The 207,702-nt window shown below is 41.3% G+C and overlaps 7 protein-coding genes and 1 pseudogene across 16 annotated transcripts in view; 3 read left to right on the top strand and 5 right to left on the bottom strand.

Moving 5' to 3' along the window:
* Positions 1 to 8,359: 8,359 nt before the first annotated feature.
* On the top strand, positions 8,360 to 14,520 carry LOC144532455 (geranylgeranyl pyrophosphate synthase pseudogene; annotated as a pseudogene). The gene is made up of 2 exons (XR_013503352.1): positions 8,360 to 8,422; positions 13,549 to 14,520. The product of XR_013503352.1 is annotated as a geranylgeranyl pyrophosphate synthase pseudogene (transcript).
* A 10,047-nt stretch (positions 14,521 to 24,567) lies between these two features.
* b3galnt2 (beta-1,3-N-acetylgalactosaminyltransferase 2) lies at positions 24,568 to 32,904 on the bottom strand. Of its 2 annotated transcripts, none has more exons than XM_078273511.1 (12): positions 32,629 to 32,904; positions 31,812 to 31,938; positions 31,340 to 31,440; positions 29,275 to 29,474; positions 28,933 to 29,028; positions 28,146 to 28,256; positions 27,968 to 28,046; positions 27,264 to 27,447; positions 26,822 to 26,947; positions 26,472 to 26,631; positions 26,331 to 26,387; positions 24,568 to 25,581 (listed from the first exon to the last, which is right to left on the bottom strand). In XM_078273511.1, exons 1-12 carry the CDS (start codon positions 32,735 to 32,737, stop codon positions 25,444 to 25,446), a joined length of 1,488 nt encoding a protein of 495 aa, XP_078129637.1. In that variant the 5' UTR covers positions 32,738 to 32,904; the 3' UTR covers positions 24,568 to 25,443. The 2 variants fall into 2 exon arrangements, with proteins under 2 accessions (XP_078129637.1, XP_078129638.1); XM_078273512.1 differs by having other exon boundaries at positions 28,981 to 29,028.
* A 3,556-nt stretch (positions 32,905 to 36,460) lies between these two features.
* On the bottom strand, positions 36,461 to 50,811 carry gng4 (G protein subunit gamma 4). The gene is made up of 3 exons (XM_078273620.1): positions 50,491 to 50,811; positions 49,138 to 49,243; positions 36,461 to 38,634 (listed from the first exon to the last, which is right to left on the bottom strand). Exons 2-3 carry the CDS (start codon positions 49,234 to 49,236, stop codon positions 38,506 to 38,508), a joined length of 228 nt encoding a protein of 75 aa, XP_078129746.1. The 5' UTR covers positions 49,237 to 49,243; positions 50,491 to 50,811; the 3' UTR covers positions 36,461 to 38,505.
* Positions 50,812 to 51,255: 444 nt separating this feature from the next.
* lyst (lysosomal trafficking regulator) lies at positions 51,256 to 118,586 on the bottom strand. 6 transcript variants are annotated; one of them, XM_078273574.1, is made up of 54 exons: positions 118,511 to 118,586; positions 116,855 to 117,139; positions 105,622 to 105,710; positions 98,637 to 98,835; positions 95,941 to 96,031; positions 92,586 to 94,686; positions 87,420 to 88,368; positions 87,153 to 87,338; positions 84,856 to 85,012; positions 82,338 to 82,549; positions 82,147 to 82,213; positions 81,627 to 81,736; positions 78,129 to 78,498; positions 77,881 to 78,037; positions 77,597 to 77,770; positions 77,333 to 77,493; positions 74,619 to 74,809; positions 73,723 to 73,968; positions 72,447 to 72,620; positions 71,605 to 71,754; positions 70,496 to 70,633; positions 70,220 to 70,418; positions 69,998 to 70,126; positions 68,530 to 69,154; positions 67,322 to 67,502; positions 66,648 to 66,817; positions 66,263 to 66,493; positions 65,906 to 66,072; positions 64,940 to 65,092; positions 64,065 to 64,256; positions 63,730 to 63,941; positions 63,437 to 63,646; positions 62,832 to 63,008; positions 62,492 to 62,568; positions 62,186 to 62,374; positions 60,624 to 60,769; positions 60,423 to 60,519; positions 60,172 to 60,233; positions 59,923 to 59,978; positions 59,672 to 59,824; positions 58,650 to 58,894; positions 57,933 to 57,999; positions 57,660 to 57,816; positions 56,389 to 56,529; positions 56,055 to 56,272; positions 55,743 to 55,973; positions 55,433 to 55,622; positions 55,196 to 55,332; positions 54,950 to 55,048; positions 54,363 to 54,502; positions 54,135 to 54,232; positions 53,885 to 54,041; positions 53,703 to 53,774; positions 51,256 to 53,576 (listed from the first exon to the last, which is right to left on the bottom strand). In XM_078273574.1, exons 2-54 carry the CDS (start codon positions 116,933 to 116,935, stop codon positions 53,438 to 53,440), a joined length of 11,520 nt encoding a protein of 3,839 aa, XP_078129700.1. In that variant the 5' UTR covers positions 116,936 to 117,139; positions 118,511 to 118,586; the 3' UTR covers positions 51,256 to 53,437. The 6 variants fall into 6 exon arrangements, with proteins under 6 accessions (XP_078129700.1, XP_078129702.1, XP_078129701.1 ...); XM_078273576.1 differs by having other exon boundaries at positions 70,220 to 70,415; XM_078273575.1 differs by having other exon boundaries at positions 84,856 to 85,009.
* A 1,414-nt stretch (positions 118,587 to 120,000) lies between these two features.
* nid1a (nidogen 1a) lies at positions 120,001 to 134,251 on the bottom strand. Its single transcript, XM_078273110.1, has 20 exons — positions 133,959 to 134,251; positions 131,871 to 132,176; positions 131,567 to 131,793; positions 131,179 to 131,483; positions 130,888 to 131,028; positions 130,188 to 130,439; positions 129,685 to 129,885; positions 129,266 to 129,499; positions 128,937 to 129,074; positions 127,857 to 127,985; positions 126,765 to 126,908; positions 125,354 to 125,473; positions 124,643 to 124,870; positions 124,235 to 124,407; positions 123,312 to 123,438; positions 123,028 to 123,199; positions 122,267 to 122,424; positions 122,065 to 122,188; positions 121,170 to 121,282; positions 120,001 to 120,563 (listed from the first exon to the last, which is right to left on the bottom strand). Exons 1-20 carry the CDS (start codon positions 134,160 to 134,162, stop codon positions 120,433 to 120,435), a joined length of 3,627 nt encoding a protein of 1,208 aa, XP_078129236.1. The 5' UTR covers positions 134,163 to 134,251; the 3' UTR covers positions 120,001 to 120,432.
* Positions 134,252 to 139,475: 5,224 nt separating this feature from the next.
* On the top strand, positions 139,476 to 144,621 carry gpr137ba (G protein-coupled receptor 137Ba). Its single transcript, XM_078273540.1, has 7 exons — positions 139,476 to 140,203; positions 141,845 to 141,894; positions 142,005 to 142,227; positions 142,525 to 142,671; positions 142,966 to 143,094; positions 143,906 to 144,027; positions 144,116 to 144,621. The coding sequence occupies exons 1-7, from the start codon at positions 139,823 to 139,825 to the stop codon at positions 144,231 to 144,233; spliced, it is 1,170 nt and encodes a 389-aa protein (XP_078129666.1). The 5' UTR covers positions 139,476 to 139,822; the 3' UTR covers positions 144,234 to 144,621.
* Positions 144,622 to 148,116: 3,495 nt separating this feature from the next.
* On the bottom strand, positions 148,117 to 198,227 carry egln1a (egl-9 family hypoxia-inducible factor 1a). 3 transcript variants are annotated; one of them, XR_013503307.1, is made up of 6 exons: positions 197,193 to 198,227; positions 163,931 to 164,050; positions 155,621 to 155,810; positions 154,701 to 155,440; positions 153,472 to 153,636; positions 150,399 to 150,488 (listed from the first exon to the last, which is right to left on the bottom strand). XR_013503307.1 is itself a non-coding variant. In XM_078272596.1 (5 exons), exons 1-5 carry the CDS (start codon positions 197,895 to 197,897, stop codon positions 150,029 to 150,031), a joined length of 1,086 nt encoding a protein of 361 aa, XP_078128722.1. In that variant the 5' UTR covers positions 197,898 to 198,222; the 3' UTR covers positions 148,117 to 150,028. The 3 variants fall into 3 exon arrangements, 1 of the variants encoding a protein (XP_078128722.1); XM_078272596.1 differs by lacking the exons at positions 153,472 to 153,636; positions 154,701 to 155,440; positions 155,621 to 155,810 and adding exons at positions 148,117 to 150,084; positions 150,197 to 150,264 and having other exon boundaries at positions 150,352 to 150,488; positions 197,193 to 198,222; XR_013503308.1 differs by lacking the exon at positions 153,472 to 153,636 and having other exon boundaries at positions 150,398 to 150,488.
* Positions 198,228 to 200,575: 2,348 nt separating this feature from the next.
* The window catches only part of tsnax (translin-associated factor X), an 8,745-nt gene continuing 1,618 nt past the window's right edge, over positions 200,576 to 207,702 (top strand). Inside the window, exons 1-4 of the mRNA XM_078273429.1 lie at positions 200,576 to 200,915; positions 202,013 to 202,102; positions 202,214 to 202,328; positions 202,599 to 202,729. Coding sequence (XP_078129555.1) covers positions 200,900 to 200,915; positions 202,013 to 202,102; positions 202,214 to 202,328; positions 202,599 to 202,729 — 352 coding nt within the window. The 5' untranslated portion in view covers positions 200,576 to 200,899. The remainder of the gene's footprint in view (positions 200,916 to 202,012; positions 202,103 to 202,213; positions 202,329 to 202,598; positions 202,730 to 207,702) is intronic.

The raw sequence follows: 207,702 nt of genomic DNA, 5'->3' as shown, positions 1-207,702 counted from the left end.
TTATTGCCACACCTGTTCACAATCAAGGCATCACTTAAATAGGAGCTGCTTGACACAGTAAGGTCCACCAGAAGATCCTTAAAAGCTACACATCATGCCGAGACCCAAAGAAATTCAGGAACAATTGAGAAAGAAAGTAATTGAGATCTATCAGTCTGGAAAGGGTTATAAAGCCATTTCCAAAGCTTTGGGAATCCAGCGAATCACAGTGAGAGCCATTATCCACAAATGGCGAAGACATGGAACAGTGGTGAACCTTCCCAGGAGTGGCCGGGCCGCCCAAAATTACTCCCAAGAGCGCAGCGACGACTCATCCAAGAGGTCACAAAAGACCCCACAACAACGTCCAAAGAACTGCAGGCCTCACTTGCCTCAGTTAAGGTCAGCGTTCATGCCTCCACCATCAGGAAAAGACTGGGCAAAAATGGCCTGCATGGCAGAGTTCCAAGGAGAAAACCACTGCTGAGCAAAAAGAACATCAAAGCTTGTCTCAATTTCTCCAGAACACATCTTGATGATCCCCAAGACTTTTGGGACAACATTCTGTGGACCGATGAGACAAAAGTGGAAGGTGTGTCCAAGTATATCTGGCGTAGAAGGAACACTGCATTTCATAAAAAGAACATTATACCAACTGTAAAATATGGTGGTGGTAGTGTGATGGTCTGGGGCTGCTTTTGCTGCTTCAGGACCTGGAAGACTTGCCGTGATAAAAGGAACTATGAATTCTGCTGTCTACCAAGAGATCCTGAAGGAGAATGTCCGACCATCTGTTCGTGTACTCAAGCTGAAACGAACTTGGGTTCTGCAGCAGGACAATGATCCTAAACACACCAGCAAGTCCACCACCGAATGGCTGAAGAAAAACTAAATGAAGACTTTGGAGTGGCCTAGCCAAAGTCCTGACCTGAATCCTATTGAGATGTTGTGGTATGACCTTAAAAAAGGCCGCTCATGCTCGAAAACCCTCTAATGTAACTGAATTAGGACAATTCTGCAAAGATGAGTGGGCCAAAATTCCTCCAGGACGCTGTAAAAGCCTCATTGCACGTTATCGCAAACGCTTGGTTGCAGTTGTTGCTGCTAAGGGTGGCCCAACCAGTTATTAGGTTTAGGGGGCAATCACTTTTTCACACAGGGCCATGATGGTTTGGATTTTTTTTCACCTTTAATAATTAACACCTTCATTTACAAATTGCATTTTGTGTTTACTTGTGTTGTCCTTGACTATTGTTTAAATTGGTTTGATGTTCGAAACACTTAAGTGTGACAAACATGCAAAGGAACAGGAAATGAGGAAGGGGGCAAACACTTTTTCACACCACTGTATCCTCGAATGCAAACTGCAGTCCCTTTTGTCTTGCTCTCTCAGATATTTTTTTTTTTTATGTTTGCCAAAAATGACTAATTATCTCCTTGGCAATGTCTGACACGAAAGCTTGTTAGGCGTAGCAACAGTAACTAAGGAGGGTGGGGCTTAGCGAAGGGTCAATTGTAGCTGTGCAGTCAGTGGAATGAAAAAAAAATAATTATCATCTTACATTGGTTTTATGTTATAAACAACAATATGGCAATACTCAAAAGCCTTCCTTTTGATGTGCACTACAGTGCATATACATGTATTCTTTATTTTAAATGAAAATGGTTTATCTAGAGCAGAGTGAATGCTGGGTGTGTGTTTTTTTTTTCTAAAGTCCCTGTTTAAATAAGATGTCTTGAGTGTATGATGCGTGATTTGAGAACCTTAATCATTAAGCCGCCAGAGTGCCAATCCTGTAGTAAAGACCTCTTGCAACTAAATTGTCTACTTGTTATATAACATGCTAGGATTGTATGCAAAGTAGTGCTCATGCTGTTTATGCTCAGCTTTATATAAAAACTTTGTTGATGTTTTGGTTTATTGCAGACCATCTAGTTCAGATTTACATTTCTAATTTTATTAGTGATTCAGTTATGATACTTGTAAGTAGACACTATGCTGCAGTTAAGAACATCTTTGCATCTATTGAATAAAAAAAAGAACCTGTGGGCTTGTCTGACTTCTTAAAACTAAATTTCCCATCTCCCTGCGGAATGTAGTTTTGTTCTCATTGTTTTGAACTGCTTTAAACTGGAACTTGTGATCTTGTGGTTATGACATGGGACGTTGTATACATCATATACTTTGTGTTCTGTGGCAGCAGCGGGTGGATAGTGCCACAATTACCTACCTACTGAGACTGAGAATCCTCGGTACGACATCATTGATGCATTTGCCAACGTAGCCAATGACTGCGTCTGCACAGTATATGTGCTTAACTCCACCCTAGATTCTGTCCCAGCACCGGCAGTCTCTTATCTCCCAGTCCACACACAATGACTGCTAAATGCTTTTTTCCACTAAAATAAATACAGAATGGCTGCAGCTGGATAGTAGTGGGTGTGTTGTTGAAGCATGTGTTGTTTAGTAATAGTAACTGGTGTTTGATTGTGTGAGGGACAGATTAAACCTGACTTAACCCAAATATTGTGTAACATACAAAAGCACCCAGTTTAAAAGGCACTACAAATACATGTTTCATACCCCAAACCCAAGCCCCAAACAAAAAGACACATATTGAACATTAGTAGGCCTACCTGAGAGTTTGCACTTACACCACATTTTTAAATTAAAGCCCATTTGGGTAAGTGTGTGGGTTTTAGCCATGCTTTGGTCTGGTTAGTCTCTCCCTGTTATTGGTTTTGTCCTGGTCCTTTAATTGGTTTTAGTTTTTGAACTTAAAAAAACATTAAGACAAACTAAATGATCTATCTATATCTGTCAAATGTAACACATTAAGATTCATTAAAAAAAATAAAAACGCAAATTAATGCATACATTTAATGATCTGTTATTGCTACTTCTGGCCACCTTTTAGGCTAAGTGATGGGCTTATGCTTCAATTTGGAAATAAGATAACTTATTGATTTATAATGCCACCTTTTTGTATTTCTATTTAATGCTTTACTCATATGCCACAATAATGTAATGTTTTTAAGTAAAAATATATTAATTTTGGTGCTATATCAAGCAAATATTCATATATGTTATTGTTTGCAAATAAATCAACATATATATTTCTCCCATCCCTAAAAGTCTCCATGCCACCCTATGAATATTTCTCTAGATCCACCCCTGCGTGGGGGTTACCAAATACACCATATATAAATGTTAATTTATCTTGTATAATTCTTTTAAATATGGAGTGACAGACTTCTTGACCATAGGTTGCAGTGAGGCAAGCTTTTGTCACAATTCAGTGGATATGCTGAAAAACTTTGGCTCTGTTTGACGTAGCCCACGGGTGATTTATTGAAGTCTGGAATGCCAAATGTGTAAAAATTCAGATTTGTTGTAACAAGCCAAGGTTATTTTAATCAATTATTGCCAAATTTTATGCAGTGAAAGTCATGACCCTAAATTGTGCGAACTCAATTTCGTACGAAAAAAAGCTGATAAGATATCAAATTTTGGCCTTTGTGGCTCCACCTAGTGGCAGAGAATCCCATGAGCAACAATTTGGTTACGATCGCTTAAAGCATAACTCTCGCCAAAATGCAACCTAGGGTCTATTTGTGAATGTACCCGAGTCAAACTTTCATTTAAAAGCATATTTAGGAAGGAATTGCCACTTTTCAGATTTACTGTATTTTCTTTTTCGGTCAAATGGCCTTTTGAATGGGAGTGCTTGGGGCACTTTTATGCTAGCCTCAAAATAGCTATTTTTAAAACACTAAGAAGGCTCGACACAACATGAAACTTTGCTCGAAGTATGACCAGGGGCTCTACACTTTAACGAAAGCACACCGATGACAACCTACAGAGAGGAGGTCACAGCCCCGACATCTTGGTGCCAAGACAACCGCCTCCATCTCAACATCAGTAAAACACAGGAGTTGATTGTGGACTACAGGAAGTGACTTCTCACTTCTCTACATATATCCAGTACAGTCTCATTCATTTGTCTATGCAAATGTATTTATTATATAATTATATTACTTCATTCAAATTATATTTGCTTATATTTTAGCCCTATATCTTAACTTGCACTCTTTTTTTTCTTTTGTCTTAGATTCATTTTTTGCTTTTACTTGTGGGTTTTGTGTTTGTTATTTAAAAATTACTATATGTAACTTTTTACTGTTTATGAAACTGTGTAATTTTTCATCTGATGATCATAAATGACCTGTAACAGCAAACCACACTTAAAGTGAAAAGAACAAATAGTTTTTATTAATGCCTTTGCCCGGGTTCGATTTTTCCTGCAAAGTCAAAAATGATTTACGGAGGGCAGACTGGCTCTACAGTTACACATTCTGATCGGTCACAGATTTTGCTGTAACACTGTTAAAAAGGCTGTGTTAGCATATCCAGCCAGGTAAAAGGTAGCGGGAGATTTTTTTTTAAATAGGCCTAATTGTATTTTTTCTTTCTATTGTAGTTACGGCTGATACTGGGGGAGGGCCATCACAGAAAAAAGGAAATTAAACGAACAACATCTAAAAGCTAAAAGGGAAAGTGACAGATGACGGTCAGACTTTCAACAGATGAAGACAATTACCAGGTACCAAATTCTTATTCTTACATCTACCCCGAATTGGCTTTCAGGTATGTAACATGTCTATTTCATTCATAAAATAACTTTACAATGCGCAATGTGGTTGTGGTCAGTAGCCTACATTAAATTACATCCCTCTTCCATTTAGCGCCCTTTTTTTTTTTTTTACCTTTTCAGTCCGTGTTTGTGTTGGCCTACTATTTTCTTTATTTTGTTGGTTGCTACAACAATCTCTTAATGCTCTGGCTCGTGACACAGTGACAGTGATAACGTTACCCGCTTTATCTCACGAGACATCCAAACTAGGCTAGGTTACCGTATGCAACACTTGAAATGCAACGATGCATCTGCAACTTATACTTTTATTGTAAATGAATGATTTTCTGTCTGAGCAAAACATTCATCGCAACTATATGACCTACCGGTAACGCTAACTCGGTAATACAGCACCGTAAAGAAAAGACCTTTACGACAGCAGGTGTGGTAAAAACACTACTACTTTTGTTCAAAGCGGCCGCTAGAATCAACACAAACTGAAAGTTACATATAGCCACTTTAATGAGCATAGTTGGAAGTGCCTAAGGCCTACGATTTTCATTGCCAACGACTACTTCTGTATTGTTGTGCACATGACAAATAAAAGGACCTTAAACCTATATCAGGCTATCTGTATCATAATTTAGCACTCGGTCCTGCAAATGATCCATGTAACTGTGCGGTTTGAGACGATCGTAGACGGTGGTGAAAGCTTGCTATGAATATATTAGTCGCTTTTCTAGGGAGCTGTGATATAAAACAATAAGTATAAATCTATGCTTTAATACGAATGTTTTTTTTAATCTCTGCATGAAACTGTTATCCTAATAATTGTGTAAAGACTGGAGTCAGGGCTTACCGCCGCCTTGGACGGTTGTGATTGGTTTAAAGTAGGGCTGTCAAAATAACGCGTTAATTTCGATTAATTAATCTGAGAAAAAAATAACGCATTAAAAAAAAATAACGCAGATTAATCCATTCCATATTGAGGTTTGACCCGGAGCCGTTCTAGCCACCATTGGACTGTAAAATGAAGGAGGGAGACGAGAATGTTCTGCCTGGATTATTAATTGGAACATTTACTTGTAAAAATCTTCTTCCTGCCAACCCTGGCTACCGAAATCTGGTGCCACTGATATGTCTGCGCTTCTCTCTGATGCTCTGAAACACACACACCGCTGTACATGACGCTAGTTAACACTATACTCGACAGCAGCTAATGTTAGCCTACCGCTAGCTAGTAGCTGGATTAAACACGGTTACAATGCTGACAGCTAAACGGTGTAAAGTTTTACTGTAGAGGATTCAACACCGGTATGTAACAATCTGCAGCTGCTGTCGGAAAAACAACACAGACGGTGCGTTCAATGAAACTGGTAAACTACAGCCTCGTGGTGCATTTGAAGTTATTGTAAATGTCCTTTACCATCTGGTGGTTGTTTTTTGTCGTTCAACAGCAATTTACTAGTGAAATAAGTTATTGTTATACATTATTATTAAACATTTCATTTTGACCATATGGCCTAGCAATAAACAAGACGTTCTTTAATGTCACCAACTGTTGTTTAGTACCCTTTTTCTTTTCTTTTTTTACTTTCTTAAAAAGTATCGGTTCAGGCACCGTTATGTATGCGATTAATTTTGATTAATTAATCACAGAGTATGTAATTAATTAGATTACATTTTTTAATCGACTGACAGCCCTAGTTTAAAGAAATACAAACGAGCCAAAGTGTTTTTTCCCCTATCCTAGAATAGAAAGGTGGTGTAATCAGACCATACTGCCATGTTCCAATGTCAGGCTGACTGGGACATACCAGACATTATTTGGCATACTTTGGAGATATTATATCATCTCCCAGAACTGTATTCATGTGCTTGAGAGATATTCTTCTAAGAACTGTTTTTGGTGTGGGTTATCTTCTGGAGGGAGGAGGATAAAGGTGTGTTCTAGTATTTGTCACAGTTCATATCGATTGCACTGCGCACTGAGTTTAGTTTTTTTTCTGCAGAGATAACTCAGATATTTTTAAGATTCAAGATCTTGTATTCCACCATCTCAGTCTCCTGATAATTCATTGATTCTGAGTTTTCAGAGTGGCATGTACGAATACAATCGGAAAAGAGCCGATTGAGCAACTGGACAGCTGCACGACTGGGAGAGGGACTTCAGAAACCCTTTCCACACAGAAAGAATAAGGTAAGGATCTTTTTGCTTTCAATAATTTAAATACTGTGTGGAAAAATAGTCCTGTCTTGCAGTTGGTAAATTCAGCTTTAAAGTTTAAAAACTTTTGTTTTTGCTTGGACTGACAATGAGGTGGAACTGTTACTGAAAGGAATGTAAGCCTACCTAACCGATTCGACTTTCTGATGTGGGTGTTTGCGTTTCCAAAGGTCTTTCTGTCCGTAAACGTAGCAAAAGATATGCATTCTTAAACAAAAACATAATAGTATGGATGTAGCCTGACTCTCTTTGAAATCTTTGTTAATCAATTGGTGTCAGATCAGAAAATTGTATCTAGAATGCATTATGTATGTATAAAGAGAAGTAACATCAAAACAATTAACAGTTTCATCAGAAGCGGCTGTGTACGTCAGGCGAACAGTGCACGTCCTGCCTCTGTAGATCATCACAGGCGACAGAGCTTGAAGAACTGTGCATTGTTTTAGAAAACCATACGCAGGGAGCAGAAGAGAGCTGCTGTCACCTGCTGCTCCTCTGTGCAATGTCTCACTCGTTACAGTCTATGGTCTCACCGATAGGCAACAGTAGTAGACCAGAACCGAGCGCCATCCTGTAGCCAATTGTGCTTTAGACTGATGTTAGGACCTCCTACCTCATTAACATATGGACACATAAATACAGAAATAAATAAATGTAGATGGACAAAAATGGAGAAATATATTTAAAGCATTCATTTATTCTTTTATGTATACATTTATTTCTGCATTTATTTATTCATGTATTTATTCATACATTTATTCAAGCATTTATTTATTCATTTATTTATTGAGACTTAAGTCATGTTCCGTCCTCCATAGCTTGTGCATAGAGCAGACAACGACCTAGGATCGGAATCGTTAAATATTGCCGTTTTTAGGCCATTGTTGACAGTGCATATTGCTGCATTTATAAACTGTGCACACCTCTCACTCTGGGCTGGTTGCTATTTTATCACGTCATCAAAAATGTATTTGTTAGGTAAAATGTATTCAGCCTTTTAACTTATTCGAACGGACACCAAAAGTGTTTTATTTGCTATTTTCTGCCCACTAATTTCAGCATTCGGTGCACCCGTACTAATTAAAATGACAAATATATTTACTACTTCTCTTTACTCTTCTGTGTGATTGTGAACTTGTACCAAGCTTTTTAACCTTCCAAGTTGAGTGATATTTATTTTACTTTTTTATGTTCTTTCAAACAAGATTTTTGCAAACTTGAAGCAATGGATGGCGACTCGGAAGCTGCCACTGAGCAAATTTTGCTGAAACCATACAAGTACTTGTTGCAATTACAAGGTAAGTCTTTCTCCATGTCAATGACTGCATAGTGATAGAAGATACATGCAGATATGCAGCTAAAAGGTCATCAAAAGACCAGTATACTGCTGATTAGTCCTAAAGCTACACTCAGCCCTGAGCTACTCACTTCCTGTTAATCACACTGGATCATAGTATTAGCAAAATGCCTAAAATGATGAATGTGAATTTTGTTTTCTGCTCTCTTCTCAGGAAAGAACGTGAGGACAAAACTATCCCAAGCAGTTAACCACTGGCTCAATGTTCCAGAGGACAAACTGCAGGTGAGAAATCAGCCATTTCCAGCCTCTTAACATTTAGAGTCAGCTGATGCTTATTGCTGTAGACAGGTGGGAAGGGGAAACTATGCTGTGCTTATTCTAAATAGACAACTCATTTTGTAATGCAACCAGAAGGTTCTGTCAGCTGAGCTGTTCCTATCTGAATGTAAAGATTGGATGTGGAGCTTAGATCATCCATGATTTATTACAGGAGGTTGTTAATGCATATTATATTTCTTTGATCTGCAGCTTTCCATTATTGCTGATTTCATGAATTGTTGAAGTTGGATGCATTTTGTTTGTTGTGACAACCCTGCTGTTAGTCAGCAGTGTCTGTTGGTTAATTGTAGGATGGGCTAGTAACCAGTCCCTTCTGGTGGCACCTGGGCCTGGTAAATTTGGGCTCTGCTACTCATTCTCATTCTCTCTCTCTCTCTCTGTCTCTTGCTGAAGTTCCATTGGTGTTGTCTCCCTGACATCTTGGACTGCGGCAGTGACCAATGACCATTACACCTTAAAATGTACTATAGAGCCTTTCAGCTACGGGCCCTCAGAGTGTGGATGGACCCCTCATCTACAGTCCCATGGAGAGAAATAGAGCAAAACCTCACTGGAAGTCTAAGACTTCAAGACCTTGCCTTTGCAGGTGTGTGTCCAAAAAAGTGTATGCTAGCCTATGGCCCTCTTATCACCAAAACATTGACTAACTTTAAACAGGAGGAGCAACTATGCTACATCAACAAGTGGCATTTGAACACCCTAATTTGGCACAATACATACTTAATGTCTGGTAACAAACCCTTTGCTTGTAAGCAGTGGAGTGACAGAGGCATTTATACTGTAAACCAATTATTCGATGAGAAAGATATGTTGTGTTTTGAAGACCAAAGAGCTAGTTTTGAGGTCCCCAGGACATCCTTCTTCTTGTATCTGCGCTTAAGATCAGCCCTAAAATGTTATGGAGTACCATGGGGAAACAGTCTTGAGGCTCACCCAGTCATTAAATGGTTTGTTGATTTTCCTGTGAGAGGATTAGCGTCCAACATCTATACTAAACTGTTGCAAGTATCTATCGGAGAACTCCCAATAGCAAGGAAATGGGAGCGAGAGCTGAGCCCTGAGGGGAATGCAATAAATTGGGAGACAGTTTGGGACATTTTCCATTGCTCCAAGAACCCAAATCACCAGCAGATCCACTTCAACATATGCCATAGGACGTATTGGACTCCTCCGAAGAGATACGTCTTTAAAGTCATTTATCCCCATTGCACGTTCTGTCAACCTGAACAAACTGGATTTTTCCTGCATATGGTCTGGGAGTGTGAACCGGTGCATGAGTTCTGGAATAAAACAACATCAATAATATCTGATGTGATGTCGAATTCCTACTGACCCGATTGTTTTGTTACTTAATGACGACTCTAAATTACACCTGCTTGGGAGACAGAGGAAAGTTTGGCTAGCTGGCTCAACCGCAACCAAGAAAATGATAGCTCAGCGCTGGCTCCCCCCCCACTCATTTTGTATAAAACAGTGGTTGGTGTATTTTCTAGACATAGTTATGCTTGAGCTCTCTACAGCAAGGATTAACAAAGCCAAATCATCAACTATAGACCTATGGAAAGGTGCAGCAGCATGGGTATCAGTCCTAATGACCTCAGCATCACTAGAATTAGAGGACAGTGACTAGGCAAGGTGTGATTTCTGTTTTTGTTTATTTGTTTGTTTTTGTTTTCCTCGAGACCGCAGAGGGTGGGAGAGGGTTTTTGTACTTGTTCAATTGTATTTGTATGTTCTAAATATAAAAAAATACAATAAAAAAGAAAAGAATTAAAAGAAAGAATTAAGATCTAGCAGCTAGTCTACACTGTTTCTTTAGCTGCATACTGTTGCACATCCCAGTGTTGGAATCCTTTTCAAGGGAAATACAGCTAGACTTAAGACAGTTTATATTAAAGCATTTTAACAGTGTTTACTTCAGCTACTAGCAGTCCCTCCAGGATTTCACAACCCTTTTTTTGAGATTGTTGCGGCCCAAAACAGCTGGTTTTGCGGGAGCTTTTGTAAATAATTGCGATAAAAGTTGCAATGTCTTTTGTATTTTTGTTGCAATTAAGTTGTGAGAGAAGTTTCAAAAAAAGTTGCGATTTTTTATTTTTTTTTAATAGTTCTTTAAAAATAAAAAGGAAACTTGTTTTGGGGAGAATAAAATTACTCTGGTCTGAGTTTTCCTAGTAACCTTACCAAAAAAGCTCAGGATGCTGCAAATGTTGGTATAATATGAAAATGGCTGGTGGATTTAAGACAAAAAATAATAATTTATTGAATGAATCAAATTTGAACATATGTGTCAGTGGCTTGTTGAGCTTTACATTGTTTGTTAATTTCTTATCCTGGCCTGCGACACACATTCATACGGTTTGATAAAGTACTTATTGGACTTTATCATACTTATATTCCACTTTATTAGTCGCGGGGGGGAATTGAGCAGCAGCCCCGCCCTCTGCAAAGAGCCAACAGGAAACAGCAGCAGCTTTCAGCGACTTTAGAGTGAAAAAACATTATAGCGTACATTGATGTTAAATTGTATACAGGTTGGCAGAACGGTCTGAAATGTTTTGCACGGTCTTTCGCTGTACGTTTTGTTGGTAAATGTGAGATGTTCGAGTCACATACATCTCGTCTTCATATCGGAAACAAGGAAATGAATTTGCCGACGTACGTATGTTACGTCAACCGGTAGCAGACAGCCAAAGAGTGAAAGGCATTTAAGTGGCACCAAAATTAGCCACCATGCAGATGACCTATTACTTTATGAATCAGACACAAAAAGAACCATCCCACATATCTGAGATACTCTCAAAACCTTTTGATTACATTCTCTGGGTATAAGCTATATATAAGAGAATAAAATAAAATTAAAATGAACCTACCAATTTATGTACCTATATAAGGGACTGTTTGTTATTTATATAAAGTGCCACCGGAGGAGTTTTGGGATCTTTGGTCAAATTAGACTTGACCCTCCCTTTGCCAGTAAAAAAATATCTATGACCCTCCATAACGACTATGAAAAGAGGCATCAATTTATGGATGCCTTCTGTACTGGTTATTTTTTACAGCCATGACTTATATGATTTAACCTCTGCATTCTCATTTTACGCATCACACTCCTCTGTTATGGTGTGGTGGCAATTTCAGTGGATTTACTCACTAACATTGTTGTGGAAACACAATAAGCATGGAAACTAAATGCACACTTCCTGCATTACTTCAAATACTAAGTTACTCCTCTAATTAACTAGTATTCATCTGAAATAAAACAATACAACATTGAGACCATTCAGCAAAGCACACTGGGTAATTAATTCAACACACAAACTGCTGCTATGGACTCGTCGCTAGGCTTCCTCAGTCATTATATAGCTATATATATAGTATATAGTATATTTAGCTATATAGGTAAAGCTGCCGAAGTTGAACATTATCCAAAACATATGTTTATTTTTAAAGCAGATTTTAAATTACATTGTAACAATTTCACAATTCGTCCGACCGCCAATCGCGGCACGGCTGTCTTAGAACACAATAGACAGACGGTGGCGGAATGCCCCGACACTTAAATTCAACCAAAATGTAACGGTGAACACTCAGTGTTCGACCTACATTCTGTTGAGATGCCTATCCAAATGCAGAAACGAAGCGCAGTCGCAACATAAAACGTTAAGACATGTTAAGAAAAAAAATCCGTATTTTGCCGTAATCCAATGACACGAAAAAAACGTAATCCACAGAGATCAGTAGATCCACAAAAAGGTAAATGATACGGTGTATCCAGCAAGGCCTACGCGCGTCACATTCACCAGCCACCTCCAAACAGGTGAATGCGGTGAACTTCGAAAGTCAAAATCTACACAAAATCCGCAATCAATTAGTAAACTGACATCAAATGTATATACATGGCATTTAGGAAACCTTTATTGCAACGTTGGCACGTCAAGATGTCCAGACAGTGCGACACTAATTTTCGTTTTTTGCGTCCTGCTGCTCCCATCGTCAGCCAGGTAATATTTTTTTTACTAAAGCAGTATATGAAATCAGATGTATTACCAACCACCATTTAGTTGTTTTGTGTTATTAGTTGTGTTTGTATGTATAAATTATTCCACTCATTTTTTAAACAATACAATTACCTGTTTCAGCCACCAGGGGGGCAGTCCCTCTGCCCCCCAGCAAACTCATGGGTCAGACCCATCTGGTAGCGAAGGAGGGCCGAGACTGAGAGCTACATAGAAAAATATGCACCAAACAATACACTTTGAAATGTTGCTGTTTCATGAACACAAAAGTTGTGTGACCCCCCCCTCTCCTAGACTAAAAAATGTTGGGTGGCCCTCCCCTCAACAAAGAATAAAAAGACATGACCCTCCCCTATTTTCCTCCGGTGGGCCATTCCATAAATACCGAACGGTCCCTAAATGCTTTTTTCTCCCCAGGTCCTCCTTTCGTAGCATTAACATCATGTTTTCCTTTAATATGGGCCAATACATTTCCAAGGCTTAAAAAAATCCATATTCTAGAGGAGCAGATCGGAGGGAGGTTTGGAGTTACCACATTTGCAAAGTCACTACTGGGCAGCCAGCAAAAAATTGAAACGAGAAGCCTCACTGATGTGAAGAACAGGACAGAGATACATATATAAATGCTCTCTGCCTGCCATATGCCAAAGCTCCGGTAAGTCCACTCACCCAGTCTCTGCCCGGGCATGCCCCAGCTGCCCCCACAATTATTGACAAACTCCCACAAACAATGACGCACGCGACGGTGAAATGGCGATTTATCCCTTTAAATGTGAATAAACTACAGTTACACTCACTGCCAGCAAATGCTCTTTCCGTTGTGATTGGTAGTATCTTGACAACTCGCCGTTACCTTGTTTCCTACAGACTGTGTTGATGCGACTTGTACATTACAACCACTCAAACAGGACAGAGTAACACAGCGGAGATCATATATATATATATATATATATATATATTTTTTTTTACAACTTAGTTAAGGCAGAAGACTATGCTTTGTTGATTTCTGTATAGTATAGTTTAATGATCAGATCTTTTTGTCATGTTCAGGTGATCATCCAGGTGACTGAGATGCTGCACAATGCCAGCTTGCTCATAGACGACATTGAGGACAGCTCCAAGCTGCGGCGAGGCTTCCCTGTGGCCCACAGCATCTATGGCATTCCCTCCATTATCAACTCGGCCAACTACGTCTACTTCCTGGGGTTGGAGAAGGTGCTGACCCTGGAGCACCCTGAGGCAGTCCGAGTGTTTACCCGGCAGCTGCTGGAGCTGCACCGTGGTCAGGGCCTGGACATCCACTGGAGGGACACTTACACCTGTCCCACTGAGCAGGAGTACTGCAACATGGTGCTACAGAAAACTGGAAGGGCTCTTTGGTTTGGCTGTGGGCCTGATGCAGCTCTTCTCAGATTGGAAACAGGACCTGAAACCCCTCCTGGACACACTGGGCCTCTTCTTCCAGATACGCGACGACTATGCCAACCTGACCTCTCGTGAGTACAGCGAGAACAAGAGCTTCTGTGAGGACCTGACTGAGGGAAAGTTCTCTTTCCCCACCATTCACGCCATATGGTCGCATCCAGAGAGCACTCAGGTGCAGAACATCCTGAGGCAGCGCACAGACAACATGGAAATCAAACGATACTGTGTGGACTACCTGGAGAAGGTAGGCTCGTTTGCCTACACCCGTCAGACACTGCGAGACCTGGAGGCGGAGGTCTACCGTCTCATCGGGGAGTTTGGGGGAAACCCTCAACTGGAGAGCCTTGTCAAACACCTCAGCCAAATGCATCATGAGGCTGAAGCCACAGCAGAGTCCAGTACTGAGCCACACTCCAACCAAAACCACTGACCTCATCCAGCATGACTCACATACTAGCCCTGAACACTCCACTAAATAAAGTAAGATATCTTGAGTGTATGATGTGTGATTTGGGGATCCTTAATCATTAAGCTGCCAGAGTGCCAATCCTTTAGAAAAGCCCTTTGCAACTCAATTGCCTACTTGTATTATAACATGCTGGCAAAGTAGTGCTCATGCTGTTTATGCTCAGCTGTATATAAAAAAAACGTTTGTTTTGGTTTATTGCAGACTGCATTTCCATCTGGTTGAGATTCACATCTCTAATGTTTTATTAGGGTGATTTAGTTATGATATTTGTAAGTAGTAGACACTGTGCTGAAGTTATGAACTTCTTTGTATTCGTGAATAAAAAAATAAAATAATTTCACAGCTGTCATTAAGGCTAGTTTCCTTGTTTTGAAATGAAAATTGTTTGATGGGAGGGAGAATAGAGGGAGTCTTTACTAAAGATAAGCAGCACCATCTACTGAGCATACCGGTGTAATTGAACCATTACAAAACCAATCATTGAGCCAATCATTATCCGCATTCACCTGCTGCACCAGATCCATGTGTTTATTTTTTCAAGACAACATACTTTTGCAACTCAATGCTAAATAGTACAGGCTGAAAAGCGCACCGGATGCTGCAAGTTATTACACAATTGCCTGCCACATGTTTCCTTTTGAGGAACCTTGACTGAGCACTCACACAGGCTGGTTGCTACGTACGTGATTGGTGTTTTCCTGTGAGTTTGTCCTGAAATACAGAGCACCAGTCATCTAAATCCCGTATTATCTGCTTCTTCTGTTAATACTGTTGAGTTTCTCCTCAGCTGCTGAAAAAAAATGCAGCCCGGCGGACAGAGGCTATCTGTCCCCGACAGCTCTGTTGACTCACTGAAGCTCTTGCTCTTGACAGCTGCAATTCAATTAATTATGTGTCTTTCAGATTGAATGGTGGCTTCTCTGAAAATACATCCGTTTATCAAAATGCCAAATTCTTAATAATCTGAGGGACCGGTGCCTCGACTAATTTTCCTTCCAAGCAGCCACAAGTGCTGGAAAATGTGATGCAAATGCATTTCTGATTTGATAAACAGCGGAGACGTATGAAGTGAATTTCTCAGAGCTGACTTAAGTCCATCACAATAATCAAAGCCTCTCATAGTTCTCATTTCTTCTCTCTCTAGGTTGAATAGATTGATTTCTCCACCCACAGTGTCTGAGTTCTTATTGAGAGCAAAACAAAATAGCTTTTGTGTGAAGAGCGACATGGCTCACTCACTGTCTCCCTCATCCTCTGCAAGCTTTGGGTTATTTAACACTGGGCTGCACTTTAAACATTTGTGTTGCTTGGGAGCACTCCAATAGATATTTCATAAATATTCTTGTGGCAACAACATTTTGAAAACCTCATCACTGAGAATGGAATTTGATTCTGCGTTTGTACACCTTCACTGATTTCAGTCTATTTGGTGATTCTGCTGATTATTTTTAGTTATTTACTTGGGTAAAGGTTTTCAGAGATTGCTGCACCTTGCTTGACAGTCGTACACATTTTACACTTTTGAGTCCCTTCACTGTAGGGCTGCTGAGCTGCTCCGCTGGAGCAATTGGCAGGACATTTTATTCTTCTAGAAGAGCCTCAAAAACAGGAACACAACTGCTGAATGCTTTCAAAGTGACTTAAACTGAACCAATGATGTTCTGGGATGGTACCCATGACAGATGTTTTAAAGCACAGAATCATTCATTTGTTCCTAGCTACATGTTTTAAAAACAGCAGGACAGCTAGGTGAGAAAGGGGAGAGAGAGGGGGAAGACGTGCAGGAAATCGTCACAGGTCGGATTCAAACCCTGGACCTCTGCGTCGAGGCATAAACCTCTCAGTATATGTGCGCCTGCTCTACCCACTGAGTCAACCCGGCCACAGTTCCCAGCTACATTTAAGGATGAGGCCAGAGATATTTTATAATTTCATGAAAAGACGAGTCACAAATATACAGTCACTTTCATTTTTAGAAAAGGCTGAGCAAACAGCTGCAGAACTACACTAGTGAGTACCAATGACAGCAGAACCATGTATTAAGGGATTGATATCAAACATAACACAATGCTTGTGTTCATGGTAATGAAGAAACATGTTACCCAGTGCAACAGTGTGGCACAGTGTCACAATGTCTTCTCTTTGGGACAAGAAAAGCAAAATCAAGCTTCAATGCATTGTTGGTTTGGTCTTTACATGGCATTTGTTAACAAGGAAAATATAGAATATTGACAGACTTATCCTTTAATATCACTTGATATGCAGGCTTAATAAATAGCTCATATCTTATAGCTCCATAATTATGAATCCATAAATCATATTACGTAATGCTCGATATCTCTGTATCGCTTCAAGCTAGCGTTGTTCTGACTGTTTAGCGTGAAAGATAACATCTGGGGCTTTCCAAAAAGGGACTCTGTTTAATCCTAGGGCTCCCAGAAGCTTTGTACTGTAATTCATCCTGGAAGTGCAGTGGCACTAATTCGAGAACGATAAATCCACAACTGAAAGATTATTTATTTATCTTTTCATATGAAAATGTATTGTTCTTACTGTTAGCCCGGCCATCTTGACATGTGTGTCAACTAATCATAGACTGTATATAGAATGGACCAACAGATCCCGTTGCTCTGGACGGAGACCAGTGAAGGATATTAGAAGCACTTTTCCAGTGAGCGCCGAGCGTTACTGCGCAGCCTCCAACTGAGAGAGACGACGTAAATGTGACATGAGCAACCTGCCTGAAAGTTGTAAGTCTTCTGGTAGCTGTGCCAAGAGAAATCTCAATCATTCCCAATCTTGCAGAGACGGAGAGCGTAGGTATATGTAAGGAGATAACATAGACACAGGCTAATTATTGCTAACTAAAATGCTAGTTAACATTAGTAATTAAACTTAAACAGCTAATGTAAGTCGAAACTGCCTGAGCGCTTCTCCTGTACTGTACGGTAATTCCTCTACTATGCGACAGTAAGTCCCATGGTTATGACACAATTGTCAGCCTATTTTTACAAAAACGTCTGCTATGGAGCCATAACGTGAGATACAAGGTAATGGAGCCTTTTATACATTGTCGTGTTTCTTTAGAAATAAACAATGGACAAATAAAGTCTTTAAACGCTTCAGATGTAAAGTTATTTGCTGTCAAAGTGACATCAAAATGAATAGCAGTCAATGGGATGCTAACGGGGGGGGGGAGGAGTGCTTGTTAGCATCAAAATGGCGCCATAGGAGGTACGCGTTGTGAGGAGAAGCTTACCCCCTTGCAACTAATCAGAGGCTGTCCTTCTGACAATCTTCTTCTTTTGTGTTTTACTAAAGCCGACATCCGCAATGCTGCAGATGCTGCCACTTTCCTGACTTTGTTACTTCGCTGCTACATATACTAAAAAGGTGGAATAAACGACCCAAATAATGATATAACAGCATAACTGTAATAGGTAATACATTCTCATTTGCGCATTTGGATAGTATTTTAAAGCGTGTGCCCATGGCGCATTGAGCATTTTTTATTTATTTTTTTTAAAATGGTAGTTACAGTGTTTATGTTTGTTTTCACTGATTGCCAAGACTAGGGAGAACAATTTATCAAAAGCCAAAAGTCTTGTTCATTATTGTTCTCTGTGTGATTTCAATACATTTCTGTGAGATTCAATTTTCGTTTAGATTTCTCTTTTGTTTTATACTCATATTACAATTTATACATTCATGTGAAATGCCTGCAGCATACATAGCCCAGGGTTGTCCTGAAAAAAAAATGTTTATAAAGTGATTATGCATAACAGGGTTGAGGTTATACAAGCATTATTAAACAAGGAAACTAGATTGAAAAAATGGCTTAGACCCCAGAGGGGAACTCCTCTGCAGCGATCTCCAGCTATTTTTCCCATTAAGTGCAGTTTAGCCTTTAGTTTTGTATGACATCGTCTGTGACTCTGAAGGGAGCTTTCTAAATTCTGAGAGCCCCTGATGATGTCATCAGGGTTATCTCGTCTTGGATTGAAGATTACAAATTAATAGCGATACAAACTGGGAGTTTGAAAGATGTGGGCGTTTACCAGGTAGGAGAAGATACTTTTGAATTGGATTATGGGAGACGTAGGATCCAGTGTTTTTGGAACTAGGGAATAAAAGTCAGGAGATCTCGGCCTGCTGCCTCATTTGTAATCATTCTTTTTCAAATCTGTCTCCCAACCTTGTGCAAGTGCATTACTAAATGGCTGAAGTTAATTGCTGAACTGAGGGCAACTGGATTCACTTAACTGACATCATTTTTTCCACATATGGCATTGCATCAGGTTACATCGAATGATTGAGAGGTTTCCAAGAATCTCATCATGAGACAGATGAGCTAATTCATGATCCTCTTAAGACAGAATGACTCAGTAATGGTTCAGTAATAACTGAATGACTAATTATCTCTCACAAACACTATCACAGTAAATCTGCCATGTTTCTGCAGCAGGGCTCAAGAGGGTTTATGACACGCCATGATTCACTCGGCAACATCACTTTGTGTGTTATTATGTGTACTGTCCAAATTAATAATCTACCTGATCCACAATGTCACACAGCTGTGTTCTGCAAAAAGTGACAGCCAGAACCTTACCAGGCTGAGACACTGTAGCTCCTATGGAAATGAGAGAGAGGGCTGTGGGTGAAATCTCAAATTGAGGAAAGAAAATGTTGCCCCATTAGAGCATAGTTGTGTGTCTAATAATATCCCTTCAGTCCTGTGAATCAGAATCAGTCAGAAATACTGTTTCCAGATGCCGGGTGTCATGAATAAAGGATTTTTTTCTTTGTTTTAGTGCACACAGAGGAGTAGAAGGAGGGAGTGATGGAGAAGAGGAGGCTGATTGACAGCAATGTGTAATGCTCTGCGAGGAGAGTCTAAGAATCTGGAGTTGTTTGAATGAGTATGCAGATGCACGCCACTTAGCAGACTGTAAGCTCCTTTTTCAAAGATCTGGGACAGCTGTTCCTGATCTGAATGTCTTTACTTTGACATCGCATAATAATGTACTGTATGTTTCCACAGTGCTGTAAAATAAAGACACATACTGTAGGTACCACACATGCCTTCAGTGGTGGCAAAATCCATAAAGTGGACATTTGCTTAGAGAGGAAAATAAATAGCCAAATAGGATAACAAATTAGTGTGATGCTGTTCTTTAGTAAGTTTATAAGCAGATATCCATCCTGAGACACTTGTCACCACAAGTGCAAACAAGTTAGCAGGCAGCCAAGTTGAAGTAGTAGCTATAAGTAATGGTTGAAATAATTAGCTAAAAGTGATAGATAAACAGTAACGTTAAATAGTAAGTAAGTAAGTAAATGGAAACCGGTTCCAAGATTTTAAGGAATCATTAAGAAATAAAATTCCGCTTCTGCTTGTCGGTTTCTAAACAACTAGGCTACACAGCACAACCATCGTCTCTCTTAAGCTCAGCGGCTCAACCACACACACTCAACCATAGCACACAACACACACGTCATCATTTTCAAACCAGTCGTATGTTTTTCTCCAAGACGCAATGAATGTTCTTAATTTATATGTTCAGGGCCAGATTAAGAATGCAGAGGCCCCTGGGCACATGGTCTTGCTGTGTGGACTAACCAGACCTGCGAAAACCTGTACCTTATACAGGATTTACAGTGACAGACTACAGTCTATGATCACATCGGGAAGGACATTATTAACACGTGTATATCCTTCATTATACTGGATTTACACCACATTATTGCTACAATGCTTTCCTGAGCCATCAGCAGCAATGTCAAGACATTAGCCTTCATAGTGTTACACACTGGTGTATGCAAATACATACCTCACCTCCACCAATGCAGTTCTATGATTCAGATTCTTCTATAATTTACACACCTGTTAATGTTTCTTTCCTGTCTGTCTCTGTCCTTCCCTCCTGTCTCCAGGTGCTCTTTTGGTCCTTTTGCCCTCGGCTCTCCAGGGGGGCTAACTCTCTGTGTCTGTCTCTCCTTCTTTCCCCCTATTTTCGTGTCTCTTCTTGTGAGGATGGAACAGCACAGGTCAACCTGACTAAAACCTTAAAGTATCTGATATTAAATTGAAAATGAAGCAACGCAGCCAGTTTTTTTTTTTTAAATAATGTTAATACTTTTTCATGTAGGTTGTATACACACACACACACACACACACACACACACACACACCCCTTAGCTGTCTCCTGCTCTGTCTCAGGGCTTCTGTCTCTGTCCTCCCAAGGTTATGTAGCGCTGCTAACTGTAGCCTCCTCCGGTCCCAGGCATAATATTTACAGTCTATGGTCCCAGGTTAGCTTGCACGTCATTTTCAACAGCTTCTTCATCCTGGTTTTCCTGGCTCCGTTTGAAAAAGAACGTGTGAATACATGGCACACATCTTAATAAAGATGCATCCTTCTCCTCCTTTTCGCTTCCATTTAAAACAACCACCGTTGCTAATTTTGAACTAGCCTCCAAGTTATTCACACAGCCCGGTGAGTTCAGCGCTGGGTCATTTGAAGACGGGCGGGGCGGGTACCAACCTGACTGACCTGCTATATTTTTCTGTTTAGGTTAAAAACATATCAGCGTGTTTCTTATTAGTTATACATGGCATATCTGAAACCAACATTTTTTTTTTATTAAACTGCTCACGTGGGCCTCAAGTGGGCGTGGGCCCCTGAGGTGCAAGTCCCTCCCTTCAGCGAGACGTCACTTATTATGCGACTTTGGGGTGAGTGTCTTTCTAATTAGTATTTTCCATTGACATATATAAAATGGACCAACAGAGCCCGTTGCTTTGGACGGAGACCAGTGAAGGATATTAGAAGCACTTTTCCGGTGATGGCTGAGCGTTACTGCGCAGCCTCCAACTGAGAGAGACGACGTAAATGTGCCGTGAGCAACGTGTCTGAAAGTTGTAAGTCTTCTGGTAGCTGTGCCAAGAGAAATCTCAATCATTCCCAATCTTGCAGAGACGGAGAGCGTAGGTATATGTGTAAGGAGATAACATAGGCACGGGCTAATTATTGCTAACTAAAATGCTAGTTAACATTAGTAATTACACTTAAACAGCTAATGTGAGACGAAACTGCCTGCGCACTTCTCCTGTACTATACGGTAATTTATCTACTGTGCAACAGTAAGTCGCGTGGTTATGACACAATCGTTAGCCTATTTTTACAAAAACGTCTGCTACGGAGCCATAACGTGAAATACAAGGTAATGGAGCCTTTTATACGTTGTTTATTTCTAAAGAAACACGACAAAGTCTTTAAACGCTACAGATGTAAAGTTATTCGCTGTCAAAGTGGCGCCAAAATGAATGGCAGTCAATGGAATGCTAACGGGAGGTGATGGCTTGGTATAGCCTCCATAGGAGGTTCGTGTTGTGAGGAGAAGCTAACCCCCTTGGTATTTTCACAGAGTTTTATGTTAAACTGCGATTTTCTTGACTTGCAAAATTATCTTTTAAATTGATCATCATTGATCATTGAACATCATATTTGTAATCCCTGGCTTGGCTCTGCAAAAAATCGAAATCAAGAATCGTTAATCGATAAGCAGAATCTGAATTTTTTTAATCCAATTGATACCAAACCCTAAAAATTGTTAAAGTAATGAAGATCAAAAGTTGAAATAGCTAAAAGTACTAATAAATGAAAAGTTTAAATAGTTGCCTTAATGTAATGAACAGTATAGTTACCTTAAGGTAATTAATTAATTGGATTATTTTGCCAAACAACCTAAACATTCACAATAAAATTGCATGAACAAAGATTCTAGCAATATACACCTTTGTTTAATGTGTAGAGTGTTAAATAACATCCAGTTTATAATCCATTCATGAGAACATCCTTTTTGGAACATGGCGATTGGTGTTAATGAAGCGCTACTTAAACTCACCTGATTGGCTGTGGGGGAACATCAGGCAAAAAAAGACTTTAAAACACTCAAGCATAATGACGTGTCTGCCAAACCCAGACAAGAAGAAAATAATACTCAAATGTCAACATATTCCTGTATTCAATCTGCAGCACAGGAAGATGAGTTTTGAGAAGAGGTGAGAGTCGAGATGAAAAGGATTTTGTTAATACAATTAAAGTTAGCTGTTTTCTCAGAGCAGTGCTTGCACAGGCTAAACGGATGATTGCACTTCAATGGCAAAATATTAATAGACTGAAAATAAGTCAGTGGTTCAGGGAATTGTACTCTAGTCGCTTAAAAAAAGATTTCACACTTCCTTAAGGGCATAGATGATTCAAAACTTCTGGGGCTTATATCTAACATATCTTTATATTACACCCTGTTTTGTTGTCATAATACTTTTTTCTAGTTCTGCTTCACTCTTTTAAAATCCAGCTTTGGGAGCAACTTCATGTTCACAAATATTGATCTCTCAGAGAACAAATGTATTCTTGAGTAGTGTTCCCCTTTGACACATTATTTCACTCCATCTAACTCTTGCTTATGCCAATACATGAGCATTTTTACTCCTGAAAATATGAGGCGGTTTTCAGCAGAATAGTGCTCTCCACATTATGTAAATACCCCACATCTTTATATATATATATATGAAAATAAGGTGAGATACAATATTTAAAAAGTCAAAAACTAAATTACAAGCCTAGGAAGAGTCATGATAGAATACACGACTGCAATTTCGAGGCAAACATTGTACAATTTGTCTCAAGTTATTATGATGTGGTTGATTTAATGGCCTGGTTGGATGGGTATGAATGAGATAACAACTACACACCCAGAGAACAAAGGAAGCAGAAGATTTGGAGCATATCGCTGAAATAAAAATGCAATTAATTTAAACATTTTAGAACATTGAGTGACAATATCGCCACAGCGCTCATCAAAGCTAGAGCAGAGATGAGTTTTATATAATCTGCGTGTTATTTCCACGCATCTGTAGCTTCACAATGAAGGGCTTCAAGCCAAATCAGCAAGAGGCTGATGTGGTGAAAACTGCCGTCCTTATCTATGTAGGAGAGTGGAACAGATGCAGATGTGACTTTGTTATCATGCAGCCCACTGAATGAGAGGAGGCGAAAGGATAAGATGGAGAGAGAAGGGCGGGGTTCAGAGGAAGAGGAATGTGTGCTCCAATGTCAGGTTAATTGCAGAATTAGATTTCTTGGCAGGTAGGACAGGCCTAAATAAAACAAACGACTTGTATTATCCCCCATTAGAAAAATATTCAGCATCATCTTTCATTATTTACAAAATATACAGCGAGGCAATCTTATTCTACTGACTCAGCATCAATCACATGGCTATACTTCAACAAACAAATCACTGCAGCAACTAAAAGCATAAGCTCAGAGAAGGCTCATCAAAAATACTACATTTACTTTATGCAAGTCTCGCATTGCCAGACCTTCCTCCACAGCGCTGCGGAGGAGGGTCTGGCTAGTCCATGTAGCATTCTCTGGTTTATTGGCATTTCTTTAAACCAATCACATCATCATCATCATCATCATCATCTTGCAAAATAGCCTCGGGAAGGAACTTGTTTTGGTGGAACATGTGTACATTCAAAAGTAGTTTTAGTCGTGCAACAGAAAACTCAGATTGGACAGACAGTCTAGCTAGCTGTCTGGATTTACCTTGCAGAGATCTGAGGAGCAGTTAACCATGGTCCTCATAAATCCACCGGAGTTTAAAATTCCAACACAAAGAAAGCGGAAAGTAACAGATATCGGCCAAAAAGAGGTGCATCAGATGGAATTTCCGGCGGCACCAGAGTAATCCCGGAAGTTGAACGTCGTGGATATAGACTAACTGCATGTCAACATTTTAAAAGGTTCACTGTGTAGGAGCTGATGGCTTGATGTTTTCAGTCCTATTGATTAACATTAAGCCGCTCATCAATTTGGGGGCAAAACACTCCACAGGTTTCCCGGTTCATCATTCCAGCGGTGTCTCAGGAAAACAATCACCAACAGAGATCAAAGTGATTACCTATTCCTTTTTAAGTTGAAGAAACCAACTTCGTAAAAGCACGAGCAAAGTCCGTTTGCCGTCTGTGTCTGTCGTGGTGACTGAGCAGCACTAACGGCTAAAATAACGCTTCAGACTCAACATGGATCCAACTGAATCAGTAGCACCAGTGAGTTAACAGTGTGCATCATCCCCAAAACAAACAACAAGGAAGTCATTCATCTCTCTCAAGTGTTCTTTATTATCTGTGAGGAGGGTTTCATAAAACCAGTGTTTACTAGTCTATTTCACAGTCACTCTGACTGCTTGTTCAAGTTCCAAAAAATTGTGTTGCAAACACACTAATTCAAATCTGTGTTGATATCATAAGTGTTAACATACATACAGTATGACGCCTAACAAATACAGTAAGGCCACATCACTATTTGCACAATGACAGTTACAGTACAAACTGTGTGCGTTTGTGAGAAAGCTTGTCGTAAATCTACACATATTGGAGAGGATGAAAAGCTTTAGACAATAATTTACAAAATATGTAAAGCCATCATCTTTAAAATTCCATCAAATATCCCTTTTAAACCAAAAAATGTAAGTCTGTCAAGTATCAGAGCACCAATAATTATACTACTACAAAGTACTCAAGGCTTACAGCAGTGATTCTGTACACGATGGCCATCACATGCTGATATTGCACATGGTTCTCGTTCATCCCTGTCAGTTATCACATTACAAAAACATCTTTTAAACCAGTCTTTTTTCACATTTTCAATCTCAAATTGAATAACTGAATTCATGATACAAATGCTGACAGTATGCTACAGCTACATGTGAGTTTTTAACGTATTCTAAAGCTGCAGATGGTTTATGTTGGTTTTAATATTAAAACCTGCAATGAAATCTCAAAGTTTTAAAGATTATTTTCCAACAGGAGGTCCCCACATTTCAAAACTCACTTTAAGTGCTTTTATCATAAAAAAAATAACTGATAAAACGACTCAGTTTGGGGTTTTAAGGAAACCACAGAAACTGAACTGGCAACCAGTGCCGAGTGCATTTTACCCACAGCGCCTCGTGGTGAGTGTGGTGGTGAGCCAGATTTAGTGGCCCCATGGACAACCGCAGGGGTCTCCACAGGCCCTCTTCCTGTCCCAGAGGATGTGCAGCTCCTCGGCTGTGTGTTGGGGAGACGACAGCATGTCCAGGTAGCACTCTTTCTCACACAACCAGCCGGGGTCCTGGCAATAGCAAAGGGGCAGGACAGTGGCTGTGTCAACGTGACAGCTTACTAGCCATACACTGGTCAAGGTCTTACTCAGGTTCAATTGTTAACATGCACTTTTGATACGCTGTAACTGAACTGTTGCCGAGATTAAACCAGTTAACAAAACGATCATGTTGAGCTGCGATGGTGTCCCATCCTGTTAGTCAGTCCCTTGTAGAGCACTTTGAACTGCACTAACTTGTGTAAATGAAGCAATACAAATAGTTTGGCTGATAAATCACAGTAAACTGAGCTAGACAGCTCATCTTCATCGCTCACAATATGAGTTTCAGTTTATTCAAGCTCAGATGGAACAAACCTAAACCAGGCTGCTTGAATAATTGAGTTTAGAGGATGATATTTTAATTCTTAGTAACGTGTTATTTTCATAGTTGTTTTATTTGATATTAGCATCTTGAACTATGTCATAAAAACGTTTGTCTAAGACACCTTTTACCTTGTCTGCTTCCTGGAGAAAAAGTGATTACATTTTCTATTTCTACTTTTTTTCCCCCTAATATTTCCTAATGTCAGACATTGAATGCCTGTATAGATAGTGGACTGTGAAAACACCAGGGACAACAATGGAAGGACTTCATCGTTCTATCCCTGACCAAGTCTGATTAATTGTATTTTCTAAATACATATAAATATATACCAAATCATGTGTGCTCATGGTGCTTCGCTGGAGTTGGAAGATCTGGATATTACTTTTTTTTTTACCTGATATTTCTGTGGTCCAACAGCTGCCATCCATATCCCCATGCTCACATCTTCTCCCTGTAACAAGAAATCCAGGACAGATTCCGTACATTATATTCAGGACTATTTGTCACCACAGTCACTTGCTCTTGGGTACTCTACCTGGTAGGCCTTCAGTTTATCTGCATTACTGGCAAGCCACTGGACCAGGTCATGAGAGACTACGTAGCCTGAGCCACAGGCAAACGCCGGGTAGGCTGGACTAGCGTACTCCAGCTCCTGCCACTTCCCAATACGGTCCACTGCCCAGCTCTGCCTGAAACTGGGTCAGGACGGTATATACATTACCATCATATCCTGTGTCCCTTTCATCTGACCAATTATCGTTTTGACACAGCATTCCTGTTTCTTTCATCTAAAGTGCAGCTAAAGTTTTGTTGCAAACACAAGTGGACTAAAATCACCTGCAAAATATACCTTGTCAACAGTATCGGACACCAAATTGCACTTACTTCCCCCACCAGAAATTGCTGCGCTTGAGACCCTTATGGTCAATCTTCATAAATACTGAGTCCACGTCGATGTAACAATCGTCATCCGTCTTCAGCAGCAGATTAAAGTCAGCATTTCCCACAGACCTGCCAGAGAGGGAATATGCAAGCTTAGTTAAAGCCCACCTTCAGATTTTTTGGCAATATCCCAGAATGGATTTACTTTCAAATACCACCCAGAGTGAAGGGCGGGAGGTCTTGCAAATAAATAATATACTTGCCAAAACTTAAGACCACTCTGTATATTTTGCTACCTGATGACTCACAACTCTACTTTTGCAACCGTGATTCTAACAGCGAGACATTTTGAGGTGACGGCACACTTTCATTTCAGGTTGCTGATTTCCTCAGAGAGCCCAGGCAATTTGGAGACAGAGAATCAAGTCATTAGCACTTGCCATACCATTTATAGAACTGAAGCAGTTTGGAAGGCACGTTCCTGTAGGTGTCTACCACATCTAGGAACACAATGTCGCCGTGCCTGAGGCTCTCCTGATGCAAGGCGGCGTCCTCCTGCCTCAGCTTGGAGGCATGGTGCTCCATCCTGGCTGGGCGGCCCCGCAGGAGCCCAGATAGACTGTCTTCATCTGATACAGGTGGTGGTTGGGGGCATAGGGAGGCAAAACAGGATCAATTGGGTGAGGGGTTTCGTCTAAAATTAGATTTTAAAAAGTCACATTAACTTTTGTTTGAATACATTAAGGCACTTTTGAGGAATAAAAACTTAAGTCACTGGCTGGCAAAACAATATAATAAAACTATAACATTTTACAGAATGGATCATTAGCTCCGTTTGAAGAGATATCGGATGGTAAATTTAATTTTGTTTACCCCACAATGGCTACAAATCCATTCCCAGATAAACCCAAACGCAAACACATGCAGGTACAATCAATAATGACACGACAGGGTGGAAGAGGGAAAAAAAATGTTGCATGAATGCAAGAGCCCTGAGGCAAAAAGGAGCTAATATCATACCCTGCCAGAGTGAACAATGATTTTTATTATTTTTACACACAGGGACTTCTTTTACAACAATCGGCTGATTTGATTTTGATAAAACTGTTTTCATATAAAGCTCTGAATTAATTCTGTTGCTGGACCAACCATAGATAGTAAATGTGAACCCTCCAGCCAAACCGGGGAATCCAAGCGCACTTCTATGAGGCAATATGCCCTCTGCAATCTGTGATTCAAGACAACAGCAAAAAAAGGTTTTTAATTACCTTAAAAACTTGACAATATTCTTAACACATTTATTTTGTATACCCATGTCGGTACGTACGGAGGAGATCTTGAGGACACCTCCTCCATTATTGAGCTGCACAGAGGAGGAGTTGACTGTGGTCAATCCAGCAGAGTCCATATTCTCCCAAACCAGTGTCCCCTCAAAACCCTAGACAAAAAAAAAAAACACTGGCATTTCATTCTTTGCACAAACTGAATGATATATACTGTATGCATGGCCTTAGCTACCATTGAGTACACTGACATCATGTCCTATGTATTGTTTATCAGAATTTGTTGGTTTTAGCAACCAGCAGTGATACATACAGTACATATGTACTCCAGGACCTTATGACATCACTGCTGGGTGTGGTTGCAGGGGCGTCTAAGTACATTTGTGCTGCTGGGTGTGGTCAGAGAGGGTATAAGCTTGAAACTTTCAACTAGAGAGGGCAGCAAAACACAGCTTTTTAACCTGGTGTTAATTTACTCTTTAAAGGCATCGTGGAGAAGGCTTTCAAATTGCATTTAGCATTTTGTTTTCTGTTGGGAAATATTTAAGTAATGTGCTGGGACACCTACTGGAAAGTAACCTGGTACAAATTATAGGAAAAAAAAAAAAAAAAGAGATAAATTCGGAGACAGTTATTTTAGTTACAGTTTAGTTGTGTTCAGCTTAAGATTTTTAGAGGAATGTCTACAGCTTAATGAAGAAAAATCCAAATGATTAAATACGTTGAGCCTCTCTTTTCTTTGGTGGGGTGGTTGGAGGACTGCAACTCATGACCTCAGGGTCGTATCCAGGATATTAGAAATACTGAAAAAAAAATATGTGAAAAACTGACCTTAGGCAAGATGAACTGCTCCACTGGTTTGTACCACACCCCACTCACCATGGTCCCTGTGCTGATGGCACTGAAGCGAGCAGTGACCACAGCCTCCTGCACAAATCACAAAGTTTTTATCCATCAAGAATTCATAACCAATAGTTTTTTGTGCAAATGTACCTTTGCACAGAGTACTACACTACGGACTTATCCTAAAGAAAGTAACCCAAAAGAAGTTTCAGTTTGTGTCTTCATGTGAGGCAGTAAACAGTACCAGCACGGAGTTCTCCAGCCTCCACAAAAAAACGTATTATATATATATATATGATACATTATGCTCAGAGGTCGAGGTTCTGGTACCTCTTGGTCCAGCTGGAGAAGCTTCACCGTCACATTGCTCTGAAGGACGGGGCGGTTCCCGCTGGAAAACACCCCCAGCCTTGTGATCACCACTGGGTGGAGAACCTTGAAATCCAGGGCGATGGCCGACACGTCAGAGGGGGCGAGCACCGAGGGGTCAGACACCGTCACAATCTCTATCTCCGCATCCTGGCCTGCCACTGGCACAGAAGGATGGCAGAGATTACTGCACAAGCACACGTGGAATTTATTACAATCCCAACATGCTGATACACGCCTTCTTTCAGTGATGAAGACCGAGTGATTCAGGGAGAGGCGAAGTCATTCAGAGGAGAAAGCATCCTCTGGTAAAGCTACACCATCAGCACTTTGAGGAGCCGGTTCTTGGGACTGCTGTCTTCAAAGCGAGCTTCTGCTCGAGAGAGTGGTTTCTTAATTACAAAAGAGCAGTTTATTACCCAGGAGATCAATGAAAAGATCAAGGCTGTTAAAGGGAAGCAGGCTTTTGACTTTATATGCATTCTGCACAAGTTCTGTTGTTGCCTCCAATCTAAAGACAATTACATGTAGGCGAGAAATCACAGACAAAGAGAAAGCAACACTTCATCAAACCAAATGTTTCTCACATTGACGGAGTGGAATTGAGCTGCAGGACTTTACCAGTGTGCGAGGATATATTTAATAGTCCTATGCTCACTAAATATGTGCTTACTTCTCAAAACAAACAGCAGCAGTGCTTCTCTTGGCACTGGCCAGCATAAGATCGCAAGTTTATTCTGGGGAAAAATGAATAAAACTTAAATCATAAATAATGAACAGTAAAATTATAGTTCTTTACCATTTATTTATTTTTGTCAATATTAGGCAACAACTAAAAGGTCTATAATAGTCTACATTGTTTACAGTTCAACAGTAATGTATATGCAATTTACAAATCAAGTCACAACAATTATTAATGAATTATTATTATTCATTATTTTCTTGATCAATTGATAAACATTTGGTCCATAAAATGTTGGGAAACGGTTGTCTCTGTAGCTCATCTGGTAGAGCGTGCCCCCATATACAGAGGCTCAGTCCTCGCCGCAGCAAGATATTCATGCAGTAAAGCTCATATTCACATTTAAGAAGCTGGAACCAGTGAATTTTCAACAAAACAATCAATCAAATACTGTAAAACATTTTTTCATCAGCCCTTGAGCCTCTAAATCTTTCAATATCATTAAGATTTAGACTTTTTCTCACCAATACGAAGCACAAACAGCTTGTGTTGGCAACAGAATTATTAAAACAGTCTGAGAAGCTAACTGGCGTTCACATTATTTTAGTCCCAAAGAAAAATCCCTGTGATGAATGTAGCACAAGAATATTTTAGTAACAATTAATTGTCCATTTAAACGTGTGCTTTGACCTGAATCCTGAATCAGGTACCCAACTGTGTTTAAAAGCAGCTGTTGTCTCTTTCTCTGCCAATCACACAAGCATCCCCCCCCCAAAGCAGCCTGCCTGCCTCCGATTCATGAAGCAAATCACGTCAACACTTAAACCATTAACACAGTGGAGAGCAGAGAACGGGCTGGACAAGTAATTATGTTTTCATGAAGGTAGCAAAACACTGAAACAAGCAGGAAAAGTAGTGAAACGGCTGAATATGGACCGGCTCTGTGAAGGTAAGAGACATAACAATTACTGCGGATGTTCCATCTGACAGCGAGCCCGTTCAATTATTTCCTATATGGTGCCAATGCTTCATATAGCTTTACTTTTCAAGTGTTAGTACGCAGTTCTAGTAATGGCAGTAACTGGAAGACATTTCTGCTTTGGCCTTGAATATGGAAAAGAAACAAATGATGTCGTGAGCTGTGGGTGAACACGAATAAAGGCGTTTTACTTCTTTTCTGAACATGCATTCTTTCATTCTTTTCAGCTCATCTCCTATTATTCTGCCTCAGCTCCACTATTGACAATTGCACATGAAAGCAACACATTGTACACCTTTCCATATTACAGCTGCAGATGCCCACTCATTAGTTGGTGAGGCTGATTATTATGGTTATTATTTTACCTGGCTCTGTGAAGTTCAGGAGGGAGCAGGAGTACGGATCCTCCCTATCCTCTTCTGGAATGGGACACCCATGCTCGCCCACGATAAACTTCACCCCCACCCTGAAAATAAGCACAAACACCATTGCATTCTCCTTTTTTTTGGTGCAATATTAGGCTGTAAGATTTTGAATGCTTGTCCATCTATCCACCCTCCATTGCCATGGTTACTGAGGGTTGCTTAAAGGCCATCATACCTTATCTGCGCTCAGATCACTGAATGAGAAGGCAATGGACAAAAAGGAAGAATGAAAGAGAGAACAATATTGGCCGCTGGTTAGGTAAAGATAAAAGGGTTGGTGTGGCAGTCTGTTATTTGCTGACTGCTGCAGGCTTTATTTCCACTGTATGAATCTGTCCTTGGAACAAGAAAAAGAAAGAAAGAAAGAAAGGAAGAAAAACAAGTGGTGAAGTTGGAGCTCCACCACACAGACCTGTGCTGGAAGTGAGGGTGATCTTGGATATAGCCCAGCCAGGTCTTCCTTATCGCTTGTCGCAGTTCATAATGGTGTCTCGCTGACAGCACTCCCACCAAAACTTCATAGAAAGGTAATGATTCATCTGTATCAGAAACGAAAGAAACAGGATCTCCTTTCTTATCCAGTGATTAGGTGTTTCATGTGAAGATAGGGATCAAATAGGATTTTTTTTTTTTTTTTAAATCACACATTAAAGTATGCTTGATTTATGCTTGCCATTCCTGATTCTGAAAGCAGTTGCGTCTACTATTTACTTTGCACTGACTTACTGTGATGCATTCTATAATTGATATCAAAACAATTGTCTTCATGAATCAAAAAATGGTTAAACTATATTCCTCCGATTAAAAAAACGGGTTTAACCTCCAGTGTGCCCTGATCAATAGTCCATTTGAAAGCAGCACTGAGATCAGTAGTTGTAACAAGACAGAGATGCTCAGCTCGCTTCAGTCTGTTTCCAGACGTTAGACTATCCCAGCAACGCCCAACACTAATGAACTGTTACATTCACACACACACACACATTTCCCACTACACACACACACACACACACACACACACACACACACACACACACACACACACACACACACACACACACACACACGTCTCACGAGCGAAGTATAAACTAGCTGTTTCCACACAAACTATAACAACCACAACAGACACACCACCGCCGCCGGGGCGGTAAAAGCAAAGTTAGGCAGCTGCTCGGATGTAAAAAGTTGCCAGGCTTTGAGGAGGTGAAGCCCGGGTTGAGGCTAATAAGTACCCGAATGTGTGTTGTTGTCCAGCGGGGTGGAGAAGGGTCGTTGTGCCAACCACAAGTGCACCAGGACGGCGACAGCACAGGGCAGCAAAATGAGCGATAGCCTACGCATGGACGGAGCCCTTCATTCAGCCGGAGCAGCCTTCAGCTTTAGCGGCGCAGAGCCTCTTCCTGAGCCGCACGGAACTGCACGATGGGAGCCGCTCCGTGTGTGCGCTTCATTTCAACTCCGCAGTTCTCCGACGGGCTCTCACCACTGCCTCATATCAAGTCTGCCTTCGCTGCTCGGAGAGATGGACCAATGGGAGACGAGGAGCACGCCGCGGTGCACTCCGGGAGTTGGAGTTCAACGTCCTCTAGCCAATAAGAACAGCATTGTAATATAGAAGGTACAATAAAATATGAATATAAAAATAGGTAAAGATATATTTGAACTCTAGATGCAATTTGTTGTTATTATTAATATTGGATAACATTACATTACAAGATAACAAAAAATTAAAACGTTCAATCTGATCTTGAATTTAAATAAAGTAGACTACATATGGCCAATTAAAAAAGATAAGGATTAATCTCCTAATTAATGTTATATAATGACAAGGTAGCGATACAAATTGTATAAGCTGAGCTGTTATGAATAATAATAATATTGGGGTTACATATTATTATCAGCAGTATCTGTCACTTCCTTCCTATAATTCTGTATAACTGAAAATAAAAAATTAAAAGTGTTTAGACTATACATGTTAGAATTTGATACATCTCAATAAAAATAGAGCAGCACCATGCGGTTTAATTTCCACTAAAACAGCTTATAAGTAATGAGAATGGTTAAGTCAGCACAATAAATAGTTTCTCACATGTCCTTAGAAGTAAACTGAAACATTAAAATATTGATTAGAGCTCCAAACAGTATCTCTGAGGAAGGCCTTCCCATGTTTATCACATAAAGAAGTGTAAGGTTTTTTTGGTTTGGTTTGCTTTAGTCTACTTTGTGAAATTCTAATTTTCTAAATTTCTAATGTGAACCTTCTAGGCAGAGTGGAAAATGAACATAGGAATCATTGTATCCCTCTAAAAGCCAGGTGACACATTGTAGCTTTAAGATTAGAACATCATTTTATTATTTTATTATGCTGCACATAAAATATTTAAATGGAATCTATTGTGCATGGAGAGGGGTGTTTGAAGAGTATTTCTTCTGACTCCGAGAGCACCAGTGTTTCTCCTGAAAGGAAGAGAGGGCCACGACACTAAAAGCACCTGCTGCCATGCTTGTAAACATTTCATTTGTACTGATTCTAATGTAGTTCCAATGTTATTTTAGAAACTTTACCACACATTCTTTTAAGATTATTTTTAGGCCTTTATTGACAGGACAGCGGAAGACATGAAAGGAGAGAGAGAGAGAGGGAATGACATGCAGCAAAGGGCTGCAGGTTGGAATCGAACCTGGGCCTGCTGCATTGAGGAGTAAACCTCTATATATGGGTGCCTGCTCTACCAACTGAGCTATCCAGGCGCCCACTTTTACCACACATTCTAGGGAAAAGTAATAATGTAATGGAAAACACTGGCATGCAACATACTGTATACCAATGTTATGAGTAGAAATCAAACCGCTTCAAAACAGCATGCTGTGAGTGTAGATAAATAATCTCTTCAGAAATGATTACTATTCTCATGTATTTTGGTACACTTGGGCTCACTGCTCAATCTGGAAAATTGCTTCAGCGCAGATTCTTAGTATTAGATAACCTACTGCCCTAGGGATAATTACTTTCCTGCGCATTATATAATTCTTTTTGGACCCATATTCATAGATATACTCATTACAATGATCTAGTTCTCTCTCTGCAACACATTATTCATTTAAAAGGAAAGGGCTATTCACAGCATGTTTGGGGTTTCTTAAAAAACATCCTAACATCCTGCTCTGCTGCAGATATCCAACCCTTGTCTAAGTGTGTCGTTTATGTTCTTAACTCTGATTTAACGTTTTATTTATTTGTTGAAACCTATTTATGCTCTATTTGTATTATTGTAGGTGTATGCATTTTTTTTGCTCTTTCTCTTTTGTTTTGCAGCGTTCAAAACACTGAGCACTCGCTGCACTTTTCTCTGGATCTATATAGATTTATTTTTATTTAGTCAGTTCCCAAGGTTCTCCCATGTGCATACCATCTAAATATTGAGGCCTACTTCTTGAATTTCTAATTTTAGTTTTTGGTACATAAAACTCATATTTTTCTCTATACTACCGAAAGTTTTGTCCCATAAAAGTTTTTTTACTTATTCAAAATGATGGTCTAACTGAAGAGGGTGCTGCACGTACAGACTGCAAAGCCTTCTGGCGCATGATTTAGGGCTATATAAATAAAATTGACCTACAGCCCCTGAAAACTTGGTTTTCAATCCTAAGTATTTTATTTATTTTCTTTAACCTCAATTAGTCATGGCCAAATGACCAACAATTAACTTTAAAGTTAGGAAAATAGACATGTATTAAAAAAATCACCTATTCCGTTTCATTCTTACTGTGTGGGTGTGGTTGGATCAGATTTTATTGACAGTGACCAAACAATCCACTAACTTTGAACATATTCTGATTCAAATGTTGCTAAAATCTGATTGGTGAATGGCAGTTTGTGACATCACATTTTCCCAATGGAGCTCCGCCTACTTCAAACCAGTGAGTAAAAAACACAGGAATAAATAAATAAATAAAGGTTTTCAGGGCCCTTTAATTTGAAATAAATGTAGATAATAATCCACAATACAGCTGTGCCAAGGCTAAAAAAAACTCCCTCTAACTCTGCTTCTCTTTAATTACATCCTGGTCCTTTGGGATTGGTTCAGAGAAATAAATGGGATATCTGACTTGCGGTATCAGTGTCATTCATCATAAGTGTCTATACTGTTTTCTACAATCCATTCAGTTATTGCCAGTTTTTATAACTTGACCTATGATGGGTTGATTTCCTTGTTTGTCTATGACTTAATTACCCTGGACATCCAGAGTTCTCGTGAATTCTTGCTCAGCGAGTCACTCTGGCATTGAGTAATGATGCTCATTAACTATGCCCTCAATCAATCACATCGGTGTATCTGATATAGGCGGGCCAGAGGCGAGCTAAACAGATGACGACAGTTTAATCTACCAGTTAGCTTCGCTGGTAGCTAAGTGTATGGGGCTCTGGATACGTCACCCTGTGTCTTGTTGTGATAGGTCGTAGTGTTATCCAATTGCATGCGGTGAGATTTTCAAATGCATGCTTGAAATATTTATTACTCAATGTCAGACCCTTAATCTTTCGGATTTGGGTCTGGATTTCCAGTCTATGACTTAATAGGCCAAACAAGCAATTCTGACTCTAATATGATCACCAGACCTTAAAGTGCAGTGAAGTAGTGTCTGAAAAGTGCCTAAAAATAAATAACCAATATCAAACTTGGTAGAAAGTGGGGATTTCAGTCTATTCCCAGAAGAGGCTATAAATGCATGCATTGATGGACACGTGAAAAAGCTACAACGGAAAATGTGAATGTTGATGTCAGCGGCTGATACTCATTCTTCATACAACCTGTGGTGTCGGCAGATGTTTTTTTCAGCTAAGGCTGAATTGAATCACAATCCTTTAAACAAAATGCCACAGTGCATCCAGATGGCCTATATGGTTCAGCTCGGCCACAGGAGGTCTCCACTACACACCAGAACATCAAGTTCATCTGTCAAACCCAGGATGGTTTGCTGTGGCCTTTCAGTGTGATCAGACAGACATAGCTCAAAATGTCAGTGAGAGACACGAGGCAGAAATATTGAAGACACAGCACATTGGGGTTGCCGTTTTCCTTTAATTAATTTGATCCATCAAAGGATTTACAAAGCCTGCTATTTAAATGCTATTTTATACCAAAACGATAATACCATTCATGAATACAGCTGCACATGGTTGACATATCCGGACTCCAGTGAGATTATTATGTGCAGAGTAGCACCCAGAAAGTCAATGAAGAGGCAATATTTCATATCATAATAGTTCTCTCTGTTATAGATAGAAATAAATCCATGCAATATTCATCTCTAGCCGTTATATTTATTGTTTCAGATTTGGCACTATCCTTAAGATGAGGTCAGTGGGAGCGCCCTGAGGTCAGTCTCAGGTTTTTTAGTTTTAAGAAGTTAAGACAATAATTATCCTGAAAACAATTTGAGTCCAATAGTTTGTGACAGTCCAGTATCAGTTTGATTCCTAATGCAATGGCTTTTCAAGTACCAAGAGTAAATTTCTTTTAATTTTACAGAAACAATAATTCAAAAAGCCTGAACCACCGAAGGGATCATATTATGTAAACCGACCCTTACCATTATTCTTAAAAAATATTCAGATAGTATCAATAATTGCATGATTTATAAATGTGTTTTTTTTCTTCTCCTAAGTATCATACAAGCTTAGTAGCACTACACGTCATGTAGCTGTCAGTGCTGTGCAACAAATATTCAATAATACTACTGATAATAACAATATTAATAACGATCATAACAATTCATCGTAAAAATTAGCAAATGCTATTCAACTACCATGTAAAGGAAATGTTTCGACAGTGTGCTTTTTCTTCCAAAAACAAACAAAACGGGAAAAAAGGCTGTGGGAGCACAGTGTGAAGATCACACTGCTCTCACAGAAATTGGCACTGTAACATACTGTACACTCTAAAAGACTGACGGTCCCTCGGAAACAGAGGAGGCTGTCAAAAAAGAGGCAAAAACATGCAGGCCTCTGGTTTGGCATTAATGTCAAAGGCCTTGCCATTCACTCTAGGACAGGCAAAAAGAATCAGGCTCAGGAAACATGCCCAGAGAACAAATGAGGCCGTTAAGGAAATAAGAGGAAAAGATGTCCTGCAACTTGTAAAAATATTCCAGTCGGAGGCTGCGGGATTAACCGATAGTGTCACTGATTTGAAGTGGATGAAGTATATGAAAAGTAAATCAAACATAGCAGCAAAGGTAGAATGCATTAGTGCGGGCCCTGGAAGGAGGTGGCAGAGTCATAAATAATTTTTTCCCAAAGGGTTGTTTGCACAGTGATAGCCCTGAAGAACTCATCTCGCTGTTGAAACATTAGCTCTGCACCTTTCAATAAATAGAGAGTCTATTTATTTATTTGCAGCAGAACTGATGTGCAGCTATCTCCTTCTTACAGTAATACCAGAGCAGTTGGCACAAACTGAAATAATTTACTATGCGAGATAAGGTCTCTGTTTCTGGGCTCTAATCTAAATCTTCTGTGCTGCAGCACTAAAACGAGCGGGTTAATTGTTTGTGACTCTGGAGGCAAACTGAAAGAGAAACCACTAGTGAGGGAAGTGTCGAATTTCAGTAGTACTTTCAAGTGTTGGTACAAATAGTCAAACCTGTGCACTGAAAGCAATAAAAAACTAACCCAAATTATGTCCAAGAGAATACAAAGATTAATGTTTTTTTTTTTAATTCAGATAACGGGAAGGGAAATAAATGTTTAAAAAAGTCGTAGACACTGGGCAAATTTCTGTTTCCTGAGGCAAGTTAAGATCTAGCACAAGAAAAGAAAAAGAAAAAAAACATATCTCATCTCATTAAGCACTGAGCAAGGCTGTTCTCTAATAACAAAGCAATAACAAACCTATTTAACAAGACATGATACGCTCACTGGGTTGCCAGTTTGATAGCAGACTCCCCCAAAACCTTCAGCCACCAGGACAGAGCTGACCAACAACAGAGTGTCCACCTGGCAAAAAAATCAACTCAACGCCTATGGCCAGTAGCTTTAGGTGTGGTGAAGACAGAGAAGACAGGCAACGCCATGCCCGCATCCGTACAGCTCTACTGGCAGGTCATCAGAGGATGGTGCAGAAGAACTTCTTCTCCCGGAAAGGGTTCTCAGAGGCGGGGACGGGCATGATGAGGGGGTCCTCGCGTATGTGGGCGTCGCAGTACGCCATCAGGTCTGCAGCCGCTTTGGAGACCTGAAATGTTTAGACAAAGGAAAAGGACGTGATCAGACGATTCTCTGACTAATATACAATAATGATCGTTCATGCTTTACATTTCTGTGTTTTGCTGAATGACAATAAAAGGAATCTTGAATAACTATCACACAAATTTAAGATGTATGTCTACCGGAGGATCACAAAGATGTCTTCTTCACATGACTCCATCTCTTTACCTGAATCTTTAATGATGTTTGGGAACAATTACAATTAAAACTTAGTCACACTTTTCTCCAGCACACTATGCTTTATTTAAACATTTTCAGCTAGCTTGCCTTCATCAGGGTGGTGTCTGAGGTTGTTTCCGGGTTTTCTGATATATTATTCATCAGTCATACGACATAAAAGTTCAAATCCGGCTGTGGACCTTTGCTGCATCTCTCTCTCTCTCTCTCTCCATCTTTTACTCTCATATATCCCTGTTACTATCTAATAAAGGCAGAAAATACCCCAACAATTATGAAATACTGCACAATGAATGCTGCAAGTGGATTTTCTTTAGATTAATATAATGGGTAACACTTTACTTGAAGGTATCGACATAATCGTGACATGACACTGTCATAAACGTTAAATACAAGTCATAAACGTTTATGACTTTTGTCATTAAGTGTCATTTGGTTTTTGTCATGACAAGTTGACATTGTTTGGGTTGTCTTGATTATGACAACTTGACATTAATCAAAGTAACATTACCAGAAGTTGTCTTGGTCATGACAAGTTGACATTAAATTAGTTTGGGATGTCTTTGTAATAACAACTTGACATAATGTCATCCTGTTTAATGTCAAGTTGTCTTAATAAGGACATTCCAAAGAAATTTAATATCAAGTTGTCATGACAAAGACATCCTCTGGTAATGTCATCCTGGTTAATGTCAAGTTGTCATTCATGATTTGTTTATAACGTTTATGACACGTTCATGACATTTTCATGTCATAGTTATGACAGTGTCATGTCATGATTATGTCAATACCTTCAAGTAAAGTGTTACTATATAAGGTATATGGGTAAAGTGTTAAAGTCAAAGTGTAAATTGACTTAGCTAAGCCAAAGTGGCAGACCTGCCATCCATTTAGCCACACCACTACCATTAATGGATTTAGATGATCTTGTATTTTGTGAAGAGCATTTCATTGTATTATTGTTTTGTATTTCTCTATTCTTTGAAAGTAACTATTGTATAGGTGGATAAAGCATAGAGTACTGGGGAAGAGTTGTGCGACTCTTCTTGTGTTTTAATTTTAATAGACTTGCACTGAAGCTCACGCTGGTCTGCAACCTGCTGTGTGTTCCTTCTCAGAGAAAATGTTTTCATAGCTAAACATGCACCAGATGAGACGTTCAAAATCTGGATGAATGTTGCATGGCTCTTTTTTTTCTCGTCTGTGTTTCTGTTTCGTCAGTGCCTCCAGCAATTGCACTGATGCCTGTTACCTCAGCCTCGGGCAATAAGAAGAGACAGCTCAACGGGATGATTGACAGGTGTTAGGCGGGACATTGACCAGCTGAGGGAAAAGGAGGATGTCACTAACAACACACTTTCTGCCTCAAGGCAAAAAGTTGTGTTGCATTTTTCAAAGTCAAACAGTGACTATAAATTTTACAGTACGGCCAGACTGCATATGAATGTAGGTTTCTACTCAGGAGCCGAGTGGGAGGTTACGGGAGGGGAAGCCACAAATGGAGAACCGAGGCGCAGCTGTATCAGAGGGACGGCGAGGGCTCAGGGATCTACGTGGAGGACAGAGCCATCTGATCTCCTGTGTGCCATTTCACCTCACCCAAGAGAATACAATGCACAAAATCCATCATGCTGCCTATCAGCTTTAGCCTTAAACATGGATTATTACAGTATCATTTTTACAGTCTCACATAATAAAATACAAAGTCTAAAGGGTTGTTCAGATGCTGAGATTTCTGTATTTTAAAAGGAACAATAAGGCTGTTGTTATTCAAAATTTTTCTTACTGTCAACAAATCCCATGAAAACACCAAACAATGCGTTTGTCAGTCTCTCAGTTCTTTCAGACTTCCCTATGTGGCACTCCACTGCAAGCCCATTTGTGTCCACTGAAAATGTATATCTATTAAAACGGCTCTCAAATATATACTTTTACTCAAAAAAAAGAAAAAGAAAAAAAAGGCTCAGACATTTCTTAAAACAGCTGGGCACTGTAGTTTCTAACACATAGTAAACAGTGCATTTGTTGGGGACTATTTTCAGCTGTGTATTAATACACATTTGGTCCGGTGCGACAATGTGACTCATGTTTTTAATAGAGAGAAATGAGGTATATCAGGCTTTGGGTACACATGAAATACTTGGTTTTGGTCTTTTCATGGTATTTGATGACAATAAATATCACATGTAGCCTTATCCTTTCAACTTGTTAGACACCTTTCCATGTCACAATAAACAGCTATTTTCGAATACCACAAATTCATTCTTATCTTCAAAGCAAAATCCCTTCAGGTTTACTTACTATATCTTTGCCTCAGTGGTTCCCCACCGAGTGTTCGGGACACTAGATACATCTAGGAATCATTCAAATGAATCATTGTGAGAAGGAGGTCACTGCTTCATTTTAAGGGTTCACATAAAGCAAAAAGTTTGGGAACCACTAAGGTACTTCATGCCGTACCAGTTAGTTTAAAACAAGATTAAGAGTCCACACCCATGCAAGCAGCTCTGTGAGGTTGCACCTATAGTTTTATATACAGTCTATGACCTGCACTAAATGCTAACGTCAGCAAGCTAACATGCCAACAATGACAACATGTAGATGTTTAACAGGTTTACCATGAACTGATCTGATCTAAGTCATAATCAGAGCTATTATAGTAGTCACATTAGAAGAGAGTCATATTAAAAATGATTTGCTCACTTAAAAGACACAATATATATCAAAAGATTAATTATTTTAGCTGCATATTTATTTAAAATGTCTGTCTCTATTTGACCTAATTCAGGCAGTAATCTGAGTCTGCACAAAGTGGGAACACTAACAAAGCCTTCTCTTGCAATGCAACTAAACAGCTTAATTATTCTCCTAATCAAAGTAAATGCAATAATTATATAATTATGTAACTGCAGCCAGGCTTTCTTCAGAGAACAGGAGCCCCACAGGACAAGAAGTAGTATTGCACCGCGTGTGTCATTAGGCCCAGACTGACTGTAATTACACTGCAGCCCCATGATGGAAGGAGAGTCCTTCTAATTAGCACAGATCACATTCCTTTGGCTGATTGAGCAATTCATGAGAATGTGGTGATCCCTCAATCAGCAGCACAGAGAGTCCTCTCGTCACTGATACACACTCTCCCGCATCAGATCCCTTAATTAAAAAAGGGATTGCCAGACGTGGCTCGCTTAGGTTAACTCTCTGTACTTTTCTCTGCTTTCATTTGCGTCCACATTCTACTTGAGTGGTTGTTTTTTGAGACCGTTAATAAAGAATGAATGTGATGAACCTGATGTGCCAAGTCATTATTAAAGCACAAACAGCTGCGTGCCTTTCAATCATGCAACTGCTGCTGCTGAGAAAATAAAACAGATGTGAAATCATGCTGCTACTAATATCAGTTTTTAGAGGGACACACCAACTATCCCATCCGATGACTTCAGTTATTTTTTTGAATTAGTAATTGAAATGTAATTTAAATTAAATATATTAAAATAAAATGTATAACTGCTTAAGGTCTAATGTGACATTATTTTTATATTTCACATAAAAGGTCCTAACAGTTGGTTGAAAACCATGTCACATTATAACAAATGCCATGTTTTTATTTTAAGAGATCAGAAGTTTAGGGCTGATTAAACACTCACACAACTCATTGAATGAACTCAAATGTGTTTGACAAGCAAAGAAACTTGGCTGTTTAGCTTCCTATAAAAATAAATAATAGCTTTGTCTCTGACAAGTTGAAGTTAAACTTGCTACATCAGATCAGATTTTCACACTGCAGATTCTTATTTTGAGTGCAAACTAATGGCAATATTGATGTGATTTGGCCCAAATTTACTGCTTTGTGCTGAAAAGGGGATTTATCCTTTTTACCATTACTATTGATTGGGCTTGAATTATATCGATATCATGATATGAGACTAGATATCGTCTTCGATTTTGGATATCGTAATATCGTAATATGGCATAAGTGTTGTCTTTTCCTTGTTTTAAAGGCTGCATTACAGTAAAGTTATGCCATTTTCTGAACTTAAGGCAGCTACACATCGGGCCGATAATCGTCCGTTGGACAGTCTGGCGAGGTCAGTGACTCGAGTCTGTTCGGTGTGTTCCATGCCGTCGTCCGTTGGAAGAGCTGTCGGCCTTCATTTTCGGCGACGTGACATGCTCAGTCGGGACTCACACGGAAATGGCAAGCGGGATGAGCGTGACTAAGCCTCTCAAAATCTGACGAAAATCTTTTAAACTGACCTTTGTCGATCTGAAATGAAGACAGATTCAGCAACTGCATGGCCTATTTCTTGCTTAAAATGTTTTCAGAAACACATTTCGGTGAACTATTTTAGTACAATATGAGATCGTATTCTGAATGAGTCGCCATTAATGGCCGGTTGAAAAATCCAAAATCCAGAAGCAGCAGCCAGACCCACGTGGCGCGTTTGTCCAATCAGCTGCCGGTTTTCATTTTTTGGCAACAATACAGATTTGCCTTTACCCACTTAGTCATTATGTCCACATTACTGATGATTATTTATGAAAAATGTAAATATGTTGTGAAAGCACCAATACTCAACCCTACAATATCGTTGCGGTATTGATATCGAGGTATTTGGTCAAAAATATCGTGAGATTTGATTTTCTCCATATCGCCCAGCCCTAACTTGAATGGAATACTGTATTTTCTAAAGAATATTATGAAAAGTTGGTTGCAATATTGCATGTTTTCTGTTTAAGGTAATACTTCTGTTGCACATATTTGAATCCACTAAAAGTAACATTTTCAAAAATATGGTAATGTTGCTTTTACAGTCAATGAAAAAATGACTTCTTGATTGATATGATTATAGATGATTAAAAGTATATTAAATCCAACTCTTCTCATTAGAAAATGTCAATATCTGAAAAAAATTTGTAGGTTAAATTGTAGGTCTTCCTGATACATCCCCCAAACCCTGATTACACGTTGGGGATAATCACTTTGTTTTTTTGAGGAGTTTTTTTGTGAGTAGCCTTTGTTGTGCTGAGTAGGGATGATGGTGTATGGCAGGCTTCCAGGCCTCGGCTATAATGCTGAGCGAAAAGCTTCGGGCTGTGGGGCAATCATTCCCTGAGCACATGAGGAGCATACCAAATGAGATGATGACACGGCCTTTTAAGTTGCACAAGAAGTCATTCGTGAACAGTGTAAGAGCTGCCACTTCACGCGCCAATATATTCGTGAAAAATAGCCATTTATTGGGGTGAAAACATCCTGCAGTAAAAATATTGACTTCTAGGAAGGGTTCGATCTAATGAATGGACTGTAGAAATGTCTATTTACAGTAAAAATATTATGACAATATTTTAAAGCATGGGGACTGACCTCAACCATAAAGAGCATAATGGGCTTAAAAGTAAATATTTAACCAGGTTTGTTTGATGAGCACACATACTCTTCTTTATGAGGCCTGAACTGCTTCACAATAAGAGTCTAGTGGAGCTGTAAGAGGTTATGGATATCAGGAATATGATTATTATGAGTGAACACTTTACATGTCCACATTTTCTTTGCTGCGACCGGGAATTTGAACCAGAGACTTTAAAGGTCCTATGACATGCTGCTTTTTGGATGCTTTTATATAGGCCTCAGTGGTCCCCTAATACTGAATCTGAAGTCTCTTTCCCAAAATTCAGCCTTGGTGCAGAATTACAGCTACTAGAGCCAGTCCCACAATGAGCTTTCCTTAGGACGTGCCATTTCGGTGTCTGTAGCTTTAAATGCTATTGAGGAGGAGAGTGGGGGGGGGGTCAAGGTGGAGGGTGGTGGTGTGGCCTTGACCAACTGCCATTCTCCTCCTCAATAGCATTTAAAGCTACAGACACAGAAATGGCATGATGTCTCTCTCTTTCTCATGGGCGAGTCACATTCTTTGGGTGGGCAAAGCAGAGAAAGAGGAGGTAACCTTGCTCCTTATGACACCATAAGGATGAGATTCCAGATCGGCCCATCTGAGCTTTCATTTTCTTAAAGGCAGAGCAGGATACCCAGGGCTCGGTTTACACCTATCGCCATTTCTAGCCACTGGGGGACCATAGGCAGGCTAGGGGAACTCATATTAATGTTAAAAAACCTCATAAAGTGAAATTTTCATGCCATGGGACCTTTAAGCTTGCAAGCCTGCTGCACACTTGCCGAGATCAAACACTGGCAATGTAAGATGAGAAGAAGCCTGCATGAGAAAGTGCTCACAATATCTATGATCACACTCAGAAAAGATGGCCCAAATTGGTTTCAGAAGAGGTCAACAATCACAGAAGCCCAGCATGCCTCTGGGTTCATCCCTCACAGTTACCACATTGGTGCCACTTGGGTCTCCCAGCTGTGCAGAGTGGATACACTCTGGCAGAGAGGTGGCGACACCGGTGCTTTCGAGGTGGCTTCATGTGACGTCTGTCAGAAGCAGTTGCACTAAACTAAGCTGAGAAACATTTTGTGGTCAACTCGCAGTCGGCTGTTAAAAATAAATTACGGAAACTCTACTTGTGGTCGATAATGAATGTATATATACACGTGAAAAAAACTTGTATAACGCCCTTTATGGCGCCAGAGAGAGCTGAATAAAGTCAGATAAATTGCCTCAAGTGATGTCACTTGAGTCAGCGTTGATTGAGGCTGAAGACTACAAGTTTCTGTAGCTGCTAGATGCTCAAGGCTACATTCGCCGCTACTAGCATAACACACCTGAATCTTTGTCAGAACTGTCGGCGACTAAGTTGCATTGTGGGTGATGTAGGCTCAAGGTTTTGATAAGGAGGAATAATGTGTGGGATATAAAAGATGATATCTCTGGTTCTGTTGCATTGATTTTGATCCTCTTTTTTTTTTAAACTGTTGGACATTGTTAGGTATGCAGTGCTGAATCGATGGACTACTCTTTTAAAGAACAGAGACTCCATGAAGGAAACAGACATGACGTTGGTGATGGTTTACGGAAACTGCATCAGCAGCAATTCAATATATTGGTTAATGGATTCATAATGCACTGGGATGGCAACTAATGTACAATAGTGCACAAAGGAATCAACATAACATGAGGACCTCATCTAGAATTGTTTTGGTGTAAAGTTGAAACACTGTCTGTTTCTGCATTTAAATTTTAGAAGTAGTACGGCATTTTGTAAACGTCTCACTCTTTAGTATATATAAAGCTGGAGAGAGCAGCTGGTTAGCTTAGCTTAGCATAAAGACTGTAAACAAGAGGAAACAGCGAGTCTGGTGGTAACAAAATCCACCTTCCAACACCTCAAAAGCTCACTAATCAATATTGTTGTTATATCTTGTTTGTTTAATTGGTACAAAAACTAAGGTGTAATAACAACACAGTTTTTTTTTAATGAAATATAATGTGATAATTAATGATCTTTGGAGTTGATGGTAGGAAGATTTTTTTGGTTACACTTGAAGGTATCTACATAAGAGTGACATGACACTGTCATGAATGTGTCATAAACATAAAGAAGACAAGTCATAAATGATATAAATTTATGACATAATGCTTCTTTTATTAAGTGTTTAGTATAGAAGTTATAGTTAGGGTTAGGGTTAGGGTGACTGTGTCATGACAGTGTCATGTGTTCAAGACAGTGTCATGTCACTCTTGTGTAGATACCTTCAAGTAAAGTGTTACAGATTTTTTTTTACCTTTGGACAGCTGTTTCTCCCCGTTTCCAGTATTTATGCTAACTATGCTAACCGGTGGCTGGCTGTAGCTTCACATTTACTGTAGACATGAGATTGGCATCAATCTTTTCATCGGACTCTCAGCAAAAATGTGAATAAGCTTATTGACCAAAATGTCAAACTGTTTCTTTTAAAGGGGTGATAGAATGCAAAACCGATTTTACCTTGTCATAGTTGAATAACGACAGTTCGGTGGGTAAATAGGACATACATAGAAGCTCAAAATCCCATTGATACCCCTATCCTTTGCAAATCTCACATTTTGAAACTGCCGCTGAAAACGGGCGAATCTCAACAAAGCTGGAAGCTGACGTCAGCATCCCAACTCCTAGTCTTTGTCACGCCCCAACATTTGCATAGGCTACACCACTGACCTGAGGTCAGCTTAGTCTTCTGAATCTAGCTAGGTCATGCAGATCTCCAGAGGTCTGCTATTTAATTACTAAATTCACTTCTGAGACTTTTTTATGCGAGAAATCAACTATCTAGAGGTCAAATATGGGCCGTTTTACGAAAATTGATGGCTGATTGCAAATTTTGTCCGACTGTGGGTCGCAGTTCAGCAGGACCTCAGCAGGCTACGTGACAGCGGCCGGTGCTGCCTCGCCGCACGGCGTGTCCTACTTCATAGACTCCGGCTCGCTGTGAGCTAGCTGGATCTCCTTCGGGAAGCCCGCAGCGCTCCATACCCGCGCAAAGTCACCGGTTCTGGGTTACTGGATTACAAAATGCCAAGGCCCTGATGGAGCTCCAGGGCCTGCAGCCAGCCGTGATTCATAGGATTGAAGGGACAGTAGCAGCTAACGAAATCCCTAATGTTCACAAAAATTCATTAAATTCAAATCGGACACCATAGTTAGCTTTATAAGACCTTGGGGTAGATGTTATATGAGTGGCGTGACGAAATTCAAACTGTAAATATACGAAAGTTATGCCGAAAGTGTAGCAACAATCTTTTCCCATAGGATTAAATGGGACACATAGCCTAGCTTGCAGCTCCGGAGCACCGCGGAGCCCTGAGCCCCGGTCGTTCCAATAACCGAGAAACGGTGACTTTAACTGGGTATGGAGGTTGCCGCTTTCTCGTTAGACTGTGTGGAGCTCCTAAAGTCCGACACGTCTTACTAAATTTGCAATTAGCCATCAATTTTCGTAAAACGGCCCATATTTGAGCTTTATATAGTTGATTTCTCGCTTAAAAAAGTCTCAGAAGTGAATTTAATAACGAAATAGCAGACAAACAATGTATACCTTTGCAGTGTCTGAAATATGAGACCTGCTGTCTCGTCTCCAACGTGTTTCTATGTGGTTCGCTCAACCAATCAGCGCGCAGCTCATCTAAATATTCATGAGCATACCATATTTGGAAGAAAAGCTCTTGTTCCAAATAGAGGCATATTCACAGGGTAGTTAAGGGCCAAATAAAATAGCATTCGGGCAATTTTCAGCCCAACCAATGTTACATCCCCTATTAGGAGACCTTAAGGAACAGTGTAAAATACCCTATATAATCATTCTATCACCCCCTTTAATTTTGTGTTTGGAGGTTTAAAGCATGTGTAGTTTGTGATGGCTAAAGCTCAAGCGAAAAACCCGACTTGGTCCTCTCGACATTTTCCCTGATGAAGGTTTAAAGGATAAGGCTGTCAATATTCTATAATATTGTTATTGTCCACAAATCCCATTAAAAGGACCAAAACAAAAAATGTCTCAGTCTGTATTCAAAACCTTCCAAGCCTCTCAGACCCCATTTGTTCCAACTGAAAAAGTAAATCTTAAAAAAAAACTCGTGGATATATACTTTTCAGTAACAGCTAAACAGTAGTAGTAGCAGCAGTTAGTAATTTCCCTAAACAGCTGGGCAATGTAGTTTTTATCAAACTTTTCTCATGCAGAACTAAATAGTTTAATAATAAGGGACCAATTTAAGCCGCGGAATAATACACGTTTGGTGCGCTGGTGAGTAATTACAGCAGCAGGTCAGTGTACAGTATGTGGGATTGAGTCACAATAAACTACAGTGTTCATCGTGATGAAGGAACATGTCAGCCAGGGCAATGGTGACAACAATAACATCAGTGTTTCAGTCTGGCTGTTGGGTTAAATAAATGATTATTTTCATTGTATTTTGTGTGCAAATTTGAAGCCACATACCGGCAAGTATGATAATGTTCCCAGTTCTAAGCGCGCCATTTTTTTTTTTTTTGTTGCTTTGTTCCAACATTAAATGAATAAACATTAAATGTTTGCTAGGAGCTGAAAACGGTTACTCATCAAGAAGAGGATATTGTACTGCTCTGACCACTCAATGTGTCTAAAGGGTGGATACACGGATTCTTAGCCATGATTTTAGCACATGAATTATCTTATTATACACACCTAACAAAGCTTGTAGTTGCATGAAATGACAATACGCAAAGCTTCCAACAATTTTGTTTGTTTGATAGAGTTTTTAGAATAATACACTTCAGCCAGGCGAGTTTTAAATCCACGTATTGAATATTTGGTAAAATAGAAACATGCAAATAGATTTGCTCAAAGATGCAGGTAAAAATAAAAACCCTGTACCTTTATCCTATCCATGCAAGCCTCCATCTTCAGCTGCTCCACAGCTTTCCTGGCATGGGAGATGCTGGCCGTGCTGTTGTTGGCGATACCGTCCTTCATGGTGCTCCTGTGACGCCAAACACAGGCACAAAGAGGGACACATAGAGTCAATGAACATCACATTAAATCCACAAAGCAGCATCCCCCCTGGCAATGTCCCTAACCCCCCTTGGAGCAGCCATTCTCTGCCATAACCTTTTTATTTAAAAAGGGCCCATTTTGTCTGGGAGAATCTGTTTTACAGCAGCAAAGCTCCATTTTATCTAAAGAAAGAGCTTAAAAGGCATCAGCTGGACAGCGGTTTGTCATTTCACAGTCTTTGCTCATGCATGATTTTTTCCCCTTTTTCTTTGGTCAAGCTATTCTTATTTGCTCAAGGGCTTTGCTCAAGAGCACTTCAGCAAACCTCAGTTGCCTCGTTTCCTTTGAATTATCGGTTCTCGGACCTTTGCAAGGGAATCAAACCTGCAACTTTTCTTCCTCTGGAGATCTGTCCACTCTTCGCCCTCATCCTCACAACTTTCTCCACAATGTGCATCAATGCAACTGCAGTGTATCTGCTCCATTGCAATCAGCCTTTCTGTGCATCTATCAATGTAATTGACTAAATCTTGCTCTCATTTTAGGCCCCTTGACCCCCTTGCTCCTGAAATGTCCCATTTTGGCAGCCACAGCAGAGAGAGATGACACCAAACCACAGCTGTGTTTTATAATAATGTGCATGAAAATATAAAGTAATTCACTGAGGTGGGGTGCTGTGGAATCTATTCACACTCAATGTGGATTTTTTTGTTGTTGCATCGATTTGCTTATTTTTTTTCATTTTCGTTGCATGAATTTAATTCAGATATTATGAAGGAGATCTTTTGAATAGGGGGATGCAGACGGTGAATTTATTTCCCAATCCCACCCTTCATAGCTCTATAAAGCCAATTTATAGTTTTTAATCACACCCTCGTAGGAAGCTATCAGGCCTTTTCCATTTAGGTTTCCCTTCGATTCGTCCATCCTGTAGCTCACACGGCTGCATTTAAGGGCTTTAACGGGGTCGATACCGTTTTATCCGAATGTAACGATGCTAATTGTTGATGCAGATCTGTCAAACATGGGCGACTCTTATTTCTAAAGGGATTAAATGTGGACACACGCCGTGCGAGCTGCGGGCCTGGTTAGAGCAGAAAACAGCAAACCACACATCATGAAAAAAAAAACAAATGATTTCCCATGAAGGAATTACATGAAAAGAATCTATTGATGCTTCGCTGTATTGCTCGGCTATGAGCAGATTAATGTAGGCTACAGCCGCCGACCTACCTGAAATGTGCAAATGGTTTTCCAATTTGGAGAATTCCGGGTTGACTCCACCCAACACACACACACAAAAAAAGAGGATCTGTCAAATATCAAATGATAAGAGGAAATCCCAGCCTCGTTTCGGTCTGGACTGAACCCGAGGAGGTAAATCCTGGCGTTTTAATTTCGCCTCAGCGGTTGGCTCAGTGTGAGTCGTGCGTATTCCGTGTAGAAAGATGAGATCCAAGCGGTGAGGTCTTGGTGAGCGCCACGGCTGGACTTGGAGAGATGTAAACGCATGCAGCAGGGGGGGAAACCTCTGTATGACGATCAGATACAGGCTGTGGGGCAGGGAGCACTCGATCACTGGACCAGGAGCTGCAGCAGCAACAAGGCAGGATGCGTTTCTACTGTACAAACTGGCCCTAAACGCACCGAGACGGTCCATTAGTCGAATTAGGATCTGCTGATTTTCTAATTTGCTTTATTGCTGCAGAAGGCACCTGAGATCTGCAGGCTTCTCCATTTCATTTTTACATCAGCTTTGACATCACTGGATACCCCCCCATAGTAACTGCAGGGCCTCTTCCATAACAACACCCCTCATTGTGGGAATTTACATCCAAAAATCTTGAGTCCATCTATTTGAATCATAATCACCCCCCCCCCCAGTTATGCTTCTGATCTAATAGTCTTTTGTACAGTTTCACCTAGGTTTCTTCTCGCTTTAGATGCCCCTGAACGCACCACACAAAGTAAGCAATGGACACAAAAGATGGAGTCACATTTCTTCAAATATTTATATATATTTATAATATACTCATCACTTGGTTTGTCCATACATACACAAATGCACATATATACAAACAAAAACATGTAAAACATGTCCTTTCAGAACCTCAGTCCATGATGCCAGCCCAGAGGTTAAATGACATAATTTCCGCGACTCAAGACAATGAGCTTAAATTATGCATAGCTTAAGTTTTCAACAGAAAAATTATATTTCCTTCTGTGTCAGAAAGCACAAAAAAACACTGCCAATTATCACGTTTTCCTGTCGTCTTTTTCCACTTTTCCAACTAAAAAAAAAAAAAAAAAAAAAGGTAGGGGGGACGGCGCATTCATACAATCGTTCATGTGGTTGTTCTAGAGGAAAAAGAAAAGGTTGTGGTTCTTCTAGACATACTTTTATAAATTTGCAGGCATGAAACACAGTAAACATACACAGTAACATAATGTATTGTACAGGCCTGATGCTGCACACAAGGGTGGGCAGAAAAGAAAAAAAATATCAAGATAACACAAAAGGAATGACGTCTTTATATAAGAAGAATATTCCCTTTCTCGTAAACAACTCAAACACCAAGTGTGAAATTTAAGACATCATGTTTCATCACAGAAGACTCACTGTAGTCAACACAAAGACAAAACTCATTTTCTTTCACAGCTGTTTTAAAACAAACTCCTGGTTCTTCCCATATTAAACATGACACAAATGACCTATTGCATGTCTGATATTGCTTTCTGGATTAGATTTATTAGTGGAATTTATTCAAAGCTCAGTTCATGTTAAGACCACAGATCATTGGCTCTCCTTGAATTAATTAAATGGTAGCTGATTAAAAAAAAAAGTGCTTTCACTACCGTTTCACACATACTAACGGACAAACTCAAAGTGCAGTACAGTAGATTACGTGGGAATGTAAAGAATAGCTGCATGGATCAATGGGTGGGTTAAGGAGAGAAACGTTTGGTCATTGTTTCCCGGACTGATCAGTGTAGTGTGTAAGATTCTGAAAACGGCTGTAAACCTTATCAGTGCAGGAAACGCTAACTGCTCTAACCTCAGTCTGCTGGACATGATGCTCTTCACCACGCCCTCCCACCTACTACACTCTTTTTGTAATGCTGCACAGGTACTAAGCATGCCTCATAGATCAGTGAGGGGGCATTCACGAGATTCCTCTCTGCTTCCTCTCAAGCTTCATGCATCTAATGCTGTTTGTTAACTGCTTATCTCAGAATTTGAGCAAACTATATTAAAGTAGTGAAAAGGTTTTAGTGCATTTGACCGGCAAACTGTGGTGCTTCTAATAAATAAATGAAGGTCAACATTTCTCAATGCAAAAAGGACAGGTTCCAAGGCAGGCCTTAAATAAAGGAGTATTATGGCATTATATGTCACATACACATACATACAGTCAAGGTCAGAATCATTCTAGCATGCAAAAGCAGGACAGAACAACAGGCAACACAAGGAACAATTCATCCTAACATCCCCATCCCTCCACTGAGCACAGATACAAAGTGATGCAGGGCCGTGACACTAGTGTTCAGACTTGAGTGGAGCAGACAGCCCAGCAGAGCGGCGTCTCACTCCCACAGAGCGGGACGTCTCCCGGTGACAGACGCGATGAGGGGCTCCCTCCCTGCTAGCTACTGCAGTGTCAGCAGGACACGCTTGCCGAGCTCTGGCAGCAAGCTGTCAGACGGCGCGCTGCGGGAGAGACGGGGGTCTTCACACCTTTGGGTCCGGCTTTGGCCAGACGATAGCAGCTTACCAGGAAACAGCAAAATCAACATCAGGCATGGATCTCTGCACAACAAAAACTCAGGAGCAAGAAACAAAATAATAAAAGACTTATCAAACCAAACACACTCTCAGAAATGCATTTAGTATAAAGTGTCTGTTGCAGCCTCGGCCAAATATTAATATTACACCCGCCCCCCCAAACATTCCACTTCAGTGTGTTTATAAATATATAGAATACTATTTTCATAATCATTTATTGATGCTGGGAGCGGCTGTGGTAGAGTTTGCTCAGCTGGGGATGGCTTTAGTTAAAAGTCAGGGAGGTTTCAGGGAGGTGGGGGCCATGCTGACACGTCCTCCTCCCCGTCAGTGCAGAGAGGAGGAAGAGGAGGAGAAGGCTGTAGAGGAGGAGACGGTAGTAAACGTGACACACAGTCAGCCAGCGGCGTAGCTGCTCAGGAAGGAGTAGAACATGGGCAGCTTCATGCGCTGCTGGTCGCGCCGACACCACGCCATCACTGTGCCCTCGCTGTTGGCTGTGTAGAGGTGGTGGCCGTCACACGAGTACGTCAGGCTGAGGCATGCAAGAGAGGACATTGTCATCAGTATTCCCCGCAGAACTACACAGATATTTACAATGGTGGGCAAGTGGCATCGCATAAAAGCAAAGAATAACATGGTTGTAGCGCTGATAAGATACCTGATGATGGGTTTGCTCGACTTGGAAAAGGTGATCTCTCTCACTGGTTTTAAATCCCAGGTGCTCCACAACCTGAAAATATTTCAAACATAAAAAAAAACAAAACAGTGTGAATAATCTAGTGTCTTGAGAGGAAAACAAAGCCTGTAAACGTGAAAAAAAAGAAAAGAATTCCTGCTCACCTGACGACGCCGTTCTCCAGCCCGCCGGCGATGACGTTGACAGACACGCCCTCTGGCTGGTTGGAGAACGCCACCGAGCAAATGATCTCTCTGCAGTGGACGTGACCGATTAGGTCCCCGTTCACCGTCCACAGACGCAGGTCGCTGCCGCCGCCCACTGGATACACAGGATCAAGTGTCATACAGTACATCACATCAACATTGTGTCAGTCTGGAAAAGTGATATGATTAAAGTCTGAGCGGTCTTCACCTGAGTCACAAACTGTTGCGATGTCCCCTGTGGTCTCACTGGCAGACACTGCAGTCACTGGGCTTTTGTGGCCTGTGAGGCTTTGAACATAACAGAGCCTGAAGAAACACAGAGCATCACACTACTTTAGATTTCTCATCATGCACAAAAAGACACGCAGACACACACGCAGACACACACACACGCAGACACACACACACGCAGACACACACACGCAGACACACACACCTGTTGAGGTCCCAGAGGATACAGGTGCCATCTCTGCTGACACTGATCAGGATGCTGTAGGGTTTGCAGACAAACAGGCTGGTGACTTCCCCTGTGTGTCCGTACAGGTGAACCTGAGATTCCACCTCCATCTCTGACGGCTATGGAAAGACACATATTAGAGGCTATATACAGGGGACACACAGATCTGAATAACTAGCATTCAATGTTAGCATGGATGAGATATCTCCTAAACGTTTTCCCAAAAAAAACCTCCATTAATGAATCTCAAACAGGCTTTTCGGAACAGCCCAAATCAATTGCTACTGAAACACCCTTGAGAGACAGAGAAAACCTAGATGCCTATTGGTGGGGACTGATGAAAGTCTGAAAGCCTCTCTGATGACTGAACTCCCAGACCTCTAATCCCACTTGTAGGCTCGGTGGAAATGTGTTTCAAGGGCAACTGTGATGTGACTAACGAAGCTGAGCGTTTGAACACGGTGAGATGGTCTAAAGAGGGGTGGGGGAAATGGGAGGTGGGTGGGTGGATTGGGTGCTGATGTGGAGGCGGAAGGTTAGAGGGGGACGTCGCTATGGAAACCCACCGTGGTGCTGGTGAAGCGGTTGCTGTAGGCGGTGATGACTCCACACTGGCTGCCTGTAAATAGCTGGCAGCCATCGGGCACCCAGGCGCAGCTGGTCACCTGGAGGAGAGAGAGACAGACGGTTGGACAGAGGAAACGAGGAACCTGACCCAGTTGTAAAGTTGTGTAACACTAACGGGAGTCCAGTAATTCCTTGTTTGTTCCAATTTTTTTTATTCTGAGCTTGCGAGTTTAACTCGTATTTACCTGGTGAAGTTGTGAACACTGAATGAAGTTGATGGGTGGTTCGCTTTGCTTGCTCTTCAGCCTCAATATGTTGTCTCCGTAGCCCCAGCTCAAGATGGCCGACCACTGGATGTCTGTGCTGTGCATGCTCCGAACACCTACAGGGTCGAGAACATAAAGTAAATGGAGTCAGCAGGACATTGTGCAAACCATTCTGTACATCTAGGCTGACTTGTGAGTGACTGGCGGGGTTCCTACCCTGCTCCTTGCTGTAAATCATCATAAGGCAGAACTTGCTGGACAGCCCGCAGATGGCTCGCGTTGGCAGAGCCAGCAGGGATCCGAACCTCTCCCCGTGCGGCTGGCTGAAACACACCACTGGGTCTGGAGCAGAGGGTGAGCCCACATACTCGCCCCACTTCAGACCTTTGATCCATGGCAGTGGGCTCTGTGGGGGGAGGAAGAGAAATTGCCAGGTGAGCAGCAGATCATTTCATGGACGATGAATTAAGTCATTCCTCAGTGCACAGCGGGCTGTCAGAGTCACTATCACCACAGAGTAGATTACCGGGCAGACTATTTCCTTGGCCTGTTCTCTGGTTTCTCTGAAGGCCAGCTGCACCAGGAGACCCATGGCTGCTGGCAGCTCTCCCTCCATCATGAGTTTGGGGCCGGCCCTGCTGACATGAGAGGCGTTGAAGAGCTGCCTGGGTGTCTGTCCGTATGTCTTGATCATGGTCTCCAGGGCCCGTCGCTGCACTGGGTCTTCTACAGCCGAAACATCCATGCCAAAATAGGTCTGTGAAAAATGATATGAAAGCTTATAGAAGAAACAACGTTCCCAATAATTTCTATCAAATGTGAAATGGTAGCTACTCACAGCTGGGTGGAAGACGTTGATGGCGTGGACAGCTGCTTTGCCTTTCTGCTTGAGCCCAAACACCAGGTCGATCCACTGGCACAGTGTCTGGGAGACTTGGTCCGACTCCAGCGCTTGCCGGTGGATCAGGATGAACAGACGTGGGTCGTTGCGGGCCCAGGGTGGCAAATTCACATGATTCACCCTCTCACCATTTTGACGAACACCAAAATCAAAACCTGTGAAGGCAAGACATTTTACTTTTTTAATACATAAGAGGATATGAAAAATGTATGCTGGTATAAATGATAGGTATACAGATTAAAAGGTATGAAATGCAGTGGAAAAGAATTACCCTCTCTGTTGACCAGGAATTCTGGGAGGTAGAAAAACTCTGGGATGAGCTCTTTCACATCAGTCATAGACTCGTAGGAGGACAGGCGCCACGTGGTGTTCATGGAGTGAAACGTCCGGTCGGGGATATCAAAGCTCTGGTCTGATTAAGGCCAAAGACAATCTAATTACAGATTCGACTCACTGATTGAAAAGATCCCCTTTCATGACCTTAGACACCACGCTTGCTGAATACATTTACGATCACACAAAAAGATGCCTCGGAGGATCAGAGGACAGAGAGAGAGACGGATGAATGAAAAAAATCATTAACAAGAAAAAAATAAATAGAAAAGAGAAGAGGAAGGGCGAGGAGTTGATCAGAGAACCGTATAAAGAACATGCTGCTCAGTCAGATCTGAGATCAGGACATTTCAACATTTCAGTACTAAAGGCCTTGGCATCAACCAAGATGGAGCTGTCAATGTAATGCAGACAGGTGGCACTCGATGCTGCTAAATGCTTTTTGGAGATGTATGACCTGCTGTTAAAGAGCCCTGGCCTGTCAGTCAGTTAACATTTACAATACTTGTTGAAACTAAAGATACTGTAAAAGACAATGCAGCTGGAGACCGATTCTCTTCTTTAAAGGGGTGATAGAATGCAAAACCGATTTTTACCTTGTCATAGCTGAATAACGACAGTTTGGTGGGTAAATAGGACATGCATAGAACCTCTGAGCCCCAAGCACTGGTAGTCCAGTAACCCAGAAACGGTGACTTTGCCCTGGGTATGGAGCCCAGCAGGCTGCCGCTTTCTCGTCAGACTGTGTGGAGCTCCTGAAGTCTGACACTTCTTACCAAATTTGCAATTAGCCATCAATTTTCGTAAAACGGCCCATATTTGAGCTTTACATAGTTGATTTCTTGCATAAAAAAGTCTCAGAAGTGAATTTAATAACGAAATAGCAGACAAACAATGTATAACATGCAGTGTCTTAAATATGAGACCTGCTGTCTCATCTCCAATGTATGTGTATGTGGTTCGCTCAACCAATCAGCGCGCAGCTCATCTAAATATTCATGAGCATACCATATTTGGAAGAAAAGCTCTTGTTCCAAATAGGGCCATATTCACAGGGTAGTTAAGGGCCCATAGAATAGCACTTGGGCCATTTTCAGCCGAACCAACGTTACATACCCAATTAGGAGACCTTAAGGAACAGTGTGAAATACCCTGTATAATCATTCTATCACCCCTTTAACTTTTAGTTAAACTTAATGTGTGACTCACCCTGGTATGCGAGAAACATCTTGGTGAAAGGAGGCATTCGAACCAAGAAGTGCAGCACGGTGCCGCTGTTGGAGTAGTGTGAGCCGTAGTGATAAGGCTGGACAGGAGGCATGGGGTCATCCTCATGAATGCCCTTCTTGTACTCCTCCTCAAGGTACTGCACAGCACAACACAGACACACACACACACACACACACACACACACACACGTTTTCTTACTGGAACATCCAATACACTCAAGAAACACCTGCTAAAATGTACAACAGTCCTTACCCTGTAATTATCCACGTAGCGATCTTCTTTCTCTTTTGACTGGACTGCAATGGGTTTGATTAAATTCCTGCATGACAACGAAATGTAAGCATAGCAGTAATGAACTCTGATGTTTAACTGTGACGAATGAAAATTGTCCTATCGGGGCTCGACAGTAACAGTAGATTTGTTATGCTATTCACTTCCGTATGCAAGTACATGGTGTTATTACGCACATGACGGAGAACGTGACGTAGTTCAGCTTGCTAAGTAAAGTTAAATTAAAACACCAGCCTCCTGGGTGAAAGCCCTGTGTTTGTCTAAAAGTGGCGACCATATTTTCAGTTTTGGTAATCAAAAGCTGATGCCTGGTTGCCAGCCTGACAACCACTTTAAAAAGTTAAGAGTTGAGCCCTTCCCTATTATAAATGATTCCCGTGTCATGACTCTTGACTTCACAGAGGCATTATTTGTCACCCAAATTATCAAATAAATAAATACCCTAATATGTCAATTAACTGAAATTATAGAAGAATGGCTCTGACATAAACAAGAGGAGCACTTATTAAGAATATTTGAGAGCTGTATATTATTTTAAGACCTACGATCTGATGCATCATTGACAAGAGGAGGTACATGTACAAATCCTTTATACTAATCTTCATAACATTATATAATCTGATTTTCTAATCAAATGCCTTTCCAAATATATTAACAGAGCTTCCATCTAGCACTGACCTGTAGATGTTTGGGTCCTGCAGGTCGATCGTCTCACTGGTGTAATCTCGCAGGATAAAGGGGAACACCGGGTACTGCATGAGGTCGTTGAAGGAGCGGCCCGCGTGCTTGTTGAGATGCGTGAGGTACTCAAAGTTAGAGATCTGACCCGAGCCCCACAGCTGAGTGAGCGCCGTGATGTTTCCGTGCTCCAGCAGGTTGGGCAGATCAGAGGTCAGGATGTTGTGGTAGACGTCGTCACGGAACTAAGGCAAGAACAAAGAGAACCGTAGGATGTTTACTATCTCTGGTCTCAAGTGAAAAATGGAAAAACTTACTAACTCACAAACGTAATGTAAAGTGACACCTTTGCTTGCTGTCATGTCTCTACTGTCGACTATCTAATAAAAAAACCACATAAAAATACTTTAAAACACAACAGAGTCTGCAGCCATGCTAGCGGCTTTGTGAGGTTGTACTTAGGAACAGCAGGGTTGGAGTTAAATGCTAATGTCAGCATGTCAAGCACAGGAAACAATCGTTTTGCCTGTGTATCTAGGAAAGGTTTTTGCGAGTCCACACAGGCAATCTGAGGACAACACATTATTGATTTGGCCACCACGTGCTGAGCAGTTCTGTAATAGGGGCAGAATACCAAAAAGGCATTTCAACTATTAACTCTCACTGCAAATGTCTTCAAGCTGCATGATTTTGTCTGTCCATACATCTTTTTCTTTGAGTGTCAGGAAAATCTTTAATCTTGTCATTTTCATCACAGTCCATCCTGTGTAGCTTCATTTTTACATTCAAATGAAACAGGGATTGAACTTTTCTCCTGTGATTTGCTTGGTAGTCTAGTTACCCAACTCAGTTCTTTGCAATAATGAAATAAAACAGCTGAAAGTAAACACACTTGAACACCTACTGTCATTCATAAGCATTGTCAACATTCATTTTAGCATCTGTTTCTTGAATAGCCAACCTTCCAGTCACAACATGACTTCCTTCATTTTTATTCCTAGCGAGTTGTGTTTTTGCCTCACCTTGGTGTTGTCGAAGGCTAACAGCAGGGTCCTGCCGTTGGTGAGGAATATCTCCACAGCATTGTCTCTTAGCTGCCACCAGCGCTTGTGCACCTCCTTGATCTCCTCGTAGGTCCAGGAGAAAGAGGGTGCCTCGGTCTCCCCATGAAGGCTCTGTCCAAACACATAAACGCATCCGGTGTTGAGTCGCCAGGTGGACTCACAACTAACCCTCTGGCAGAGAATAATCGTGAGCAGTCCTCTGGCTTTACCTGGTTGTCATGAGCATCAGCAGCGTTGTCCTCCACAAAGTACATACCAGACTTTCCTGTTAGACAACACAGGGTGAATCAAGAACAAGACAAATAAAAGCTTCCCCCGTTGAATAACTAACAAACACTTGTGTGAGGGAAGAGCAATATTCTCTAGTACCCCAGAGAGAGCACATTACTCTCTGTGCCTCTGTGACCGGCTGAGTTTATTATGCACGGAGCAGCTGTGAGAGATGGTCAGTGTCTTACCCAGAAGTAGCTCCCCTGCTGTCTCTCTGGAGGGGGCGACACTGATGCACCGTCTGGTGAACCTAAGGACAAAGAGACATTTGTCAAATAAGAAATACACCATCTGAATAAAGCATAGACACCTCTCAATGTAGCACAAGTTGATGAGACATGTATGTGCCTTTTTCACATACTTCCTGAGAGGGATATGAGGTTTTCTAAAGACTTACAGGCAGGCAGAAGGACAGGAGAGGGGGGGGGGGAAGTTATACCTGATGGGCTCGCTGGTGGCTTTGTCTTTGACAGTAGAGGAGAAGGAGGAGTGAGTCTTATCCTCAAACAGGAAGGACAATGGTGGCTTCACTGTGTCTAAACAAGAGAATGAGGTCAGAATAAGAACACTAAATGAGACAAACACACTAGTACTAGACAGAATTTTGCCATACTGCTATAAAATAACAGGGTTTCTTCACCTTCAGACTTGCGTCTGTCTTTAAGCAGGTATTTGTTAGGAATGGTAAGGTAGCATCTCTGTAGCCGCCGTCGCTCCCGGTTCGGCCCCTCGGTGGGGTCCAGCTGCCAGGACGTTGGGTAGGATGTCTGGTCGTACCAAACCGCACTGAAACGGATCATTACAGCCCTCTCAAACACTTTGTCTGCTCATATCTACAAAAGTAACCTCTCTGCAGAGCCGTAGCTAACAATAAGGACACGGAGGTCATGTCCTTCATTTGTTTTTTCAGTAATTAGGGCGTTTAACATCCCGGGAAGGAGTTTACATTCTACAATTTCACAAAGGGAATTTTTTAAAGCCCGGTTAAGGGTTTAGTCAAAATCCTAAAAGGCAGAATGAGTAGGATTTGTCTGTGGTGGTTTGTAAACATTCACAGTTGGCCCCTCCTCCGGGCTCAGCAACACTAGCCAGCAAGTTTAGCAATCTTCAGTCTAGTTAGCCAATAGGCATAGTATTTGTGTCCAGACAGGAGAATTAAGTGAATCTTTCCGAACCTCCGACACAGACAACACCGATTACAGGAGAAGATGCTGAGGTGTGACAGCTGGAAGCAGAGTGAGGGGCAGAGAAACGCCCAGAAATGTCCCAAACAAAGTAAAATGAAAAGAAAATACAGACATAGGGCAGGGTCTCTGCAGATACAAACACTGCCACATACTTCTGGTAGGTCATAAGTGATGACAGAGGATTTATTTAGAGTCTAAACATTTTTTTTCCAGGAAAATCCTACTCATTGTGCCTGAGGCCAGAGACGTACGTTAATTTGAATTTGGTATTTTCTCACCATAATAATATTTCTGCCATTGTGAGAAAAGGATGTTGATACAGAATTTAGGCTTCAAGGACGCCAATGTCAGCCAGTCGGCCAACAACTTTGGTCCAGACTGAAATGTCTCAACATCTATTGTATGGATGGTCATTCATGTCGTCCTTTAGAATAAATAATAATGACTCCAGTAATCCCTGAATTTTTCATCTAGTGCCACCAGCAGGTCAAATAATTTGTTCTAATTAGCAAAATGTAGAATGCTAACATGCTAAACTAAGATAGTGAACATGCTAAACATTGTACCGGATAAACATCAGCATGTTAGTATTGTCACTTGTGAATATGTTAGCATGCTGACGTTAGCGTTTATCTATAAGCTGTGCATTAGTACAGCTTGACGGAGCTGCTAGCATGGCTATAGATTTTAAGCCTCGTCTTTAGTCCTGGCTACGGCGCTGCCTCACAGGATATGGATGTACAAATGTATAGTTCAAAAAGTTTGCTTGATTTAATTACTACAAACTGTTTCTTCTAAGATATTCTGGTGCTCTGTATGTCTGAGATCATCTTCTATCATATTAAAATGTCTTTATTCAAACAAACCAAATTGTTTCCCTACAGTTTATTTTGAAGAAAATGACCAGAAAAGAATCATCATTAGAATACCAATCATCATTACAGTAATGATTTTATGATTGTGCTTTGTTCCGATATTGCGTAAGCCCCTGTGAGTGATAAGTGTTGATGCCTACCGGTCATGTGTGAGTTGTTGCACCAGCTCCTGCCAGTGTCGGCTGGCGCTGAGGTCAGTCTTATAGAGTCCCCTGATATGCTGGATGACTTTCTTTCTCTCCATGCCTTGGCGCAGAGACACATTCTGAGTGATATCAGCTGCAATCTTTGAAATGTCCTTGGACTTTCCATCTAGCCTCTGGATAAGACTGCAGAGGAACAAGAAAGAATGGAGTGAATAAAGGAGTGAAACAAGACACGATTCTTACCAATATTTTCTTGTACTGAACATCAATCTCACGCCAGGAAATAAGCCCCGTACTCACTTCCTCTGAGTGATGGCCATTTTCTTTTCCCATGCCACTTTGCTTGTTTTCTCTTCTGCTTCATACTTGAATTTTTCCTGTAAGAATACAATTACAAGTAAACAAGTTCTTAACACACACACACACACACACACACACACACACATTGGCTTTATTTACTGGCTATAAAGAAACCTGAGAGGTTGCACTTAGCATTTATGAACGACCAAGATTTTCCACCTACATAAAAGTTGATCATTCATACTGCTTAACTGCCAAACGGACAAACTGATTTTGACTAAACAGGCTTAGAAACTGTTCCTTTCACTTGATGACGACTGTTTGTCTTTGTAGGACTTACCTCTGTTATGGCCTTGAGCAAGTCTTGTTTGTGTGGAGAGTTAGGTGGGATGCAGCGATGGCCACAAAGCTTGAGCGAGGTCATGAATACACCCACGGCGTTCTGATCGTCTTTTGTGAGGCTGTCCTTGTGATCGTGCAGCATCTCATACAGGTAGAGTGACAACTTCGGTCCATGCTGAGTGAAAAAGAGAGAGAGAGAGAGAGAGAGAGAGAGAGTAAAACAAAGCACAGATTCAATTTTCGTTTGTGTCTGAAGCAAGTCGCACACAGTGATGGACAGGAAACAAGCTTTATCCAGCTGGTGGACCTTCAGTAAAGCCTGAGAGGAGGAAGAGTGAAAGGCTCTCATGGTGATGCAAGGGGGCTGCTGAACAGCATGAAAACATCTATCACAGTTATTTTAGAGCCAGTGCCTGACAGCTACTGGAAAATGACAAGCAAAGCTAATATACTGAACACTCACTCACACTTTCCCTTGAAACCAACACAATTTCTGCACTGGGTGGGTAAAAATGACCAGAAATATATCTTACTTACTCAGTAAGCAAAAAAGCTAAGTTGACTTGTAAGATGACTTATATGATGCATTTCTTTCACACTCACCTCTAGACCCGGGCTGAGGCTCTCCTTGAGGATATCCAGATGTCTGGGATCAAACACAAACTCCAGCGACTCCTTCCTGTCAGACAGGGGAAGTGCAGGGCTGAGTGTGTGCACAAGCAGGCGGCCAATTTGGACCCGAAAAGTGTCCCGACACGACCATAGGATCCTTCGCCACTGCTGATGTGGGACACCTCCTCGACCCGTGCTGCCCTGTGAGATCACAACCATCAACGCAAGGTCTCATAATACAGCAATTAGCTCTTTACAGCTAAGGGCTCTCAGGGTCGTCATACCAGGCTGACTTTGATCCCATCCATCATGAGTTTGAGGATGTCTTTCTGAAAGCTCTTCTTGCTGGCAGGCGGCAGGGTAAAGGGAGTGGGAGAGTGTGGGACCGAGGCGGAGCCACTCTCCTCTTGTGGTTGATCACCTGGATCTGGTGTGAAAAGCTGCTGGTCAGGAGAGTCGGGAATATTCAGCAGGTCAAATAAGTCCTGACTCACATCTGTAATGAGAGACACATTCAAACAGAACCAGGATTAGACAGCCAGTTTGGTTCACGCTCACGTAAGGTGAAGGGGGAAATAGAGAAGATTCAAATAGATAAGTGGGAGAGGTTTCTTTTTACCGTGGTAAATGAGTCTGTTGACAGCGAGAACCACAAGCCTCTGCAGCCGTTGGATGAACTCGGTCTCACTGGCACGAATGGGGTTTTCCTGGCTCATCCTCCTCTGCATCATCTGATTGAGTTCATCACTGGCTACCGAGCGCATCCGCATCAAGAGAGAGTCGGTGTGGGCCAGAGAGAATCGGCGCCGGCCTACAAGCACAATATTGGTATGTGCTCAGTTGCGACAACACGGATTGGGAGCACATGACGGTAGCAAGTATAAGCATTCTTTTTTCTTTTTTTTTTTTTCTTTCAAGTTCATTGTAATGTTATGCAAATACCTCATAAATCAGTGAACACAGAGAAGATTATAAAGATTTATGAATCAAAGTGTCATCTGTGCTAAAATGCTTGACACTGATATAGTTAATCATTCAAACATGCACACACAAAAAGCACCAGTATCGCACGAGGGTACTGCGCAAATTCACCCGAGGTGAATGCAGGCACACGGGTGAGTTGACACGAAAAAAGGGAAACATGCTCCATGACAGGGAGGATGTTCTCCGCTGTGGACCGCAGTCCGAGCTACCTGCGTCACAGTGGAGCATGTAGGATGGAGCTCCAGAGAGGGAGGGGAGGGGGGAGTCCTGGGACAGGAAGCTGAAGGGAAGGGAGAGGGGTATCTGGCCATAGGAGCAGTAGTGCTGTCTGGGAATGCGGGGAATAATGGAATCCTTAATGGCAATGGAACCTTCAGATGGGGACGAGGAGAGGATCAATAAACAGACAGGTGAGGGTGGAGAAGTGAAATGCCTGAAAAACACATGGTAGTCAATTCTACCTTGACTGCACACCAGATTTCTACTGTTGCATTAGTTATAAATACTCACCCGCGATGCTCTTGCGCTTCTGATAGATGGCGTGATGTGGAGAGCTCGCCGTATTAACAGAGCTGCTCAGCTTCCGAGGTTCCTGATTGGCTGTCGTCTTTATGAACTCAATCGCTGACTGGAGGACACGGAACTGCAAAGCCACAGCCATCTCTGGGGAAAAAAATAGCAATCAGAGACAATGAACTTTGTCATGTTAGAAGTTAACCTGACGCTCCTAAAGAGTGACTGACAATGAGCTTCCTGCAATAATCACGTGCACAACTTGATTTGTGACACGACCAATGTAATATTTTTTCATTTTTCAGGTTCACTAATGTGACTACAGACACTGCTAAATATGTGATGTTTTAATCAGCTGATTTTAAATTCTTCTTTTCAGTCTTGGGTAACCTTTTTCCTCAATGAAACTTACCCACAAACAGGGAAGAAAATGTATCCTTACATAGCACTTTGGGGTAGTTGATCATGCTATTGATCAAATCTCACAAACACGCACCTCATCACAAACTGGTGGCATTTATCAATTTGGCCCAATGAGGGCAGTAATACAGTCGAGAATAATTACTAAAATGACAAACAACCAAAGGCTGCCATGTACAGAGCCATAATGCCTTTGTAATATTTCTGTGATCACAGAATGATTATATCACTTCAAAAAATAGAAAAGAAATAAGCACTAATGGGTAAGAGATGGGAGAGATACTTTCCAGAGAGCAAATTTAAGAAAAAAATGAGAGAAAAATATTTAGTGGGAAGATGGAGATGTGAGATATATAGCTCAAATTATATTTTTTTTTTCTGAAATGAGTTTCCACTCTGCAGTTGTAGATAATGAAGTGACAGCCCAGTTTCTTTTTGCAGTAGAGCCTGACAGCTTGATATCATCCAGAACTGCAGAGCATAGTAGATGGCAACACTGATGTATTTTGCATGTGTATTGAATTTCAGAAATCCAGCCCTCACCCTGTGTGCGACGCATCTTGCTAGTCTGCATGAAACCCAGCAAGGTAATGAGGTCTTCAATGATGCGAAAGTACTGGGACCCTGAAGAGCTGCACGAGTGGATTGTCACAGCTACTAACAGCTGCTGGATGTCACACACCAGGAGCTTGTAGTCATTCAGGGGAATACTAGAGAGGGAAGAAAAGAAAAGCAAGACAATATGAAGCACAGGTCTGCTGTGAGTCTACCACTAGTATATGCCAGATCAATGAACCGTGAGAGGATTAGTGATTCAATTCATGGCTCAAAGGTTCAAGACAAAACCCATGAACCAATGGAGGTGTTTGAATGAATCGTCCTCTGTTCTGGCAACCGTACCCATTCTCCATGCCATTGAGGGTGGAGAGGGTGTTAAAGAGCACGTAGAGCAGCCCGTGGTCTAGCAGGATGTCTGCCAGCTTGGGGCAGGCGTTGAGGAGCTGCAGCAGCATACAAAGGATGTTGTGCACCAAGGAGTTCTCATAAAGGGAGTTCTCAATAAGACCCAACACTGGGATGATACAGCGCCTTCTAAAGGGTGAGATATTTTCCATTTCCTCCAGGTCCAGACTGGAAAGAAATACACAAAAGAAAAATAGTATAGCGTGCATAAATATGTGTGCATCAAACACATTTATTCATACACTAGACAATCCTATGCATAATGTTCTAAGATAAAGCATTGGACGATGTGGCTTGACAAGTGTATTGTTCCTGGACTCACTCTTCCTCTAGGCCCACCAGCCGTCCAAACAGCATCTCCAGGAAGCATTCGAGGAGCCCCTGACTGCCCTGGTGGATGTAGAGCTGGTTGGCCAGCAGTGAGAAGCCGTGGTTCTTCAGAAACCTCTCCTTCTGCTCCTTAAGGGCTCTGCTAAAATATGCATCTAGCAGCTAGGAGAGAGGGGCAAAATAATATGCGGTAACAAAAAGGTTACACTTAACAATGGCAATATACTGTGATACTTTGCTAACACGCTGGCACAGGGGATAAAATGTATAACACAGAGACGATTAACGGAATAGTTTGACATTTTTGGGTGCTTATTTTCTGTCATGCCTGAGAGTGAGATGAGAAGACTGATACCACTCTCATGTCTCTATGATAAATACTGCCAGCATCCGGTTAGCTTAGCTTAGCATAAAGACTGGAAACGGAAGGAAACAGCTAGCCTGGCTCCGTTAAAAAAAAAAAAGGCAACAAAATCTGCCTATAGCTCCTCTAAGATGTAAAACAAATATGTCAATGTGACTTTTAAGAATGGTAATGAGCTAAAACATTTCTCATTGGGAGATACTATTGTACATTATCTACCGGCATCATGACTGCAGTAAAGTTTGACTCCTGGTTCTAAATCAGATCAACCGGCTTCTCATCAAAGAGGATAGTGAACCAACCTTCATGACGCCTTGCTGGATGAGAGGTGACGAGTGGTTGACCAGGACAATGAGGGCCTCTGGCTGGATGAGCTTGTCCATCACCTCCTCAAGCATGAGGTCAGGCAACAGCAGCAAGATGCCCCGCAGAAGATCATAGAGTCCACAGCAGATCAGCACCAGGCAGTCCTCAGTGCTGGACCTGAGAAACACAGCTTAGACTTTAGTGCTGAATTACTGTGCATGAACAGCTGGCCGAATTTCCTCTATCAGTGCTCAAAATGACATTTTCAGAAAATATATACTGTATATTCTAATATCATTTTAGGTTATAAAGGATGTTAATTTATTTACAATATTTATTGAGGTTAGTGTCTTGCAGTGCCAGTTGTTGTGTATTGTGTATGAAACTATGTAAAGAGCCTGACTGTTCAAATGAGGTATTTTCAAAACCAGCACAGCTAGAATTGAGAAAGCTATTAGGTTGTCAATGTCTTTCAGCGGATACATTTCTGTTAAAATAATGCTGCACACAGCACAGTGCTATATAAATTCACTGGGAGTGAATATTTTGCACCCCGGTGTTAAACTTAAAACAGTCAGAAGAGAAGCTATTTGTCAATGAACACACAACAACTAGTTGTATATCAGTAAAGATACATTGTTGAACTCATCCATTTTCATTCATACTTTATTTTTTAAAGGTTTTCTGGACAGCTTGAACTTATTCAACAAATCAAATCAGATGTCTTAATGTCAGACATCTTTGGTTAAAAAACAGGATTAGCTAGAATATTTTTTTTATTATTATTTCCTATTGGCTTAAGACAGCAGTTGGCTGGCAGGTAGAAATAAACTTAAACTGTTATTGCAGTACAAATCATTTTTAATTCCAAAGTTGGCTAAGGATTATTACCATAATCAAATGCTGTATTTACATTATGCAAATCCCTACACAGCTCTTCTTTATCAAGCAGAGTGCTAACGTTTTATACCAGAACAAAACCCACATGGACATGTAGATAAAATGTTGAAAGAGACCATCAGTATTCACTGTAAGTCATTTATAAATTGGCCAAGGTTTAATGTGGGCTGACTTAAATAGTATTATAATTAGTAGCGATATTGAGCATTCAGTCACAGTAGAACATCCTGAGAGCATTTTCTTGAGATCCAATAATACTGTATGTGACAAGCATGCCTTGTGAAAGGGTACAATTACAGCATACCTTTCATTGGAATCAGCCTTGCTGTGCGCCCTCTCATAGCCAGGAGAGTAGGTGTAGCTCTCCCAGTCTTCAGGCATGGAGCCTCGGTCCGCCGAACTGGGCCAGCGGCCAATGGCCAACGAGCCGTTTGGAGCTGGGAAGGCCAGGCCCAGACTGGCCAGGTTGCTGTGGCTCCTCTGGAAGGACTGGATTCCTTTCAGGCTGTCAGGGCGGCGCAGCACCTCATCACTGGCCCAGTCAAACCTGTCCTCAGACTCTGCCATCCCAACGCTGCCGTCTACTAGGCTGTCCACCTCTGCCATCTCGTCCCGCTCCTCCTCCACGCTGATGGAAGGAGCGCGCAGGGCTCCTCCCTCACCTATGTCCTTAAACTCACAGATGGTCTTGGCTGATTCACAGCTGCTCAGGAGCTGCTCATCACCTCCGCCCTTCTTGAGTGTCTCTGTGCTGCCAAGAGCCTGCGGTGTGGGGAGGAAGACCCCGTCACCCTCACCTGCCTCATTTGAGCTACCGTGTCCAAGTCGAGGTGTCAGTAGAGGGGAGGAGTACGGAGATGGTGCCAGACTGGGTGGGCGTAACGACTGATCATCACCTCCATGTTGAGGGGAAGGACCGTGGACATGGCCTGGAACAAAGAACAAAATGATTCAGCACTTGTAAATTATTAGACTTCTACCGGAAGGCTGCAAAGGGCCTTATTTGTATGCAGACACTTGCAGTGCAAATAGTAATATTGATAGACTTGAGGCTGTGATGAATAACATGATGACGAAGATGATTCTACTCTACCACTGTTCATTGACAACATTGAACATTTAACTGCGTGCCAGTGCACAAAATGTCAGTTCTGTTTAATTTGGATGTATTGTTGCAAGTATCAAAGCCAAATGTATTTCATTTATACAGCCCTTTTCTAAAGTCATAAGGTGCTTTATAACAAAATAAAAAGAACATAACTCAAAAAGCAGGCTTATGATGACAAGAGAGGCTCATAATTGAATAACTGAGTAGAACAATAAAGGCTCAGATAGAATATGTAAAATGGCATAGTTTGAAAGACATATGAGATGTTTAATAAAGCGGGGCTCTGTAATAACTACTATTAAGAGCAACAGTTAGATTAAATCTTTTTGAAAGCAAAGAAAAACAAAGAATAGAGGGAGTTTCAAACACATAATGAGCTAACCCACATGCATCAGCTTTTCCTAGAAGTAATGGTGTTTACATTAGGTACTTAAAATAAAACTCTGGTGACTATGACTGTGAATTAATCACAGAGAGAAAACAAGGCTGATACAGCTCTAAACATGTTCAAACAAATTGTTCTTGCTGGGACACACATACACTCATAAAAACACTGCTGATCTTCCTATTTATAATGTCCTTCCAAAGCAACAAACTGAAGGCTTGTATTCACTGTGAAGGATGCCTTGGAGTGCTTGGAGTAATACAGATGAAACAGCTGTACCTGCATAGGGAGCATCAGTGAAGACAGTTGGGGAGAGTGACACCACAGAGCTGCTGGCAGACTTTCCTCCACTGTTGGAGTGTCTCAGATACATAATGGATTGCACCTTCTCCTGGTACAGCTTCCCATCTGAAAAATAAGAGACATCAAAGGAACTCAGTGCATTACATTAATTGGCACTTTGATACAGATGTGCTGCTTTCAACTGCACTGCTTCCTCACCTATGTGTAGTGAGAAGTAGAAGCTGGATGGAGTGTGGCAGACGTAGGTGTTGGTAGGTGGGTGGACAGCCAGCAGGAAGTTGTAGATCAGTTTAAGCAGGTCCATGTCTGGGGGAGACCCGAGTACCTCCTGGATGATTTTGACGAATGACATACAGACTTCCTGCGGCATGGCAGTCAGATGCTCGTCCCGATGCTCCTTAAGACAAACATAATGTGGTCAGTAACAGTCTCTGAAGGGATAAAGGTTATTGTTACAGCAGCTATGTGACCTACCTGTAACACCTGGCAGGTGAGCAGAAAGCGGTGCACTACCTCAGCCTTGAGGAGCTGACGGATGTTATAGACCTGATAAGGGTGGTGCACCCTGATGAGGATCTCTAAGGCAGCAAGCAGTGTTTCCCACACTCCACACTGACAGAAACAACACAAACAGTGAATGGCAATGAAGAGGAAGACACATTATCTGGTTCTTCATCATTTAATGATGGGCTTGAGCGTACCATTATTCCTCTGCAGTAAGTAAAACAGTGCTGCACAGAATGCAAAACATATGAAACTGATTTAAAAAAAAAATACAATTTGCAAACAGTTTAGTTTAGCAACCAGGCTGCATGATTAGCAGTGCATTAGTGTTCCTCCCTAAATGTGTGGGTTAGTCAGGGCATGAAAACTTGTTTAAACCAATTTATTACTTTTAAATGTTATGTGAAAACATGGTTAAAAAATGAAATTGTGACCAGTGAGAGCTGACTCTGACGTGTATGAATTTATTATCAGCCCTCCATTAGATGATTATGCTTTGAGCTTTCTTCCCTTCATCAGGAGTAGATGCTGATAAATTAAAAAGACCTTGGGAAACTAGAAACGTGAACAAACGTTTGGCTCATCTAGAGCTAAATTTCTACTTTTATCCTTACTGTACTTTTACTTCATATTTGACTAAAAGAAAAGAGACAAAAGAATGTCTTTTAATAACTTATTTGTTGTCTTATTTGTTAATTTATGGTAAACACCTAGTTAAAAAAATATGATTGGTCATCCTTGTGCGTGCTTACATTTATTACATTTTATAATATTTCATCATGTTTAGTCTAATTTTGTGAGACAGTGTGTTATCTCTCCTGTTACTAAACAAACATGAGTGAGGTGTGAATTAGGTGGTGATGACACATGCCTTGGGTGTGGGAGATCTGGGTTCAATTCCTACTGTGATACATCAATCAATGTGTCCCTGAGCAAGACACTTAACCCATAGTTGCTCCAGAGGCGTGCAACCTCTAACATATATAGCAATTGTAAGTCGCTTTGGATAAAAGCGTCAGCTAAATAACATGGAATGTACTGTAATGTAATGATTGATCCTGTGATGTATGTGTGTTTACCTCAGCCTTGGCCCAGATCTTCCAGTCCAATAGGACATCTGAGAGAAGCCCGATATCCTGCACCACAGCGATGGACTCAGCGTCCAAACGGAACTGCCCATCGTCCCCCAGGATGAGGATGGGTGCACTGCAACATCCATCCAGTAAAGTCTAGAAGTACAGAATATGGCTCTCTAATAATCACTCTCTCCAGAAACAACCTTACAGCGCAAAATCCCAGACACAAGGAGTCAATAAATAAATTCTCCATTACATTTTTTGGATTGCGTATCACTCCGTCAAAACCACTACCATTTACTCCCTAAACTTCCCTGTCTGCATTGATCACAGTCTATCATTTGTGACCAGCTTCACTGCAGTGGAAATACATCGTACAGTCCTTTGTGACCCTGGTAGACTGAGGTAAGATAGAAGCTAGCAGTTTTTTCAGCATTAATAGACAAGTACAAGTGAAAAAAAAAAACACGGCATGTTCATTTTAATATAGGAATGGTTAAGTCACTATATTAATTATAATTAATGTCACTAATCAGCGCAGTTCTGTGCTATACAATATACTGCAGTATGTGGAAGCCTAAAGTGACAGAGGCAATCAGAGAGGCTGCGTGACTCTGCAGGAGCTCAGTGTTTCATCAAGTCAGACAGAATCCAATTCAGCACACAGCCATCACACAGATCAATTACAGACACAGCCAGAGGGTCAAGTAACAGCAGGGTCACCAACACCGGCTCAGAGAGGCACCAGTGTGTCGGGCTGGATCAGATTTATGGTAAAAAAAAAAGGTGGTGGGTAAAGAGGTTGTGGGTACAGAAGATAGCAAAGAGTTCATGGTGTGACTCACTTTTAGCATATGATATCCCACAATGCATTTGGACTTGATGAGGACCTGGTGGATCATTGAGTATCCATGGTAACAGTCCATTTCATGGATGCGGTGTTGGTTAAACTTGGACAAAGACAGCAGCACCCTCAGGGCCAGAGCCTGGGTCTTCTCACAGTCACTCAGCTCCACTGTCTGGACAGTGCAGACCCAGAGATGAGGGACAGAGGAACAGAAGGAAAAAAATGCATGAATGTGAACAATGCAGGCCTGCAGATGGAGTTCTAAAACATTATTTCACACTGTCCCTGCTACAGTTATTGTGTTTTCACAAAAGGCACACAGCGAGCCTAATATCAAACTAATATCAGACTTTGTATAAGTGACAAACTACGGTCCATATTTGCAAGTAGTAACAAGTGCAACAAAACCAATATGACTTCCCTTATCCTACATAGGGAGGAGGCCTGTAACTGACATAATTAATAAGGTCACATTGTCAGCATCAGAGGAGTGACGTGATTAATTACAGAGTTCAAACAGGAGGTCATTTTTTTTTGCCTTAAATATACTTGTAAAAAATACTAAATCTTTGTCAATAATCTTTTGGGCTTAGAAATACATGTCCTTGCAGTGCTGGTCATGAATATTAGTATGAAGCAGCATAAAGACTTCAAAATTAAACGGGTTTCTGCAACTAATGATAATTTTCATAATTAGTGAATCTGTGATTTAGATGTTTGGTCTATAAAACATCAGAAATCAGTGAGAAATGCCAACCATAATTTCCAGGAGCCCAAGGTGACGTTGAAGACATTACATTTACTATAATGTTAAGACAGGGAAAAGCAGCAAATTTCAGAAGCTGGAATCATTACATGTTTGGCATTTTTGCTTGAAAAATGACTTAAATGATTACTCGATAATCAAAAATTATTATAAATAATTTTAGTAATAAAAATCTTTCTTTTCTATGACATCCAATTAATGAGTGTTTATGACTGTGATGTTTGTCGTCTCGAAAAAGTTGCGAAGGAGTATTAGAAGAACAGCTGACAAGCTTAAGCGGAAGTTAATGCAATATGTGACGTTATGATACACATTCTTCTACATTGCTGTGATGTGACTTATCCGTCAAATTTACTGAAGTTTTCTGGTTTACTAAGTCCAACTGTCACTTTTCCCTCTCTGAAATACATCCGTCTAAACCTAAAGTATTCCAGAAATATCACAACAACTGGGATTCATGACCTCTCTGACGAAGCTAGTGCTCCATGAAAAATGTGGCCCATCCTACCTGTGCAAAGAGGAAGACAAAATTTCCTGTTCCTCCGATTTTGTGCAGGACGCTCTGCAGGCCATGGGTTTCAGTGGGGAGCAGAGCTCTGAGGGAGTTGGTCTCCAGGGAAACACTCTGAACTTCCTTGGAGCTGAACGGCCGCTGGGTGACCACCGTCTTGGCCTGACCCTTCAGTCTGATTACAGGCTCATAGATAGTGTATACTCTAGGACTGCTGGGAGCATACACCACTGCCAAGCTCTCCTATACAGAAACACAATCCACACAATAATCATTTTCAGGCAAAACTTTCATCCTGTAACTTTTAATTATTTACAGTTTTAGGTATTCACTGTAGTACATTTAATAGCACTTTTTGTTGAAATCCTATTAGACCCAAGCAAGGAGGCCAGCTGGTTTGGAGCTACAATTTATTGTATGGATTTAGACCTGGATTAGATTTGGTAAGAGCATAACAGAAATTATAAAAATGTAGAGAGAAAATCATTCATTCTTCTTACTTACTTACTCCCTTCTCTTCTTTTTTTATCAGCAGTTATTATCAACAAAGCCATTACTGGGAGAACATTTATTTTCAGCCGAAATAGCTGTAGCTTAACTGTAATAGCTTTTTCCATTTTGGAAAAAAAATACTTCTTACCGTGCAGTATCATTAATGAGAGCTAATTGGAACAGCACATTACTCATACACCGTGAAATGAAACAATAAATAAGACATAGGAGGGATTTAATTTCAGAGCACTTGAATCACAAAGTACAGGTTCAACAGCAGTGTCAATCTGCATTTTGACATGCAGAAATTGGGTGACAATAAAACGTTTATTTTTCTATTTCATGTTTTACAAGTGCATGTTTTTGTGTTGTGATTTGGATGCTTCACGTTAAGAACTTACAACCAAAGCTGTTGTGTCCACATCTGTATTTTTCATCAGAAGCTCTCGTACATGCTCACACTTTAGGCCTTCCAGAGTGACAAATTTGGAGACTGTCCCACTGGGTTTGCCATATTTGCAGGGCATGATCGAGGTGAGGTCAGGCCCACTGGTGTACAGGTAGAAGGCCTCCTCAGATCCTATTCTGCATCCTGAAATATGGAGGCAGAGCTACAATTACTCTCCTAATGAGACAAACACAGCTGTTATTATGGAAGCTGGGAAACAGAATTGTAAGACATCCAACATGAACCCTAAATTAACCCCATAAGTAAATGATTAATCTTATCTAATAAAGCGAGACGTCTCTATGTTTGTGTGTGTGTGTTTCTGTCTGTCTTTGAGGGGAAGGTAACCTGCACGTCACAGGCAGACGCCACCATTGCTGGATAGACCAAACTAACTTTTCTTCACTTTCCTGGAGCACGAGTGGATAGCAACAGTCTTTCCCCTAGGTTGACTGCAGCAATTTAAAACCAAAAAAACTTTCAGCATCGGGGGGGAGGTTCAACGGCTTTGACTGTTTTGCGTTACATGATTACTGAATATAACGTTAACAACCAAACGTTTCTTCGCTTTCCCGGAGCAACAGTGGATTGCTTACATGGACACCGCACGAGAGACGAGACGGTGATATCACGCAATATCGTTGACGGAAAAAAAACGCCGCTACGTTTTCTCTCTTTCCACACACACACGCACACACACACACACGCTTTCAACAGGCACTGTACTAGCAGGGGCGCCATATAGGGGGGGAAAGTTTGGACAATTCCAAGGGCCCGTGACTGACAGGGGGCCCCAAAGAATACGTAAAAACTAATATAAAATCATTAAACCATCATCATTCAGTATATATATTTCAAATAGAATAATAAAATTAATGATCTCTTTGTTTTTACTTGTTTTTGGCAGTACAAGTTAAATATCCCCATTGACCAAAAAGTAAACATCCATATTGACCAACCATATATATATATATATATATATACACCGTATCTGCATGAAATGGTTTGGTCCTGCCTCAGCACACTCAGTGACGGTGTTTAGTTGCAGTCAGTAGATGCGCCAGAACTACAATGACCACAATGTTACCAAGTAACGTTAAATCAAAATCTGGTTTTCAAAAAATGAAAGAGAGAAAAGAGAGAGAAGAAAGACAAAGGAAAGGGTGTCAAACTGTAACCCAGTTTTTCACCAAGAAAGGTGGGTAGCCTATAGTCTGTGAGTGGTATTAACCTGTTGGCTTAATGTCCCTAGTGAAATAAGCTAGCTAGCTATAGACTAGTGTTAGCCTACATTTAATCACCATTTAATCAGTGCAGGGAAACGTTTAGCAAGATATTCATATTAAATCATTGTCCCTGCCCCTTTAGCAGACTTAACTACAGATGAGTCAGCAGCACCCCAGTCTCCCCCTAACTGTGCCCCTCCCTGTCCCAGTGAAGAAGGTGAGCAACATTGTGTTCAATGACATGCTAGTTAGCATCATAGCAGGGAGTCTGTGGGGATTTCTCTGTCTCTCTTGCTCTTTTTCCCATTACAAAAAAAAAATGAAATATTTATTAATGACAGAAATTCAAACACATTAATAACAATTATTTTCTCACATAATGATCATTATGAAATAAAATAAAAAAACAACAACCTACTGTCTGTACTAGATGCTGGACAGTTGGAAACAGTGAGTAGCTTACCTGAGCCTGCCTGTAAGATACAGACAATATTAAAATAATCCAGTTTGATACGTTCATTTAGATTGAATTATGGAACGACATCTACTAATTAGAGTTATGTAAAGCTTTTGATGGGACAGTTAGGTCCTAGAGATGTGGTGACAACAGCTCCGCAGAGGGGGCCCAATTAGATTTTTTGTCATGGGGCCCAAAATTCCTGGCGGCGCCCCTGTGTACTAGTATTACAAAGAACCCATAAAGTAATAACATATGGAGTGACGCAAAGCGAGACCCTTGACACCTTGATGTTTTATTTCTTGTTTTCATGAAACTCGCAGTCCTTCTTTTCCAAGAAGAAACTGTTACCTACAGCAGCGTAGAGGCTAATGCGTGTCTGAAGACATCAGCTGGGTTCACACGTTGAGATCGCAGAAAGGCAAGCCATTCACAGTCAATTAGAGAAGTATTCTGTTAGCCTCCTGAGAGAATGCTGAGACTCTACAGCACCCACCACATCACACCAGCCTTTTACAGCCACTAGACTGGTTTTAAAATATAACTGCACCACAAACCATTACTGTACATTTATGCACAGTATATATTCACAGTACATAATGCTTATTAGCGAGAAGTTGGTAATTCGTGTACCACCAGGGAGCAGCACCGAGGTGGAACAGATCAAATTGTATAAAGGATCGTGGCCGGGTTGGATCAGTGGGTAGAGCAGGCGCACATACACTGAGAGGTTTATGCCTCGACGCAGAGGTCCAGAGTTCGAATCCGACCTGTGACGATTTCCTGAATGTCTTTCCCCCCCTTTCTCACCTAGCTGTCAAATTAAAGGCAGAAAAGCCCCCAAAAAATAATCTTAAAAGGATTAAAACAGATTGCATTATGCATGTAGTAAGACAATAAAAGGTGTGACTGACTGGGATTAATTGTCAAAGAGAGCTTACAGACACATGATTCCAGTTGGATAAAGAAGACAGGAGGTCCTACCATTAAAGAGAAGCACAGTGCCCATGCTCCAGCGTCCACCCTGCTTCAACAGCTCCTCGGAGGACGGCGTACAGTGGCCCAACATGCAGAAGGTTTTGTTGCTGTCAGATGATAAACTGGACTTTCTTGGCACGGTGTATTCCAAAGAAACCTCACATTTCCTGGAACGGAGGGCGTGTTTAATGAAGGTTAATGTTCACTCATTTACCAGATTTAAAACTAAAAACTGCCACAGTATTACTCTTGCTATTAAATGTTCCTCACCTGATGCCACACACCCAGACAACCACACGGCCGTGGATGTTCTTCTTGCCCTCTGGCTGCTGGGTGTAAGTGAGGCCGAGGTGCTGCCATTGGCCTGCTCTGAGTAGTTCCCCACCAGAATCTGCCTGTGCAAGCAGCCCTGCTTTTATCTCATCGTTTGGGTCTATACAAATCCTGAGGGAACAGCACATTACAATCCTTCAAGGTCCATCAATTATTTAGATTAAGAAAGAGTAACACATTTGTCACATATCTTTGAGACTGTAGTCTACACTGGAGCTCACCTGAACGTGAGAGAGCCTGTAGAGAAGTCTGCCCACACTTGAAGCATCAGTGCCTTGGAGCCCATGGACAGAATATGAATGAGACCTTCCTCTACTAATCTCGTCCTAGCCTGAGAGGAGCTATGGAGGGACTCAGCTGCAGACGGGTCACTCTCCTCTGGAAAACAATGATGAAAGAATCTCAAAATCAGTTCATATTTATGGACTTAAGGCATAAAAAGGGTCTTGGTGTAGGATCTGCGTCTCACCCTTGTCTTTGTCCCCATCCTTCTCTTCCTGCTCTGCCACTCTCAGCCACATAGATGCACTGAAGCCACTAGCCATGTGGGGCCAGCAGTTCTGCCCTACCAGGGGCAAGTGGAGAGGAGCAATGTGCCAGGGAGAGGAACGGAGGTGACTTGGTCGGTACTCGGTATCCCCCTCCCTGCGCCCAGGAGACAGTTTGCCCTTCCAGAGCAAACCTACACTTTTCCCTCCAGCAGCACCGTTCGGTCTGGAGCCAGTGGACACCCCTCCTGGGGTTGAAGCCCCAACATTTATTGGAAAGGTCAGGAAGTGAAGAGGTACTATATTCACGTTGGCTTCTACGATTTGTAGGATGCCTTTAAGTAAAATCTCCTGCAGGCGACAAAGTAAATGGGGAGTGAGAAAGATTTTTTTTTTTTTTTTGGATTTGATAAAGAAAACACTTGATAGATTTGCACTTACTCTGCATATTTACAATTAAGATATTTTTGGATCCCTAACTTAAGTGAAGAAAAAAAAAGAAAAACATGACATACACACATTACTGAACAGTTTAATTGCTTTCATAGTCTGATCCATTAAGGGCGTTTTCACACCTGAAAGTCCGAACCAAGGTTCATGTTTTTGTTACATTGTATACATTTGATCCGCTAAGTTTTGGTTTCACACTGCAGTTATGCAAGTGCACTAAAGATCTATACATGACAAAACTACGTCCTGCTGTCATCACATACGTGAGCTGCGTCTCCAGATACTTATAATTGACTGGTTTGGTAGACAGACTTCCCCGTCCTCTCGTATCCTCTCTCTCTGTGTCGGAGTTTTTTCAGCTGACTGCTGCCCTTTTTGTTTTGTTGTGATGTTGAGAAGCAAGACGCGGGAACTTTCTTTCTGCAGCATTTATTCAGAGACAAATGGAAACCTACACTGTACATTAACTACCACTTAACAAATAAACTGCTGATGTATTCTCTGCTCTGATAGCCAACAGCTGTCTGCTCTGAGCACATTCACCGTCACACACTCTCTCATGTAGCCTACACAGTAAGCACCGAACTATTCCTTAAAGGAGCTTCCCCGGTCTTGTAACACAAGGAGAGCCTGCCAGAGCTTCTTGTATTTGGTCTGAAAGTCCGAACCATCCAAAAAATGCTTTCATACTATAAACGAACCGGACCATGGTTCAGTTTGGTCCAGACCGAGACCACCTCTTTTTATCGGACCAAAATTTGGTCTTTTGATCTGGACCGTGGTCTGGGGGAGGTTTCAGACCTGTAATTTTGGTTCAGATCAAACTGAAAAGTCCGAAAGTCCGGACCAAATGAGGTAGGTGTGAAAGCACCCTAAAACAGCTCAGCATTAAACCTATGGTAACCCTAAGAGTCTTGATAGAATGCAGAAAAACACTCTTAAAATAGAAAACCCTGGGTAGCAGTACAAAAAGAGTAAAAAAAAAATTATGTGGCCACTGTAGTTACTGACATGTCTCGTTTTCATAGACGGAAAACAGTTCACGTCACTCTGTTGACATGGTTAAAAATAAACCCCTCTCTTCCCTTTTTGGAACCCATTTCTTCAACACAGGTTATTAATGATGTCTGCTGCCGACTACCAATTAAACACAGATCTGTGGTAATAAGTTGTAGAAACACATCTGTTCCGCACCCATTGGTGTTAATTGTATATAGAATAAAGTAAGCCGAGGGGAGTGTTACTGTATGTGTTGATGAGATTTAAAGAACCAAGAAGTGAGAAGAGAGTGTGACAGGAAGGGTGTCTTACAAACAGGGGTTAAAGTGGGCCGGAATGAGCCGGAACGGCGTTCCAGCATCTTCGATTAAAAAGTAAATTAATATAATTGGCAATTTCATACGTCAGTGTTTCCTGCACAAGGCAAAGGTCTGTGGTTAGTTCACACGTCTGTAATAACAGCGGGACAGTCGCGTATATCTGGTAAAGTAAATTGAACAGGTTAAGATCACGTTGGCGGTAGCTTACAGGTTACAAACGGTAATGAACGACATGGTAACGTGCTGCAGATCCGGTGTTTTTAGCTCAGCTAGACAGAGAATATTTGGTTAAAATAGTTGATACTTGCTGTTTTGCCCTCATTGATCACCGTTAAAGCTCCATTGTGTAATTTTTTTTTGTTGATTCTTAGCAAAAACCCCTTTGTTCTTTCACAAATATGTGCTCATTCATGTGTAATTACTTCCACCAACTAATCAAAGTATTCTCGTACGTGTAGAATCTGCCATTTAGAATCATTCAGAATACATACGAGCGAGTCGCTCGAATGACGGCCACCATGTTGCGCCTCCATCTTTAAAATACATTAGCCAAAGAGGGACATACCGCCGCCTTTTGCGCTTTTACACTCAGTGGCACTGACCGTGATGAATGCCAGGGAGGGAGGGGGCGAAGATTACTTGCGACTGCCGGCAGATTTGAAAGCCTGTTGTAAATTGGAGGATTTTGCCTATTCTCGAGGACATGTAACAGAGGCGCCAAGGAAGTTAAAAAGAGAATTAAAACGACAACGCGACAGGCAAAGCAACAAGACCAAAGTTAATATTGGAGTGGCTTTTCCAAGATGGAAAGAGCTCATAAGGAGCAAGGATTTTAAAAAGGGACGCCAAAGTTGCCCTCTTTCTTCTCGTAATTCTGCCCATTTGTGTAAATTCGAAGTTTTATAGTTGCTACTTGCTTGACTAACTATAGCATGGTTGTGCATAACGCTAGAATAACGTCTATGATACTTTTCCTCACGTCAATGATGAAAAAGGATTGTCTACCTTGTAACATAAACGTAATCAAATGTGTCGTGATTTCCCTGGCAGACAACTCCTGTAATGGAGTTGTAACACAGACTAGCTACAGCTAGAACAGCTGCGTGTAAACGATGGAGATACTAAGAGCTAATTTCGGTTTCATTGACATTGTTCATACTGCTCAGAGAAATATATTCAGAAACACAATCCTCCGTTGCTTCTCTCCTACACTCTAAACATTGCCTTACGCTATAAATCTCATACAATATACAGAATAACGAGAGCACTGATACTTTCCTAACATTAGCATATGTTTGGGAACCTGATAGCTGATGAAATGGTACCAAAATAACGTAAAACTATTATTACACTGGAAGGAACACTCACGGACGAAGTCGTCGCTAATTTCGGGTTTGGCCACCGCAAGAGTTTAAACGCGCTCGGAGTGTGTGTGTGTGTGTGTGTGTGTGGGGGGGGGGGGGACTAGAAAGTAATATTCAGTTGGTTGTCATATACAATTTCACCGCTAGATGGGAGAAATTCTTACACAATGTAGCTTTAAGTTAGCTGCAAGTGAATGTAGCCCCGGTGTGTTTTACGTGGACTGACTGCGTCGGACTCTCTTTATAGACAGTCTATGGTCGGACTCCTTTTAAAAAATAATTTCATTTGAAATGCTTGTCAGCAACTGGTCATAAGGCTGAGTGACTGATAGAGTTTGCTATTTACAGTAGGTGGGGTCTTTTCCAAGAAGAGGCGAATCAATAGAGCCAGTTCCTCTGCTGTGATTCGCTGGCTCACCATGGCAACCAGCAGCTCCACTAGCACAGCCTGGCAATCTGAATGTAGACACACGAAGAGCAGATTACGTTAACAGTTTTCATTCACTTGGGCATGCACCAGAACACGACAGGCAAAAAAAAAAAAAACACAAAACAGCATCACTGCCTGCTTTGCTCTCAACAAAAAATATAAATTAAAGAAAAAGACACATGGCAATATCTTACAATGCCAAATAAGATAAACACAAATTCTATATATAAAATCAATCCATTAGGTACAGATTTCCCCAGGAATAACTACAATTATTCAGAATGAGTATGCTGTTTGAACCCTGAGGACCCAGTCAAAATGTCAGCAGCAGGAAAAAAATCAATCTTAAGAACGCAGCAAACTGAGTGTACCCAATGTCACACATGAATAATATCCAACAGTGTCAGATAAATATGAGCCAGAATATATAACAAACCTGTAAAGGAGGGGTCTGTTTGGCTGAGGATGTTGTGAAAGCCAGACAGGATGGTTTTGACTCCTCCCTGTTAGACCAGAACAAAGGGTCAGTCATTATATTCCTCAGAGCACAGTTGAGGAGAAAAGTAAGACACACACATACTGCTCAGGCGGTTAAGAGTAGTAGAAAGAAGAAGGGGTCAGTCCGACCTGGTCATAGAGCAGGGCAGCATTGCGGTGGTTGGCGTGTACAGCACCCAGCAGGCTGTGAAACACATGTCTCAGAACCTCCAGGTCTGGGGAGCCAGCGGAGAGTAGCTTCAGCTCCATAATGCAGATCTCCGGAAACAGCAGCACGCCACGCCTGGGCCCGTTTGCCACCGCCACAAACTCACGCAGCACAGCAGACTCCACCTTTACTCCTAAGAGAACCACCACACACACCAGGGCAAGATCAGAGACACAACAAGAGACTCGCACACAGACATGGAGAGATGATAAACGTCACGCTGACTGGCACGCCACACATGCTAACACAGAACGCACACTGGCCGGCCGTGTTGCTGAAAAATCTTCACAATCCACAGGCATTCCCTGCTTAGCTTGGAGGCAGTTCATAAAAATGAATAAGCCTGAGTCCTGTGCTCAGCCTCAGAGCATCATGGGAGTCCCCTCATACTTTACAGGAGAGCAGCCCAGCAGGCTCTCACGCAGCTTCTGGGACCTCCTTTTATTAATGAAGCTTGCTCTCTCTCTCTCCCTATGAACAGCTATACAGTTTGCCTCCAGTTAACACTCACACATCCAGATATATACTGCTGTCAGTACATATGAACTAAAAGCCGTATATGCAGACTTAGCGATGTTAAATTAAATTGCAGCAAACCATACGTTTGCATTTCATGTAATTTTTCGCAATTTTCGGGAAAGAAAATGTACTCGGTGGTCCACAAATGATTTCGATAAACTTCTTCTCACATATTGCATAACTGAATAAGAGAAGCTGGCAAAGTGTAAATAGTTAAATATGCGATAACTTTGTTTAATATTGCGATATTACTTGCATAAATAAACAGATATTGAAGTGCACTCAGTTCTGCCTTTCTGCTGCTTTCAGTAATTTGCTAAAATACAACAAATTGCTCGTTGACTTTAAACACAAAAGGTCTGACTATGAATAGGCTTACGACAATGCCATCCTAAGGTAATCACACAGCACAGCTGAATGCAAGTTTCAAAATAAGGCTCACTAAGTGAAGTAGGCAACTACACACAATAAATCAACATATAATCAACTTGACAAATCAACATTTGTTGAACAGCGAAAAATGGAGGATGGGTCTCTCTCCACCCATTTCTTTCAGAACCAGAAAATAACGGGAGTAATGCTAAGGTTTTCAGAGACAAGATAAGCCACAGCTCTCACCGCTGTTGCTTGTGGCCCGAGCAGAGGCCTTCGGAGGCTGCATTACGCACGGGCTTGCAGCCTGAGACATCAGCCATAAAACGCCCGCCGCTTAGGATTAGATGACCCACAAACATGCTGTTGAGGCTGCGGTTACACTCGCACACACAGAGGGATGAGGAGAGGAGATACTGAGCTACGCCTCGTGTGTGCGCTGTCCATGTGAGGTGTAAAATTGTATTTAAAAAAAACATTATTATTGTATAATAATCAAGATCAAGAAAATGGCTCAAGCTTTGTGTCATATTTCTGTGGAGCCTGACATGAAATAAAAATCTATACATTTTTATTTCTCCAATTCTGGAGGGCCCTTTCATGCTCAGGGGCCCCAGAGCACATTCCCAGACAGCCCACTGGTAAATCCGGAAATGGTCTAGCATGAGGTAAGCATTTAAGATTGACTGTTTTCCAGGATACAATATTTTCCAGGAAGTTAAAGTCTCCATTTGATGGCTTTAGGTCACAAGATTCAGCTCATGCGGCCACAGAGTGTAGTTGCCTGCAATTGTAAAATGTAAAACAATGATTGTATTCTGAGGGGATGAAAAAGTAAAAAGGGTGTTATCAGGCCACGTTCTTAACCGGTGAGAACAGAGTGGAGAGGCAAAGCTAACACAAGAGGCTGTTGTGAGGGAAAAAAGGCGCTTAGGCCTGTTTTTTTTTTTTGCTATGTCATATGTACGCAATATAAAGTAGCCACTTGTTATTGCCAAATATCCTCCACAGCAAACTAAAAGAGGATGTTGTGTTTTTTTTACACCCATGATGTTGCTCAATATAAAATCCTCCAGTTAATGCAAGGAAATGCAATAATGCAAAATAAGTCAACAAATGCGTTGAGTGATCAATTCAATAGTGGGAGAAGGAAGATTTCCCAAGGCTAAAAATCAGCAGGTTTTAAAAGGTTGAGACCAATACATGACCTCTCAATCCATCAAGTTTAGTCTGCTGACATTTATCAACAACCAAAATAAAATGTTACAGAAGATGGACTACATGAAGTAGAAGTGATTAACAGTGTTCTTAAAATAAGCCCAGGGAAATAAAAAGAGTGAAATATCTGCAGTGGAAGACTTACAGTGAAAGCAAAGCAAACAGTACAAGTAGCGTCAAACCAGCCAAAGCTACTATCATTAGGAGTGTATACAGTAGCTGTGGATTCTTAAGGAGGCGTAAATTGGAGTAAGAGAGGGAGTGTGTGTGTGTGTGTGTGTGTGTGTGTGTGTGTGTGTGTGTGTGATGTGGCAGTAAGTGTGGACCTACCCTCTTCCTGCTTGGCCATGTCTTCAGGGTTGCTTTCGCTGTCAGCGTCGTATCCCTCCTCCTCTCCCGGGGGCTTGAGGCCACAGCTCTGCACCTCGTCCACCTCCTCAGACAGATCGCCTGCTGGGGCCACCCCCTCCGCCAACACCTGGAGCTTCTTACAGAAAGAGAGAGAGAGAGAGAGAGAGAGAGAGAGAGAGAGAGAGAGAGAGAGAGAGAGAGAGAGAGAGAGAGAGAGAGAGAGAGAGAGAGAGAGAGAGAGAGAGAGAGAGAGAGAGAGAGGAGCGAAGGCAAGAAAAAGTAATGAATTTCAATCCCTTACAGTCCAAGTACAACAAGATCTCTCGGATTCTCGGTTTTTAAAAAAACAACAACAGAATGGTATGCTAAAATATACCAAGCATGACAATCAGGATGACGATCCTACCACTAATACAGCAAATCATTTGTCAACAAAATGTTTTCAAGTGATGAGGGGGGGGAAAAAAGTACAAGATTTTGGTCATAAGACAAATATCAGCTGACTCGCAGTGCACTCGCACAGCCCAGTTCCTTGCCGTGAACGGCCAGTCGTCATATGTCACACACAACTACACACACGCACTCACTCAAGTAAACAGTCAAACTCTAAACCGTTTACCAGTTCAAACGAAGAGGCTTACTGTAATACACACCCACATTCCTTTCTGCATAATACTAGACAGCTTTGATATTCAATTGTGGGTGAAGTGAACATTTCAAAGAATAGTCCTTCGGTGGACAAACTTTGTGGTGGAAGACTAATCTTGGAGCTTCATTGTACACATTTGTAATGGTTAAGTGAACATCACACTCTGCTGAGCTCACGAAGAAAGAACTAAGCTCTTAGGAAATAGGTAAATCTATTATATAAAATGCTAAATCCCCCCGGTGTTGGAACAGGCTTAGTCAGACAGGCATTTTAAGACTTGTGATAAACACGTCTAAGGCTGTGAGATAGGAGGCACCCACTACCAGGCGGGTAGTCAGTTTAGTGAGGACAGCCAGAAGAAAAACTAGACTATGTTTTGACATTTTTTGGAACAAATAAATAAAGCAAAAATGGGGTGTGAGCAATAAAAAAAAAAAATAAAAAAAAATATGAAATATGCATTTGTTAATCTTTTGTGTTAAAGGTCCCATGACATGGTGCTCTTTGGATGCTTTTATATAGACCTTAGTGGTCCCCTAATACTGAATCTGAAGTCTTGGTGCAGAATTACAGCCACTAGAGCCAGTCCCACAATGAGCTTTCCTTAGGATGTGCCATTTCTGTGTCTGTAGCTATTGAGGAGGGGAGAGGGGGGGGGGGGCAGAGCAGAGAAAGGGGAAGTAACCTTCCTCCTTATGACCTCATAAGGAGGAGATTCCAGATTGGCCCAATCTGAGCTTTCATTTTCTCAAAGGCAGAGCAGGATACCCAGGGCTCGGTTTACACCTATCGCCATTTCTAGCCACTGGGGGACCATAGGCAGGCTGGGGGAACACATATTAATGTTAAAATACCTCATAAAGTTAAATGTTCATGCCATGGGACCTTTAATAATAAAGTTAATCAAGCAAAGATTTCTTGTCCCCATGACAGTGACTCATTGGGCACATTGGTTGAAAGATAAGTTCATAGCATTGGGTAGCACACAACAAGATGCAGTTTTTCTGATCACACATGCTCGTTTAAGATTGTATGATCTCTCTTGACTCTAGTTCTCACCCCTGTCTAACACCTTCAGAAGCATTTGCTCTTTTGTTGAAACAAGTAATGAGAATTTGTTTGATGAAAGGGCAAGACAAGTATTTTTGGGCATCTTAAGCCCCTATTTTAGAGCTGACAGTAGAAAGACAACAGGGAAATAGGGGAGAGAGACAGGACATGCAACAAGGGTTTATGGTCAGGAAAGATGGAGTAGTTGTTAGTTTAAGAGGAGGATTTTTTTCAGTTTGTAAACAAAAACATTTAAGGTTTTAATTAGAAATTCAGACAAGAAGTACGGTGGCTGCTACGGAAACCCAATCTTGTGCATGTTAAATTTGGAACCGATGATCGATCGAAACCAAATTTTCCAAACGATTCCAATAAAGAAACGATTCAATTGGAATTGGAATTTTTGAAACGATTCCAAGTTGGAACTGGTTCTCGATGCCCAATCCTACTAATGAACATAGATATAACATCCTGTAGCTGCAGAGGAATCAAGTGTCTGATTCGCTATAACCTGAACTTGCCTTGTGTAGCTACACAAAAACTTGAGAATAGAAAAAGTTGCAGTAACTTCACTCACAGTTTCTCCCAAGGCAGGACTCACCCTGTCTGGCTTCTCCTCAGGCGGGTCAGGACAGGGTGATACCTCTGCCAAAGCCACTCTCAGGAGAGAGTCAAACAGAGGAACAGCAAGGTCAGAGTTCACCACCCCTGAGCGAGAGAGCTGGTCTCTCACCTCAAACAAGGTCTCTTCCACTGACTGGAGCTATAGACGAGAGGAGACATAGCAGTTTAATTCAGGGTGTGGTCAGGGATTAGCTGATCAGTATGATATTAAACTACGTACCTGATAAGAAAGCTCAGGCTCTATCCTCTGCAGGGCCGAGTTTGCACTGTGCAGACAAATAGCCAGCAAGGCCTCAAGGAGACGAATACTTTGTAGTTGCCATTCTTCCTCCAGCTTCTTTGCTGGATCTTTGGTTTTTCCCTCAGCTGGACCAGTGCTGAGGGCGTCGGCTGAATCACAAGTTGTCTCCTCCAGTCCCAGTGAGGTAGCTGGGGCTGTGGACTCAGGGCTGCCTTTGCCCTTACCGTCCCTCTTCTTCTTTGCTTTCCCATCCTTGGTCTTACAGGAAAGTTTCTGAATAACCATGGCCATAAGGCGCAAGCAGACATCCAGTCCTCCTAGCCTGAAGAACTGCCTCTGAAACAAGGGGCTGGCCAGGTAGATCCACCGACACACTGACCAAACATCTACAGCCCGTCGTAACTGCTCTTTGGAGGGCAGAGCCACGCTGTCTGGGGACAGGTAAGGCAGTCGCCCGCCAAAAGGTTCACTGGCTGTACTGTCGTAACCTGAAGTGTCCTCAGAGTCATTAACTGAGTCCTGGTCAGAATCAGCCTCTTTGCTAACACAAAGGAAGGCCACACACAAGAAAAGGTTTATAACATGGAGGTGGGTCTCTGCTCGGCTGCGCCCTGGTCCAAGGCCCTGCCCACTCCGGCTTTTATTACGCGGATATGCCTCCTTTAGGCCTTCGTAGAACTTGCTGAGGCTCTGTGGGCCCTCTCCAGCCCCTCGGGACCCCAGTTCCTCAGCCAGGCCTAAGACGGCCTCCCTTTCTTCAGCATCAACACACTCTACCTCCTGAAGCACCCCGTCAGCCTGCTGGTGTCCAATCCCTATTATTAGAGTCTCAAACACCTTCAAAGCCAAAGAGCGTGTCTGGTCTAGGTAGACAAGCTCCGTCACCTGATTGAGCCCGTTGCAACTGACGAAAAGGTCTCTGATCACCCTGGAACAGAAAGTATTAGAAAGTAAGCAAAGTAAAGCAGAAAATGGACATAAACATTACACACTTTCAATATCAATATGGGTAAATAGCAAGACTCAATTCAACACTTACAACACTACACTATGCCATTCATTGACTTAAAACTTACCCCCAGGAAGAATATATATATATATGCATGTGCCTCTCATTGGCCAAAGAAAGGATTAATATGGTAATACAAGGGTGAATTGCATACATTTAAACTCTTCTAGATCTCCCAGCAATCCATCTATACATTGCAGGAATGTCTGTGTGTGTGTGTTAGGCGCCTATCTCTAGAACCGTTAGTCCGATGGATTTCAAACTTGACAGGTGTCTTGCTACGGGCACGAGTAAGTGCGGTGCCAAGTTTGACGTTTGGATTAGAAATACAAAAGATATTGTTAAATATATATTGGTAAAAGAAGCACACATTGGCTTTTGCTGCTCTAGCTGCTGGCCACTCCCCCTCTCACACTACACACTGACTGAGCACAACGCAGAACCAGAGACAGAGAGGGTCGAAGAAAGCAGCGGCGCTTTGGCAGCTAAACTGTGACATACACCTCAGGCCAGAGTCGCACTTAAGTCACACAAAGAGCTGACTTCAGACATGACTTGCGACTCGACCCAAAAGAATTGACTCGGACTCGAGCTTCGAGACTCGCCAACAACCTGTTTTCATGCAATTATTGCTTTTAAAATCTAAATGTATTCATGTATATTTTCCTATATTGGCACATATACGTTGGGGAAACGTATGACGAGCATGTCCCCTGCCCTTTGCTATAATGTGCAACGTAACGCATGCGCTGGCCTTATGTGCGCGCATTTACATATCAAAAAACGCATTGACGATGGCGACACCAAGTCCTCCCGGAGTTGTGCCTTTTGTTATTAGTTTTGCTTTCAATAACTTGGTAAACAGTGGCAGTAAGCGAACAGCTACATGCAAGGTGTGTGGCACCAAGATAAATGATGCCGGATCAACAACGTCGAACTTCATCAGGAAACTCAAAACGCATCCAGATAGGTCAGTCACTTGCTAATGTGAAAGAGATGTTAAATTTAGCATATATCGTCACAGGTAACAAGCTAACCATCGCAAAGTCTTCTGTTAATGCTGGGAACATGCAAATCGTATCTTTATAGTTAGTAGTTGCTGAGGCTCAGACATCCATGGCGCACAGGAGGCGGGACGCACGGATCCATCACCCCAGGAACAAATGCTGTGTCAGTTGGGCAAACTCATGTGATGCATAATTGATCCCGTAGATGATTTGTAGACTATTGAGTGAACAAGGTGTACCCGGTCCACCAAACACTGGGCCGTCTTGACGGTCTTAATTCTGCACATATTTCTGTTACTGTAGTCCTATTTACTATTTCATTCATGCGTGGCGCAGCGGATCCGTCCGCACTGTCACCTGCCGTGGAGACGCTGGCCTCACTAACCTCTTCTCCTCTGAGTCGGATCTCCCTCGCGCTGGACTCAGTTTCACGGAGTGTACTAACACTTGAAAATAAATAAATTGCATTACATCAGTGCGTAAGATGGATGGATCTCTCTCTCTCTCTCTCTCTCTCTCTCTCTCTCTCTCTCTCTCTCTCACAACTAGTCAGCAGATATAATTTCCTCCAGGGCCCAATAGCGCCTTTAAATATATAACAGTCAACTTCTATTAACATGATAAATTAACTGTGAAGGACACCACATGCTAACTTTGTACATAAACACACCAGCTATATTTGTAAAATTCCATCTTTATATACTGCATTTGCTTTAGTATCTAATATTTGTTGTGAATTTATTTTACTGAGCCACAAAGACAAATTGTAGTCACATTGTGTCAAAGGTATCTGAATGTGAATTATATGCTTAGTTAGAAAACCAAAGCCAACATTTGACCCTTTTAAAATGTGTTTCCTACTGGTATACACCCACTGTCATAGTAGTGATAAATAAATTACACTATTACAATGCAGGGTAAATTAACTTAAAAGAATAATGTGTCACCTCTGAGTGAAGGTTAAATCAACATTCGGTAAGAGAAAACAACACTCTCACGAGATGTGCTGACATTACAGTATACACTGACTGAAAAGAAAAACACTTTAATCTCAGCATGGGATTATTCAACCAGTGTGTTAAGGAACTGAAACAGATGTTCACTTGAAGCTTTGAGTGAATGGTTAAATTTAATAAATAATAAACTTGCTGATATTTCTTCAGCTGTCCTCTAAATGTATGCAGAGTTGATTAATTCATCCTTTTCAGAACATTTCCTCTTTTCATTAGGGGTGTGCAACTCCATCAGGATGACTAACCATTAGCATGAATATGTAATGTTCTCATTTGAAAAATAGGGTGCTCTGTCATGTAGAAAGCTACAGCAGTGGTGCAAGATGATGAAGAGGCAGGCAAAATGTACGGTACTTCTGTAGCATTATTTAAGCCATTTAGGTAAAGGATAAGATCACCCAAACAAAAGATATTTCATCATTATCATTATATAAGTGTGTGAGAATACAAATATATTCCTTTAGATCAGTGTGCATATTGGATAATGTCACATATAAAGTACACTACTGGGCCCAAAGATAGTTTGGCTAAAAAGCACTCTTATTATGCAGATTTTTATTCAACAGTTTGGGAGAAAGCTGAGATTAAAAAAAATATATAAAATATGTAATTGGCCCACCAGATGGAGCTGTACACGCTAACCTAGTGAGATTGACCATACATATGCAAGAATGGGTGGTTTCGCCCTGTACAGAAGCAGTTCAGTAAGCATCCTTCACCAAGTCAACGTTTTCTTAATCTTGCTATGCAGTAAAGATTGCAATTTGTTAGCGATTTTCAGTATGTTTGTTTTTTTTATTACTAAGACCAGTTGTACGTAACTTTGAGCAACCACTGTTTTATTGACCATGTGTGCTATGACCTGACGTTTCAATATAGTGATAATTGTGATAAAACAGGCTTAATCTAAATGTGTTAAATATGGAATTCTTAGAGCTGTTTTGAACAGCAAAGAATTAAGAGACATTACACTCGTATAGCAACAGTAAGTTGATTATGTGGCCATATTGTCTCAATTTAACAGCCAATACTGTTTTTTACCCTCACTGTAGTGGTAGATATTTTAGTCAATGGGTCAAAGAGTACGGATGAAAACCTGTTATGGAAATTCTGAAATCAAGACTCAAGTACTGGCTCTTGCCTAACTCACACTTTTATTGGTATGCTACAATGGAATTCATAAAGTATTTTTGTTATTATTAAAAAAATAAATCGTGAACAAAAAAGGTATACATTCAAATGTACATCCCTGGAACAGCCAATTAGATCAATGAGCTTCCTCATGTAACTTACAAATATCCATTGAGCAGCAGTAGCTTGGTGTTTCTTTTACATAAGCATAAGGACCTAAAACTGTCTCTAAAGTGTCTTTTGAGGACAAACATCACAGCTGTTAAGACTTTGAATGCCAGTCAAACCTGCAGAGAGCAGAACATCATACTCTGAATTTGAATAAGGAAACCAATCCGCCCACTGCTGACAGATTGCCTCAAAGCATCCATCCATTTTCTATACACACTGATTCTGTTTAGTCATATGGGGACTCAACCTGTCCCAGCATGCATTGGGCAGGAACACACACACACAAACTCAATTTTCAACTGATAATATAACAAAACTGAAAACCTAATTAATACAGTACAGTAATATATACCAATTCAATTTTGGCAGCATTTTGTTAAATGTTTCCAGACAAATACCACAAGCACCTGCTTTAGCCTGACTACTGTACTCGTAACAGTGTTACATAAACAGACAATAATCTTCCATCTGTCACTCAGTCCACAGGTCTGTAATAAATTATTGATTAGCATCAATTAGCAATGACCTGAAGAGACAGATCGAATGACAAACAATGTCCAAGTGGATTAGGTGTCTACCTTGAGCTTGATCATATTTGTTTTATAAAAAGGAGCCATCCATTTCTTGTGTAAGAAATGTACCAACCATCTGGATCACTTTATTGTAATGAAGGATTAGTGTATACACAGATTATTGATGCTTCTGCACATTGACTTAACCCGAAAACAGCTTGCAGCTACACATCTTTCTACAACCACTAAAAAAAAGACAGATGACCAAAGACACAACTTCAAACTGATCTGAAACCACTCACCTTGATTTGAGAAGGGCAGGTAACGTTTGCAGGTAAATGAGCAGTACCTCCACAGGTAGGCACTGCGTGTGATAGCTGCAGACCTGAGTACAGACAGTGGAAACCCCCAGCTGTTGGGAATGGTGGGCCAGCTCTACCCCTCTCTGCAGCACAGGGTTAAAGATGTGTGTGTAGAGCTGCCACTGCACTATAGCATTGCCCCGCAGGGTCAGGTGGCACACATGGCCAGCTATCTGCTGGCTCAGCTGCCAGTCCTCACCAAACACTAGCTCCTGATAGGCCTCCAGAGCATCCCACTTCCACAGCATGTCCTCTGCCCCCCCTCCACTTGGCAGAATACCCTGGGAACGGTAGCACATACTGGTAGAAATGGCTGAAGGTTCCCCGTGCTGCAGTGTCTCTTCCAGACCTGGGAGCTGGCTGCTGTCCAGAGTGCAGATGTTACAGGAGGCCAGTTTGGCTTTTTCTGAGGGTTGCCCCCCACCAAGCTGGTCTAGGATCAGTCGGCCCAGAACACTGAGAACATGAGACTGGTAACTATGCAGACTTGGAGCTTGGAAGACATGCAGTAGGGGTCCTACAACAGAACGGGGGTCCATACAACAGCATATTCCAACAGCCTGGACCCCAGCCAGTACCTGCAACACTGCTGGCCCACTGGGGGACAGTCGCTGCAAGAGCCGCAAACATTGGTGAGCATAGGCAGCAAGGCAGCAGCAGCGCTCGGGGTAACGCACTGTATCACTCTCCATCCCTTCCTTGCCTTCCCCATCTTCTTCAAAGGGGTTGCGTCTGGCAGTCTGCTTGAAAGCAGAGACGGGCAAACCTGAAAGGTCTCTGTGATGATGCAGGAAGTGGGAATATTCACAGCGACGGTGGCGGCGTCTGGCACACACAGACTGATGCAGTTGCTCTGACTTTGCCTTCTTGACAGCACTGATGATCTTAAAGACCCCTGCAATTAGACCTCGTAGCCTCTCTGAAGCTTCACCTCCTACTTCAGAATCCCTGGCCCTGCCAAGTCCCTCCAGCCGCAGCACTGTGGCCTCGAAAAGCTCCAGGCCGCGGTGCTGGACAAACTCATGGATCAGCTCCAGAGCCTGGCTAAAGAAAAAGGGGTTGGGTGTGGAAGCCTGCAGGCAACCCAGCAGCACTTGTAGTACTCCCTCTAGAAGCTCTGGCAGTAGTAGCGCCCTGTGGCGATAGCGGGAGAATGAAAAGTCATCCTGGACCTCCTGCAGGGTCTTCTTAGGCCGAGGAGCAAAGGGGTCTTTCTGTCTGTCCAAGCAGCTCCGAATTTTGAGGGTGGCTCTCAGCAGGTCTGTCAGGCTGCGTCTCAGGCTATCTGGGAGGGTTTCACTTAGACTCACATCCACTGACATCAGGTGCAGGATGGTGCGTAGAAGCATCCGCTGGACCAGCGCAATGGGCTCTTCCGTCCAGCCTCCAGCAAGCTCCTCTACCCCCGTTGCACCTCCACCCCCTCCCCCTGGACTGCAGCAATCTCCAAACTCAGTCAGGATCTCAGTGAGAGTAGGTACAACGCTGACTGCCAGGCCAGGGTTGTGGTTGATGCTCATGTCAAATTTACAAACCTTCTCCAGCAGGGAAAGCAACACATGGCAAAGATCAAAGGGCGAGTTTTCCATGCGGTTGAAAATTGATATTGCAGCTGGGTCAGTCAGGGTTTCAGTGTCCGCTGTCTGGGACCCAGGGGCTCGAGGGTGGGGGTACGGTGCACTCATGGTTTCTGTAGTGGTGGTGGATTTCAACTGTGAGGCCTCTGAACGATGATGCTGACAGCTTACTCGGATGGTGGAGCCATGTGACCGTCGGCTCCTTGCACCACCGGGGCCTGGGACAGCTTTGTCTTCAGGGTTGGCTTCTGAATCTGAGGTAGAAACCTGAGACTTCCGAGCATCCTTTACAGAGTATCTCTGCGCTGTCCTGCGTGACCTCCGTGACTTCCAGGAGCCACTGCCAATACGGGACCTCTTCCCAGAGTTCGGTTCATTTGTCGCAGCCTTCTGTCCTGCTCTGAGAGGCGCGGCCTTCACCTCAGGGCTAAGGAATACCTCCAGTAGGGACGGCAGGGTGAAATCTGTCAACATAGAGAAATCTGTCAGTTTCATTCTGAACATACATGAAAGCCTACACACCAATGTACTGGTATTTTTGAGTATTACCTAACTTGTACACTGATGTCATATTGGATTAATGTCTGTTATGTCACATGTTAGGTATTGGGGCTTAAAAGCAACATATATCAAACACCAGCCATTTAGAATTTTTAATTTCCAAAAAAACAATTCAAAAAATTCCCCCCAAAAAAGTTTTTTTCTGTAAGATAAGTAACATAAAGCTCAGCTGCATGTCAGCAGCCATTCTGTGTTTGTTTAAACACACTCAGTGACTAAGAATTAATTAAAGTAAAAATGTCTAGGCTCCATGTTAGATAGGATCAGCAGTACTGTACTAAATACCGGTGTCATCCTGAGGTCACAGGCCTCTGCAAACACTAGTCTTCTCCTGTTGTGTGACACTAAAATTCAACATTAAGTTAGTCTCGCATTGCCAGACCGTACTCCAGCGCTGTGTCAGTGCTGGTGTATGGTCTGGCTACACTGCTCATCTATTTTGGGATAGTGGAAAGAAGAAAAAAAAAACCCCGCTCTGGGTTGTTTGTATTTCTTTTAACTAATCACAACTGCCCTGGATGGCTCTAAATCCTGGATGCAGCGATGGTACCCTTGCAAAAGAGAGAGCGGAGATAGTTGGATGTCGGGCTTTATCCCGGCAATCTACGTTCTGTAAGCCAGACTAACATTAAGGAGACACTGACTACAATGACTAACACCAGATTTATCAATCTCAAAATGAGCACAGTACACGGTTAAGCAAATAAAATACTACAATAATAATAAAAAATGTGATAAGAACACCACAGACTCTATTTACAGTCAAAAGCAATGTGCACACATTCCACTGCCTTCACATAAACCGAAGCTAATGCTGAAAAATGGCTTAGCCTTAATAATTGGTAAAGAATGATGTAAAAGATGGAAGATTAAGCAAATATACTGTATAAATAAAAAAAAACTGAAGAACATTTCTGGCCAATGAAATGCAATCTGCAGTGCCTTTCAGTTTGTCTGTACAAACCATTTTACCGTAGGGTTTGCAAATGACAGAACTGTAAAGCGCAGCAAATTTCACACTCATAAAAATGAAGTATGTAATTGAAATCGTTAGTTAAAAACCAGGAATACGAGGTAGTCACATGCCATTACAGCTGCGCTGCCAACATTGATATTAATATGAACAAGTAATAGAGTAAGTGTTTGTGGGTACTGACCTGGGGCTTTTTCCTCCTGCACAGGGATCTTCCAGACCAGCGGTAGTAGAGACAGCAGCAAAGTGAGCAGCTCCTCCCGGCAGGTCAATTCCTGCGAGTGCAACAAAACGCACTGAGGTTACCTCAAAAGTTTCCCCTGCCCCTCTTCCTTTGGTCACACTCTGAAGTCACAAGCAGACACTCCCATCAAGATGAACTCTTGTCTATATTCAGTATAAATGTCCCTTTGCATTTCACTACTTTCAAAAGAGGGAATATATCTACTCTGAATTTGCTTTGTATTTAACTTTTTTCCAAAACATTTATCCCAGGAGTTCTTTGTTTATTTGTGTGCATTTAGTTAGCTAGTTAAATAGTCTTCAGTGAAATGTGTCAGGAAGCAATGTGGCATCTACATGACAGCCTTACTTCCAATACCTTGGGGATCTCATGTCTATTCAGGGCATACCTCACAGCAAAGAGAGAACCAACTCCTTCATGTGTTAATTAAAAAAACATCAACAAACTCCTTTCCGTGTGGATTAAAAATGATCAGCTTGCTGATTTTACAAGATTGTCAAAACCGTATTAGAGTACAATACAATATTTTATTTTCACTGTATAATACACACTGCATTAAAGCATTACATGTTGTGCAGTTTATTGATGGCAATGGGTCTGTCACTTTGGTGTTGTTTATGCTTAGACAACAGCTGCCAGAAATGACAGACATTGAATTACTAATAAAGTATATATATATATATATATATTTTTTTTTTTAAAGATACCCTCTTACTATTACTATTTTCATGAATACTTTTACTTCTATTTAATTATAGTTTTTGGATAATCAAACTATAGCCCAACCAATTATGGATTTGTGAATGTGATATTGAACTGATATCTGTATCTGATAGCGATATACTGACTTCTGGGGCCCTATTTTAACAATCTAAACGCACGGCGTGAAGCGCATGGAGCAGGTGCGTTTAGGGCGTGTCCAAATCCACTTTTGCTAGTTTGACAGCGGAAAAAAGGGTCCATGCGCCGGTCGCATGGTTCAAAAGGGTTGTATTTAGTGTCTTCATTAATTCATACGTGTGTTTTGGGCGTAACATGCAATAAACCACTCAGAGTGTCATCTCCCATTCCCTTTAAAAGCCAGGCGCGTTTGGACCTTGGCGCATTGCTAATATGGCAAGTGTCTTTGCTAAAATAGCAAAGACACTTACGTCGCTGCGCCGGGTGCAAGATAGGGCCCATTGTCTTTATTATTTTTAAAAAGGCAAGAAGAGACAGCCAGGAAACGGGGAGAGAGAGGTGTGACATGCAGCAAAGATCACCAGCTGGAATGGAACTGGCGACATTGCGGTTATGTGATGTGGACTCACTGTTACCATTTATTCATATCAAGATGCTCCAATAGTCATTTTTCAACATAAAAATACAAACAATTGATCCGGGTCGCTTGGATTTGTTTTACTACATACTGAGCAGGACATTTTACAGTATAAAAATAAACTTGACAGTGCTCACTGTAACACAAATGACCTCATACCTAGTTTGGCAGCTTCAACTCTAACCACCTTGGACTGTAAATTATACCGCTTTTTATCTGGTGGTAGCTTAGCATTTGCCATTTGAATTATTCAGTTGATGATGTACCCAGAGATGACATTTTTTAACAGTGTTAAAATGACAGTAATACGGGTATATTTTGTGCATTGTATGATATAAATCATTCTCTATGCTGAGAGTTACGATGGCGCTGTCAACTGTTCTAAATAGATATGCATATAAACATCAACATCCTGTGTGCAACAGCAGCAGAAGGAAGAGACCAACTTTCTGCAATCAATTAGAAAATCAAACATGTGGGCACTGCAGAGCTCATTTCCTCTACAGATATGGCCACCCTGCAAGCTGTTGTAACACCAGCCACAGATGTAGAGATGCAGTCTAATAGGCCACTAAACAAATATAAAAGACAACATTGTCCATGTGGTCGTATAATAATTGGGTAGTGTACAGTGTCTGGAAATCAAAACGGGTGTTCAGTTTCTCATGTCTGAGTTAAGGTACAGTCACAGAAATGAAAGCATCTCCTAATGTGAAAAACAATTGCCAGCAGGGCATTGAAATATGAAGTGAAGTTTAAACTCCAGTGAAAATTTAAAACAAATATACAGTATCCTCTATTTTTATTGATGGTTTTATTGCACTGTGGTCATTCAATACCCCTTTAATCTTACCGTCTGATGTTATGTTTGCATAATCTTTGTTTCTTTATACTGTATCTCTATTGCAAACTCTGTCTGCAATTTCCTTTTTTAAACAATGTTTATTTTTTTTATTAATATGCAATGTTCAACATGCAATTTCCTTTTGATGAAAAGAGATTGCAGTATTAAACAGCTGCATGAAAAAAGTTGAATAGATTAATTAAACCATATGAGGCGGAATTTAAAAAACTTAAAGCAGTGGCCTAAAGCTTTGGGTGACTATTACTGAGCAACTGAAGTGAACTGAGCAAATGCTAATACTACTGTATTAGCATGTACATAACTTTGCAAAGGCTGCAACCCCCATTGCGGAAACTACAGTTTAAATGCACATGCTGTATAAAGTGGCCTCAAGGGGAAGAAGGCTGATCTTGAATGATCAGTATGGAGGTTTTCTTTTCATCATTATTAATTTGTGGCCTTGAACATCCTCACCTGGTCAATGATGGAGTCCAGGGTGCTGAGCAACAGGAAGCCCCGTCCCCTGACCAGGTACTCTCCCAGTGCCACCATGTGACTCTCCTCCTCATCTTCCTCCCGTGCCTCCGCTCTCTGGGCCACTGCGCTGCATAGCTGATGTACATCAGTTAGGAACTCTCTTGCCAGTGTGTTACTGGCCCCACTCATGTCTGAGCTACAACAGAAAAGATCAAACACATTAAGGCTGTGCGGCACAATCAAATCTGTATACACACTTAAAACTACTATGTGGGATTATGAGGTTGTCCTTCATAAAAGAAACCAATAGGTTGCCATTTCTGGGTAGATTCATGATTTTTAATTTAATACTGTAAATAAAAATAAAGTTGTGAAATCATCTTCATAGACTTTAATGGCCAAACCACCTCCTTATAAATATCAAGTCCCATACTTTGTTTCTACTGCTTTAACTCTTAATAGAGACATTCTTTGGCAGTGAAAATAGCAGATTTATAAAAAGGTAGCAAACTGAGGTTATGGAAGTAATTTTAGAGTTCTATAGTATTACATAAAACATACAGATATACTACATCACTTGTTTCATCTGTTCAGTTAATTCAATGCTCACTTGGTTTCTAAAAATGATATATTTTGCCATAGTATGTTGAGATGACAGGGTAATTGTGAACTATATATGACAAGACTGTGTCCTCAAAATTTAAATATCTGGGTATTACAGTCGCTCGCTCATATAACCAATTATTTAATTGGTTAAATGTAAACAAAACATGATGAGGTGGAGGACTACCCCTATGTCTATGGTGGGGCGTATTAACCTAGTCAAAATGAACATTGTTCCCCGCTTTCTCTATTTTTTTCAAAATATTCAAATTTTTCAGAATCAGAAAGGGTTTTATTGCCAAGTACGTTCTTTAACACATACAAGGAATTTGTTTTGGTGTTGTTGGTGCACGTCACACATTCTTTAGATTGAATATTAAACAATATAAGTATAGGTACAAACAATATAAGTATAAGTATATTTACACAGTATGTATTAAGTTAAAAATAAAGAATAAATAAAGATATAAAGTGCAAAGAGCATTACAGCAGAGAGAGAACAGTGGCATGAAGGTGGAGTGTCAGGGTGGTTTCCGGGCCTTGTTAATAAGGCTAGTGGCGGAGGGGAAAAAGCTGTTCATGTGACGTGAGGTTTTGGTCCTGATGGACCTCAGCCTCCTGCCAGAGGGGAGTGTCTCAAAGAGTTTGTGTCCTGATGTTCAGCTCTCACTTGAGGTCCTGGGAGATGGTAGTTCCCAGGAAGCGGAAAGACTCCACAGTGTCAATTATGGAGCCACAGAGGGTGATAGGGGCAGGTGGGGCTGAGTTCTTCCTGAAGTCCACAACCATTTCCACTGTCTTTAGAGCGTTGAGCTCTAGATTGTTGTGCTTTGTCACCAGGTGGTCAGCCTCGCACCTGTAGGCGGACTCGTCACCATCAGAGATGAGTCCGATGAGGGAGGTGTCGTCCGCAAACTTCAGAAGCTTGACAGACTGGTGACTGGAGGTGCAGCTGTTGGTGTACAGGGAGAAGAGCAGAGGAGAAAAAACACAGCCCTGAGGGGATCCGGTGCTGATGGTCTGTGAGTCAGAGACATATTTCCCCAGCTTCACATGTTGCTTCCTGTCAGACAGGAAGTCAGGGTTCCACCTGCAGGTGGAGTCAGGCACGCCTAGCTGGGAGAGTTTCTCCTGGAGCAGAGCTGGGATGATGGTGTTAAAGGCAGAGCTGAAGTCCACAAACAGGATCCTGGCGTAGGTTCCTGCGGAGTCCAGGTGCCGGAGGATGTAGTGGAGGGCCAGGTTGACTGCATCGTCTACAGACCTATTGGCTCTGTAGGCAAACTGCAGGGGGTCGGTGATGTCTTTGAGGTGTGAAAGCACAAGGCGCTCAAAGGACTTTATAACCAGAGGTCAGGGTGACGGGTCTAAAGTCATTAAGTCCTGTGGTCCTTAGCTTCTTGGGGACAGGGATTATGGTTGAGGTCTTGAAACAGGCTGGCACGTGGCATGTCTCCAGTGAGGTGTTAAAATGAGGTGTAAATTGTCTATGAACACTGGAGACAGCTGATCAGCGCAGTGCTTCAAGCTGGATGGGGAGACAGCATCTGGTCCAGCAGCTTTCCGGGGGTTCTGTCTCCTAAAGAGTCTGTTGACGTCCCTCTCATGGATGGAGAGAGTCGTCACTGAGGTGGGTGGGGGGGGGGAGGGGGGGACCTTTATGGAGGGCATTGGTGGGGAGGCCCAGGACCCTGCTGAGGTGGGGGAGGTGGAGCACAGTGGCTGTAGCTGTAGGGAGGTGTCGTGGGGGATGGTGTCAGGACTGTCCTTTTGTCTTTCAAATCGACAGTAGAACTCGTTCAGGTCGTTGGCTAGGTGTCGGTCATTGAAGGAGTGGGGGGGTTTTAGGCTTATAGGTGGTGATCTGCCTAAGTCCTTTCCAGACAGTCGCAGAGTTGTTCGCTGAAAACTGGCGTTGGAGCTTCTCAGAGTACCGTCGTTTAGCCTCCTTCACTGCCTTGCTAAACTTGTACTTCAACAAATTCAAAGAGCTGGACAAAGCCATATCAAAATTAATTTGGGCTGGTGAACATCATAGGCTCAAGAAGCCTAACTACAAAGAACCTTCTACATTACTATTGGGCATGCAATATACAGAAAATACTAGGATGGAGGGCACATAGTCAGGGAGATAGGGCACCAAGCTGGGTTAGGATGGAAAACAATTTCACTTCAGCCTACTCCCTTGCCACTACACAGCTGAAGTCTGCTACAAAGATGAAGATTAACAATCCAGATGTAATTCATGCTCTCAGGATTTGGGCACAATTTAGAAAACATTTTAATTTACAAGGCATCTCATTCAGGGCACCACTACTGCATAATCACTTGTTTACACCCTCAAAGCTCGACCTAGCTTTCAGAGCTTGGCATTCAAATGGCATCTGCTACATACAAGACCTTTACATAGATGGGGTATTTGCCTCTTTCATTCAGCTCTCAGAAAAATTTAACCTCAAGACCTTTGACCATTTCCGCTATCTTCAGAGAAGACATTTTGTTCAACATAATTATCAAGCTTTTCCCAATTTGGCAACCCCAACACCACTGGATAAATTACTGGTCATAGCAATGCCACATAGAGGCGCCATCTCCCTCATTTACACCTTCATAAGCGGCATAAACCCACAGACAGTAGCTAACATAAGAGAATTTTGGGAAGAGGACCTGGGCTTCAGCTTTTCAGAGGATGAATGGAGCAAAATTCTTTGACAGGTGCATGTTTCCTCACCATGCTCCAGACCTGGCTTGCTACAATTTAAAATTGTTCACAGATTGAATTTCTCCAGGGTGAAACTGGCAAAAGTGTTCCCCTCTCTAGATCTGTTATGCGAAAAATGTCAAAGTGCTCCAGTTAGCTTAATACACATGTCCTGCCCTCGCTTACAAACATTCTGGGATGCGGTATTTACATCACTTAGGGAATGCTTTAGGCATTGCTACTGAAATCCATCCAGTCACGGCCCTATTTAGGACCAAGCCTGTTGACTCCCACTCCCGGTGGTAAGGGAAATCTCACACAGTGGTGACATTTACAACTTTTATTTACTAGCCCGACGCCTTATCCTGCTGAATTGGAAAAGCCCAAAATCTCCATCCCACACCAGGTGGCTTAAAGACGTCATGTATCATTTAAAGTTAGAAAAGATTAAATACTCACCTAGAGGAAACGTGAGAGAATTCTATTCTATCTGGGGGTCTTTCATGGACTATTTTGAGTTTTGCGGTTTCTGCGGGAGACTGGGAAGAGGTGTAGTGCTACCTTGAGGATAACTTTGAATTAATTTTTTTATTTAACTTTTTCATTTACACACACATATACATACATATATATATATATATATATATATATATATATATATATATATATATATATATATATATATATACACACACAAAAATATAAAAAAAAAGTAGTCCAAATTTATGGTTCCAACCAAATTGCAATTAAAACTTAATTATGTTTGTTGTTTATGTGTGAAGAATGTTGTCTCATGTAATACATAACAATGATCACAAACTTGATTCTTATAATTCTTGTTCTTGACTCTTATATATACACTTTTTTTTACATTTTTTCTTTTTTTTTTCTTTTCTTTATGTATTATTTTGTCTGTGTGTAGGATATACCCTACCTTGTCTTTTTGTTTGTGGGCGGCAAAATGTAGGCTCACTTTACTCCAAATGTATACTTGTACTGAGGGTGGGGAGTGGGTAGAAGACGTTTGTGTAGGTAATGTATATTGTGCTGTATATTTGTGTATTTATGTACATGGCAGCACTGTTGCGCTATGTACAATTGTATAGAAAACGTGTGAAAAACAATTTTTAAAACAAAACCCAACACCCTCAAAAAGCTTAAGATAACAACATAGTGACATCTAGACAATCAGGTTATTCGAACAACACCCATCTCAATAAGCAAAACCAACGATTGTTCCTTCGTAGAATGCCTCCATGCTAGTATGCCACAACCACGTGTTCCACCAAATGTAACCGACAATAAGCAGTAGGTCTCAACATAAAACACACACCTCACATCTCTTTCTATTCACCGTTGAAGATACACACCCCTAACAGAACAGACCCAATTACACTTAGTGTTCACTTTTACAAGTTCACATTTCTGCCGTTAAGGTGCTGCTCTGACCCAAACATACTTACACCAAAAATAACAACAATATAATACGTAGAGGAGTGCTAGGTTAATATAATCTACAACAAGTATTTACTTGTTAAGCCTCTGTAATATACATACATAGTCATTCTCATCTTACCAAATGTAACTGGGCCAAACGGTTTCCTTCCAGTCATCTTGTGTTTTCTCCAAGCATGACTGTAGCTCTGCTGGCTGTATCTGCATACCTCCTCACACGACTGCTGACTTAATTTTCTGTTCTGGAGCACAAATTCCATTAAATTGGAATTTCAAATGGAAGCTTTCCAGTTTCGCAGCAGATCAGCGTATCACATGAAAGCATGTGATGTCACATGGCAAGGGGACTGGCCTTGGGAATACTGACAAGCCCCCAGTGCCCTGTAGAAGACCTCGGTAATTGACCATCATTCACAGTAACAGCCTTGTATTCTGTACTGCAACAACTGTTTTGGGATTTGTTTTTAAAAATCAACAAACAGGCCTACTAGGAACAACTAGCAAAAGTGCCAAAATTGATGAAGCATAAAGTATTCTATATTATATTATAGATGAAACCCAGTGTACTCCATTCTATTCTTCTATTATTTCTAATTCTATTCTTGTCTCTTATCAAGATTACAAGTTTACAGAAAGTACTTAATCTGTCAACAGTAATTCCATAAACATGTGTACAAATTAATGCACAAGCCATGTTTTTATTACATTTGACATTAACTATATAGTTTAATTTATTGCAGCTTTATTTATAGTTATTGAGTAAGAATAATTGAGGCCACAAGGTTTCCATAACAAGTTGGCTAAACGCATCATGCTTTTCACTCTCTCTATTTTAATTTAAATCACTAATACATAAGTCACTCAGGACTGCGATGGGAATGACATGACAATTGAATACATCATGATAACGGAAGATTAAAATTGAATGTTTTTTGTAATTAATATCAATAATAGCAAGTGTGAAGCTAACCTGTCATGTTCTTCCTGCATGCTGAAAGCCATCTCATCTTCAGGGTAACAACACATTAACTAACTTACAAACTGACAATTTTAAAAAGGAAACTACAATTATAACATCATACATCTGACTTGAGGATTCTATGACAAACCCACTGATCCATTTCTACAGCATTTGTTAGCTAAGTGCTTAATTGTTGCAGATGAAAGCTCAAAACATTTAAAGCATGGAACATTCAATGGTTGATCTAACCGAGTGAAACATTAAACTGCCTTAAGCTCGTCTTTAAACAAGGACACAACATTTCAGCCATTTTAACCAAAACCCCATTCAAACTAATCACTTTTCAGCTGAGGGAACACATAGCTCACGAATGCTAATGTGCTTGCTAAATTCTAGGTAGTGTGTGTGCGTCACTTATCAACACTGAACAGAATACAAACAAGAGGCACTTGAGGTGCCAAATATCTACAATTTCCCTCATTAATATGCAAATATATGCAGCAAGGTACTTCAAAAAGCTAATGCGCCATGATTACCTAATGTCTGCAACCTCTACTATATCGGTGGGGGACACACTGTCAGATCATTTCTTCTAGTTCTTTTAAAAATGACAGGGTCGATGTAATAAATCAGGCTTCTTTAATTCACGCAGCATGTAGAGAAGATCTGGTTTGATGTTCTCTCCAGTTCCTTCTGAGTACCTTTCCTTATATACAGTATCATCAAGTAAACAAAAGGACAACAGTTGCTGAGGCCTTCCTGAGACCAAAGGCCATGTTAATGTACCTAGACAATAGCCCTTCGATGTTAAACCCTTAGCCTCAGGACAATGTTTCTTTGATGTTAAACTCTTATCCTATCCTTCCATCAGGACGATGACCCTAGATCTTACCTCTCAGTTGATTGTCAGCAAACCCTAATCTGACAAACAACCATCCAGAACCATGGCCTCCACCAGAATCAATACATTGAATACTAAAATGGTATATTTCCCACCATACAAATGATGAAAATAAATCTGTAGTGCTTTTGCAGTAGTTTCATTGGTAAAGACCAAAGTAACTGCATGTATGTCTGAAGGTACTGTTTGACTACTATACCACAGATGAAGTCCAATTTTGCCATTGAGGTGTTGATTTAACACCATCTACTCTTTGAGGATGCAGGATTCCATAATACAGCAAGGTGTTACCCACTCTTAGTGAGACAACACCTCCACCACAGTACAGTGTTGAAGATGTTACAATAATAATGAGACCTACCAGAATTTCAGTGCATCTTTGCTGTTGTTGGGGTGATGCTGCACATAGTGGAAGAGACAGAGGAAATTCTCCAGACCCTGAAGGCTGACCTGATGAGAGACATAAGATAGGAAAAAAGAATAGGAGCATGAATCAAACCCAGATTATTACTTGCACTCATATGAAGAGTAACTGAAATGAAAAAAACCACTACACAATAACAGTAACCTTTCAAATGATAACCAATGTTTGGCATTACTCTCAATGATTTCATGTTTTGTAATAGTTATAGATGATGGTACCGCCAATTATATTGTGATGTAAAGGCCACTAACAAATAAATAAAGTTAGACTTGACTAATGTCGTGTAGTGGAACTATTGCTCTAATATTGAATTATCAGGTCAGATGCAATGCTAAAAAGTCAGTAATTTTATTTCTCTTTTCTAACATCCCAATACAAAAGCACTGGAACCACAAAGTACCCCTTTGTACTTACACTCACATTTTCATTAAATGACACACAACTAATTTTAGATATTGCATTTTTATCTGTGAACAAACTTCCCCCTATTCGTGTTCCATGCAAAGGCTCATTACTCTGAACAATAGTCTGGTGGACAACACATTTTACAATTTCAAATCACAAATCAGCAAAAAAGAATAGCACTGGAGAATCCCTGAATCTGGGAAAACAAATATATAAATATAAGCTCAGCCTCGTCAGAGCGCTAAAATAAAGCAATCAAAAAAAAGAATCTTTCACAACCACAGCTGGCAAGACAATTGATGACTTTGTTAAAAGTGAGACAAGCCTTCTGACCGCTTTTAACTGCATTACCATTCCCAGGGTAGTGTGTTAATATTTAATATTAAGCCAGCGTCCTGCCTTCCCTTACACCACCCCGGAGCTAGCTTTACGTCTCTGCTAATCTGACACCATTGACTGGATTCATTCAGGCAACGCTGATCCATGACTGAAGTGGCTGCACTGGATGTCTGTGTCACAAAGCCAAAGAATAGACACCACACAGTACCAATCACATTACACACAGTCTGACCTACAATGGCATTAACAGGATACTGATAGGATGGAAAAAAACAAACATCTGTACATAAGATTAACAAAAATGTGAGGGCTTATTATAATAAATGGATGCATACAGAGGAGAAGTCTGTGGGTTCACTATACATCTGTTAAACTGGTGAACTTAGTTAATAGTATGCAAACTCTTTTCAAATAGCAATATATGTCACATTTTTTGCCTTTTAAATGCTACATTGCTTGTAAGGAAATATTGGTAACGTAGTAACAGGCAAACCAGCTTTAAAAAAAGGACATACTTTCTTTTTAAATAAATGCTGTGTCATGGTTCAAATTCATGCCAATGTGTAGCGTTGGCCAATGGCCGCAACAGTGGCCAGGCTAAATCAGTCAACCTAGGGGAAACACTGAAAACATAACTTTTGTTTGTTGACAAGAAACACTCTGCAGAGCACCTGCTCTTACTTTGAAGAAAGTATGCATCAAACCAGCACTTGCACTCAAATTTTGCAGGTGGCCTATAACCAGTACTAGCCAAAGATGATATCAACAAATATCAAAAAAGAGATAGAGATATATATATATATATTTTTTTTTTTCCCCCCCAATATGTGTACTTGCACCAGCATTAGTTTCCCCCCCGTGGCTTCACCACAAAAAAAAGTAAACTGGCAGTTAACTCCATACAAATTTGGACGCAGTGATATGTCATAGTGGCACCACAGCAAATCATTTAGCAGCATTGACACCGATTTCTACATAGACTTAATTCTGGAATCAAAAAGCAGAAAGTGACAAAAACAGAAAGTAATTGACGTAAAACGGCCCTTTAAAGAGTAAATATGGCATAATTTACAGATCTAGTGTGTCTCCTATTTTCTGTGTCTTCTTTACATGTCCTAGACATATGCATATCTGGCTATGCATATCCGTGAAACTGATTTACTCACTCTCCATGACAAATACAGGAGGGAAACTTTTTAAAATCGGTTATTCATGTGTCTGCAGCTAACTGTCACGGGGAGAACAGGGACAAGGCTACTGTTCTGGCAAAACCCAGCTCTGTTGTATAGTTACGTGGTGAGTCAACTTCCTTCCTGTGTTAGAGTCAGCAGTCACAACTGTCGGAGCAAGTTTTTAAGTTACATAGTGCCACCATGAATGGCATTAAAAGAGATGTAACCAGCAAATGAGCAATTTAGGCTAAAAAGATTAACACATTTATGTCCAAGTGTCAATTTTAAGTTGCCGGTGATGACGGTGCAGAGATGACCACACTCACCACGGTCAAGGACGGGCAGAGAGGGTGACACTTCAACAGCTGAGGCAACAACCCACCCAAGCAGGGAGAGGATGGGTGGGTAGGGGTCACTGCACACCAGGGGGCTGGACAACATCACACAGGGGAAACAGAAACAGGGAAGAGAAAGAGATGCATGGATCATGAGAGAGACAGGAGAGGACAGAGGTAAAACATGAAAGCTGACAAGAACATAAAAGGTGAAAGAAATAACTGCAGCAACAGATGACAGCAAAGATAAACAGGGGGAACAACTGGCAGAAAATCAAAGCTTCAAGGTTGCCAAAACTGCTATTAGTTAAAAAAAAAAAATAAGCCCTGCCGCTATGCACTCAACTATTAAAAGTTAATCTCCCAAAATGACTTGATTTGTCCTTGTGTTATCAGTGTACCTTTTGTGGCTGTATTCCTCAAATGGGAAAGGGAAACTGAGTGGTTCACGATAATACTAATTTCCCAGCAACAGGGTTGTTTTTTCCTCCGAGGCTCTAATCCAATATTGCAAAGCACTCGGCGTAAACCAGCCAGGGTGATTTGATAATGGAGAGGCTGCCAATACTGATTAATACAGCTTGGAGGGGAAATCAACTGTTCACAAAGCCCCAAGAACACATTTCTGTAAACAAAAAGAAAGCGGAAAATGAACTTGCTACAAGAATACACACTTAAGTTGGATGATAAGGTAGACACAAAGACCACAAATCCATCAAAATTGAGGAAAACCACTAGCCTGGTTGATACCAGACCCTTCTCAGTTATAACTGAAAGTGGGTCTGGGGAAGGTTCATTCGCAGCTCATTTCCAAAGGGGCGTCGCCAACGGACGCCGCTCAAATGCCTCTGCCTAGTCCTTCAACCAATCAGACCAACGATCCGGGTGACGTAGCAGCAACAGCGGCATCAACGGGTTGTTGTGCTTCGTTAGCCGTCACGTTGAATGTAAACAAAAAGCTGCTCGCCGTCGCTGCGCTATCGTCATCGTGTAAAGCCCGCCTCAATGGTTGTGATTGGTGCCTCAATTTGGAAAAATTGGAAATGGGCTTGAATGGGCTCTTGGCCAGACGGACTTGCAGAGCAAATCTCACATTTGCCGGAAGTTGTCAGGGCTCTCCCAGGCTAGAAAAACCACAACACTCAACACAATACTTCATACTCTCTTGCATGGTCCAGGAGGTCAGATTCAGCTACAGAACAGCACACCTGACGCTGACACTTGCTTAAGGACACCTCAGAAGGAAACACATTTGCTCAAACTTGCTTTGTTTGTGTACTTAAGTCTCTATTCTATTTTTCTTTTGTCAGAGGGTGGCTTTACATGACGAATACATGTTTAAATACTGAAAGCCTTTTAAGTTTCCGTAATTGCTTGGACGTGGTGGTTGTGACCTGTGTCTTTTACACTGCCTTTACCCAACATAGCAATCATAGGAGGCCTAGTCATGGGAGTCTGATGGTCACCCACACGGGTACAGACTTTCCTCTCAAATCAATTCTGGATAATTGGGTAGATTACAACTTGGCACAAGCAGTGAAAGCGATGTGATCCTGTCCTCGTGAGAGCGGACGTGGGGCGTTGGTTATGTAATGAGTTTTTTTCCCCAGTTTGAGATCCCTACTGATCTAATTTGACATTTGGATGATGAGCATCATGAGGAGCCGAACGTTCCGTATTCCCCCCCCATTAAGACAACAAAATGTCAAGAGGCTACCATCAAAAAGCTTGTTTGGTTTTTTGTCCATGTCAGATCCACACTCTCACAAACAGTGACCTTTATTCAAGCATAGCCACTGTGTAGGAAATGAAAATGTGTCACTCTCGGTTTCATTGTTTTCATTACAGGGAGATAGCATGCAAGCTGGTGTTGGTCAAAAATTATGACACAAACACTCTCTTTTGGCCTTCCTCCCCCCTGCAGAACTGAGAGAGGCTGTTTTCGAGAAAGAGATCTGACTTGATAACATGCCACTGAGTGGAAAAAGCTAAGACAGAGCAATGGTTGGACTCAAACCAGAGCTAGAGACATGAATTATTCATCCATTCAGCCAGTTGTTTGGAACAGCCCCGCAGACCAGAGCCAATAGGAGTTAAGTTAAAACCAAAGACGGAACAATATGCAGATGTGAAATCAGTTGTGTGGTCAACCAGCAAGCCTAAGGATGCGACTTCACTAAAGACATATTGGTAAACAACATACAAGAAATCATTAAAGTCACACCGCATAAAATGATTAATAATTAATAAGTAGTGTGATGATCACAAGACATGATGATCAGAGCCTGACTGCACGCGTTTGTTGAATTTGACTCAAAGAGCAATGTCATGGTGAATTTTAAAAAAAAGGAGTATTATTGGCAAATTACTGTGGAGTAAATGAAACAGCTTCATCGCATTAATATGTTGCCAGATATGTTTAAAATCAGTAGGCCTACAGTTTAAGTTCTAGTATATGTTTTTTTCAGGACTGAAACTTGTATAACTGTACATGTTTGACATAGTAGGAAGACTATGACTTGTTTGAGTTAAGAAGTTATGAAAGAGGACCTTTTGGTGTGAAACTTCCCACTCACTTGAGGTTAGGCATTACTAACCCTGAAAACATGAAGGTGAAACAGTTCCCGTCTGGTTGGTTGGTTTTTCAGTTTTAGGTCACTTCAGAATTTACTATTTGAAAAGTTCCCACAAAAATCTCCAAAAATGCCCTGAAGTAGTGATTCTCAACTGTTAAGACAGGTAATACTGTACTATATGTCCATCATTGTTTTGCTGAGAAATTATGCTGCCTTAAGGCTATACTGTACATAAGACAATTCATATTAGAACAATCCTCACTGACACTTAATGCAGATAGAGGCAGTTTGTTTGATATATACTAGTCAACGTCAAAACATGTTTCCATTTTACTAGACTGCTGTTTGGAAATAACAAGAGAGACTAATTAATGTTACAATTATTTGCTCGTAGTTGCTCTGATGTGGAATATGATCCATACACATCATTGAGCAGATATACATATTACAGCTGACCTTTATGCCACACAAACTGTACAAAACATAATGTCTCTGATAATACATTCATGGAAATAATGTACACAGCACAGTCTTTTACCAAAAGATCACAGAAATAAAGTATGGTGCATCTCACATTGTTCATTCATTTTGGGGATGACCATGAACCAGCACTGCCATCTTTACTCCTTCTTTAGTATTCACTCCATTTCGCCTTATGCTTTGCTCGACAAGTTTAATCTTCTTAAGACAAGGATTCAGGGCTTTACCGCAAAAGGAATGTAAAGCACAGAACTGAGCTTAGAAAGCTAATGAGTGCTAATGAGCTAAAGTATTGTGGGTGGAATATGTGACCGGATTTGTCCTAATTCCGAAAAATCCCTGTTTAAATCAGTTTTGCAAGTACAGTATCTGTTAGAGATTAAGTGACAATGTACAGACAATGGACATTTACTTTACAGCCACCAGGATTATAAACATCAACGTTAGAGTAGCTACAGTACAGAACAATACTTACAAGATGAGTCTAATGTCTTTTCAAATGCAGGGTCACCCATTACGTAAAAGATTCAACCAGAGTTAACATTAGTAGCCAAAGAATGCAACTGACTGAATTTAAGGTCATGCACGAGTGAAGCAGAGCCAGCAAAGATCAATTATCTGGAGTCCCTTGGTACCAGAAGACTGGAAAAGTGAAGTGTTCCAAACACCACACTTCAGTGTTTTGAAACATCCCGTTAGCTCACAACGAAACCAAACAATCCACAAGCAACAAAACCAGCGGTCCGTTTCAGGAAGGAGGTTTAACAAACTCTGAGTGTAACCCCGATCCCCGAGTTGATTTACCCTGAGATGGGAAACTCAGAGTTTTCGGTTTCAGAACAGCTGATATGAGTTGGTTAAATCAACTCGGAGTAGGTTCAGCACCACAATAAAAAGGCAGCATGAATGGAGCCATGATACTACGATTCACCATGGTAACAACCACAAATAAATGGGTCGGCGGAAATACTCATGCGCACATACAGCGAGTTAAAAAAACAACAACACAGCGGCTGCTGCAAAACTTGCAGAATTTGCGTGGGAGAAAATTGCTGCTAGAGTAAATGTATATTCCAATATAGTGTGTATCATATTTAATAAGTATAGCCTAATATTACTGGTGAAATGGTATTGAAGTATAATCTATTTCATTTAGGTGCAACACTGCGGATGAAAAAGTACTAGGCCTACTAATCCCATTCTGAGGCTGCAGCACCATCATTAACAGAATTATAATCCATAATCCTTTATTTCAAAGGGTTTACATTATTCACCTGCAATCCTGTGGAACTCCTTTTAAAAACGTTTAAAACACGTTTCAGAGCGAGTCACACTCTTCTGACGGCTTTACTAAAATGCTCCGCATCACCAATGTTGTAAAATGCGACACAAATAATCTGCTGGGATGTAAGAGCATAGATGGGTGACGTTAGTGATATGAGGACGGATAAGGTTATGTAGCCTAGGCTACATAACTGATCGACTGGGAAGAAAAACGATACCGCTCAAATAGGAAGTTATCTAAAAATTAAAATGTTGGGGTTTCAATATCATCTCCCGACACATAACACCCTGCGAATTAAAGCAGCTTCTTCATCAACGGGATCGTCGACAAAAGGAAATGCCATGTTTTGAGAAATAAAACGTTTTATAGTCTGCCTAACATAGTTAATAAACCAACAATTATTTTTGTATTCATGCCGATAACAAACTGCGCTAAAATGCGCCTGATACAGACTGAATGAATGAGAAAATTAAAGGGCGCTGTGTCAGAGGGAGGAGACTGAGAGAAACTCGAGGTTTCTTGAAGAAAACCTGCTCCCGACCAGGTTAGGGTCACAGGCTCAGTTACCAAGGTAACTGACTCTGAGGTTAAGTTACCTCTCTTTCTGAAACAAAAAACTCAGAGTTTCCCCTCATCTCAGGGTTAACATACTCAGAGTTTTCACTAAACCTGCTTTCTGAAGCGGGCCCCTGGTCTCTTGCTTGGCTCCTGGCCATCGAATCATTCTCCTAATTGACTATGCTCATTAAGATTCAGAGAGATTGGGCAGAAAGTGTCCCCACGGATACATTGATGCAAGTGTGCCCAAGGCAAATTCCCACTGTACCTGAACACACTAATATGGTAGTCTTGGCTCCATAAAAGAAAGCCATTCCAAAGAATGGAGAGAAATGCTTAATGTAAGAATTCCCATTATACTGAAGCTATAATGTATACACTTACTTAAAAGTAAATGCTACAGATTAAATACAAAAAGTTTTATTATAGCGGATTCTACGGTGGCCGCACGGCCGGCCAGGGCAAACACGCAGCAATGGCCCAAAACACATCCATTAGTAGAAACGTGCTGCAAATACAGAAACACCGCAAAGTAAAAAACACAAACTCCAAAAACACATGCAACAGGAAAACACTGCATAGCCAGTGAACACAACGGAAGTTCTCCAGGCCATCTGAATTTACAACATGATATGGCAGATGGCAGATGACATTGCAGGGAGATTACATTTATTAAGGACTTGACTTTGTAAAACAGCAAATAAAATAGATAACTATTAAAATGTAGGAACAGCAGTAATCAGGATTATGAAAGTGTATTTGTTCCACAACGGAGGGCAAGTGGCGCAGCGTGACTTTCTCACTAGGTGGGGATACGGCTCTATAGACAGCTCTGTGGCAGTTTTTGTATTATATAGTTGAATATGTTTAAAGGATTTCATTGTGAGGCTATTATCCTATTGTCGGTGATGTGCCAGTGTCTTTGTTCAGGTGCTGTGCACAGATCTGACACCCCGCCCAGTCGCCCTCATCCCCGGCTCTCAGGAGCTCGGTGCATGGCGGTGCCAAATTGCCGAAATGGAGTCTTCTAAACGGTAGTCCACAAACCAATGGGTGACGTCACTGCTGCTACATCCATTATTGTTATAGTCTATGGGCCAGAGGGGGCAGACAAAGAGGCATTAATTGACACTTATAGGGCGATATGAGGTCAACAATAGATTATGGTTGTATATGAAATGCAGTGGCAGCAAAGACATCACTGCAAAAAGTGGATCGACTACAGTATAAAGCATGATTATGTATAGGAGCTATATTCAACCCCCGTTAATGCAGTAGGCTAATAGAAGCAGGAGAAAAAGAAAAAGTGAGGCTGCAGCAGCAGTAGTTTCACACTTTTTGTGGTATCTTATTGATTACTGCAGTAGAAACTGTCTTTTCACCCTTCACGTTTCAATCTAACATCTGATCACACAATTTGGAAAAAGAGCAGCAGGACAAAGTCTTGCTGTCTGGTGGGCGTTAAAACAAGGGCATTTTCAGTTATTGGACAGTTTCCATGATCACTTAAATCATGTTTACCTGTATACTGAATGCAATGACTAGCAGACGCCACAGATGGTAGGAAGGTACAGTATATACTTGGGCACTGATGGGACTGGAGGAAAATCTAATGTACAAGCAGTACAACAGCATATATGTGAGTGCCATAGCCTGTCACTGTGTGTCCCTGTCAGATTCAATCAGGAGGGAAAGTTACGGTATCAGCAAACTAGAGAGTACAGCTGTGGTTCACTTAAACACACACACACACACACACACACACACACACACACACACACACCTTTGATCACTGTGAAAGTGAGAAGCAAACACATTTGTCTGACGATAGAGTAAGGATGCCATTATTTCCAAGAATGGAAAAACCCTACAGGCTTTCTCAGCACTCACTAGCTGATGATAAATGATAGCAGGTCTGTCTTTTTAAGAACGATTCGCACATGATAAATCACAAATAATGGACTAAAATAATGGCTGTGTGTGTGTGTGTGTGTGTGTGTGTGTGTGTGTGTGTGCGTGTGTGTGTGTGTGTTGTGCAGGGCAGATCACTCAGCCTGCAGTCTCAGTCTGATCCTAATCCAAGTCTCGTGATCTAGCTGCTGTTAGTTCTCTGACAGCAGGAGGGGGCTGAAAAGAGCTGTAGTGGCCTGACAGAGAATTCAGATCCACCCAGTACCAGGTAGTATCAAAACTTCACCAGTCAAACGATACCTGCATTCGATCCTTTTTGTAAATGCGGTGTGTGATTGGCCGACTACTGCGGCAGCTACAACCCACACAGTCTGCGGTGTGGTAACCAAAACGTTCAAAAGTATGGCTATACTACACACCTGTGGTGTCTGATGAAAATAAATGCCTAAATGGCAGAAGGATTATTTCAAATGAAGTATTCTATTGGTATCTGTATCACTTTTTTTTGTCCACTGGCCAAATGGCTAGTGAATGCTCAAATTTCAGCAGCCACTCAATAGATTACTATTGTATTTTTGGGTGGTGAGTGAAGCAAATCTACCAGCCACTTGCATATCTTACTAGCATTTGGCTGGTGCTAAATGTGTGCCCGGGGTACTGCTATTAGTACTGGCGTCATAACGTTTCTAAACGATACCCAGCCTTACTTCTGTAATACACCGACAAAGGAACAAAGACACAGGAACAAAAGTGCACTTGCGCAACACTCATAATGAGCCATCTGTGACTTACACCTGCCTCCACCTCTGTGCAGTGACTCACTCTGATTGTGCTTGTGCTGTGTACCAGTTCCATTTCTAGCTCTAAAAGTGGCGTCTGGGGACCTCTAGGAGGATTCAAGGCATGTCCTATCCCAAGCAACAAGGGGAATCATTTCTTTCAGTTATTTTTACTTCTTGTTCCTACCACAACGACAGAATGACACATATTGAATGACTCTCCCACCTCATACAATTTTATATAATTCTGTAAAAAATAAGACATATCTGAAAACAAATAATCTTCTCCAATTCAAAGGAGGAAATCTTATAAAAAAAGAGGCATCTGTATTCTCCTGCCTGTCTCTGTACAGATGTTTCATTTTATGTTTTGGGGGGGGGTCTGAGTTAATTTAACAGTAAGTTAAAGTAAGCAAGTAAAAAGGTACTTTAGCGAAATTCATTCTCTGCATTTAACCCATCCCTCAAGGGAGCAGTGGGCTGCCATTTACAGCGCTCGGAGATCAACTACAGATCTGAGCAAGTGCCTTGATCAAGGGCACTGACTGGAAAACCTAGTACATGTTTTTTTTGATGGTGGGGGAAACCGGAGCACCCGGAGGAAACCCACGCAAACATGGGGAGAACATACAAACCCCACACAGAAAGGCCCAGAATGATCTGGATTCGAACCCAGAACCTTCTTACTGTGTGGCCAGAGTGCTAACCATTGGGCCAAACAATATGATATATATATATATATAGCGCCACACATTTTGCAACAGCCTGTTCTAGTTCACTTGCTGTGGAAAAACTGAGGCAAAACAGTAATTTAGGCAGCATAAATGACAAGCAAAGAGCTGAGTAAAAGAAGGTCTCTTAACAATGTTTGCCATGTTTGGATGATATAACCTTAGTTATATTACTAATCTCATACTAACACCCAGCAACTGTTTTAGATGCAATATTTGGTTATGGTGTGTCAAATTCAAATTCTAAACAAACAAGACACCCTCTATTTCAGAGTGAGCAATAATAAGTGTGCTGTAGTTGCATGTAGAATCAGGTATATAATTTCCTATGTTCTAATTCAAATTAAATACTGTATACGGCCAGTTTTGCAACTTAAACATGATAAAGACAAATACTTTGTATTCATCAGAACAAACAAGATATACCTTACTGTATTCAAGACTTTACAAATAAAATTTCAGATTTCTTAGGCTTTTTTCATGACCACAGTAGCCCTAGAAACTAAAAGTAAGCATCACCACCACCCAGAGAAAGACACAGAAGCTGGGCCATTATCGCACCGGCTTCTGCCTACATAGTGTCTGCCAGCAGCGCCTACCTGCAGATCCGCTCCTTGCAGTCTACAATCCATGTACTTTTCCCACGCATATGACAAATCGGTCTGCTGTGGACTGGCCATTTCGTCCACACCTCCAGGTACAACACCAGTCAGGGCGTTGAGGAACTCAGGAATGACAAAATTCTCTTTTTGGCGTCCTCTCTAATCCTCCATGTGGGTGAAAGTGCCTCGGACAACACCGAACGAAGCCCCAAATGTTCTCCTGAGTCACTCATAGCAGATTCATGGTTCACTGCGCTGCTTTTCCACTTTTACATTGTGATTCTGTAGAAAAATACAAAGTGTCATGGGTTAGCACAATAAGATGCAAACGCCTCTTTCGCTTTAGGCCCATGCACTCTGACATACTGACAGTTGTTTATGACGCACTTAAACCTGACTTGAACTCGGAGCTTCTGTAGCATAACCAAAACAAAACAGACTCAAGCAATACACTCAGCTAGCTAGCTAGCTAGCTATCTGACAGAACCTGCGTCAAATCCCCAGGCAGATTGAAGCAACCCATTTCCGGTTTGGGATTTTGTTTTCAAAATAAAATCATCTAAGGTGCAGTAGATAATTATAATGAAGACTATAATCTCACTAGAAACCCCAATAAAACATTTTCATTAGTTCATTACTACATTCTAACAATAAAGACTTACAAAGCTCACAAATGCATTTAGTTGAGAGGCAGTGATCATTTTCTCACATTAATGAATAGTATAGATTGGAATATATATGTAAAACTGTCTAAATGTGTTGTGGATAAATTACAATGCAAGGCCATTTTTTTGCATAATTACACACAACACTTCATAAATACATATAAAGAAAACAATATGCGCATGCATGTAATAGTAAGCATTTACGTCTCCATATTTAAAAATGTTGAGTCAGTTGCTAGTGAGATGATTCTAACCCTATGTTCCAACCATATCACACCTCTACACTTTGCAATTTCTCAAAATGATTGACCTAAAAAGCAGTGATAACATAATAATAATAATAATAATAATAATAATAATAATAATGTTACTTGTTAAACACGTTTATCTTCTCTGCTTTAAAGTGACAACTTCGCATATATTTAAGATGCATTGGCAAACCACCCAATCAGCTGTGGTATTAGTTACATTTAGTGTGACGTGTTTATACGAATGATATTAATTTATGTACCACAGACTACGTGCTTACTTTTCATTGAATGTATTCTACAAGGTGAGATTGAATTTCTTCTCAGAAAAAGTTGCACTTGTTTTATTTTGAAAGTTATGCTCGATAGTTGTGTGTTTATTGTTCTAGCTAGCTAGCTTGACCGCAAGAAGCAGATACCTCGATAATGTTAACCTTAATATTTGCATAAATACTATATAAGCTTTAGAGCCGCTATCCCTAAAGGATTCTACAACCTATTTTTATTAACAACATTTATTTCCCGAATTTGAGTTGAGTTATCTTCCGAACAGTCATAACGTTAGCTGTTGCACCGCATCGTACTGTGTAAGCTGTTCAAACTGTGCAGCACAGAGAAACGAATACATATCGTTAACGGCCTTTACCAAAATAAGCAGATCGTCCGCTAATAGCTAGTTACATCTTTCTTACATTCGGAATGTCCCGTTTTAAGTGGGGACAGTTAATTTTCATACATACCCTTCGTTCCCACAAATTAAAGCAGCTAATGCTAGTCTTCGCCCAGCAGACTGACAGATGCTGTGTGGTTTTGCCCTCAGCGATAACTGCAAGGCAGTCACATACAATACTGTCGCTTTGCTTGAACGTTAAAGAGAACGTCAACGGCTGAGCAAGGGATCATCTGGTGAACCGATAGAACACACTGAAAACACAATTATGATTAAACATGTTAAAATGAAAATGATTCTATCTCACATAAGAATTTATCCAAAAGACTGATTTATCCATCTGTCTTATCCAGGGCACAAACAATCCTCGCAGACAAGTTTGAGGGAAGGGACGAGGCAATATCTTAATAAGCGCTCACAGCTGGTGACATGCCCGCTGACCTCCGTTTTGCTTCCCATTGGATAACACACATCCAATTCCCCAATCAATCAAACCATTTGTTCGGGAATGATGGTGCGTTTGTTACATCTCTGTAAATCCTCCAGTGGGTAGCAAAATCGGTTGACCAGTGCCTATGCAGTCGTTGCTTGTTTTTAGGTTGAAAAAATACCTTTTCATACCGATCTGAGTAAGCAAATTGTATCAGCTCATTCTTGAATAACTTTCTGGGAGCCAAAGAGATGTTTTAATATCATTTCATATATAAACCACCACACATAATATAAATGGCTGTTTATAAATCACAGTGTGACAATAACCAGCAGATGAATCAATTATATAGTTGCAACCCTAATAGGAATGTTGTGGTTTCAATAAGTCTACTATATTCCGAGTTAATCAAAAGTCCTTAAGCCTCCACTGGCAGACTCCCTTTTTGCGGCAACTGTGGGGGGCATCATTTTGTTTCCTTTATCAATAAAGCGGAAACGTAATGTCACTGCCACATTGTAATTTAGAAAATAGGCCATGCCTCTTTTGCAGCACTTATTACGGCAGTTTAAAGGTTTCAGTAGCCTATTACTTGTTAAGGAACATGATAGAGCTGGTCATTAAGTCCAGTGCCCTCCTGGGAAATTAAATCCATCCCTATAACGATTCACTTATTCAAGTGGCTGAGTCAGTTATTCAAGTAGGCTACATTTCTAGTTAACGAATTAGAAATAAATGACAATGTGGAAAATATATATTTCATATAGGCTATAGCAAATGGGCTGAAAAGACTATAATTTTAAAGTGATTCATTATCAATCTAACTAAGGGCCACAAACACAAATCCTATAGAAATATTTTAAGAACAGTAGGGTTTAGAGATCATAAATGTGGCCTAATATAGATAGATATATCTAATATTTAGATATTCTACATTTTACATATAAATCTGCCCTAGTGCCCTATCTGCCACACGATAGTATTGCACAATACAAACTATATTGCAACTGCTAGGTTTTCTTTGGCGCCACCTACCGCAACATTAAGTCAAACATTCGTCTGTGATTAACTCTACCTAACACACGGTGTCGCTATTATTACACTAAAGTCACAGACACAGCAGACCGACATGTTAGAAAAATGTTTATTCTTTTGCTGCCCAGCATGTAAACTCCTCCCACCAAGTTGTACAGACACTTGTCCTATTCCACAATAATACTTCCATGAGATAAACTAATCCGAACATGCCACAGTGTAACAAAACTGACATTAGATGATACCATGCATTGCTCTGATCAATGTCACAGTAAATGATGTATCTCTTGAGCTTTATTCTCATTTTATGTGCACTCAGGAAAAGACAAAAATAATAGTGTTTATATTTACAATTCTCAACGGCAGTTGTGATTTTATAAAGGGAAATGTAAAAATGTAGATAAGCATAACACTGAGCAATAAAAAGGCTCAGTAAGTTAACCTCTGGTTTTCAGTGGCATTTTCAGTTTAGTAATGCTGAGTGACTCCTACAACAGTGTAAACTCTCAGAGCACAGCCGCCTCCTTTCAGTACCCGCTGTCTCTGTCCACACAGCCCACACCCACTGCGTTGTCAGGACATTTGCAGGAGCGGCCGGTATGGGTTGCTAAACAGAGGTGAGTACAGCCCCCGTTGTTCACAGCACAGTAGTTTTGTCCTGGCGGAAGGAAAAAACATACAAACTCTTAATGCGGCACATTCCAAGGCATTTTTATAAATCATAAGCCAACATAGCAAGGGATGACAGGAAACCGTCTCTCCACTGTTTATTTAACAGATATATACGTACTTAAAAGGAAACTAGCAAACTCCAGATGTTGGAGGCCCCCCTCCCTTGACTCCACATTCCCTGGCTTTATGCATGCAGCCTTATCTAACAGAGAGCATGAGGCCTGGTGTTGCACAGTAACATCAGTCATCCCTACACTTAATGATGAATACTAGCTGCAGAATGCCTCCTGTTGCTTTCAGAAACTGCAGTTTTTCTTGTTTCGTGGTCTGCGGTTCTTTAAAGAGGGCACAGAGGTCACAAAATTGGGCCGCTATGTCCTGAAGAGGAAAGGGAATGGATAATAAGCCTGACTCAAAGGTAGCAACCAAAGGTACAAGGGTCAAGCTATTTTTAGGAATTGTTCTTTAGTGGGACTGGGAGGGTTTTCTCACGAATTGCTCAGTAAATAAAAGAAAATCAATAAAAATGTGACTTCCAGTGCAAACATTTTAAGGAGAATTCATATGGAATGTATGGCCCTGGTATGTTTACCTGACGGACACTGGGCATAGGCTGTGGCGATCCCATATATCTTGGTTCGTTTCTGAGGCTGGAACTCGTCTAACTCCTTGCCAGCGTGGCGGTCCACAGCAATCACGGCATCTCTGTTGTAAACACAATAAGTACAAGAGTAAAGCAATCTATCCCATCTAAAGGACTATACCAGCTTGGGGAATGTTAGCATCCTGCCTTCCTGTGTTTTGTATAAAACCTGTCAAGAATGAGTAAGGGTCGGGTAGCTTTCTTAGCCATAACTGACATAGTTTGTGTGCCTCCCCCACCACCACCACCTCTCAACCTTCTCCAGCAATGCTACAGCCCTGGCAAGATCAGAGGGAGGCCCTGGGCAGGTCATTCACAGACGCTGAGGCTGAGAAATTGCAAGCAGCTGCCACTTTTTAAGATGCTTCCTCACCCCACATACACACACACGCACACAAATAGACACGCCAACCCCCGCATTTTTTCAGCGGCTAACATACAGAGTCAGCCGCACAGTCTTCAGAGTGGTCTGGAAGAACATCAAGGGCCATGGCTTGAAGTGTGGGGAGCTTTCTGACCTCTGACCTATCCTCTCCTTCCTCTACCTTTGAGAGATCTATGTTCTTTCATTGCACAGTGGACCGTGGATAAAGGCTGCAATATATCCCTAATGCTATAGGTTCCAATGCGTACTAATTTAAAACTATCCAAAATTACATCAAGGTACACTGGCTAAACTGCTACCAGTAAAAAAAAAAAAATTTTTAAACCTTTAATAATTATGTAGGCAGTACACATAAAAACTGGAATACTAAACATAGTTTCTTTTACTTACATCCCATTTGTTGTCATTGGATAAAAAGCTAGACTTCGAAAATGATAATGATAATAGAAAAAGTCAAACCTCCGCCAGTCAGTGTAGTAGATGTTCTTCCCGAAAGACGTGATTCCAAAAGGGTACTGAAGGCCCTCCATAATCTTTCTGCGGTCCCCTTGACCAGGATGTGTGCACTCCATTTTATGTGTGCCTACAGGCGAGAGATTATTGCTGATCACAAGGCAGACATCATTTCATAGATGAGTCATCTGTCTGAAATCTACAATACCTGCATCTGCCCAACAAAGCAGAGAGCTCTGAGAGTCGTAAGTCAAGCCGTTTGGCAGGCCAAGATCGTCTTTAACCAGCACCCTTCTGTTGGATCCATCCATGTAAGAGGTCTCGATCTTAGGGGCATCCCGGTTCCAGTCGGCCCAGTATAGATTACTGTTGTAAGGACATGTGTGGAGTCGCTATCAAACTCAACATATTTACTGGTAGATGTAACATAATATTAATCAAATCATAAGTGTTATTCTTCTGCCTATAAAATTAGCTAATGAAAGTTGTTGCTTATATCCTCGTGAGTACCGAGGACTGACGGTGTTTGTAATAATATTCGTATAAACTCTTTATGCTATCCAGATGTATATTAACAAAGATTTAAATGAATAGTTTAACATTTAAGGACATAAGCTTATTCACTTTCTTGCAGGGAGTTTGATGAGAATGTCAATATAGCGCTCTCATATCTTTCTATTACCGGGGTTATGTACCCAACGGTTTCTTGGCCAGACACAGTGACTTCCTGGAGTCCTGTTGTCACCGTGAGGTTGCTGGCTGTAGCTTCATATTGACAGATATGAGCGTGTTATTGATCTCCTCATTTAACTTTCAGCAAGAAAGCAAAAAAGTGTATTTCCAAAAATCAAAAACTATTCCTTAAAATGTGTACTACCCAATCCAAACTGAGAGGGGATACATTTGCGTTTCAAATTGAGCTATAACAAATTAACTTAGCGTAAAGGTTTAACGTGAAACGATACACACCCATTGGGAGGGTCGGTGATAATGGCACGGGGGTTGACAAGATCAGAGTCTATTATAACACGACGCTGAGACCCGTCCAAAGAGGCCACCTCGATGCGATCCTTCATAGAGTCCGTCCAGAACATAGTTCGTCCCAAGTGGTCGATGGCGATACCCTCTGGACTATCCACATCTGTTGAGAGAGATACATTACATAAATCAGTTTCCGTGCTTATGAAAACAGCCTTCTAATACACGCCACATGACTGAAAATGAAAGAGTAAAGGATAACAGTGAACATTTACCTGATCTAATGACTGCAATGGGCTCTCCCCCCTGGATGCTGGCCTTGCTGATTGAGGGAGATGTGATTTCAGTCCAGTAGACCATTTTTTCCACACAGTCATAAGCCACTCCGATGATTACCTTCTCCTGCGGAGGGGTCAGCAACCAACAATCATTGAAGTGCACTTTGTTCAAACAAGTGGTCAGAGATAAAAACACGGAGCAGATTTTTTAGACATTAACGTCTAGACATAAATCCAAACAAACAGAGATACACACTGAGCATTAGCAACTCAGCCAGGCTTCAGACCAGCTGCTTTGGAAATCAGCTTAACAAGAAATGCAGATTGCAGTTCTAAAGATGTCAGACTGATGTTAGTAATTAGTGTGAATGTCACCATGTGCCTCCGATAAAGTGCAGGCATTAAATGCACAAAGCAGATGGAAAAATGGCAGAGCTAGAATGCAAATGTTATTACCAGCCAGGGAACGGCTTGTGTAAGAGGCCTAGCTGGTGTTGTATACACGAATGAGAAATCCAAACATACTGTAGTTTATTTTGGATTATTTTTCTCTAGTAGAATCGGAATTATCACACATATCAAATAATCCTGACCTGACATTGTGTCTAAGATGAACTCAGAGTTTCTATCCTCTTAAACTTACATCTTCTTTGTATTTAGATATGTTTCTTGTGCAGCTGTGAAGCTCATGAACAGATATAAATTCAGTAAAAAATGTGATGAAAAATGATATGTCATAACACACATTTTAACCAAAGATCTTTTCATAAACGGAAAAGCTTATTAAAGTGTCTCAGAAAAATGTTGGTTATAAGAGAAAATAAAGATAGTAGACATGGTTAAACAATATCACTTTAAAATGAAAATGTGTTGAAACTTTCTCTCTACAAGATTGATTAAGTTTATTCAGAGAAACTTACAGGGAGATGGAGGACAGCCTTGGCATCGCCCTTCTTCATAACATAACCTTCCAGCGGGACATGCTCTATCCTGCCACTCTGGGCAAACAACAGGTGTGTTCCTGGAGGCAGGGGGTGGACATCGGGTCGAGTGGTAGGTCCAACAGGTGGTGGCACAACACCATTGTCGATACCTACCGGAAACAAACAGAAAAATCAGGGGTCTTGTGGAGGGGGAACCAACCTCAAAACAGTTTAGCAACAGAAATGTTTTCTTGTCAAGAAAACCCCCCTCTTCAAAATGTAGCTTGTAGATTTCTGTTAGTATTTGTGGCTGCTCATTGGTCATGCATATTTGGGCTTTATATACACAGTGGAAGACACTGTTGTTCCTTGTCGTCAAGTGTTAAACACATGAGATTTACTCACACATTGGTCTGCTGCCAGGCCCAGAGCGAGTCCCGGGGATCTCCCGCCCGTTACGGTCCACGCACCAGCAGTGTCCCGTGCTGCCATGGCACTGCATGGGTTCATAGGCACCGTTCTCGTCACATGTAGGAATGTACTGTCCAATGGGAGGTCGGGGGCCCCGCGGACCAAACTCCGACGAACCCTGGAGACTGTCCCTGTGGTTCTCACATTGTGTTTTTGTCCTCTCTGAAGAGAAAAATTAGAAAAATAAGCTCCAGAGTGAACACAGATGCCCTGCAACAATGACACAAACATATTCACAAGTTCATTCATGTCTACTTTTGTCTCTTGCTTTAAATTCAGCTACACATGTCTAACGCCACGTTAGACATGACAAATTCCTTTCGCTATACAGAAGAAAATGAAAAACAGGTTCCAGCTGGTACCAATATACTCTGGCGAGGAACTCATTTTCAAACACTCTTGTTGCCCAAATGGGAAGAATACCCAATTCTGAGAATGAAAATTTTGCTTTGTTTTTTTTAATTATTGAGTCTGCAACTGAATAAAAAAAAAGTATTACTAAAACTGTCGAAACTCCAACTCATGACAGATTCCCAAAACAAACTTGCAGCAGCACAGGCTAAATGTTACCAAACTGGTACACTGACAATGATGTAAGATGTCGGGTTTGCTTGTCAAAAAGTGACGGCATTCCAAAAGACTTACCTTGAGAGCAGTAGAAGCCGTCGCCATAGTAACCTGGCCTGCACTGGCAGGTAAATGATCCCTGGGTGTTATAACACACAGCGTCCTGATGGCACCTGCCTGGCTGACACTCATCTATGTCTTCAGGCAGAAGAGAAGAGGATGACTTAGGACAGAGAAGAATCAGTCATCAACTGTAGAAGCTAAAAAAAAAAAATTCCACATGTCCAATTTGTCACGTCCTTTTATGGTTAGGGATTTCCAGTATGATCTGGGTCAGTCCATGCTCAACGACATCAAGCAGAGGCATGGAAAGAATGGAAACTATGAATGAGGACCAGGCATAAAAAACAACACGCCGATTCATGACCTCCATCTGCTTTTCATGTTTCACTGCTCAATCGCTACAGATGTATTATGTAAGCAATCTCACCACCCCCGGTCCTGGGCAGATGGTTTAACAGTTATACGCTTAAAGTCTATGGAATGGATTTACTTGTGCTCTTGATTTTACTTTTAGCCTGTTGACTAAAAATCTTTCACATTACCGCCAACCATTTTTAAAACATGTCATATGATTTTGGATGGAACCATTAAAAATGCAGGCAGCCATTCATTTCAGCACATTCCTGCTCACAATATAAGGCAATTGCAAGGAGGGAGAGTTTTGAAACACTCTCCTTGTAAACTTAACAAAGGACGCTCTGACACTCGAGGTTTAAGGATGAATTCCCAATTACATTCTCATTGCCCGAAGCTACTCAAATCCCAGGGCTTTCACTAATGTTTTTCCTTCCTCTCCGATGCTTCACTGACAACATCGCTCATGATTGCAATGATTTTTGGCAGCAAACTCTCAAATCTCACATTCTTCTTGCAGACACCAACACGTATAAAGCCTGGAGTGTGCCACAGGTAATTATAGATTTTTAACGGTTTATTTATATTCCAGAAATAATTCAATTATTACATTAGCATTATAATTAATTAACTCTCAACGCTCAATCATAGCTGCTGCTTTGTGCGTTGGATGGCATGTCATGTTTAGGCACACTGCTTACACATCTGTGTAAGGTAGTAGAAGTGTGTAAGACGATCGGTCTTAAAACTCACATAGCTTAAATGGCTACAACTATTATTTTTAATTAGTAATTGACTGGCTAAAATATGCAAAACCACGGATAGAGTCCAGCAAGTGTAATGTTATAATATGAAATTGTTAAAGCTACTAGGCCTACTGAAATGAATATGTTCTATAATACTATGGGAACTGTATTTTACTATTTGAATGTATTGCTCATTAATGTTGTATATTCTGGAACCTTTGCATGAGTCTCATTTTATAGATGTTCTGTAATCTACAAACTAAAGGCAGTTTATTCCAGTTATCATTCTTGAGCATGAGCATATATTTAGTGTCTCTATGCCGTACCTTGGCAGGCTCTGCCATCTCCTATGAACCCTGGCAGGCAGGAGCAGATGTAGGACGAGCCCCCGGAATAGCTGCACTGAGCGCGCTCAGGAATGTCACAGTTATGGGTGCCTTCTTCACAGGAGTCTACAGGTCGCTTAACCTCTGAGGAGAAGAAGAAATACTGTTAATTCATTTTGGTACGGAGCAGTTAAGATTTGTTAGATATGATATAATAACTTGATAGGTTAGAGCATGTCAAAAAGACAAAATGTTACATAACACTTTTAAACAGTTTAACATTTGTTAAATCATGTTACAATGCTTTTGTGATTTTTTATTTTATTTTATTTTTTATCTTAAAGGAATAGTTCAACATTTAAAAACGTTCTTGCTGAGAGATAGATGACTCTCATATCTGTCCGATAAATAAAACCGGTTAGCTTAGCATATGGAAACCTAGCCTCCGGTTTTTGTATGGATTTAACAAGCCAGACACAATGTGTGAATTAGTGAGAATTAGAGGTGGTGGTAGGCAGATTTTGTTACCTTCCGACAGAACCAGGCTAGCTGTTTTCTCCTACTTCTGCTAACCTAACCGGCTGCTGGTTGTAGCTTCATATTTGGTAGAGAATGGTATTGATCTTCTTATCTAACTCACGGCAAGAACACAAATAAGCGTATTTCCCAAAATGTTAAACTATCTCTTTAATAAACTGTAGGTTACAGCTGGTGACATACAGTGATGACCAGAAAAGTGAGAAAAGAAATTTGAGGTCAGGCTTATCTTGTACACTTTTCTGTGACTTTTTTAAGACTCTGAACTGTCCTGATATGGAGTAATGGGTGTATTCATTTGATCTAGGCCCAATGAACACACACCCAATGTAGACTGTAAACCTAATCACACTTTCTGCTAGATAATCTCTGAAATTATAATGCCACTGCAACAGTCAGTTCAAAGTTTTATGTGTGTACTTATGTTTAGTAAGAATACATGTTTTTTTAAATCTTGCTCACCCTGGTCTACTCAATATAATGCATGTTATTAAATTTTATGTCTGAACCTGTACATCCCAAATACTGGGGGGGATTTCTAAAATTTGCATTTACCAACGCAGGTCTGCCCATCATTGCCGAACTGATACCCATCTTCACATTCACAGCGGAAGGTCCCAGGCTGGTTATTGCAGATAGCGTGGGAGCCACAGATCCTAGGATTCTCTCCGCACTCATCAGTGTCTGATGAAGAGAAAAGCCAATTATCATATGCTAATAACTGCCACATTAGGTCCATGTTTGAGTTTGAGGCTCTGAAGTCTGGATTTGTCAAATCAGTGTCCTTCATTATCAGATAGAGATCAGAGGAGAGAGCTTGATTAGGTTTCTTAATTACTAGTGTTTCAAGATAGCATCCGTCTGAGACGCTTCCTTCCTCTTTCGAATGTATGTGCCTCAGAGCCTTTCCTGTCTGGTCCTCAAGGTTGTATAGAGCATGAACTGTGGATGAGGACCACAGTATATATAGGGTTAACCTGGTCTGGAAGTATGGGAGACTTTGTTTACCATGGGGAACTCCCTCTGCTAATTGGTAAAATTGACCAGTTCCCCAGGAAGGAAGGCTTTAGAAAGCCTTTAAAGGACAAATCCAGCACAAAATGAACCTAGGGATTAATAACACATGTATACCGAGTTTGACCGTTCTCTGGGATTTACAGATACAGACGGTTTATTAAAAAGATAGTTTAGAAAGACAGTACCATTCACGTATACAGGCAGGCGCCATCTTGGGAAAACAGTCATGACCAGTTAAACTACGAACGCCATGCAACCAGTAACCAGTAACATAGCTCAAGCATGGCGTTCGTCGTTAGGCTACCGTGGAAGAGTGGTGCTATTTTGAGCCTTGTTAGTGGTATAGAAATAGTGATTTCTTTTTACTTTACCCTTGCCCCAACGACTAGCGTTATAAGGTAATTAGCGGTTTGCGATAAAACTGGTCACATTCGATTAGCATGAAAACAAATCCCAGAGAACGGTCGAACTCGGTACACATGTGTTATTAACCCCTAGGTTCATTTTGCACCGGATTTGTCCTTTAATAAAGGATGGCTCTTAACAGATATGGAAACTGTTTGAATTACTACAAACAATTGGAAACAAAAGTCGTATTATGTCATATTTCAACCTTACCATAACATGTGCGGCCATCACCGTTGAAGCCAGCAGCACACTGGCAGGTGAACTGAGTCTCCTGTCCAGGTCGGCACACAGCGTTGGTGTCACAGCCGTGTCTTCCAGTGAAACATGGGTTCTCCTCTGGCTGCCCTCCTGAGAATTAGGACCATGTTACCACTATAATATCAATTCATGGGAATCCTTGAGAAAAACGAATAACCATTCAACAATAGCCCTAACTTTTAGTAAAACTGTCCTTCGTCAGGATGTTATGTGTTGTAACCTAGGAAGGAAGTGAGCGCAGACCAAAAACAGGAAGACAAAAATTATCTCCATGACCTCACCATTGATATCCCCGATCTTGTTGCTCATGGCGAACCGGATGAGATTATTATTAGCGTCATGCATGACAAAGACCTGGTCCACGCTGAGCATCTGAGTCGGTTTCATGTCTCTGAAAGACTCGCCATGCTGGCAGCTCTGGAAGGTGATGGTCTGACGCCACTGGAACGTCCTGGTGTCAGTGGTGCCATCGGGCGGGCTCACTACGTATTCCCGAGTTGAGGATGAAGTGATTACTGTAAGGTAAGAAACAAGTAGATGTTTTTTTTTGTCTTCTTAATGAATTAGTTATGATTGCAAAAGTCCTTCTTTCGTTTTAATTTTTGGATAAAGAGGTTAGGCCATGTGCAAAAGACAGGAGAAACACACCAGTGACATTTCCATTCAAACAAAGTCAGTCTCTGTTCAAGCTGTATCTTACAGTTGCTGCTGTACTGGTAGATCTCAGAGTAAGGGTCAATCTGCACAGTGGAGCCATGAGGCACCTCAGGGACCCGGCCTTCCAGGGTGGTGCTCACCACCAGGTGGTCGTGCTCATCGATGCCTTTGAACTCCTGCCTGATGGTCAGCTTCTCATTTCCTGGCAAAAAGGTCACCTCAGCCTGCCGTGTGAACTCCCCCCCTACAGAGGACAGGGAAGGGGAGGTTAACTTTAAGACCCTGGCCCTGGATGAACTTTGGCTCACCGCCTTCTTCTCAGCCGAAGTAATGTGAGGGGAATTAAGCTGGACAGAGTTAGTAAAACTGCAGCTGTATGGCAAACTGCTTGTAACCACATTGACATTTGTTTACAGAGAGTTATACTCCCTGAATGTTCACTTTAGTCATTTTATATCCAATTGAAGCATGAGAAAATCACATGAAAAGCTTCTATGTGTCACATTATCAGATAATGTTAGTGCGTTGTACAAATATTTCCCTCACCAATAATACTGAAGCCATTCTTGAAGCCAGGCTGCTCCAGAGCAAATGCCCACCCAATCACACCACCAAGGGCCGACAGGGGCTGCAGTGAGGGTCCAAGGGTGTAAGGGATGTCACTGATGGCCACATAGGAACGGCCATCATTTACCACAATGTACGAGTGGAGATCGTTACTGGTGAACTCCACTGGAGAAGGAGAGTTGCCCACATACACTTTTCCATACACTTTACCATTCATCCTCTGTGGCTTTCCTGCAAAACAAACCAAAACCATCGAAGTTGGTCACAGAGAAGAGCAATTAAACACCAGAGCTGAACCCATAGATTTGCCTGCTGCAATATGCTCAAAGGATTTCAGGAGTAGTGTAATAGACAATTATGGAACATTTCTGAACACAAGAAGTTCATGTCCTCAGCTATCCTATGCCAAAAAAGCCACGCTAGCTAATTTTGGAAAAACATTGCAGCATTACTAGGCTTGGAGACATAATGGTATGTCTCTGTATTTTATGTTTACTGCTCAAAATCCATAACATGAGCTATAGTCTCACAGAATGTGACATGAAAAAAGTATTTTATGCATTTTAACCAGACTCATCCCTCTCCATTTCCCTGAAGCAGTCAAAAATGACAACACTCCACAGTTTCAATCTTGTTTCAACATAAAAAGTGACCACTTAAAGCAGAAGCGTAGCATTACCCTCTGCCAGACACTGTATCCCATTGCCATAGAAGCCAGGTCTGCAGGAGCAGCAGTATCCACTGGAGTAGTCCCTGCAGTCAGCAAACTGGGAACACTTATTTCTATTGCTCGCACATGTCCCCAGGTTGTATGAGAACACTGAAAACATGGAAAAGCAGGGTAAGAATATGTCAGGAACAGCCTATTGATTGAATAACTAATCTTCAATGATAAAAAGAGATTTTAAGATTTTATATCAAAGTACATAGAGTACAAAATTACACTGATAGCTTTCCTCTGTGGACTCACCATCTACATTTATATCGGGGTCATCCACCACCAAGACTTCTTGGTTGTCAGGCTGATGCGGCTGGTACTGAATTGGGTGGACTTCGATCTGCTCCCCTTCTGACTCGTAAGGAGGGTACTGCACTTGCTGTCTATCATTATACACAGGCCTCCTTGCATTACCGGCTTCCTCATAGTCCTCAGGGGGGCCCTGTGGTGTGGCTTCTGTGGGCAGGTCAGTGACCTCACCTGGAGCCACGTTGGTAAAATAGGGAGAAGTTCCAATTTCGTACACCCATATACCCCGCAGGCCAGAGTTGGTCTCTCTATCAGGACAAAAGAGACTTGAAACATTATCCAAACAGCACAACTGTTCAGGAAATGCTGTTCCTGCCATTGGTTGACTTACTCTGTTAAAGCCCTGACGGATGCCTCGTCATCAGTGGTTGTGCGGTAGTATGGCCCCTGACTGGAAAACAGGAAACCCCGCACCGAACCTTTACTGAAGCCAGCATGCATGACCACATTACTGCCTTGTACAGGCGTGGAGGAAAACTGCATCCCATCCCTTGGATACAGGAGAATGGCGTACGATGCAGTCTCCAGGGATGCAATAACCAGCTGGAAGGTGTTTCTCTGTGTAATACAACATTAGAGAGAATGTAAATGACAATTTAAACCTAGGATAACTTGAATAACCATGTGATGCTCACCTTCTTCTCAATGCCATCTCCTCTGCTTTGAGGTTCACCTTGGGTGGCGACATTAACCCAGGTGATCACCACAGCATGGGTGGGACTGACTTCGTCGTCCTCAGGGAAGGCCCTGTTGATGTAATGGGCTGCCTGAGTTAGAACATCAGGACTGGAGTCTTGACGGAAGAAAACCTTCCCCACACCATCACTTGTGTCCAGGTCTCCTAGCAGAGCTGCAATAATACCGAATTTTGGGGGCATATTGCCAAGATATGTCGACTCGCTTGTCGGCTGTGCTGTGGCAACAAACCCATTGGTGTTGATCTGAAATGAAAAGCTCAGGTTGGTAATGGGGATAACAAGTAAAGAGATGATTGCAACACCTTATGACCGTCCTAAGAGTAACTACTAGGATAACAACACATGAAGAACTGTTTCACAGCGGAGGCAAACCCAGTCCAGTCTGACCCACTTTGATCTTTATTCCACACTCATTAGACTAATGAACCGAGTCAGCTGCCATGTCCTACAAAAACGCTAATGAACAAACAAGGTGCCATTTAACACAGATTTTACACACTTTAACGTGAACACATGCATGGGCTTGTAAAAAAGAAAAAAGCTTGCTTCATGTCAAAAACACACGCGCATGCACACACACTTTGCACATAGGACTCCTTCACTTCCTGACCAGGGGAAAACATTAACATTATTCCTGGCCCGGGCCACACTGTTTCCTGTCCTTGCCCCTGACAGCAGCCCCAGAGAGCCTAAAGATTGCACACTAGTCTCCATTACAGAAACGTCCTGCCAAAATGGAAGATAGAGCTGGGAAACTGATCAGTGAGTCTGATCTCGCAGAGAGAGATCTTTAAGGTTAGTGGATACCTGAACATATCGTAAAATATGAATCACATTCAGGAGGAGACAATAAAACCTCCTAATGATTAGAGAATTTTTTTTCTATAATCATGTCTGGTGTGTTAGGCATTAGTGGTTCCTTACAGGGCACAGACAGTTCAGGGTAGTCTCATAAATGAAAAACTAAAATATTTAGGCCATCTTGACCACAGTAGAGAAATATGTTTGTGGTACTGTAAGTGATCTAGTAGTAGTCAGCAGTGGGGAACCCCCACCCCCCCAGAGTGATTGTTATAATAAGGAATTCAATATTCTCAACCTCAGGCTGTGTTAACTACAACTTTTTGCCTCTGCACATCTCCTCTAATAGATCTGCTCCTTGGGTGAGATTGTGCATGAAACGGTTCCATAAGCGATACATTAAACTTCACTGATCAAAGATGAAGTTGTTATCAAAACAGAAATAAGGTTTCATTACATAATTACTAACAAATGTTGAGTTCCTGCCTTTCAAAGGAAATACCCTCTGGATATAATTACTCTCTGATAGCATATTATCACAGGCAGACAGCACAATTAAAACAGAGATGCAGCACTTTTCTTTGAAAAGGAGAATCACAGGGAATAAAGGGCTGTTTGTCTGTCCATTACAATAGTGCAGCTTTCAGCTAAATGTTGTTATTCGATATTGGCTTTTTTCAAGTTATTTCAAAGCTCCACGTGGTTACTGCAAACTGCAAATAAACACATGAAGTCTTTAAGAATGAATTAGGTCACAGATTCACCTCCAAAGTCACTATTTTGCACAGTTTACGTAGGCTACTGTATGTTATCTAGATATTGCAGGATGGGAACATTTTAAACATTCTATATTTGGTTCATATAAGCATCTCTTATTAGACATAGACTTATCATTAGATGCTGGGTAGGATTGCAAAATAAGTACTCTGGCGGTAAAATGATAACCTCAGGGGAAGCTGTAAGAATGCGTGGACACATGCATTCCACAAGATATAGCAACCTCTGTGATAAGTATTATCAATATTACTCCAAAGCATACCCTGTCCCAGATATATATTAAGAAACTTCCAGGTATTGTTTAAGGTTGTTACTACTGACCCATTTTCACGTATAACTGTTTCTTTGGTATGCGCAATTACGCAAGATGGTCCACCCTGACCAATAAATCCCACGCGTTTGTATTGAAATGACAATGATAGTGTACCAAGTTATGGTTTAACTTACAAAGATGCTGTCGAAAGTCCCATCATAAAACAAAACGGGCTTGTCCAGTTCAACTCGGTGCGTCTGGTCATTCCCTGTTTCCAGTAACTGGTCCCTTACGCTTGGACCGTAATGAAAAAGCTCTCCCCGTGTTATGCTCTGCACCGACGCCACAAATCCAAGAAAACTCGCACAGAGGAGCCATCCTTGCTCCTGCCAACCCATTGTTCGTGTTTCAGGAGCAGTTGTTCAGTCCTGTGATTTTTCCAGAGTCCACTAAAGAAAGTCCAGTCAGAGTTTGGGGAAACATGGGGCGGAGTTGCGAGTCGTGCGCTGAGAACTGCTTTCATAAAAGCGACCAGCACTGGAGAGATAAATGAGAGGCAGGTAGCCTATACTTTTCCTTTCATGCTGTTACTTAAACAAAGTGATGTGGTAATGACTGTAGGCTGGCATGCTCTGGGTTAGTTTACTGGACATCTGCAGTGATGGCGTTTGGCCTACTTTGAAAACACAAAACATTGCAGTTATAACAAGGGTTGGTCTTGGACAGATGTAGCCACTGAGGTCAGTTTCACATCACATCCCTTGATTTAAACCCTGACTTGCAACTCATTGTTCCAGTATTGCCAATACAGTAGAAAGAAGCTATCACTGTTTAGGTGATAAGGTACTATAACACAGGGGCCACTGTGTGGGAGGTCCAAGTACACGTCTCCAGAGGGACAACACTGGACTGTATTAGCAGATTTGGATACAGACCAAGGGGCCATCAGAGCATAGACATCAGAGCATGGACCAGTTACCAGCAACAGAGCCTCATGGCCGGTTTGATTGAAACATTATGTAAAGGACAATATCACAGAGCACTGTACCATACACTAATCATTTGAGGCATCCCGCTGTGGCTATCAGACTCGACTCCAGCTGGGATAATGAGGGGCATGCTTGTAATATGGTTCAACTTGGAGCTGTTTCTGCCCTGCTAACGGATGGGCAGTCATCCATCCAACACTTTGGTCCACTTATCTGAGCAACTGTTGGCCACATTGCCATGACATTTTAATATGGGTATTCATGGTCCCAAAGATCTGTAATTAATTTGTGTGACCTCTGACCTTTTGTTTGGCACAAACATCAGCCAAAAAAATGTATTTTGCCAACACTTTGGACCATACCTATGTACTTTGAAAATGATAATAAGATAACAAATGACCTCTCAATAAATGACGATATTTCCACTAGATTTGGTATAGACAATCATGACCTACAGATGATTATATTATTATTATTCCATTATATTAGGCCAGGTTGGAGATATAATCCCTCCACCTAGTCCTGGGGCTCCCCCGAGGCCTCCTCCCAGCTGGACGTGCCTGGAACACCTCCCTAGGGAGGCGCCCAGGGGGCATCCTTACCAGATGCCCGAACCACCTCAACTGGCTCCTTTCGACGCAAAGGAGCAGCGGCTCTACTCCGAGCTCCTTATTATTATTATTATTATAATATATGATGACATAATGTATTTGGTGACCCCCTTTACCTTTTCCTATGTTCACCGCAGGCCAAGATTTCATTGCACAAGAGATATCAAAACTACTTTCAGTTTTGTATCATTGATCCTTCCTTGCCTGGTAAATAACAGTACCCCTCAGGAAGAGTAAACTGACCTGCACGTGTGAAACTGGCAGAATGCCTCCTGTAAAGGTGTCAGAATGAAAAATATGTGTATTTTGTTGCACAAAATTATGTTTTCTGTGTAATCTTTTTCTTTTGAAGTACTTTCACCATCTCCGGCCTTTAAAAACTTCAAGGGAATTTTAATCCAAGATGAAAAATTTAAATGAATCTGGTCAAACTGCTCTCATCTCACGCCCAAACTAAGACCATAACTTGTGATAAAGGGTCCCAAGTAGACACTGATTTGTTTTAAGGAATGGCAAGGCAAATAAGTAGGAAACCATAGAGGACTTTTGTGGAGCTACCCTCTTGCACCACCCTCAGGCCAAAATATATGATGGCTATATTGCTGTGTAATTTACAGGGAGATACATTCCTGTGATTCTAATGATTCAATTGCCTTTTCTTTAGCATCACCCTCAGGGGAAACCTTCCATTTTTAGCCTCTCTTGTAGGGCTTTAAGATGAGTCTTTCTCTAACAGCAGTATGAACAAGAACATCTTGTGGGGCTTTATCTTGCTCTTGTATGTTCTGGTGAAACAAATAACCTAAACAGCCATAATATCTTTTTTATTTTAATATGTTTCTGTTTTAAACATACTGGAATTGTCTGGATTGTTGGACTGTATCTCAATTAAACCTAAAAAAAATTAAATTTTCTGTTAGCTGCTAATGTTCTTAAATAGTTTCATGTCAGGACTCCAAAATATACAGACAATATGCCACAAATAAAATGTCATATTTAGTCTCAGTCACCAGGTGAAAAGATTATTTTTCACTGCAGATTTTGAACCATACTAGTAGTACATAGTAAACAGCAGTATGCATTATGTTTGTACTAAGAGGTTGCTTAGAGTCTTATATATCGATCTACAGTTCATCAGATCAGATAGCCGCCACGTAGGATACTTTTTCTCATGTGCCACAAAGGCTGAACTTAGCTGTCATCTTAAGACATTTATATATAAACCAGTTCATTTTTGAAAAGATCATTTTAAGATGTACCATGCAGCAACATTTTCCTGGATACTGTAGTATTTTGGAAAGAGACCATTCATAAATAAATTAAACATTGTATATTTGTTTCCTTTGTATTTCTTACTTTTTGACTGTGTCATCTGGTTTTAGTAGCCTGTGTTACATTATTTCTCCCGCTTTCTCCCTCTCAGCCTTTCCATCTTTACAAAGTTAAAAGGTGCCACCTTCTGGTCATTTTTTATCAAGTTTGCATTTGTGGTTTCTGAATATATTCTCCATGGAATTAAAACGTTTTCAGAGATGATCATACATTGACACACATACCGTAAGTACATTAACACCAAAGCGGTATATGTATTTGTATATTTTATAATTCAACAAAATATGCCAAAAATATTTTTCAAAGGATGTTTGTGTGAAATTTGAACGTATTCATTTGGACTGCAGGACTTGCCAACAGTGCTTTGAAACAAAAAATAGTTCACATAACAATAACTACACTTGTCTTCATATTTACTATCTAACACTGCCAATATTCAATGCACTGAGTGTGTTCTCTCTGAGCGTGTTGCCTGGAAACCAGTAGTGGACTGGGATCTGATATGTCTGACAACAGGAAGGCCCTACAACGCATCATCGCTACAGCACAGAAAATCATCGAAGCACAGCTCCCATCACTGGAGGAAATTCACAGAACCCGCTGTAGCAAGAAGGCCCTAAAGCATTTGCAAGGACCCAACCCATCCTGGACACTGCCTCTTCACCCTCCTGCCATCTGGCAGGCGCTACAGAGCACTCTATGCCCACACCAGGAGGCTAAGGAACAGTTTTTATCCACATGCAGTTTCACTCCACCTCCTCTGCCCCCCACCACCCTAACCTGTGTGCTAGTGTCAACACATTAGTCACTGCAAACTATTTTTATGGGTACAAGTGCAATTTGCATATCATGTGTAACTATCTATTTATTTGATGTATTTTAGTCTTTTTTTTAGCTGTGGGCATCTCAGGTTTGTTCCAAACAATGTCTCGTTGTATCTGTGTACAATGACATATTAAAATAAAAATCTATCTATCTGAAGTGCCATTTCATCACCACTGTATTATTTTTCTTTTTTTATTAACAGACAAAACTGGAGGTGTGAGCCATTTAAAGGGCTGGAGCCAGACTGAGGGAATTATGGGGACAAATAAGGCATTAAATAGTTAGCATTTGTTATTAATAATTAATTAATTAATAAATAGCATTTTTTACGACATGTTTTGCTTCCATATCTAAAAGGCTTTCAGCTAGTTCTCCGTCATTATTATATACTAGAGATGGCCTGATACCATTTTTTGCTTCCCGATTCCGATACCTGAACTTGCGTATCGGCCGATACTGAGTACCGATCCGATACCAGTGTGTCATATATTTTATTATGTTTTAACAACTGTATACTACTATCCCTGTATGGATGTGATATGATTTCTATCTTTGTTGTCGGTCTGGCTCAGGTTAAACTCTTTGTGAAACATGAACAAACACAAACAATGAACGCCACAGAATTTTCTTTTTTTATCCAGTTTGACAGTCAGTTATAACGGAAAAAGAACATAAATAAACTACTTTAACGTCGATTTTCTTTAGGGCTTTATTACGTGGTATCGGATCGGTGCATGAACTCCAGTACTTCCCGATACCGATACCAGCATTTTAGGCAGTATCGGAGCCGATACCGATACTGTTATCGGAACATCTCTATTATATACAGAATGATAGTGTAAAAATGTCATAATGTGGCAAGTCATAATCATTCAAAGAGGGAAGTACTGTAGCTAACAGCATCCTGTTTGTGTGGTGCCTGGGTGGTAGTGGCCCTGTGTGTGAAAAGATGAATGTATTACAGCAGTCAAAAGGTGAGCTAGAGTGACCTCCATCCTTGACCTTCCTCATGTTCACATGCCCCAGTCCTGTGAAACAAAAACCCAGACCGCTACTAACCACAACAAACCTCACTGAGGTCTGTGTGCAGTGCAGATTAAATACGTTTATCCTCAGATCATAAACCAAAATTCTGTTTCTCTGACCATGCTTGAAATACTCTTGGGGACTCTGGGGACTGTGATTGTACACATAAAGATCAGATTATTCATCATGAGAGCTACTCACCCTGTGAAAACAGATGTTTAATGTCTTCCTTTGTTCTAGCAGAACTTTCTGAAGTCCAAGAAAACAGCCATGGTGTTTCCCAGGCAGAGAGGGTCTAATCAAAAATGCTATATTTTTTTGGAGCTTGACTCATGGTCGGGACAAAAAGTCAGAATATGTTGACCCTTGCTGCATTGACCGTTATTTGACCATTTAACATCATGTCAAGGCTGGATTACTCCTTTAAGCATTTCATGATCTTTCACCATGACTTATAATTCAACATAAATTGAATCTATTTTATTAGTACAAATTGTATTTATTTATTTTTTATATAGCCATAACTCTAATATGTAATGTTTAAATGTAATGTAACATCTTCCTTCACAGCAGTTTACTGCTACACTACATGTTACTGTGATATTGATCCTGTGCCCCTTTTTTTATGTAAAACTTAGTTTACTTAGTTTAACTGTATTTACTTTAGGCCTACATGTAGTACGTGAATGTGTTGTATATGTTGTTTATATACTCTCCAGTGTTGAATGATGATGAGGATTTTGTATGTGATACATTTTTCATGCACCTTAATAAAATGAAAGTCAATAGGCTACATCTAACTCACATGTAGCTCTGGGATGCTCTCTGGGGATCAGTAGAGTGATGGGAAGTCCCATCACAGGGTTAAAGGTACAGTAGTGTGCGTCAGCTGATGCGTAGCGTCACGCAATGAGCGCAAGGGGTTTTGGAGGAGGCGGAGGTCGGTCCTTGCACTGCACTGAGCTCCTAGCTGCAGTCCTGAGCAGCTTCCTGCCCGCCGCTGCTCCTGACAAACGGCTCTTTCTCATCACTGATCATGTGCCTCACTCTCTGGCTGTCTCTGGCTGCGCAGCAGGAAGTTGGCGTTGTTTTCTTCCCCTTGCTTTTCTTTTCTCCCTGCTCTTGACAGTCCCATTCACAGCATTATTTCCGTGTTATATTTTTTGTTACTTAACCCCACTCTGCGGGACCCGAGAGCCGAGAGGCTGGCGCTGTAAAGCCCCGTCTTCCGCACCGCTCCAGCTCCCTCCTCCCCCGGCCAGGGAGAGCAGGTTCATGGAGGCCTTGGTGGAGGAGAAGGAGCCATCGCCGATGGATAAATCTATGCCTCTGCCTACCTTGAGCCCGGCACTGCCCCCCTACGTCACCTTGGGCCTGACGGTGGTCTACACCGTCTTCTACTCCCTCCTCTTCATCTTCATTTACGTCCAGCTCTGGCTGGTCCTGCGGTACCGACACAAGCGCTTCAGCTACCAGACTGTGTTCCTGTCCCTGTGCCTGCTGTGGTCGGCCCTGCGCACCGTGCTCTTTTCCTTCTACTTCAAGAACTTTGTCACAGCCAACACTTTGGGGCCCTTTCCCTTCTGGCTGCTCTACTGCTTTCCTGTCTGCCTCCAGTTCTTCACACTCAGTCTCATGAACCTTTACTTTGCCCAGGTGAGTTGGCTTAGCTGCTGTCAGTACAGTCATAGGGGTTCATGTCGTGTCACTTACGTATCTGCACTTGTTTCTCTCTAATGTATATTGATTACTGAGTCCCGGAGAGATCTTATTTATGGTCCCCCTTCCACTTAAACATGTATTTTACTTATTGTTGATTCATCTCGATGTTTGACCTCAACGTACAGAATGATGTATGTGCAGAGTTTGACCTTTATCCTGAGTTTAGACGTGTCCTGCATATAGCAGGATTTTGTGATATCACAATCAGTTTTTAAGCCAGTTGTGGTCCAATATGTAACTTGAAACCTCCAGTGCACATACACTGACAATGGAGAGTAGGAAACCTTTTGCATCCAACAATTACACTTTTGAAAGAAGAAATGCACATTCATGGATTCTGGATTATTTTTTATTTTTTTTTAAATGAGGCCAAAAAAGTAGTTAGGATACGTTAGGAAATGTTCACAAGGTCATTTTATATGTCATAAAACATGTATGGAGGGGATCTTTAAACGTACACTGCCTGCATGTGAACTAGTGGCTGAAACTAAAATATAAAATGGCTGAATAACATGAAATTAAACAGTATGCAATCATTTAGAGATAGAGACGTCAAAAACCATTAAACTAGGACTGGGAATATGGTTGAAATTTACATCACAACAATATTAAGAATATCTTATAACTAATACTAATGATTACTTTCCACTATTGAGTAATTCGTCAATTGTTTTTCAATGAATTACCTAATCGATTATCATTATTTTAATAAGAAATGGTGTACAAAGTCCATCACAAGCTCCCTGATCTCAATGTGGTGTTCTCCAACAGTCAACATGATTTTCTAACAAACCAGCGATTGTTTGACATCATTGCTTGAGAAGGGATTATCAGAATTGTTGATGATTCATTTGCTGTTAATCCACTAATCAGCTCAGCTCTCAATGTGAATATTTTCTCAACACCAATACATATCTAGATATGTATTCAATTACAGAATGATCAATGATGTTCAGAGCAGTGACACTGGATTGCCATTCATTTGCTTTACATAAAAAAAGGTTTCATTTAGTGACTTTTTAATTAAAACTTGCTTTAAATCTGAATGGTGAATTTGAAGAATGTATCAAATCAATAATATAACATCGATATCAACACTAAATTATCGCCCAGGCCTACCTGCTGCAGTGAATACATTTGATACAACACTCTAATAGTCACTAATATTAAAAGCATCGGATAGCAAGGACCCTATAGGGCTGTCCACTAAATATTACCCGTTGCTACAGGTGTAATACACTCTCATTCAGATCAGCTACAAAGTGCAATGCAATGAATAATTCCTTCATACTGTATGCTTATTTCATCCAGATATCCAATCCAACAGCTTCTCTGGCCTCTACCTCAAGCTTATTTTTAGCATAATTCTTTTGTGCTCGTTTTGAGTCACAGTTGCGAGTTGAGAGTGTCAACGGCACCGCTGTTTCCAAAGTTCACCACTCTGCTGTTTGCAACTGTGAGGTTCCTGTTTCAGTGTCTTTTTTTCGTTTCTTCAAATAGCAAGAATACAGAAGTGAAAATGGCCTGCCTAAAAACAGTGTGACGCGTTTGCATGATGATGATTTCTTTTCACAGGTTGTTTTCAAGGCAAAGTCGAAATATGCACCAGAGCTTTTGAAATACAGGTACATACATTTACTAGATTTCATTTGCCATTAAATGAGTATATATAAAATCCATGTACTATCTTGGCTATATCCTTTTTGGGGTGAATAATATGTTTCCTGACCCACAGGCTTCCGCTGTACCTGCTCTTCCTGTTCATCAGCCTGGTGTTTTTAGTAGTGAATTTAGTGTGTGCCCTGCTGGTGAGGATGTCCTCTGCAGAAGCCCACACCATCGTGCTCGTGAGGGTCGCCATCAACGACACACTTTTTGTCCTGTGTGCCATCTCGCTCTCCTTGTGTCTTTACAAACTCGCTAAGATGTCACTGGCCAACATTTACCTGGAATCCAAAGTAAGAAATACTTCTCTGTCCTGTGTGGCTCTGAAAGGGGCATTTGGGGGGAAAAGTAGTAATTAAAACATAATTTTATGCTTTTTACGTAAGTGATTGTTTCCTAGCAACACAGTGTCGTTCTTGTGCACGACTATATCTATATTTACACAAGCCAACAAAACTGATAGCTTGTGCCTGAAATTCAAAATGTATTACTATTCTTATTTTCAGTTTCCATGTGGTTTTTATATGATTTCCTACATGTTGTAATCAGATGATATGTAATTTCTTAACGCAACTCGTCAAACTGTGCAGGGGACGTCAGTGTGCCAGGTGACAGTTATAGGAGCCATCGTCATCCTCCTGTACTCTTCCAGGGCCTGCTACAATCTGGTCGTCCTGGGACTCTCAAACAAGAGCATTACCTCCTTTGACTACGACTGGTACAACGTTTCAGACCAGGTGAACCACCTGAGGTCATAATTCCATAAGATTTGAGTTAATGTGAAAATAATGGGCTTTTTCCTTAGAGCATCGGTTGACTGTTCAGGCCAGTTGATCATGTGTAATGATGCGTACCAAATGGATGCGAGTTATGACTGTTATGGGAGAAAGCTATTTGTTTTTTTTGAAAATGTTTGCCTCCCTGGTGGCTTTTTCTCTTGTGATGATTGTGATTAGGAATACAGTTCCCTCCGTCTCTGGGTAATAGAGTAGGCCATTTCAAAAGTGAATGTGTTACGTTTTGTTTTTCAGGCAGATTTACAGTCGACACTGGGCGACACTGGCTACATCGTCTTCGGAGTGATCTTGTTTGTATGGGAGCTGCTCCCCACTTCTCTCGTAGTTTTCTTCTTCAGAGTTCGGCAGCCCGACCTAGACAGGGTGAGTCAAGCAAGTACCCTCAGCCAGTGGTTTCCAACCTGGGGATCAGGGATCCTTAGCCTCGTGAAACTGTCCTGAGCTCGCTGATCAGATCAGTCTGGCATCTTGAGACAGAGAAAATTTGGAGCCGTTCGACCGTCCGACCAATCAGCGTTGGTTTTGAGGCGGGTTTAGGTGTGATGCAACGAGAAGCAACTGTTCAGTCTAAACAACGTGGCGGCTTCCACGGATGAGATGAGCGTAGCTATCGCGCAAGTTTTATCCAAATTAGAAAGTATTCCTTCATTGAAAGAAGAGCAAAAAACGGCACTGGAGGCTTTTCTCGGAGGAAAAGATGTTTTTGCTCTTCTCCCGACTGGTTTTGGCAAGAGTTTGATATATCGATCTGATTGGTTGATTTGGCCCGTCTATCACCAACATAGGTGGTGATAGACATGGTTTATCCAATCAGCTAACCAGTATTTTCGCCCCTTCCTAAATGTTCTCCAATGGAAAGTTCCCAGATGGGTATGCCGAGCAAATGCGAAACAATCCATCTGGCGGAGTCAGGTTAAGGGATCCTCCCCGGGGTCGCAAGATGATTTTTATAAGGAAGCTGATTAATTTATACTGTAGTTCAGCTCCAAATCAGCCTCTAAAATGTAGTCAAGTTAAAAAAAGGAAAAGTCAGTTGTGGTCATGAGGCACACAGGTTGGGAACTGTCCTGAGCCATAAGCAAATTATGTGAAATACAGTCTAAAGGTTTTATAATGTAAGACTATGATATCTTTTCTCGTTTTTTTTTATTTGTGTGGGTGGCTTGTCTTGCAGAGTGGCTCTGGGCTTCCTGGTCATGTCTTCTCCTCCAGGGCTTATTTCTTCGACAATCCACGGCGTTATGACAGTGATGATGACCTGGCGTGGAGCGTCATGCCTCAGAACATCCAAGCCAGGTAAAAACACCACAAAGTAGGAATGGGGCAAAAGGAAGAGAGGTCAAATGGCGTTGTTTAATGGATGTTCGTTTATTTGATTCGCCAGTCTGGCTGCTGACAGTTACGAGTGGGGGAGCCAAAGCAGCAGCGGCATCGGCGCCTACATCGGAGGGGACAACAGTTACACCCTCCCACCTCCTCCAGAGGAGCTCAGCCATTACTGACTGGAGTTCACGGCGACTCCTGCTGACCTGTGGCATTGTTCCTTTATTTGTATATTTTTGCACAGTCTCTCTTAGTGACAGAGGCACATGGGCCTGAAAGTCGCCCTCCACTCGATACATTCAGTCTTCTATTTTGTCTAGAGAAGAACTAACTTTTCTGCCAGTATATGAATGTTCACTGATTGGACATTCATTTTGCACACTCCTTGTACAAAATAATCTAATTCTGACTGCTTTTAAACAATTTCACTGTATAGTTTATATTAAATACCTCTTAATATATTTCCTGATTTTTGTAATATGTACTCTATTACTATTTTATGTAATGTCTTTTTCATACAGAGGATAATCATTTAATTGATATTAAAACAGTTTAAATGCTGGGAAAGATGCAGTTTGTTTTTAATAATACGCAAATACTTTATTGCTAAATTGACAGTCGGTTGCTCATGTTTTCCTTTATATATTTATTTTTCAGGACTTTGAAAACTGTCCACCTCCTGGGGGGAGGGGGGTACAGTAAGGATGGGACGCTGTTGACTTTAGTTGAGAGGAGGTAATCGGGCGGTGGAAGGAGCACTTTGAGGAACTCCTGAATTCAACTAACACACCCTCTAGAGCTGGAGGCTGATGGGGGTTCGTCGTCAATTTCCTCGGTGGAAGTCCCTGAGGTAGTCAAACAACTCCACTGTGGCAAAGCCCCAGTGCACCTGGGGATCTGTCTAGAAATGCTGAAAGCTCTAGGTGTGGAAGGGCTGTCTCTTCAGTGAAAGTCTTGACAGTGCCTAAGGGGTGGCACACTCGTGGTGGTTCCCCTGTTCAGAAAGGGGGGACCAGAGAGTGGGTACTAATTACAGGGATATCACACTTCTCAGCCTTTCTTGTAAAGTCTACTCCAAGAGACTGGAAAGGAGTGGTTCGGGCCAATAGTCGAACCTCAGATTGAAGAGCAACAATGCAGATTCCGTCCTGGTTGTGGAACAACGGACCAGCTCTTCACTCTGCAAGGCTCCTTGAGGGGGCCTGGGAGTATGCCCAATTGCCCATCCTGGAGAAGACGTATGACCGGCTCCCCCGGGAGATACTGTGGGAGGCTCTGCAGGAGTTTGGGGTGAGGGGGTCCCTTCTCAGGACTATCCAATCCCAGTACGTCCAAAGCAAGAACTGTGTCCGGGTTCTCTGTAGTCGGACTCGTTCCAGGTGAGGGTTGGCCTCTGACAGGGCTGCGCTTTTTCACCAACATACCTGCAAACACACCTGCTGAAAAAGGTGACACATTTTACATTTAGTGTTTACTAGCTAACGGTAGGCTAACGCTACCTGCTGTCAAGTGCAGTGTTTACTTCCATGACATGCGGCAATGTTTAGGTTGCCTCTAACGCCCGCTTTTTCCGAGCATCAGAAAGAAGCGCAGGCATTTCATTGGCACCGAAACCGCGTTGGAATTCAGTCCGGTAGATAACGGTCGTTATGGACCGGTGCCGTATAGCACCGGGTCTCGGACACCCCCGCCCCACAAAATAAAAAACTCTTCGGATCTACACATCCACGTGGATGACATTTTCCCATTCAAAACGGCGATTTTTACCGTAAAGCTGACTTGTTTGCAGGTATGCACCAATCCTGTTTGTGATATTCTTGGACAGGCGTTTTGAGGCGTAGTCGTGGTGGGGAGGGGTTGCAGTTCAGTGGGCTGGGGATCTCATCGCTGCTTTTTGCAGATGATGTGGTCCTGATGGCATCATCGGTCGGTGACCTTCAGCACTCACTGGATCGGTTCGCAGCCAAGTGTGAAGCGGCTGGGATGAGGATCAGAACTACTAAATCTGAGGCCATGGTTCTCAGCAGGAAACCGATGGAGTGCCTTCTCCAGGTAGGGGATGAGTCCTTACCCCAAGTGAAGGAGTTCAAGTACCTCGGGGTCTTGTTCGCGAGTAAGGGGACAATGGAGCGGGAGATTGACCAGAGAATCAGAGCAGCACCGTTGTGATGAAAAAAAGAGATCTAAGCCGAAAGGCAAAGCTCTCAATCTAAGAGCTCAATTTTGGTTCCTACACTCACCTGTGGTCATGAAGGCTGTGTCAAGACCCAAATTACTAAATCACGGGTACAAGCAGTCAAAATGGGTTTTCTCAGGAGGCTGGCGTCTCCCTTAGAGACAGGGTGAGAAACTCAGTCATCGTGAGGAACTCAGCCACTGCTCCTTCAGTCCCTCCAGGATTTCGCGATCGCGCCAATTCACGCAAATTCATCCAATCGCCGCGAATTTGGTGCGACCCGCAATTTTGACCAATCACCGCAACTTTTCCGCAAATTTGACCAATAACCTTAAGTTTCCCGCAACTTCAACCAATCCCAGCAGTCCCACGTGCCGTCAGTATGTGATTGAGCCAATGACCAAGTGGGAGTGAGAATGGCCACAGGTTGATCATTTCCTTGGTTTCTGATGAAGACGAGACGTGCGTGACTGACTCGAACATCTCACATTTACCAACAAAACATTTCAGACCGTCTTGCCAACCTGTATACATTTTAACATCAATGTACGCTGTGACGTTTTTTTTTTTTCCTCTAAAGTCGCTGAAAGCTGCTGCTGTTTCAATCCTGTCGGCTTTCTGCAGTGGCTGGGGCTTCTCAGCTCGCGAACACACACACACACGCTGCAGGAAAAACCGGAGATGAGACGACACGATGACCTAAATTGAGGACAGCTATGCTCGTTATTGTAAGTGCAATGATAAGTTAAAGTCCAATAAGTAACGTTACTTTATCAAACCATGAATGTGTGTCGCAGGCCAGGTTAGGAAATTAACGAACAATGTAAAGATCAACAAGCTACTGACAGACATTCAATATATTACTTTTTGTCTTAAATCCACCAGACATTTTCATATTATACCAACATTTTCAGCATCCTGAGCCTTTTTGGTAAGGTTACTAGGAAATCTCAGCCCAAAGTAATTTTATTCTCCCCAAAACAAGTTTCCTTTTTATTTTTAAAGAACTATAAAAAAAAAAAGAAAAAAAAAAAATCGCAACTTTTTTTGCAACTTTCACTGTCTCCCGCAACTTCATTGCAACAAACATACAAAAGACATCGCAACTTTTATCACAACTTTTTACAAAAACTCCCGCGAAATCAGGCATTTTGGGCTGCAACAATCTCAAAAAAAGGCCGCGAAATCCTGGAGGGACTGTCCTTTGCATCGAAAGGAGCCAGTTTAGGTGGTTCAGGCACCTGGTAAGGATGCTGGTTGTAACTGAGTACAGCTGAAACTGGTTCAGAGTTGGACATTAAAAGCCCAAACATCCTTCTGATAATGGAACATTAGAATTTGTGGCAGAACAAAAAGACCAGTATTTTAATGATGAGCCGTTTTTAATAAATGGTTGCATTTTAAAAGCACTAAATACATTATGTACCCAGGAATCTAACCGAAAACAATACTTTCAAATTTAGAAAGTGATTTGTTTTGTATATATGTAATATAAAAACATTCTCACAATGTATGTACTTGCAAGGCTCACGTTTAAGAGATTGGAAGTCTTGGAAAAGGTCTGCATTGGTTTTAAAATGTTAGATTAGTGACTCATTTTTATTAGAGCACTAATTTGTTTGTCATCTAATGCATACATTGTAAATATAAAGCCATTGATCACTTCAGCCATCAAAGGCTAAAACAAATGGTACATAGTGCAGGAGATTAAATAACCTTAGAAAAATCCATTTGCAAAGCCATTTATACAATAATGTACTGGGTGATAGTAGAATGTGCCACATGATCAATATAACACTTTAATCACATTAGGGGCTTTCCGACCGGAGGGATTTTTGCAGTTCTTAGAACTAAACGTTCCTAGAACACTTTTTTCGATTTTTAAGTTCCTCTGGCCTCAGTAGCGTACTTTTTTAGCTCCTACTTCAGAGCAGGGTCTTTTCCTTTTTCCTAGGTGTACTTGATTGGTCGAATTTATAAGTCACGCCCACTGCCAACTCGGAAACTTGCAGACAGAGCAACAAAGGGACATCTTTAACAATTTTCACCATCTTATTCATCATTAAATTCACTTCTGACAACGTTTTAGGCGAGAAATTAACTGTTTAGATTTTGAATATAGGCAGTCTTGCGAAAATTGATGCCGAATTGGCAATTTGCTTCAAAGTTTTCGGAGTTCAGAAGCCCCATCAAGTGAGGCGACAGCCAGCAAGCGCCTGCCCCGGCTTCTAGCTCGTCGCTCGGCCAGTCATGCTCGGACACCTCGCGGTAAGCTGGAGGTCTCTCAGACCGCTCTCGTAAATAAGAGGCTTTTTTATTTCGCCGTTGATGGTTCGTTTGTTTAAATATCACAACACATGTCCATCATAAGATTAACGGGAACCTGTGGTTAACTGTCTTTTCGGAGTTAAACTCCACAAGCGTGTCCTGCGGCTCGCCGGCCGTCACACACACAGTCTCACACACACACACACACACACACGTCCACAGCGCAGCAGCAGGCAGAGGTGGGGTCTGTTCCGAGTATAATAAAGCCCCGTCTGTGTTGAGCAAAACATTACGTGAATTACTATGAGAATGGACGTGCATTTAATATAGGAAAAGTGCACAAGTATTAGCATCATTTGTTGTTGTTGTTGTATGTGACGATGCTATAAAGACCGTTGCCGTGCTTGCGTCACTCTCTTACCCCTCCTACCAGTCCTTATGGCCACTTGGCCAGTGGGAATGCAAACAGAAAAAAAGATTTTGGGGGAGAGTAGTTCTTAGAACTGCTTAGAAGTGTACTTTTCCTCTAAAAAGTACAAGTACTATCCGGTCGGAAAGCACCTATTATCTTATTTTCAGTTTTAGTGATATTTGCTGATACGCTGTAGTTTTCAGAACAGTAAAGACAATGATTGGGGGGAAAAGTTGAATTTGCTGATGGTTGTCCTAAAGCTAAGTATGTTTTTCCTCTCACTTCTCAGAGTGAAGAATTTTATTTCCATCATAGGAAATCTAATTAATGCTGGGGTCCAGAAAATCAGACAAAACAGGTGGAATACACTGTAGGCCTGCAGAGGGCAGCATGAAACTACATATAGTGCAAACAGGACAGCTTGAGAGGCAGTAGTCATACTGCTGTCAGTTGTATGTTTTTCCCTAAAGCTGTGCTAATTTAAATGAGTTGTATTAAGAGAGTGTAGGAGGCACAAGGCAACAAATGACAGTTAGCATCTACTGTGCTGAAAATAATTGAATTCAAACTAAGACCAAACAATTTCTCTCAGAAAAAAGGTTGTTTTTTTAATTCAGATCAGTCCTCGTATTATTGCAACCTCAAGTACATTTTGCAATACAGTAGCTTATAACAGCTAATTCCATGTGAAAAGCATAACACATTAAGCATATGCAGAACACTGTACCTTTAAGAAATTAACTGCAAAACAATATGCAAAAGATGTAGATTCTCTGGAAGCTTAATTCCTGTTGATTTTCTGAAAATGTAAGCTGTAAGCGCTTTTCACCAAAGAGGTGAAAGGGGTAAAAGACAAAAAACACACAATCCCTTTCAGTAAAATGTCATGACATTCAAGGTCCTCTGGGTTGCCCCAGTTTGCGGAAAACAAACAGAAATCACTGTTTTTGTTTGTTTTGTCTCCATAAGAATGGATCTTCCACCCACTCACGCAAAAGTCTGCCGTTTTGCCATGTAACACACACACACACACACACACACACACTCTCTCTCTCTCTCTCTCTATAGGCCACTTTACAGATAGAGCACTTAATGGCTGTAGGAAATGCAGGGCCCCCCTAGCTGGGATCTGATGGTTTACCAAGTTCAACCTTTACTCCTTTTTCTCCTGCACCTGCACACAGAGGAAACACAAACACAAGATATGATGTCAAAAGCATAAAAAACCCCAATGAGGGCCTGAAACAATGGAAGCAGGATTGTGTAGTTTGTACATCAAAACCTACCCGTTAAGTACTTTTCTTTAGCTCTGGCACGCTCATCTGCGTCAAAATACCACACCGTGATGGCATACCTGCGGAGACAATTAGAGATAGAATAAGTCACTGCATAATAGGCCGGATGATCTGAGTGTGTGCAGTGGACCGACTTGGATGCTGACCTGGTGGCAAAGGCGGGCTGAACCTCGTGAGGGTTCCGTCTGTCAGACCAGAACAGCAGCAGACGGTCAAATTTGGGCTCTATGTCGGCAAACTGGGCCTTTCCTTCTGGGAAGATACGAAGAAGGCCACCGTGCTCCTGAAAGACCAGAACAAGAAGAAACAACCTCGTTATGTATACAAATCAGAACAAAGCAATAGCAGGAAGGTAAGGAGACTGTAGTGAAGCCTCTCCAGTGATCACGGGGTTTTTTTTAAATTTTTTTATATTCCTGTTGTGTTCATCCGCATTGAAAAGTAAACATTCAGGGAAAGCAGATGAAGTCTCTTAAAAACTGCATGTATCACTCATACGAAAGATCCACTTAAATATATCTCATGTCGGGCTTTCAAAATTATGAACATAGGACAACAATGTTAAGGAAAAGGGTTGTCCAACTAAGGGCTAAGAGGAAAGCTCAGGATCGGAAGCAACAGCGGGGGGACGGCTTTCCTGTGGAGGGATAGGAAGAATAACCCACAGGAAAACTGCTCTAGCTGGATAAAGGACCTGGAGAGTGAAAAAGCAGATTGCTGCAAGCGTGCCGCTTAAACTCTCACACAGCTGATATGATAGGCCCCTCTCTTCACACGCAAACCAGCAGAGCAAAAAGGTTCACACCCTTTGTCGGGAAAGTAATGCTATTCCCATTTATACTATTTGAATGGGGGGGAATGCCGGTGGTGTGACAAAACTAAATTAAGCACAATGGGGTCATAGAAGACAGGAGAATTATTTTTCTTTTTGCAACATGTAAGCAGCTCAAGCACCACTGTTTTTTATCAACTGTTTGACTGCACATAAAGCCTTACATTCAGGCTGGCAGCCTGTAAATGATAAGAGTGAGCACAGGATGACCCCTTGCCTGCAGGGCATTATCTTCTGATCTACATCAAGCTGAATTAGACTAAATGCAAATGACAATACATTACAACCCAAAGATGTGATGTACGTTAAAAGTCTGGATGGATACAAGCAGTATACTGTATGATACACTATGCTGTAACCCAAAACAGACCCCAACTGACTTTTGAAATGTTTTTTATTTTTTTAAGTTAGAAAGAAAAATGCACACTAATACAATCCAATAAGTAAAAATGCCTCAGCATAAGTTATTATTTTGATCTTTAGTGCAGTCTTTTAGGTGGGAACTGCTTTTGGATTAGGGTTGGGAACCGAAACCCGGTTCCAGATTAGAACCGATTCCAAAAGTACCGGGTACCTGTAAAAATAAATAAATAAAATCGGTTCCGTTTATCGGCTCCTCAACAACTACACATTGGCACTTTTTTTGGAATGGACGACGCTGCGCAAAGCAATATATTTTGTTTCGTTTAGGCAGTATAGGCAAGAGTCAGCTGTGCGCAATGGACCGCAGGTTTTCTACTCCGCTCTGATCGCTCTTTGGGGATCATCATTTGTATTTTTTATGTATGCAAATACATTAGAGAATCACAATAAAGGAAATCTTAAACTTGAATCTCAACCCAGTGATATGTGTTTTTGCGTTTTAACTCCTGTGTTGTTTATATTGACCGCCATTTCATGTTTGAAGTTAAAGATGTTGGGTGACGTTACTTCTTGTTGACGTTCGAAGTAGAGATGGCCCGATACCATTTTTTGCTTCCCGATACCGATTCCGATACCTGAACTTGCATATCGGGCGATACAGAGTACCGATCCGATACCAGTGTGTCATATATTTTATTATGTTTTAACAACTGTATACTACTATCCCTGTATGGATGTGATATGATTTCTCGCTTTGTTGTCGGTCTGGCTCAGGTTAAACTCTTTGTGAAACATGAACAAACACAAACAATGAACGCCACAGAACTTTCTTTTTTTATCCAGTTTGACAGTCAGTTATAATGGAAAAAGAACATAAACAAACTACTTTAATGTAGATGTTCTTTAGGGCTTTCTTACGTGGTATCTGATCGGTGCATGAACTCCAGTACTTCCCGATACCAGCGTTTTAGGCAGTATCGGAGCCGAAACAGATACTGGTATCGGAACATCTCTAGTTCTAAGTATTGTCAAACCGCCCGCCCCTCCCTCCTCCTCATCCCGTCTCCCTCCCTTCCGCGCACTAATACATCTATGGCACTAACCCCCCAACCACCACCCCCAAATCCTTTTTGTCGTTTATTGGCTGGAACACTGTTTGTTATGTTTAGTGTTGCAGGTTGGTCAGTTTGTTTTTGAACCCCACATTAATTCGCTATGATCAGGACACGGGGAGAACGGAGAAATCAGTCGGGGGCGGTCTTTGCATGGCTATTAATGACAGGTGGGCAACGAACTATACTGTTCGTGAGAGGCACTGCTCTCGCAACTATGAAATTATGGTGGTGTCGACTCGTCCCCACTATCTACCCCGTGAATTCCAACAAATAACTGTGATCCTTGTTTATGTACCTGGTCCTGACAACAAACTTGCATCAGAGCGCATTTCAGAATGCTACAACAATGCCGCCTCCAGGGCACCTGGTCAGCCCGTGTTTCTGCTTGGGGATTTCAACAGCTGTGACGTCACCCCATTACTCCCCCAATTAGAGCAGTATGTCACATCAGCAACGTGATTGGATAGGACGCTGGATTTATGTTTTAGAAACATTCCAGGTGCATATGTATCCAAGCCCCGTCCTGCCCTTGGTCTGTCAGATCATAATGTGATATTACTACTGCCTAAATACATTAAAAACACAGAAGATTCAGACAAAAACCACCCATGTCTAGAATACTGAATCTGTAGAAAGGCTGAGGGGATGCTTTGAGCTCACAGACTGGGAAATGTTCTTTGAGGCCTGCAATGGTGACTTGAACACACTTAATGAGTCCATTTGCTCTTCTATATATATATATATCTATCTATCATTCTGTGCAGACAGTGTCAATTCCATCTAAACAAGTCAAGATAGTTGTTAATAACAAGCCTAGGATTACAAAAGAGCTCAAATACTGTCTAAATTTGCTTTTATTCAAGGAAACAATGTGTCCAAGATCTCAGAAAAGCTTTAAAGCATAAGATCAAGCTTGCCAAGCTTAATTATAAGAACAAAATGGAGGAGAGGTTCACCAGGGGAGATGTGAGGGATGCCTGGAAGTGTCTTAACACCATGATGGGCAGGACTCAGAATGCTGGCACGATCCAATGCCCAGATCCTGTTGCCTTTGCAGAGGAACTGAATACTTTCTATGCCAGGTTCAACAATGCAGATCCTGCTGAGGGTTGGATCTAGGGCTGGGCGATATGGCAAAAAATATGATCACGATAATTTTTTCCATATTGATCAATATCGATATTTATCACGATATATAATTTGATAATGCAGCCAGTTTGAAGAGTATCCTGATAATGACTGAAGCCTGGAGAAACCAGAGGGTTAATTAGTTAAACTTTATAATATATAAATGAATTAACATAAAAAATAGAACATAATTTAACAGTTAACTGTGCAAACATGCTTTGTCTGCCTTAACAAAACAGTACAATTTAGTAATGTAAATGCAAATGTAAATAAAACAAAAAGCTGTGACTGCTATCACGTTCCTTTTGGCAGGGCAGCAAACATCAAGTGTATCACAAAAGCCCTGGCACATTTAAGTACTCAACTGTAACATAACATTAATTATGTACTGGTTTTGCATCACTCACATGTTTTAGAGGTAGAAATCTGAGTAAAAAGTACAAAATGTAAACATTGTACAGTCCTTCCAGAAAAATGCGGAGTTTTTCAAAAATCCTTGATTATGTGGCACGTTTTCTTAAAAAATGCGATGGAATATGCAGGATATTTATGCAATTTTATGCGATGAAATTGCGGGAACTTGCAAAAACTGCGGTGTCATCATGGCTTTATCGCGGGGTTTGCAGCTTTTTCGATGATGTTCACGTCGCGTAATTACATCACTTCATAACGTTCCCATGGCAACAGGGGAAAATGGCTGCTCTTGTGTGAAGTAAATGCAACATTTTTCAACTTTTTGCTAAGATATATGTGACATTTTTTGCAACGAAAATGCGGGATTATGAAGAAATCGCCAATTTTGCGCAGAAATCGGCAATTTATGCGGCGAAAGTGCGGCGTATTTGAAAAAATGCAGCCCCCGCATAAATATGCAGACTTTGGCTGATTATGCATTGAATTATGCGATCGCATAGTCACGTTTTTCTGGAGGGACTGATTGTAATTGTAAACCAGTCATTATGCTATATCTTTTAGCTAGTGCACATCATTTGTAACCCCATTATAGGTTTTTGGCCAGAAAGACTAGTCTGTCCACAGTGTCTGGCTTCAAACTGACCAGAAGTAGCAAGAGAGTAGGACTTCTTGAAAAAGCTGCCCAGTGTATTCTTCTGCATTTTGGCTGGTGTAGCTGCTGCAGCATCTCCTCTGCCTCCCCCCGGTACAGTAGATCTGAATGCGAGAGTAGCTTGCGATGTGCTCCGACATTTATCCAGCATCTGAGCCACAGCTCTGGATTTCACAGCCTCAACCTTGTCATCTTTGATGTAGCGGGTCTTGAACCGAGGATCAACTAGGGATGCCATGTTCAGGAGGTCATCAGTGGCAGCATCATCATATTTCTCATTCAGACAGCTGATGATGGTTGAGCTCTGAGTCATCAGCTTCTGGTTTCAACACCTCCTCATTAAAGAGCTGCAGCACAGGTTTCAGGTAAGACACACTCACATATGCTTCACCAGAAAGGGCATCAGTGAAGTCAACAAGTGGGTTTAGAGCCTTGTGGACAGACTCCAGGACATCAATGTCCTGCCATGAGGGAACCAAGTGCCTTGTTTTTTTAATCAGCTGATAAAACCTTTGCAATGGCCTTCTCCTGCTCCAGCACTCGTGCCATTGTTGCATGGCGGGACCCCCACCTGGTGGGTGATTCTGTGATCAACTTGTGCTTGGGTAGTTTGAGCTCCTCTTGAGCAGCTGCTAGTTGTCTTTTCTTTTTCCATAAGAAAGAAAAAGCACTGACCACTTTTTTGCACACACCCATGGCTCTTTGGATTCTCTTCTCTCTCACACTTCCCTCTGAAGATAAAGAAGAAAACAGAATAGGCACATGCTGTAAAACTTGTACTTGTAACTTGGCAAAGAGGATAATACAAATTACAGCTTTTGTGATAATTCAACATTATTGTTATGACTAGTATTATAGTTAGTTATCATTATTATATTTCCTCTGCCAAAGGGATGTGTTCATTAACTTACCAATGGCTAGATGCAGCCGGTGACCAAAACACTGCAGGCGAGTCCAATCTTTAAGTGAAACAGCCTTGACAACGTTTGCCCCATTGTCCGTGGTGATGCACACCTGTCTGTCTTCACTAAGTAGGGTTGATTTTGATGCCAAACCGGTACTTTTAAAACAATTCCGATTCCTAAACAGATTCTTGAAAAACTGAAAAATGACAAATTAAAGGCTCTTTTATGGAGTTTTTTAAAAATAAAATATTAATGTTTTAAAGTACTTACATATATAATAAGTAAACCTCAGTCACCTAACACACAACTACTATAATTTAACAAATAACAGTTACACTATTAACAAGTAACAACAAAATGTTGTTGAGTTGGTATGCCAACCAGCTTCAAACTCTAGCAGTTCTTTTGCAGAAAAATGACCATATTTGCCTTCTCTGGCAAGATACGACACCTCTCCTGACTTATGGCATGTTCTGCACAGGAGAAAACTCTCTCAGATGGTGTTCAAGAGGCCTGTACACACAGGTATGAGTTTGAAAGGGCAGACAATTTGGGGAGGCTGTCTCGCTTCCCCCACCACCAGGCTACAGGTTCTTGTCCTGAACGACAGACTAGCAGAGCTAGTGTAATATGTTTACTAGTGATCACGTGCAGTGAATGGTTAATATGCTTTTACGTCCGTTTTGGTGAGCCCAGAGGGAAAATATGGCATTTTAAAAGCAGCCTACATTTACGATAGCTAGCTAACGGTAGACTACAGATAAAGTGTGATATTTTAAACAAAAAGCCGTCTATCAGCAGTGGTTGTAGAGTGCATGTCAGAGAATAGTGCGGACACGCGCTTCACACCGCGAGCTGGCACGTGCGCCACTCGGCAGAAAAGGGAGAAAGAAAAAAAAAAAAGTCTGCCGCTGTCCGGAGCGACAGAGGGAAAATATTTCAGTCGGAACTGAAATGAGGAACCAAACTTTGCATTCTAATCCGGTCCGAATACTACCGTTTGCGTAGGAACCGGTTCCATAGTGGAACCGGGTTTCGGTACCCAACCCTATCACTAAGGCCCCAAGATGCGAGTGCATCCTCCAGCCCCTGGCTGATCCTTTCGGCGTATGGTCTTTGAGAAAATATGCCGTCTGCAAGCATCTGCTTTGAAGAGTCCACTCCTCTTCTATGTAATGAATTGTGAAGCTCATATATGGCTGATGTACGGCTGGACCATAGGTCGGCGGTTGAGGCAAAGTATCTCACATCCCTTAGCTGAATTTCCAGCTTTCCACGGCACACTTCGTAAAGATGAGGCAGTGCCATTTTGGAAAAGTATTTTCTACCTGGGAGTTCATACCTCGAGTCCAGCACTTTAATCAATTTCCCGAATCCGTCTTTCTCCACTGTGCTCAGGGGCATCATGTCTTTCGCGATAAAGTAACTGCGCTGGTTATATCCTTGCTCTTTTTTGATCACTTTTCATATGGGGCAATTGTCGCAAAAGACGACACGATTAATTGTTGTTTTTCAGCCCCGCTAACAGCACTAGAACCACTAGGACATTGGACAAAACTTGTGGGCGGACTAACGTTAACATGGGCCCGCATTTTCAAACACTCTGTGTGGTCGCTGGGATGGAAAGATGTGCTGTGTTTCCCGTCTTGGTCGACATGGACTGACGGCATATTTTGCAGACCGTGTTAATCTGCGCTTCGTCACTTTTGAGATATCCAAACCACTTCCATATAATTGACGTCGGCGACCTCGGCTTTGGAAGATAACGCAAGTTCACTTTCGACGTTGCTTTCTTGCCTATGCCCCTCGGTTCCACTCATTTCGTCCATTTTCTTCACCGCCGGTAGCTCATACAATGCTCTGTGTAGGCAATGGGTGTGTACTTTGACGTGCAAGCCAAAAACTACTACTTCTATTGATGTTTTTTCGGCGGTTGGCAAACAACTTTTGGTGCACATTACCGCCACCTTCTGAAATGGAATGGTGTTTATTTCTGCTGTGTGATAGGCTGTTAGATCTATCCATCGAGTAAAATATGTCCAAGTTAATCATCGTTATCGACCCAAATTTTATTGCGATCCCATATCGAGATTGTTTTATCGCCCAGCCCTAGCTGGATCCCACACAACATGAGCCATTGCTCTGAATCCATCTGTGTGGCGAAGAGGGTTGCCTCCATCTTTACCGTCTCCATTCTACCAAAGCTCCTGGCCCGGATGGACTGAAGGGACGCATCTTAAAAGGAGTGTGCACCTCAGCTAGCTGGTGTGATGACACAACTTTTCCAGCTGTTCCTTGATGCCAGCTTTGTACCCAGGGCATTGGACATCATACCTGTTCCCAAACGACCCAATGTCAAAGCGATGAATGACTTCAGACCTGTGGCACTTACCTCCATCCTCTGCAAATGCATGGAGAGAGTTGTTGCAGATGAACTCATCACCATGGTCGGAGAGAGCTTGGACCCACTACAGTTTGCTTATAAATCAAAGCGAGGTGTAGAGGATGCCAGCCTGACTCTTCTGGACACTGTAACAAGACACCTTGACTCTCCCAACTCCTTTGTCAGGATCTTATTTATGGATTTCTCATCTGCATTCAATACAGTGAACATCAACACTCTTCTGCACCGCCTCCAACAGCTGCAAGTTAGCCCAACTCTGACACTCTGGATTAAGGAGTTTTTAAAGGACAGACCACATCATGTGAGTTTAAATGGGTTTAAGTCCACCAACACTATTTTAAACACCGGAGTGCCTCAGGGCTGTGCGTAGTCACCTGTCCTATTCTCCATCTATACAAATGAGATCACCTGCAGCAGCAACAGACTCAAGCTATTTAAGTATGCAGATGACATGGCCTTGGTGGCCAACCTCACTGATGACGACTCCCTGTCCACTTACAAGCAGTATGTCAACACAATGGCACTTTGGTTCAAGAGAAGCTCACTGGAGCTTAACATCACCAAGACCAAGGAACTGTGTTGCCACAATTTACCAAAAGGCCCAACAGCGCATGTGTCTCCTCAGAAGTCTTAAAAGGATTTGAAGTGAGACAGGACATTCTATCCAGAGTATACCAGTCACTGATAGAGTCTGTCATCGCTTTCAACATCAAAACTTGGTATAGCTTCCTACCAAACAAATATAAGAGAAAGCTGGCTCGGATAGCCAGGCAAGCCGTTGAGATCATAGGCATTCCACTAGGGGTGGTACGGTTCATGAAAAAACATCCAAACCGCTCGGTTCGTATGTCTCGGTTCGGGGCATGTGTGCGTCGCACGGTTCATCAGTACACTGTTAATGTGCACTAACCACTTACTGCCGTAGTGCCCACTTTCGACACCTATGTTAAAACACTTACTGGAAACGACGAGGGGGATGAGCGTGACAAACACAACACATGGCAGCTGATTGGACGAACGCGTCACGTGGTTCTTGCTGCTCCCGAATTTCAAAATAGACTCTAATGGCGTCTCGTTCTGAATACGATCTCATATTTTACGAAAATAGTTCATCGAAAAGTGTTTCTGAAAACATTTTAAGCGAGAAATAGGCCATACAGTTGCTGAATCTGTCTGTTTTTTTGATCGACAAAGGTCAGTTTAAAAGATTTTCGTCAGATTTTGAGAGGAGCCGACCGCTCCTCAGGTGGAGTGTGGAGTGCTGCAGGTCACGTCACGTGCAGAAATGTCAAGTGGGAGAGATGAGGAAGGCTGCCCGGAGTTGGAGGATGCACCAGCGTCGTATATAGTCTGGTGCGTGGGAACATTTTGGATTTCATGTTACCTATGATGACAGCAGAAATAAAACAATAGATAGAACTGCCACTGTGTGCATGTATTGTGCAACATGCATTCAATATGCTAATTTTAGCTATATATCATATGCTGAAGTATATTTCTGGAGTGTTAAAGATTAAAAGAAAAAATAACAAGAACCGTACAGAACCTAAAACCGTGACCCTAAAACCGTGATACGAACCGAACCGTGGATTTTGTGAACCATACCACCCCTACATTCCACAAAAACAGCCATCTGATCTTTATATACAAGCAGTGGAAAGAAAATCCAACTTCATCATCCAGGATGCCTCCCACCTCCTCCACCATAGCTTTGAGCTATTACCACCAGGAAGAAGGTTCAGAGTGCCTCTGGCTAAAAAGTCATTATACTATATAACACATCCTTCATTCCCAATGCAATACATATACAAAACCCATGCCACTGACACATCACACACACTCTGCCTTCAATCGGAAGAACATTTTCTAACATGGCAATATATTAGACAATAAAGCTTTTTGAATCTTGAATCTTTAGGCGCAGCAGTTGTTGCTTTGAACCAACAGTCGTGTTCTCGGTGTCATCACACACACCTAAACCACACCCGTATCTTCTAGTAGCAGTAGTTTGGACACAAACGCATTACTTAAAGCCTGGCAAGATGGATTTGTGTGTACTTGATCGTGTGAATTCTCGCGTGATCTTGTGATATCACAAGAATCCAGCTGCTGTGCGAGGTAAGTAAACAGTGGATGGAAAATGTCTGACACCCTTCCAAGTAACACAAATCTAATCTAGCCAAACCTAACACCCCTATGCCCGCTGAGAGCACGTTTCACAAAAGTGCTACTTTCCACAATGTGATTCATGCCATGTGTTAAGTGTGAAGGCTGGATGGTTCTGGAAGAAATGACAGGAATGATGACTACTGATTGCTGAATACTGAAGCCATGACAACGAGTGGTGCGAATGTGTCTGCATGTCTCTGTGTCAGCTGTAGTAGACTGGTGACCTGTACTTGCCTCTCACAAAATGCATGCTGGGAAACACTCCCACCCCCTGCTAACCTGAGCAAGATAAGCACTTTATAGAAAACATAGCACTTTTTTATAGCACTTTTGCATCCTAACAAAAAGTATCTTATTTCACTTATTCCACTCAGAGCAATGTTTCTCAAAATAGCAGCAGTTACAGAGGGCTATTTTATCAGGGTTCATATTTACAAATTAAAATATTGAATAGCATTTCTTTTTTGGGGTGGAATTTAAAGCATAATTCGCAGAGAATCTGTACTGAAAGCAAAGTATTTCCAATGGCTGATTCATTTTCTTCTACTTTGACTTTTGATTGCCTGTATCTTTTTCCGCCCACTTATTTTTGTCACATGGATGCATGGGAATAATTCAAAAGTTGCAACTTGTTATGCATTACAGAAGTACATGACGTACCACACTGGGACTTGAGAATAAATATATAACAAATACTTCAGTATTGTAGACTTTGATGATTATTAAGCTTTAATACTTCATACAATTCTATAAAATGAACCATATTACTGTGTAATCTGAGCTGAAATATGAAATATAAATGTTTGATTTACAGTACAGTTAACCTGACACCCACGGCTGCAGTTTCATAATTGTGTATAGGCGTGAAGCTGTTGCAAAAAAACATGATGGAGAAAATTGTGGGTAAATAACTGAAACAACTAAACCTGAACATTCTAAAGCCATGTCATTCTCTAATGGAGCCCCAGTATCTAGGCAACCAAATTGTATAAAACAAAGCTCATCTCACACACACACACACACACACACACACACACACACACACACACTCATCCCTAATAAACAGCCTATCAGAGACCAGATTGGAATCATTTAAATGTCTCAGAACATGGCTCGTTTGAATAATTGAAGCCTGTGCATGAACATCGAAATCATGCAACAGCTTAGTTGATTAACATAGGGGCAGTATGACCCACCTGATGCACAGTGTGTCAACAGGAAAAGCTGTATTCATAGAAATAGAATGAGAGTAGAGCGGACATTCCCATTCAAATCAACATAGCTGGATGGTCGGAGTGGCGGCCATTTTGATCAATCAATCAAACAACATTTATTTGTCACATGAAATCGTACAAGATAAAATTCCAGTGAAATGCTATCCCATCAGCTCCTTCAACAGCTCCTTCAACTTGTGCATAATTCATCACAAAGCAGAATTAGGCCGACAGATCGGCACACAGAAAAAGAGTCACGTTGATGTTAGACTACTGTTAGCTAGTAGCTAAAACACGGTTAAAATGCTGACAGCTAAACGGTGTAGTGTGACTGTATTTCACTGTAGATGATTCCAATACAGAGTGTTAAATGTTCTAAATAGGGTTGTCAATCGATTAAAAAATTTAATCTAATTAATTACATACTCTGTGATTAATTAATCGAAATTAATCGCATACATAATTAACGATGCCTGAACCGGTGCAGCAGTGTTTGTGTTTCAGAGCATCAGAGAGAAGCGCAGACATATCAGTGGCACCAGATTTCGGTAGCCAGGGTTGGCAGGAAGAAGATTTTTACAAGTAAATGTTCCAATTAATAATCCAGGCAGAACATTCTCGTCTCCCTCCTTCATTTTACAGTCCAATGGTGGCTAGAACGGCTCCGGGTCAAACCTCAATATGGAATGGATTAATCTGCGTTTTCTTTTTTAATGCGTTAATTGTTCTCAGATTAATTAATCGAAATTAACGCGTGTTATTTTGACAGCCCTAGTTCTAAATAAATAACATGTTTTAAGTAAATAGGTTTGGAATTATTTTCTACAACTGACATTTTTTTTACCGAAAGTACCAAAAAAAGGTATCGTTGCAAAAGACAGGTCCCTAATAGCTCTCAACTTGCCCTACTGCTTGTTTGATGGTCATACTCTGTTCAGTAACACTCATAGCCAGAAGACCGACTCTTGCATGGTCTGCACTCTACCACAAACGAACATCCAGAGGCAAAAACAGAGTTTCCTGTAATTACGTAATTTTCATATGCAGGTCTGGAGGTCAAGTATGTGAGGAAGTCTGGAAGACAATCTCTTGTCTACTTATGTGTCTTGTCATGTCACCGGCTCATCAGAGAAGCATAAAAGCTATGGACAATCTAATTTAATGAGGTACGTGGGTTTAATTAATTTTGGTTTGATTTTGGATGGAGACACGTCAATACGCTTTAAAGGTGCAATATGTAATACAGACAGCTACCGTTAAATAGTTACTGCAGTACAAATTCAAAATACTGGACAGAGTCGTCTCCCCCGGCCCCTCCTGCCCAGTCTTGAAGTTCACGGAGGTTGCCATGTTGAGAATGCAGCATCCAACAATGTTGCTAAAGGCTAGTCTCACATAGCCAGACATTATTCCACAGCACAGCGGAGTAGCTAACATTAGATGCTGGCTATGTTGACAGTCATAAAAGCACTTGCTCACGCGGAGCCCCCCCCCCACTGACAGACACACTTTCTCGGCCTAAAATTACGATAACAACTGCTGAAACACCACTACCTCATCGTCCTCTCTACCCGACTGACAGACACACTTTCTCGACTTAAAATTACATATTGTGATCAATTTGGGATTTAATACAGTAAATATATTGCATATTGCACCTTTAACCAGTATTTTACAAGTTAAATAAAGTTGTGATATCTTAGACATCCATCAAAGATATGGTAAAATGCTGTAAATACAATATTGTATCTATACATTGATTGACGAGAAAGCATGGATTAAGTAAATTGAGAGCACTTGCTCAACTTCTTTTTTTTATTATAAATGTCACTGAATGTGCACTGTGACTGAAGGCAGGCCTGTATTCAATTGTTCACATCAGACCTAGGGCAGGTGGTTGCTTCGAGCACCAGGTGAGCAGGCTCTGTCACACAGGACAATGCCGTCAGTGAAAGGAAGGCTCATAGGCTTTTTCAAAGTTAAAATATTTGACTATTTTATGAATGTTCCTTCAGCAAAACACAACCAAAACCCAAGTGCACCAAAACACCAAAATTGTTTGAAATGCTTATTTGATCCATATAGTAATTTTTCAGCAATGAGGTGAGTAATAAACTACCACAGTATCACCTAAAGTCTCTGTCTTCCGTCTGCCTGTGTATCCACTTACCTCCAGGCGTAACAGTGGATGTGTGGAAGGTAGAATGGGGGCGCTATTCTCTTTGATTGGGTGTGGCTGGATTAGCAGGATCTCTGCATTTTAATGGGATTATAATAAGCGAGAGTGGCCAAACAGCACCTAGTGACACGTAATCTCTTGTTATATGCTTGTGACAGGAACATCCGACATATGGCCTTTTTGCTAACCATTTTGTTTTGATGGTTATTTCAGTGATTATTGCAAATCACAATTGAATCAATGTCTATAACAAACATGCTAATTGCAAACAAGAGAATCTAATAAAGTTCCAACTGGAATAATTATCTAGTACTAATAGGCATTATTCCCTCCACACATCACTCACATACCTTGGCAGTCCAATCTTTATTAAGGTAATATATGCATGTGACACAGCGCCCATCGCCATTGGGATTATCCACATGGCGCACGTATCCTGTTCCCTTTCCAGGGTAACACGCCACCATTGCCTGAAGACAGGAAGATAAAAAAGCATGATTAGTAAAAACAGATACACAGAAAGCACATACATATGCATTCAATGTCTAGATCTTATGTGTCATTAAACAAGTTAACAGTACTGCCTGAACTTAAAGAAGGAACAGTCAAGGGTGCTTTGCTTTAAAACATTGTGTGTAGGTGCTGCAAATGCAGCTGCAAGTGTGGATGCGGTCAGTATGAACCGGGGGATGAAGCAGCTCAGACTGCCATTGTTGGCCCGTGATGTGGATGCAGAAGACGGTCTTGGCACAGCTAGATGGCTTTGTCCCTGCCTCACCTGCACCAAGACTGATACAAGCAGGGGCAGCTTACAACACAGCTGCCTCATTATAAACTTTAAACTAGCGAGAAAATAAACCGGAGATATCATGCAGCACGTCAACTTCCCCTTGCCTTTTCCTGCTCTATTAAGACTTGCATGATCTGCTTGGTTGTTGGCGGTGAAGCTGTATGAACTTGTGTAAAGCTCTTGTTGTATACAGTGTAAAAAGTCCCTGGGAAATAAGACACACAAGCGGTGACTCGCACACTGTACAGACTGGGGGACTGTGACAGAAGCACTTGACTTTTCTTCAGAGATAAGACTTCCATGGAAGACTGCAATATTAGACTGCAAATAGTATATCAGATATCAGACTATGAGCACTGGAAATTACAACCAACACTTGTGGGGACACCATGCAACTGTGTGGAGGAGCTGAGGTGAGTGGTGAACGTGCACAAACACACAGGGCAGATTCAGCCCTCATGCACCATGTCTAAGCAGTGATATGACAAACAAAAGGCAAGTTCCGTCACATTCTTCAATGCACTTGGATCAACATAAACCATAGCAACATTATTATAAGCACCCACGGCAGACTAAACTCCTTCACTTGCTCTCGCGCCAAGTGAAGTAATGTCAGACTTTCTATGTTTGAATCTTGAAAAAGTATCCCTTCTGCAGAGAAGATAGGATACACTATATTTAAAATATTTGGACTTGAAGGAGTTGAACAGAATCACTTAAGACTATGGAAGTCTGTCAGTCCACATACTTCTGATAAGATTAATTGTATTGTACTACATACCAACTGTTAAGGCTGCTCAATTAACAGAATATTAACTGCGATCACTATTTTGGCGTCTCACAATTAACTGAACATGATTGATTGCGATATTGACGTTTAAAATGCTTGCTCCGCTTATAGAATCTCCTGCTGCATAACAAATCAAGTGCTTCCTAGTCTTGCCTACCGGATGTACAGTTCTAGGATAAAGCCTGACATCTGGTGATGTCTCCACCCTTCCGCTATCTATTTTGCAAGGGCACCGTCACTGCATCCTGGGCTTAGCACCGCCCAGGATGGTGGCCATCGGTGTAAAGAAATACCACAGCAAAAGCCAGAGCTTTTTTTTCTCCTATCCCAGAATAGATAACCGGTAATAATGGGATAATAGCAATGCGAGACTTAGCGTTTCCTAAACTAACAGCCATTCACCAGGAGGTCGATCAAGATGTTTTGGCTTCACTTTTGGGGAGCTGTCATGCAGCTGCTTGCGCACCCTGCAGCCTGTGAAAAACTTTTCTGAATGTCGCGGCTGCAGTACACAGCAGAAAAGTAATATATAAGAGAGCAGACGGGAAAAAAAGAATCAAATGTCTCGAGCAGAAGGCGAAGACAAAATTTATATTTTGCTTATAGGATAAAATAAATTTAACTTTTTTTTTAAAGCCACCTTTTAAGCCCGCAGCATGTGAATGTTTGATGCACCAAAGACAGACTTTGCAGGGTTTCCCGCAGCATTTTGCAGCTAAGGCAGCTGCCTAAGCAACACACGCCTGCCGCCTTAACTACGACGTGTTACTCTGTCCTGTTTTCTCCCTTTCATTCCAAACCACACAGTTGACAACCTGCAGGTGGAGGCGGTGGAGACAGGCTCGGACATAAACGCCACGGGCTGCTGTGGACTCGTAAGCGGTTTCAGGAAAGTGGCTGCATGTGTCCGATAATGCACAGATTAGAACATTAACCGGTACAAGCCTATAGCTGTCCGCGGACACGGAGTGCGGAAAATGTGTCAGAGCCTCCCGGACGAGTGAACTGAGACTCAGTTTCCTGCTTGTCGTCAATGGTTAATGATTGGTTAACATTTAATTTCATTGTTCTATCTTTTGGAAGGCTGGCTGCCAAAAATCGCCACTTACTAGCTAATTAATTAGCCTGAGGTAAACGATAGCTATCAGTAAACAGAAGTGACGTGGTGGCTGGCGTCTGGTGTGTGCGCTAGACGCCAGCGTGCGCGCGCGCACACACACACACACACACACACACACACACACACACTTGTATTCATGTATTTCTCCGAATTATTTGAATATGCGACTGGAATACATTTGCTAAATAAATTTGTGGTGTTTTGTAATCCCATGTGGGATGGGCCAAATGTTTGGCATGACAGAAATAAAATGAAACTAAAACTATAGGAGATGCAGGGTGAATAAGGACAATCCTTAAATTTGATGCAAAGATTTTTATATTTGCTGGAATGCAGCCCAACATGGAAGTGAAAGCACGGTTTATTAAATGCAGTCCTGGTAACTGTATTGCAAATTCTGTACGTGTAAATTCCTTTCAAGCACAGTGTGTAAAAAAAACCCATCCACATCACACATACGTCTGAATCTTATTTTCCTATGCATCTGACCATAGTTGCTTGCGTCAGTCCACATTGTGCTCACATCTTTTGAGTGATGCAGGTTACCACTGCAATGCACGGTATGAGGGCCTTCAAAGCCGAAAAGCAACAAAACTCCAACATAAAGATGAGGGGGGTGGGGGGAGTCAAACTGACAAAGGTCTTCCTGTCGGTAAGACGCAATACAGTAAGCTTTTACAAAAAAGTGTGTGTGTGTGTGTGTGTGTGTGTGTGTGTGTGTGTGTGTGTGTAAAAGAGAGGGAAAGAGGGGCACAGACAGGGATAGCACAGAGGTGGGGCTGGAGCAGAAGAGAGGAGTGATCTGAAATAAACTTTGACTCCTGGCCTCCTTCCAGAGGGAGCAGTATTTTAATGGTTGTGCTACGTGCAGAGCGTGAGGAAGGTTGGCTGATCCTCGGCTATGTCACCCCTCCCACCCCTAACTGCTTGGCTCATACTGCAAGGCTGGGGATGGGTAAACAGTCTCTGCTAGGAAAAGCGCGTTTGTGTGGATTTAGATGTGTGAGGGTGGTGTGTGTGTGTGTGTGTGTGTGTGTGTGTGTGTGTGTGTGTGTGTGTGTGCGTGCGTTGACTGAAGGTGTGAGAGCTTTGGCACTCCGCAAAAACTCGGACACAGCAGTTTCACCTTTCATTTCCTTGGACTGGACAGCTGAAAAAAACTCTATAAAAGGTTCATCTACTGCAGGGAAGCTTAACTCCAGCACAAGCTACATTTTGCACCTATGAGCATGCCAGGTAGGGTCGTACTAAAATATACAACAAAAGCAAGCAAGTTTCCTGATGAATATGCCATTATTCCAGCTGGCACTTCTCAAAACCAACAACACTAGGTCGAAATCTAATATATGTATGGTCAATCTTCTAAATTGTTACCAAATTGTTTAGGGTTGGAATGTATGATTAACTGTTTAACCGTTAACCGGCAACAAGAATTTTGACCAAATAATAATAAATCAGTTAAAAACAATATTGTAAAAAACTTTGCACTAGGAAATTTCGTTTAAAGCTCTTTTTGTTTGCAGGTTCCATAAACTGTATGAAGTGAATTGTTAATATGAAGTAAACAAAATATTGTGATTGGTTTTCACCTCGCCCCTCAAAGAATAAAAATCTCTGCGCCGCAGGGCACACAATGTGTAGAAATGCGACGAAAGTGAACGCACGAGGCACAGCAGCGTAACTTTACTGATTATTCACATCTCCAGACATGCCTATAATAAATATACCTCTTAGTAGTATGTGTTTTTGGCATTCAGTGTTTCCCACACAGACTAATTTGTGGCGGTGCGGCACACAATCAACACCTGCCACCACATATTGCGTTTCATTATTTATTTATTTTTTTAACGCTATTTAAAACACGCAGCGCATTCGTTCAGCTGCATTTCCTTTCCCTGCTCTCCTCCGTCTCTCTGCCACTCACGCGTCTCTCTCACATAGGCCACACACAAGGGGGTAAGCTTCTCCTCGGAACACGTAGCTCCTATGGCGCCATTTTGATGCCAACAAGCCATCCCCTTCCGTTAGCATTCCATTGACTGCCATTCATTTTGGCGCCATTTTGACAGCAAATAACTTTACATCTGAAGTGTTTAAAGACTATTTGTCCATTGTTTATTTCTAAAGAAACACGACAATGTATAAAAGGCTCCATTACCTTGTATCTCACGTTATGGCTCCGTAGCAGACGTTTTTGTAAAAATAGGCTAACGATTGTGTCATAACCACGCGACTTACTGTCGCATAGTAGAGGAATTACAGTACAGGAGAAGCTCGCAGGCAGTTTCGACTGACATTAGCTGTTTAAGTTTAATTACTAATGTTAACTAGCATTTTAGTTAGCAATAATTAGTCTATGCCTATGTTATCTCCTTACATATACCTACGCTCTCCGTCTCTGCAAGACTGGGAATGATTGAGATTTCTCTTGGCACAGCTACCAGAAGACTTCCAACTTTCAGACAGGTTGCTCACGTCACATTTACGTTGTCTCTCTCAGTTGGAGGCTGCGCAGTAACGCTCAGCACTCACCGGAAAAGTGCTTCTAATATCCTTCACTGGTCTCCGTCCAGAGCAACTGGATCTGTTGGTCCATTTTATATATGTCAACAGACAGACAGACAGACAGACGGACAGACGGACACAGCCCCTCCCCTCCGCGCACACAGCGTCTGTCTCCATGAAAATGAGAGAAGACGGCTGGCGAAATTCACATTCAATTCAAATTCACACGCATTAAAAAGTGCTATAAAACATATTTCATATTCTGAATACAATGTTGTCAGTGTGTTAATGTTGGAGTCCCGACCCGACCCTTAGCAAACCAGCGATTGCGCCTGCTTTAGAAAGTTAACTAGTCGCAAGTTTGCGGTAAAATGCAGTTGGGTTGTCGAGGTCAAAACACTATATGTAGCAGCAGTGAATCAAATAAACTTATTATGATAAATAATGTTATGTCAATTTTTTTACTCTTACAATGAATGTTTGCTGCTTCAATCCAGATAAGAATTGAAAATTATTTTCCGCGACTGAAAAAGGCACATGTTGAGGATGAGGACCAGCCTGAACCAGAGGTATCAGTCTGAAACAGAGCTGAACAGTCCGACCAGTGTTATTAGTTAGGTTATTAATTTGTTTACAATATTTTCAGGCTTCTACCAGTGCTGCTCAAGCAGAAAGACAGGGTCAGGGAGAGAAAGAGATAGATTCGTTAGGCATTGAAGAAAGAGTAAGAGAGGACAGCATCCAACAGCGTGTCCTCCTCAGTTTTTGATACTTGATTGTTACGAAAATAAGTATTTTATCCGCTCCGATCTTCACGCACAACCATTTCTAGGGTTTACAAAGAATCATCTGAAAAAGGAAAAACATCCAGTATGCGCCAGTCCTGTGGGCAAAAATGCCTTGTTAATGCTAGAGGTCAGAGGAGAATGGGCCGAGTGATTCAAGCTGATAGAAGATCAACTTTGACTCAACCACTTGTTACAACCGAGGTATGGAGCAAAGCATTTGTGAAGCCACAGCACGCACAACCTTGAGGGGGATGGGCTACACCAGCAGAAGACCCCACCGGGTAGCACTCATCTCCACTAAAAATAGGAAAATGAGGCTAGGACGCTATCCTATCAATATGGGCCAACATTTCCAAAGAATGCTTCCAGCACCTTGTTGAATCAATGCCACTAAGAATTAAGGCAGTTCTGAAGGCAAAAGGGGGTCAAACACGGTATTAGTATGGTGTTCCTAATAATCCTTTAGGTGAGTGAATATCCTGTAATGTAATTGTAAGACTTATGATGCTTTTGAGAACCTATTGCAAATAAAAGCAAACTGTTGCTAAAAAGGAACTACACGCGGTTTTCACTTAGGCAACGTCACTGTGACTCAAACAAACTGCAGAGGCGACATAGTTTCGCTTCGTCTGCACCGCACCTCTGCGTGTGTGTATGTCAGAGCTGAGCCCCGCTCTCAGTCGACATGCAGAGAGGACAGATAAGCTTGCGCTTACGCACTCTCAGGTAGCCTACCAAAATTTGGCAGCGATTGATTTAATGTGAATCGGACCCCTGTACTACCGACGTCTTTCGGTTGGTACCCAAAAATGTACTGAGTTCGGTACCCAACCCTAGTCAACACCCTACAAATGTAGTATAGAAATACACGCACGCACGCACACACACGCAGACGCACACACACACACACGCGCATGCACAAAGATGTTACCCGCTTAAACATTTCTATTCATTTTGAATGAGACTGGAATGCAGATCAGCTAGTATCTGCAAATGCCAACATAGTATGAAGTGCTATTTAACTCCAGTTTGACTTTCATGTGATCTGGTCATGAGGACCCAGCAAGCTGATATGCAGTACAAGAGACACCAGTTTTGATCAAATCTTCAGTCAGAGGGCCACAGATAGCTTGGCGCTAAGACCTTGATGAAAAATGCAACATGCAGCAGCAATAGACAGAATCAGTGTAGCAGTTTCACTGATTCTTCATAATAAGACATGCACTATTACTACTGTATATGTCTATGCATGTTAATCCTTATTATTTACTTACAACTTCTACATTGCAGGAGGGTTTTCTTTTCGCCATTTTCACCTCTGGCCTTTACTCCTGTTTGAGCTTCCTTTCCTCTCAGCCACTTATTCTTCCGCGTTCCTCTGTGGCCCTCATTAGGAGGTTGACCTCGCTTGTTTGTTTACATTCCACAGGCATAGCTTTGGAGGCCCACTGGCACTTACAGGCAAAGAGTGAGCTAGTGTTAATTTCAGACAATTACTTTAAAGTAAGTGTCCGTAAGATTTTCATTATTAATTGTCTAGAAAGCGCATAACCAGTGTTTCTGGGTTTGCGCGACTTTGGCTACATTGAACGCGTAACGTATGCGGACCGTTAGCAGAGCGTATGTGCCGCGGAATGTATGTTTTAACTGGCTATACCAGCTGCGCACACACGGCGTAGGATTGTGTGAGTCACAGACAAAACAGAGCTTTTGGGAGTGTTGTAGTTCTTCAGTTTTTTGGAGCTGGCACAGCACTGTGAAAACGTCAATTTACTGTCAGCTGTTATCAGAGGACGCAGGTGAAAGAAACAAGAAATAAAAACAGAAACTCTCAAAATGAAACTGCCAATATGCTTATTCACAGTCATTAATTTGTTTCCTGTATATTGGTCGTTTAATTTAAAAGAAACAACCCAAAACAATGGTAGGGGAAACACTGATATCTATCAAAATGTGAGTTAAAACTATGGTGATTAAGCATATGACCCACTGATGAAAGCACTTGTATTTGCTGCTTTGCCAAGTAATAGACCTTTTTCACGTTACCCGGGCTGGGCATGCACTGGCTCCACTCGTTTGACCACTAACGCTACGTGCTAACCGTGCTAACACGGTCAACCGTGCTAACGCGGCTAGCGGGGGTCGGGGAGGCGCAATGTTTACGGCATGCTTCACTGCGGCAAGCATCGGCGGCTCCCCGATACCTAACTGCGTAAGCACTGTTGACTGTGTTAGCACTAATAGCATGGTTAGCCACGTTAGCTGCTGCGCCCCCAGCTATATCATCTCCACGGCTGCGTGCGTCTCCACACGACTCTCATCTTCATGGATTTATGAGATCTTAGCTCATCTTAGACTAAACTGCTATCAGTGGGAACTGGAGCATGTGAAGGCCTCATTCCACATCGCGCAGGTGAGAGCTGCCAATCTACTGATGTTATTCAGTCGACACTGCTTGTTTTCTAAAGGAACTCTGAGAAATGAGGTCCCAGAGGCATGCCTGCAATTACATTTGACCACCAAAGCTGGCGCTAGAAACAACCTAACTCAAATCTTCAAATAACAACTTTCATATCTATTTTTGTTATGAAACAACGTCACTGTTGATAGACAGGAGACAATTTCTTAATATCCATGACAATAATGAGTTGTTCATCCAGAAAATAAAAAATAGAAAATTTAAAAACACATTTGACTTAATCCCTTAATATCTGAAGTGGAGATTATACATGGGGGAACCCTCTGTGTGGGAGAGACTAATCTGTCCCATGCAAGTCATGTGCTCATGTTTATTTTTCTTCCTCATTCTCAATTTGTCTCAGACAACTGCAACTCAAACCTAGCCTGGGAAAACCCTGACGAACTTCCGGCAAATTTGAGATTTGCTCTGCAAGTCCGTCTGGCCAAGAGCCCATTCAAGCCAATTTCCAATTTTTCCAAATCAAGGCACCAAATCACGACCGTTGAGGCGGGCTTTACACGAAGACGATAGCGCAGCGACGGCAAGCAGTTTTTTGTTTACATTCAACATGACGGCCACCGAAGCGCAGCAACCCGTTGATGCCGCTGCTACGTCACCCGGATCGTTGGTCTGATTGGTTGAAGGACTATCCAATTGTGCCCAGAGGCATTTGAGCGGCGTCCATTGGCGACGCCCCTTTGGAAATGAGCTGTGAATGAACCTTCCCCAGACCCACTTTCAGTTATAACTGAGAAGGGTCTGGTGTCAACCAGGCTAACTAAAACCTCAAATAAAACAAACTGAATGGGACACGTAGGCCTGTCACAATACGCAATAAATCAATCAAATAAAATGAGCTCGATAATTTTGGAAATTATGGCGGCCGGAAAAATTTCCATTTTATTTATTGTTTTTGATTGTGTTTGGTTTTTATTTCAGTGCATTTTTTGTTTGAGAGTCAGAGATTGAGAGTCCATTTTATTTATTGTTTTTGGTTGTTTTGTTCATTTATTGCGGATATATAAAATGTCTTCCAGTTCCAGTGTTAAATATTCTTTAGAAATAAAAGTGTATTGATCTTTGAAAAGATGAACCTGCATTATTATATTAGATGAAAATGTTCTCAGAACGACAATATTATCGTTTATCGCAATAATTTCTGGGACAATTTATCGTCCAGCAAAATATGTTATCGTGACAGGCCTAGGGACATGACAAGCACAAGCAAGACTTACATGTGTATGTGAGGTTAGATCCACAGATTTACTGTTAACTAACTAATCAATTTAAACCAGACTTGCAGTGGGTTTACCATTCCGTGACTTTATCTAAATAACCTGTTGCAGTGTTTCCACTAGAAAAATATCGGTGCCGGTCATGTGATCTGTAAGGTTTCATTTTACCGCTGAAATGGGGAAAGTTCCGGTTCTTTAAAGTTTGCCTATCTGAAGAAAATATAACGATCAAATAAAATAAAACAATACAAATTACAGTTTTTTCAAACAAACTGGCTCATAAAATAAAGTGCATCACAACACATTGCAAGTTGAATCAAAATAATTTATGTTTGCAAGGCCGAAATAATAAAATAATACAAATTACAGTACAAACAAACTGGCTCATAACATTATAAAATGCAGACTTGAATTAAAATAGCCTAATTAAAGTTTGCAAGCCAGATCTAACAATAAAAATAACAGTATTTTAAAGTAAAAGTAAAGTTTATAAACCGTAATGCTGCCTGCCGCACAGTAGCCTATAATATAATACTTCCCTTTCACATAGATTAGGTCTTTTCTCAGTAACGCCGCTAACCTTCAGCTGTCGGTTTATCCTAATTTTACTTTTACGATTTCCGTTCCATTAGCGGCAGTTGGTAGTTGTGTTAAGCCGCTACAGAGCTCAGATAAAAAGTGAGCGTCCTGCAGCGACGACAGTTACGTTTCAGCACCAAAACAACTAGTTAAGTTTAGGAAAAAGATCGTGGTTTGGATTAAAACACTCGGAACGAAAATCTTTTGTTTTCCCCGGAAAGCAAATTATGCTCCCCGGCTGGAAAGCGCTGTGTTTTATGTATTCGCAATATTTCCCTGTTTCGCCATGGCTTGGGCTTTGACTTTCCTGTCACTTTCCTTTTGAAGAGAGACAGGAAATGGGGGCGAGAGAGTGGGGATGACATAGTGCTGGGCAGTACACCGGTTCATATTGTATACTGGTATTAATTTCCCGTATGATATGAAGTTTTCATATACCGTAATACTGGTGCATTGCCGCAGAGAGCACTACAGCCGAAGTAATCTGCGAGTGAATTGAGAACGGGAGCCCTGTTAACTGCGTACCCTTTTCACTCATGGTAGTAACTTTATAACACAATAATTAATAACACACAACTAACTCTCTTTAACAGGATAAAACACCATAGCACACAACAATTTGTGACTTAAACAATTTCTAACACTAATAATTTTACATTTACAAATTTACACTGCCGGACGGTATGTTGAGTAACATTATAGTTGCTAGCTAGCCAGGTAGCATAACAAAGCTGGGAGAGGCTCTGGTTGCTACTGCACATTCAAGAACAGAGAAGAAAGTTAGAGGATGAAGAAAGACCAGAGATACACCAGAACAACGTATGCTCAAGTTTTTTTTTTCTAAAATATCTGACATAATTTAGCCACTGTTGTTGCCCGTCGCTCTAACATTACTTGGTTGCGCTGACGTTACTCGGCCGTGCTAACGTTAAAGACATGTCACGTCAAGCATGCAGCGGAGCAACATTATGAACGCAATAACAATCCACCTACGGTCCCGCTATAGACCGTTGAGAAAGACGGGTTCAGAGCAATGATTAATACACTGGATTTAAGATGTCTTGCCTCACTGAAATACGTCTGCCAACCTACTAACATTATTCAATCACCGAAGGAGGCGGACAGCGGAGCTACGTTCAGTCGCCCACTTTTCTACAACAACCTAACTTACCTGTGGCCAAGATAGCGTTTATAAAACTTCTTACAACTATTTTGTTTTGAAAGGGAAACAATGTTAAAGTTGTTTGTATGTGTATTTATTCAATTTAAAGCACCCATATTATGCTCATTTTCAGGTTCATAATTGTATTTTAAGGTTGTACCAGAATAGGTTTACATGGTTTAATTTTCAAAAAACACCATATTTTTTTTGTACTGCACAGCTCTCTCTCACTGCTGCAGATCCTCTTTTCAGCTGGTCTCTGTTTTAGCTACAGAGTGAGACCTCTTTTCTTCTTCTTCTGTACTATCTTTGATTGCACTCGCACATGTGCAGTAGCACAGATGTAGATCATGTCAGCTAGCTAGCTCCATAGACAGTAAAAGACAGGCTGTTTCTACAATTTCGGTCAGTTACAAGGCAGGATTAGCTGGGAGACTTCTAAATGAGGGCGCACATGTAAGTAGTTCTTTTGTAGATTATGGTGAACTTGTGTGTTGTTGCAGTGCTTTGCTATTGAGAACGAGGTAGCATGCTAGCGTTAGTATTAGCGTTAGCATGCTAACGCTACGAGCTAATGGTTGCGGTTAGCCAGCTCGTTTCGGCTTGTGACGTCACAAGCCGTGCCGATTTTGAACAGCTCACCCAGAGACTGAAGGCAGGACACATTCAGAAACCGTATCTCACTCAAAACAGCATGGATGGATTTTTTTCAAAGTTTGTATGTGTGTGGAAGCACCAGAGACACAAAAGAATACCCCAAATCCCAGAAAAAGTGTTTTTTTCATAATATGGGCACTAGAGTTTATTTTACTACTTTGCAGTTTGCACAATAAAAATAGTTTAGATTCTGTAAATGTTTCATGCATTCTCCTTCATATAACGTTATTGTATAATGTTGTGGAGGCAAGCAAACCCTTTAGTAATCACAGCTTTTAGTAAACATGACATTAAAATGTTTTTGTGATATTCTATGTACTCCTAACAGTAGAATAAGCCATTATAAACCTATATAAAGGCTCAGTCAAGCAAAAGAAAGAAAATACCGTGATATACCGTGAAACCGCCCGAATCTTAAAAAATACCATGATACAAATGTTTGGTCATACCGCCCAGCACTAGGATGACATGCAGCAAAGGGCCTCAGGTCGGACTCAAACCTGGGCTGCTGGCAAGGACTGAGCCTACATGGGGCACGCGCTCTACCAGGTGAGCTAGAGGCCGCCCCGCTGTCTGTAATTTATACCTACGGTAGTTTACTGTATTCAATCAGAGCGAGAGTGCGACATGTAGTTCTTTCCTTTATTGCATACGCAAGTCTTTTTAGACTAAAACATGATTGTTCATTGTTTAATAGAACAAAATATATGAAAATCCCTGTAGCCTTTCAATTCAATTCAAATTGTGCAGAGGGAATTATTTCCACCGGTCATTCTGACTGGAGACTGGAGTCCTCACAATTTTTTTCTGGTCAATGACCGGTAATTACCGGACAACGGAAACTGTTGAATTCAAAATAACTAATATGTAAAATGACAGGAGAGACAATGACCACCTTGCATGGTACAACACAACACCTTCTGTTAAAATGGGAAAAGCTGGTGGCCAAGTCAGTTGGTAGAGCGGGCGCACGTGTGTGGGGGTTTGCATCTCGGCGCAGCGGCCGCGGGTTCGACTCCAAACTGCGGCCCTTTGCTGCATGTTAGTCCGCCTCTCTCTCCCCTTTCATGTCTTCATCTGTCCTCTGGAAATAAAGGCCTAAAAATGCCCCCCCAAAAAAATTATCTTTTAAAGAAAAAAAAAAGTATGGTCAGTGGAAAAAGCAGCAGAAAAAAACACCACTCAGCAGGCATGCATGGTAACTCCAGGCCAGCTGCCATAACATCAAATAATGATGCTTTTCACACAATTAGTGTTTTTTATGTCAACTAAGGCTGTTGGCTAAGAATTTCCATCCCTTGCCCAAAATGCAAACCTCTACCATATGTTTACCGCTTTATGTAGAACAAACTTGCATGTATGTATATGATTCTGCAGAGCCTCGAGAAAAACCTCAGTGTTTCTCCTTTTTAGGGCCGACTGTGGTACGCTTGCAGGTTTGTCACGACCGCCACAGAATCATAAATAATAAAAATTCCATTATGAGATCAAATGGATATATAAAGCGTAGTGAAGAAACAGCCCTGTTGTCGCTTAAGGAATTTGCTCAAAAAGAAAGGGCAAGCTTCAAAAGTGTTTTTAGTTGCCTTTTTATGGCCTATTTCCAGAGGAAAGTGTTGGGTTAAAGGTAGGAATTATTTTCAGTTACTTATATATAAACTGTGCCTGTATCAGATATTCATTTTATTTGAATTAAGCATTTTAATTTCTTTATTTCAATGTTATTATTTGTTGTTTGTTATGTATATACTTATGTATCACTAATCTTTATTTTGCAGAGAATGTTTTTGTTAAAACTATTATGGTATGTTATTAACATTAGTATCTAAATTAAGCAGAGAAACAGATGGACTTTTTACAGTCAACAAATCTCCCTGTACTGTATTCATCCTGGTGCTCTGCCACCTCTATCAGCAGGGCTCAACAATAAGGGTTGCCCGATTGCCTGGGGCAAGTAAAATGCTACGTCGGGCTTGTAAATATAGCAACTCATACATCGGATCAAAACAGATTGGCGGAGCAAACTCTCAGTTGAAATGCTGTAGAAACGGATATACATTGGCATTACAGTACATTTGCCCCTGTTGTTGTAATGTACCCTTCTGCCATCTGGAAGTGACTTTTTCTGTACCAGCACAGTGTACAGGCTGTTAATAAATGTTGTTTGCCTAGGACTTTTTTTCCCCCATTTTTGCTGAGGTATCAATGGATAGATCAAGTATTATACTAGTATTGTATTGAAGTTTAAAATTCTGGTATCACGACAACCTAATTATTATGCATCGATGGATTTCATCTGAAGTGGGTAGGAAAAATGAGACACGTGGAGCACACACCCACATGCGCAGTATAAATATGTAGCCTATGTAATACATTGTTGACATTGAACTGTGTTACTTAAACATTTTATGTGTAATGTTTCACATTTCACAATAACACCCCCCATATAACAATGCGGTAGGGCTGCACGATTAATTACATTTTACCTCGATAACGAAAAATGAATAATAATGAATCACATTGTACGGACACTGTGGTTTTTTTTTGGGCACATGTTGCTCAGTTGACTGTGTTCGAGTTATCCTCCATTATGCTTTCCATGCGGCTGACTGGTCCGGGCGAAGTCACGTGACTAAACACGCGATAGAATGTTTTTAAGGAGAAAGTAGGCCTACCAACAGGAATGAATTATCGGAATTATCGTCATGGGAAAAATACGTCGATAACAGCTTCAGAATTTCAATGTCGATACACTTTCGATTAATCGTACAGCCCTACAATGCCGTTTGCATGTTTCTGCCACCAACTGTCGATAAGTGGAACAGCTAAAACTGGTGGTGGCGGTGTGTAACGTGTCACCTGCATGCTATAAAAAGATATTTCTTTTTGTTTAAAAAATTTATTATATGAATAATTGTTTACCAAAATGGTTGTTCATTTTGTTGTTTGTTGACTGACTAATTAAATAATTATTTTAGCAACACTACATATCTGACCAGGCATTTCCCTCACATTTCTCATCACTTCTGGTTTGGGGGTTTGAAAGAGGGGATCTGCTCATACACACCTGTCAAACAACTCACAACAGAACTTGAGATAATTGTCACCTTGTGTTGACTTGATCACTTGGAGGGATACACTGATCACTGTGATGCTATCAGCGCATCCCCGGTCTGCGCACTGATGTGAGCCATGAACTGGGGTGGAGCAAAAAGGAAAAGCTGCAAGGGGTCTGCTCACTTCACAGAAGAGATTCTTATCCAAACATGAGTACAAACAGTTGGGAATGAGACCTTGAAGCGCATAGTGTGGGAAGTAAGGCAGTTTGGGCCCCTGCCCAAGATAGCTTTTTTATCTGTTAAGACAGTGTTGCTGCCTCAAGAGGAAATCCCTGTTTAAAGTAATGACCTAGTTTATTCTTTTCTTCTTTACTGTAGGCTGTAAACAATAGAGGGACGTATACAGCAGCGGCGCTACCCTTCACCCTCAACATGTTGCAGCGGAAACACAAGCACAGTTTCTGATATTACACAAATGCTCTGAAGGGGATTGTGTAAAGTCGCAGGCCTTGTAGATTTCAGCACACTCTGATGCTTTCTCTCATTGACAACCAAAAGATAAATGCATAGGCTGAACTCAGCTTAAAGCTAGATCTTAGCTAACTCAATGCTGGGATCCACCCACATGAACAGCCTGGTGTTTCTACTCTTACACAAGCCATAAAACTACACAGGATAAGCCGGGATGTTTGGGAGTATCAGAGAGCATTAGCTCATCTTCAAAGCTGTCCTGCAATCAGTCTAGTGCTGACCAATAAATCACATTTTTATCGGCATCGCGATATGAACATGCACGATGAACACATCGCAAAAGACTGAAAAGTGACGAAAAAGAAAACTCATATTTAGGGATGGGACGACACCTGGTTCTAAATGGGCCCTGGGGCTTAAGACTCTAGTATTTATCATCAGGAGCTGTCCGAGCTGAGCTCCTCCACATACACACCAGGGCTCGACAGTAACGGTTGCCCAGTTGCCCTTGGCAACCAGATTGAGTCAATTGGCAACCATTTCGTGGCCTCAGGTTGCCCCCTTTGGCAACCACCTGTTCAAAATTTGTGTTTTTTAATATATAAAAACAAATCAAAGCTTACAAAACTGGAAAATCTTATTTCAAAAGTCAATATTTAATTTGGTTAAGTTTAAACACTACGTGCGCAACACATTTCAGCTGTTGTGAAACCGCTTTCCACACATGCGCATTTGCCATGAAAACATACAGGCAACACAATTTTCTTTTCATGTTAACGCCGCATGTTAAAATCCGGTGCCAATATGGCACCGGTGCCAATATGGCGGTATCTACCGGATGGAATAGCAACGTGGATTTCGGCGCTTCATTACGGTGCCACCTAAATGTCTGCACTGCTCTCTGACGCTCCGAAACGGACGTTAGAGGCAACAGAGGCATCGCTGGATGTCACGCTAGTAAACACTAACACGTTACACTTGGCAGAAGGTAACGTTAGCCTACCGTTAGCTACAGTAGTAACTGGATTAAACACGGATAAAATGCTGACAAACGGTGTAAAAATGTGACTGTATTTCACTGTAGAGGATTCCAACAGCGGGATGTAACAGTCTGCTGCTAAAGCTATGAGCTAAGAGACACAAACTAGCACTATGGTCACAGCTGCTGTCAGAAAATCAAAATATGTGAATTTACGTGAATAAATGTTGCGTTTACTTAAAACTGGTAAACCTCGTGGTGCATTCAAAGTTATTGTAAAATACCCTTTTCTCATCTGTTTGACATTTAACAGCAATTTACTGGTGAAAGAAGTAATTATTGTTAAAAGTTATTACATTTTTAATATTCATTTAAATTCCCCTCTTTTTTGTGCCGATCCGAAAATTTATCCGATCCGTGACTCAAAACTGTGATCCGTTGCATCCCTATTTGAGAGGGATGGGAAATTATATTGCAAGCCATTATCTCATTGTTTCATTATTAAAATGTGTGGTATAGTTATATAAGAAATGAATTGCTCCAAACGTAGGAAGTTTTAAAACATGGCAACCGTATTGTCAATTTCGGCAACCAAAAGCTGATGCCCGGTTGCCAAGCCGGCAACCACTTTAAAAAGTTAACGTTGAGCCCTGCACACAAACATACACACACACACACGAAGGGAAGTCAGCGGAGAGCAGATCAGAGAGACCACATTGGAGACAGTGAAGTAAAGATAGCTTGAGTTGAAGACAACTACGCTTGGTACTGTAAGTGCAATAAAACCTTCACGAGTAAAAAACCTATACTTTATTAATACACCTCTTCAACAAGCATAAACATGCAGACATGTAGAAAGCGATATATGAATCTGTTCTGCTCATCTCTCATCCACTGCTGTCACGCCCAAAGACAACCAGACTGACATAGGACATATATATAGCAATATGCACACTTCAATATTTGTTTATTTATCTCAAGTCATATCGTCATCGCAATATTGAAAAATATTATCTCACATTGTAGATTTTCCTAATATCGTACAGGCCTAAATCCTTCAAACAGTCATGCCTGTGTGTGAGCCAAGCGAGCTGACTGTGTAATTGGATCAGTCACTGATACTTTCTTGTTGCCAGTGGTTGAAGACTGAGCACAACAAGAAATATCACTCGAGAAAAAAAAGACTATATAGAAAAGCCATTTTGAGTCAGAGTAAAAAAATAAATAAATAAAAAAAGTTGAGTAAGAAAGAAATGAGATGTTATGAATAAAGTACTAGAGAAAGGTAATAAAAGCTTTATATCAACTATAAACTTATAGCTCCCCATCATTCTAATAAAAATAGCTACATTATTACGTTTTTCTTGATTTGATTTGTATTGGTAGCTGACCAGTTAGCTAGTGAGCAAGAAAGCTAATATTAGCCAGCAGCTAAAACCACACAATATATTTCACATGTCAGTGTCACCTTTTGGATGTTTTCAACACCGCGGCGAAAGGGGTTTGTTGTAACGTTAGTCAACGACGCTGAAAGACGGGTGTGAGTGGGGATGGCTGGGGGAATCTCCGGTCCGGCGAAGATGTCCGATGGCCGTTGTTGTCCAGCAGCAGATGATATCCCAGCTGCCCAGAGTTATCTCCCCTTCACTTTTTTTGTAATCTTAACTAGTTGTTTTGGTGCCTCACCCCCCTTTTATCGGGCTTAATTTAGCTAACTGTAAAGACAGCTAAACGCCAAGGTGGGAGAAATTCGGCAGGGAGGAGATTTTCGGCACAAACACCGGTAATGCTAATGGAGACGTATCATTACGGAAGGCCGCTGTACTGACTCGGGTGCCTGGGTCTGATATGGTCTGTTTCCCGACGGTTCATTAAACTGCTCATTAAACTGCCGCGTAGTGTCCATTGGTCCACACTGAACTTTGACCATTTTTAGGGGGTCATCCGGGTACTTTCAGTACACTGACATTTTGCGTTATCTACACTATACTTAAAACTAAGTGTTTGAAGTGTGCAAGTAGGTGGTTTGTGAGACAGCCTTTATGTCCCGGGGGCTCTTATCCCGACTGAAGTCTCTTAGCGCCGCGGGAGTAAGGCAAACAGACCGCGGGGTGCTAGCTGGCTAAATTAGCATAACATTAGTCGTCTATCTATACAGCTAACGTTACTGGCAAACATATCCGTGGGTTAGCCTAGTGCTGTTAACTGTGGTCAAAACAATCATACTAATAACTTTATAAGCGTGTTGGACGATGTCGTAACCTTAAAATGTTACCCACCAAGCATAAGCATTAGCTACTTGTCAACCATCACATTGTAGTAGCCTAACATTAAGCTGGATCGATTGATATTGAAATCAATCAATAAATAAATAAGGTCTCTGCTGTATTACTGTGTTGCAAAGTAGCATGTAATCAATGAAAAAATGATGCCATGTGGCAGAAAAAAACAGTATTACGGTAACTGAGTATAACATTTTCTGTGACGTATGATTTACAGTTACTCTTGAACGACTCATCTGAGTTTCCGAGTTTTGACGGAAGTTAGAGAACCCAGAGGGGTCAAAGGTTATATGACACCACTGACAGGCGACTAAACGAAACATCCCGTGTCAAAAATAAAATTAGAGATTTCTCTGGGTTTGAAAATTGTTGGAAAGATTTGGGATAGTTTAAGTACACAACTCAACAAAATATATAACATAGGTATAGTCATTTTTAGACTTTTAATGCAGAAATGTTACATATTGTACCTTTAAACCATTATAATCACTTTATAGATTTTAAATGCTCCACCCACAATAACTCCTCCCTGTCTTCAACTCCACAGCTGTGAACAGTCAAAAACAGAAGACCTCTTTCTCAAAGCCCTACTTGGATCACGGCCCGGTGCTCCTTAGACAGTCACGGCATAGTAGTATGGATGTGTTTGGGGAGTTTTTTACTTATCCGAAGCGGGGTCGAAAAAGACAAAAGAAAAAGGTTTTGTATGCTGTACAAGATTGTAAAGCCCCCTGAGGCAAATTTGTGATATTGGGCTATACCACCTGTTTATATTTATCTCTCTGGTATGTCACACATACAACATTAGATCAGTTGTTCTCATCCAAGAGTCGCAAGATAATTTCCACGGATCACCAGATGAATGAATGAATTTCTGATTCCGTTCTGGCGTGTCAGCGTGAGAGAAAAAGTCACGAAACATCAAAAATCCACAGTGCCTAGAGCACATTGGACAATGCCTAGGTGCTAGCTATTAAAACAAAACTAAAAACTCATTATCATTGTGATTTACTATCACATGGAATGGATACAGTATGTTGTATTGTAAGCTCCTTTCCCCTTTTTTTTTTAAAATCCGTGACTGGTCTGCTTGGGTTTACCCTGGACTTCCAGGCATGTTCCTCGGATACTTGCCATAATGAATGAATAATTTTGGTTTTCTGTGTGGACTGGATGGACTGAGATTAATACGGACTCTGTTTTGTGCTGTTCTGCTGTATCTCGGTTGGTCTCCTTCCTCTTTCGGGAATAACGTAAAAAGTAACCGATATTGAGTTTTTGCTTTTTCTTATTCTACTTTATTACCCTCAGTGACCTGACCGTTCTGTTTCTTTAAAGTGTATGTGCTTTACCCTATCGATCGATCGGTCTGTCCATCTATCCATCTTCTCCGCTCCATTTCATTACCATGGACAGTGCCGCACCTACACACGCACTCCCTAATTTAGCCATACTCATTTCACAGCACAAATGCCCACTTGCTTAACTGTGGGGCTTACAGTAATCATATGCCCAAATATTTAGACACCATAAAGCATTAAACCACTTGCCAGCACACAGTGCTATTTGGGGGGGGGGGGTTGCGAAAAAATTAAGAACCACTGAATTAGATTATAACAACAAAAGGTATTATGAGCATCATTAGAAACCCAGAGATGATTACAAACGGACTTTAAGAAAAACCTGGTAGCAGGTCAACTCATCTTGACCATGGATGATGGGTGAGCCTGTGCTCTGACTTACTAACTCCCAAACAATTACATTTATTGTTAACTGTGTGATGGTTAAAAAATAAGCAGGAAAAAGGTGGCATGCAGGTACTGTAGGCGGAAGGAACGAGCTGCTTGCTACAGCATAATGTACAGATGTCGCCAACACCACCACCACATGACGTCCCCTAGCCTACTTACTCTAGAGAGCTTTAAGATTTAGGTCAACGGTCAACTTCCTTATGAAAGCATACATACACACACACACACACACACACACACACACACACAAATGATGCAACAAATAACTCAACATGCAACAATATACAAACTCAGTTGTTCATTATCAATGATCAATTATGGGGAATGGAGGGGGGACGGATTGTTTCCAGATTTATCCTGTTTAGGTTGAACAGCATCTGTCAGCAGTTTTCACTGAAAATCAGGAGGTGTTGCTAGCTGTGAGCTAGAATTGAATGATGTGACAATCACTCCCTTCAGGAATTTGTGATGTCACCAATCACCGCAACTTTAACAAAATGTTTTGACCATTTGAAAATTTGACCAATTAGCAGAGTTTCCTGGGACTTCAACCAATCACAGCAGTCCCACATGCCAGACTTTGCGTCAGTATGTGACGCCGAGAGCCACTGACCAGGCGGGAGTGAGAATGGGTTGACGTAACACAAGTACTAGGGGTGTGCAAAAAAACTCGATTCACATTCGTATTGCAATTCAAGCTCTACCGATTCAAAATCCATTCATAGAAAATAAAATCGATTTCTTTTTATTTTTTATTATTGCATGTGTACTGCAATCACATGGGAAAAGTAACTACACTTACATACTGTGAATCGTTTTTGAATCGAAAATCGATTTTGAATCAAATCTTTAGCCTAAAAATCGATGCACCCCTAACAAGTATGTCACCAAATGAATTTCCTTGTTTCTGATATGAAGACGAGACGTGTGTGACTTGAACATCTCACATTTACCAACAAAACGTACAGCGAAAGACATTTCAGGCCGTCCTGCCAACCTGTATACATTTTGACATCAATGTACGCTGTAACGATTTTTCACTCTGAAGTCACTGAAAGCTGCTGCTGTTTCAATCCTGTCTGCTCTCTGCAGCGGGCGGGGCTGCTGCTCAGTTCCCCCCGCGACTGACGCGCGTGCTCACACACACACACAAACACGCACGGTGGATTCGGGAAAATGAGATGTATAGGATGACCGAAATTGAGGACAGCTACATTCGTTATTCTAAGTGCAATGATAAGTTAAAGTCCAATAAGTACTTTATGAAACCGTATGAATGTGTGTCCCAGGCCAGGCCAGGAAATGAACTAACAATGTAAAGATCAACAAGCCACTGACACATATGTTCAAATTTCATTCATTCAATAAATTACTTTTTGTCTTAAATCCACCAGACATTTTCATATTATACCAACATTTGCAGCATCCTGAGCCTTTCTGGTAAGTTACTAGGAAAACTCAGCTTAGTGTAATTTTATTCTTCCCGAAATAAGTTTCCCTTTTATTTTCAAAGAATTATACCCAAAAAATAAAAATCACAATTTTTTTGGCAATTTTCACTGTCTCTCTTAACTTCATTGCAACAAAAATACAAAAGACATCGCAACTTTTATTGCAATTCTTTTTACAAAAGCTCCCGCAAAAGGCATTTTGGGCCACAACAATCTCAAAAAAAGGCCGCAAAATCCTGGAGGGACTGGACAATATACTGTATTTATACAATAGTGATTTTGTGGTACTGGTAAATGCTAAATGGACTGCTTTTATATAGCGTTTTGTGGTTATGGTGGCAGGGCTGCCATGCAGGGAGCTGGCATGCAACTTGGGGTTTAGTGTTCAGTGTCTAGCTCAAGGACATTTCGACAGGGGGTGATGGGGATCAAGCTTTGTGATTAAAGTCACAGCCGCCCCAGTAGCAATGCCATTGAGGGTAATGCTGCAAATTAGTGCAGGGCTGTTTCATGGCAATAAAGGATTTTGAATATTTTTCTTCAAATGTGATAAAAGGCCTTTATTTGTCAGCTATTTAATTCACTGAATTAACCAAAGACAGTCCTATGTTGGTATTTTATCTCAAACTGTTAATGAAATATCCAAAACATCTTTCTATTGCAATATAAAATCGCATAGCTTTTAATAATAAAAATAATTTATACTTTATTAATCCCACTAGGGAAATTACAATGTTTCAATCCATTGCCCATACCTCTGTTGTATTTAGGGCTGTGATTATTTTCATCATTGATTAATCTGTTTATTAAATTATCGTTTCAGGTCTTGTTGTCGCTTTTTTTCCCCAAAACTCGACTATCCAGAAACTTTGATAATTATTTCACTTATAAAATGGATTCAGCCTTGGTGCAGAATTACAGCCACTAGAGCCAGTCCCACAATGAGCTTTCGTTAGGACGTGCCCTTTCTGTGTCTGTAGCTTTAAATGCTATTGAGGAGGAGAGAGGGAGGGCAAGGTGGAGGTTGGGGGTGTGGCCTTGATCAACTGCCATGTGTCAGTACCTGTTTTACGACCCTGCCTGATCAGTTCTACGCTTGTACGAACACCGGCAAACTTCACAGCTCTATGCACGCATTGGCGTAAGGATGTTTGGACATTTCTGGTTACCAGAAGAAAACATTAGACAGTGACAGTAGACTGTTATGATGGCAGAGATGAAGTTTACAAGGGGTTTGCTGGAGTTGCCTAAAGTATCTGTCTCTGTCCTGCTTCAGGTTAATCATGCTTTAAATAAAGTGTAAGCATGTGTATACCTCTCACTTGATGTGTTTGTACTTCTATGAAAGTATCAGGTAAAAACAGGGCTACAAATGAGATCTCTGTGAGAGACCAGCTAACTCCTAGCAAACTATTATGTAGCTCAATGCTGGACATTTCACCCCAAATTCTGGTCACTTTACTGTATTTGTATTTGTTTAGTATTTGGTTTAGAAGCCTTTATTGGTGATTTTTTAACGGTACAAAGTCCTGTTACATACGTAGCTACATATATAGCTAGCTATATATGCTCCGCTATGTCGCGTTAGCATGCAGCTACAATAGTTAGCTATGAGTATGCTAACGTTAGAGTGTAGTGGAACGAAGCAGCAAATATCGCTCGATAAACACTACACAATTGGACATGTTTCAGCAGGAATGTGACCCGGAATTGGGGAGAATTTAACAACATTGCCAGCTAAGATGACATGTTTACTGCCGTTAGCATGTAGCTACTATAGTGGTATACAGCAGTGGTGGCTGGAAGAGCTGTCATCCCGTCTTCAAAAGGACACTTATGTACGTTTACACTTCATCGCATTAATAATAGACAGTCTATGGTTATTAGTCAAGAGTATTAAAAGTAAAAACATTAACATAAACAACACAACAACGACGTCGCTACATGGTTTTGGATCAGTGATCAAGTCTCGATTGTTTGTAGCTATGACTATTGCATAATAAAGATTTAATAAAGTTGTGATGTTTGGTCGTAAAGTGTTTCAACGCATGCGTGGTACAAATCGCACAGGGACAGTGTTAGTTTTCTACTACGTAATTATGCGCAAGGTCGGGATGGTTGGGATGCGTGTTCTTCTTCTTCTGTTATATTGGCGTTTGGCATAACAACTTGTTGCATGACTGCCACCAACGGTTGGCCGCAGCCTAGAGCATCAGGTGTGTGAAAACATGGAGGCCACAATAACAAAAGATTTGCTGCTGTTTTCTTATACGAGCATAGAAACAGCACATGGACAAGTGTTTTGTTTGTGTTATCTGCAGGACAACCAACGGGAAAGGACACGGATAAGGTGTTGTTTTTTTATACATGGGCCTATTTATGAATAATTTGAAACATGTTATGTCTGTGTATGTTTCTTGGCAGAGGCGTTTGTCCACAATAAACAGTTTATTGTCACTGAAATATGTTCAGTGAACCAAAGTCGCCTACATCAAACGTCAGTTGTCAACAACTCGTCACCAACTGGGAAACTCGGTTAGCAAAATCTAGCCCGAGTTTCCCACCTCTGATTCCCACATGAAGGGATGTGAATGATGACGTTTTCACTCGGAAAATTTTTTTTCCGATATCTATGAACACAGCATCTCTTTTTCTCATGGGCGGGCCAAATTCTCTGGGCGGGTAAAGCAGAGAAAGGGGAGGTAACTTTCCTCCTTATGACGTCATAAGGAGGAGAATCCAGATTGGCCCATCTGAGCTTTCATTTTCTCAAAAGGCAGAGCAGGATACCCAGGGCTCGGTTTGCATCTATCGCCATTTCTAGCCACTGGGGGACCATAGGCAGGCTGGGGGAACTCATATTAATGTTAAAATACCTCATAAAGTGACATCCCTAGATTGCATTGTATAATTAGCAGTCCAGTCCCCAGAGGACCAAACAATAGTATATCTAATCCAGTATTTCAACTCTATACTGAGCAACAAAATGGCATGCTAGTTAGAGTTATCATGTTTCATGTACAACAACATAACTGCTTTGTACATAGGCGTAAAATTGTTATAATGCAGCCTTGGCTTAGCAAGCTACAATTTTAACATGCTGGACATAGTAACATTGAGCAGGGAACAGCGAGCCACTGACAGGACAATAGTGTTACTGCTACAAACTTCTTTATATAATGCTATAATGGCATCAGCAAGCATTCAACATGCTGGAGCTGCAGAGAAACAAACATGTCCTGCTGCCTGCGACTTCCCACAATGTTATCAAGTGAAAAGAGGAAATGAAAACAATGACATTAAATAACTATTTGGGCAAAATCTTTTCCCTCTCTCTTTCCCAATGAGAACTGTGCTTACATTGTGTTGTATCCCTTTGAGCCATTGATACCAGCGGCCCTCCATTTGTGCAAGTCATGCTGATTTTCCCTGGTCATAGTCCAGGCGTGTTTGCCAAGGCAACTAGGGCAGTAGGTAAGGAAGTCAAGTTCTTAACAGATTTTGACTCATTGGCCCGCTGCGTGGATCTACTCTACAACCGGACCACTTACCGAAATAATGTGCTTTCTGAAAACGTTTAAATGTCTACTAAGAACCAGTCAGGGAAAAAACGCAACTTGACAGGAGGAGCAGCCTAAAAATAACAGTGTACGGCGATCAGAGCTCTGTGCCAGCACAGAAAACCAAGTACCTGAAGCAAGCAAAGGCCACAGGCTTCAATCCAATGTGCGTACTTTCACTGCGAGCTCCCTTAAATTAGGGCTGAAACGATTCCTCGAATAACTCGAATAATTCGATTACAAAATCCTCGAAGCAAAATTCTTTGCCTCGAAGCTTCGAGTCAAATCAATGTAATTAAGGTTGTACGGCTCACGGTGTTTCCGCACGGAGGATAATTACTAGCGCACACAACAGGTTGACGCTTCTGTGGACACAAGACCGTTTATATACTGTCTATGCACGAGACTGACGGCCCAGATTACAAATGAACAGAAGACGGAAATAGCGAGGGTCTAAGAGAAGAGACAGGCGAGAGAAAACGACAGAAAGTTTGGGATCATTTTAAGCTGCAAACATGCTACTACATCATCTTTGTAGAAAACATCCAGGCTACTCATCCATTCCACGGAGCGAACCCGACACAAGGTAGCTAACTACCGTCTGCTGCTCTCGTCCACCGCGCTGTTTTACACAACTAGCCTACAGCATGCTACTCTGCAAATAGCGATGTTTTACCAACAAGCTAAAACGAGAGCTGTCGGTTTGTAGTCTAACTGTTTATTAGTTTGCTACTAATCTTTGGAAACTTAGCTGCTGCCGGAGACAAACCGGCTCCTCCCCCCAGCATGGCCACTTAATATGCACGTGAATGACGTCATCATGCCGGTGATGTCTGCATTCTTTCTCCTCACTCAGTATTAGCCTTCTTAAAATGTGTCCCCCAGAACAGTGTAGTTGAATAGCCCTGCTGTAAGCTTTGTACCGTCACATTTACCCTCTGGTTAGTGAACAGCTCTTTTGCATATCCAGTGCAAAGAGCCAGAGGCAAGAAGGGGAAGGGGGTGAAAAATATTAACATTTGGGCCACCAAAAATGTACTTGGAATTTGGCAATAAAAAAATTGTTTTTTATTCAAAAAGTCTCTTCCTTTTTTTTTTAGTACACAGCAATAATAAATATTTACTATTGCTGTTTGCAAGTATTTCTTATCTGATGGATGGAATAATTTGTAGAATACTCGATTACTAAAATAATCGATAGCTGCAGCCCTACCTTAAATGTCAAGCACTGTGATAACAGAACATAAGGAAAGGTGACAAATATAAAACAGTGAGTACTGTGTGTGAGGTTAGTTTAGTGTTTAGGAGTATCGTTGTTTATGTGCTAATCCTCATCCTTTTAGGGTATGAATTTAAAACTCTCTACCCTGACTTTTTACACTGACCGTGTGAAGGTCTAAACAATGGCTATCTTCAAAACGCCCACGGTGTCTAAGGTTTGACATTTTCAACATCTTTACGTGACAAATGAAACGTAAAGTAAAACGTGAAAGGAAAACTCTGAATAGGAAGGAACTTAAAAATAAGTGCACAAACCAGCAGATGAAGTAAACATTTGAAATTCTTCTAAAATAAAAAAAGAACTTGAGTTATAGGTTTAGATTTTAGACGGACACTTAAGAGCATGTATCAGATTATTAATATCAGTAGTCCTGTAATAAATCCTACCTTTGTGATAATGTTCATTTGTATTCTGGAGGGGTGTTGATTCAACTTTATGGTAATGTTGAAAGGCTGTACAGTGTTTCCTACAAGTTGAGAATTTACCTGTGGTGGTGGGTGGCGCAGGATGTGAGGCGCGGCGTGTGATGGCTGGGTTCAGTCATAACTAGTCAAACAAAAGGTTTATGAACTATTTATTGAAAACAATGACTACAACATTAACAGATAATTTATAATAATAATAATTGCAGGAGAAAAAGGAGATGAGACGACACGATGACCTAAATTAAGGACAGCTACGCTTGTTATTGTAAGTTAATGATAAGTTAAAGTCAGTACTTTATCAAACCGTATGAAGGTGTGTCCCAGGCCAGGATAGGAAAATAACTAACAAGGTAAAGATCAACAAGCCACTGACAGACATGTTCAAATTTGATTCATTCATTAAATTATTATTTTTTTTGTCTTAAATCCATCAGCCATTTTCATATTATACCGACATTTACAGTATCCTGAGCCTTTCTGGTAAGGTTACTAGGAAAACTCAGCCCAGGATAGTGTTATTGTCCCCAAAACATGTTTCCTTTTTATTTTGAAAGAACCTTTTTTGCAACGTTCACCGTCTCCCGCAACTTCATTGCAACAAACAGACAAAGACATCGCAACTTTTATCGCAATTTTTTACAAAAGCTCCCGTGAAATCAGGCATTTTGGGCCGCAACAATCTCAAAAAAAAGGCCGCGAAATCCTGGAGGGACTGATTAACAACTTAACCCTAAAACTATATTATGATCCATACAGTTATGTTATTATAAATCTCAACACTGTCTCCTCCTACTACTACTACTACTACCACCACTCCTGTTAAATCATATAAGACTAAGGTTAATTGTTGTTCATTGAGTTTGTTATGGATCAATGTTCGTTTTTTAAAGCGCCCATATTATGAAAAAACACTTTTTCTGGGATTTGGGGTGTTCTTTTGTGTCTCTGGTGCTTCCACACACATACCAACTTTGAAAAAAATCCATCCATGCTGTTTTGAGTGAGATACGGTTTCTGAATGTGTCCTGCCTTCAGTCTCCGGGTGAGCTGTTCAAAATCGGCACGGCTTGTGACGTCACAAGCTGAAATGAGCTGGCTAACCGCAACCGTTAGCTCGTAGCGTTAGCATGCTAACGCTAGCATGCTACCTCGTTCTCAATAGCAAAGCACTGCTACAACACACACAAGTTCACCATAATCTCCAAAAGAACTACTTCCATGTACGCCCTCATTTAGAAGTCTCCCAGCTAATCCTGCCTTGTAACTGACCAAAGTTGTAGAAACAGCCTGTCTTTTACTGTCTATGGAGCTAGCTAGCTGACATGATCTACATCTGAGCTACTGCACATGTGCGAGTGCAATCAAAGATAGTACAGAAGAAGAAGAAAAGAGGTCTCACTCTGTAGCTAAAACAGAGACCAGCTGAAAAGAGGATCTGCAGCAGTGAGAGAGAGCTGTGCAGTACAAAAAAAATATGGTGTTTTTTGAAAATGAAACCATGTAAACCTATTCTGGTACAACCTTAAAATACAAATATGAACCTGAAAATGAGCATAATATGAGCACTTTAAAGTGTTTTGGGAATCCTAAACACACTGTTTAAGGTCATTAAGATCTTATCTCAACCGATTTCTGTTGTTCAAACAACTCTGAATTGTAGTTTAAAACTTTTACAGCCAACTTCATAAAATGACGGGTTTTAGTCCATAACTAAAGGGGCACGGAGAATTGAAGGCTCGGTTAGCTCTTAAAATTTGTTATTCAGATTTTATCTACAGTACCTAGGGCACCCAAGTAGAACCTATGTATGGGAAACACTGCTGTTGTTTGGTCCTGTTGACTTGTATTGTGTCATACTGTGAGATGTTTCTAATATTTAGTCTACCCGTATTGATACACATGGGTTAGACAAATACAATAGAAACACCTATCAAACTACAGCCTCTAAAATTACCATAAAGTTGATATACTGTAACACCTCTCTAAAACAGTTCCTACAAAAAAAAATTAAAATTTTAAACTTCAAGAAGGTAGGATTTATCGCAGGGCTGTTGTATTAGACTGCATTAGTTTGATCTAGGTGTTTGCATTTATAAAAAGAGCACTGGATAGGGAATTCAGCCAAACTTCTATTCAATGATGTAGTGCCATAGTGACAAGTCTACTTCCGAGTATTTCCCCCCAGGAGATGCGGAGGAGGGGGGAGGCTGAGAGCAGCTCATCTCTTCCTGGCTCAGTCTCATTCCATAAGGTCATGGTGACTATATTGAGTTAAAAGAGTCGCTGGGTCACACGCAACCTAGTCTCGCATTGCCAGACCTATCTCCACATCGCAGCAGAGGAAGGTCTAGCTAGTCAACACAACATTCCTGGATAGGAGAAAAAAGTGCTTTACTTAAAAAAAGAAAAAAGAAGAACTAGAACTGCAAGCAGTTATGACGGGGTCCAAGCCTCCCGATGCCAGTCGCCCTTGACGCCCCGGGGAGCGCGCAAAGTGGAACCCAAAGCGTAACAGCGGGGAGGCAAATGTCAGTAAATATCGAGAGGTGTGAGCTACAAGGTCTGAGGTACATTACCATTGCAAATATCCCATTAGAGGTGCTCCAAGTGACATTGCACATTTTTTGGGCTACAACTTTTTTTTGTCACATATAGCAAACATCTCACTATCCGCCAACTGCCTGTCCCCTGAACACACTGTAAAAAAAACAGTCTCTGTAGACAGCCCAGGCTCCACAAACAACAACAAAAACAAACTGCGGCAATGCACCACGAAACATTCTTCAAGCCAAAAACCGACAAAAAGGATTTGGGGGTGGAGGTAATGGCCGATCTTCGCCAAATTTGGTACAGAGCATTGTAGTGGGATTTTGAACAATGATCTCAAGTTCTTTGCTGATAACATTTCATTTGACCGAGATATGATATGATATGATATGATATATGTCTGTGGTAGCTAGATAGGAAAATTTGTTTGGTCATCAAATGCGCTTACTTTAATGTAACAAAATTCTTTTAATAACTTTTGGTCAGGTCCATCTATAGATGGTATGTACCAGGTTTTGTGCAGTTCGGTCGCACGGCCTAGGACGAGTTCGAAAAAGTTAGTTTTGCGCATAGCGCGATATTGTGAAAAAACTTTTAAGCAGAAATGGGCGTGGCCTATAGCATGTGATTCAGCTTGATTCAAGGAACACGTGGATGTAAGGATGTGCATGTGTAATGTGGGAGTTATAGGCCAAAACATGTTTGACGTCATTATAGCGCCAGGTGAGGTCCATGACCCATTGTACAGCTACCTTGTAAATTTAAAGTTATTCACATTAGTGTAAGTCTAACCACTCTAGGGTTGGCCTCAGGAGTGGCCCTAGATGGTACCCAACAAATTTTGTAAAAATCGGAAGAGCCGTTCATGAGATGTACTTGTAGCGCCCCCTAGTAGCCAATTTTCGTAGAATGTGTGGGGGACCTCCAGAGGGTCATGGCAAACAAGAATCTAAAGTTTCGCGTTGATAGCATTTATTTTGGTCGAGATATGGCAAAGTTGGTGTTTTCATAGTTGGCTACACAAATTTGTTTGTGCGTAATATGCAAAAAAGATTTGTCCTATAAAAATTATTTTTGTCAGGTCGATCTGGAAATGCTACGTGCCAAGTTTTGTGCAGATCAGTCGCACGGTCTAGGAGGAGATCGAAAAAGTAGGTTTTTGATAAATCGCGACTTTTCACGCATAAAAGTCTAAGCGGAAATGGGCGTGGCCTATATCACGTAATTCAGTTGGATCCAGGGAACGCGTGGATGTATGGTTTTTGAATGTCCGGTGTACGGTGTGGGAGTTATAGGGCCAAATGTGTTTGTTCTGCTATAGCGCCACCTAGTGGTGGAAGTGGGTCAACTGTTGCGCCTGAGGTCCTTGCAGAGTTTTGGACCAGTCCTGAAAATGGACCCCGCAACATGTACGGTTTAGGCTGTAGTGGGAGTTTTAGGCGGTGAAGAATAATAATGGAGGAAAATAATCCTTAGAAAAACAATAGGGTTCCACAGCCCTGCTGTGCGAACGGCGTAGCTTTGCTACTTCCGGTTCTTCCAGACTCGGGCTTGGACCCCTAAAAAAGAGATATAATACAATATACAATTTGATTGTCGGTTCTAGCTCGGAGGATGTTTCTCGAATCGACTAGAGTTTAGAATGCAAACAAAGAAAGTGGAAGGTGAGGGACATCCGGCGGAACCTCCGGCGGCACCGGAACAATCTGGTAAATGAACCGCGATCCAGACTACACGCAACCTAACAGCTGAGCTGGAGCAAGGTTGACATTGCTTTGGGTTGACGCAGGCTGCTTTTTTTTTTTTAAACCGCAGCACACATCAGTTAGAAAAGACTAACGGCTAGAAATGACTACCTAGGTTCTGCTCATTGCCTCAGCCTGAAAACGAGACTACCCATCACATCATCTTCTTAGAAAACCTGTCTCAGTGAATCAAAAGCTAACCACAGTCTCCTCCCCCCCCACACTGCCAACCTTGAGACTTGCAAATCTTCCTTCCCAACATAGGAATGCTCTGTCTAACCTACTGTGTGTCTGTGAGTGATACTGAACTGAATTTATCACTGCAACACTTTGTAAGCCACCTCTCAACAGCGAGGTCAGGGGTAGGGCTGGGCAATATATCAATATTATATCGACATTGATATATGAGGCTAGTTATCGTCTTACATTTTGGATATCGTAATATGACGCGTTGTCTTTTCCTGGTTTTAAAGGCTGCATTACAGTGAAGTGATGTAATTTTCTGGACTTACTTACTGTTTTATAATTTGCCATGGTATCCACATTTTTGGTGATTATCAAAACTCTCATTGTGTAAATATTTGTGAAAACACCAATAGTGAACCCTTCAATATCGCCACAATATCGACATTGATGTATTTGGTCAAAATGATCGTGATATTTGATTTTCTCCATATCGCTCAGCTCTAGTCAGGGGTGACAGTCAGCTAAAGAACAGCGTCCCTGTAAATAGTTCAGCAGCACAGTTCACTTCATACTGCCTGACATGGCCACGATCATCCCACTGTTTGCCAAATGGCTGAGGCTCCTTCACGTGCATGCTGTTATTTTACTATAATAAGAAGAATGAAAGCATTAATGTAATATGCACAATTTTAATAAGTGTGAGCAGGATGTCGTCCTTGTTTTTGTGTGTGCATTCAGCAGCAGCAGCACACGTCTATTTTGAGCTGTATGATATGGAGAATACGTGCAACGTGTTATACAGTCTTACACGCTTGTTTATTATGCACACAAACTATAACTGTGCTAAAACTAATGCAGTGTGATTCAACAGTCATGTAGAGCTGAACCATACATTTATTATTCAATTCAGTCATAAAAAAAGCCTAAATTGTAATGAGTATTACAAATGTAATATGCATTTAGTAATATATTCTGATCGTGGATATACAAATACTGATTTAGATTAAACGTTTTCTCAAGCAATGATTCACATGAAACACGTGTGTGTGTGTGTGTGTGTGTGTGTGTGTGTGTGTGTGTGTCTCACACATAGTAAGCCACATTAAGGAACTCCTACTTGCTCTATGACTTGTTTTCATTGGATTTGGACTGATGTAATACTTTGTGTGACTGCAGCAGCTTCACAGTAATCTATCAAAACTACAGATTATTGCCTAGTTCAGTTATATGTTTGAAATAAGGCACTTAATTATAACTGGCTACGTCAACCTTCTGGTGTCGTAGGCATTTGTAATTCGCTTGTTGTGCAAATTCATTTAACAATAACGTACAATTTCAGCAGCCTGGTGTATTAATAGAAGAAATTATGTTGAAGAAATAATCCACCTTTCTGACTCAGGGCATTAGCCACGATTTGACCTGGAGTTAGAGAGGACTCGGCAGCCTTTTACTTAGTCAGTCAGGTCTAATTAAGAAACAGGACCAAGATATTGAAAGTAATTGTGCCTTGATAGCAGAATGGATAGGTCTGAAAGCTCCAGGTTTAACCAGCCTTATTGGTATTCAACCGAGTACAGCACAGGCAGATACATGCAAAACTTTATTTTGTCTTATGGAGCCAGAGTACTGCTGGTTTTGTAACCTACCTTGTGGTGCGACAGGTATAATTCAGCAGACCAGCAGGGCTCTGGCTCCTGACGGACAAGCACCGCAAACAACTGGCTTTCAGGAATGGAATATATCCTACATTCAGAGTGTTGTGTGTTTCCACTGGCTGCAATACTTACTTTTGTCCTTCCATTTATTGTGTAGTTTCCCAGTTTCCCATTACAATGTCTAATCAGGTCGTCCATACGACTCATTAGAAAGCGGATCTTGTCGCTGCCGGCCTCCTTCCCCTCTATCCACGTTATTTTGTCCCCTCGGATGTCTTTGGTGGAGTCGCTTTTTTGACTGACCAACTGTCCGTCTGTGAACTTGCCCGTTTTGTGCAGGGCTATAACATTATCCAAAATGCCTAGCCCAGTCTCTGCTCCTAAAAAGTTGTCCACCACACAGATGCCGTGCTTGTTCATACACGGGACTATGTACTCCATGGCAAGTTTCTGAGGGGATGCGCTGGTTTGTCCGTTAGGTGTAGCGGTGTTGTTGGACCCCTCCTCTCCCAGTCCGTCACCGTCCCCAGGTGCTTCTGTGTTTGTGGGTTGTGGGAAAGATGCACTGTCCGCCTGCTCGGGGCTTATCTTTTCCCGGTATTTCTCCGGTGCCTTGTCGTCCTCCGACTGCGGAGGCTGCTCGGGCTTCTGTTTGGAAAGCTGCGCCTTGTCCATCTCCTTACAAATTAGCTTGTGTTTCTTCCAGTCCTGTTTCTGGTGCTCCTTGCTGCAGTAGAAAGAGCTCCGGCACCTACCACACTTGAGGAGGTTCTCCATTTTCCCACAAAGTTCACAGTACTGTCGGTCTCGGTCCAAATCGCTCTGCAGCTTCTCCATGTTTGCGCCTACAAAGGCGGCACTGCGCCTTTAATTCAGATCCTTCACACGCGCCCTGCTAAGCGACAACTTTGGAAACGATCCACTGCCTCTGCCACGCTACACCGAGCGAGACGGAAAAGTAAGACTCAAAACCTCGCCATTTTTTCACACTTACTCCCTCTACACATCTTGTATCAGTGGAATAATACAAAAACGTGAGCCCTGGACCGAGCATTTCGGGCTGGGTCGAGGTGTTCAGGAGGCATCTCAACTGGCTAGCTGTCGGTCCGAGGGTAGTGGTGCATGGCGCCGCTCAATGTGTGCTCAGCCTGTCTGTGGTCCAGCCTGCTCTGACGTCCACACTCAAGCCCCGCCCCCTTGCGCTGCCTTTGGTGCTGTCGGACGAATGACGGTTCATAAAATGACTCGAAACACGTGGAAGCATTTAATCAGGGAGCATATCCTTGTCCATGTATGATAAAGTCCGCCTCTGTCAATCAATAGAAAAATAATCTTGACTAGACCCGGCGGCTCCAGTCGTGCAGCCTCAGTAATTATTCTCTATAATCAGGTTCACTGACATATAGGCAGTGGAGTGAAGTACATTTACTCAGTAGCCTACAAATGGAAGTTAGGCTATTTGTAGGCTACTTTTCTTGAGCATTTCAATTTAATACATTCTGATTAATTGCTGATTAAACTGCCCAAGTAAATAATGCATATATCCAATAATATTAAACATTATATAGCCTACATACAATCTTGAACAATTGAATATCTTACATAATGATACTGTTATTTTTTATACTTAAGATTAGTTTGCTGATAGGGCCTAATACATCTGTACTTATAGCCGACTTAAGGAAACCTTTGAATCCAGCAATTTTACTTGTAATGAAGTATATTTGGTATTGCTTCTTTTACTAAAGGGTCTGTATTGTTAAACCACCACGTTAGCCTATATAGGTTAATAGAAGGGAAACGGAGTGATTTAGTAAACCTTGTGTGTCTGTGTAGAGCTAGAGGTAGCCCATCTTTAATACACCAAGATGGCAAAATAAAGGAAGCACTTTTATTTACAGAGCCATGGATATGTGCTGGAAGGATGTTTTTTTTTTTTTTTCTGTGAATTTGTAAAGTGTGTCTGCAGCAAGTAACGTAGCCTACTGTATTACAATTTGGGCTCAGAGTATCACTGACATGTGTGATACACATGTTATTCCTACAGTAGCACGAAGTAGTTCCCAGCAGCTTGATTAATAAAAATAACCCATAACGAGAACAGTTGTTATAATTACTAATGAATAAAAGAGGCATTAGGAAACCCCTGCAGTTCGAAATCTCGAATTTAAGAGTTTGAAGGTAGCACATGAAGGCATCATCAGTCAACGTCATCATCAGTGTGTTTTGCCCTCATTCCTGGCTTGCATGTGTGGAATTCCTATCACGCAACAAAAGAATATTTTGCATAAAGATGTTGCTGGTGTTGTGATAGACGGATTAATGAGTTGGTAGGCGGTTATGAGGCTCATAATTGCGGTTGAGAGGGGACTTAAATCGACTATCGGAATGCATATTGTAACACATTTTAAATAGTTTTTTTTCTTCTGAAACATCAACTTATATTCAGCTGAATATACATGATATACATTGATAGGGTCTATCACTCATCAATTAAATGAAATCGGTGTTTGAAATACAGGGAGTGTGCTGTGCGGCGGCAAAGCGCAAGCTAAAGTTGGTACCACTCGTGTGGCACGTACACAGTCTGCAGGAGTCCCAGGAGGAGGGGTTACAGGAGAGAAGCGAGTACAGTAATCTGATCAAGAAAGGTTGGATGAAACATACTGTAGCTACTTTAATAGCAACAAATGACTAGGGTGGCAGTCTGAAATGTCTTGTTGCTCAATTTGGATTTTTACTTGAAACAGAAAGTATTTGGGCTGAAAGTTTGGGCCTGTCACTCCATATTGAATACATACATAAACATGTCTTTAATTAGTAGATATAGTATCTGCAATCAAACAATCAATCATGCATGACACTAAATGCTTCATAAAAAAATTAAACACACGTACAAACATGTCATTTGTTATATTCCAGGACAAGTTTGATCTACAAAAAAATGAAAATAAAAATGGTGATCGACCTGTAGTTAAAATTATTTTTTAATTATATAAATAAACCAATCAGCAAATATGACTTTAGTAAGTTGGGGACATGTTGTAATAAACTTAATGCCACATTCTGTTATGTTACTACATCTCCCATAATTAAAAAAAAAAAAAAAACAGCTATTTTTTGCTGGATATTTAAACAAAAGTAATACTATATAAAAAAATATGTGTAATATTTTGAAAATTCAAAAAAGCCCTACACCTGTATGAATATCTATGTAGCCTACCCGAATTCCTGACTGGCCACTTGTGTTTTTCTTCTTTTTTATTTCACTATTATTTATCTCTGCCCTGTGATTTCCTTTCGTTTGTTATTGATATCTCTCGCTCGGTTATTATTTTTTTCATTTAAAGAACACAGGTATACATCAACAGTATGTAGCCTACATATTTTGTTGTTGTTGTTTGTTTCAATCTGTATTCTCTTGAATATGATGTGCTTTTTTGATTGTGCCTTAAAAATAAATTATATAAAACTACATCTCCCATAATGCACTTTTCATTTCCTGCTACGCGTGTAAATAGCGCATAAGCCCCGCGAATTATGAGGACCGCATGGATGCCTGTTATTAAAAACAATAAACACGATTTATTTCGCATCGTAGGGAATTGATACTTCATTCAGTGTGCTTATTCTTGGTCAGAGATGGTAACTTGTATGTGTAAACGGAGCTGTTTTGTGTGGTGCCCTAGCTAGATAATCCATGACAGATGTAAAGTATTCTGCCTTGTTACAGTTGGTCGGCAGCACCTTCAGAGGCTAGCTAAACCAGTTCATATACAACCCTAACCGAGCTTACAATAGTTACGTTTATTAAAAGCAGACATTGCAACGCTGAAGGCATGAATAGGCGAGAAGGTAAGTCCAGTTTCTGAGACTTTACTAAGAATAACAACGTTATTAAGCAAAATGTAACGTTCCTGTTGGTTGTTGTCATCAGCAGCATGGGATGTAACGTCTGTAAACACCAAGCTAACATAACATGCGGTATGCTCACGTTAGCTGTTAAGACTGCAGTGAAAGGATTAGTATATTGATGTCTAAACTGCCTCTCTGCCTCACCGCTATTACAGCACTGTTTGCCAAGATCACACTGCAACGTTAGCTCAAGATAAGTCATTTGTTAGTAGTAGAAGTGGTGGTCCTAGCAACGACAGCTATAACCCAAGCAGTTATTTTCATTTAATGAAGAATCAGCCCACTATTGTCTCGTTTAGTTCATTAATAATTTGGTCTAAATGTAAGACTAGAAACAAATGCCGGAAACCCAAAGCTACAGTATGTCTTCAAATAGCTTGATATGTCTGACCAACAGTCCAAAACCCAAGGCAAGTCACTTAACTGTCATAGAAAACTAAGAAAATCGGCAGCTATACATATTTGATAAGCTGGAACCCATAGATAAAAACAGTTTATATCCATGCTGAAACCAATCATTTTGTTTAGCTTTTTTTTAATTTTATTTAAAACTGCCATAAACAATTCATCTATTATCAAAATTGTTGCAGATAAAAACATCTGTTTAGAAGTTTAAAGTTCATGTTCACACTTTAAAGAGGTTCTCCAGTGATTTAGTATTACACTTTCATTACGTTTGTGGACTTTAAAAAAAACAATGGTCAAAATGAATCCAGCAGAGGCCAAAGTATCCTGAATTTAGTCCCAAAAATGGGTCAAGCCCAAAAAAATGCTAGATCCTACAATTCCCAAAACATAACTCTATAGTGTCTTTTGTTAGTCCCCCATGAGGTATACACGCCGATGTGTTTCAAACTCCATACCCACAGTTTGTAACACAGACTTTATATTAAATACAACACAAGCCAAAATGACTAAAAACGACTAAACTGATCTACATGTGCAAAATCGGTGGAGTGCCTCTTTAATTTGATCCGTGCCAGTTGAAAGAAAATGAACCCAAACTGCAGTATCACCTGACTTTTGCCTCGTGTCAGGTGAAGGATGTCCCCGGAGAAATGCTGATGCAGTGCAGGACCGTGATGCGAGTGCCAACCCATCCTCACCTGTCATTGCTGCTTTCAAAGGTGACTGCATCCCCAGCATTTTGATTGCATTTTCCACCCACACATTTGCTGTATTCCATGTAAGTTAAGACATCAGTACTTAAACTAAACTTTTTGTTTCCGTCTCTAAAGTTTTCCAACAGGAGCTTGACACCAAACACGACAAATATGAGCGTCTTGTCAAGATCAGTCGTGACGTCACCATCGAAAGCAAGAGGACCATTTTTCTTTTACATAGAGTGACCAGGTATATACTACTGTTACAAGACGTGTTAATTGGTGCAGTTTAGTTTGGAAAAAAATAATATATTTTACAGTTATTACAGTGGTTTTAGTTTTAATTCAACTTAAAGAAAGCTGTTTTCCAGTTTCTGGAAACTGTTGTTTGTGTTGCTACAGAAGGACTGTCCCAAAGCATTGGAATAACCCAATGTAACTTCTGTTTTAAAGAGGATTTTAAAGTAATGTGTGTCTTGCATTTCAAAGTTTTATTCTGTTTTATTCTCTGGATTGGAAGTGTACCAAATGCAGAGGATATTCTGAATGAAGCAGACGTGAAACTGGATGCAGTCAGGCAGAAAATCGGTCAAATTGCTGAAGAGCTCAGAGGAGAGGACATCTTTCAGTTTCATAGAGCTTTCACAGCAGGTGAGATTCCGTAGACCTTTTTTTGTTTAAGAAAGACAAATAAGATAAATAAACTCTGTGATTGTTTCATTCTCTTATAATATTGAAGTTCTGCATGAGAGTGCATGTAAAAATGTTGAAGACTAAGTTTTCAGAAAAATAATTCAGCAAAGATACCATGCCATTAACTTAAAATCATTTAGTCATTGTCTTTGGCTTATTCAATAAGCAAAGAGGAATTTTTTTAATCACAAATTGGACATTTTGAACTTTCCAGATCCGTGTATGTATTGTTGCATTAAAAAAAGGAGTAGTTGGAGGAGGAGTTGTGCAAGTGTAAAGCACTATTTCTTTCCCCATCTTAAGTGACTTAATTAAGTGTAGTGATTCAGATGAATCAATCTCATACCCAGCTCAGTAATACTGCCTATAATCTTAGATATAGGTTTATATCCAGTTAATGAGAAACATGAGTATTCTAGCATAAATATGCAGCTAGTAGCTAGGATGTAGAGCCATGTACAATAAGACAACAAGCTAACTTTTTGGCCTTTCCAGCAGTGTGTCTCTAGGGATGGGGGTCAGTCCACCACATTGGTCCAGACTAAACCTATCTCAACAATTGTTGGAGATGCCATGACACTTTGTACAGACATTAATGCCCCCCCCTCAGGTTGTTTTATATTAACGATGGGGACTTCTTAACATTTCATGTAGCACCATCAGCAGGTGAAAATCTTTAGTTTTTCCAATACTTTGGTTTTATGACCAAATACCTGCAAAACTCATGCCATTTCCGGCTGTACTTTGAATTTAGTTCTAATCCCTATATATGCATATGCCCATACTTAGCTACTCACGTGTACGAACGTAAACATATGCTCATAAAGATTTAGACACATCTAGTACACATGTACCCACAAAGCTGCATACAAATATCCTTCTTTCCATAAATCTGTCTTTCAGTGTTAAATAAGAAATTCTCATCTCATTTACCTTTTTATTGTAATTCAAAAAGAGTCCTAATTGTCCTGCATTCTCTCCCATTAGCACATCATTGTATTACAAGTTTAAAAACCCTCCCCATTTGATCACATGCCGATCAGTCCTATCTCTCGTGCTGAATGAGATCTTCTCTAACAAGGCCACCTTGTGTAGCTGAATAATCCATTCATGAAAAGATGGTTCCCCTGGAGTCTTCCAGCCTTAATAGAAGTTGTCTCCCCATCATATAAAGTCTGGCATTAATTTCTTTCAATATAATAATACATTCCTGAATTGAGAAACAAGCTCCAGCAAAGGAGTCAAAACTTTTCACTTCAAATTATCTCTGCTGTGCTGCTATCACCTCAATCATCCTATTTGTGCTTTAGATTGATTGATTGCAAAGTCACTGATAGTTTGAGAGCGTGACCTTAATGCAGGCCCTGGATATGATAGACACACCCTCTGATAAACTTGTTTTCCCATTAGCAACAGTATCAGTTTCTGTTAGCGTAGCCAAAGTGTCTGCAGTGTTTGGAGAAAAACATTACTGGGAGCGAGGGTGAGCTGTTATCTAGCAGCTGGGGAAGTCATTTTTAGATTGTGGTCACTCAGGAATCAGCGCTGCATCCTCAGCGACGTGACCAGTGGCAGTCCCCTACAATTAGACGCTTCCATTCCCCCCCCCATTTTTATCATCTTTATTAGATTAGATTGAATCTGGGCTCGCTTCACGGACTCTCCAAATAATCTTGGCTTTTTTTTTTATATATATATATATATATAAGGACCGTTAAAGATATTGCGGGCTAAATGTGAACATAATTGCCACTGATAACAGGGCTGCGCGGCTCTTTGATAAGCTCTTTAGCTGTACCCAGCTTGCGGCTATGAGACTGTGTACAAGCGTACCGCTGGGGCTTTTCCCATGGTGAACCACTCTGTGGTCAAACATTAAGCTCAATTAATCTGTAAATCATCTGTGGTCCATTCATCATCTCATCCAGTCCGGCTATACACACACTCAGCCCTCAACGTTTTCAACCTGTGTTCCAGTAAAATCCTTCCAATTTCCAGTTGAGTTTTCCTTGAGTCATTGTTTAGACATCTATAGTCATGTTTTTGTGTGTGTTTTTTTATTTTTTTTTCTAATAACACAAACCGCTTCTGGCAGTAAGCTCAGGAACTGAACTCCGCCTGCCTGCCTCAAAGCCTGCGTAACCTTTTCATGTCATATCCTGTCCGCCTCAGACTGAGTTGTATTCACTCTAAGCCCAGGGTCACAGCTGTGGGGCCATTGGCAATTGTTTAGATGTTTGTAGTGTTTTGTTGTTGTTGATAAAGGTTCTGAAAAATGAGTTGTACTTCCTTCATGAAAATAGGATAGAGTCCCTTTTTAATAAGCAGTTCATTCAAAGCCCAACAACATTGATGACAAGTATTAACCAAGTATTTCTCTTTAACAGGAAATATTCACGACTAAATAAGCAAAAATCATTGGTAAAGTTCAAAAAAATAATTATGGTATTATTAGTGACAATTATTACATATAACCTAAAATTACATAGAACCTAATATTACATAGAACCTAATATTACATAAAACCTACTATAACCTAGGACCTAATATTACATAGAACCTAATATTACATAGAACCTAATATTACATAAAACCTAATATTACATAGGACCTAATATTACATAGGACCTAATATTACATAGAACCTAATATTACATAGGACCTAATATTACATAGGACCTAATATTACATAGGACCTAATATTACATAAAACTTAATATTATATAAAACTTAATATTACATAGAATCTAATATTACATAGGACCTAATATTACATAGGACCTAATATTACATAGAACCTAATATTACATAAAACCTAATATTACCTAGGACCTAATATTACATAGAACTTAATATTACATAGAATCTAATATTACATAGGACCTAATATTACATACTTCACTCTGCTTACCAAGGGTGCAGCTCCTGAGAAAACTACAGACTTTCAGGTGCAGTGCTGTTAGCCTGATGAACCCACTTCTTTCCCTGAGCTAAAAATAGCACAGGGATGCTGCGGACACAAAACGGAGTCAGTTCACAATCAGTTGGTAGGAATGTAAACTCATGTCTACGCAATGTTGAATTAAAATGACAGAAATCTCTCATCTGAAACAAGCAAACTGTTTATAACCTTTAATAATTCATAATGAGTAAACCGTCAAGTCAAGGTAAATGAAGTGGCGATGAAGCACATTCTCCTCTCGCCTCTCTGTAGCACGCTGCGGTTAGCCACGCTGAGATAGGAGGCCCTTTGAAGTTCAATTGCCGCTCCGAAAGTAAACTTCAGACACAAAGCCTTCCGTCCTGTGATTATTTGATTGTTGTTTACACAGGGCCAGAAAACAAACGAGGGGGTCATCTCAGCCTGCTCCAAAAAATGGCCACTGTTGTTCAATCAAAAGACAGCGACAGGAAGCAGGTTTTATTTGAATCATTATCTACATCTGTGATCTACACTGTGCAGATACCATGTAGTGTTTATACACACTCTACGTGCTATGCTCATTTGATACATAGTTGACCTCCTTTTTAAACTTAGCACAAAAAGTAGGGAAATTTGTGTTTGGTAGATTATTTCTCTGTGGTAACAATGCTTTTTGGCAATACATCGTATACCGTTGGAAAGCCTGTTTGGTTCCCTTTCAAATGGTGCCCCATTTGTAAGGAACATGCATTTGTGGGATGAGCAGCAGCGCTGAGTATGTGGGTTGTGCCCATGAAACATTTGCCAAATCTTCTCTGCCATTTTCCCAAACAGGTTATTTTGCTGTTGACACTTGTATTGAGCTTCTGGTACACCCACCTGTGAGCATGGGTCCTACTACTCTGAGTACAGTCGATTCTTCTTGGAGCTGTCTGCTCCAAGAATCCACTTCAAGCTGGTGTTCTGCAAAACTAAGTTGCGGCATTATTTGGAGTGAGCCCTAGTACCATCTCCAAACTGAAGGCCAAGTTCCATATAACGGGGGATGTCTGGGCCGACGGCTCACCGGCTCTCTGCCCAGACAATCCGGAACAGACTGCACGCAGCCAATCTCCGGTCTCATAGGGCTGCCAGGAGTCCTGCCATGACTGCCCTTCACCGTCAGGCCCGTTTGCACTGGTGTCGGCAACACGTGCACTGGAACCTGAACATGTGGAGGAACGTAGTGTTCAGTGATGAGTCCAGATTCTGCCTACGGCAGTTGGATCGTAGGGTCAAAGTGTGGAGAAGACACGGAGAACGCTATGCTGATTGCTGCACTGATAGAGTAACACCTTTTGGTGGAGGCAGTGTGATGGTGTGGGACGACATCTCCCTCACTGGAATAATGAGGCGTGTCATCATTGGAGGCAATCTCAATGCAGAGAGATATAAATTAGAGATGAGATTCTGCAACCAGTGGCAATCCCATATCTCCACAGTCTGGGACCGAACTCTATCCTCCAAGATGACAACGCTCGCACCCACAGGGCGGGGTTTATCAGAGACTACCTCCAGAATGTGGGAGTGGAGAGGATGGAATGGCCTGCCAGCAGTCCTGACCTCAACCCCATTGAACACTTGTGGGATCAGCTTGGGCGTGCTGTTCGTGCCAGAGTGACCAACACAACCACGTTGGCTGACTTGCGACAAATGCTGGTTGAAGATTGGGATGCCATCCCACAGCAGTGTGTGACCAGGCTGGTGACCAGCATGAGGAAGAGGTGCCAGGCTGTTGTGGCTGTTTATGGTTCTTCCACACATTACTGAGGCTCCTGTTTGTGAAATGAATAAATTGTTAAATTGCCAATATGTCTTGTTTCTTCAAACTTCAATCATCCAATCCACCAAACGAGTCAATGGCAGAATAAGCTGTTTGGCATTGGCAGAGAAGATTTGGCAAATTTTTCATGGGCGCAACCCACATACTCAGCGCTGCTGCTCATCCCACAAATGCATGTTCCTTACA

This window comes from Sander vitreus, chromosome 17 (genome assembly GCF_031162955.1).
Source record: "Sander vitreus isolate 19-12246 chromosome 17, sanVit1, whole genome shotgun sequence".
Classification (NCBI taxonomy): Eukaryota; Metazoa; Chordata; class Actinopteri; order Perciformes; family Percidae; genus Sander; species Sander vitreus.
This window is presented reverse-complemented; position numbering and strand designations above follow the sequence as displayed.

Coding starts and splice junctions, on each gene's coding strand:
- egln1a (XM_078272596.1), bottom strand. CDS start 197,897: ATGGAGAAGCTGCAGAGCGATTTGGACCGAGACCGACAGTACTGTGAA. Junction 150,265..150,351: donor CAGCCCGCCTTTGCCACCAG/GTCAGCATCCAA, acceptor TTGTCTCCGCAG/GTATGCCATCACGGTGTGGT. Junction 150,085..150,196: donor TAAAGAAAAGTACTTAACGG/GTAGGTTTTGAT, acceptor CTCTGTGTGCAG/GTGCAGGAGAAAAAGGAGTA.
- nid1a (XM_078273110.1), bottom strand. CDS start 134,162: ATGGGTTGGCAGGAGCAAGGATGGCTCCTCTGTGCGAGTTTTCTTGGA. Junction 131,029..131,178: donor CCCCGATATAAATGTAGATG/GTGAGTCCACAG, acceptor CCATGTTTTCAG/TGTTCTCATACAACCTGGGG. Junction 129,075..129,265: donor CAAGATCGGGGATATCAATG/GTGAGGTCATGG, acceptor CCTAATTCTCAG/GAGGGCAGCCAGAGGAGAAC.
- b3galnt2 (XM_078273511.1), bottom strand. CDS start 32,737: ATGCGTAGGCTATCGCTCATTTTGCTGCCCTGTGCTGTCGCCGTCCTG. Junction 26,388..26,471: donor ATAAACTGAAGGCCTACCAG/GTAGAGTACCCA, acceptor TTCTTGTTACAG/GGAGAAGATGTGAGCATGGG. Junction 25,582..26,330: donor TTGGACCACAGAAATATCAG/GTAAAAAAAAAA, acceptor TGCTATTGCCAG/GACCCCGGCTGGTTGTGTGA.
- gng4 (XM_078273620.1), bottom strand. CDS start 49,236: ATGAAGGACGGTATCGCCAACAACAGCACGGCCAGCATCTCCCATGCC. Junction 38,635..49,137: donor CTTGCATGGATAGGATAAAG/GTACAGGGTTTT, acceptor TAAACATTTCAG/GTCTCCAAAGCGGCTGCAGA.
- gpr137ba (XM_078273540.1), top strand. CDS start 139,823: ATGGAGGCCTTGGTGGAGGAGAAGGAGCCATCGCCGATGGATAAATCT. Junction 141,895..142,004: donor CCAGAGCTTTTGAAATACAG/GTACATACATTT, acceptor CCTGACCCACAG/GCTTCCGCTGTACCTGCTCT. Junction 142,672..142,965: donor GGTACAACGTTTCAGACCAG/GTGAACCACCTG, acceptor TTTGTTTTTCAG/GCAGATTTACAGTCGACACT.
- lyst (XM_078273574.1), bottom strand. CDS start 116,935: ATGGCCAGTCCACAGCAGACCGATTTGTCATATGCGTGGGAAAAGTAC. Junction 60,520..60,623: donor AGACAGACGCAAGTCTGAAG/GTGAAGAAACCC, acceptor TCTCTTGTTTAG/ACACAGTGAAGCCACCATTG. Junction 53,577..53,702: donor TCGAGCAAACCCATCATCAG/GTATCTTATCAG, acceptor TGCATGCCTCAG/CCTGACGTACTCGTGTGACG.